The sequence below is a fragment of the Saccopteryx leptura genome, chromosome 6 (genome assembly GCF_036850995.1).
Source record: "Saccopteryx leptura isolate mSacLep1 chromosome 6, mSacLep1_pri_phased_curated, whole genome shotgun sequence".
Classification (NCBI taxonomy): domain Eukaryota; kingdom Metazoa; phylum Chordata; class Mammalia; order Chiroptera; family Emballonuridae; genus Saccopteryx; species Saccopteryx leptura.
The window spans coordinates 192,851,024-193,133,538 of NC_089508.1; the positions used below are offsets into that span (position 1 = coordinate 192,851,024).

Here is a 282,515-nt window from a genome sequence, read left to right on the forward strand (position 1 = left end):
CCTAGAAAAGCTAACCTTTTTATAAAGAGGTAAGAGGGTAGGTAAGGGGTTTTGGAATGCAAGGGAAAGTTGGTTAGCTAAAAGTTGCATTCCAGAGATCTGTTAGTAATTCTTTAGCTGTGTCCCAGCGGGTTCCGTCCCTGGACAGAGCACGAAGGCGTTGCTTGCAGATCCCTGGGGCACAAAGGTGGATTCCCTGCAGACCTCATGAAGTCGTGTAGGTCCCGCTCAGGTGTCCCAGTTCCTGGAGCAAAGCTTTCACTTGCGTTAAACATTAAACCTATTGGTTATAACTAGAGCTCCTGTTACTCAAGCCAAAAGTTTTAACTCTTGAGCTCCCCCCCCCCCCCATCAAGAATGCATAATGAGGTCACTTAACCTGGACGGAAGGGGCAGGGACTGTGCAGTCATGTATAAAGGTATAAAAACACATACCTAAGTGCCTACATAGCCAACTTCTGACATAAAGATACCAGCTGGAGCCGTGTCTTAACAGTTCTGTTGTTTTCACTTGACACAACTTTCTATGGACTGATATGATTGAGCAAAAGCCCATAAAGAGGTGACACAAGTAAACCCGCGGGTTCTAGACACACTCCTTGACTTCGCTCTGAAAAGCCACCCGATTTCCTCTTGCTCATCAGAACCTTATTATTCCATCTAGATTAGTAACCACTTCTCTCCCCCATTGATTCAACAAATAAGGTCCCAAAAATAGCCCCGGGGGTAAACTGAGTTTCAATTTACCAGAAATCCAGGGACTAGACTCTCAAAATTCAGAGAACCTATGGTTATGTGGATGAAAACAAAAATTTCTTAAGTGGATTATTAGACGTACTATGCAAGGAGACACTGCCGTTCTTAGTTGGCGGGCACATACTGCCTAATGTAGAGTGACACCCCAGCCTTACGGGGTGTGGTGTCTTCGCTGATGCCACAAGTGAGTCTTTGGCAGGCTATCCTACCATCCATCTGAGTAACAGGGCACATGATAAGGAGGTGAATTCCAAGAGCATGAACCCACTGTCAAGCATTCTTCACCTTAATGTAAATTTTTTGGTTAGAAGAGAATTGGAATGGACATCTGGATAACCCTATTAAAAATGAGAACCTCGCCCTGGCCGGTTGGCTCAGCGGTAGAGCGTCGGCCTAGCGTGCGGAGGACCCGGGTTCGATTCCCGGCCAGGGCACACAGGAGAAGCGCCCATTTGCTTCTCCACCCCTCCGCCGCGCTTTCCCTCTCTGTCTCTCTCTTCCCCTCCCGCAGCCAAGGCTCCATTGGAGCAAAGATGGCCCGGGCGCTGGGGATGGCTCTGTGGCCTCTGCCCCAGGCGCTAGAGTGGCTCTGGTCGCAACATGGCGACGCCCAGGATGGGCAGAGCATCGCCCCCTGGAGGGCAGAGCGTCGCCCCTGGTGGGCGTGCCGGGTGGATCCCGGTCGGGCGCATGCGGGAGTCTGTCTGACTGTCTCTCCCTGTTTCCAGCTTCAGAAAAATGAAAAAAAAAAAAAAAAATGAGAACCTCCACACTTTCTCCCATTTCCTATCCCTTTCCTTGCTTTATATTTCTATATAGCACTCGCCACCTTCCAATAGACCATATCATGTCCCCTGCCAGCTAGAATGTAAGCTCCACAAAGGGAGGATCTTTGTGTCGTTGACTCTGTGTTCCCACTACCTGGAATAATGTGAACTAGGTGCCTGAAGAAGTGAACTCTGGGCCTCTGGTCTTGATGGCCAGAAGGGGCGGGAGCTGAGGGCTTCTGCCCACTCAGTTTCTGTTCCACGGCTTTATTAGCTGGGTCTGATGGGGAACCACGGACACAGGTTGTTGGAGAGCGAGATTGATCTGCCTATGACTCCGTCATGCACCCCTCGTCCCCGCTCACCTTGAGGACGGCGTGAGCTCACATTCCAGATGGCAGGTAGTGCGGAAGAATGCGCGGGAGCTTCTATCATCACTTCGGAATTTCTCCAGGTGACTACTAGCCTGATGCCAACCCCAGAGAGAGGAGAGCTGCCCTTCCTCCTTGTCACGTTAGGGCGGAGCCATCCTTGGCAAGCGCTCAAGACGTTCCTCAAGAATTCTTAACTGTGCATCATTCGGAGATGAGCAACGAACGCCCCGGCCGGCAGAGTCTTAGATGAATTCGAGGGCAGGGAGGAGGGACCCCGCGGCTGGAGTGGAGGTGAGGCGGTAGGAGAGAGGTCAGGACATGGCCAACGCGGAAATCAGATGGGCATATTGCAAGTTCAAATCCTGGCTCAGATTCTCACAAGGTATGTCTGTGTTTTTTTAGGTAAGTCACCTTACCTCTCTTAGCATCGGTTTCCTCAGTAATAACAAGGGCTAACATAACCGGCGTCCTGAGAAGGCAATGAAAATCGAATGGGTGGAGGGAAGCACTTCTAGGACGATGTGGCAAGAGTTTCAGAAAACCGTTCCTCCTTTTCACTGAAGGACGAGCCCTTGGGGGCATTTCCAGGCCACTTCAGGTTGCATTTTTTTTCCTTACCAGGTGCGCAGGATTCCACTGCGTTGCTCTCCTACCAGAATTAAACAGCATTTCCCAGTTGATGGGTACCAAGAATGTTTCCAACGTTTTTTCACTATTTCAGGCGATGTACCTTCTCCTGTGCTATCCTATTTTTGACTGACTTCCAGATTCATTCCTCCTGTCCAGACCTCTCCCCTGAGCTCCAGAAGGCGGGAGCCAGCTCTTGTCCTGACGGAGCCCCCACATGGAACTTTCACCGGCACCTCTAACTTAAAAACCCCCAAGCAGGCCCTTGGTTTCCCCAAAAACCTCTCCTTCCTTTGCCTTCCCCATCTCCGTCAGCGGCCCCCTCCTCTCTCACACACCTGTGGGGTGTGAACACAGCCACCCAGGGGAACCGAGCAGAGGCTGCTCATTCAGCACCTGCTACAGTAAGGGAGTGGCCCGCCATCACTTGTGTTTGGAGAGACTCAGGCAGGCAGAGGAAGGGGAAGCTTCATCGCGAGAGTAGAGAGGGCTTCAGGTGGGCCCTGGTGGACGGCTTGGGCCTGGGGAAGCTGTAGGTGGGTTAATTAGAAGCAGGACGTCCCCTGTGAGTGGTTAGGGGAGTCTATTTGGCTTTCTCCAGTTGCTCTTAACACGGACATCAAACAACAGGGGAAGCTGCCAGTTATCAATCAGGCCCTGACCTTTGGGGATGACGGTACAGGGGTCGTTGTTTGGAGCGCTGGCTGGTTGCTGCCGGCGGCAGGTTCTATCCTGAGCGTGGACTGGCTGTTGTACACATGTGTATTCCATCTCCACACCCTCAGTAGACAGTGCAGATTCTATTTCCAAAACATAGTTAGACACCAACCACTTCAACACTTCCCTGCCACCAGTGTCCCGGGCACCATCACCTGGGGGTGCTCTCTCTTTCCCACCCTGAAGACTTTCTCTCTGTGTAGCACCTGCCCCACCCCCACTTCCCACGTGTCAGGTCTTGGCTTCAATGGAACTCCTTGGTTGTAAATTAGAAAACTGCTCTTCCACCCCCACCCCCACCCCCGACCCCCATGGGAGCCAACTACAGGAATGGTCACATTTTTTTTTTAGCGTGTGATAACCCTACTTCTTGCCACAAGAGGGCAGCAAGGCCCAGCACATTGGTGTCCCCCCCAAGGGTGACCTGCAAAGTTGGATCCTAGCTTGGCTCCTATCTTGGCGGGGAGCCCAGGATCAGGGGTGTTCAGTGACCAGGAGGTGGGTGAATACGGCAGATGGGGCAGGGGTGGACAAAGGGCCGGCATGTTAGGCAAACCCCAGGAGAGAAGGGCCAACGGTCATGGGTGGCGGAGTATGATCACGCCACGCCAAGTTTGTTCTTTTGTTCACGTCACAGTTTTAGAGCTGGAATACCTTCATTTTAGAAATTAAACATGAGGCCCAGAGGACACACCTGTCAGAGGCTAGACCAAGCCCAGGTCTCAGCCTCTTGCTTCTCCAACCCCATGATCCCTGGGTTGGTAAAAACTCAGGATCGTAAATGTTGAGAAAAGCACAATTTATCTATCAGTACCTGTCGAGATAGACTTTTATGTTTTGTGTTTCTTATGCGCATGGAACAAAAAAAAGTTTTAGTATCTACTCATCACATCACATCAGTTTGTGAATATTTTAACATGATATTTCTGTTTGCCTTATGTGGAAATTTAAATACAGATCTGAGCCCTGGCCGGATAGCTCGGTTGGTTAGAGCAGTGGTCCCCAACCCCCAGGCCGTGGACCAGTACCAGTCCGTGGGCCATTTGGTACCGGTCCACAGAGAAAGAATAAATAACTTACATTATTTCCATTTTATTTATATGTAAGTCTGAACGATGTTTTATTTTTAAAAAATGACCAGATTCACCTGACCTGTGGTGGCGCAGTGGATAAAGCGTCGACCTGGAAATGCTGAGGTTGCTGGTTCGAAACCCTGGGCTTGCCTGGTCAAGGCACATATGGGAGTTGATGCTTCCAGCTCCTCCCCCCTTCTCTCTCTCTGTTTCTCTCTCTCCCTCTCTCTCTCCTCTCTAAAAATGAATAAATAAATAAAAAAAAGTAAAAAAAAAAAAAAAAGACCAGATTCCCTCTGTTACATCCGTCTAAGACTCACTCTTGATGCTTGTCTCAGTCACGTGATACACATGAGACCCTAAAGGCTGGTCCGTGAAAATATTTTCTGACATTAAACCGGTCCATGGCCCAAAAAAGGTTGGGGACCACTGGGTTAGAGCATCGTCCTGCAGCACAGAGGTTGCCGGTTGGATCCCCGACCAGGGCACACACAGGAGCAGATCCATGTTCGTGTCTTTCTCTCTTTTTCCCTTCCTCTCTTGCTAAAATCAACAAATGTATAAAAAATAAACAAACAAATAAATACAGATCTGGAGGATTTCCGCCAATGTGAGGAAATCATCTCATCCTTTAACAAGTGGTCCTCTTACGACAACTCAAATTCTTTCTTTTTTTTTTTTTTTACAGAGACAGAGAGAGAGAGTCAGAGAGAGGGAGAGACAGGGACAGACAGACAGGAATGGAGAGAGATGAGAAGCATCAATCATCAGTTTTTCATTGCGACACCTTAATTGTTCATCGATTGATTGCCTTCTCATATGTGCCTTGATCGTGGGCCTTCAGCAGACCGAGTAACCCCTTGCTGGAGCCAGCGACCTTGGGTCCAAGCTGGTGAGCTTTGCTCAAACCAGATGAGCCCACGCTCAAACTGGCCACCTTGGGGTCTCGAACTTGGGTCCTCCGCATCCCAGTCCGACGCTCTATCCACTGCACCACCAGCTGGTCAGGTGACGACTCAATCTCTTATTGATGTGCCTGCTTGTTTTATTTGTATGTTTGTTTTTGTATTTTTCCAAAGTTAGAAGCGAGGAGGCAGTCAGACAGACTCCCGCATATGCCCGATCGGGGTCCACCCGACATGCCCACCAGGGAGCAATGCTCTGCCCATCTGGGGTGTTGCTCCATTGCAACTGGAGCCATTCTAGCACCTGAGGCAGAGGCCATGGAGCCATCCTCAGCGCCCGGGCCAACTTTGCTCCAATGGAGCCTTGGCTGTGGGAGAGGAAGAGAGAGACAGAGAGGAAGGAGAGGGGGAGGGGTAGAGAAGCAGATGGGCGCTTGTCCTGTGTGCCCTGGCCGGGAATCGAACCCAGGACTTCCACATGCCGGGCTGATGCTCTACCGCTGAGCCAACCGACCAGGGCCTAAAAATATTTTAGAGATTTTATTTATTGATTTCACAGAGAGAGGGAGCAATATCATAGTCACTTCACTTTACTTATTCATCGATTACTTCTCATATGTGCCTTTACTAGGCAAGTCCCAGATTTTGAACCGGTGACCTCAGTGTTCCAGGTCGACACTCTATCCACTGCGCCACCACAGGTCAGGCTGGGTTTTTTTTTTGTTTTTTTTTTTTAATTTTTATTTATTTATTTATTTTAGAGAGGAGAGAGAAAGGGAGAGAGAGAGAAACAGAGAGGGAGAGAGAGAGGAGAGAGACAGAGAGAGAAGGTGGGGAGGAGCTGGAAGCATCAACTCCCATATGTGCCTTGACCAGGCAAGCCCAGGGTTTCGAACCGGCGACCTCAGCATTTCCAGGTTGACGCTTTATCCACTGCGCCACCACAGGTCAGGCGGTCAGGCTGTTTTGTTTTGTTTTAATCTAAGCCCCAAAGTCAATGGAGAGTCTGGATTTGAATTTGGCTTCATCCTCTAAGGTCTCTCCAGCCCCAGTGTCCTCCTAGAAAATGAGACTCTTCTGATTTGAACGGTGTTCTTGGCCGCTTTGCGAAGGCAGATGTAATGCCGGTCTCTGCTCCCGGGCACTTTGGACCGGAACTCCCGGGCTCAGAGAGGAGATGTTCAGGAGACAAAAGCCAAAGGCCCCACAATCTGACCCCGCACACCTCCTCACCTGGTTTGCTTCCTGCTCTCCTCTCTGCTGCTTCCGGGCAGTTTAGGGCAGTAAGGTCCCGATCAGAGGAAGCTCTGGTCAAGAGTGAGGGGTGTCCCTCCAGGCTCTCAGCCCCTCAGGGGATTGCCTCACCCGCCCTTGTCCCCATCCCACAGCTGAACCAGTGACTGATGGGTGGGGATGTAAACACTCAACTCACTCAACCCTGGGGGAACCTCTGAAGGGTCTCCCCGGCTTCAGAACCCCCCTCTGGGCCTGCTGAGGCCACTGTCAACAGAGCCCAGCAGCTCAGCTTCTCTGGCTGCCCCTTCCTGCCTCCCCCCACCCCCTGCCCCTGCTGTGACCTGGACAACAGCCCCTTAATAGATCTCCTCACGCTAATCTATCTCGTCTCGGAGCTCAGAGCCCGCTTCCCAGGAACCCAGCCTGTGACAAGTGACAAGCTTGGCTGGCCCTGGGAAATGCTTCTTTCCTTTCTGGGGAGACCTGAAGCTGGCTCGGGAAGGTGGAGCCCAGAAGGAGAAAGAGCCCCTCATGGATTCCCTGGCTGGGCAGTGCTGGGGCAAGGCCTGTGCCATCGGACTCGGGGCCCAGCTTACAGGAGGTTGAACAAAGAATGCCAGGTTGGAGTCTAGCTCTTGGTGACGATCTCAGAGGACAGAGAAGCCTGGTTGGACTAACTCTCCAACAATGGTATGTACCCACATATAAAACAGAATCTGGAGGCCCTGGCCGGTTGGCTCAGTGGTAGAGCGTCGGCCTGGCGTGTGGGGGACCCGGGTTCGATTCCCGGCCAGGGCACATAGGAGAAGCGCCCATTTGCTTCTCCACCCCCCCTCCTTCCTCTCTGTCTCTCTCTTCCCCTCCCTCAGCCAAGGCTCCATTGGAGTAAAGATGGCCCGGGCGCTGGGGATGGCTCCTTGGCCTCTGCCCCAGGCGCTAGAGTGGCTCTGGTCGCGGCAGAGCGACGCCCAGGATGGGCAGAGCATCGCCCCTGGTGGGCGTGCCGGGTGGATCCCGGTCGGGCGCATGCGGGAGTCTGTCTGACTGTCTCTCCCTGTTTCCAGCTTCAGAAAAATACAAAAATACAAAAAAAAAAACAACAAAAAAAAAAAAAAACCACACCAGAATCTGGAATGTTTTGGTCATAAAACCTGTGATATATAAGTATATATAAACTATTTTTATAGGTACATATACACACATATACATATAGATAAGATGTAACTATATAGATACAGATATTATTTGAAGGTACAGGTGAGTGACAAGAGCAGACCAAAAAGGGAGGGAAATCATGAAAGAGAGTGACATCTGCAAGTTTGTGGCTCTGTGCCTGAGGACACTCCCTAAGTCCCATAGCCTTTCTGGTTTGGAGCGTCAGAGGTCAAAGTCAGGGACTGACAAAAGAGCCGGGAAGTTTTTTTTTGAGGGGGTGATTCTAGAAGGGAAGGAGGCACTGAAAGTAACTGCCTTCTACATCGAAGAAACAGCACCCTTCAGAGGAGCATAACAAATTCCAGAGTCTCTACAATGTACCATTTATAATGCCAGTATCCAATAATAAAAAAAAAATCGCTAGACTTACAAAGAAAAGGGAAAAGAGGTCAACAGAAACCAAAGCAAAGAGGCCCAGATGTTGCAATCGGCAGACAAGGACTTGAAAGCAGCGATTATAAATCCATCCGAGAACTGAGAGAAAGACACCCGCGTGAGTATTGAGCGGAAAAGGGACTCAGCAGAGAAATGGAAACACACCAAAGAACCACGTGGAAATGTCAGAGCTGGAACATGTAACTGAAATGAAGAAAGAATGGCTTCATTCTTGTTGGAAGCCCATGTGGCGGTTCTGAGGTTGGTGGGCCAGGAACCTTGACCCCGTCTGGTGCTAGATGACATGACACAGTGGCTGTGAGCTTGGGTTCTGGAGGCAGGTGGTCTGGGTTCACACCTCAGCTCGTTTGTATTAGCTGGTGTCCTTGAGTAAGTCAGCTAGCCTCTCTAAGCCTCTCTTTACTCCTAGTATCTGATCTATAATCTAGTTGAGTGCCTCATTGGGAATCCAGAAGGCCAACGTGACGTGTGCTTAAGACGACCCTTCGTTGCCTGACCTGTGGTGACGCAGTGCATAAAGCATCAACCTGGAATGCTGAGGTCACTGGTTCGAAACTCTGGACTTGCCTGGTCAAGGTGCATACAATAAACAAGCAGTGAACAGCTAAAGTGAAGCAACTATGAGTTCATGCTTCTCTGTCCTTCTCCCCTCTACTCTCTGTAAAATCAACAAATAAAGTCTTAAAAAAAAAAAAAAAGATCCTTAAAATTCCTTCAGTCAGCCATAGAGTACAGCAGTGCACTCACTCTAGATGGCAGTTCTCACCCCGAGCAGGTATTGAGACTTCCTGGGCTCACCTCAAGGAAGAGAACAAAAGGCCATTTCAGCGGGGATATCTGAGCTTTCAGAGGCTTGCATTCCAGATAGCCGCCACATCCCCAGTGGCGAGTGGCGAGAAGGGCTGATGGAGGACCCACAGATTATTCACTCAGGCACACTGGGAAGCTCCCGCCCTCACCTCCAGGCTGGGTGGCTCAGTGGGATTAAAGTCACCAAAAGGGAGGGGAAGACAGTCATCAGGTCAGAGGGTTCCCTGGGGTCCCAGGGACAGAGCTCCATGGGGAGGAGGCTGCTGATGGGGTCAGGGCTCCACGGAGGGGGAGCGGAGCCTGGGCCGCTGGGAGGGCTTTGTCTGCTCCCACTCGCCCCTCCGCAGAGCTGGGAACTCTGTAAGGCCTAATCAAGGACACCTGCTCAGTAGTGCCGGGGGCTCCCGGGCTCAGGGTCAGACAGACCAGGGTTTGATTCTCAGTCCGGCTGTGTGGCTGGTTGGGAGTGTTTCCTCTCCTGTAAATCAGCAACGGCAACGCCTGCCATGCAGAGTTCTAAAGAGGATTAAAGGGGAAACACACTCTGGGCAATGATGTCGGGCCCAGGCCACCTTTGCTCCTCTGGCCATCCTACAAGGTAGGTATGGTCACCCCTATTTTACAAGTGGAAGAAACAGAGATTTGCATGTTAAGCCCCTGGCCATAGGGCACAAAGCTGGGTGGCAGTTGAACCAGGCCTTGAGTCCTGGGAAGGCCACCTTGGGAGCTTTCGACCACTGTCCAGCCTGGCCCCGTGGGGTGGTCCCGGTGCCGCCCTTGGAGGGGGAGACAAGAGGAGGAGCAGCAGAGAAGGAGGGAAGATGGCAAGCGGGGTTTTGGCCAGGAGAGGTTGAGGGGCTGACTTACTTCTCTGTCTGTGAGTTGTCACCATGGCAGGGTTGCAGGTCCCCTCTGGAGAAGAGGCATGATCACTTATTCCCAGCCACGGCGGGCAGGGCTTAGCAACAGGCTGGGCAGAGCCTGAGACCACAGAGCTGGCAGGTGGTGGGCTTACACCAAAGGGAGACGTCTTAGGGACCACCCACCAAGCCAAGGGGGATCAGCAGGGAGCAGAGGTGGGCTTCGGACCTTGGGGCAGACGTGAGGCTCCGTAAAGGCCCCCTAGTCAGGAGCTCAGGACTTGTCCCCTGCTGCCCTGGGCACTTACCTCGTCTCCTCCTGGGTGCCCATGCAGCCCAGCCCTGACTCTGGGTGCATGACCTTTCATGATTTCCCTCCCTTGGTTGCTATAACAACTGGATGCTGGCAGTAAACAACTGGATCAGGCTTCTTGGGGCTTTTACCTTTGTAAAACCAGCAGAGATCTTTTTGAGAATTGAGGGTGAGGGGACTGAGGAGGTGGTATGGCTGGCATCTGGGGCCAGGGGTGTCTTGTTTGGGTGCCAATGAGGCCCAGGGTGGGGGTGGGGGTCAGAGCTGTGATGGAGGTCAGGTCAGGGAAGAGGCCATGAAGTGCAGGACTCTCGGCCTCACTTTCCCTCCTCCATATGAGGGGACAGGACGCACTGCTCACTACAGCCATGAGCTTCACCATTCTTGACCATGACTCTCAGTAAGAAATACAGGTTCCATCCCAACCAGGACACAAAAAGTATATGAACAACTGAAGCAAGATTCCTGCCCCCGACTCCATGATCTTGTGCTGCACTGTCCCACAGAACTTTCTGCGACTGTGGAAATGGTCCCATGAGGTAGCCACCGGCCACAGGTGGCCGTTGAACACTTGAAATGTGGCCCATGGGACCCAGGAACTGCACTGTAAATTGCGTTTTATTTTGCTTCACATACAAGTCACGATTGCTGGTGCAACCGTGTTGGAGTCTCCGCTCTGGGAGGTCCAGGTGGGCGATTTGAAACCCAGGGCTCCAGGGGACCCTTGTAGCCCGGCCTTCCAGCCCCACTGCAGGAGGACGGGGCACTTCCTGTCCTGCCGGACTGCTGGCCCGCGACACTCTCTCCCTTGGGCTTCCACTCATGCTAACTCTGACCTCAAGCTCACGTGGCACCTTCCCTCGCTGCTCTGCTGCTGCTCCTCTGGTCTCCTCCCACTCTCCCCAAACCCTCCCATGGCAGTCCCCACCCAGCAGGGTCAGGGGTCATCCCTGACTCCCCTGTCCCCTTCACCCCCCACTTTTTTTTTTTTTGTATTTTTCCAAAATGAGAAACAGGAAGGCAGACAGACAGACTCCCACACACGCCCGACTGGGATCCACCCAGCATGCCCACCAGGGGGCAATGCTCTGCCCATCTGGGGCATTGCTCCACTGCAACCAGAGCCGTTCTAGCGCCTGAACTGGAGGCCATGGAGCCATCCTCAGCGCCTGGGCCAACTTTACTCCCATGGAGCCTTGGCTTCGGAAGGGGAAGAGAGAGATAGAGAGGAAGGAGAGGGGAAAGGGTGGAGAAGCAGATGGTCACTTCTCCTGTGTGCCCTGGCCAGGAATCAAACCCAGGACTTCCACACGCCGGGCCAATGCTCTACCACTGAGCCAACCGGCCAGGGCCCACCCCCACCTCTAATCCATCAACAGTGTCTGGTGGATTTTACCTGTGAACATCCCTAGGTCCCTTCTCTGGTCCCCACCTTCAGCCCTCCCTTCCTCAGCCACAGCCCCTCATTTCCCCAAGCCCGGCTGTGGCCTCTGACTGCACCAACCTGCAGCCCTGGTCCTCACCAATAATAGGTGTGTGTGCCCACCAGTGCCCACATTTGGCTGCAGAGAGGAGTTAGAGGGAGTCTCTCTCTCTCCTTCATCTTGTTCTAGCACCTTTGGGGGAGGGTGTGAGTGGGATGATTTTCTGAATGTGTAGTAAGATCTCAAATCAAGAATTGTTATAAAAAGTAGCAAGGAGCTGGGGCTTGGGAACAAGAGGCAGGGGAGGGGAAGGGAGGAGAGGGGCGGGGAGGAGAGGAGGAGGAGGAGGCGTGTGGGTGGGAAAGAGGGGCTTGCCCTTTAATTCTGGGATCTGTCCTTACCCGCTGAAGGCTCCTGCCTCCAGCAGCCTCCAAGGGTTTCACCCCTTCCAGTCGGTGGCTTCTCATAGCCAGAATCCTGACCAAGGTCTCCTAAAGGAGAAAGCTGGATTTCGTCGGAGACGCAGAGGGCCTGGGCACATCCTGGGTACCCTGAGTCCTGGCAACCAGATGGTGTGCCCGTGTCTTGGGGTCCTGAGGGTCCCCAGCGTCACAGCCTCTGGTGGGGGATGGTTCCCCAGAGACGGCAGTCATTCGCAGCGGATCACTTCGGGGTCATCCTGCCTAAGGGACCAACCAGGCAGCCTGAGCTACAAGTCCGCTCCCGGACAAGGACCCGCGCGCAGGCAGTGTCCGCTGCCTTCTCGATTTAATAATCTATGGGCGGGGTGGGGGGGTAGGCACGGGGAGAGAAGGAAGGGGCTGCATTCAGGACCCCCCCCCCCCGACTTTCCCTCTCACCCCTCCCTCCCTCCCTCCCTACCACCGGCGAGCGCTAGAGGGGTCCGCCCAGCACAGGGAGGACACCAGGGCGGCGGGGACTTAAGGCGATTGGCCCGGAGCCCCCCGCCCCGCCCCGCCACCATCTGGTCGGGATTTGCATCGGCGGCTCCTGGCACTCTTGCTGGGCTCCGGCCAGCGGCACCCACCCCCACCCCCCACCCCCCGCTGCCTCCGCCCCGCGCCGGGCGCCCGCCTACCTGCTGCGCCCGCGGGCCGCCAAGTTCGCGTCCTCGGAACCCCGGCTGGACGCCGATGGAACCTCCGCGATGTTCGCCCCCCGGCTCCTGGATTTCCAGAAGACCAAGTACGCGAGGTGAGCGGGGGCGCGGGGCGCGCGCAGCAGCCACGGCTCTGTCGCTGCCCTCGCCGCTGGGAGCATTCCAGTCCCTAAAGGGACTCTAACTCGCCGCGAGAAACCAGACACCAGACGCCGTGGTCTTTGTCAGCGTCTCGGCGCCCAGCTTTGCGCCCTGGACCCGGAGTGCGCGAGGGTTCCCAGTGCCCCTCTTAGCGAGGTGCCTACCCTGAGGCGAGTCGCTTCACCGCTCTGAACCTCAATTTCCAAGTGTGCAAAACGGGGGATAATGACAGAGCCCCCACCCCTGGGGTCCCCGCGAGGATTAAGTGAGATGATCCCTAGAAAGCACTTGCACTGAGCCTGGAGCAGAGTGATAGATAGCTCCAAGTCTATCCGGCGTTGTTGTTCATGATAAAAGGCGTTGACCCATCCCTCCGGCCACCCTCCCCTCCCGGCCCGGCCCGGGTCCCTCCACGCCTGTACCCCAGCCCCACCCCTGACCCCCCTCATAGCAATCAGGAAGAATGGATAGGTGCTCTTTTCAGGTGTGTAACTGAGGCTCAGAACCTGGGAAGACCTGCCTGTCCATGGTGGTGGCCTTTGCACAGAGTGAGGTCCGTGGTCCCCCGAGGCTGACTTTCTTCTCCTTAAATGGTGATGACATAGTCCCAGGGGATCGCTGAGCAAGAAGCCAAACTCCTGTCATTTCGGTTCCTCATGAACGGGCAGTGGGGGTGGGGGTGGGGGCAGGCACTGTTATTAAGTTCCTCTAAGAGTTTGGGGTGGGTGGGCTTACCCAAATGCCGGCATGAAAACACATTCCTGAAGTTGCCCCTCAGCCCCTAGGGGTCTGGGGAGGAAGGTCCAGCCTGGGGGTGCAGCCTTGGCCTCTTCCTTGCTGGCAGCAAGTTTTGGGAGGGGGGCACCCCATCCTGCCCTGACCCCTCACCTCGTACCCTCGCCCTCAGGTCTCCACCTCTGGGTAGAGTGGCAGGAGGTGAATTTGAGCTGTGCCAGTATCATTTTGATATCCATGTCCACTGTCTCATTGTTGAGGGTCCCCGATGCATTGAAGTTTCTACAAGTTCTGGTCAGATTGAGCACAGTTGACCCCAGAGGCCCCCACGGAGCATGACATGGGGACAGGGAAGGTGGGAGGTAGGGCTGGTCCTTCTCCCTCAGGCTCACGCTCCATTTCTGGGGGGGGGGGAGGCATGTGTGTTCTAAGTGTCTCCTTCATAAAGTTGGGGAGTCCTGTGGGGAGAGGGGCCACACAGAGGAAGGATGTAAGAACGAGTTCCAGCAGATTTTTCTCTTGGGCAGAATGTGGGAGGGGTAGGCAGCACAAATCCACAGGGTCCACTGAGGTGTGGATAGTGGATGCTTGGACTTTCAAAGTTGTCAAGGGTCTTTCATGCTGTTGTGAGATGTGAGTTGATTGTTTGGCCAAAGGGGAGCGGAAAGCCTAGGGCTGGAGGCTACAAGGGAGATGGGCGGGGAAGGAGCTCTGAAGCCTCTGCCAGGGACTTTTGCTTGCCCCACACCTGCTGTGTGATCTTGGGTAGGTGTCTTAGCCTCTCTGGACCTTAGCTGATTGATCTGCAAAGGCAGGAGGGTTGGTCTAAATGACCTTTCGATTTGGACACAGGTGCTGCCTGCCCTGTGACTGGAATAGAGGTCCCCAGCTGGGCTGGGGCTGGACGCGGAGTTCCTTCTTTCATGCTGGGGCTGATGCAGCTTCTCTGGATGATGACTCCAGTGAGGAAGTGGAATGCATTGATGGGAACTATTTCCATTCCCCGCATCGTGGGGCCCTTACTACCGTGCAGTCCACACATCAGGTCCCTCATAAAGGCTTTGTGATTGCATGAATTTAATAGCTTAACCCAGTTCTGTCGAATAGAATAGCGTACAAGCCACAGATGTAGTTTTAAATTTTCTAGTATCATTCAGGTTACTGTGTGGCTACTTTTCTACCTCATTGTCCATAGAAAGGTTAAAAAAAAAAAAGGTGAAATTAATGTAAGAATGTATTTCAGCTAACCCTTTATATCCAGTGTTTTTCCTTTTAGCATGGAACCAAGATAAACAAAATTATTCATGAGCTATTTTACTTTTTTTTTTTTTTTACTGCAAGTCTTCAAAATCTAGCATGTATTGTGTAGTTACAGCCCATCTGCATTTGGACTAGCTATGTTTCAAGTGCTCAGCAGCCACATGTGGCCAGAGGCTGCCATGTTGAACAGGACAAGAACATTCCTCAGGGTGAAAGATGGGTGTCGTCTGCTAAACTGGAGTTCTGCAGACGGGGTGGCTTTTAAACAACAGCAAGTTGTTTCTTACAGTTCTGGAGGCTGGAGCTCTGAGGTCAGGGTACCAGCATGGTTGGTTTCTGGTGGGGGCCCTCTTCGGGGTTACACACTGACGACTTCCTGTATTCTCAAGAGGTGGTAAGAAAAGGAGCCTCTGGCCTCTTCTAATATTTTTTATTTTTTATTTTATTTATTCATTTTAGAAAGGAGAGAGAGAGGGAGAGAGAGAGAGAGAGAAGAGAGAGAGAGAAGGGGGGAGGAGCAGGAAGCATCAACTCCCATATGTGCCTTGACCAGGCAAGCCCAGGGTTTCAAACCGGCGACCTCAGCATTTCCAGGTCGACGCTTTATCCACTGCGCCACCACAGGTCAGGCTGGCCTCTTCTTATAAGGGCACTAATCCCATTCACGTGGGCTCCACCCTCATAATCTAATTATATCCCAAAGGTTCTACCTTCAAATACCATCATACTGGGGATTAGATTTCAACATATGAATTTGGGGGGGGGAGGGGAGGACACAGTCCTTAGCAATGTTCCTAGTTAAATGTTGTGTGACATTGCAAAGAAATGCTTTCCCTCTCTGAGCCTCAATTTCTCAATGGATGATTCAACCAGGTGATCTTTAAGAATCTAACCTAGAGACCTTAAATGGTTTATGTACCTCAAGAGACATACTTATCATAAAGCTAAAGGAATTAAAAGACAGGGTAGTGTGGGTGCAGAGCAAAGCAAATAGACCAATGGAACAGAATAGAGAGACCAGAAAGAGATTCATGCATATAAAGACATTGACTTCGCTTATCAGAGGTGGCATTGCTGATCAGTGGAGGCAAGGATGCTCTGCTGAATAATTGCTACTGAGACAACTGGTTATTTGGATGGCAACAATGTAATTGGAGCCCTACCTCACACCACACAAGAGAAGTAAGTACCCCTAGCTGGATTAAAAGTGAAATAAAGTAAAAAAAAAACAACACACACAAAAAACCCAAAAAACAAACCTTGAAAACTTTTAGAAAACACGAAAGAATATATTTAGGACTTTGTGATAGGTAGAGATTACTGAAGGCACGAAAAGTATAAACCAGGAGTTGGGAACCTCTTTGGCTGAGAGAGCCATGAACACCACATATTTTAAAATGTAATTCCGTGAGAGCCATACAACGACCCATGTACGTTAGGCATTATCCAATAAAAATTTGGTGTTGTCCCGGAGGACAGCTGTGATTGGCTCCAGCCACCTGCAACCATGAACATGAGCAGTAGGAAATGAATGGATTGTAATACATGAGAATGTTTTATATTTTTAACATTATTATTATTATTTTTTTTATTAAAGATTTGTCTGTGAGCCAGATGCAGCCATCAAAAGAGCCACATCTGGCTCGCAAGCCATAGGTTCCCGGACCCCTGGTATAAACCATAAAAGAAAAGATGGATAAACTAGACTGCACTAAAATTAAGAATTTATTTCTATTCCTCAAAAAAATGCCTTGTAGAACGGAGACGAAAAGCCCCGCCCTTGAAGGACGTATTTGCAACACACTTCGCCAACAAGTACTTATATAATCTACAGTTAGGAAAAGACAAATAATCCAATGGAAAATGTAAGGGCAGTTCTTTTGCAGAAGGGAGAAGACAGCTGAGCAGTAGGCGTGCCATCACTGGTAAGAAAGGAAATGCAAAGTAAGGGCACAGTGAGAGACTGGTTTTACCACTCACTATAGAAGAAGGGTGACAATACTATTAGAGTACTTTGGAAAACAGAAATGACCCTGTACACTGGGGCAGGAGGAGCACATCCTCACACCCAGCCGGCCGTTCTCTTCTGGGCGTCTACCCTAGAGAAACGATGACAGGCGCACCAGGGTGAGTGGACAAAGATCTCGGTAGCATTGCTCACGGCAGGCAAGACCCGGAGACGACCCAGGTGTCCCGTCGTTGGTAGAATGGCGTGTAGTCACACAATGGAGTGATGCCCCTGCCGTGAAGGGGAACTCCAGTGCCCGCCAGCAATGCGGGGACATTGAACAGAAATGGTAAGAGACAGCAAAACACAGGAGAAAGTACGAGTCCAATTGTACAACGCTCAAAAACAGGCAGACCACAACTGGATGGTTTAGGAATGCAGAGGCAGGTAGGTAAAAAGCCAGCCCATGGTTGTTGCAAAATCAGGTCAGTGGCTACCTCTAAGAGACGGAGGGAAGAGGTCAAGATTGGGAAAGATACACAGGGTGCTTCTGGGTCCTGGCAGCTGTCTAGTTCTTGACTTGGAAAGAGAAACGAGCTGGATTCTAGGTGCCTGAGCAGATAGCACATAGTCTCACGTTCCCTGTGCAAGACTAATCCACGTGGCCACTTTGCTGCAAGGGAGGCTGGGAAGTGTAGTCCAGCCACCTGTGCGTGTCCACTCCTGTCTCCTCCATGCCTGGAACAGCTCCTGGCATCTACGTCGGTACCGGTCAGAATCTGTTTGATGAACACTGGCTGTGTGGCTTTGGGCAAGCGAATTCACCTCTAGAGACATGGGTCCCCTCTCTTGCTTCATGCAATGTCATTTTAAACAGGGGCCATTATAAAAAAAAAAACATGATGGTTTAGGGCTCCCTGGGACCTGGAGCTGGAGCCAGGTGGGCGCTGGCGGCTTTGCCTCTGCAGGGCGGCCCCCTGTTCTCGCGCTCCTGATCTGCCTTCCTCACCCTGGTCCCCCCTCCTGCTCTCCTAACCACGGTTCCTTAGTCTCTGTCTCCATCCTGCATTGTGCCATATTTTTCGCTCCATAAGACGCACCTGACCATAAGACGCACCTAGGGTTTTAAAGGAGGAAAATAAGAAGAAGAAGAAAAAAAATCTGAACCAGATGGCGTGTTAACATATTTAATAAAATATAGCACAATATTTCAACCATGTAAACCCAACAGCAATATGAACAACCGTTAGCGCTGTTACTAACAAATGAGAAGAGACTTGAATGTTCAGATACTCTTCTTAGTTGTCCGGGCACCCCAGGAACTCATCATCGCTCCCGTTAGAATTTAAGAAGCTCAGACAGATGGCGGGGTCCCACGTGCCACCGCCACCGTGGCGGGGTGTGATTACGCCCCCACTGGCGCTCATTCTACTTATGTTTACCGGCGGCACAGTGCCCCGCAGCAGCTTAAAAAAAAAAAAAAAAAAGACGCACGGGCATTTCCTCCTCCACTTTTTGGGGGAAAAAGTGTCTTATTATTATTTTTTTTTTTTATTCATTTTTAGAGAGGAGAGAGAGAGACTGAGAGAGAGGAGAGAGAGAGAAGGGGGGAGGAGCTGGAAGCATCAACTCCCATATGTGCCTTGACCAGGCAAGCCCAGGGTTTCGAACCGGCGACCTCAGCAAAAAAAGTGTGTCTTATGGAGCGAAAACTACGGTCATCATGGCCGTCCCCCGCGAACCTGGAGGCAGTGGAGAGAGCAGGTGAGTCTTCTCCGCGGGGCCTGGTAGTTGAGGGCACAGAGATGTTTGCAGTAGAGGAGCCCCGTGGGTGGCCTCTGCTGTCAGACCACCCGAGTTGGCGTGAGCCCCGCCCCCCTCACCTTGGCTGTGTGGGGTCTTGGATATGTTACCTGGCCTCTCTGTGCTTTCATTTCCTTTTCTGGAAAATGGGTAATAATAATAGTGCTAACCTCGCTGGGTTGATTGAATCTCTGAGCTCCGGTTTCCTATTCTGTAACATGCACAGAATAAGAGACACCCCCCACTGGAGAGTTGTTTTGGAGGACGGCAGGTGTCTGGCCTAGAGCTCACAGTGAGAGCTCTGATGGTGTGTTGGTCTATCGTCCACCCCGGCCCCTGTGGGGGGGGCGCCCTGGAGCTGGTCCTTTAGCTTCCCTGAGCGCGGGGTCCTCCATGGCTGCATGAGGGATGGCCCAGGTGCATGCTCTCACTTGAGCACGGGATGTGTCCTGTTGGACCACAGGGGCCTGGTTGGTCGCGGAATGGACAGTGAAGAATTCTGGGCCCTGGCCAGTTGGCTCAGTGGTAGAGCGTCGGCCTGGCATGCAGAAGTCCCGGGTTCGATTCCCAGCCAGGGCACACAGGAGAAGCTCCCATCTGCACCCCTCCCCCTCTCCTTCCTCTCTGTCTCTCTCTTCCCCTCCCTCAGCCAAGGCTCCATTGGAGCAAAGATGGCCCCGGTGCTGGGGATGGCTCCATGGCCTCTGCCTCAGGCGCTAGAATGGCTCTGGTTGCAACAGAGCGACGCCCTGGATGGGCAGAGCATCGCCCCCTGGTGGGCGTGCCGGGTGGATCCCGGTCGGGCGCATGCGGGAGTCTGTCTGTCTCTCCCCGTTTCCAGCTATAGAAAAATACAAAAAAAAAAAGAATTCTGAATGAAGCAGAGTCATTGCCGACCCCCCCACACACACTTAGCCTTACACCAGGACAGGGACCTACACCCTCCAGTCCCACTTTTCAGGGACCTTCCCACAGCTCTGTCACCAACCAGACAGAGAGAGCACGGGAAGCCACGATGGGGTTTGGAGAACGCAGTGGCTCCGATTTTGATAATCACGGCTTCGGCTGACGTCTTTAGCTGCGGGTGGAGCAGGAGAGGCCGTGGGCACAGTTGGGGCTGTGGTGGTCAGATCAAGAGGTCAACCAAGAAAACGTTCCCTCCCCCACCGTGGACCCCTGGCTGCACCAGATAGAAATCTGTATTCTGATGGTTCGTTAATTCAGGCCTAGATGTCAGGTGACTATGTGGCCAGGTGAGGGTGTGTGGTGCAGAAGTGGGTGAAACGGGGAAAATGATGCTTTTCCCCTGTAGGGCTGTTGGGAGGACGGTGTGAGGAAATGCATGTGACCTGGCCACAGGGGTGCCCATGACGTGATGGTCAATGGCGCAGGATGGGGCCGGAGGCCCGGGGATCGGTCAGACAGATGTGCGGGAGAAACAGGAAGTGGGATTTATCCAGAAGCCCGCCCTCGGCAGGCAGCAGCGCAGAAGTGTACCTTCAGGTCCTTCCAGACAGAGTCTGCCCTTCCCGGCGTGTCCCAAGTCCCCTGTACTCGAGCAGGTCCTGTCCCTTTGCTGACCATTCCTCAGCCAGACCGCAGGCCGCTTGGAGCAGGGGTGGGCAGACCTGTCCATTGATTGGACACCTGCCTAGAGTTAGTTGCTCAGTGCCTGCAGGTGCACACCTCCAGGGGGCACCTTTCACATGCAGGGTCACGTGCGGCATGGCTGTGCCAGGGTTCCCCGGACCCGGTAACCCGTCCCACCTCTTGCTCAGTTTCCCCTTTCCGTTTCTGGCTCCCTCTCTCCTGGGATTTTGGTTTCAATTCCCGGGTGGCAGCGGCCCAAGGGCTGTTTTTCCTCCCACTCTGTTTCCCAGAGACTGAGCCAAGATGCTGCTGTCTGCCTTCCAGGAGCCGTGAATTCATGAATGGACACAAAGAGTCCCCTACGGCCAGGCTGGAGTGGGGGAGGCTCCGAGCACCGGTGGGGCCAGCTCGGCCCTGGACTGTCCTTGCCTCTGTCAAACAGACAGACAGACGGACAGACAGGCCCCCTTTGTTTTCTGGACAGATCTCTGGAAGTCCTCTGTTCTGCTGGGGATGGAGGGCTGCCGCCACCAGGCACCAGCCCAGCCAGGAAAGAGAGGCTGTGGGTGCTTTCCTGGGGCCTGGTTTCTCTCTGGGTGTGTCCCCCACCCCGCCCTGCCCCGCCCCGCCCCGCCTCGCCCCAGGCCCAGCCCTGGACAGGGAGAACTCGCAGAGGCTCAGAGGCTGGGCCTGGCTGCTCCCGACTGGAAGGGGGTGGGGTGGCAGGAGGGGGTGCAGCTGTGTTGCTCTCAGCCCAGGCCGCAGGGACAAGCCCTGGTCAGGTGGGATCAGCAAATCCGGCCCCTGCTGGGGCAGAGATGCAGCAGCAGGGTTCTGTGGAGGCCCCAGGGCAGTGGTCGGGAAAGGACACCTTCACAGAGCCTAGCCCGCTGGGAGCCTGGGTCTGCTCCAGCTTTTAACCCTTTAGACCTGTGTAGTCCCCCCCCCCTCCCCCAGGAAAAGCGGGGCCTTCCCATCACAACCCACAAACTCAACCCCCTTGTGGAGCCAGCACCCAGGTCACGACGCTCACTGTTGCCAGTCCCTGGAAACCCCTCCACGTCCCCGTTAGTCACTGTCCTGCTCCTACAGGTAGCCCCGTTCTGGCTTTTATCCCCAAAGCCTCCTGTTGCTGGTTCTCAGAGTTCTTGTACATAGACCCAAAGCCTGTACGGCCACTTGGTGTTAACGTCTGCAATGCTTCCCCGTCCTCGTGGCGCGTGGTTGAGTCCTCTCGTTCCCTTTGTGGTCTGGTGTCCGCTCCGTCCAGGGTACACGTCCAGTCCACGGTGCCACCGTGCCACCATGCGTGGGCCTCTGGGGACCTGCCAGGATGCTCTGGGACCGGCCTCTCCCCTCTCCCTACTCAGACGGGGCAGGTTTGAGAGTGTTTGGTCTCGAAAACTGATTTTAAACATTTAACATGTTTTGGTTTTATTTGACTTTAAAAAGGATTTTTAAAGTGGAAATGAATATTGTAGCCGGAGAAGCAACACAGGATATAAAGAGAGAGAGAAAAGGAATATAAAGAAAAAAAAATAGCCTGACCAGGCAGTGGTGCAGTGGATAGAGCGTCGGACTGGGATGTGGAGGACCCAGGTTCGAGACCCCGAGGTCGCAGCTCGAGCGCGGGCTCATCGGGTTTGAGCAAAGCTCACCAGCTTGGACCCAAGGTCGCTGGCTCGAGCAAGGGGTTACTTGGTCTGCTGAAGGCCCTCACATATGAGAAAGCAGTCAATGAACAACTAAGGTGTAATCACAACGAAAAACTGATGATTGATGCTTCTCATCTCTCTCTGTTCCTGTCTGTCCCTATCCCTCTCTCTGACTCTCTCTCTGTCTCTGTAAAAAAAGAAAAAGAAAAAACCCAACATGTTTCCCTTCTCCCCACCCCCTCTGGCCTCCGGTGCTCCCTTGCACACCTCCCGCTTTTCCACGTCAACCTCACTGAGGTGGTGTAACCTTGGGCAACACGTTTGTCCCGGCTGGGTGAACCTACGTCTCAGGAGTCGGTCAATTCCAGAAATTCCGAGGTGTTAAAGGCTGGACTGTTTCCATCTGCTGTCTTGAGTCTGAACGACTTAATCCATGCTCCGAGAAGACGGATCATTCAGTTACCTGCCAGGAGTCACCTGCAGCAGGCCTGGCTTTGCGTGGGTACCAGGAAGACCAGCCGAGTCAGGGCCCGCCCCCTCACGTGCAGTCCAGGGGTCGCGACAGACCCGGAAGACCCGAGGACACGTCCCGTGCCTCGTGATAGGGGCCGCCCAGGCACTTGTGGGAGGCCAAGGGCAGGAGCCACGCTGCCCAGGAGCTCTCCGGCGAGGAAGGGGATGGGGAGAGAAGGATGAGAGAGTCTGAGCTTGTGCAGTGGCCTGGCAGGGGGAGGGGAGGCAGCTCGGACTCAGTCTGCACGGGAGGGGGGGTGAGGGCAGGGGTCAAGGAAAGCTTTGGGAGGAGGGAGGCTTGGACCTGCGTTCTGCAGGCTGAATAGGAGCTCTCCAGCTAGGAAGAGGGAAAGGGGCTTCTAAGCAGAAGGAACAGTATGTGGAAGGCGTAGAGGCATGCTGACTGGGCCCCAGGGAGGGCGCCCCACGGCTGAGCAGAAAGGGCAGGGTCTGAGTCAGGGACGGGAAACAAGAGGCGGAGTCCCCGGAACAAGGGACCTTCTAGCCTGTGCAGAAGCTGCCTGGCGTCCTGTCCTTGGCCTTGGCACAGGCGCTTTTGCTTGGGGTTCTCCAGGGCTTTGCCTTGGCCTTCGAGACCCGGGAGTCTTGGTGTGGGTTTTCCAAGGTGGGACGGATTGGCAAAGCCAGGGCTCAGAGGCACTGTGGTTATGGGCCACTTGTGGTCAGGGCTACACTGACCCCTGGCCACTGAGGCTATGGTTTCAGGAGCTGGGATCGAGCTCTGTCCCTTCCCTTCCTTTGCCTCCAGATCCACAACTAGTCCTCCATCCTGGAGAGAATGTCCAGATACTTTATACTCGAGTGTAAAAGGCTGACGTCAGAACCTTTCTCATCAGAACCATGGACAGGGCTGAAGGGGAACCGTGGCTGCGATGCCAGGTATAAAAACCAGGAGTCAGAAGGTCTGGGTGCCGGCCCTGGCTCTCCTGCTTCCTGGTTCGTGGCTTAACTTCTGAACCGCGGTGTGTGATGACAACTGTACTCTCAGCCCTGCTCCGTGTGCGGCGTTGTCACGAGGTTCAGAGAGGTGGAGGGCAGCGACAGCACCTGGGGAACCCCTCAGCGAGGGCGGCAGCCTCCTGCCTGCCCCGTGCCCGTGACAGACATGGCTGGCTCATCACGGCATTCCTTCCCCAAGAGACCTTTGCAACACAGCACTTCCGGCAGCCTCGGCCAGCCGGCCGCCCCATCGAGTTGCCGTGTGGGTTGAATCCTGTTTGCTGTCCGCCCCTCCCCCCCCCCATGCTGAGCCCAGTGTTTGTCTCTTGGTCCTGAGGTCCTGGGTGGATAATATCCCATTGTATGGATGTGGGGATGGACCCCGTTTTGTCGATCCATCCATCTCCCATCTGTTTTCCAGGCGATTCTTTTTTTTTTGTTGTTTTTTTTGTTTTGTTTGTTTGTTTGTTTGTTTTTATATTTTTCTGAAGCTGGAAACGGGGAGAGACAGTCAGACAGACTCCCGCATGCGCCCGACCGGGATCCACCCGGCACGCCCACCAGGGGCGATGCTCTTCCCACCAGGGGGCGATGCTCTGCCCCTCTGGGCGTCGCTCTGCCGTGACCAGAGCCACTCTAGCGCCTGGGGCAGAGGCCAAGGAGCCATCCCCAGCGCCCGCGCCATCTTTGCTCCAATGGAGCCTTGGCTGTGGGAGGGGAAGAGAGAGACAGAGAGGAAGGAGGGGGGGGTGGAGAAGCAAATGGACGCTTCTCCTATGTGCCCTGGCCGGGAATCGAACCCGGGTCCCCCGCACGCCAGGCCGACGCTCTACCACTGAGCCAACTGGCCAGGGCCTTCCAGGCGATTCTTAATGTGTGACCGGGATTGAGAACTGTGTTGGCCTGACCGCTTGTAGCCTCCTCTTCCCATCGGGAATAATAACGTCTACTTTGCGAGGGTGGTGTGGGCTTTCAACAGGACACTCTTGTGAAGGACTCGGTGCTTGGGCTCTTTGGGGGAGTTTTCTAGGCAGCGGTGAAAAGAACACCCATCCTGTGAGAGCCACCCTGTGGCGGGCACCCCGGCGAGGGGCTTTTGAGCCCTATTATTTCATGGTGCCTGCAGGCAAGGTCGTAAGTATCTCTTTTTACAAAGATGGAAGCTGCAGCCCGGAGACATAGTCATTTCCCATAGGTCACCCAGCGGCTAAGCCACTGTGCACCCTCCCAGCTGGGCCTTTTTCCAAAACCCCTGCCTCTCCAGTTCAGGATGGGAGTTCACCTTCTTCCTCGTCTCCCTGCCAGCACCTGCCTCCAGATCCCTGGAGGAACCTAAGGGTGGGACCCCTCCACGTGGAGTCGCCCTCCCACCCCCATCACATGCTGCAGCCACAGAACGGGGGGGGGGGTCCGTTCTCCAGAAAGGAAGCAGGAAGGCCCGTGTCCCTCCACTCACCGCCCCCCTCTCCCACTACCACCTTTCATTTAAACCAGCAATGGCCCTGCTGGAGACATCTACTGTTCTAGGAGAAGTTTCCCACCATCTTGAAGGCTGCCTGCCTATCTGACTGCCGGGGCTGCTGAGCACATTCTCAATTTTATCTGTGCGTTTCAGCTGGGAGACAGGACTGCATTGTGCCCCTGCTGGGGAACGGATAAACGGGCCCTTATAGGTCCCCGCACAATGGCATGTTCTCACGATGAGAAGGAAGGGGGCCTCTGAGAGAGCTCGATGAACCTCACACACAGTGAGCCCAGTGAGAGAAGCCAAGCGCAGAAGAGAGAGAGAAAGACACGAGAAGAAAAGAGGAGGGGAGGGTTCAGAGTCATTGCCAGGACGGGTCCTGTTCCACTCGGGAAGGGCCGGCTTCTTACTGTCCGAAACAAGTTTGTCTTGAATGCGTTTTGTCACTGCTATTTAAAAAAATAATAATTTTTTTATTGATTGATTTTTTTTCTTTTCTTTTTCTTTTTTTTTTTTTTGTATTTTTCCGAAGCTGGAAACGGGGAGAGTCAGACAGACTCCCGCATGCGTCCGACTGGGATCCACCTGGCACGCCCACCAGGGGGCGACGCTCTGCCCACCAGGGGGTGAAGCTCTGCCCCTCCGGGGCGTCGCTCTGTTGCAACCAGAGCCACTCTAGCGCCTGGGGCAGAGGCCAAGGAGCCATCCCCAGCACCCGGGCCATCTGTGCTCCAATGGAGCCTCGGCTGCGGGAGGGGAAGAGAGAGACAGAGAGGAAGGAGAGGGGGAGGGGTGGAGAAGCAGATAGGTGCTTCTCCTGTGTGCCCTGGCCGGGAATCGAACCCGGGACCCCTTGCACGCCAGGCCAACGCTCTACCACTGAGCCAACTGGCCAGGGCCTTATTGATTGATTTGAGCGAGAGAGAGAAAACATCAATGTGTTGTTCCACTTATTTATGCATTCATTGGTTGATTGCTGTATTCCCCTCACCCCCCAATCAGGGATCGAACCCACAACCTTGGCCAACACATTTTTGAATAGAAAAATAAGAAAATCCCTGTGTGGCATTCAAAGCAGTTCCCTCTCACCTAAGAAGGCACTTGGATTTGATACAATAAGTTCTCTTTAGAAGTGAAAAAAAAAAAAAAAAAAAGGCTTCGGACTACTACTGTATGACTTCATTTATTATGTGACCTTCTGGGAAAAGCCAAGTCTGTGGGGACAGAGAACAGAGCTGTGGTGGTTGGGTCTGGGGAGGGGGACCTGAGGACCAAGGGGACATGAGGGTGTTTGGGGGAGGGATGGAGGAAATGTTTTTTCTCTTGACTGGGGTGCTGGTTACACGGTTCTCTACATTTGCAAGGCTCCTAAAACTAGGGCAAAAAAAAAAGAGAAATTTGACTGCTGTAGGTGCATTAAAAGATAAACTTGAAAACAAATGAATTCGCTGTCCTCTTAAAATGCCTGTGTGGAGTTTCATGAAGAAAGAAATGACGCTTCTCTTTAACACGGCGGCGTTAAAGAGAAGTTCTTGGTTCTTGCAGGTTGTGGGAACGGGATTTCTTGGGCATTTGCCCCGGCCTCAGGCCCTGTCTCCCGGCCTGGCCTTTGTCACTCCGGAGCATTCAGTAGCTGCCAGCATACGGTTGGGGAGGAGGGGGGGGGGGACAAGGAAAGTCTTGTGGAGACCAGAAATAAATGAATAACTGCTCCTCCTGGGTTCCCACAGCAACCATGACATCACCCTCGAACCCTTGTGGCTGGCACGGTGGGTGGTGGCTTTTATGGTGTTTGTTAAAGGGCCAGAAGCAGAGAGAGCAGAGAAAACGGCCAGCCGGTGCCTGGTGGTGCTGAGAGACCCGCTCCCACCACTCCGAACAAAGGAAGGGCCTTAGCTCTAAGGAAAGGCCTTAGCTCCGTCCTAGCCCCCCCCCCCCCCCAATGAAAACGAGTGTAAACTGGCACAGTCCCCTGGAGGCTTTGGGGCAGAATCTCAAAATTGACACTGTATGGACCCTTATCTCTAGAGCTGTGCTGACAAAGGATGACACCCACATAGTGCCTTTTAAAGCAACAATCATTCCCTCCCAGTTCTGGAGGCCAGAGAGCAAGGTGTGAGGAGGGCTGGTTTTTTTTCCCCGCTGAGGCCCAGAGGGAGCGTCTGCCCCAGGCCTGTCTCCCGGCTTCTGGTGGCTCCCGACCACCCCTGGCGATCCTTGGCCCGGCCCGTGGACACATTGCTCCAGTCTCTGCCTCGATCCTCACGTGGCCTCTGTGTCTCCTCTCTTCTTATAAGGACCCCCACCCTATTGGATCAGGGCCCGCCCCCTTCAGTGAGACCCCATCTTCACAAAGTTTACCTGCAGCAACTCTGTTTCTACATAAGGCCACAGTCTGGGGTTCTGGGAGTCCAGACTCCAACATCAGACTTTTTAGAGAACAGAATCCAACCCGTAACACTATTTTTCTTGTCAATACATAGTGTTTAGTAAGCCGTCGTGGCCGCTGACAACTTCCTCCAGGGCCACCTGTGAAGAAGGTGGGCCGATGGGCTTGTTGTTTCGGCCTCCTGGGGAGGCCGTGCTTCCCTGGGCTCCCCATTTCCAAGGGGTGGGTCCCCCAACTTCTCTGTGACCATAAGGCCAGTGTTTAATCTGCTCCTGCATTGTGTCCGGACCCTGTGGGAGAAGGAGCACCTCCATCTGTCCTTCCCCTGAGCTCCAAGAGCACCCACCACCACCCAGCACATGGTTGATGCTCAGCAGACGTTCCCTGAGAGGGTGCAGAAATGCTCAACAAACTTTGTCAATGATATAATGTGACGAGAGCATACAGAAGGTGCTCCATAGATGCTCCGTGCACTGTACTGGCACGGGCCCTGTATACAGAAGGTGCTCCATAGATGCTCCGTGCACTGTACTGGCACGGGCCCTGTATACAGAAGGTGCTCTATAGATGCTCCGTGCACTGTACTGGCACGAGCCCTGCATACAGAAGGTGCTCCATAGATGCTCCATGCACTGTACTGGCACGGACGCTGTATACAGAAGGTGCTCCATAGATGCTCCGTGCACTGTACTGGCACGGGCCCGGCATACAGAAGGTGCTCCATAGATGCTCCATGCACTGTACTGGCACAGGCCCTGTATACAGAAGGTGCTTCATAGATGCTCCGTGCACTGTACTGGCACGGACGCTGTATACAGAAGGTGCTCCATAGATGCTCCGTGCACTGTACTGGCCCGGGCCCGGCATACAGAAGGTGCTCCATAGATGCTCCATGCACTGTACTGGCACGGGCCCGGCATACAGAAGGTGCTCCATAGATGCTCCATGCACTGTACTGGCACAGGCCCTGTATACAGAAGGTGCTCCATAGATGCTCCGTGCACTGTACTGGCACGGATGCTGTATACAGAAGGTGCTCCATAGATGCTCCGTGCACTGTACTGGCACGGGCCCGGCATACAGAAGGTGCTCCATAGATGCTCCGTGCACTGTACTGGCACAGACCCTGTATACAGAAGATGCTCCATAGATGCTCCGTGCACTGTACTGGCACAGGCCCTGTATACAGAAGGTGCTCCATAGATGCTCCGTGCACTGTACTGGCACGGGCCCGGCATACAGAAGGTGCTCCATAGATGCTCCATGCACTGTACTGGCACAGGCCCTGTATACAGAAGGTGCTCCATAGATGCTCCGTGCACTGTACTGGCACGGACCCTGTATACAGAAGGTGCTCCATAGATGCTCCGTGCACTGTACTATATCAAGCCTTTTGTTCTGAGCCATGCGCTCATTTCTCATATTTTGTGGGTCTTCATAGTTAAAATTGAGATCTTGGAGAAAATCCTTTTTGGTGTCTCAGTTCCCATTGACAAGGAGTTCGAGAACCTCTAATCTACGGCAACAAAGTGGAGGGTGGGGGGCGTTTCCTTGGGGAAGGTGCCACCTGGGGGAGGGTGGAAGGGCACTTTCTGAGGGGTGGGCAATGCGCTCTGGCTCCTGGGCGGTGGTCACGTGTGCGTGTGTAAAAATTTGTCAAGCCACGCCCTTGGGCAAATATACTGTGTGTCAGTTATAGGAAAGAAAATGAAAAATAAGAAATGGGAATGCCACGCCCCAATATTGAGCGAAGTTCTGTAACCATATGGGGATTAGGCACAAAAGATGGGATAGTACAAAAAAAAGGTAACAGAGAGAAGACGAGAAGGGGAGGGGCTGGGAGGGGGGCGGAGCGGCGCAGGGTCCCTCCCTTCCCACCTGCCGGTGCCGGTGGGAGGTCTTCAGGCCTCCTGGGAGTTCTGTGGCTTCCTGGCGGGGCTCCCAGGAGGGCTGCCTCTCCTTCCAGGTTCATGAACCACCGGGTCCCCGCCCACAAGAGGTACCAGCCTACAGAGTACGAACATGCGGCTAACTGTGCCACCCATGCTGTGAGTCCGAGCAGTGAGTCCACGCCCCCGGGGGGGGGGGCTGAAAGCGGCGGGGGCACTTCCAGGTCGGGGTGTAGTGGTAGGGGGGAGGGGCAAGCCTCTTTGCCCCTGGAGAGATTCTGGGTCTCTCTGTCCCACTGCGATGGCCCCGCAGGCCTGCTCCCCAAGCCTTCCGTGGCTCCGGGCCGGGGAGGGCGCGCTGTGGTCCTGAGCACGCTGCTCCGCTCCGCTCCGGGGACCTCTCAGACTTCTCGGAGGGAAGGACGGATAAACCAAGATTTGAGGAAGGAGAGTTTTTCCGGTGGATGCAGTGGAGGGACTTTGTCTTCAGGGGGGCTGCACGTGAGATAGTGCAGAGGCCCGCGGCGGCGCGGTGTGCCCGGGGACCTCGAGGCAGGGGTATCCAGGGACGTAGAATGTGGCCAGAGCTGCTCCTCGAAGCAGGGAGTCTTGGCTTTCTGTTTCTCTGGAGCCGCGCCGTCCACTACGGTAGCCCCTGGCCTTGTGTGGCTGTCGACGTTGCCATTGAAATCAATTCAAATGAAATGACGTTCAAGTTCCTTTCCTTGGTGGCACGAGTCATTTTTCCCAAGTGTGGCAAAAGCCACACGTACCCAGTGGCTCCCCAGCTGGACAGCGTAGGTTAGGACATCCCCACCGTGACGGGAAGTTCTGTTGGAAGGTGCGGGTCTGGAGAAAGGGAGGCGGGCTCTGCCCTGCCCTGGACCCCAGGACAGAGGCCGGCCGTCCCCTGTCCCCCCTCCCTGCTTCCAGCTCTGGATCATCCCCAGCATCCTCGGCAGCTCCAACCTCTACTTCCTGTCGGACGACGACTGGGAGACCATTTCTGCCTGGATCTACGGCCTCGGCCTCTGCGGGCTCTTCGTGGTGTCCACCATGTTCCACACCATCTCCTGGAAGAAGAGCCACCTCAGGTACCCGCCGCCCCGCCCACGGGGCGGGGCCGTGCTGCGCGGGGGACCGGGGCTGAGGGCCGAGAGCTGAGGCCGGATGCGGAGTTTTGCCTCGTGGATGCTCGCCCGGAGCTGATGCTTCTTGAGCACTTCCTGTCCTGCACCTGCTTGGTTCTCACTCAGTCCTCACAGCAGCTCCCACGGCCTCCCTGTTTGCAGAGGAGGGGACGGAGCCCAGGGAAGGGAGGCGCATGGTCAGTGTCATAGTCCCCAAGTGCTGGGGCTGGGATTCGAACCCAGGCCTTCTGGCTGCTCCAGAGCCTGGACATGAAACCACAATGACAGAATCTAGAGAGTCTTTAGGGGCCACATAGTTTAATAGTTTATGTGCTTTAAAATTTTTTTTTTTAATTTTTATTGTTTTATTTTTTATTGTTTAGTGAGAGAAGGGGAGGCAGAGACAGACTCCCACAAGAACCACAGCAAGCCCATCAGGGGGCGTTGCTCCTTTACAACCAGAGACATTTTTTAGCGCCTGAGGTGGAGGCCAAGGAGTCATCCTCAGTGCTGGGGGCCAACTTGCTCTAATTGAGCCTTGGCTGCAGGAGGAGAGGAAAAGGAGAGTGAGAGAGAGTGAGAGAGAGAGAGAGGGAGAAGCGAGAGGGGAAGGTGTGGAGAAGCAGATGGACGTTTCTCCTGTGTGCCCTGACCAGGAATTGAACCCAGGACTTCCACACGCCGGGCCGATGCTCTACCACTGAGCCAACCGGCCGGGGCTGGTACTTTTTTTTTTAGCCACAGAAATCTGTCAGCATTTGAAATTTTCTGAAAAGCCCAGTATATAAAATAGAAATGCAGAGGAAAGGAGAAGGTGCTCAGTGGGACACCTCCCCCAGAGGTCTCTCTTCTACCCCTAGGGGTTAGAGGGAGTCTGGTTTGAAAGCCACTTCACTGGTCACTTAGAGACGGGGAGCCTGAGGCCCGAGGGGTGGAGGCTGGACAGAGGCGGGCCAGTCCCGTCCAGCCCCTCCCTGGGACAGCGCTGTCCCAGGCCGGCTAGGGGTAATGCCACCTTCTTTGCCCCAGGATGGTGGAGCACTGTCTGCACATGTGTGACCGAATGGTCATCTACTTCTTCATAGCGGCCTCCTACGCGCCCTGGTGAGTGCTTCTGCGGTCCCACGAACGGGCTGGCTTCCTTTCCTGTCTTTGAATTCTTTTTGTATTTGGCTGGGTCATCCGCTGACTCGGTACCAAAGAGTGAAGGTCAGCAGTTTCTCACGTTGGTCCCGAGTTGTTTTATACACGAAAGCGCGAGCGTGTGTAACCAGGTACATGGGTCAGTCACTGTCTATGTATGCAGGGCACGCATGCACACACACACGCCTCCTCGTAGTTTACATGTGTAAGTGGATGTTTGTGCTGCTTCTCTCCCATTTGAATGCAAACAGGAAGGATGCTATACCCATGGTTCTGAGGTTTGCTTTCGTTCTCTTAGTGACATAGTGGGGACATCTTTTCCTCATTAGCATGCCGAAGATGTTCTCATTCTTTTTTTCTTTTTATTTTTTTAAATTATTTTATTTTATTTTATTTTTTTTACAGAGACAGAGAGAGAGTCAGAGTGAGGGATAGACAGGGACAGACAGACAGGAACGGAGAGATGAGAAGCATCAATTATTAGTTTTTTGTTGTGCATTGCAACACCTTAGTTGTTCATTGATTGCTTTCTCATATGTGCCTTGACTGTGGGCCTTCAGCAGACCGAGTAACCGCTTGCTTGAGCCAGCGACCTTGGGTCCAAGCTGGTCAATTTTTGCTCAAACCAGATGAGCCCACGCTCAAGCTGGCGACCTTGGGGTCTCAAACCTGGATCTTCCACATCCCAGTCTGATGCTCTATCCATTGCGCCACCACCTGGTCAGGCTCTTTTTTTTTTTTTTTTTAAATTTTATTTATTCATTTTTAGAGAGGAGAAAGACAGAGAGGGAGAAGGGGGGAGGAGCTGGAAGCATCAACTCCCATATGTGCCTTGACCAGGCAAGCCCAGGGTTTCGAACCGGCGACCTCAGCATTTCCAGGTCGACGCTTTATCCACTGTGCCACCACAGGTCAGGCTGGTCAGGCTCTTTTTTATTTTTTACAGCAGCATAATATTCTCTGGCCGTCCCATATGGGTGGATGTCGATGACCTTGGGACGCTCCATTCCTTTCCTGTCCTAAAGACAGCCGCAGGGACTTCCCTTGTTCGTGCCTCATGGAGCCCACGTGTGTGGGTCTGGTGGCCTGCATCTGATGTGGTTGCCGAGAGGCGACATTTTCTGACCCTGCAGAAATAGCAGCTTCAGATGGTCGAGCCTGATCTTGGTGGGATAAGTCCCGAGACTTACTTAGACTCCTGGGTGGGCAGGGAGTGGACCTTGGTCATTTGGTGAACTGTTTTGCCGGGTCACCTTCCACAGATTCTGTCAGGTTAAATCCCCCCAGCAAGTCACTCGGGCTTTTCGAAAGTTCTGGAATAAAGGAACCCTAAGCCTCAGCATCTGAAAGCCTGGGCAGCCCGCAGAGCCTCTGCCGGGGGAGAATGACCCTTCCACGCACCTTGGTTGACCGTGTGCTGTGTGGCCGGACGGTGCCAGGGTTCAGGACACTGAGGTTCTGTTGGTGGACAAGGGCCTGTGTCAGGACCGTGATGGCATGGTGAGACAGGCCTGTGTGCACCCAGCCGTGGGAGCTCAGAGGAGGCACTGCCCTGGCATGGGGGCCTCGGGAGGACTGCCTGGAGGAGGTGTGCCTCTGAGGCGTAGGAAGCCACAGAAAGGTTGGTTCCGTTTTTGCATAGGGAATTTCTGTTTCTGGCTATCCCATACGAAGCTCTCTGTTCCGTTACATCAGCTAATCAACAGGTTTTGTCTGAGTACAAAGGCGACTGTTCTTTTAACGTGCCGTAGGGAGTGTACCATTCCCGGAGACTCCGCAGTCAGTGATGTGCATCTCAGCGACTCTTCACACCCCGTAGCTCGCACCCCGGTGGGGAAACAGAGCAGCGCCCCTGCCCCTCGTTACCTCATCCCCAGTCGTCACCCTCCAGGGCTGACCACAGTCCTGCTGTCGGCCTTCACATCATGGTGTGCCTGACCTTGAACTTCATAGTACCAGAGTCCTGCTATCGGCCTTCACATCATGGTGTGCCTGACCTTGAACTTCATGGTACCAGAATCGTTCTTTCGGATCTTGCCTCTTTCACACGACGTCTGGCGAGGCTAACAGAGCCATTTCACAGGAGTCGCCGTCCATTCTCCCCGCTGGACAGTGGTCCGGGGGGAGTGGGCCTCCGGCCCCCATGCTCCCGTGACAGACATGTGCCTGGTTCCCAGTGTGGGGTGGTTATGGATCCACGGACCCCTCGACCTTCTGGTGCAGGTGGGAGGCTGCTGGGTCTACGCTGAGGATGGTGTTTGGAGCAGGACACTGACATGGTCTTACTCTGGGTGGCTGCCCTGGGAGCGGGGAGGGGTGGAAGAGGCTGGAGCAAGGACCCAGGAGAGAAATGGTGGTGGCCTGCCCCCCCCCCCCCCCGTAGTGGCCATGGAGGTCAGTCGACAGGAGAGGATGGATGGGTGGAAAAGATACTTGTAGAAACTGAGCGGGCCATGACTGCCTGAAGGCGGGGCAGAGGGACAGGAGGGAATGGCAGGGGTCCCGGGAAACGCCGGCCTTTCCCGGGAAATGAGCGACTCTTGGGAGTGCTGGGAAATCGTTCCTGCTGTCTGTCTGCCTGCCTGCCTGGAGGCATCATCAGACTTGGACAGCCTGGGCTTGTGAGAGGGCAGGACTTGCCTCTAGAAAACCGTCATGGTCCGGGTTATCAGATGCCAGGTAGGCAGGCGGATGGAGACTTCTAGAAGGCTCCGGGCGAGTGGGTAGGCAGGAGGCCCCAGGAGGAGCTGGGTCCATCGGCTGCTTCTCCTCAGCCCCACGCTCATGGGGCAGACCCTGCATGAGGAGCCAGGTGAACCTCAGGTCTCTTTTCGGGGGTGGATGAGAAGAGTCAGCAGGGTTTCATGCTCAGCAGCAGTGGCCGTGTGACATCCATTTGTAGGGTGATCCTCACTAGCCGCCCCTTGACCTGGGTTTCTGTTCCTGGTGGCTGGCTGTGATGATGAAGCAGCGGCTCTGTGTTGCCCCCTGCTGGTGGCTTGAGGGTACTGCTGCTATAACTCCTCCCGGGATTCAGGGTCTCAGCAGGGGGACCATGCTGGGGGACCGCCTACCCCGGTGGGGACATCTGCCTGGTGTGTGAGCTGCTCAGGAGGAAGAATCAGTAGAACTTGGAGGTTGAGTGGATGGAGGAGATGAGAGGGAGACAGGTGCTCTGTGGTGACCAGCTTCCTGGCTGGCTGGACACCCGTGTGCATAGGGAAGAGGGGACATGGGACAGGCAGTGTCGAATTGTGTTCTGTTCTATTGCTCTGTTGCTCCAGCTGTTTCCTGCAGAGCCCTGGAGCCGTCCCCCGGGGACCACAGATGGGGTGGCGCATCCAGGTCCCCCCAAAGCCTGCCTCATTCAGAAAAACCCTATTTTTTGGTTTTGGTTATATTGCCTTTTTTTTTTTTTTTTTTTTTTTTTCAGAGACAGAGAGAGAGTCAAAGAGTGGGAGAGACAGGGACAGACACAGACAGGACGGAGAGATGAGAAGCATCAATCATTAGTTTTTCGTTGCGCATTGCGACACCTTAGTTGTTCATTGATTGCTTTCTCATATGTGCCTTGACCTGGGGCTTCAGCAGACCGAGTAACCCCTTGTTTGAGCCAGCGACCTTGGGTCCAAGCTGGTGAGCTTTTGCTCAAACCAGATGAGCCCGCGCTCAAGCCGGCGACCTCGGGGTCTCGAACCTGGGTCCTTCCGCATCCCAGTCCGACGCTCTATCCACTGCGCCACCGCCTGGTCAGGCTTTATTTCCATTTTTGACAGATTGGACTTACATAGAAGCTTCGTGCATAAAATACTGACTTAAAAGAGAGGCAGTGTATTAGCAGGTCCAAAGGCTCTGGGATAGTGGACAGAGCATGGATTGTGTTGGTACAAAACGGTGCGGCCCTGGCTGGACCCCAGACGGGACCAGCAGGGTCATGGGGTGTGTGTGCACGTCAGAGTCTGATAGACGCTGCCCAGTGGCTGTCCCCACAGGCTCCTCGTCTGGACTCCTGCTGGTTTCACATGCCCTTCCCCTTCCTGCTGGGTCATCCATTCGGCTAGTTTTTCTCTTAATAAATGCTCATTGTTCCAACGTCTCTCTCTGCCTCTCCACATGTCTTCCCATGAGAGCCCATGTCCCCACCTACGTAGCCACAGCAGACAGATCTTCCCTGGGGTAACTTTTCCGGGGACGGGCCAGCCATGGAGGACGAGGTCCTGGTGACCCCCCCCCTCCCCTCAGACTGTGCCCTTGGCTCTCCCCCCCAGGCTGAACCTTCGGGAGCTGGGCCCCTGGGCCTCTCACATGCGCTGGCTGGTTTGGATCATGGCCTCTGTTGGTACCGTCTATGTCTTCTTCTTCCATGAGCGGTAAGCCAGGGTTGCGGGGAGGGCTCAGGTGGCGGGGGCGGCCCTCGGGGCTGTAGCAGGGCTTCCTCCCTGCCCCTGGCGAGAGGAGGCCCCAGGATGAGCCAAGAAGCATGAGGGCACAGCTCTGCCCTGCGTCCCAGTGTCGGGTCCACAGCCCACAGCGCCAGTTTGAAGGGTTTTCTGAAAAGACGTAGGTTCCTAGACTCGCTGAACGGTGTCACGTGTCCCCTGCCTCTCACCCTAAGCTGTGTCAGCAGATAAGGTGGGGCCCCCCACCTCTGAGCCCAGGGGACCGACCCCGTTGACTTTCATCCTGCCCAGTGGCGCGAGGGACTGATTAAGTGAGGGAATAATAAACAAGGCTGTGGAAGCAGAAGGAGTGACAAGACTCTGGGAACCTCCAGGGACGGCAGCAGGTGTCAGCTGAGGTAGCCACTCAGATCCCCGGGGACACGGCTGTTGGGGCTGTGTGGGCGACGGTGCTGGGATCGAATAGTCACGTCTGCCGGGGCCTGAGTGTGGGCAGCGCCCCTGCGCTCGCTGTACCCAGTGTTTGCCATCCTTGCACGCCGTTCCGTGGAAGTGGACATCAGGTCTCAGAGAGGGAGGGAGAGAGACGCGCCCAAGGCCACCCAACTCCGCCAGCACCTGCTGGACGTCGCTGGGTGACGTCTGAGCCCTTGCGGTCGGGGTGTCTTCTCCTGTCCTGATGCCCAGGTGGCCTCTCCTCCCCCCAGGTACAAGCTTGTGGAGCTGCTGTGCTACGTCGTCATGGGCTTCTTCCCCGCCCTGGTCATCCTGTCTATGGTAAGTCCCGCCCACCCGGCGTGCGGCCTCACGTCAGGCAGGACAGGACCCGGACTGACTTCTCCAGATTGTCAGAGGAACAATCTCCTCTGGGAGGAGGGGAAACGGAGGCCCAGTGTGTCCATGGGACCCGCTTAAGGAGGTGGTAGAGTAGGCAGGTTAACCCGGAAGGCTTCTCTTCTCTGAGCCTCAGTTGCCTCATCTGTCAAATGGACACAGTACTCTGCCTGCCGGGCTGGAGAACAGTATTATTTTAAAACTAGTATTACTGGCAGATGTTAAAATTTTACATAGATCAACAGGTTTTTCTTTTTCCTTTTTTTTTTTTAATGTTATGGCTTTTACCTGAAGTGTTTGGTTAGGAAGGTCTTTTCTTTCCCAAGTTTATGTAAATATCTATTTGTATTTTCTTCTGTTTCTTTTATGATTAACTTCTCACTTTTAACTCTGTATCTCTGCTATAGTGTCTCTTGTATATGGTTTTCCCTCCCCCAAGAACCAGCCAGTGATTTCATTTACCTACCATTTAAAAATGCTGCTTCCTGGCCCTGGCCGGTTGACTCAGTGGTAGAGCGTCGGCCTGGCGTGCAGAAGTACCGGGTTCGATTCCCGGCCAGGGCACACAGGAGAAGCGCCCATCTGCTTCTCCACCCTCCCCCTCTCCTTCCTCTCTGTTTCTCTCTTCCCCTCCCGCAGCCGAGGCTCCATTGGAGCAAAGATGGCCCGGGCGCTGGGGATGGCTCCTTGGCCTCTGCCCCAGGCGCTAGAGTGGCTCTGGTCGCAACAGAGCGACGCCCCGGGGGGGCAGAGCATCGCCCCCTGGTGGGCAGAGTGTCGCCCCTGGTGGGCGTGCCGGGTGGATCCCGGTCGGGCGCATGCGGGAGTCTGTCTGTCTCTCCCTGTTTCCAGCTTCAGAAAAATACAAAAATAAAAATAAAATAAAATATAAAATAAAAATGCTGCTTCCTGTCATATGTTAAATTCGTAGATGTGTGTGGGTCTGTTTCTCAGATGCCAATTCTCCATGGATGGGCACCTGTTTTTATACTAGCACTAAGCTGTTTTATTTACTGTAGCTTTTCTTTTTTTGTATTTTTCTGAAGTGAGAAGCAGGGAGGCAGTCAGACAGACTCCCGCATGCACCCGACCGGGATCTCCACCTGGCATGCCCACCAGGGGCGATGCTCAGCCCATCTGGGGCATTGCTCCGCTGCAACTGGAGCCATTCTAGCACCTGAAGTGGAGGCTATGGAGCCATCCTCAATGCCCGGGCCAACTTTGCTCAAATGGAGCCTTGGCTGTGGGAGGGGAAGATAGAGACAGAGAGGAAGGAGAGGGGGAGGGGTGGAGAAGCAGATGGGCGCTTCTCCTGTGTGCCCTGGCCGGGAATTGAACCCAGGACTTCCACATGCCGGGCCGATGCTTGACCACTGAGCCAACCGGCCAGGGCTTACTTATTGTAGCTTGAATTGCATTTGGATACTTGGCGAGGAAGGCTTGTCCCGTTGGTCTCTCCTGCTCAACGTTTTCCCCGTGCGATCCGTGTTCATTTTTTACAGGTTAGTGTTCCCCCGCCAGGTTGGTTTTTTTTTTAAATACGCATATTTAAGTTATATCTATTAAATTATATAATACCCATCAAATGACATATTCTATATATTTAAAGACATACATGTGCTTAGAGATATAGTAGATGCACATATAAATACATATTCACTGCAAAGAATGAAACCCATCTGAAAATGGATAAAAGAACAGCAGTTCCCACCCCTTTCCTCCTCAACGTGACGACGCCCTGGCTACAACTGTCCCTCATTTGTGTTTTGTGTATCTTTCCCATTTTCAAATTTATATGCATGTCTGTGTGGCTCTGCAGACAGACTGACTTACTGGGTTTTTTTTTGTGTGTTTTTTTTTTTGTATTTTTCTGAAGCTGGAAACGAGGAGAGACAGTCAGACAGACTCCCGCATGTGCCCGACCGGGATCCACCCGGCACGCCCACCAGGGGGCGACGCTCTGCCCCTCCGAGGCATCGCTCTGTTGCAACCAGAGCCACTCTAGCGCCTGGGGCAGAGGCCAAGGAGCCGTCCCCAGCGCCCAGGCCATCTTCGCTCCAATAGAGCCTTGGCTGCGGGAGGGGAAGAGAGAGACAGAGAGGAAGGAGAGGGGGAGGGGTGGAGAAGCAGATGGGTGCTTCTCCTGTGTGCCCTGGCCGGGAATCAAACCCGGGACTTCTGCACACCAGGCCGACGCTCTACCACTGAGCCAACCGGCCAGGGCCTTACTGGTTTTTTTGTGTTACAAACGTGAGCTCACACCGTTACACACCATTGGGCAGCGTGCTTTTCTCATTTTTGCACGATGCTGTGGGGGTGTGTCTGGGAACGTCCCACCCAGGAACACCTGCCTGGCGAGGTTGTCGTGAGGGTGGCACGTGGTGACGTCTTGCCAGGCCCGCAGGGCAGTGCCATGGCTGGCACCGAGGCAGGGAGCGCTAAGAAGTGTTAGGGGTCATTAACTTTATCTCGCTGTGTGACTCAGATTCAAGTACAGCAGTCTCAAGGACTGAGCGTGACTCAGGTCTGGCACGTCTGTGCGGGGAAGCGCTGTGCAGCTAGCTGTTCTGAGGACCCAGGTGGCTGTCTTGGTGGGCATGTAGGCCGAGCTCCCTCAGACCAGTCAGTGGCCGATGAATTTGCAGAAGGCGGGACAGTCTACTGGTGTACGGTGCTGCGTTCCCGTGAGATGTGCGTGTCTATGACGGGCGTGCTGTCTGTTGTAGGTGGAGAGGCAGCGTCTAAAACGGTGGTCCCCAACCTTTTTTGGGCCACAGACCGGTTTAATGTCAGAAAATATTTTCACGGACCGGCCTTTAGGGTGGGATGGATAAATGTATCATGTGACCGAGACAAGCGTCAAGAGTGAGTCTTAGATGGATGTAACAGAGGGAATCTGGTCATTTAAAAAAAATAATAAAACATCGTTCAGACTTAAATATAAATAAAACGGAAATAATGTAAGTTATTTATTCTTTCTCTGTGGACCGGTACCAAATGGCCCACGGTCCGGTATCGGTCCATGGCCCCGGGGGTTGGGGACTACTGGTCTAGAAGGATCCTGCATATGCTACTCATGGTGGTTACCCGTACGGGGTGGGCCCTGAGGGCTGGGCGCCGGCTGGGTTCCCACCCCTCGCCCCTCTCTCCCCATTCTTTTTGAGTCCTTTTGAACCAGCAGCAACTCAGGTGTCAACGGTGCTGATCTCTGAGGAACAGGACCACTTCCTTTCACTTACTATCTTTTGTTTTCTTGAAAAAAAAAATTTTTTTTTTTTGCCGTGTATGACTTTTCAACGATCTGGATAAGATATATAAAAATTTCTGATTGTGACCATTTTTAGGTGTCCAGTTCGAGTGGCACGAAGCACGTTCACACTGTTGTATGACCATCACCAGCGTCCATCTCCAGACTTTTTTTTACCTGCCCAGACTGAGACTCTGTCGCCCATGAAACATTTGTCCCCAACCCCTCTCCCCCGCCTCCCCCAGCCTCCGGTAATCTCTCTTCTAATACTTCCTGTCTCTATGAATTTGGCTCCTCTAGGGACTTCATAGGAGTGGAATCATCCAGTATTGGTCCTTTAGTGACTTACTTCACTGAGCACAATGTCCTCAAGGGTCTTATGTAGCCTGTACCAGAATGTTCTTTCTGGAAGGCTGAATAACATGCCATCATCTGAAATAACGTGAATAGCATCTCGTCCATCCATTCATCCGCTGACGGACGCTAGGCCTGCTCCCACCTTGGGGGCTGTGGCGAATAATGCTGCGAACCTGGATGTTGTCTTTGTTTCACTCCCTGCCTTCCTTTCTTTTGGGATATAGAGCCAGACGTATTACTTTCTTAGATAAGATGAATAGCTATAAAAAAAAAAAATAGTCGGCCCTGGCCGGTTGGTTCAGCGGTAGAGTGTTGGCCTGGCGTGCAGGGGACCCGGGTTCGATTCCCGGCCAGGGCACATAGCAGAAGCGCCTATTTGCTTCTCTGCCCCCCGCCCCCCTCCTTCCTCTCTGTCTCTCTCTTCCCCTCCCGCAGCCGAGGCTCCATTGGAGCAAAGATGGCCCGGGCGCTGGGGATGGCTCCTTGGCCTCTGCCCCAGGTGCTAGAGTGGCTCTGGTCTCTGCAGAGCGATGACCCGGAGGGGCAGAGCATCGCCCCCTGGTGGGCAGGGCGTCGCCCCTGGTGGGCGTGCCGGGTGGATCCCGGTCGGGTGCATGCAGGAGTCTGTCTGACTGTCTCTCCCCGTTTCTAGCTTCAGAAAAATACAAAAAAAAAAAAAAAAAAAAAAAGTCGTCTGACCAGGCAGTGGCACAGTGGATAGAGCATCAGACTGGGATGTGGAGGACCCAGGTTCAAGACTCCGAGGTCGCCAGCTTGAGTGTGGACTCATCTGGTTTGAGCAAAGCTCACCAGCTTGGACCTAAGGTCACTGGCTCAAGCAATTGGTTACTCGGTCTGCTGAAGGCCCGTGGTCAAGGCACATATGAGAGAGCAATCAATGAACAACTAAGGTGTCGCAACACGCAACGAAAAACTAATGATTGATGTTTCTCATCTCTCCATTCCTGTCTGTCTATCCCTCTCTCTGTCTCTGTAAAAAAAAAAAAAGATAGTCCTTGAGACTTTGATAGAATTGCAGTACACGTGAGAAGTCGTTTGGAAGTGGTGACCTCCCAGGGCTGAGACGCCCCATCTGGGGACCTGGGCCCGCTCACGGCCGCAGGTCTTTCCGTGTTGGGTGGTGGGGGAGTGGCCGGGGGCTCCCGACCTCGCTGGGCACTCTTCTGACCTGTGCCCCCTCCTTGTTCTTGCCAACAGCCCAACACGGATGGCGTCTGGGAGCTGGTGACCGGAGGGGCTTTCTACTGCCTGGGAACAGTGTTCTTCAAGAGTGACGGGAGGATCCCCTTTGCCCACGCCATCTGGCATCTCTTTGTGGCATTTGGTGCTGGTACCCACTACTACGCCATCTGGAGGTACCTCTATCTGCCCAGCACCCTGCAGGCCAAGGTGTCCAAATGAGGTGATCCAGACTGCATAGGACATTTGGGCTTTATGAGCAGAGAGCATCATGGGAAGTGTTTTTGCGACAATCGAGCCCAGAGCGCAGCGCCCGGGTCCGTCTGCTCTCCCACAGGTAGAGCTTTCGATGGGTCCAAGGTTACTTCTGGTGATGGCCACACCATCTCTCTTGGGTCCCAGGGTGAGAAAGAAAGCACTTAGTCATTGTCACAGAGGAGAAATTAACCCTGTAGTGCACTTCTACTCTAGACAAGTGTCTCCTAATACAGTGGACATTAATTAACATCTTCAGGAAAGGGAGTGGACACTGTCCTGCTGCGTGGGCAGTGCTGGGCTAACACGGGCTTGTCACGGTCCCGAGAAACCTAGCAAGGAGCCTAGGTGGGTGTTTGTACTCGGTGGTCAGGGCCTCCTTTTCTGCTACCAAAGTCCTGGCTGCGGAATGTCCCTCTGTTCAGGGAAGGTCACCAGTTTGTCGAGCAGGGACGGTGGAGATCTGTGAGCACGGCAGACATCACCAGGCAACCGCAGCGTGAGGTGGTGGGGTCAGCATTCTCAGGCCGGTGCTCTGGGCACCCACGACCAGTCAGCGTGGGACTCGTGATGACACCTCTTTGTCTTGCCTACCGGTGTGCCCTGGGGTGGGAACGTGACCAGGCCAGTCTCATGTCCCCGTGCTAGGGACTGTGTTTATCTCCGCTCCCTCTTGTCCCTTTTTGGGAAGGTCCTGGCTGGAGTGGGCAGAGAGGGGTCATATAGGGACATGGGGCACATACCCCGAGCAGCCCCTGACCTGTGCTGGTCCTCGACGCAGAGGAGGGAGGAGCCGGGGACGAGAAGCTGTTACTTGACCGTTTCTTCTCACGCCGAGACATCCAGGGAAAGCCCAGAGCCACTCATCAGAGGGCAAGCGCATCCCGGGAGCCTGTCCTGGGTTGAGGGTTTACGATGCTGACATTGAGATTCCCGCTCGGTGCCAACCAGTGACCCTGACAGGCTCCTCCCAGGAGCCCTAGGGGAAGGCCTCGCTCGCTTCACGGGACCGGGGTAGGGTGTCTGCAATACCCACCCCGACCTCTGGAGCCTCTAGTGGCCTGGCTGCAGGGCCTCAGGCAAAGCCAGCCCCTTTGTGCCTGCCACACAGACAGGGGTGGGGAAGGACCCAGGGCCGGCTCCAGGGTCTGACCTGGGACCTCGGAATCTCTGGATCAAGGGTCTGTGTCAGGTCAGAGGAACCTCAGTCTACGAGTCCCCACGAGGGTCGGACAGGCAAAGACAGGATGCTTTATGCTTAGTTCTGGTACATTCCAGGGTATTTCAGGGTTCTGGCCTCTGAGTCCCATGTGTCCAGCCAGTATTGAGTCACCTGGCATGGTTCACGGACAGGTGGGTCCGGAGCGGGCAGAGGCTTGGGGGATAAGCTTTGTCTTCTTACCCGTGTGTGTGTGTGCGTGTGTGTGTGTGCGTGGCCAGATCGGCACTCCCAGACCCTGGAAGCTGCCTGCACTCCGAGTGCCTTTCCCGCAGAGCTCCCCGTATTCCCTGTCATGTGGGGTCAGGGTCGGAGGTTGGGGAATGCAAACCCAGAGGGGGCAGAAGCAGTGTGATTTGACTTCTGGGCCTCAGGCCTGAGGCGGGGTGGTCCTGGGAGGATGATGTCTAGGAGACCTCCCTCAACATGGCACCATGGCAGGCCGAGATGGCGGGGACCAGAGCCCAGGGTGGGAGCTGGGGACACCGATCTGGGACTTCTCTAGTGGCCCTGGCTGAGCTCCTCGTCTGCCACCTGCAACTCCTGTGCCTCCTTTTCTGGGCGCTGGCTGTATTTTCCTCAAGCTGCCCCTTAACCCTCTGTGCCTTCTAGGAGGTACAGGGGCACCCCCTCGCCCGCCCAGCTCGCCCCTGTCCGGCCTCCTAAGCCCCGCTCGGGAGCACTGCAGGTTGTGTCCTGGGTGTGTGGAGGCTGGTGAGGGCTCGAGGGTGCAAATCTGGATGCCGGCTCCCTCTTCCTGTCCATCTTTGAGGTTGTCACATTCTAGGGCATTCCAGCCAAGCATCTGTCATGCCCCAAGGAACTGGAGTGGGGCAGGGGGCGGCAGTTGGCAGCAGACGGGCCTGTTTGACATTCCAGGCACCCCGGTGATCGCTCCTGAGTTAAGCGGGCATTGCTGGGGCGGCTGGGAGGTGGGGGCAGATGAGAAGGGTTCAAGATGATGGTGGGGGCCTGGGGGGAGGGCAGAGGCCCACTCAACAGGCTTACACCCTGGCATTGCCCTCCCACAGCACGCTGGGCGGGCAGACAGGCCTGGCATGGACAGCTGGCTTTTTTTTTTTTTTTTGTATTTTTTCTAAGTTAGAAGCAGGGAGGCAGAGAGACAGACTTCTCCCTGTGCTCGACCAGGATCCACCCGGCATGTCCACCAGGGGGCGATGCTCTGCCCATCTGGGGCGTCGCTCCATTGCGGCCGAAGCCATTCTAACACCTGAGGCAGAGGCCATAGAGCCGTCCTTAGCGCCTGGGCCAACTTTGCTCCAATGGAGCCTTGGCTGTGGGAGGGGAAGAGAGAGAGACGGAGAGAAAGGAGAGGGGGAGGGGGTGGAGAAGCAGATGGGCGCTTCTCCTGTGTGCCCCAGTCGGGAATCGAACCTGGGACTTCCACATACCAGGCCGACGCTCTACCTCTGAGCTAGCCGGTCAGGGCCAACAGCTGGCTTTGTTAGCCCACTGACGACTGTCTGAGCGAGTTGGAGCTCGCTTCAGGCAGTCCTGAGGGCCAGCGGCCTCTCAGCCAGGGGGGCTGTAAAACAGCGCCGTGGGCCTGAGCCGCCGTTCTGCCTTGAGTGGACACTGCGTGGATGGCGGGGGCAGGACTGCCGTCCTTCTCTCCATCAGCCTTGCTCTTAGGCTGGGGGGTGGGGACGAGTCCTGGGGGGAGCACAGGGCGGCAGGAATGCCAACAGGGGAACCGCGAGGGGGCCGAGACCCGAAGGCCTGAAGCTGCCCGGTCAAGGCCTGCATGATGCTGTATTCGCCTTTCCCTCCTCTTTCCACTTTTCAAATATTTTTTTTCTCATTAACTCAAGCCCTTTCTTTGTAAGCATTATTCTAAAAGTCTACGTTGAGTCGATGTACCCCAGTTTCTTCTCTCACCATTCTTTCAATTCAGGAGAAGATACATATCCCTATTTATCTGTAATGTGAGGACAACTTTTTGACACAACTCTTTCTCCCCCAGGTTTCATGCATATATTTTTTAGACCCCATGAAGAATTTAGGTGAAACTTAACTTCAGCCCCCTCATGGCTGCCGTCCCGTCTGCCGTCATTGATTGGATGGATCACTCCCTATAATTGGCTCCTGTCCCCACCCCTGGGGGACCCTGGGATTTAACTGGAAAAGTCAGAACAGTGACCCCCAGCATGAGATGGGAGTTGTGGGGTGGGAGTTGGCTTTGTGCCTACTCTGCAGGTGGTCTGGTTGGTGGTGGTGGGGGGGAAGGGATATGTGGTTGTCAGCCCATGTGGTGATGGGACCTCTCCCATCTGAGACTGTCCCCTTCAGGTTGAGGGTATCGGTGTGCTCTGCATGTGTCTGGCACCCCAGAGACTGCTTGTTAATATTCGGGAGTTGGGCCCTGGCCGGTTGGCTCAGTGGTAGAGCGTTGGCCTGGCGTGCAGGAGTCCCGGGTTCGATTCCCAGCCAGGGCACACAGGAGAGGCGCCCATCTGCTTCTCCACCCCTCCCCCTCTCCTTCCTCTCTGTCTCTCTCTTCCCCTCCCGCAGCCAAGGCTCCATTGGAGCAAAGATGGCCCGGGCGCTGGGGATGGCTCCTTGGCCTCTGCCCCAGGCGCTAGAATGGCTCTGGTCCTGGCAGAGCGACGCCCCGGAGGGGCAGAGTGTCGCCCCCTGGTGGGCATGCCGGGTGGATCCGGTCGGGCGCATGCGGGAGTCTGTCTGACTGTCTCCCCGTTTCCAGCTTCAGAAAAATACAAAAAAAAAAAAATATTTGGGAGTTGGGTTAGTCATCAAACCACTGGTCCTGTGAGACTGGTCCTGATGGGAGGATTTACACCATGGAAATTGGCAAAGGCTACAGAGCGGAGCTTCCCGGTTTGGGAGATCTAGCACGACGTTGCCTTCAGGCTGTGGACGCTCGTCAGCCGCCCGTCCCTCCTCATCCGCGTCACAGGCAGCGTCTGCGCGGTTACGGGCGTGGCGTGCGCATGCGCACACCCATGTTCTCAGATCATTCTCTCCCGGCTGCTTAGAGAGGCTAAGTGACTTGTCCACCGTCATCTAGAGGCGCAGGGGAGGGTCTGGGATCTGAGTCACCATCCTTGGGTGTCACGTCCTTCCTCCTTCCCCAGCACTGGGGTGTCTTGCTCCCAGAGAGCTGAGTGGTGGGGCAGCAGGTGAGAGCATCTCCTTAGCCTCCTTCTGGGGCCTCCCTGCTCCTGATGTCAGCCGCCTCACATCTCGGCAGCTGAGTCCCTGAACTTGGTCAGGTTTTGGGGGCGAAGACACTGTGTGCCCAAAGCCTCCTGTGGGGCCTGGCAGCCCTTGAGCTCTGAGCCCGCTGGACAGGGAGAAGGCTGCAGGTTTGTCCCCCCCTTAGGGTGTTAATATCCCTACAGATAGCTTTTTCTCCACCAGCATCTTTAAGATAAAGGGGTATTTAAATACCTTCATAAGGCAATATTTTTTTTTAAAAGGACTATGGATCCGAACCTAGAGAAGTGGCTGTTTTTCTTCCCGTGACATTTTGGGGTGAAGATTTGGGACCTGCCGGGCCGGCACAGTCATGACTGATGACCTTGGGTCGGGGTGGGCTCTCTGCCCACAGAGTCGCCTCTTGCCTGTGTCCTGGCACACCTGTCTTCGTCATGGGCTGTCAGTCCGACTTGTACCCTGGCTGTGGTTTCAGAGGGGCGGGGCCGTGTCCCAGCTGTGGCTCGGCGGCCTGCACGGGGAGGGTTACCGGTGCGTCCTGGGATCTGTCCATCGCATCCTGTGGGACCAGGCTCCGGGTGGTGGGCGGCTGTCCTCTGCTTATTCCCAGACGTCGGTGTCACCCAAACCTTTCTGATTACTACCCATCACGTCACATTGTGGTTCCAGTTTATACAGCCATCCTTGGGTAGGACCTACTGTGCACTGCATGGTGAGATGTGACCGTCCCTCTCTGTCCTGTCTAGTCTCATCCTGTCCTACCCCATGGCATTTTTTTTTCCAAGTTGCTGGTTGCAACCCCTACATTGGTTTTATGACCCACAGGTGGGGTCTGAATCCTCTGTTCTAGAAACCACTCTTGCCGGTACTCCTAGAAAGCTGTGGACATTGGTTATTATGTGCTTAGTGCCTGCTGATTGGCAGGGGTCAACATGGTGCCATCCTTGGGAACCTGGTGTCCTAAACCACACAGGGACAGCTAAGGGGAAAGAAATAATTCAGAGCACTGAGGACCTGGTTACTCAGAACCCTGACCCCACTGCGAGGAATACAAGACCAGCTTTTTGGGTCTCTTGTCCTGGTGATAGCTCCATGCTCCGGAGGGCCTTGGGGGCTGGGTGGTCACGTTGGATGCCCTCCGGGAGGGTGGCACGCCGGAACATGTGGGCATCAGCTCAGGCAGGCCTGGGAAGGCAGGAGGGAGCAAGTGGATCCTTTTAAAGAAAGGAGTAGATCCAACTTTGGGAGAGCTGCTTTGCCTCTGAGAGCAGTTTCAGATTTCAGGCTGCGACTCTGCACGGGGCGGTGTGTGTGTGTGTGTGTGTGTGTGTCTGTGTGTGTGTGTGTGTGCTGCCAGTCCTGGTCACACCCGTGAGGCTTCCCACAAACCCGCCCACTCTGGGCAGGCGTGGCCCCTGCTGCTCGGAAGGCCTTTCCTTGGGGGTGGAGACAGGAGCTCTGACTGTCTTTCATACTCACTTTTATACACCTGTCATGGCGACAATGCTTGACAATGGCATTTGTGGCATGAGTTTTCAAAAGTGTCCTGCTGGCATTGGACCCTCTCTGTGTTTGTGAAGTGGCTATTTTGTATTATTAACACAGTTATTTGATAAACGTTTGTAATGGAGAATAATCCCGCCAGTAAATGTTATTGTCTCGGGCGGAGTAGAAAGAACTTCAAGAAATAAAAAATTCAAGATGCCTCACTCTTGCTCCGTTGTCTTTTCTTTTCTTTCTTTCTTTTTTTTAATTGATTTCCAGAGAGAGGAGAGGAGAGGGGGTGGGGTAACAGGAAACATCAACTTGCTTCTCGTATGTGCCTTGACCGGGCAAGCCCAGGGTTTCGAACCGGCAACCTCAGCATTCCAGTTGGACACTTTATCCACCGCGCCACCACAGGTCAGGCTCGCCCAGTTGTCTCTATAAAAACAACAGTCGTCAGTTCTTTTTTCAGAAAAGCATTCTCTGTCCATTGTAGAGAATCTGGACTCTGTAGGAAAGCACAGGTTAAGTGAAGAAGGCTGGGATAGCTGTCTCTTGCTATATAACACATTCTTCTAAAACAAAGTGCCATCCAATAGATATCATCACCAGCCTCTCTCATGGCTTCTGCCAGTCAGGACTTCAGAGTCTGGGTCTCCGCTGGAGGATGTGGAGGCTTGTCCACTCTCGTGTCTGGTGGCTGATGCTGGCAGCTGGCTAGGAGGACCCGTGCTGGGGAAGCTGGCCAAACACCTTGTTTCGAAATGTAGTTTTTATTGCCCCGCAGGTTAGGGCGAGGCCAACAGAGTAGGAGATGACCCCCACTGAAAAGATGGTTTGTGACTTACACTTCCCAAGAGAAGGGGAACAGGCCGCCACGCAGGGCCACTCGGGGAAGCACCAGGGTCCATCAGGAGGCAGAGAAAGCCAGAGGAAGAGGCGTGGACAAGAGCCTTTACTGTGGTCTCAGTGGGGAGGAGCCAGGTGGGGTGAGGTGAGCGGACTTAGGAACTGGCTGGCTTGGATAACGTCCAGGTCTCTGAGGGACGGGGGTAGTTCCTAGTTCTGTGGTCCTTGGTCCTGGGGTGGTGAGGGCAGGGTGATAGTGACCTGGAGTCTAAGAGCCCGATAGAGGAGGAATGGTCTTCAGATCGGTTTGCTTGCATATGAAAGATGAGCTCACAGGTGAATTGTTTATAACCTCTAGGGCAAGGGTAGTCAAACTTTTTTTTTTTTTTTTTGTATTTTTTTTTTTTTTTTCTGAAGCTGGAAACAGGGAGGCAGTCAGACAGACTCCTGCATGCGCCCGACCGGGATCCACCCGGCACGCCCACCAGGGGGCGATGCTCTGCTCATCCGGGGCGTCACTCTGTTGGGACCAGAGCCACTCTAGCGCCTGAGGCAGAGGCCATGGAGCCATTCCCAGCGCCCGGGACATCCTTGCTCCAATGGAGCCTTGGCTGCGGGAGGGGAAGAGAGAGACAGAGAGGAAGGAGAGGGGGAGGGGTAGAGAAGCAGATGGGCGCTTCTCCTATGTGCCTTGGCCGGGAATCGAACCCGGGACTCCTGCACGCCAGGCTGATGCTCTACCACTGAGCCAACCGGCCAGAGCGGGTAGTCAACCTTTTTATACCTACCGCCCACTTTTGTATCTCTGTTAGTAGTAAAATTTTCTAACCACCCACCAGTTCCACAGTAATGGTGATTTATAAAGTAGGGAAGTCACTTTACTTTATAAAATTTATAAAGCAGAGTTACAGCAAGTTGAAGTATATAATAATAATTACTTACCAAATACTTTATGTCGGATTTTCACTAAGTTTGGCAGAATAAATTTAGGTTGATGCTTTATCCACTGTGCCACCATAGGCCAGGCCAGAATAAATCTTTATAAAACAACTTACTTTAGTTAAATCTATCTTTTTATTTATACTTTGGTTGCTCCGCTACCACCTACCGTGAAAGCTGGAACGCCCATTAGTGGGCAGTAGGGACCGGGTTGACCACCACTGCTCTAGGAATTGGCTGACTCTGGGAGGGGCAGTTCTTCCCATGCTCAGTAAGGCCTCCAATGACAAGACATTAGAAGAAAAGACATGCTTAACACACACCCACAACTGACTTCCCCGTGAGGTCTGAGCTTCCTTACACCATGGTGGCTGGGTGCCAAGAGAAGTTAGCCTGGCAGGAGACATAGAAGTTATGTTTTGTGACTTCTGCCATATTCTGATTTTTTAGCTGTGTTAAACACAGCTAAAAAAAGTCTTCCCTGCCTGACCGGATGGTGGCGCAGTGGATAGAGCATCGGACTGGGACACGGAGGACCCAGGTTCGAAACTCCGAGTTCGCCAGCTTGAGCACTGGCTCATCTGGTTTGAGCAAGGCTCACCAGCTTGAGCCCAAGGTCACTGGCTTGAGCAAGGGGTCACTCGGTCTGCTGTAACCCCCCCAGTCAAGGCACATATGAGAAAGCAATCAATGAACAACGAAGGTGCTGCAAGGAAGAATTGATGCTTCACATCTCTCTCCTGATGCTTCTCATCTCTCTCCCTTCCTGTCTATCCCTATCTGTTTCTCTCTCTGTCTCTGTCACCAAAGGAAAAAAAAAAGGTCTTCCCAAGGTCAAGGGGAGGAGATGTGGATCAGAGAGAGGAGGGTCTCAGTGGCCACGTGACAAATACAGTGGATAGGACATGGATTGAGGTGGACATCTTTGGAAATTGTCATCTGCCACAAAATCCATCGCCAAGAAATAACCAGTTAACATTTGCTACCAGCATGCCTTTCGGTTGTGACGTTTTTTACAGAAGAGATCTGTTATGAATGAAACATAGTTGGTTTCAGACAAGTCCTTCAGCTGCTCTCGGCTCAAGTTATGGTAGAGGCTCTCACACATTTTTTTTTCCCCTTGTGAACCGGAAAGAAGGTCTTTGGCTGGACCAAGCTAACTTTGACCCCAGGTTTGAAAAGTGGTCACTAATTCTCCCATTCTCAGTTAAAAAAATAAAGTCAATAGATCATGTTTTCTCAGTCTGGTTTTTCCTATACATACACCATACCCCAAGTGGTTACCTTCTAACAAATGCTTCCAAGATGACAAGTAAACAAATAACAAAGTAGAATTCATAGAAATGTTAGACTTAGCCAAACGCATTTGTTTCTTCCATAATGTGTTGTGATTTTTATGTCGCGACCATCCGGCATGATCGTATTTTTGGCTAATGAAGTTGATCCTTACTCCTCTGTGGGTCAAGATACAACTTTTCAACATGGTCTCCAGTCCCATGAGACCCGACTCTTTGGAGGCTTTATGCATAAATATTCCAATGACCACTGTGGCAGATGCTTTGTTGTCTCACCCAGCTTAAAATTTTTGACAGTTAAGTGAACGTAGTTCAAGTTTTCTTTAGGATGGGTCACACACGCACAAGAATGACGTCACTTGATACGACCTGTATTCACGGTGTCAAAACCTTTGTTGGTTGGTTGGTTTGAACTGAACACGGCCCCACCATGCCAGCTTCCTCCCCTACCTACATGAGAATGACTTTAAAAGCGATATTTTCCCCAGTTAAATGTCTCTTATCTGAGCTCCGGATTCCTAGAGCGCATCGCCTACTGGCTGTCTACAGCAGGACAGGCATCTAATCTTCACACTGCCTCATACGAGATGTCATCCCTCTGTCTTCCTGCTGGGCTTCCTCTGGTACCCCACCCAATGACCAGTGCCCGGAGGTACTAACTTGAAAGTTGCTCAGTATATGATGTGGGAAGAAAAATAATGATTGCTTCCTCAGAGAAGAAGAAGAAGAAATAAAAAAAGCCATTCCAATTGGACAGGAGGAAATAACAACTGTCATTGTTCGCTGATGACATGATAATTGTACGTAGAAAACCCTAAAGACTCTACCAAAAAACCACTAGAGCTAATAAAAGAATTTGGCAAAGTAGCAAGATACAAAATGAATACTCAGAAATCAGTGGCATTTTTATACACCAATAATGAACTATCAGAAAGGGAAATTAAGGAAACAATCCCACATACTATTGCAACAACAACAACAAAGGGATGGGCTGACTTTAGCTTAGCGGTTCCTTCGAGTCAAGTTCGCTTGTTAAAGAATAAGGTAACGTCAGAATAAATTGAACCAAGGAGGTAAAAGATCTGTACCCAGAAAATTATAGGACATTGAAGAAAGAAATTGACAAAGATACAATTAAGTGGAAGCACATACCCTGTTAATGGATCAGGAGAATTAACATTATTAAAATGCCCGCAGTACCCAAAGCAGTCTAATCTATGGATGTAACACAGTTCCTATTAAAATACCAATGGCGGCCCTGGCCGGTTGGCTCAGCGGTAGAGCATCGGCCTGGCGTGCAGGGGACCCGGGTTCGGTTCCCGGCCAGGGCACATAGGAGAAGCACCCATTTGCTTCTCCACCACCCCCTCCTTCCTCTCTGTCTCTCTCTTCCCCTCCCGCAGTCAAGGCTCCATTGAAGCAAAGATGGCCCGGGTGCTGGGGATGGCTCCTTGGCCTCTGCCCCAGGCGCTAGAGTGGCTCTGGTCTCGGCAGAGCGACGCCCCGGAGGGGCAGAGCATCGCCCCCTGGTGGGCAGAGCGTTGTCCCCTGGTGGGCGTGCCAGGTGGATCCCGGTCGGGCGCATGCGGGAGTCTGTCTGACTGTCTCCCCGTTTCTAGCTTCAGAAAAATACAAAAAAAAAAAAAAAAATACCAATGGCATATGTCACAGATGTAGAACAAATATTCCAAAGAGTTATATGGAACCAAAAGCGACCCTGAATAGCCTCAGCAGTCTTGAGAAAGAAGAACAGCGTTGTAGGCATCACACGACCTACAAAGACTGCTGTAAGACCATTTTAATTAAAGCAGCCTGGTGTGGCAGAAGAACAGAACAGAGAGCCCAGAAATAAACCCACGACTTTATGGTCAACTAATATTTGACAAAGGAGGCAAGAGCATACAGTGGAGTAAAGACAGTCTCTTCAGTAAATGAATGAATGATGTTGGGAAAACTGGACAGGTACAGGCAAAAACAAAACGAAACAAAAAACCAAACCCAGACCCCCAATTTATACCATACACAAGAATAAACTCAAAATGGTTTAAAGACTTAAATGTAAGTCATGAAACCATAAAATTCCTAGAAGAAAACACAGGCAATATCATCTCAGACATCTCTCCTAGCAATATTTTTCCTAGATATATTTCCTTGGGCAAAGGAAACCAGGGAAAAAATAAAACAAATGGGACCACGTCAAACTAAAAAGCTTTTGCATAGCAAAAGAAACCATCAACAAAATGAAAAGACAACCCACTGAATGGGAGAACATATTCTTCAATACATCCGATAAGGGGTTAATATCCAAAATTATAAAATTCAACACGAGGCAGACAAACAATCTAATGGGCCAAGGACCTGAATAGACACTCCTCCAAAGAGGACATACAGATGGTCAATAGACATATGAAAAAATGCTCAGCATCACTAATCTTCAGAGAGATGCAAATTAAAACCACAATGAGATATCACCTCACACCTGCCAGAGTGGCTGTCATCAATAAATCAACAAACAACAAGTGCTGGTGAGGGTGTGGAGAAAAGGAACCCTTGTGCACTGTCGGGAATGTAGACTGTTGTAGCCACTGTGGAAAAGAGTATGGAGTTACCTCAGCAAATTAAAAATGGATCTGCCCTTTGACCCAGGGATCTCACTATTGGGAATACACCCTAAGAATCCCAAACACGAATTCAAAAGACTACCTATACCCCTGTGTTCATTGCAAGGTTATTTACAATAGCCAAGATCTGGAAACAGTCCAAGTGGCCATCAGTTGATGAGTGAATAAAAAAGCAGTGGTACATATACACAGTGGAGTACTAGGCAGCCATAGAAAAGAAGGAAACCTTATTTTTTTGCGACGGCATGGATATAGACCTGGAGATGATTATGCCAGGTGATATGAGCCAGTCAGAGAAAGATGAATACCATATGATTTCACTTATATGTGGGATCTAGTGAACAGCATCAACTGATGAACAAAATAGAAACAGAGACATGGGCACATAGAACAGACGGACAGTGGTCCGAGGGGAGGGGAAGGGGGGCCCGGATGAAAGAAGGTGAAGGAATTATCCCCCCCCCCCCAAATATATATATAGCTAGAACACGTAGACACAGAAAACAGGGTGGTGACAGCCAGAGGGAAAGGGCGTTGGGGACTTGGGGACGGGTGGAGGTGGGCAAAGAGGGAGGGGAATGGGGCGGACAGAGCTTTGCTCGGATGAGGTGCACAGATGGTGTTTTATTTATAAGCTGTGCGCTTGAAACCTGTGTGGTTTTGCAAACCAATGTCATCCCAATACATTCAATTAATAATAATAGAAAAAACTAAAATAAAATAAAAAAAAAAGATTGCTGTTTTTGGCTGACCAGTCCACAGGGACTGACCAAACCCAGAGCACTGCTATTTATAGGTTTGGGGGCTGAGTTCTTCCAGAATGGAATCCAGGATGAAATCACTTGTTTTGCTAACCCCCTCCAGTGATAGGGGCCGTAACAGTCTCTGAAAGAAAGCTGGGATTTACAGCTGTGCCGGTGCCTGCTGGGCCCTACCCTTCCTTTTTCTGGTCTTCCCCCCAAACCCTCCCCCTCCCTCTGCCCCTGGACCCTTCATCCCTGGGAACCTGCCCTCTGACCTTAACCAGATGTTTTTCCTTTGGGCTCGTTTGGTCCTTTCCGTGAAAAAGTCCCCGGACTCTGCCGCCCTCTGTTGGCCATACAGGGAACTTTAAAGACTTCATTTTCGTTCAGTGAATTTCCAAAGATATTCCACCCTTTAAGTTCAAAAACTCGTTCTGCTCACCTGCCCCAGGGCCCAGGGCTGGATACAGAGTTGAATAAAAGCCAGTCCTCACCCTTGGGAAGCACCCCGTTGAGGCAGAAGGTGAGAGGTGGGATGGGCGGAAATCTATTCATGCCTTTGTTGACTCACTTAACAAAAATATTTACTGAGCACCTACTCGGTGCCAAGTATAGCAATGAAAAAGACAGATGAGTCGCCTGCCATTATGGGACACATCACCGTGGTGCATGTTGAATACACAAATAGTAACAAAGTCCTATGATTAAATAAAAGAGGCAATGAGCTAGAGAATGACTGCAGGGTGATGGTCAGGAGACAGTCGTGGCGCTGAGTTTTTTTTATTTTTTTTCTTAAGCTGGAAATGGGGAGAGACAGTCAGACAGACTCCCGCATGCGCCCAACCGGGATCCACCCGGCACGCCCACCAGGGGCGAGGCTCTGCCCACCAGGGGACGATGCTCTGCTGCGACCAGAGCCACTCTAGCGCCTGGGGCAGAGGCCAAGGAGCCATCCCCAGCGCCCGGGCCATCTTTGCTCCAATGGAGCCTCGGCTGCGGGAGGGGAAGAGAGACAGAGAGGAAGGAGAGGGGGAGGGGTGGAGAAGCAAATGGGCGCTTCTCCTATGTGCCCTGGCCGGGAATCGAACCCGGGTTCCCCGCACGCCAGGCCAACGCTCTACCGCTGAGCCAACTGGCCAGGGCCGTGGCGCTGAGTTTTAACAAGAGGACGGTGCCAGTATGCAGACATGACAACAAGAAGAGCATTTTCGGGAGAGGAGGCAGCCAGGGGAAATCTTCCAGAGGAGGCTATGAGCTTAGTGTTTGAAGACAGAAGTCTGGGGGGCTGGAGCTCCATGGCAGAAGCAGAGAGCAGTTGGAGCGGTCGACAGACAGGGACCACTTGGGGTGGGGTTGTGCCAGCCCTACTTTAGTCTAAGTGCAATTATAGAGGATTACAGGTGAGGTATGACAACATCCAGTTTGTATGTAAGGAATGTAGTTTGATACGATGTGAACTCGGTCCAGTAAAACGATAAAAGGAAAAAGGCTGTGGCAGCCGGGATGGGGGGGGGCATGGAACCCCATCGAGTTGGGGAGACCTTCCCGAACATGGCATGTTAGTTATCTGTTGTTGCACAACAAACTGCCCCCAAAGAGAGTGGCACAGTGACATAGGTCAGGAATGAACAAATTGTCCTTCCATGCAGTTTTGGAGGGTTGGGAATTTTGGGGGCAGCTTTGCTGGATGGTTCTGGCACAGGGTCCTTCACTAGATGCCGTCAGGATGGCGGTCAGGGCTGCATTCATCCGACATCTCTTAGAGCCGGAGGACCTGCATTCGAGATGGCTCGCTCACGTGGATAGGGAGTTGGTGCTGCTGTTTGCAGGAGATCTGAGTTTCTCTCTAGGGCAGGGGTTTCCCCCCAAAGCGAGTGATCCAAGAGAGAGAGCAAGGTTCAGCAGCTATGTCTTTTATATATAGTTTAGCTCCAGAAGTCACCCTGCCATTTTATCAACATCTTATGGGTTACATAGGTCAGCCCTAGTTAACAAGGCAAGGGACCCCACAGGGGCATGGAAACCAGAAGGTATGAATCATGGGGACCATCTTGGAGGTTGGCTTACCATATAACACCTCATCTGAGTCGTAATGACTAGAAATGGGCCAGGTGATGACGTTGTTGCAGTGGACTGAACTATGCCCCCCCCCCCCCGTAAAATTCCTATGTTGAAGTCTTAAACTCTCAATACCTCAGAATGTGACTGTATTTGGAGATGCAGTATTTTAAAGAGAGGATTAAGTTCAATGGAGGTCAGGAGAATAGGTCCTAATCCAATAGATAGGATGCAGACACACATAGAGGAACAACCACGGCAGGGAGGGGAGGAGATAGTCATCTACACGCCAAGGAGAGAAGCCTCAGGAGAAACCAACCCTGCTGGCACCTTGGTATTGAACTTCTAGACTCCAGGACAATGAAACAATCAAGTTGCTGTTTAAGACCTCCCCCCAGTCTGTGGTATGTTGCTATGGCAGGCATTGCTGACTAATACAGTTGGGAAAGGCATTTCCAGGTTGAGGATATGACTTGAGCAAAGAGGTAGAGGTGTGAAACACTGGTTGCCTTCCTGGGTCCTAAGCGGAGGGGGGGAGGGACACACACACACAAATGTTTACTGTAAAGGGCCAGAAAGTAAATATTTTAAGCTGTTTGGCCTGTCGAATCTGTTGCATGAAAACATTTATAGACCACATGTAGACAAACGGACATAGCTGTGCTCCAATAAAACTTGATAAAAACAGCGGCTCAGGTTTGGCCCGTCGGGGCCATAGTTTGCCAACCTCTGCCAAAGAGGGGGTATGAGGCAGGGAGGGCGGATGCGCTTAGACCATGGTGAGAAACAGCTTACGTGGAAAACCCAGGCCTGAACCCAGGCTCTCCTTCCAGCTCTCATATCTGTTTCTTCAGGGTCTGGGTGAGGGAAGTTGTGTAGGCGATGGGGAGCCCTGTAAAGGTTTCTGTGTGCATGTGGGGAGTCCTATGCAGGGAACTATTTAATCACACAGTCCCAACTCTTGGATTTATCTCTAGCTGTCTGACCTCTCTGAGCCTGTTTTCTCATCTGTTAAGTTAGAGTAACAACCAGGGTTTTGTCCCATAAGGGTTGATGTGAGCTGTAAATGAGATGACCTATCTAGGGAAAGCCCCTAGTGTAGGGCCTGGCATACAGTAGGTGATCAATAAATGCCTGTTCCCTCTTCCCACTTTCCCTTGGCAAATATGGAGTTCATTTTGCAACAGCTGCCAACCCAAAAGTTCACTCCCAGGGTCAGAATTCTGCATCTTTATATCCGAGGCTACATGATGCTCCCAGCTCTAGACTGAACCTCGTGGTACAAAGGGACCTGTCTGCGAGAAGCCGTTCTCCAAGGTGAAACCCCAGCCATAGGGCTGGTGCCAAAGTGAGCTCTGAGGACACGAGTTTCTTTTAAAACACGGTTACCCAAGGAGGGTGGTTGGGCCAGAGCCCCGGAGCTGACCTGGCCCGGTTTTGCATCGTTGTAAGCAGAAGAGTGCCATGATCTGATTTGTCATTTAATACTCTGGCTGCTGGGTGGGAGACAGATTGCAGGGGAGACAGAACCAGCCACTCTCATCCCCTCTTTCATGTCTTAGATGTGGGCCGCCTGCTTCTGGTAAACGCTTGCTTTAAGCCTGTCCTCTTCTTTACTTGGCCCCGTCCACTGCAGGACTAATAGGTGGGACAAAACACAGACCACTTGTTCCCCAGAGCCTGACGTTAGCACTGGACACCCAAGATTAGTTGGGACTCCGCCCCTCCTGCCACGGTCCAGTCCCTTCCACGATAGAAGAGGGAGCATGGCACAGCCCCGCCCCTCTGGCACTAGCCCCGCCCCTGTTCCAGAGGCCCCTCCCATGACTTTTAGGCCACGCCCCAGACTTAATTGGCTGTTCAGTGGCGCCAGTGCCCAGACCAACTCCTCACCAGCTCCGCCCTTCCCTGTAAGCCCCGCCCCCTCGAGGGCTCGGCCCTGTCCATTGGGTGGCCTGCAGGAGGAGCCGTCACCCTGACCTCCTCTTCTAGTTCCTGGCCCTGCCTCCAATAGGCCCCGCCCGCCGAAGCCCTGCCCCCTCGAGGCCCCGCCCCATCCGTTGAGCGGCCGGCAGGAGGCGCCTCGAGCGGGTCACCTCACGGGCTCAGGCTAACGGCGGGTGTGGGAGCCACGCGGGAACGCGGAGGCGGCGGCGGCGGGCTGGGCTGGAGGTGAGTGCGGGGTGCGCGAGGAGAGGCAGCGGACGCGGGGCTGCTGCACCGCGGTCTGGGCTCTGGGGCGCAAAAGACCGAGCCGGGAGGCGGCGGGACTCGGCCAGTGGGGCCCTCACCGGGCATCTCTCCCTGGCGGGCCACCTAGGCTAGGCTTGTCCTGTTGCCATGGAAACCGGCCGGCTCTTGGGGCCTAGTACGGCCTTGGGGGGTCGAGACCTGAAGTCTGGCTACACGGGTGAGGGTGGCCCCCAGCCTTTGGATTCTAGGGGGGTCGGCTGTGGCCACTGCCCCCTGCGACCTCTGGACCTTGGCCCCTCCAACCCAGAGGCTCTCGGGGGGTCTTAAATCTCTCTGATGGTCCCCTTGGAGGAGGGTCTGGAAGCGCGGGCGCCGCGGGGAAGCCGGGCGCGGGGGTCCACACCCTCCCTCTAGGGTCTGCGTGACCCCCATACCCGCCCGCCCACAGCCCGTCCTGGTTTTCCTGTTCGCACAGCAGCGCGGCCCCTCCCCACTCGTGTGCCCACTGCAAGCACCGTCTCCCAGCTGTTTCTGTACCATTTCCAGCCCTTGGACAAATACTGCATCTAAGAAAACAGATGCTGAGCTGGAGCTCCAGGGGGGGGGGGGGCCGCGGAAGGAACCAGCTTACTGCCCATCGGGGAGCCGGCTGATGGCCCCCCCCACCCCCATCCCCACCCCCCGGAGCTGCAGACCCGCTGGCTCGGGCCCCAGCGCCCCGTCAAGTGTTTGGTTAATCTGAATTGCCGAAAAGAATTTTCCTCCAAGTCCCGGGTGATCACAGGTGTCTCCAGTTAGCGCGGGCTACCTCTCTCCTGCATTCCAGGGAGGAGCACAGCCCTTCGTCCCATTGGCGGAAAAAACAAACAAACAAAAAAAAACACATCAACCCCCCTCTCAAGAGGCTTGAGCATGTCAGAATGAAATCTGATTAAATTATTTTGTATTGGAAAGCATCGCTCTGGCTGGAGCTGTCAGGATAGGATTTATGGACGGCGGGGATAAAAGCAGAGCCTGCAAGCCCACCCGCTTCCTTTCCTGCCCTGGTGGAAACGCTAATGGATTCCACATTGCGGCGCTGGACCGGCCGCGTCCTCCACCCATTTCGTCAGCCTCACACTGACCTCGCGCACTGCACCCGCTGGTGTGACTGGAGCTTGTTTTTTCATCAGAACTTGGGACTCTTCCCTGAGACCAAGAGAAAAACATTCTCTAAGAGAAGTAGCAGCCAGCGTCCTACACCCTCGGGCCCAGTGTTCCCCCCAAGTATTAGTGTGAAAGACGAGAGAACTGGTTCAGAAAAGGAGAAAGGTGGGTGTCCCTCCCCAAACCAGATCCGGTACCTCGGGCGTGCCCCGCTCCTGCACTCTTGTCCTTTCAAAAAACGAATCCGTCCCATTTTGACAAACAGGCTATATACTCTGCATTCGGTGATTGTGAAGGAAGGTGGTGGCCAGTGGACAAGTGACCGTCTGTGGTTACTCTCTGAAAATGGCCACAGAGAGAATAACCACGAGGAGAATAAAGCTTCCTGATAAAAAAGACCAGGGTCTGTGTTTACTGGGACCCCCCGGGGCTTTGGAAGGAGTTCCTGAAGAGGGACGGATCTCGGATCACGCAGGCCGCCATGTTTTCTGCCCTCTTTTCCTCAACACGGCTAACTTGGCCTCAGAATCAGTGCTAGGGAGGGCCCAAAATGAGGGAGGGGTGTTCGCTTCCAAGGCCCTGGAGAGTGAGCTAGCAGTCGTATCTGTAATCTTTATTTTTTATTGAGGCAGAATTGTATTAGCTTTAGCATGATTTTTTTTTTTTTTAATTCATTTTAGAGAGGAGAGACAGAGAGAGAGAGAAGTGGGGGGAGGAGCTGGAAGCATCAACTCCCATATGTGCCTTGACCAGGCAAGACCAGGGTTTCTAACCGGCGACCTCAGCATTTCCAGGTTGATGCTTTTATCCACTGCGCCACCACAGGTCAGGCTTGTATTAGCTTTAGATGTACAGACTCTAGATCCACCGTGGTGCGAAATCACAATTCACCTTTCCATCGTATCCGGGGCTTTGTAAACGTCTGTGTTTACTTCATAGCTTTTCTGTGACATGGGCTTTTTGGGTTTAGACACGGTATCTGCAGTTTTGGGCATCGGATTTAAGTTTTTATTCAGACACCATTTGGAAAGGCAGAAGCTTCTGAGCCACAAGCTGCTGCCACTTTGGGTTTGGGTTGGGACCCTGGGGCTCTGCTTGGAGGCGGCCAGGTAAGGGGCGTGTCTGTGGAGGGCTCAGGTCCTCTGAGCGAGGGGTGTCTGGGGGGCAGGTGCTGGCAGCTTTGGAGGCAGGCCTGCGCCTTTCAGGAGGCGGCCCTGGAGGTGCTGGTGCGCTGTGCGAAGCCGTGCACTTGGATGTGTGCTCTCTGAGATGCTTTGTTGTAATCAAATCGAAGCCTTTGACAGGCCCATGTGGGGAGGCCGTTGCCAGCTCGGGCCTCTCTAGGATTTGATGAAGGGACTTGTCACATTCCTCAGGGGAGGAGAAATGAAGCCTCTGACATACTTATTCCTTTACAGCCTCACTCACTCGAGGCCACAGAGACCTCGTGTGCTGGTTCTGCTCAGGACACTTGACTGCTTTCAGCAAGGTCAAGTCTTCAGGAAGCCGCTCACAAGAAAAGCTTTGCTGTGGCCAAGCGTGAGGCAGAGGCTGTTGGAACAGGGGGTATCTTCACCCCAAGTCCTCAAAGCCTTGTCCAGTGTCTGTGGAGCTAGGAGGGAGTCAGGACTGAGGGTGTTGACTTGAGCCGAGTTTAGTCTTGACACCTGTCACAGTGGAAGGTGCCCAGTGCTGCCAGGTCCTCACTGGGACCTGGACACTGTTTCTAGAGGCTTCCAGAAAACGGGCTTTTCTCTTTGGTCTGTCTGCTCTTGTGTCTGGTGAGGACATGGAAGTGGGTACCTGGGTCCGGCGGTGTGTGTGGTTTTCAGTCCTCCTCCGACTCGGGGCTGAGCTTGGTGTTAATGCAGCAGAGACAGCTCTCTCTGCCGCACCTCTGCTCCGGCACAGATCCAGGGGAGCCTGGTACACTGTCACTCTAGAATCGAGGCCCTTGGAGCACTAAGTACACTAGAATGATGATTATGACACCCAGAGTATCCAGGAGCTGTTTCCTAGTTTCCCCGCCAGGACAGCATCTGTGGCCTGGACAGGGCCCGAAGACCAGTCTGGACGTGGTGGGTGGAATGCACACATTCCAGGCATGCCTCCCCTGCTTCTGGAAGAGCCCTTTTGTGTCCATTGTGGTCGTGTGGATATTCTGGTGCTGTCACCCCAGGGACGTGGCTTCTTTCAGCCAGGACCAGTCATGGCCCGCTTTCCGATGAGTCTTCTGCTCCAGGCTGTGGTGTAGGAGATGCTGGGTTTAGGGAGACCAGGCATCTGTACTCTCCGTTGTTTACGACTTCTCTTTGGGTGTGATGTAGTAGGTGGCGGGCTGCTAGGGGGAGATGGGGCTGTCCTGCCAGGATCCCAGCCTGCGAGTATAGCCCACGGCCACGGCCATGGCCACCGCTGCTTCCTGGCTGTCCAATGGGTGTGTGTGAGCCCAGCACTTTCCAGCCGTCAGAATCGTACACTAGGGTGTGTCTTCCTTTTGGTGACATCATCATGCCTCCTCATAGTGGCTTTCCTTGAAGGGCAGGCACTGAGCCCATTCACACCTGCACTGTCCCCTGCACTGTCCCCTGTGGTGCCCCCACCACAGCGGGGACTCAGCTGAGGGTGGTATGTTTGCTGCTGTGTTGGTACCAACCCGATGGCCTTTTCTGTGAAGTCTGTTACAGTTCACATGAGCCTCATCTGCTTTCGGTGCTTCTGATGGTCAGTGCTTGTGTCTCCTCCCAGGACACGGCCACTTCCCTGCCTCCGGCTGAGGCCACAGTCTTTGCCCATGAAGACTGGCCCACCATGTTCTATGGGACCCACTTCATCATGTCTCCACCCACCAAGAGCAAGCTGAAGCGGCAGAGCCAGCTGTTGTCCAGTGTGCTGTCCCGGACGCTGAGCTACAAGTACCGTGACCTGGACACCACCTTCGCCAGCCTGGGTGCCAGCGATGATCCCGCAGAGCTCTCTACCCAGCTCTCAGCCCCCGGGGTCCTGAAAGTGTTTGGGGACAGCGTCTGCACGGGCACCCATTACAAGAGCGTCCTGGCCACCGGCACATCCAGCGCCCAGGAGCTGGTGAAAGAGGCCCTGGAGCGCTATGCCCTGAGCCCCGAGCGCGCCAGCCAGTACGTGCTGTGTGATGTGGTGGGCCAGGCGGGTGACTGCGGGCGCCAGTGGCAGGCTGAATGCTTTCGGGTGTTTGGGGACAATGAGAAGCCCCTCCTGATCCAGGAATTATGGAAACCCCGGGAAGGCTTGTCCCGGCGGTTTGAGCTGAGGAAGAGGTCAGATGTGGAGGAGCTGACGGCCAAGGACGTGGACACCGTGACAGCAGGTGGGTGGCTCCAGAGGAGACCCGGGAATGGCCGGAGCTGGTCAGGGGAGGGCCGGGGGTCGTGTTTGCTCTGACGAGGGCGGTCAGGACCTCTGTCACGTGTTTGAGGACTTCCTCTTAAACTCACTACTTTCACGGTGGCCGTCTGGAGACGACAGCGGTCTGCACTGCAAGGCGCCTGCTGGTGTGCTCGGTGGCTCCAGTGCAGTCAGAGGTATTTATTGTAGGCAGCCTCTTCCTTCTGTGTCGGGATTGGTGTCCCCGCCCCTGGCAGTCCTGTCATTAGGTGCAGAGACACCATGTCAGTGCAGGTGCATTACAGAAAGTCCCATCCATGCCTGAGGCCCTGGTGACTCTTAGGGGTCTTTCTCCAGGGCTGTGGGTTGCATTGGGTTTGTGCAGGTCTTGGGGCCAGGCAGTGGGGCTGTGCTGGAGGGAGGCCCCGCTTTAAAGCAGGTGGTCATTGTCCATCTGAGGTCCTCAGGTAGCCATGGCAGCTCTGAGCCCTGCCCTGGGGCAGGAGTGGCCTGAGGCCTCTGCTCTGTGTCCGGCTGTTATTCAGTTGGTGAAAAGAATTGATTGTCTTAATAGGTAAGTGAAACAAAAGCAACTCTTTCAAATATTAAAAGACTCTTAAGTGTATCTCAGATCATATTTGACATTTTCTAGTGTCCTGTACAAAAGGGTGGCTTTACATTAGCAAGTGGACTTGTCCTATGTGGCCCAGAGTGGAAGGACATTAAATGGCTTTAGAACTGACACTCAATTTTGTGATACTCCAGGGTGGAAAAGGGCCTTTTAGCCTCTGCGATGAGTTGTGCGTGTCCCCGAGCTGTGCCTGTCCCGGGGTGTTGTGGATGCTCTTTCCTCTAGTTTGCTCCTGGGGTGAACGTGGAGCCCCCCACCTTGCACCACTGGCGTGTGACGATGGTGCTGGGGGAGTGGGACTCCCAGGGCGGTCTCCTTCGGGCGTGGCTGGAGCCGCCATGTAACAGAGACGCCAGTCCCCTGCTGCAGTGGCCCTCTGTTACCTTGGGCAGGTTGCTTTGCCTCTTTGGGCCTCAGTTTCCTGATCTGGATACAGGGTGCATGAAGGGATGTATGCAGAGCACTTAGCACAGCACTTTGCGTGGCGCTCAGGAAACCCCTCCTGTGTGGTGGTGTCATCACACTTCTTGCCCGTGTGAGCAGGGCGCTCTGTGCCTTCCCGGCGGGGTGCCCAGGACTGAGTGGGGCGGGGTGCTGACAGGGAGCAGGATTTTATCACTGGTGGCGTCACGGTTCTGGCACATGGGGTAATAGAACCAGGCCAGCTGTAGGACGTTTTTGTTTTTAAGTCTCTACAGACTAGACTCCCGCACCCCATGGGCCCAGGTGGCATAGGCTTGGTGTTTCATCCTGACCCCTCTTGTTCTAGAAGACGTTGTGAAGCCAGGCTGTGTCGTGTGGGTAAAGGGGCTGGTGTTCCACTCAAGGCCATTGTGCTGCCCTGTGTTTTCTCTCCTGCAAAGAGTACATGAACCGGGCCTGACCAGGCGGTGGTGCAGTGGACAGAGCATCGGACTGGGATGTGGAGGACCTAGGTTCGAGACCCCGAGGTCGCCAGCTTGAGTGCGGGCTCATCTGGTTTGAGCAAAGCTCACCAGCTTGGACCCAAGGTCGCTGGCTTGAGCAAGGGGTTACTCGGTCTGCTGAAGGCCCATGGTCAAGGAACATATGACAAAGCAATCAATGAACAACTAAGGAGCTGCAACGAAGAGTTGATGCTTCTCATCTCTCTCCCTTCCTGTCTCTGACTCTGTCTCACACACAGTACCTAGGCCAGGGCCAGTCCGCCTGTCCTGAAGGTCACGGCCTGGGTAGCTGGGGAGGGCCTTGGAACGCCTGCTCTGTGTCACACAGCTGACTCCTGGAAGGGGACCCTAGGGGCCAGGCACCACCCCCCAAGGGGTAGTGTGGGAAGTGGGACTTGGTCTTATGCTCACTGACCCCTTTTAGACCCGTTCCTTTAACAGCAGCCGAGGCAAGAGAAGGCCAGTTGCTCACAGTCTATTCAACTTGATGATGGTTTTGCAAAACCCGTCAAATAAAGAGTCTATTGAGCCAGTCTGGTCTCACTGACACACTTCTCTGGCGGAAGCGGGTTGTGTTACCTGCCTGTCGCAGGCCTCCCAGACCCGAGGGAGGTGGCCTTCCTTGCTGGCCTTCCACCTGGGTGTGGTCTGGGGCAGTCTGTGCTTCCTGGCCTTGCTGCCTCCCTCGCTGGTGACAGTAAAGATCGTGTGGTGATCAAGATGGTGTCCCAGGGCAGGCATGCTTGCTTCTGTCATTAGAAACATGGATGAGCCAGCTGGGGACAGCCTGGGGACAGACCCGCAAGGCTCGGAGCGCCACTCCACAGCTCAGCCAGAATCCGGAGACTTTGAGTTAGCGTTTTTGTTTGGTTATTTTGGTGATGCATGGATATGTGGACACAGAAATGTGTGTGCACACCCATAAAGTGTGGACACATGGCATGCGCACTCTGAACTGTTCCCTGTGCAGAGAACATGCTGCAGCTTCTGTGGAGTCACAGGTGGCTGCCATGCAGCCCTCGACCACACTCTGAGATCTCCTCACCATCTCTCAGAGGCCGGCCCTGAGGGCGCTAAGCCACCACCTCCCCCTTCCTGAGACCTGCTCTGTGGCAGACATGTGGCTCAGGGTACCCCCTGCCGTCCTCACCAACAGTGGGATCCATGGAGAGACTCAAGGTCAAGAGGCGAGCAGTGAAGGGGGTGTCGGTCCAGTGTGATGAGAAAGGATCTTGGGCTCCTCCGTCCGCCCTGGAAGGGGCCTGCGTCCTGGCTCCTAACACCTGTGCTGTGCTCCCCAGTGAGCAGATAGCGGTGGGAAAGGGAAGGGACTACCTGTCTGTGTGTGTGCACGAGTGCGTGTGCATTACCTGTCTGTGTGTGTGCACGACTGTGTGTGCACTACCTGCCTGTGTGTGTGCACACGAGTGCATGTGCATTACCTGTGTGTGTGCACAAGTGTGTGTGCATTACCTGCCTGTGTGTGTGCACACGAGTGCATGTGCACTACCTGTCTGTGTGCGCGCACGAGTGCGTGTGCACTACCTGCCTGTGTGTGTGCACGACTGTGTGTGCACTACCTGCCTGTGTGTGTGCGCACGAGAGTGTGTGCATTACCTGTCTGTGTGTGTGCACGACTGTGTGTGCACTACCTGCCTGTGTGTGTGCACACGAGTGCATGTGCATTACCTGTCTGTGTGTGTGCACAAGTGCGTGTGCACTACCTGCCTGTGTGTGTGCACACGAGAGCGTGTGTATTACCTGTCTGTGTGTGTGCACAAGTGCGTGTGCACTACCTGCCTGTGTGTGTGCACACGAGAGCATGTGTATTACTTGTCTGTGTGCGTACGAGTGCGTGTCCATTACCTGTCTGTGTGTGCGCACACGAGAGCATATGTATTACCTGTCTGTGTGTGCGCACATGAGAGCGTGTGTATTACCTGCCTGTGTGTGCGCACACGAGTGCGAGCGCATTACCTGCCTGTGTGTGTGCGCACGAGAGCATGTGTATTACCTGTCTGTGTGTGCGCACATGAGAGCGTGTGTATTACCTGCCTGTGTGTGCGCACATGAGTGCGAGCGCATTACCTGCCTGTGTGTGTGCGCACGAGAGCATGTGCATTACCTGTCTGTGTGCGCACACGAGTGCATGTGCATTACCTGTCTGTGTGCGCACACGAGTGCGAGCGCATTACCTGCCTGTGTGCGCACACGAGTGCGAGCGCATTACCTGTCTGTGTGCGCACACGAGTGCATGTGCATTAATGCCGGCCTTCCCAGGCTTCAGGTTCCTGGACACCGTCTCAGTGGTTTTCATTATTCCAGATACTGTCCCCACAGCAAGCAACTCACTGCTTGTTAGTGCGTGGGGCTCACGGGTTGTGCTGGCTTCTGTCCGCTGTGAGCGGGAGCCCATGGTGCACTTCTGAGGAGCAGATGGGTGTGGGCGCCGGGCACTCCCCACAGAACGCCTCCTGCGCACGGACAGGGATTCCCCAGCAGTCAAGAGTGTGAGAGTGGGTGTGCCGATGCTTCCGGGGCACTGGGAGCAGAAGCCAGCCTGTCCCTTCACCATTTGGGCGGTTGTAACGTACTGGGTGGGCCATTGTCACACACTCGGGCACTTTGGCATTTGTTTTCCATAAATGTTGCCTTTTCACAGCTGCCACTTCCTGATCTCCAGAACAAAATATTGTGTATCCATCTGGGAGAGAGGAGGCCGGGGTGGGCGGGGCTGCAGAGCGGCTCTCCCAGCATTTTCCCGGAGGCGGGTGTTCAGGACCCGTGCCACGCAGAGAGGGCTCTGGGGCCTGTCACTGGGATAAAGGTGATAAGCTCCTTGGGGAGGGATGCCGGCAGGCCATGTGGTTTCTGTCAGCGGCTTGGGAACGAATGGTGAGAGAAGGGTTTATTTGTGTTTCCAGGATGGAAGAGTGGATTTAGACTGCATTTCTCAACCTCAGCCCCACTGACAAGTTTGGGCTGACAATTCTTTGCTGTGGAGCCGTCTGGCCCTGTAGGACATTTAGCCACACCCCCTCCCAGCCCCATAGCGGGGCCTCCCCTCTACTTCTACCCTTAGAGGCTGGTTGCATCTCTACCAACTGTGGCAACCAATTTGTCCTGGATTGGGGGCCATGGGTTTGGACCTAGCAGCCTGGACTCAGTTTGGATGAGCTCAGTTTCAGCCACATGTAGTGCCTCACCTTTGGGGCCAACATCCATGTGCCCCTGTGCGCACCAGGCCACGCTGCCCTCCTGCGGCGCTCTCAGGAGGCTGTGAAAACCCAGTGTCTTGAGAAGGGACATGCGCGGCTCCTTTTGTGCTGGTGGATGCCTTTCTATGCGGCCTCCCTGGGCTTCAGAGGCGTCGTGTTGGCCAGTTCCTGGGAGGCAGGGCCTGCTTTGCTTTGGGTACCCTCTTTGAAGAAAGGTCAGCCTACGGTGTTTCAAGAGCCACTGCAATTTGAGGTTCACACAGTTGCAGGGACATCTCTGCACTAGCCACTGCAGGGCTGTGACTCACTGACTTTCAAATGTCTGTGTGGTGTCGGGCATACAGTCGGTGCTCATTAATTGCCTGGTGAAGGGCTGATGCAGAGTAGAAGAGGAAGATCCTACTGGCTTCCCTGGGCATCCAGGACTCCAAAGCTTGAATATTTCTTTTTAAGCAAGAAGGGGTAGGGAGAGAGGGAGGACGGGAGAGAGAGGAGAAGCATCTCTTAGTTGTTGATTGATTGCTTCTCATAAGTGCCTTGACCAGGGGGCTCAAGCCAGCAACCTTTGGGCTCAAGCCAGTGACCATGGGGTCACGCTCAAGCTGGATGAGCCTGCGCCCAAGTTGGTGATCTCGGGGTTTGAACCTGGGACTTCAGCATCCCAGGTCAATGCTCTATTCATGGCGCCACCGCCAGTCAGGCTGGAGTATGTTTTCTTTGTGAGGGAGTCAGGGACAGGGGAAGGTGCTGTATGGATGCCATGGCTGTCCACTTGTGCAAGTTGTAGCTTCAGTGACCAGAAATGCACTGTTCCGGCCCGGACAGTGCGACCTGCAGCCTCCCTCTCTTCTGGGCTGGCGGTGCCAGGTGTGTCATCTCTGAGCACCCAACTTTTGGTGTGTGTTCTTCTACCTTGCCATCCCCAGACGGGCAGATGGGACCTGAACCCTGCTGACATGAGGATGTTCAGGCTTCATCTGCTCACGGGGTGCCACGAATCTTGACCTCACCCGTCTCCCAACTTTGCTGTGGTCATTTACTTCTGACATTTTCGTCTTCACTATGCATTTGATTTTAAAAAAGATTTATTGATTTTTTATTTATTTTTTATTTATTTATTTTTTTTTCATTTTTCTGAAGCTGGAAACAGGGAGAGACAGTCAGACAGACTCCCGCATGTGCCCGACCGGGATCCACCCGGCACGCCCACCAGGGGCAACGCTCTGCCCACCAGGGGGCGATGCTCTGCCCATCCTGGGCGTCGCCATGTTGCGACCAGAGCCACTCCAGCGCCTGAGGCAGAGGCCAGAGAGCCATCCCCAGCGCCCGGGCCATCTTTGCTCCAATGGAGCCTTGGCTGCGGGAGGGGAAGAGAGAAACAGAGAGGAAGGAGAGGCGGAGGGTGGAGAAGCAGATGGGCGCTTCTCCTGTGTGCCCTGGCCGGGAATCGAACCCGGGTCCTCCACACGCTAAGGCCGACGCTCTACCGCTGAGCCAACCGGCCAGGGCCCATTGATTTTTTAGAGAGAGAAAAGGGAGAGAGAAAGTGGGGGAGGAGTGGGAGGCAGCGGTTCGTAGCAGCTGCTTCTCTTATGTGCCTTGCCCAGGCAAGCCCGGAGTTTCAGACAAGTGATCTCAGTGTTCCAGGTCGATGCTTTAGCCACTGCGCCCCCACAGGTCAGGCATGGATCTGATTTTTAATAACTCCTACCTCAGGACGGGGGAGGCGATTTCAGTTCCTTTCTCCTTTTTTTTAGGAGTAACTGCCTCCCGAATATTGAGTAAGACTTCCTTTCAGCATATTCTCAATGATAGAATCATTGTGAAGAGTGTTTCTTTTATACAGTTAGGTAAAAAAGTAAAATAATTCCCAACTTTTTTCAGCAGTCTAAAACTAGAAAAGTAATTGAACTTAACATTTTTGAGGATTTCAAATTCAATGAAGACAAAGTTGACTGGTTAGTTGCTCATAGCCAGTTTCATTCTTTGATTCACTGCTTAGATTTGTTAAAAAAAAAAAGTAGACTTTAGTTTCGATAGACACCCAGTGTCAGAAGGGGGCTTAACAGCTTGTTTTTCCAAGTGGGTGGCGCCCCCTGTGCCTGGCTGGGGCACCTCTGGCCACGGAATCTGATGAGCCTTCGAGGGCAATACTGAGTGCTTACCACAGAAAACATGGTGGGAGGTCATCGCTGGATGCATTTATTTTCTGGTCTTTGTAACCAAGAAACTTGTTTAATAGCAAGAAAGAGATATAGAGCCTTGGACCTAAAGAGGTGGGAGTTGGAATTGTACCCCCCAAATATAGTCGGAACCCTTGAAGGGCAGCACATGGAATGAAAAGATGGAATAAGAATCTACCTGGTGAAAGGAGATGACAAAGACTTATCTTTCTTTTTTTTTATTTATTTTTTTTACAGAGACAGAGAGAGAGAGAGAGGGATAGACAGGGACAGACAGGAATGGAGAGAGATGAGAAGCATCAATCATCAGTTTTTCATTGCGCATTGCGACACCTTAGTTGTTCATTGATTGCTTTCTCATATGTGCCTTGACCGTGGGCCTTCAGCAGACCAAGTAACCCCTTGCTTGAGCCAGCGACCTTGGGTCCAAGCTGGTGAGCTTTTGTTCAAACCAGATGAGCCTGCACTCAAGCTGGTGACCCCCAGGTCTCGAACCTGGGTCCTTCCGCATCCCAGTCTGACGCTCTACTCACTGCACCACCGCCTGGTCAGGCAAGACTTATCTTTCTTAACGTGGCTCCAGGTGGGGAAAACTAAAGACTCTTCCTTAGAATTGAAAACCACTCTTCCTCTCACATGTGTCTGGGTTTAAAATTGCACTACTTATGTAGTCTGAATAATCTTTGGATAATAAATTATAGAGCACATAATTTGATAGTGTACAAGGACATCTGAATTAACAAAGCAAAGCCTCGTTGCAAGGACACACCCTTCACACAGGCATCCCAAGCCTTGCCAGAGATGAGCTCATAATCCAAAATTACAAGACACATGAAGTGGTGCTACTCTAAATGAGTCAGTAGGAAACAACAAGCTACAGAATCAGATTCTCAAGAACATTATATAATATTGAGTCAATAAACGTGTTAAAAATATTTAAAGAAGAGGCTGAAAGAAAACAGGTAAGAATGAATGTCATCTAAAAAGAAAGGGAAGATTTGGAAAAGAACAAGATAATCCTTCTAGTAATACAAATATAAGCATTTAAATGGATATTTCACTGATGGCTCCAACAGCAGACTAAATACCACTGAGGAGAGAGTTAGAGATCTGAGGGGCAGCTCTGCCATCACCCTGAACAACACATGGATTAAGAGATGGAGAACAGAATGAGGGTCTATCACATGCCTGCAAGAAGAGAATCAAGAGAAAGATGGGCAGAACATATTCCAAGGGCATGCCTGAGAATCTTACAGAGGTCATGAAAAGCATGACATCCAGGCTCACAGTGTACACTCTGTAAGATAAATAAAAAGGAATTCCCCCCTTGACACCTAGTGATGGTATTGCAGGTGTGAAAATAAATAAAGGAAACCGCATTTAAAATGGAGCTGGGAAGCCTGTGGTGGTGGTGGGAGGGGAGTTCTCCTGCATTACCACTTCCCAACTTTGCAGACTCTGACGGGAGGGAGCTGTCCTTACACGTTGGGTCGGCAAGAAGCTTATTCTACTCCAGGAGAAGAAAGGATGATTTGCTCCTTGCTTAACAATAGACCCAGGTGATGAGAAACCCATGTCTGAGCCAATAGGAAGCCACTACACTTCCAACTTGCACTCCTGATTTCCTCCAATGGACATTTTTGTTTGTAATAGTCCCTCCCAAACCTCCTTTTTCTCTCTTAAAGTTCTCCTCCTTCGTTCTACAGACTTGCCTATGGTTTGCCATAGGTTGCATGTCCGGAATTGTAATTCCTCTGCCAACCCGAATAAATTCATTTTTCAACATGACACTAAAGACAGAATGTTTTTACAGCTGCCAAAAAAGAAAAGACAGGTGAGCAGTAGGTTAGCCTGATTGCAGATTTCACAACAGGAACTGTGGAAACCAGTGGACAGCAGTTCGGACTTTCATAGCAAGGAGAGAACAAAACGACCCAGTTGGAGTTTCAGGCCTGGCTAAGTTTTCCAGGCACCAGCCACAGAGGACTCAACTGGGGGGGGGGGTACTCCACCAGCAGACCCTCACTGTAAAGGGATTTATCAAGGATGGTTCTTAGGCAGAAGACTACCTGAAGATGCCCTCGGAGAGGAAATAGATTTGAGATGTAAGAGGAAATAGCGAGCAAATAAATAGTTGGTAAGTCAAGGTAAACGTAGAAAACAGTAAAAAACCCAAAAGCCAAGGGTCACCCCTGCCCACTCACCACCCCAAGCCTGAAGCCCGAATCTCGCAATAGAAACTACAACTCCCGTAAGGCTCTGCGTGGCACGCATGCGCCCTAGTGTACACGGTGTGCGTGCAGTTCTAGAACAGCGTTGAGGATCCGGGCGCCATGTTGGGGCCGAGGGCACCGCAGACAGACGCTTAAAGCTGCGGGAGCGGAGCGGGAGCGGGTCGGATATGGGCTGGTAGGAGCCCCGCCCCTCCTGCCTCTGCAGATCATGATCCACTCAGCGGCCACGGAGGTCGTGGTGGCGGGGGACGTGGCGTGGCTGGGCCAGCGCTAGAGATGAAGCCGTTTCCGGTGACAACCGCAGGATCTCAACAGACCCCGCCGCCACCCACGCTCTATGGCATCTCCTCCCCCATCAGTTTAGCCGCCCCGCAGGAGACAGACTGCATACTTACCCAGAAATTAATAGAAACCCTGAAACCCTTTGGGGTTTTGGAAGAGGAAGAGGAACTGCAGCGCAGGATTTTAATTTTGGAAAAATTAAATAATCTAGTAAAGGAATGGATACGAGAAATCAGCGAAAGCAAAAGCCTTCCACCAGCTATAATTGAAAATGTTGGAGGCAAAATCTTTACGTTCGGCTCTTACAGATTAGGCGTGCACACAAAAGGTGCTGACATAGATGCACTGTGTGTTGCACCCAGACATGTTGACCGAAGTGACTTTTTCACCTCCTTTTATGAGAAATTGAAACTACATGAAGAAGTAAAAGATTTAAGGGCTGTTGAGGAGGCATTTGTACCAGTTATCAGACTGTGTTTTGATGGGATAGAGATTGATATTTTGTTTGCAAGATTAGCCCTGCAGACTATTCCCGAAGATTTGGACCTAAGAGATGATAGTCTGCTTAAAAATTTAGATATTAGATGCATAAGAAGCCTTAATGGTTGCCGGGTAACCGATGAAATCTTACATCTAGTACCAAATATTGACAATTTCAGGCTAACTCTCAGAGCTATCAAATTGTGGGCTAAATGCCACAATATCTATTCCAATATATTAGGTTTCCTAGGAGGTGTTTCCTGGGCCATGCTAGTAGCCAGAACTTGCCAACTTTATCCAAATGCAGTAGCAGCAACTCTTGTACGTAAATTCTTCTTGGTATTTTCTGAATGGGAGTGGCCAAATCCAGTGCTACTGAAAGAGCCTGAAGAGCAAAATCTTAATTTGCCTGTATGGGACCCAAGAGTAAACCCCAGTGATAGGTACCATCTTATGCCTATAATTACACCAGCCTACCCACAGCAGAACTCCACCTACAATGTGTCAGTTTCAACAAGGATGGTCATGATTGAAGAGTTTAAACAAGGGCTTGCTATCACACATGAGATTTTGCTGAGTAAGGCAGAGTGGTCCAAACTTTTTGACGCTCCAAGCTTCTTTCAGAAGTACAAGCATTATATTGTACTTCTCGCAAGTGCACCAACAGAAAAACAGCATCTTGAATGGGTGGGCTTGGTGGAATCAAAAATCCGAATCCTGGTTGGAAGCCTGGAGAAGAATGAGTTTATTACATTGGCACATGTGAATCCCACGTCATTTCCAGCACCCAGAAAAAACACTGACAAGGAAGAATTTTGTACAATGTGGGTGATTGGGTTAGTGTTAAAGAAACCAGAAAATTCTGAAGTTCTCAGTATTGATCTTACCTATGACATCCAGTCTTTCACAGATACAGTTTATAGGCAAGCAATAAATAGTAAGATGTTTGAGATGGATATGAAAATTGATGCAACGCACTTAAGAAAAAGGGAACTTCATCAGCTACTACCTAATCACGTGCTTCAGAAAAAGAAAACACATTCAACAGATGTCAGGTTGACAGCTTTGAATGACTTGTCTGATGACAGTGAAAACGGCATGCCTGTGCCTTCACCTACGAGTGCTGTGAAGGCTGGCCCAGTGACTGGCACCTCTCAGGGCAGAAACAGTCCTACTCTGGCTGGAATGGCAGCGTCTGTGACCGACGTACAGGTTCCTGAAGTTTCCTTGCAGCAAGTGAATCCCAGTGAGAGCTCAGGGGGTGCATCGAGTGAAAGCACTCCTCAGACGGCTTTACAATCAGCCATTTCACCACCACCAAAGCCCACGATCACTCGAGTTGTTTCTTCAACACTTTTGGTAAACCATCTACCCAGGCCTTCAGGGAGTGCAGCAGCAAACATAGCTAATCCTATAGTAGGAGTCTAGAGGACATTCTCACCTCATAAAGAAACGACCAATGAAGCCAAAATGGAAGAGGAACAATCTTGTCAAGAGACAGTACAACTGAATTAAGAACTATTCAGACAGCAGCATCCTCTCGGTTGGCCTGCAGGGAACATCCAGTGTAGCTCTTTCCAGTATCCTCGCTCTCCTTGCAAATCCTATTCCTGTTATCAAGAATTCAATAAAACAGATGAACTGACAAAAACAACCTCAAAGGTTCATAAATAATATCTGCCAACTTGATCTGTAGTCTTCAAATGCTAAAGGAGGAGAATGAAGGGCGCTGAACTAGATAAGACTCAAAATAGGTTTAGGCTTATTTGGTAATTTCCTTCGCTGGGCTAATCTTGGTCAGAAGTCCGGGTTAGTACACGAGGCTAGAAGTACTGTCATTGATGTGTAGATTATTAATGTGTCAGCAACAGTTCCATTAACTGTTTCAAAGGACTACTTCCCTTAAAGAGAACACTGGAGAAACATCCTCCAGATATCCTTGTACCTGTGACCAACCTCAGGACTGGAGTTAGATTTGTTACATTGTTGGGGAGAACTGCAATACACATTGGTATCAGATTTCATTATACTGATGGACTTTATGTGTATTATTTATTATTAGAAAGCAGAATTAATTTTATATTTTTCAGCTTGATGAATTTTAGTTTTTTCCTGAAGTGTTTTCTTCATTATCAGTGTCCAGGTTGGATACCGTTGTGCAGTGGTGTACTATACTTCCTAAAGAGCATGAGAGTACTTAGTCCCTGGGAGGTAGCTGTAACCCTTGAACATGAAATGTCAACTCTAAGGGTATATATCTGACATTGAAACAGTAATTAGTAATTCTTTGGTTTTGATAGGACATGGTCAAGAAATGATATATTGGGTTGTTGGGTTTTTTTTGTAGAATTGTTTTATAGTGCATACGATCAGTGATCCAACAGCAAACATTGTCTTGGAGCTTACAAAGCTCCATGTTCTCTTGTCCTTAATTATTTGTCCTAAAACAAAATAGCCTTTGTCTCCCCACCTCTTTGCTTTGCCTGTATACACATGGTATATTTGTGTGTTATTTCATTTAAAAAAATGCTAGTAGCCTTGGCCAGTTGGCTCAGCGGTAGAGCGTCGGCCTGGCGTGCGGGGGACCTGGGTTCGATTCCCGGCCAGGGCACATAGGAGAAGCGCCCATTTGCTTCTCTACCCCTCCCCCTCTCTTTCCTCTCTGTCTCTCTCATCCCCTCCTGCAGCCAAGGCTCCATTGGAGCAAAGATGGCCCGGGCGCTGGGGATGGCTCCTTGGCCTCTGCCCCAGGCGCTAGAGTGGCTCTGGTCGTGGCAGAGCGACGCCCTGGAGGGGCAGAGCATCGCCCCCTGGTGGGCAGAGCTTCGCCCCTGGTGGGCGTGCCGGGTGGATCCCGGTCGGGCGCATGCGGGAGTCTGACTGTCTCTCCCCGTTTCAAGCTTCAGAAAAATACAAAAATAAAAATTAAAAAAAAAGCTATTTTCTTAACCATGATAAGAAATCAGTAATCCTGTGACCATGTGGCATGAAACACTAAATTTTGGATCCTTGGTTAATATTTTAGTAAGACTTGACTAGAATGCCTGTGAAACATGTTAACAGTCTTGGATGGCCATTTGATCTCCACACATGAGAAATTTTATGTACTCCATAGAATATCTGTTTATAAAAACGTCCAATTTAAACAGGTAAGTAGAAAGATCTTTCCCCTAAGAATGTTATGCCAATTTTTTTTTATTGATTGATTTTTAGAGAGAGAGAGAGAGAGCGAGCTAAGCATTTATTTGTTGTTCCACTTAGTTATGTCTTCATTGGTTGCTTCCTGTGTATGCCCCGACCTAGGATCAAACCCACAGCGTTGGTGTTTTGGGACGACACTCTTAACGCAGCGGTCCCCAACCCCTGGGCTGTGGACTGGTACCGGTCCACAGAGAAAGAATAAATAACTTACATTACTTTCGTTTTATTTATATTTAAGTCTGAACGATGTTTTATTTTTAAAAAATGACCAGATTCCCTCTGTTACATCCGTCTAAGACTCACTCTTAACGCTTGTCTCGGTCACGTGATACATTTATCCATCCCACCCTAAAGGCCGGTCCGTGAAAATATTTTCTGACATTAAACTGGTCCGTGGCCTAAAAAAGGTTGGGGCCACTGCTCTAATGGACTGAACTAACTGGCTAGGGTGCCAGTTCTTGTTTTTAAATGACTTACTAAAATTCATTAGTAAATTTTACATCTAGAAAAAAATTTCTAACAAACACTGGACATCTAGTCAGTTTCTCCTCTTTTGTTTTATCCTATAAATATTAGAAAGTCCTTTTGTTATGATATTTTTTAAAAACCACATGATTAAGCCACAGAACATCCACGTTTAGGAAACATGAGTGACAGTGGATTAGATAAATGAAAGCAGTCTTTCTTCATCAGGAGACAGCACCCCTAACAGTTTTCCCAGTTAGCCTGGTTCTGACCCCTCCCCCCAGAGCATTTTCACGTTAAACTGCAGTATCTTACACCCTTCTTTTATCCCCTAGAATTAATCTTTCCAAATTAGAATATAATTTCTTTCCTCTTGGGCTGTGCAGTAATGGAGACTTCTTTTTCGGCGTTCCTTTCTGCTGCCTGACACATGGTGGTCCGTCCCCACAGCTTGTCCCTGCGCCGCCATCACGAGTCAGGTGGAGTGTGCACAGCGCCTGTGGACTTTCAGCAGCTACGGTGTCGGGTTGAAATTGTCAGGCACAGATTTTGTCTTGTCATTGTATTTACATTGTTTTACTCAGCTGGAAACTTGGACCTGTTTAATTCTATTTTTCAATACCTGAATATCAGACCTTTTTTCCCCCCATATGGTATATGTATTGTCTCATGACTGGAGTTTGCTTTGTCTTATAGTACCTGTACTCGTATTTTTCAAGCACAATTTTGAAGCAGATCATGTATTTCTCCATTAAAAGAAATAAAAATAAAGGGCAACGAAGTTAGTAAAGGGGACCTAAATCTGACACAAACAGTTCCGACGTTCTTACATTGCTCCGACGGAGGCAAAGACACTGATGAACTCTTTATTAAATCTAGAATTCATGTTACCATGTTAGGGGAAATTATGAAAAGGCTAAAACTTCACATCAGTAAATGTAAAAAAATGGAGTTTAAGAAGTATTATTCCAAAAGAAGGCAGGAAAGGAAGGAAAGGAATTGGGGGTGGGGCAGTACATAGAAAAAAATAGTATAAAAAGAAAACAATCTAAGATGGTGGAAATGAAACCAAATATATCTGCCACTGTGTGTGATAAATTGACCAAACTTCCTGACTAAAGGACAGAGATTGTCAGATTCCATGGAAAAACTAAGCCCAGCTGCAAGCTATTTTATTTACAAGAGACACACCCAAAATGTAAGACATAAAAGAATGGAAAAGAAATGCTAATGAAAAGAAGCTGTTAGGTAACAATATCATCCAAACAGATTTCAAAGCAAAAATAATTGCTAGGGACAAAATACATCAATGAAAGAAATAACACAGCAGGAAAATGGAACAATTTAAAACTGGTTTGCACCCAATTAGCCTCAACATAAATAACAAAGCAAAGATGAACAGAAATTGCCCAACTGTCATTGCCATAGAAGATTTAGGCAGCTCTTTCATGAACGATATGGAAAAGGGAAACGGTTGGGAGCCCAGCAGGAGCTGGGAAACGTTTTCCGTAGCGGGCCAGATAGTAAATGCTTTCTGCTCTGTGAGGCCCTACGGTCTGGCTCTCAATACTGAATTGCCTTTGTGGGGTGAAGGTAGCCCTGGACAACACGTAGACAGATGCCCAGGGCTGGATTTGTCTCCCCTCCCCACCAGCTCTTGTTTGCATCCCTTATCTATTGGACATTTATTCTAGAACCCTCCATCCAACAACTGGAAGTGCATATTCTCAAATAAGCATTGGACAGGTATAAAAATTAACTTCATGCTAGATCAGAAAGTAAGACAACATCTTTCAAAGTGTCAGAGTCATAGACCATGTTCTCTGATTATAGAAGAGTAAGTTAGAAATCAGTAACAAAGGGCAGAGAGAAGAATTTCCGGAAGAAGACACAGAAAGCTCAGACCACAGAGAAAGAGATTGATGCTCAGAATCTCTTTATTGTACCAAATAACGAATAGTGGAAAGGAAAAACAGGTCATAGTGGAGAGGATTTCATAATGCATAAAATTGACATGATTACTATCCAGATTATATAAAATAATTTTTTATTAATTTTAGAGAGGAAGGGAGAGAGAGAGGGAGTCAGAAAGATGGATTTGTTGTTCTACTTATTTATGTATTCCCTGATTGATTCTTGTATGTACCTTCACTGGGAGTGGAACCTGCAACCTTGGCATACTGGGACAACACTCTAACCAACTGAGCTACCCAGCCAGGGCCCAGATTATATTAACTATGGGGGAGAAGCTGTTTAAAAAGACTAAATGCCCAATAAAAATGGATAAAAGAGCCTGACCAGGCGGTGGCGCAGTGGATAGAGCGTTGGACTGGGATGCAGAGGGCCCAGGTTCGAGACCCCGAGATCGCCAGCTTGAGAGCGGGCTCATCTGGTTTGAGCAGGGAGCCCACCAGCTTGGACCCAGGGTTGCTGGCTCCAGCAGGGGGTTGCTCGGTCTGCTGGGGGCCCGCGGTCAAGGCACGTGTGAGAGAGCAATCAATGGGCAACTAGGGTGTTGCAACGCGCAATGAAGGGCTGGTGACTGATGCTTCTCATCTCTCTCCGTTCCTGTCTGTCTGTCCCTGTCTATCCCTCTCTCTCTCTGAAAAAAAAATGGATGAAAGAAGTGCCTTTTAGACGAGGAACTAGGGATGGACAATAAACAGGAAAAGAGGTTCAACTTGGTTAGTAGTAAGGAAACTAGAATTAGGACAGAAATAAAGGAATCGGCCTTGGTGAGGATGAGGAGCCGTGGGGACGCTGACCCTGAATGACGAGAGTGCACACTGTTTGCATCCCTTTGGGAGACAGTCTGGTGCTGTCGACATGCCACACCTTGTGCTCCACGGACTCCACAAGAGGTTTGCCGTCACCATGCTGTGGGGCACTGATGTGCCTCATCTAACTGGTCCCTTTATTGCTCGAGGTGGCAGAGTCTGTGGGCCCCTCTGCAGCTGTGTCCAGAACTCGACACACCCTCCAACGTGCCATGTAAATATCACAATTCTCAGTATATGTCATGGTGTCAGAAAGGTCGGGGAGAAACCGCTCTGTAGGTCACGGGAGTGTTTCTGCAGCGTTCTGTAATAGTCAGAAGCTCGAATGAACCCATATCCATAAACGCGGGGTGGCTACGCTGTGGTATAGTCATGCAGTAAATAATGTAAAACTGTGAGATGAAATGGACCGTAGCTGCGTGCACCAACACAGATTCCGCTCATAATGTTGAGGGAAAAAGAAAATTGCAGAAAACCACACTGTGATATAATTTATATGTGGTTTAAAAACAGGCAAAGCAGGGCAGTAGAATTGAAGGTCATAAAAACGTGTAGTGTAACTATAAATGAAATACAAGGGAATGTGAAACACAGAATCCCGAACAGCAGCTCCCTTTGGGGGTGGGGTGGGGAGGGCCAGGTGCAGCTGGAGCACACAGCGAGACTGCACGTGTCCCACTTTCCCAGGGCGTGGTGGGTGAGACGGTGTTCTTTTATCCGTGGTCTGAGTCACAAATGCTTTCCTGTGTGAAATATTTCATAATGAAAACTAAAACCCAGCACCGAGGGGATATCTTAAAAACCTCTTGATCGGTTCCGAGTCGCACCTGGCCCGCTGACAGCCGCTGAGCGGCCGCAGGCTCACACGGAGGGAGTAGGGCGGGACTGACAGAGGTCTTTCCTGGTCCCCCGGGCCGGATTCTCCCTCTCTCAGCACCATCTTTGTAGTTCACGCCTTCCACCCTCAGGGTCACCTCCAGGCGCCGGATGGTCGTGGGGCCACTGCCGACACTGTCATTTAAGGCAGGAAGGAGGAAGGAAGGGGCATGGACAAAGGTGTCCTGCAAACTGTCCTCCTTCCATGGGCTTTCCCAGAACTCCCAAGAGGGACATCCCTCATCTTTCCCTGACTGGACCTTAGTCGCGTGGCTGTGTCTACCCGCTGGGTACATGCCTTCATCGTTCCTCACCGTCATGCTGTTGGGAAGGAGGACAGGACGGGTCCCAGAGGCGGTGATCGCAATGTCCTACCAGCACTCAGGTTTAGATGTTCAAGCACGTCTAACTAATGCAGACTTGAACACGGGACTCAGGCCTGGACAGCGACGGAAACGCAGCCGAGGGTGCGGCGAGTGTGGTACTGGGAGGAGGGCCACAGCTGCAAGTGCACACACTCGAGAAGGAAGAGCTGCCTGCCTGCATTACTAGGTAAAAGAGGAACACAGTAAATCTAGTGAGTGAAGAAAGGAAATAACATAGAGCAGAAAGTAAAGAAATAGAAAGTAAGCATGCAGTGATGCAGTGGAGAGGATCCGTGAAGTGAAGAGTAGGTTCTTTTTTTTTTGTATTTTTCTGAAGTTGGAAACGGGGAGGCAGTCAGACAGACTCCCGCATGCGCCCGACCGGGATCCACCCCCGGCATGCCCACCAGGGGGCGACGCTCTGCCCATCTGGGGCGTCGCTCTTGCAACCAGAGTCATTATAGCGCCTTAGGCAGAGGCTATGGAGCTATCCTCAGCACCCGGGCAAACTTTGCTCCAATGGAGCCTTGGCTGCAGGAGGGGAAGAGAGAGACAGAGAGGAAGGAGAGGGGGAGGGGTGGAGAAGCAGATGGGCGCTTCTCCTGTGTGCCCTGGCCAGGAATTGAACCCGGGACTCCTGCACGCCAGGCCGACGCTCTACCACTGAGCCAACCGGCCAGGGCCAAGAGTAGGTTCTTTGAGGAGACTGATAAAATAGTCAGAACTGGAAAGGTTGATGAGGAAAAATGAAGACAGTACCTAAACAAGCTTAGGAACGTAATAGGGGACATAGCTGCACACCTGGTGCAGGTTCTCTTTAAGGATCTTACAGATAGCTTGATGCTAGTAAATGTGAAAACTTAGATGAGATGGACAATATCCTAGAAAAAGAACTTACCAAAAGTCACTCAAGAGAGGAAAACAAGAATAGACTTATAACCTTGAAAGAAATTGCATGAGTCATTTGAAAATGTACCCACCAAAACCAAAGTCAAACCACAAAAACGTAACACCAGAAGGTCATGCAGGCCAATTCTTTCTAATATTCAAGGACAGGGTTATTCCAGTATTATACATCACACTGTTCCAGAGAACAGAAAGAGAAGAAACAGTATAGGAGTCAAATACGGGATGGGCAAAAGTAGGTTTACAGTTGTTCACGTGGAAACAGGCATAATACAATAATTAATAAATAATAGTACAAGGATAAACCCTGTGCTTTACAACTGTAAATCTACTTTTGCCCTCCGCTGTATAATCTTCATACCAAAACCAGAGCAGGGAAGTATCATAAAGAAGAGTTATCGGTCAAATTCACTTACAAATGTGACTATGAAAACCAAAACCCAAGCCAGAAATGTGTAGAAAACACATCAGGACCAGGTTGATGGCTCTCTGGAATGTGCGGATGATTTAACACCTGAAATGCTGGCTGGCACGGTGGTTCTGGCCATTTGGCAAGAGGCTCCACCTCTTCTCCTTGGCTGATCAAGTGTCCTCACGACATGGTGGTGACTTACCTCAGCACGCGTGTTCTGAGCGAGCACAGTGCCAGCGGCAGTGTCTTCCGGGACCTAACGATGGGAGTCACACACTGCCGTGCCCAGTGTCCCTCTGGTTGAACAGCTCTCCTCATTGTAGGAGACTGCACAGGGCTTCAGCACCAGGCGGAGGGACCACTAGGGGACATCTTAGAGACTGACTTCCTCACTGACCAACACGGAAAATGGGTTCATTTCATACATTACAACGGAATTCCATACAGCACCGAAATGGAAGGAACTGGAGAAGCCCACAGCAAATGGGTCCCTGACATCACTGACATGATGCTGGTTGGAAAAGCAAGTTGGATGAGGATACACACCAGGTGGGACCACTTCATCAAAGTTTTAAAGAATGAAACAATATATTTTTCAGAGATTCTTCATATGTTAGTCATAATGTATGATTAAACAGAAAGCATATATAGGGATTATGCCCCCGAACAGCACTGCTGTTACTTCTGGGTAGGAGAGAGGACGCACACCCATGTCTACAGTTTTCTTATTTCCTCAGCCTGGTTCATATGTTGTCTGATTCAAACACTTGTGTGTGCCTGGAGTGTCTCGTAACTCTACAGCGGGGTGAGGAGGAGACGAGATCAGAGCATGCGGGGAGACAGCTGTTGGCGGGATTCTGGCTGACCAGGGAGGGGGGTATCCCTCATGGGGCAGGTTCCAGGCAGGGCTGGGGACACCAGAGCGTGTTGGGGTGCCATTGGGAAGAACCCACTGTGCGGGGAAGCTGGGGAGAGGCCTGCCATCCAGTGGGAATAGTGTTGTCACCCTCTCTCCTGATTATATAGCAACATTTGTTCATCTTAGAGAGTGTGAACCAACCACACATAAAACTAGAGAGAGAAAAGATCACTGAAATCCCAGTATCCACCTGAATACCACAAACTGTTTCCCCTTTTACAGAAAAGGGTATGAGACAGATGTATATGGACGGTTGGACAAATACTGATAAAGCAAACCACCGAGTCATGCCCACTGGCCCAGAAACGGCAGAGCCGCAGCACAGAGCCCTGTTCAGCGGCCCCTGCCTCCCAGAGACACTGGCGTCCTGACTGGTGATGGCGCCTGCTTTCTCCCTGTGAGGGTGTGTGCGCTCCTCACACAGGTCACCTCTCAGCTCCGTGCGGCGAGCCTCCAGTGTGGGTGCCCAGGGCTTTGATTTCTGTCAACACCCCTATTTTCCTTTGAACCTGGCCAATGTTTTCAGGACAAAAGCGCCCAAAACACTCCTACCTCTCAGGCCACGTCCTGATCAGGAGGCGCTGGGGAGGAGTCCAGTTCCAGGCTCGCTCTTCCTGTTGGCAGAGCTCGGTTCCCGGTGTCACAGGACGTGGGTTCCCGTCCCTCTGCTGGCTGTTGTCTCCGGTGCTCCCGCTCCCCTGACCCCCACACCCTCGTGCGCCTGCTCTGCTTTTGAAGGCTCTGTGTTTAAGCTAGCACACCTGGGCAATGGCCAACCCAGAGTGGGCTGATTAGTAAAATTAATCACATCTGCAAAAACCTCTTTGGCTGAAGAGCAGATCACACTGTGATGGCTCATACATTCAAAGGTCCCACGCACACTCCTAGGAGGGGATCACCCAAGGACGGGGCCGGGGGTCATCTCAGTTCTGGCCTCTTACCCCCAGTGACTCACATGCCTCCCGCTCCCAAGGTTCCCTGTTAAGAGTCCTCTCCCATCAAGGGTCAGTTGAAGTTCAAGTCCCAAAGCTTACTCTACTTGGTTTTCTGAATTTCAGGTGTTACCTGGTGACTTCCTGCAGGGAAGACGAGGCTGCAGCTCTTCTCACCACTGTCCTTTAATTTTTTTTTTTTTTTGTATTTTTCTGAAGCTGGAAACGGGGAGAGACAGACAGACTCCCACATGCGCCCTACCGGGATCCACCCGGAACGCCCACCAGGGGGCGACGCTCTGCCCACCAGGGGGCGATGCTCTGCCCACCAGGGGGCGATGCTCTGCCCCTCCAGGGCGTCGCTCTGCTGCGCCCAGAGCCACTCTAGCGCCTGGGGCAGAGGCCAAGGAGCCATCCCCAGCGCCCGGGCCATCCTTGCTCCAATGGAGCCTTGGCTGCGGGAGGGGAAGAGAGAGACAGAGAGGAAGGAGGGGGTGGGGGTAGAGAAGCAAATGGGCGCTTCTCCTCTGTGCCCTGGCCGGGAATCGAACCTGGGTCCCCCGCACGCCAGGCCGACGCTCTACCGCTGAGCCAACCGGCCAGGGCCACCACTGTCCTTTAAACGCCCAGACCCCATTGTCCTGTCCTCGTCGTGATTTTGGTTAGATCAGTACTCGGGGTTCACATTTTTATGACCAGGGATAGTTTCGCATGCCTGAACATTGGTATGCACAAAGATTACTTTTTCTTCTTGTCTAACTTTTAGTTTCTTTGAAATTAGGTGTTGCCACCGTTGTTGATTTGTTTGCTCTTGGTACTTTTCACTAATTCATTATTCCCCAAGTCTCTGCCAATTATCTTCCCTGTTTTCACGATGCTCAGACAGATGTGTGGTGAATTGTATCAGTTTCAGTGTTCTGGAGCATTCTACCTGCTTCAGTCCAGCTGCTGCTCTCAGAGGCCCCTGTCCTCTGCTCCTTCCGTCCTCATCCTAGACCGCCTCCGGGCCCCCCCCCCCCCCCCCCCCGTCCTAGACCGCCTCCGCCCCCCCCCCCGTCCTAGACTGCCCCCCCCGTCCTAGACCGCCCCCGCCCCCCCCCCCCGTCCTAGACCGCCCCCGCCCCCCCCCCGTCCTAGACCGCCCCCGCCCCCCCCCCCGTCCTAGACCGCCCCCGCCCCCCCCCGTCCTAGACCGCCCCCCCCCCCCCCGTCCTAGACCGCCCCCGCCCCCGTCCTAGATAGACCGCCTCCGCCCCCGTCCTAGACCGCCTCCGCCCCCGTCCTAGACCGCCTCCGCCCCCGTCCTAGACCGCCCCCGCCCCCCCCCCCGTCCCCCGTCCTAGACCGCCCCCGCCCCCCGTCCTAGACCGCCCCCGCCCCCCCCCGTCCTAGACCGCCCCCGCCCCCCCCCCCGTCCTAGACCGCCCCCGCCCCCCCCTCCTAGACCGCCCCCGCCCCCCGTCCTAGACCGCCCCCGCCCCCCCCCCCCCCCCCCGGCCTAGACCGCCTCCGCCCCCCCCCTCCTAGACCGCCTCCGCCCCCCCCCCTCCTAGACCGCCCCCGTTCCCGTCCTAGACCACCTCCGCCCCCGTCCTAGATAGACCACCTCCGTCCCCGTCCTAGACCGCCTCCGCCCCGTCCTAGATAGACCGCCTCCGCCCCGTCCTAGATAGACCGCCTCCGCCCCGTCCTAGATAGACCGCCTCCGCCCCGTCCTAGATAGACCACCTCCGCCCCCCGTGCTAGACCGCCTCCGCCCCGTCCTAGATAGACCGCCTCCGCCCCGTCCTAGATAGACCGCCTCCGCCCCCCGTGCTAGACCGCCTCCGCCCCCGTCCTAGACCGCCTCCGCCCCGTCCTAGATAGACTGCCTCCGCCCCCCCCCCCCCCCCCCCCCGTGCTAGACCGCCTCCGCCCCGTCCTAGATAGACCACCTCCGCCCTCGTGCTAGAGACCACGCCTCGTTTTGGTGGAGTGTCTCCTCCAGTGGTTTCCTGAGAAAGTGTACATGGGAGTTAAAATTGTTTAAAACTGTGCATGTCTAAAAAAGATCTGTATTCTACTTTAATGCTTGGTTAATAGTTTAGCTGGGTATAGAGTTTTAGAATGAAAATAATTTTCTTTCCTAGAATTCTGAGGACTGGGCCCATTCCTTCTCACTCCCCGTGCCCCTGTGAGAAGTGGCCGTGCACTCTGCCCGCCCTACCTCAGGGACACATTCAGGTCCTCCCTCTGGTGCCCCCCAGCCTCGTTCTGAAAACTCCTACTGTGTGTCTTGGTGTGCTCTCAGTGCAGTGCTAGGCTTTTACTTCTTTATTGTAAAAAACTATGCTTGTATCCAGTATCATATTTATGTCATCTCATTAAAACACGTCCGGTTGCATGTTTGCACCCTCTGTGCATTTTTATTTTATTTTATTTTTTTGTATTTTTCTGAAGCTGGAAACGGGGAGGCAGTCAGACAGACTCCCGCATGCACCCGACCAGGATCCACCCGGCATGCCCACCAGGGGGTGATGCTCTGCCCCTCCAGGGCGTCGCTCTGTTGTGACCAAAGCCACTCTAGCGCCTGGGGCAGAGGCCAAGGAGCCATCCCAGCGCCCGGGCCATCTTTTGCTCCAATGGAGCCTTGGCTACGGGATGGGAAGAGAGAGACAGAGAGGAAGGAGAGGGGGAGGGGTGGAGAAGCAGATGGGCGCTTCTCCTGTGTGCCCTGGCCGGGAATTGAACCCGGGACTTCCGCACTCCAGGCCGACGCTCTACCACTGAACCAACTGGCCAGGGCCCTCTGTGCATTTTTAACCGCTAAGGTGTGTCAGACTTTTAATGGGCATTTTAACCTGAAACCCGTGTCCCTAGTTCTGAAGAACTGTTGTCGTACCCCTGATGGTTTCTTCCGGCTCTTCTGTTCCTCGGACTCCGGACCTCCTGGACCGACATGTGTTTTTCTGAGTTTCTCTCTCTTAGTTTCTCCTCTTTGTCTTTTTGCTCTACTTTCAGGGTTATTTCCTCAACTCTCTCTTCCAACCTGAAATGAACACGGGGAGTTCGTCTCAGGACAGTGGGGGCCGGTCTCTGGGGGCGCGGAGCCAGGACACTCAGGGAAGGTGGAAAACCGGGGAGCTCTGGGCCCAAAGGGCTGGCTGTGGAAGGTCCAAGGAGCGCAAGGCCGGGGCGCCAGGGATGGGCGGTGCTGTGCTGAGGCTGCGGTGTTTGCAGGAGGCGGTGCTAGGGCTCTGAGCTGTCACTCTGTCCCATGAGCCTCTGTCAGAAAGGGTTCAGCATCATCTCAGGGATCAGACAGGCCTTTGGTTTCAGCTAAAGAAAACTGCTGGCTGGGCCGGCTGCAGCTCCCGCCCCGCTCGGGCGGTTTCAGCTAAAGAAAACTGCTGGCTGGGCCGGCTGCAGCTCCGCCCCGCTCGGGCGGCTCCGTTCCCGTCTGCGACTAACAAATGGCTTAAGCATTTTATCTCCTCAGTTTACAGTGTCTTAATTAGGTTATTAGTTCCTTCTAGAGAGGGGATGTTATTCCCCGATTAAGACACTAGAACTAGTGTGAAAAGTTCCAAGTTTTACCATGGAAACAAGGCTCCTCAGTACTGTAACATGTAGCTTTCCCCAGGTTACATAGTTAGAGCCAAAGAGTAAGCATCACCTGTAGGGTCACCTCTCAGAGAGACTCACGCTCAGCATTCTGATGCCTTCAATCACAGTTTTTTCTTAGTATTGCATTTATTTCCTTACATCACTTAAACCCACCTGTGTTCATACTCCCTATCCTGTTTTTTGTTTTTTTTTTTACTTAATGTGTGTGTATTTCCTCATACTGTGAACAGCATTTGTAATGCCAATTAATGTGTGTACTTAAACACATCCCTATTGGCTTTTTAGACTATTTTCTATTTTTCTCTATTTATAAATTATGTTCATTATTCAAACATTTTTTTTTTTTTTTTTTTTTACAGAGGCAGAGAGAGACAGGGACAGACAGACAGGAACGAAGAGAGATAAGAAGCATCAATCATCAGTTTCTCGTTGCGAGTTGTGACTTCTTAGTTGTTCATTGATTGCTTTCTCACATGTGCCTTGACTGTGGGCCTTCAGCAGACCGAGTAACCCCCTGCTGGAGCCAGCGACCTTGGGTCCAAACTGGTGAGCTCTTTGCTCAAGCCAGATGAGCCCGCGCTCAAGCTGGCGACCTCGGGGTCTCGAACCTGGGTCCTTCCGCATCCCAGTCCAACGCTCTATCCACTGCGCCACCACCTGGTCAGGCTATTCAAACATTTTTGTACAGAAATGTTTGATTCCTTCTGCGGGACAGCATCTTCAAAGTGGAACTCCCCTGTGGAAGGGTGGAGACAGTTTTAGATGTGGATGTATTTATATCTGTGAATAGTGATGTAGTTGGCAGTATCCTGATAGCTGTTTTTAAAACTTTGGGGGAGACCGCGGCCAGCTTCTGTCCCACCCGCAGTTTCTGAGACTGTCCGCCTCTCCCTATCCCGGGGGTCACATGACTGTCATTAAAAATCTCTGCTGATTTGACGGGCAGAAACGTAGCTCAGTTTTCACTTGCGTTTCCTGTAGTGCTGGTGAGGTTGGGCAGTTTTATATTTCTCATTCTGTGCCTGTCTCTCCGCTTCTTTATTCTGAAATAGTTCAAGCACCAAAAATAGAAACAGACTAATCTAATCAACTGTTTGTGTGCCGTGACCCAGCTTAAGAAGCATGATGTTATTATTATAGATGGAGTAACAGTGGGGGGAGCTTGTTCCCTTTCGGTTTCACGACTCTCCCCCAGGGTACGTGCAGCTGGCCTTGCGTTCTCTAGAGGAGACAGACGTTCTTAGGGCGATGACAGCGTCCATCAGAGTCCAGGCAGGAAAGCAGGGACGATGCACTGCCCCATCAGTCATGAACCATAATCACATCTCGGAGGCGTCTTCCCTCCCGGAAGTTGGTGTAAGCAGCAGAAACCTTTCCGAGTTGTAGAGATGGTTTCAAAACCTTCAGTCCAGGGAGAGTAGAGCAGACAGGCCTGGAGCTAAACCTCACAGATTGAATTTATTGTCCTGAACTCGTTGACGTCCAGGAAAGGAGCTGTTTTTCTTTCCAGTGCTGTTCCGAGGCCAGCACAGAGCCCATGGCGGAGCTCTGGTGACAGCCACCAGCTGCTCTCAGAATGAACTCTGCCACTCCTGCCATACACAGAGACCTTTCCTCCGGCCAGCAGAGGGGATGTCTGCACCAGCTTCTTACGGACAAGGGAGAGTTGTATGTTAAGAGCTGCGTGGCCCAGGGTGCCCCCGCCACCTCTTCCAGGAGGGTCTGGCCCAGTGGAAGAGGAACTGGATTCCTGCCCTGGGGCCTTGGCTCGGAGGGTCAAGTTCTGGGTAGTAAGGAAGCAGAGCCCGGGGAGGGTGCTCAGAGCTCCGCCCTGTGAGCCCGCCCCTGTGAGCGGCACCCAGGCCCGTGCCCACCCATCAGCCACACCTCTGCAGGTGGGGCCTGACCCTCAGTCCCGGGTCAGAAACAGCTCAGGAGCAGTCAGTCCTGTGATTGACTCGAATTCCTTAAAGTACAAAGAATAATGTCACTGACACCTGAGTTCCTACCTGCCAGAGATGACATTTTTTATTATGTTTATTTAGCGTTTTTAAAAATAAAATGAGGCCCTGGTCAGTTTGTTCAGTGGATAGTGTGACAGCCAGGTGTATGGATGTCCCAGGTTTGATTTCCAGTCAGGGCACACAGGAGGAGTGACCATCTGCTTCTGTCCCTCTTCCTCTCCTCCTTCTTTCCCTCTTCCTGTATCCCTTTTCCTCTCCCACAGCCAGTGGCTCGACTGGTTTGAGCGTCAGCCCAGGTACTGAGGATAGTCTGGTTGGTCTGAGTATGTCAGCCTCAAGTGCTAAAAGTAGCACGATTGCTTCAAGCATTGGCCAGATGGGGATTGCTGGGTGGATCCCTCTTGGAGTGCATGTGGGATTCTATCTTCCCTCCTCTCACTTAAAAAATAAAAAACAATAAGTAAGTAAATAGAACGAGTGTATAGACACCAGGGTGGCAATAGCCGAGTGAAAGGGGAGGGTGGGAGTGGTGGAGGTGGGCTGAAAGGGGCGCAGGGGGCAGGAAGAGGTTTGGCTTGGGGCTGAGCTTGCACGAGGTGGTGTGCAGATGGTGCTGTATTGAGTTGTACACTTGAAACCTGCATGGGTTTTTTAACCTTTGTTGGGACGACATTGGTTTTGTGAACCAATGTCATCCCAATAAATAATAAAAAAAAGAACCAATGAATGCATAAATAAGTGGGACAACAATAACTAAATAAAAAGTGAAACACTGTATAAATAAAGTTGCATATGAAGTAGATGGCATTATGACTCCTCAGCTCTGGCCCTCAGTCCTCCTGCCGCTGCCCCAGGACCCATGAAGGAGACCTGGGAGCCGGTCCAGGGTGGGATCTGAAAGTCCTGGTGGTTCTGAGCATGGGCGGGGTGAGAACCACGGCTTTAGACATGGGGGTCAGAGGACCTGGCCCTGGGCCCTGGGAGGGGGCACCTGTCTTGGGGTGTGGGACCCCAGCTGGGGGGGTGGGGTCTATTTGCTACTGCCCCAGGGGACACTGGCGTCAGCTGGTCTGGGGTCATCCTCATCTGGCCTCTGGGAGTCCCTGGGGATCTCAGGAGAAAGGGAACCTTCTAGGGCTGTATGGCTGCCCGGGAGCCCCAGGACATCTGGAAGGTGGTTCTGAGGCACATCTCCTGCGGCCTGTCCCAGGTGGAGGAAAGGCTTGGGTGCTGGAACATCATTTTGGTGTGGGTCCATGTTTGTGCAGTAATGCCAGAAGCTCCAGCGTCTGCCACCTTAAGAGAGTGGCAGTGGGACAGAGCCTGCCCCCCTGCCTGCCCCCCTGCTCCCCCTGCCTGCCCCCCTGCTCCCCCTGCCTGCCCCCCTGCCTGCCCCCCTGCTCCCCCTGCCTGCCCCCCTGCTCCCCCTCCCCCTACTCCCCCTGCCTGCCCCCCTGCTCCCCCTCCCCCTGCTCCCCCTCCCCCTGCTCCCCCTCCCCCTGCTCCCCCTGCCTGCCCCCCTGCTCCCCCTGCCCGATCCCTGCTCCCCCTGCCCCCGCCCCTGTCCCCACCCCCTCCCCTTGCCCCTCTGTCCCCACCCGCTCCCCTGTCCCCACCCGCTCCCCCTGCCCTCCTGCTCCCCCCCTCCCGCGTGGCTGGCCGGCTGGCCCTGCGGCAGGCAGGGAGCAGCAGCTGCGCACCAGCACCGGCACCGGCACTGGCACTGGCAGGCTTGCACTGCGGCTCCACTCAGCCTCCGGCCTCCGCAGCCGGCCCCCAGAGGGGCAGGCTTCCTTCTGGAAGGGTAGGTCCAGCCTCGGCTTGCTGGGCTCCAGCTCCGGGTAAGGCAGCCCCCTCGGCCGCAGCTCGCTGCCCCACGCGCGCCCTGGCTTTGGTTTCGTCTGGAGTGGCTTTAGGGCGGATGCTGCAGATGGGGACGGAGGAGGGCTCTGGGGGAAAGCGCGGGGTCGGCAGGGTTGGGCGCTGAGGGGTGGGCGCTCGTGGGTTCAGCTGGCTTCTCAGCTTTCCGGCAGCATTAATGCAAAAGGGTGCTTCCTGGACAGGTGAGACCCTTTTACCGGGTGTGCTTGTGTGCAACTGTATGTGCATGTATGTGCGGGCATGGGTTTGTGAGTGTACATGCATGTGTGCGTGCCTGTGTGCATGTGTGCGTGCGCTCTGACCGGGCACCGTGGGAGAAGCTGAGCGGCCCTAGGAGACCAGCCGGCTCAGAGGGCTGGCGGACGTGGCAGCTGCCTGCTTCCCCCTTGTAAGACGGTGGGGGTGCAGCACACACGCACGCACACACATACACACACGCACGCACACACTACACACAGGTAGGCTGGCAGGATGGGACAGGTGGACGGGCAGGGTTCTGGGGTGGCATGGCACCTGCACGGTGACCACAGTTGGTGCTGTAGTGGGTTTGCCACCCCCAGGAGAGGGCTGTGGGGCAGGGTGGGCATGCCATGGGGCTCCTGCAGGAGCCTCAGGCTGGGACAGCTGGGCTGCCTGACTCTGGAGAGGGTGCTGGAGGTGCCCGGCCTGGCAGGACGAGGCCGTGGGAGGGGTGCTGTGGTCTCCCCAGACAGGCTGGCAGCACCATGGCCGGCGTTAGAAGTGGTTTGTGAGATCAGAGTCACAGGGACTGGAGGTGGGCCTCCACTGGGTCTGCTGTTTACCCTGTGGGCCCTGTTTCAGGGATAAACGCCCAAGCCCGGAGGCTGCAGCGGAGCCGCGCCAAGGGAACCCCAGCCCTGGCCTCGGGGGGCGCCCGGAGCCCCCCTGCACCCCGACTCCGCCGCTCAGCCAGTGAGACCAGCCTGAGCCCCGGGGCTGCCCAGGAGCCGGGCCGGGACGCCATGCGCTACTCCCTCTACGAGTCGCCCCACCTGCTCCTCCTGCAGGGCTACAGCCAGCAGCACGTGAGCACCGCCCTGAGCTCCCCGCCCCCGGGAACCTGAGCAAGAGGCGGTGGGACACCCTCAGAGTAAAGCCTCTTGCCAGTAGCTCCTGTGGCTCTGGCCACTGTGGGCTGTAGAATGGGGTGGGTGGGGACCACCACCTTGGGCCTGTCCTAGTCTCTGGGGAGGGCTCTTCCCATCCTCGGCTTCCAGAGCCTTCTCTGTCCAGGCTCCAGGAGGCCGCCCAGGGGAGAAGGGCCTGTGGGGGACTGCACAGCTCCCCACTACTGACCCCAGTGCAGTGCCAGGTGCTCTTCACAGGGGACTACTCACCACTGTCCACACTGTGTCTCAGGCCACTTCCTGCCCTGGCTTTCGGGGTGGGCGTGTGGCCAGGGAAGAGGCCTGCAGTCTTTCCCAGAATGCGGCGATGCATGGAAGGGCTCACGTGGCCTCCATGTGCTGCAGGGCTGCCCCTCTGAGGGGCACCGGGAAGGCCACCTGTCCCTCAGCCCAGAGCCAGCATTTCTTACCACTTTTGTCAGCCATTCTGGCCGGAAGGGTCAGACCCTTAGCCACTGCGCCCTGTGGCCGCTCCGCAGACGCTGTGGTCCCTCTGGCCATCTTGTTCCCTCCTGTCCTCACCAAGCCCCCTCCCGTGTGGGCTGCAGTGCGCACTCGGTGACATGGGCTTCTGGTGCCCGGTCCCAGGAGGCACCTGCCCTGGTCAGGTGGAGCAGCCGGAGGCTGCTTTGCACGCTTGTGTGGACCACCTAGGGGAGCTCGGCCTGTCTAAATCAGTGTGTCCAGGTTGGCCCTTGGCTGGCCTCAGCCTCATGCTGGGGTCCGGTCCTCCCTGGGTTTCCGGGCAGACCCCCAAGGCTGCCCTGGAAAAGCCCCTTCCTGGGACAGAGTGGGTGCCCGTGTAGGCAGGCAGTTAGGAAGAGGGTGTTCCAGGACACGGAGGGCTGGGGACAGCAGTCCTGAGTCACATGTTTAGGTACCATGGACAGGGACATGGCCACTTGTCCCGCCCCTTCCAGGACAGCCTGGTGTATGTGCTCAACCGGGAGCGGCACACGGTGGGCCAGAGGACCCCCTCCAGCAAGCCCAGCATCAGCCTCTCGGCCCCCGACATCCTGCCCCTGCACTGCACCCTGCGCCGGCACCAGCCCGCGGGCCGAGAGGCGGGTGCCCTGCTGGTCCTGGAGCCCATCCCCGGGGCGCCCGTCGCCGTCAACTTCTCGGAGGTGGGGGGCCGGACGGTGGTGCTGCGCCACGGGGACCTGCTGTCCCTGGGCCTCTACTACCTGCTGCTGTTCAAGGACCCGGCCCAGGCCCAGCCCCTGCCCGCCCCGGCCCTGGCCCGCCTCCGGGCCCTGCCGCACAGCTGCAGGATGTGTGGCGCCCAGCTCCGGGCCCCGGGCGCCACCCGGCCGCGGCAGCTGCACCTGGAGTTCGAGCCCGACACGGAGGAGGCGCTGTTGCAACGCATCATGACGCTGGTCGAGCCCGGCGGCGACGACCACAAGCTGACCCCCGCCTTCCTCCTCTGCCTCTGCATCCAGCACTCGGCCACTGGCCTGCAGCCGGGCGCCTTCGGGCAGCTCCTGCTCAAGATAGCCAAGATGATCCGCGAGACAGTCTGGGTCAGTGCCAATCTGGGCCCGGGGGGCGCCTCGGGGCTGTGGCTGCAGGGGGGGTCCTTCCCTGCCATGGCCGGCCTCCTCTGCCCTCCACACCTCCACCCCGTGGCACTGCACCCTCCCGGGGCTGGGGGCTTCCTGAGCTCTGGCCCTGTCTCCTCCCTGCAGCCCAGCCCCACACCATGCCTGGGAATAAGGTGCCTGGAGCAATGAGCGGCCACTTGGCATGGGCACCCATGCTTCTGGCCCCCCACCCACACCCCTACAGAGCCCTGTCAACTTGGTGGTGGGGGCACAGGACCGACTTGCCAACTTCTCTGTACGTGGAAAACCTTCCCTCCACAACCAGATCCCTAGACCCCGGCCCCTCCCACGTCACAGCTCTCCCAGGTGGGGGCTGGCCTGGGGCCGTCAGCGTGTGCAAATACACTTGCAAGTCCGCGGGCACATATTCACCGACTCATTTCCACCGTGGCTGACGTTTACAATAAGTCTTGGTAGAACCAACCTTCTGGCATTTGTGAAATGTTCGGCCGATCTTGACCGTGTCTGAAGTGGCCAGCTGTTACGTAAGCTGACGGCTGTGCAGTACTCTATGGCAGGAAATACGCAGGCACGCTCAGGAGCGGAATGGGAGGATGTGGAAGCCAGTGGACACAGCTGACGGACTTGGCCCGCGGTGTGGCAGTCTGGAGCGCGGTGCCATGTTTTCATGGGGATGGTGTCACACTGATCGTACCCTGTGGCTTCCTGTTTTTCTCATGTTTGCTTTTTTTGTCCTTTATAATTGTAGGAGAAAACCAAAGAACTAGCGGAGAAGCAGGCGCATCTGTAAGTATTCCCATCCGTGTACGCAGCCCTTTGCAGCTAGTTCCCGGGAAGACCGCTCCCTCCCAGCACCCAGGCAGCTGCAGAGGCCTCTGGGTCAGCAGTCGGCCCACCATACTGTCCTTCCGTCTCTGAGAGGAAGTGCTATGTTTGGGAGACTTCTGAGCACTGTCCAGGGAGTGACAGGCTGCACCCTCTCCGAAACCTTCTCCCCTGGCGCGCCCTCGCTCTTACCAGGGAGGACGGACCTCTCAGGGACGGGGAGGCCAACTGTGAGCGGGCAGTGCCGCTCCAGTCCCCGTCCGTTTTCACAGAAAGCACTACTTCTACACTCACACGTTGCTCGGAGTGGGAAGTGGTCGTTAACAAAAAGACCCAGCAGTCCCCACCTAGAGGGGACACTGAGAAACGCCTCCACACGGAGGGGCAGGGGACCTGCCTGAGGCCTTATTTGTGAGCACAAAAGTTGTAAGCATCCCATGTGCCCAGGGGCAGACGTGCAGAGGACACCTGGGAACAGTGGAAGTGGGGAACTCCAGCTCTGGGCCTCAGCTGCACAGGGGGACCAAAAAGCGACACCGAGAAACAAGCTTCCAGAAAAGTGTCCCTCCTGTGATTACACACAGACGTGCAGCCGCTGCGTGCTGAGCTGTCCACGGAGGTGCATGCAGCAGTGTGAACTCCCCAAAGAGGACCAGGCAGCAGGTGGCGGCCACTGCCACCGTGACGGACGGGCTTGTGGGGCCTTGGTCCCGCCCCAGTCTGTGTGCACTGGCTTCGTTCTGGTGTCTGCCGCACTGAAGACGGTCCCTGTGGAGAGCACCTGGCTGGACACAGGCTCGCTCCCGTACCCTCCTCGGTCCCGGGAGGGGACAGGAGAAAGTGTCATCACCTTTGCTCTCAAAGATCGGGTCCCAAGGCATAGACACCGAAGCCTTGGGGTCACCCCGTGTCCCCACCTAGGCTACAGTTGGTGAAGTTGTCACTCAGTCCCCGAGGTTCTGCTGCAGTGTGACAGCAGTGGGCACTCAGTCCCCACCAGGCCGGCGAGGGTGGCAGTGGCCTCAGGGTGATGGACAGCATGTGGTGTGGAGGCAGCCTGCGTGCTGGAGGCCGTGTGGTTTAGGGTTTCTGTGGGGGGGCGTGCTGAGGGAGTGGGCCACGGGGCCTGGGCTGGGGGTTGTGCAGGTGAGGGGCCAGGCTGTAGGGACCCCCCCCCCTCATCCCCGAGTGCACGCTCCCGCAGGCGCCGGGGGACAGCAGGGACCCGGCCTTCCCTTCAGCATCTCACACTCCGTTTACAACTCCTATCATCAGGGTCCTGTGTCCATTCCCAGAGAATCACTTTCAAAATACAGAAAAGTACAGAATGTATCGGTTCCCCTTAAGACCACACCTGAATTTAACGTTATAAATATTTTGCCCCACTTTCTTCTGATCTTTGCATCGTGTGCTCCTTGTTAAATGGTGAGTGGCTGTTGGACTTAATATGTGCTTTTCCTGCATCTGTGATTGTCACAAGGTTTTTCTTGGAATCCGTGAATGTGGGCGCTACGTCAGTGGGACGCCTGAACCACTCGAGTTCGGGGATTAAAGCCCTCATGACTTCTGACCTTTTTAGCATGGCAAGATACGGTTGGTTGACATTTGAATTAGGATTTTCCTATCTGAACTCCTAGGTAAAATTGGTCTATGAATTTATTATTTTTATATAGTCCTTGTCTGAATTTAATGGGAAGGCTCACAGAAAATGAACTGAGCATTTCTTGGAATCAGTTTGCAGAGGTCAGGACCCTGGGCCTGAGGGTCCCATAAGTGGCTGTCACAGAGTCACACATCACACATGTCACAGCACTGCCCGCTGGGGTGGCGCTTGTGTTTGCTGATGCCGTTTCTTTAATGATTACTGGTTTATTTAGTTTTCTGTTTCTTCCTGTGTTGATTTTGGTGATTTTTACTTTCCTAGGGAATTATCTATTGCATATGTTTTTCAAAGTTATTGGAATAAATAACTGTTATATTCTCTTATGACTTTTTTCATCTGTAATATATTTGTGGTACTATCCCTTTATTTAATTCCTACAGTGTTTACAGCAGGGGTAGTCAACCTTTTTATACCTACTGCCCACTTTTGTATCTCTGTTAGTAGTAAAATTTTCTAACCACCCACCGGTTTCACAGTAATGGTGATTTATAAAGTAGGGAAGTAACTTTACTTTATAAAATGTATAAAGCAGAGTTATAGCAAGTTAAAGCATAGAATAATAATTACTTACCAAGTACTTTATGTCGGATTTTCGCTAAGTTTGGCAGAATAAATCTTTATAAGACAACTTACTATAGTTAAGTCTATCTTTTTATTTATACTTTGGTTGCTCTGATACCGCCCACCATGGAAGCTGGAACACCCACTAGTGGGCGGCAGGGACCAGGTTGACCACCACTAGGGGGCGGTAGGGACCGGGTTGACCACCACTGGCTTACAGCTTTCCTCTCCTCTTCCTCTTTTGATCTTTCCAGATATTTGTCTGTTATTTTCTGTTTAAAAAAGAACCAAATTTATTGTTTACTTTTTCTTTTTTATGTCATTGTTCTCTTTATTTTAATTCTTGTTTAATTCCTATTGTGATTTCTTTTCTGATTCATTAATCATTTTCAATGTTTTCTGAGTTTTAAAATTTTCATTTAATCTTTATAAGCAAAACTGCATCTAATTTTGTTTTTAGTTTTAATTTCTATACACTTCCCAAATCAACTTATTTTTTATACCAGCGCACATTAATTTGACTTGGTTTATCTTTATCTCACCGTAGTGCGAACACTTACCTTCCACGTTCAGGACATGACGCAGTGTTAGCTCGAGGCAAAAGGTTGTGCAGCAGAGCTCTGGAACTGACTTACTCGCAAGACAGAGACTTGACACTCCATTGATTAGCAATTCCCCACTTCTCCCCCTCCCCCAGCCCCGCCCGGCCCGGCCCAGGAGCCACCATCCGCTCCCTGACTCCAGGACTTGGCTGTTTAGATGTCCACTGGAAGTGGAATCACGCAGCACCTGCCCTCCCTGATGGGCTTATTTCACTCGCCATCATGTCTTCAGGGCGTGTCCCTGTTGTTGAATATTGTGGGATTTCCTGCTTTGTTTATGGAGGAATAATATTCCATTGTATCACGTGCCAGGTTTTCTTCATCCGTTCACCTGTTGATTCCACATGCTGGCTACTGTGAAGAGCAGTGCACTGAACGTCAGGGGCTAACATCTCTTCGAGGTCCTGGGTTCAGTTCTCTTGGATAAATACCCAGAAGTGGGACTGCTGGGTTTTAAGTGGTGCTATTTTCAATTTCTGAGGAACACACAGTTCTCCACACTGTCTGCACCAATTTACATTCCCACCAACAGTGCACAGGGTCCCCTTCTCTCCACGACCTCTCCACCACTGGTTATTTCTGGGGCTTTTTGATGACAGCCATTCTGACAGGTGTGAGGTGATGTCTCCTTGTGGTTTTGGTGTGCATTTCCCTGACGATTAGGGACACTGAGCATCTTTTCATGTCCCTGTTGGCCATCTGCGTGTCTTCTTGGGAGACATGTCTATTCAGATCCTCTGCTCATTTTAATTGGATTAGTTTCTTTGATTCTGAGTCGCAGGAGTTCATTGTATTTTGGAAGTTAACCCCTCCTCTGAGGTGTGACTTGCAGATGCTCTTCTGCGCCCGGCCGCCTCGCCCTCTGTGAGGGGTCTTCCTTTGCTGAGCACAGGCTCTCAGGGTAAAGCAGACCCGCAGACCATTTTTGCTTTTGTTGCCTTTACCTTTGGTGTCATACCCATGAAGTCACTGTCCCCAGTCGTGCTCACCTGAAGGGGTGGGAGGCCCTCTGTGCCTGGCCTGCCCCACGGCGTGTGGCCGGGGCTGCCAGGTGGCGTGTGCTCGATGCCGACCTTGCCGGTCGACCCGAAACCCCAGCGCTCCAGCTGGCGTTGCCTGGTGGTCTAGTTTTCAGCGGAGGCCTGTCTGTGCCTTTGAGTTCTGGGGAAACTGAGAAGGGAAATACTGTTGAGAACAAAATGGAATTAGACTCTGAAGGGCCAAGTTAATCCTTTTTTAATGACATAACTCTCTCTGCCTGTGAGTGTATGCGTGTCATTAAAGCAGTGTGGGCAGGGGACGTAGGGGCGTGGGCCTCTGCGGGCAGAGCCGGCGGCCACAGCGAGAACAGAGTCGCGGCCTGAGGCCAGTCCCTCCCTGTCCAGGAGAGGGGAGAGACGCCCCCCGTGGACAGAAGCGAATATACATCAGAACACGAAACTGCCGCACAAGGAGCGTGTGGGGAGGGAGCCCGGGCTCCCCCTTGGCCCACGCGGCTGCTCAGCAGGGACAGACCTGGAGGATGACCAGGCCCAGCCCTCCCTGGACACGTCCTCAAGGGCCTCATTCTCTAGGACCCCGGGTCACTGAGACGAGTCCCTGCCTGCCCCGGGCATTGCAGGCAGGACTAAAGACCCCACCCTACCGTGTGCACACACACACACCTGCACACACTGTAACTAACAGTCACAGACAGGCAGATGGCTTACTGACCCGAGGCCTCGACCAGTGGCCGTGGCTGCTGGCGGCTCTTCCTGCTGAGGTCTAGCTCCGGCCCTGGCTGGTGGTGGTGGCAGGTTGTGCGTCGTCTTCTCACTCCCCAGCTCACCTCGGAAGGTTGACAAGCTGTGGTTCTTGTTCGTGTTCCGCTGAAACGCGTCCTCTGTGGCGCGGTGGGCCCAGCGTAACTGGCCTGCCTCTGTCTCGGCAGGCAGGAGCCCCTCTCCTCGGCCAGCTTCTCCCTGGCCAGCCTGCTGCCGGACCTGCAGCACATCCTGTTCTGGATGGCCAACGCCATTGAGCTGCTGTACTTCATCCAGCAGAAGTGCCCCCTCTACATGCAGAGCCTGGAGCAGGAGCCGGACGTCACAGGTGCGGCCTGTGCTGGCGGCGGGCGGGCAGGGTGCTTGGCGTGGGGCCACCTGCCGTCTTGGAACAGGGACGGTGTGTCGGGGCTTCCCCTGACTGACCTCACCTGGCCTGTTGTCCATGGTGCGCTAGCACTGTCCCTGTCATTTTGTGGGCTGTCCCACTGTGCGTGGCCCGGGCGGCCTGGGGGACACAGGTCCCTCACTAGGCACCAGTGGAGGGAGCACAGTGCGCCGGCCCTAGGCCGTCCTCCCTTACGAGACGAGACGCTCCACCGTTTCAGAGAGGAGGCAAGTTGCTAAGGAGAGCTGTAGAGCTGTAGGGTGCGTGTCAGTGAGTAAAGCGTGGGGCAGTGTGCATCTTAGGACTTGTGTGCAGTGCTGACAACCCTCAGTGAGAGACCGACAGGGCAGCTGGGAGGGCTTCCTGAGGAAGGTGGCGTTTGGCTGCGCCTGAGGCCCCTGTGGGATTTCAGCTGGCCTGTGTCTGACAAGGACTCTGGGGGGCCGGGAGGGGTATGTGGGTCCTGGGACAAAGCCAGCAGCAGCAGCAGGACCTCCCTGTGGCGGGACAGGATGTGACGGCCGGGCTCCCAGGGGCTGGGCCACAGCCTCACGTGGGCCCACCTGGTTTTGCCCACACAGCCTCTTGCTCGGCCGTGGCATAAACAAAGCCACTCGCACCCGCCCCTCCTGTTTGGGGGACCCTGGCCCGCACCACAAGCTGCGGGGGGCCCTGAGTAGATGCGGCTCTGCCTCTGGGGGCCCAGGCTGCAGCCACGAGGTGCCCTTGAGGCTGGGAGGGAAGCCAGTGGGGCAGGATGGGGTCCAGCTGGGCTCCCTGTAGGCTGGGTCAGTTGGAGGCTGCACAGCACCTGCGTGTGCTCAGCTATGTCTCCCGGGAGGAAAGAACCTGAAAAAATAGCTTACTGGCCTGCTGCCTGTGTCCCTTGTGCCCCACGGGTGGCCACTAGGAGAGGCGTTAGGCCTCCCAGGACGGCCACAGTCCTCTGTGTCCACAAGGCCTGCGTCTGAAACCAGCCTGTGTACTGGCTGCCATGCCTGTGCCGTGCACACCCGCCCTGCTGAGGTCTGCAGAGCCAGGGAGCTCCCTCCCCTCGCAGCCGGGCCTGCCCTGCGCCCAGCCCCACCTTCCCTGTAAGGCTCAAACCCTGCTCGAGTCCTCGGGGGCCTCCAGCTACCGGGACCGGTGCTGCTGCAGGGGGACCTGAGTGGGGGGGCTTTGCTGGACTCGGCCATGGCCAGCACGCACCTGGCCTCTGGCCTGTCCCCAAGTGCATGCTGTCCGTGTGATGTCGGGAGGTGGGCATGCTCTCAGGGAGCCCCACTGATTCTGGCTCTGGCCGAGTCGGGTGGGAGACCCCCCATGACTTTCAGGCACAGTGTCCATGGGAGGGTTGCCTCTCCGAGAGGCTGCAGCTCTGGGGGCCGCTCTGAGCCGGCCTTGCACAGGCTGGGCGAGCGAGCTGCACAGGGACCCGTGTCCAGCTGGTTGTCCCGGAAAGCTGCTTGGGATGACGGGCCACTGCTCGCCCAGCCGCTGCCTCCAGTCTTCGGAGGAAGTTATTTTTGGGCGGGAAGGCCGGATAGCATGTCGGCCAGTGGACGCTGGGAGAGAGTCCGCTCTGTGCTGCCCCAGGGACCACGCTGGCCAGCAGGAGAGCCGAGCAGGACCCCAGTGGCCCAGAGACGACGTCCCGTGCGGTGCAGACGCTGGAGAGCTCAGAGGAAAAACAGCGTCAACCCGAGGGCAGAGGAAGGTTAGGGCCGGCACTCGGCCTCCTGACCTTCAGCAGGAAATCTCTGTGGGAAGAATTCTGAAAATGGAGATGTCACGTCCTGAAAGCTGGAAAAATAGCCTTTCGTTCCCCAAACAGTCTCTTTGTCTGAAGCTCTTACCCAGGAGAGGTGTTCACACAGCAGCTGAGAACTTAGCCCGTGGAAGGGGGTGTTTGTTTTGCTCGTTTAAAACCTTCCTGTAAGTCTCTGAGGCTCTGCTTCAGCACCCACAGAGCCAGGGGTCCTCAGGGGCTCTGGCGGGTGACAGGCTGCCAACCCTCAGAAAGATCGGCAGAGCTCACGTGGCGTCAGCGTGGCCGGAAGTCCCACAGGCCCCAGCGCAGGGGGGGTTTCCAGGTGGTTTTAAATGATGGCCAAAGGGCCTGGGTGGCCCATGCTGGGAGCCTGCTGTGTGGTGCACAGTGGACCCGCTGCCCCTCTCTTTGCCCCTTCTGCATCTCCTCCTCCCCCCAGAGCCCCCGGCCCCCAGGAGGGCGTCTGCTCTTAAACACGCTGCCGGGTGCAGGCGGCCTGCAGGGCGGTGCCCCAGCCCACACCCAGCGGCTGCAGGGAGAGGGTTTGAGCTGGGTTTCTTGGCCAAGTCCCCACTAGCTCAAGTGGCTGTGAGATCCGTCTGGTCCGCCTGTGCTCCGGCAGCAGCGGGGCCGGCCTCGGTGCTCTGTGGCCTGGTGCCTCCTGGAAGAAGGGAGTGTGGCAGCCGGCAGCCTGTTGACAGCCTCTTGTTCCCGCAGATCTGGGGCCCCTCCCGCTGCCTGGTGACACTGCAGGCAGCATCCAGACGCCATCAGGGTCCCACTGAGACCCCGAAGGCCAGGCTCTGGGGAAGCCCCCGGGGGTCAGGCAGGCCCGGCTTCCTGGTCCAGCCCGTTCCTGAGGAGTGAGCCCTCCGGGCTGAAGGGCAGGAGAGCCCGAGCTCTCCGAGGGGAAGCATCAGGAACAGTAGGACAGGCAGCATGACCGCGTCGGCCCAGACGCTGGCAGAGGCAGGGCCTCAGGCCTGCACACCTCTGCTCTCCGCTGTTGGGCAGCAGGTGGCCGGGCCTGTGCCACCGAGTGCCCGGGGCACGGCAGCCGGTGCAGCCCCCCCGCCCTGAGCAGAGCGGAGCTCCCTGACGGGCCCACGCTGCCTGTCCGTCAGAGGCCACGGCAGACGAGCGGGCAGACGTGTCCTCAACCTGCTCCCAGAGGCCCAGCTGTCCCCTCGGTAACCCCGTGCCACCGTGTCCCCTCAGGCTCGAGGGAGTCCCTGTACTCCTGCGCACTGTCGGCCAGCGAGGAGGCCATGGCGGAGCTGGAGGAGGTCATCCTGTACGCCTTCCAGCAGTGCGTGTACTACGTCTCCAAGGTGCGCCCGGGCCCCTGCCCCCGGTCCTCTGGGGGGCCCAGAAGGAGCCACACACTTCCTGCTGTCCCCCGAGGATCCTGGGCTTCTGTCCTTGCTCAGCATGTCTGTGGGCCCTTTGCGGGGTCCCTTGTGCCTCCCATGCAACCTGCACCTTTCACAGAGGCGGGTAGAGCCCCACGGGTCACCATGTTCACTCCGCCCCGTGGCCGGTGCCCAGGCCCGCCCACCGCGCCGTCCTCTCTCCCGCAGTCCCTGTACATCTGCCTCCCGGCCCTGCTGGAGTGCCCGCCGTTCCCGCCTGAGCCCCGGGAGAGCTGGTGCCCGGCCCCCCAGCTGCCCGAGGAGCTGTGCCGTGTCGTGTCCGTCTACCAGGCCACGCTGGACCTCCTGCAGCAGACCCAGGTGCACCCCGAGATCGCTGCCCAGGTGCTGGCCTACCTCTGCTTCTTCTCTGGCACTCTGCTCTTCAACCAGCTGCTGGACAAGGGTGAGGGCCAGCCGCCTGCGGGGAGGGGGCGGGAAGGTCACGGAGGGGTTCCCGGAGGGGGCGGGAAGGTCACGGACGGGTTCCCGGAGGGGGCGGGAAGGTCACGGACGGCCCCGGAGGGGGCGGGAAGGTCACGGACGGGCTCCCGGAGGGGGCGGGAAGGTCACGGACAGGCCCTGGAGGGGGCGGGAAGGTCACGGACGGGCTCCCGGAGGGGGCGGGAAGGTCACAGACGGGCCCTGGAGGGGGCGGGAAGGTCACAGACGGGCCCTGGAGGGGCAGGATCCCGCCAGTGTCTGCACAGGGCTCCTCAGTCCCAGGCTGGGCAGGGTCCACGGGGCGGGATCAGGGCGGGGGCAGAGGGGCTTGGCTGGAGTCTCGGACCACATCCCTTTGCACGTGGGACTCGGTGGCAGTCATAGCCCCTCCCTGCCGTCTTCACCCAGCCTCCCGTGCCCCCCCAGAGAAGGCCACGGGCAGGTTCCTGCCTTAGGCCCGATGTGAGGTGTCTCACTCGTCCTCTGAGGACTCGAGTGGGTGCGTACAGGCACGGCTGGTCTGCGGCCTGGCTCCCCCGGGGTGGGCGGGCAGCGCACCTGCTCTCCGAGGGGCAGCCTGGGCCTCACCCCCCGCCGCCCCCAGGCCCTTCTCTGAGCTGCTTCCACTGGCCCCGAGGCGTCCAGGCCTGTGTGCGCCTGCAGCAGCTGCTGGAGTGGACCTGGAGCGCTGGCTTTGGGGAAGCCGGGGAGCGCTTCTTCCGGAAGCTTTCCTGCACCCTCAACCTGCTGGCCACTCCCCGCGCCCAGCTCATCCAGGTAGGAGGGGTGCAGAGTCAGTGCGGGTGGGTGGGGTCGTGCTGTCCCTCCAGAGTCACCAGCCTTACCCACCAGGCCAGGGGGGGGGGCAGACCTGGCCGTCCGGCCTCAGGGCACTGGCAGGGCTGTCTCCACTCCACGGCTGCTGCCTGTGAGCAGGGAGATGCCCCACAATGTCTGTCTAGACCCGGACCTGCAGCTGAGTGTGTGACCCCCACAAGTGCTGCGGGCTCTGCAGGGGAGATGAAAAGACCCTGCAGTGGGGAGACCACCCAGGGTCAGCCCATGGGCTCAGCTTAATCACAAGAGTCCTTCCACGAATATGAGGACCAGAGAGATGGGACAGAAGGAGAAAGAGGGACCCAACCTGCTCCTGCTGCTCTGCAGAGGGAGGAAGGGGCCACAGGCCAAGGACAGCGCGGCCTCCCCGAGCTGGGAGTGGCCCTCAGCCACAGGCCAGCACAGAAGTGGTTACCTCGGCCCTACGCCTATCAGGAGCCAAGTTCTGACAACCCAGGTGAACTAGGAGAGGGGCCCGGCCCTGCCACCTGGACTTCCGCCCAGAGAGGCGCCCAGACTGGACGGTGCATGCCTGCCGCTCCAGTGGTCCTCGGTCACCGCGGTCAAGCTAAGCACCCCTCACCTTCCTCCCTCACCTGGTGCCTGACAGTCGTCACAGATCAATGAATCCAGACCAAGGGTGGTCCCTTCCTGCCTGGAATGCACCCAGACGTGCCTGGGAATGACTGAGTGTTCACAGGGCGCTCTGGAGGGAAGTGTTTGAACCCAGTGGGCAATGTGGCTGCTTTGCCATCTCCAGGCAGGGCCCTGAACTGACCCAGCGTGGCCAGCACAGCACGATGTCGTGAAGGGACAGTGGGGCTTTCAGTCTGCTGTAAAAAATGGAGCACTCCACCTCTACCCAAGGGTCGAGCCCCAGAAAGCCTCCTGTGACCCAGCACGGCTGTTAGGGTACCAGAAAGCCTCGTGTGACCCAGCACTGCTGTTAGGGTACCAGAAAGCCTCCTGTGACCCAGCACAGCTGTTAGGGTACCAGGAAGCCTCAGTGTGACCCAGCACTGCTGTTAGGGTACCAGAAAGCCTCCTGTGACCCAGCACGGCTGTTAGGGTACCAGGAAGCCTCAGTGTGACCCAGCACTGCTGTTAGGGTACCAGAAAGCCTCCTGTGACCCAGCACAGCTGTTAGGGTACCAGGAAGCCTCAGTGTGACCCAGCACGGCTGTTAGGGTACCAGAAAGCCTCCTGTGACCCAGCACAGCTGTTAGGGTACCAGGAAGCCTCAGTGTGACCCAGCACAGCTGTTAGGGTACCAGGAAGCCTCAGTGTGACCCAGCACTGCTGTTAGGGTACCAGAAAGCCTCCTGGGACCCAGCACTGCTGTTAGGGTACCAGAAAGCCTCGTGTGACCCAGCACGGCTGTTAGGGTACCAGAAAGCCTCGTGTGACCCAGCACTGCTGTTAGGGTACCAGAAAGCCTCCTGGGACCCAGCACGGCTGTTAGGGTACCAGGAAGCCTCGTGTGACCCAGCACGGCTGTTAGGGTACCAGAAAGCCTCCTGGGACCCAGCACGGCTGTTAGGATACCAGAAAGCCTCGTGTGACCCAGCACTGCTGTTAGGGTACCAGAAAGCCTCGTGTGACCCAGCACGGCTGTTAGGGTACCAGAAAGCCTCCTGGGACCCAGCACTGCTGTTAGGGTACCAGAAAGCCTCGTGTGACCCAGCACGGCTGTTAGGGTACCAGAAAGCCTCGTGTGACCCAGCACTGCTGTTAGGGTACCAGAAAGCCTCCTGGGACCCAGCACGGCTGTTAGGGTACCAGGAAGCCTCCTGTGACCCAGCACGGCTGTTAGGGTACCAGGAAGCCTCCTGTGACCCAGCACAGCTGTTAGGGTTCTGCACCGCTGCTGCACGCTGAGCCCTCAGTGTAGACGGCTCTGCACCTGCCTGTCACCTCAGCCTCACAGCATGCCACTGTGGGACGCCCAGCTGTGACCTCTGCTTCATGGCGGCCAAGCTGAGGGCACAAGCCAGTGCGCCATGGAGCCGAGTCCCTGGGAACCACTGTTGTTCAGCAGACACTGAAAACCAACCACGTGTCAGGATCTGTGTGTCCTACTCAAGTGTCTTTTTTAAGTTATTTTTTTAGTATACAAGTGAAGCATAGATTCACTTGAGCACATTCAGAAAATGGGAACATCTAAGTATAAGATCACAGATTAAACACATGAATTTAGTGTGTTCTCTCCTAAGAGACCACTAACAAAAGCAAAGCAATGCTCTCCAATGGCCTGAGCCAAGGACAGAGAAAGCACAGAGACAGGTCAGGGCCTGGCACGCGGCCCTAGGGGCTCCCACGGCAACAAACATCTAAGTCCAAAGTTGTTTTTTGGGTTTTTTTTTAAGCTCTTTAAAAATGTGAAAACAATTCTTAGTTTGAGGGCTGTACAAAAACAGGCCTTAGGCCATCGTTTCCACCTTTTGGAAGATTGTTCTGGGAGAAGAAACTTAAAAAAGCCACTTACATCCTCATAAAAATAAGATAAGTATCTATAAAATTAAGAACAGGATTCTATAAATAAAAGAATAAAAAGAATTCTTGGAAGTTAAAGTTACAGCAGCAGTGGTGAAAATTTCAACAGCAGAGCTGGAAGATGAAGGAACCACCCAGAAAGCAGCGACAGTAAGCGGGAAACGGCCCCCTTGGACATGTCCCCGCACCACCAGCCCTGGAGAAGCCCCAGGATCTCTCCTGTGTGAGGGGCGTGGCTTCCCGGACCTCCAAGATCAACAAGAGCCACCTCCAGTCAAGCGGTGGCTGTCTCAAGCTGGTGTGTCTGTGTGTGGGGGGCGTGTGGGCTGGGCTGTTCGCAAGAGGACATCCCCCAGGGTCTGCCCTGGTCCCTCCCCTCATAGCCTGAGGCTATTGATTGGCTTTTTAGTGTGGACACTGGATGACCACAGCCTGGGCCTCTTGATGTTGGCAGTGAAATCAAGCGAGAGAGACACAGGGTGAGAAAAAAAGAAACTAACAGACCAGTGCGTGAGGCCCAGCATGCAAACAGCTGGAGTGCAGAAGGCGCAGACAGAACGGGGGCCAGGCAGTCAAGACCAACCGAGCCGACCCCTGGACTGGAAGTGCAGCCAGCGGACGCAAAGGCCCAGCAGCCAGGGCAGCGCTGCCCCTGGACCGAGCACGTGGAGCCGGGAGAGTGGACAGAGAGCTTGTGAGCTTCGGAGAGGAACAGAAGTGACATACCTGAAGCCAGGCCATCAGAATAGCTCCCGCGTCTTGCGAGCCACGTGGGAGGCTGGAACGCGAGGAGCCGCGGGGTCCCAGCACGGGGACTCGAAGTCAGACCTGGGGGCAGCCCCACGCGCAGGTGGCAGGAGAGGAACACCGAGCCGACCCCCCAAGGCCACCTTTTCAGGAGCTGCTCGAGATGGTCTCAGAAACAGAGGCCGCTTGGAGAGGGAAAGGGCTCTTTCTTTTCCCAGATGGTGGGGCCCGGGTGCAGGCTGACTGACGCGTGGGCTGGCTCAGTGACGTGCTCAGGACCGCGCTGGGGTCCAAGGGAGCTCCCCCCGCCCCTGAGCCCACAGAGCTGGTCTCGTGTCACCTGAGGACAGTGCTGGGCCTTCCTGCCTGTTCCACCTGCTTGCCTTTGTGATGTGGGGAGAGGCGGGGACCGTTCCATCTTCCCGAGTCCCAGTTGTCTTGTGATGTGAGGGCGCCTTCAGAGGACCAGGCACTGGCCTCACCAGGGGACAGCTGCCCACCCAGCTCTCACGTGGACGCCGAGGCAGCCAGGGCGAGCTGCCCGCTGGGGGGAGATCCCGCTGCACCTCCCTCTGACCGCCTCCTTGACCTCACTGTCTCACATGGACAGTGACCAGTGGCGGCCGCTGTCCTGGCCCTCCGCCTTTGACACGAGCGCCTCTTGTCACCCAGATGAGCTGGGCTAATCTGCGGGCCGCGTTCCCTGCCTTGAGCCCCGCACAGCTGCACCGGCTCCTGACCCAGTACCAGCTGGCCTCGGCCATGGGCCCCATGAGTGCCTGGGAGCCGGGGGCCCCGGACGGCCCCGACGTCCTCACGGCAGGTAAGCCCCCTCCTCGGGCACGAGCGAGCATGCTGGGTCAGGGGGGCCTCCCGGGGAGCCTGCAGAACACCTCCTACCTCTGCCCTGAGCCATCTTCCTCCTCCCCGGGACAGCCACAACTGGGGGGTGAAGGAGCTAGAACCCACGGCCAGGTTCTAAGCTCTGGGCTCAGGTCACGGAGCCCGAGGATGGGGCCTCAGCCAGCGCACAGCCCACCAGGAAGAGAGCAGTCAACCCGCTGGGCCCACTGCTGCCCGTGGGAAACGCTCCTGCGCACAGGCCAAGTTTGTTCCCTCACACTGTGCACAGGGACGGGGGCCCACACAGATGTTCCCTCACACTGTGCACAGGGACGGGGGCCCACACAGATGTGCACTCACACTGTCCACAGGGACGGGGGCCCACACAGATGTGCACTCGCACTGTGCACAGGGACGGGGGCCCACACAGATGTGCACTCACACTGTGCACAGGGACGGGGGCCCACACAGATGTGCACTCACACTGTGCACAGGGACGGGGGCCCACACAGATGTGCACTCACACTGTCCACAGGGACGGGGGCCCACACAGATGTTCACTCACACTGTGCACAGGGACGGGGGCCCACACAGATGTTCACTCACACTGTGCACAGGGACGGGGGCCCACACAGATGTTCACTCACACTGTGCACAGGGACGGGGGCCCACACAGATGTTCCCTCACACTGTGCACAGGGACGGGGGCCCACACAGATGTGCACTCACACTGTGCACAGGGACGGGGGCCCACACAGATGTGCACTCACACTGTCCACAGGGACGGGGGCCCACACAGATGTGCACTCACACTGTGCACAGGGACGGGGGCCCACACAGATGTTCACTCACACTGTGCACAGGGACGGGGGCCCACACAGATGTGCACTCACACTGTCCACAGGGACGGGGGCCCACACAGATGTGCACTCACACTGTGCACAGGGACGGGGGGGCCCACACAGATGTGCACTCACAGTGTCCACAGGGACGGGGGCCCACACAGATGTGCACTCACAGTGTCCACAGGGACGGGGGCCCACACAGATGTGCACTCACAGTGTCCACAGGGACGGGGGCCCACACAGATGTGCACTCACACTGTGCACAGGGACGGGGGCCCACACAGATGTGCACTCACACTGTGCACAGGGACGGGGGTCCACACAGATGTGCACTCACACTGTCCACAGGGACGGGGGCCCACACAGATGTGCACTCACACTGTCCACAGGGACGGGGGCCCACACAGATGTGCACTCACACTGTGCACAGGGACGGGGGCCCACACAGATGTGCACTCACACTGTCCACAGGGACGGGGGCCCACACAGATGTGCACTCACACTGTCCACAGGGACGGGGGCCCACACAGATGTGCACTCACACTGTCCACAGGGACGGGGGCCCACACAGATGTGCACTCACAGTGTCCACAGGGACGGGGGCCCACACAGATGTGCACTCACACTGTGCACAGGGACGGGGGCCCACACAGATGTGCACTCACACTGTGCACAGGGACGGGGGCCCACACAGATGTGCACTCACACTGTCCACAGGGACGGGGGCCCACACAGATGTGCACTCACACTGTGCACAGGGACGGGGGGGCCCACACAGATGTGCACTCACACTGTGCACAGGGACGGGGGCCCACACAGATGTGCACTCACACTGTGCACAGGGACGGGGGCCCACACAGATGTGCACTCACACTGTGCACAGGGACGGGGGCCCACACAGATGTGCACTCACACTATGCACAGGGACGGGGGCCCACACAGATGTGCACTCACACTGTCCACAGGGACGGGGGCCCACACAGATGTGCACTCACACTGTGCACAGGGACGGGGGCCCACACAGATGTGCACTTGGTACTGATGAGACAGCATCTCTCCATTAGCATTATGTGTGATACACACAAAAGTGGAATTAAAGGACACAGAGGAGACGTATACAGCAGAGCTGCAGACAGTGCCCCCTCACCTGCTCACCTGGGGTCTCGGCTGGGACAGGAGAGACTGGCTCTGGGCAGGGGGCAGGGGGCAGGGCTGCAGGCTCACTGGACCATGTCTGCCCTCCCATGTCCAGCCCGCTGCTGAGGCCTGTGCTGGGAGCAGAGCCTTCCTGCGGGCTGGAGAGTGCTCATGTCCAAGTACCAGCGCACACATGGCCGCCCTGATCCCCCTGCTGTGTGTGTGTGTGTGTGGGGGGTGCACAGGAGCAGGCAGGTCAGCGCAGGGCTGTCCCCTTCCGGGCTGAGCACTCGGTTCCGGAAGGGAGTCAGTAAGGCTGGAGCTCCAGAAGGCAGGGCCTTGTCTGTATCCTGGGTGGTCCCTATCCTGGGTGGTCCCTATCCTGGGTGGTCCCTATCCTGGGTGGTCCCTCGGGTCCAGGAGGGACCAGAGTGCAGTGTGGGCTGGTCACTCTGGTCTGCCCCCCCCACTGTACTTGGCAGGTCAGTCTGCTTGTTACCTGGTCCCTGGTTTGGGGGGGCGGCCTCCTCCAGCCCAGTGGTCAAGCAGTCCTTGCCCCGCCCACAGAGGACATTCTGGAGTCCTATGAGAACCCCCCACCCATCGTTCTCCCGAGTGAGGGCTTCCAGGTGGACTTGGAGGCAGACTGCCCGGATGACGGCATCTACCAGCACCTTCTCTACTTGCGCCACTTCCTGTGGGGCCTGCAGAGCAAGCCCAGTCCCAGCGCGGGGACGCCCCCGCCCCAGGCCCTCCAGGTACTGCTGAGCAAGCTGCCCCTGGCCCGGGGAGGGAGCGGGAGAGCTGGGGGCTCCCCGGAACCTGAGCGCTCTCTCTCCTCCAGGGCTCGCTCCTCCCCACCCCCGAGGCGCACCTCGAGAGCCAGAGCTGCCCCTTGGCACCCAGGGACCCTGGCAGGGGAGCCCGGGAAGCGGGCCAGGCGCACCCTGCGCCCCCCGCCGGAGCTTCCCAGGCACAGGACCTTCCAGGAAGGCAGCTGGGCGTCGGGCGCCGCGGGGGCCCCCAGGCTGGGCCCCTGCACACAGACTCCTCCTGCCTGCTCACGCCTCCCGGCACCCCACTGGAGCCCACTGGCCCTGACTGGCCCAACCCTGGTGGCCCCCGTGGGAAAGCACTTCTGGAAGGGAGGCAGAATGGGCCAGGCGTCCAGCCGGGGGCAGCTCTGGAAGGTGAGACCTGTCACCCGGCTCACACCTGCACTCCAGCCTCGGGTCCTCCTGGTGTCTGCAGGTCCCTCTGGGCCACTCCCTCCCAAGGTCCTGTTGGCCGTGCACGGGGGGCGTTCAGCTCCTGCCTGCACAGCCTGCAACCCCAGGTGCCTGGAGACGGCTCCAGGGGCAGACTGGGCAGCAGGGCCACATGCAGCCTCCCGGGGAAGCTCAAGTTGCTAGGTCGAGGAAGGGGCGGCTCAGGTGACATGTACTCCGCATCAGAGACGTGAGGGCCTGGGCTGGATGACAGGTGCGGGCTGCTGCAGGCTCCACTCCTGCCCCTTGTCCCCCCAGGAGACCCTGTGACCCCCGAGGACGAGCCCCCTCCGGCCCCCTCTAGCCACAGCTCCAGCAACGAGGACTTCTGCTACGTCTTCCTGGTGGAGCTGGAGCGCGGCCCCTCTGGGCTGGGCATGGGCCTGATTGACGGGATGGTGAGTGGCCCCCGCACCTTGTGTCCTCACGGCGTCCTGGTGACCAGACTCGGGCCAGGCCTCACTGATCACCCGTGGAGACGCGGGCACTTGGGACCAGGGTCTTGGAAGGGCACCCCCGTGGAAGGTGAGGGAAGGATGGGGCTTGCAGGAGCCACCCCCAGCCTGCTGTCCTCAGACCCAGGGTGTCCATCCTGGGCCTGTGCGGGTGACGGTGTCCAGCGCTGTGCTTGCAGACACGTGGGTGACTGCTAGGCAGGGCCTCCGCTGAGGACGGGGCTGAGGTGGCCATTGAGAGGGCACCTGCTCTTGGGGCCCACAGAGCCCTGAGGCCTCCGTGTCCCCTGCAGCACACGGCCCTGGGCGCCCCCGGCCTCTACATCCAGACCCTGCTCCCGGGCAGCCCTGCAGCGGCCGATGGCCGGCTGTCGCTGGGAGACCGCATCCTGGAGGTGAACGGAGGCAGCCTGATGGGCGTCAGCTACCTGAGGTACCCCGGGCGATGCTGCCAGGGTGGCCCGGGGCAGGTCCCCTGGGGGACAAGTCCCACTCACTGACTGATCCAGAGAGCAGTCCTGGCCTTACCCTGCTTTAGAGACAGGAAGTGGAGGCACAGCCCCAGCCCAGCGCTCTGTTTCCGCCTCCCACCCTCCCACCTCTCCCCTCCCACCTCTCCCCTCCCCTCCCCTCCCCTCCCCTCCCCTCCCCTCCTCTGACCTGAGCCACAGGCCCCAGGACTCCGGTCCCCAGGGCTGGGGGTGGGCAGCCTCGCCCCTTCCGTGCACTGGGGACCCCTGGGGGAAGGCACCTCCCGGTGGCTCTGCTTGCACCTCGAGGGGAGCCGGGCAGGACGTCCTCACCCCGTTCGCTGGTTTCAGGGCGGTGGACCTGATTCGACATGGGGGGAAGAAGGTGCGGTTTCTGGTCGCCAAGTCTGACGTGGAAACAGCCAAGAAGATCCGCTTCCGCTCGCCCCCTCCCTAGGGCCAGAGTCCACGGCCGTTCCTGAGGGGTGCGTCACCTCGGGGCACTGGCCACCCTCACCCCGCGCATAGTGTCATCTTAGTGTATATTTTATTTATGACAGATAACACTAAGTTGTGATGTTTGTTACAGAGCTTTTATGTTTGGAGATTTTAATGAAGATGTAAAGGTTGAATAAAATATCTTTTGTATTCTTGGAGAGCAGTGGTGTGGGAGTCAGGGAGGCTGCTGTCCTGGGCTCCCCCAGGGCCTGCTGGGGGGCACCCAGTCCCCTGCCCACCAGCTCGGAGAGACCCTGGGAGGACGGTGAAGACCGCCTCCGCTCAGCGCAGAACAAGCAGCCTGCCCCCAGGACAAGGCTCTGGCCACCACTCAGCAAGCAGGTGGCCCAGTACACGTGCAGTGCAGACCCAAGGGATGGGCCTAGAGCCCCCAGGTTCTGAAGTGAGTCTCACCCACCCTGGTACCTGGGCGGCTCTAGGGCTCAGCCCTCCTGGTTTCCTCTGGTCACTGAAGCCACGGCTGGGCCCTAATGCCAGGCTCTTCATCTGCGGTCCAGACTGCCTGCACCGGCCACTGCTCTGTCCTGGCGGGGGCCCTCTACTGCTGGCTGGCCGTGGGCAGCCATGTCGGTAGTGGGGTGACAGCTGCCCGAGTCCTCACCTCCGTGCCAGCTTGGCATCGTCAGCAGGTTCAGCAGATGGTGGTCCAGGGCTGCCTCAGAGCACAGGGAGCCTGCGGCCGGGCTCTGGACCAGGGTCCTCACCTTCGATGGGAACAGAGACCCTGGGGACGAAGGGTTCTGGCCAGTCAGCTGCCCAGCCCTGGCAAGGCCTCTGCCGTGGAGGGCACGGGAGGGAGCTGCGCCCGCGGGTCGGGGTAGGTCCCAGGACCCCTCCTGCTGATGGCGGCTCCCACCGTTTCCAGATGCTGGGTCACTGGTCACTGCACTTGTTTACGGCACACGGGAGAAGCGGGGTTCATGCTCCCCGCCCGCCCCGCCTCTCTCCTCTCTAAAATCAAAATCTTTTTAAAAGAAGTAATTTTAAATGTGTGACATCCCAACAGAAAAGAAAAAACACAGCCCCAACCTGAGTTCAGAGAGGACCCAGTTCAGAGGGACTGGTGGCTCACCGGGGGCCTGCGCCCCACGCGGGCGCCCCCACGCGACCCCGGCCTCCCTGGGTTCCTGAGGACCAAGCCGGCTGGGTGCGCCCCGTCCTGGGGGAGTCAGGGTGCCCCTCTCGTCCCACCCACGTCCAACCGGCGTGCTCCGCCTGCCGCCACCGCGGTTTGGGGAAACACCCCGAGGCCGAGGCCAGGCGGAGCAGAGGGCGCCCCCTCCCCGGCGAGCCCCACCCCGTTTCTCAGGGCTCGAGGGGCGAACCCTCCGGCCAGGGTGGGCGGAGCCTCTGTGGGCGGGTCAGGACCCAGCCAGGCCCGTGGAGCGGCAGCGCCGCCTGCTGGCCGGGCCGGGAAGCGCAGAGGCTGGGGGCCGTTCTGGCCTCACCACTTCCAGCGCGCTGCGGCGTCTCCCCGCTCGCTCGGGGCGATATCAGAGGGAGCCCGGAATCACTGCGCCGTCGGGTCACTGGGAGCCCCACCTGTGGGAGCCCCGATGGTGGGCGTGCCCTCCCTCCTAACAGCAGGAGGCTGCAGCCCCCTCAGCAGAGGCCCCAGAGCCCAGCCTGCGCCTCTTGAAGTTGTTCGGGAGCCTAAGAAGGTGCAGTGAGCCCTGGTTGGGTGGTTCAGTGGACGGTGCCGTCCCGGCACGCAGAGGTCATGGGCTCAATCCCCAGTCAGGGCATGCACAAGAAGCAACCCACGAGCACGCAGCTGGAGGGAACACCGAAGTGGAATAATGCATTGATGTTTCCCTCTCTCAAATAAATGTAAACAGTTTTTTTAAAGAGAAGAAGGTGCAATGAAAAGCCCTGACCAAGCGCATCACCTGTGGTAGCTCACGCTGTGGGAGTCGCCTGTTTCCTTGCCAACTGCGTGGACCAGCGATCTGCTATTCCGGATCACCCGCGACAGCGCCTGAATCCTGCTTGCCCTACACAGGTGGGCGCTGCGCGGGAGGCGCCCCGGTGTCCCGCCCCGCCGCAGCTCCCAGCAGCACGGGGCAGCGCCTGCACTTGGAAGCAGCCGCGGGGCTGTCTCCCCCAGGACGAGAGGGAACGACCTCGCCGTGTCCACACAAACTGTCAGAGCAGGTTTATTTGAGTCACACCTCTGGCAGCTCTCACCCACCCAACGGGCCAGGGTCACGGTGGAGGGGGTTCAGAGACACAAACAGCCACACGGGGACACCTGGACAGCCGTGACCTGCCCCGAGGGCCAAGACCACTGGGCTTCCTCCAGGGACTTGGGCCCTTCCTGGTCTCCTCTGACCATTGAAGCCTGGCTTGGCCCTACCACGAGGCCCTTAACCTGCAGCGGCAGCTGGCATCAGCCTGGTCACCGTCCCTCACCCGGGCAGGAGGCCCGCCTCCTTCTCCACCAGCCGGCTGACGGTGCGCAGGGCCAGCGGCAGCGCCGTGTTGCTGTCCCGGTGATAGCGGGGTTCGGACACTTCCATGCTGGGCGTGAGCACAAACTGGGCCACGCTGGGCATCTTCAGCAGGTTCAGCAGCTCAGTGGCCCGTGTCCCTATGGCTCCCGCGTCCTCCCCCCAGGGCTGGCAGCCCAGGGCCGGGCGCTGGGCCAGGGTCCGCATCTTCGACAGGAACAGAGAGACCCTGGGGACAAGGGGGTGCCGGCTGGTCAGCTGCAGAAGCAGCCTTCCTGGGGCAAGGGGTCTCAGGGAGGGGCCGCCACCTGACGCACCCAGCCCCTGTGGCTTTAGCTCGAAGTGAGGTGGCAGTGCCCACGGTCCATGTCACCTACTCGTGCCCAGAACGGTCGGGTCTCTGGGACGGGGACGCCTCCAAGGACACTTTCCTTCCCCCACGGGGAGCTGCAGGTTCCCTCTCCCCGGGGTCTGTACCTGGGGATCAGGTCTTGGCTCCGGGAGGCCAGCTTGGTCAGTGTGGTCATGAGTGTGGTGATGAGCTGTGGTGGACACTTGGGAAGGGTGGCCGAGGGGCGGGATTGGGTGACCTCGAACAGCAGGGCTTCCAGGGCTTCAAAGAACTTGTTGATCTGGTCCACAGTGCAGCGCCGGTCCCAAGACACGGACAGGTACTCGCCAATGGCCCACACCTGCAGGGACAGTGCCTCAGCCCCGCCCAGGCCCGCTGCGGGTGGGGGGTGAGGATGGGGGTCCGCCCGGCCTTACCACTGCAGTGAGCATGCCCCCGCCGCTGCGCAGGCCGCTTGCGCCGCCCACGAACTCCAGGAGCTCCTTCCCCAGCTCGACCACGAGGGGGCGGTGCCGCGCGCACAGGGCCAGGAACTGCGAGCTCAGCACTCTGCGGGAGCGGACACCGGCTGGCGGGCGGCAGACCCCGCCTGCAGACCCCACCCCACAGCCCACGGGGCGGAGCCAGGAGGCTGCCGGGAAAGCCTTCTGAGCACCGCGTGCAGGAAAGGTCAGGCTGGCCCCTAAAGGCGCCACTCACCCCACTGGGGGGTGGCCGGGCCAGCTCAGACCGCTGTTCTCAGCGGGGGGAACGGGAAGAGCTTGAGAGTGTCAGGCCTCCGAAAGGGGACAGACGGTCTGGAAGGCCCTGTGCTGGGAGGCGAGGGAGCAGGAACGTCCTGGATGTGGGACGCAGAGATCTGTGCAGAGCCTAGGTTGCCCGGGGAAGACACTGGGGGTGGGCTGTGACAGCCCCAGTGTGAGGGTCAGGGGCACCAGGAGGGTGCAGCCCTGCAGCGGCTGCCCAGGGACTCACCTGTGCACGCTGGCTTTGTAGCCTGGGGCCTGGAAGAGTGAGTCACTTCTCTGCAGGAGCAGCTGTGCCAGCTGTTTGGCCAGGGCACTGTCGGCGAGCTGGGGTCGAAAGCAAGACAGACTCAGTGCCCCCTGCCAGCTCCGCCTTCTGCACTCTGCTCTGGTCTCAACTGTCCCTGCAGCCTGGGGGCCACTCGCGAGCCCCTGCCCTGGGGAGGGGATGGCTGGGCGAGAGGGACAGGGCTCTGGGTGCGGCTGAGCTGCCTCTGAGGCGCCCACTGACCCGCAGCTGAAGCTCTGCGGCGGTCAGGGACAGGGCCGTGGTCCCTGCGGTGGGCTGGCCCTTCACTGTGGGTGTGTGGGGCCTGGGAGCAGGGGCCTGGCTGGCGGTAGGCTCACCTGGGTCACCGCCGAGAAGAACACCTGGAGCAGGATGGGCACGGCCTCGGCGCACTGGAGCACCCGGGCGCAGCCCGCCATGGGCTGCAGCAGCTGGTGGAGGGGCGCCAACCTGGGGACACAGCCCACTGAGCACCGGCCACGCCCCCACCCCTGCACACTCGAGCACGTGCGACCCCACAGGCTGGTGCCCGCAGGGACACAGGTGAGTTCGAGAGCCACGGCCCACACCAAGCTCTGAACCACCAGCACGCCCTCATCCGAGGGGGCCACCCCGTCCCCATGTGTGCCCAAGCCCTGCCTGCCATCGGCCTCCCGCTCCTCAGGACGGCCCTGCTCCCGGGACCAGGGGGGCTGCCGTGGAGCCGAGCTGAGGCATCTGAGGTGTGGAGGCCTTGTTCCAGCCTGGGTCTCTCCTCCCAGGGGCCCTGTTTCTCCTGTAGACGGCGTCACCCGAGCACCCACCTCCCAGGGTTACGAGGACTGGCCGGCTCACCGAAGGCGCTGGGCTCTGGGCCCCGCTTGGCACCTCCCGTGCTGGGGGGACGGCAGCTGTTTCTCCAGGTTCGAGGCAATGGCTTGGGAGTGGACACCAGCGCCCTGTGCACACGGCCCTGTCCCGGGCTCCCCAGCCCGAGGGACCCCTACCTCTCCACAGTCCCGCTGGCCTGGGCACGCAGCAGGTGCTGGAAGAGACCCCGGCACTGTGGGTCCCGGAAGGCCTCCAGGCAGCTGGGGATCCTGAGGGAGGCATCCCAGAGTGGCCTCTCGGATGTGGCTGGAGAAGATCTGAGTGGACAGACGCCCGAGGCTAGCCTCAGACGTGGCTCTAGGCACAGGCCAACCAGCTGGACCCCGCTGTGCCCTCACAGTCAGGGAGAGACCTGAGCAGACGTCACCGTGACAACACAGCGCCCCGACTAGGGAAGAGCCCTGGGGAGGGGAGTGGGGGAGACAGGCCGGCAGGGCGGGGCGGGGCAGGGCAGGGCAGGGCAGGGCAGGGCGGGGCGGGCTCACCGGAGCTGCAGGTCCAAGGCCGCAGTCAGACACGGCAGGTCCAGCAGCGCATGCAGCATCTCCAGGGCCGTGCTGGCGTCAACCAGTGACGGGAGCAGCGCCACAAACTCGGAGGTCAGGGGCGGGCTGTTCCAGGCCAGGAGCTGAGGGACACCGGGAGGCTGTCTGTGGGCTCTGAGCTCGGGAGTGGGGTCGTCAGCTGGCCACAGAGACAGCCCCCGGCCACGCCCTCATCACTGCTGTCCCGCGGGGTCTGCCTGGGACCCAGGGGTCTGCAAATGCCCCTTTGACTTGACTTTCATTATTCTTTCTGCTCCTGCACTTTTGTACCAACAATTAAACCACTTCCCACACATTGCTGCTTTTGTTTCTCTGATTAAACTGCTGAGTCTTCCAATGATTTTGAAAAACGTCACACAGTGACTGCCAGTCACAAAAGACACATCTCAAACCAGGATGGATGCTAAACTCTGGACAGGTTTTCTGAGAACTAGATCAAGCCAGGCCTTCCCAAGGCGCGCACAGGCCCAGACTGACAGGGAAGCATCTACCTGTGATGTCTGGACTCTCGGGCTGCCTCACACCTCACCCCTCTGCCCTGAGGCCTGGGAGTGACCGGGCCCTGTGGTCACAGACAGGCAAGGACTGGCCCAGAGGCCCCGCCGTGGAGAGCAGGGTCCAGGGACGCGGCGTGCTGCCGCCCAGCCCCCCGCCTGGCCCGGGGCCCAGCGAGCGTGCCTTGAAAAGGTTGGGGAAGCTCAGCTTGAGAATGCCGAGGTTCCTGCCGAACAGGGGGAGGTTGTCCCTGCAGAACTGGACGAACTCGAAGGCCAGCACCGGGTGGTGGAAGAACTCGGAAGGCAGCCTGGTGAACACGTGCTGGCAGACGGCCTCTGAGTCCAGGGCGGCCGCCTCCCCTGAAAGGCACGGGCGCATCAGGGCGGCAGCTGGCGGGGGCGCCGGCCCCGGTGCGTGAGGACGCCTCTGCTGAGGTCAGGCCCCTCAGGGTCTCGGACAGTCTCCATGGCCACGCGTGTCTCCAGGACACGTGTATGCTGCACGAGCGACGCAAGCGGAGCTGCGTGCAGCTTCCCGTCCCCAAGTGACACGAGGGGGGACATTCCTCACAAGCTGATGAACCTGATGCCTAAGCGAGTTCTACAAACGAGATCAAGCTGATCATGTTTTAGGTCGCTGTGTAAATCTGTTCCAAAACCGCGGTCTGGGGCTGACTGTCCATCAAAGCCACGCCCTCCGCCACCAAGGGAGGGAGCGCCAGGCAGAGCGCAGCGCCCGGGAGGCCCTGCGGGCAGGAGGCCGGGCTCACCGTGGGTCAGGAAGAACTGGGCCACCGGCAGCAGCGCCCGCACGCAGGCGGGGTCCCCGCACAGCCGCGTGTGCAGGGCCTTCAGGCAGGACAGGGTGCGGTACAGGAAGGAGGGGTCCTGCCTGCAGAGCAGGTCCAGCACCAGCACGGCCTCCACCAGGCACTGCGGGGACGGGGACGGGGACGGGGACGCAGGCCCCTCTCAGATGGGGAAGGCGCCCGGCTGTGCCCGGACCCCGGCCCCCGGCCCGCGGGCACTTACAGCTTTCTGCAGGTCCGAGTCCCCCTTCCTCAGGGCCCCTGCGGGAGGGAAGGAAGGCGACTGTCTCCGCCGGCATGGGGACGGCCATGCTGCGTTCTGGCAGCTCCGGGGCGGGCAGCGGGCCACCCAGGGGGGGCAGAGGTGCAGGACAGGGCCTGGCAGAAGACTGTCCCCAGGGGAGGTGTGACATGCTGGGGAGACAGCTCTGAAGAGCCTGGAATGGGCTGTGCCCCGTGCTGAGCCCCCCGGGGTGAATGCCTGGAAACAGGAGCCGCTGGGCCCCCCCCCCCTGTGGAGAGCCCCCCCACAGGACCCGGGCGGGGGCTCAGGGCCAGGGACTCACGCCGGTTACTCTGCTCGATGAGGCGCTGGCAGTACTCGAAGGCTTTTTCCCGCAGCCGCTCCTGGGGCAGTAGCAGACGGCTGGTGGACGAGGCGGTGGACAGCACAGACAGGGTGGAGCCCTCCAGTTCGGACTTGTCATCTGGAGGAGAGGACGAAGGTACTCAGTGGGACAAGGGCCCAGGGGACGCCAGGAGAGGCGCCATGGCGGCCACCCCAGGCACAGGGCGCAGTGCCCAGTGTCGCCCACCCAGCCTCCTTCCCCTCACTGGACACCCTCAGGGAGGGTGGAGGTCCCACTCCACCCCCGACCCCTAAGTCCAGATGGAACTACACGTTGGTTTGCAAAGAGCTCAGTGGTGGTGTCCGAGTAACTGGCCCTCAACAATCACCCTGACCCCTCTGCTGTGTCTGGGAAGGGCCTGCTGGTGCCAGCGAGGCTCAGCCCAGGTGGCCGACATCCCCCAGGGGCACGCTGGTTCCCACCTGCGTCCGGGGCGCCGGGGCCCTCAGGGCCGCCGTGCAGCAGCCAGGCCCTTAGCATGGAGAAGGCCTGCACGTTCAGCCACTGGTCCTCCGTGAAGCGCTGGGCCGTGGACAGCACTGTGAAGAAATCTGTGGCCACAGCCCCATCGACCTCGGTGATAGGACCCGGCTGCGGGGGACAGGGGAGGACAAGGGGCGCTGCTGAGGGGTGGGGGCTCATCCACCGCACCCTCTGGAACCAGGGGCGCCCACCCTTTGCAAGATGCACGAGCACTGGCGCTCGAGTCAAGGCCACGGCCCTCCATCAGACAAGAGACCAGCTGGCCAGTTCTGGGCCTCGACAGATGCAGCGCACGATGGGCTGGGGGGGCACGACCTCCGTGACCCAGAGTTCTCCCCCAACCCACCACCAAGCAGAGAGAAGAAAGGGTCATACTGGACCAGGGCGGTGGGAGGACAGGAAGAGTCAAGGGGACCCTGCGGGCAAGGCTGGCTGAGGTGGCCCAGGGACAGGACGGTTCCGGGACCCCGTCCAGACTGACCTGCCGGGCCCTGGGCGTGGAGAAGAAGCCTCCGGAAGAGTGGGCCGGCCCCTGCTGGACGCTGGCATAGCGGAGCCAGTCCGCCAGCCTCCTGTTGAGCAGCTTGGTCTGGTCTGGGGGGGACACAACACTGTGGGAAACCAGGGGACCTGCCGGCTCCTCCCGGAAAACCACAAGCAGCTCCTGACGGAGTCCCATGCTCTCAGGACTCCCGACACCCACTCAGACACGACCAGCCCGTCCCACCTCCCTCCCCCGTGGGCTCATCTCTACGCCGTGACAGGGGCCCAGGCCTCTTGGGAAGGGGAGGTACCTTCATGGAGGGTGTCCGGGGCCAGGCTGGCCACCTTGGACACGACCGGGAGGAGAGGCCTCAGACTGGGCCCGTCCGGCTGCCGGCTCTCGAGGACTTTGAAGACACGCTGGCCCACATCTCTGACCTCCTGCTTTCTGTCACCCTGCAGATCAGACACGGGGGTGTGGAGAGCCGCCTTGCTCAAGTGCCCGAGTGACAGGTCACTCGGTCTGAAAACACCTGCAGAGGGACTGCCACTCTGTTAACATCGTTAGTGCTCTAACGCCACCTCCTCCGAGCCTGTAGGGATGTCACCAGGGCAGCCCAGGCCCTGTGGCCGGAATCAGCCTTTGCAGCATCCTGGCCACTTCCCCAGGAACCCAGGGAATGGAGGACGGGGAGCGGGAGGGACAGGTGTCTCTGCTCCTTCCAGAGGCACTGAGCGCTGGCTCCCCCGTGGCATCCGTACAGACTGGCGAGTGGAGGGGACCCCAAGCTGAGCCCACCCCCATGGGGACCGCACACCAGCCCGCTGCTTCTCCTGGGCCCCAGGGCCACTAAGGGTGGGGCGCTCAACCTGGGAGAGGACAGTCATGTTACCTGGGCCAGGAGCACAGAGGCCACCAGGCTCAGCTGCCGCGTGTTCTGGACGTGGTCACAGGTCAGGCTCAGGCGGTCGCAGGGCGACATCTCCCTCAGGATGGCCGCGCAGAGGAGCTGGAGCGGCTCCGGGCACGCGGGCAGGCAGAGGGTGGTCTGCAGCAGGGCCAGGCAGCTCCTCTCCAGCCTGAGACGGCCAGACCGCCGCGGGGGTGGGGCGGGGATGTCACACCAGCGCAAGGGCACCCCGCTCCTGGGGCTCCCCTCTGACCCCAGAGACGGGCCCAGGGCCCTTGCGCAGGCAGAGAGAACGTTTACGGGAGGACCTTCGGCACTGGGTTAAGTGGGCAGAAGCTCAAACGTCAAAGGCCTGCGCCCCCGGCCCCCCACACCCAGGGACGACCCACACTCACTTCCTGCTGTATTTGGTGGCCGCCACGATGAGGAAGAGCCTCCGCAGGGCGTCGGTGGCCTCGGGCCCCGCGGCCTCCCTCTGCAGCAGCTTGCTGACCCGGGAACAGAACTTCGTCAGCTCCTCGTCCTGGATGCCCCTAAACCAAGACGACGTCGTCAGCCACCTGGCATCGAGAGACCCTGTCGAGGGACCCCAAAGTGTTGCTCTGTGCTACGACAGAATGACTCGCGGATGCGGGGAAAGTCCCCTACCAGCGGAGGCCACGCTGTCATGGGAGGGCGAGGCTGCCACCTGGTGACAGATCAGCTAACTGGTTCCCTGACCTAGTTCCTCTCTCCCTGGGAGTTAGCAGTCCATGGGTCACTCCTGTCCCCTGCTGGACTGGGCCGTCAGGGACACCGTCACCCCAACTCACGATGACAACAAACCTTATTAACAGAGACTCCACACATTTAGATTCTGTTTTTCTAGGAGCAGAACTAAGACCGACTGAGTACAGGAGTCAAGAGTCAGGGAGAGTGAATTTCACTTGAGAAAAGTTACTTTTCAACGTTTAGGAATAAGAATTAAATCCACTATATCAGTAGTCGGCGAACTCATTAATCAACAGAGCCAAATATCAACAGTACGATGGCTGAAATTTCTTTTGAGAGCCAAATTTTTTAAACTTAAACTATGTATGTAGGTACATTCCTTATCGAGGTAGCGCCCGCATGGGGTGTTTTGTGGAAGAGCCACACTCAAGGGGCCAAAGAGCCGCCTGTGGCTCGCGAGCCGCAGTTTGCCAACCATTATTGCACTGTATTAAAGAGCAAATGCTATAAGATGTTATAAGGTAAACCTGTTACAGTTCCTTACTCTGACACTTAACTTGCTAATAAACTCTATATATATATTGAGCATTGACAACAGGTTAGATATGGAGCCATCTCAAAGTGGAAATCTGTTTGGAGGTTCCTATTCTAGTCCAGAAAGCTCAGAAGTATATTAGGGATTTCTGGGGGGCTGTCGCAGCTGTGCCCTCCTTGTGTGAAGCCTACTCAGGCCATGCTGAGCCATTCGAGAGCTGAGCTTGGGGATCTTGAACTGTGGGAGACCGTCCAGTGTCCCCAGCCTGTGAGGCTGACAAAGTCTGATAAACATCTGAATGTGGGGACCTAGGGCAGCTTCATGTATTCCCCGTTCTCATCTGGAGGCTGGCAGACAGACCCCAGTGGATTCCCCTCCACTCCTCACCTCCTTCCCACCCCTTCGTCCAGTACCATGGTCCAGGTCTGTTCCTAACTGGAGATGAGACAGGAAGAAGCTACCGGACTGTCCCCATTATGGTCGAGACCTTCCCAGAAGGGTGGTACTCCACATCCCAAACTAATCCCTTCCAATACAGCCTCCAAATCACAGCGTTCTTTCTTTATTTCTTTTCTTTTTTTTTAAATTATTTATTTATTTATTTTACAGAGACAGAGAGTGAGTCAGAGAGAGAGGGATAGACAGGGACAGACAGACAGGAACGGAGAGAGATGAGAAGCATCAATCATTAGTTTTTCATTGCGCGTTGCAACACCTTAGTTGTTCATTGATTGCTCTCATATGTGCCTTGACCACGGGCCTTCAGCAGACCGAGTAACCCCTTGCTGGAGCCAGCGACCTTGGGTTCAAGCTGGTGAGCTTTTGCTCAAACCAGATGAGCCCGCGCTCAAGTTGGCGACCTCGGGGTCTTGAACCTGGGTCCTCTGCATCCCAGTCTGACGCCCTATCCACTGTGCCACTACCTGGTCAGGCTTTTCTTTCTTTTTAATTTTAAAAAGTTTATTTATTGACTTTAGAGAGAAAAAGGCAGAGAGAGGGAGAAGGAAACATCAATTTGTTATTTTACTCATTCACTGGTGGATTCTTGTATGCTCCCTGACTGGGGATTGAACCTGCGACCTTGGTGGCAACTTTGAACGATGCTCTAACCCACTGCGCTACCTGGCCAAGGAAGAGGCTTCTTACTATAAGATCGATCTGCTCAAACCCTTCCATAGCTCCCCACTGCTCTCACACCTATTACAAATGCTGACCAGGCTTACAGGCCCTGGCCCCACCTTGCCTCTTTTTTTTTTTATTTATTCATTTTAGAGAGGAGAAGGAGAGACAGAAAGAGAGAAGGGGGGGAGGAGCTGGAAGCATCAACTCCCATGTGTGCCTTGACCAGGCAAGCCCAGAGTTTCGAACCGGCGACCTCAGCATTTCCAGGTTGACACTTTATCCACTGTGCCACCACAGGTCAGGCTGCCTTGCCTCTTTAAGGAGACAACGAGTCCTTTTCCCTTGCTGCTGACCCTTGCACAGGCAAGACAAGAGATGTTTCTGATAACCTTCTCCACCCTGGCCTTCCATCGCTGAAAAACGTGGAAACTTAAGATCCACTCCAAATCCAAACTCCCAAACCTTAGCATTTGTAAAGTGCTGCCAAAACCCACAGGCTTAATGGAAGGGAAATCTGCAGTGAAAGCTAGTTAAGACCTAACTGATAAGTTGTTAAGGTCCCCCCCTCCCCCGAATCCTAGCGGAGAAAAACTGGGTACCGGTAACTCCTCCATACTTCACTTATGCTTATGTAAGCATACCGGACCCTCAATCCAGCCACCCACCCACCCATCACGGAGACAGAGAAGAACTCAGCGAGGGCTATTCCTTCGGCCTTTCACTCCACAAGCTCATGACCTGAAGCAGAAGGTGTGTCAGGAGAGGACACCCCGATGGAGTTTCGAGTGGGTCTCCGTTCTTACGAGTCTGTCTGCAGGACCTTTGGGGTGAGTGTGCCGCGTGTGCAGTGAAATGCTAGTACTATTTTCATTTAACACAGCCCCTAAACTCAGGTGAACTCGGATCAGAATACCGCCACTTGAACGAAAACGTTGGAACTTGAATTTCGGAACACCTGTCCCACCCCGAAGGGAGTGCCGGTTCTGCTGCTGGGCTTCCTGGGCGATGGTGCTGCCGATCGGGGTCGCTTTGCCCGCAGATTTCCGAGGGTTACTGTAACCGCACTCAAGGTCTCACCACGACAGTCACCGCAGCCTGAACTATCCGCACCTCGCCCACCAACGGGGCCCAGCTCAGAACCCAATTTTTTTCTTTTCTCTCTCTCTCCCTCTTTTATCAGTTTGCCATGGGCTTTGGGGTTCTGGCTGCATTTTATTTGTTTAGACAAGTAGTACCGAGTCTCGGAGCGTCCGCGGGCCCGCGGGGTTTGAGTCCCAGCCCGCATCCCGCTTCCCCCCCCCCGCACTGGTGAGCAGGTGGGAAGGCGCTCACCGGCCGGCGGGCGACCCCCGGCCCCCACTGCACCCCGCAGGAGAGCCAGCTGCCCGACGGCGAGGCCCACGGCGCCCCACAGGCCTCGGGGGGCAGCAGACCCCCGGGCTCGGCGCGCGCAGCTCGCCACGGCCCCATCCCCGCGGGCTCCCCGGCTTCTGGGTGCCCCGGGCCCGGGAGCGGCCGAGTTACCGCGGACAGCGCCGACCGCCCCGCTTCCATCGGCGGGGACGCGACCCCCACGCCGTCCCCGCCGGTGCTCCCGGACGCCGCCTGGGTGCCACGTCGCCCGGGGCCCCGCGCTGAGACCTGGCCTGGTGCAGCAGGCTCTCCGCCCCCGCCGTGAACATCCCGCCGCCGTCGGGCCGCCCCAGCCGCTCGGGACTCCGCACGCTCCGCCCGTGGCCCCGCCGACTTCCGGGTGGCGTCACGTGCCGCGTCACGTGAGCACGACCGACAAGCCACCGGCCAATGGGATCCGGTGGAGCTCCTCGGGAGGGGCGGGGCGGGGCCTCTGCGCTCGGGCCGCGGGTCCTGGTTGGTTGCGAGGCGCCGTCTGGACCCGGGACTCCGGGGACCTAAGCGCCCCGGCACCTCCGTGCTCCGGCTCCCCGGCATCGCGACTCAGGGCAGCCCCCCGGGGGGACGCTCGGCGCCCGGGCGCGGTGCCCGGCTCTAGGTCGACATGAAAACGGGACACAGACCCCGAGGCATGTGGGCCGCAGCCCACGTCCGGCAGCTGCGGCTCTCACAGGTGTTTTCCCTGAACGCTTCTAGGTAACGCGGTTTGCACCTGGGATTACGATCATAGGCTGCACGTCGGAACCTCTGCTTGACAGAGGGACAGGCAATATTTGGTCACTAAAAGTTATGTTGGCCACACACAGTGTTTCCACCCTGCAGCCGGCATGGGGACAGGATGGCAGTGACAATCCAGGGTGATGGGGGCTGTGACACTCTCAGCATGGCCGGGTCCTGCAGGAGGAAGACCAAGGGGTGAAAAAGGCTGGGCCCAGGTGAAGGCACTGACGGCTTCCTGTTAAATGCACGACAGGAAAATCCTGGTTCTGGCAGCAGATGGATAGGTTTGGAGGTGGGAGGAGGAAGAGGGAGAGAGGCACCGTGGGGGTGGCGAGGAGGATCAGAGGCCACCATAGGTTTCTGGCTTGAGGTGCCATTCACTTAGCATGGGGACCAGAGAGAATGTTTATGGGGTCATTCACTCAATGAACAAGCAATTTGTGTCCCAGGTTGTGCTGGGCAGAGGTTTTGGTCCTGGGGGATATTGAACCTGAGAGGCGAAGTCCCTGCCCTAATGGAATTTACAGCCAACAAACAAACATCAACTATACAAACATACCCATCAGCCCAGTGATCAGTGCTAGGAAGATGACATAGATGATAGGGCCGTGGACCAGGGGATGTCCTCGGGAGAGGGTAGGTCAAGCTCTCAGCTGCGGGAGTTCTGGACTCTGGTCTTGAGAGTTCTTTGTGGAGCCCAGGTGGAGATGGTTAGGGGTAACAGGTGCTGAGGATGAGGAGGTGAGAGCCAGTGGTGGTGAGCTGTGAGCAGGGGGATGGAGCTGAGACGCCCCAGGAAGAGGAAGGGACCTAGCAAAGGGAGCCCAGTGGCAGCCCGGTTACAGGCCGTCTTTATGGGAAGTCTGCGGCACGCTAAGCACTGTGAGCTCATCTAATCCGAGAGATAGCCCCAGGAGAGTTTATTTACCAGCAGTTGAAGAAGGAATTGTCTGAAGCTGATAAACTGGCTAAGGGGGCCAAGGTCACACCCTGCACGTGGAGGAGGGATCTAATGCAGCAGCTGTGCTCCATCCAGGTCACTGTTTGTAGCCACTCTGTCCACTGCTCGCTGAGAAATGGCCAGAAAGGTGGGTGGGAAGCAATCTAAAGAACATGGTTTCTTAGAGGCCAGGTTTCAAGTGCTGCTGAGAACCTTGAGGAGACGTATTTGTGACAAACGCTCACTTTTATTAAATCCCAAGTCAGAGGTCGTCTGCAGGAGAGACCCCAAGCGTCTGTTCACGCTGACTCAGTGGAAATAGCAGGCTCGGGAAAGGAGGCCGGCGCTCCCGCAGTGGGCGTGTGCCATGGCCCTGAGCCCGCAGAACATCCCGTGAGGTCGCGTGCCCACTCTGCACGTGAGGAAATGAGACTTCCTGCAGGTTCAAGTCCCCTAGCCGGACCCACACCCACGTTTGACCGCAGAGTCCATGCTTGGCCACCTCGGCGGTAGGAATGAGCAAGGCCTGAGTGACAACTGAGCAAGGCACAGAGGGACAGAGAGGCTCGTGCAGCTAAATGCTAGCAGGACGACCCACCCAAATCTGCTCAGGTCTGCTTCTGGTGGGTGCAAGGCCCCGTCTAGGCAGCTGTGTCCACCGGTGGATGTCTGCAGCTGGCTGTGGGCGTCTGGGAGTGGGAGGCTCCTCTGGTTTGTCCATGTCCCTGAAGCTGCAGACTGATATGCAGGGAACTCACGGACACCTCCACTGATGGTGCTGTCAGCCTGCTGCGTCCCAGGAGCGAGCCACCGAGGACCCAGGAGAGAAAGCAGGTCTCTCCAGTAATGGCCCCTCGGGGTGGGGGCGCAGAGGGGGTCACCTGCCCATCCATCTCTGTCCCTCAGTAGCCACGCACCCACAAGGACTGTATGGAGCCCTGGTGTCACTTTAATATATAATTTTATTTCTGGTTATAGAAACAAATGCTAAGAGGAGAAACAAAACTTCCCCAATCCACATATAACAATTTAATAGATAAAAGAACAGTTAAAATAAATGAAAAACAAAAAGTAGAAATTTAAAACTTTGTTATAGCTTTAAAACATTAATGTCTGATACAATTAGAAATCACATTCATATCTCAAACTTTTAAAAAAAAAAGTATGGCTCCTTATTAAAAAAATACTGTATCCCACTAGAAATGGAAAGGCAGGCGGGCCCAGCCGTGAGGGCGTCTCTGCCTCCCCCAGCAGCGGGCACAGCAGCGGGCACAGCACTGGCCCCCCGCTGCCGCCCTGGAGGGGTGTCTGCAGGCCTCCCACGTCTCCCAGACCAGGTGTTACTCACAGGGGGTGAAACACTGTGACACGACCTCCACTCCACACCTAAGGCTCCAGAACCCAAATTTCCACTTTATAGGATACCACTGCTTTTCAAAGCACTGATTATTAAACATATTGTAAAAAATACATTAGACAGCCACTGTAAAAAAAAAAAAAAAATCACACACGCTCACACACACACACACACACACACACACCCCCTAACAGCACCCCACCCCACCCCACAATTATCTTTACAGGAGAATTATCGGTCAGATTAAAAAAAAAATCTCAGTATTGGGCTCAATCCCCCCTCTGAGGTGCGGGCCCGAAGTCCGCTGATCTGAGTGAGAACCGGGACATCCCTCCATCTCCACCCCCCCAACCCCCACCCACCCTGTCCTCACAGAACTTAAGCCAAGTAACTGAGGGTATACTAGGAAGGAGGGAAGGGCCAAGCTTAAAACATTTGATTTTAAATCTCATTTTTACTGATTATAAAGAAAACTCTGGACCACCAGTTAACCCGAAATGTAGAGGCTAAGAGCTCAAGAGGCCACGGGCTCAGTGTACTGTCCTCCGGGCCGTGCAGGGAAACGTCCACTTCAGAGCCACAAGCCATGTGCAGGGCAGGGGGTCCCGCACTCCTGGGGACCCGGGCAATAGCTCAGAACAGCGAGGCCCGCGCCTGCAGGTCAGGAAAACCCGTGCGTGCCCAAGTGCCCAGACACGGGCCAGGGCTCCTCGCAGCTCTGACCCGCGGGTCTCAACGGGCCACGCCTCCCCTGCACGTCACCTCATCTCATTTCTGACACAGAGTAAGCGCCCCCCCCCCCCCCATCAGCACTTGGATGAGTCAAATTGGCAAACTATTCCAGAAAAGGTTCCCGAGTAAAGAATGAGCCAGAACCCTTCCGATTCTACTTGGACTCTCGTAAGATAACTGGGTCGGGGGCAGAAAGGTGAGTGTCTTGTTGCCCTCGGGGGCGTCTGGGTGACTGAGACCTGGAGAACGTAACCCCAGTCGCCAGCTCCGCGGGGACCTGCGGGGTCCTGGGGTCCCGTGCGGCCGGTGCCACCTGCTCAGCACAAGTAAAGAACCACTGACCCTGGACTCTGCTACCAGGACAAGCAGGCCACACAGAACAAGTGGGACCTTTCGAGTGGGTTCCCTCCAGGGAGAGACGCCCTCTTCTCTCCAGGAGCAGCCAGAGCCTGCAGTTAGGATGGCCCCCAAGGCTCATGAATGCAAAGCGGGTTTCATTTCAGTCCTGCATGAAAACGCAGGCAGACGCTCACCCCTAGTCCACCCACAGGCACGCCCCGTCCCTCAGCAGCTGGAGCCAAGCACACCCGGACAGGCCCGCTGCTCCGGGCGGACGCGGGGGCAGTCTGCCCGGCGGAATTCGAGCGCCCGCAGCAGTGGGTGCCGATGGTCCCTGAGGCACGACGGCACAGTGAAGGCCTGTCTGCCTTACAGAAGTGAATCCCTCCGACTGATTGCATCATGCCCCGAACCTTCTCACCAGCCCTGGGGGAACCCAGGGCAGCACCCCCCCCCCCCCCCCCGCATGCTGGCCTTGCAGATGCGGTCTGCCGACAGGGAGAGGAACGACAGCCGGACAGCAGAGCCGAGCTGCGGCCGGCCCGGCCGGGGGACGAGGGGCTGAGGCTGGGTGGGGCAGGAGAGGACGCCCATCGGGCCTGCGAGACCCGCAGGGCAAAGGGGCAGCTCAGCAGGTGACTTTCTTCCTTCACTTCAGGAGTAAAAACCATGTTCCCTAATGGCCGGCGAAACGAGCCTATTTCTTATTTCAGTTCCGAGGAAGTCCTCGGGGCCGTATCCCCAATCCCACTCTGAAGCAGCGGTGACGCGTTGGGCGACAGGGTGGACAGAGGCAGCAGTTCTGCGCTGGACGGCGGTGCCACGGGCCCGCACACAGACGCCGGCACAGCCCGCACGGACGCAGACCACAGGCCAAGGGGCACCCCGGCTCAGACGCCTGCGAGCTCCACGCAGACCCTCCCGCGGACGCCCACGGTAGCAGCGTTTGGTCTGAGAAAAAAGGCAGGTGGCGAAAGTCTTGCATGGAACCCTGGAGGGGTGGGAGCGCAGAGGGGGCGGGGCAGGGGCAGGGCAGGGAGCCCCGTCCCGAGCGCTTAAAAACCCTAATGTAGAGACCAAGGCCTAGAGCAGCGGTTCTCAACCTGTGGGTCACGACCCCGGCGGGGGTCGAACGACCAAAACACAGGGGTCGCCTAAAGCCATCGGAAATACATATTTATTATACAATACATTTTTAAATAAAATACGTATTTCCGATGGCTTTAGGCAACCCCTGTGTTTGGTCGTTTGACCCCCAGGTTGAGAACCGCTGGCCTAGAGGAAGGGACTGGTACACGGAAGGAACTTGGGAAACAGTCTGAGAAGAACGGACAGAGACTGAGCGAGAGACCACCGTCGCGGCCCAGACTCGCCCCGCCTGAGCCACCACCCACGTCGGTCCGTCCGCGGGCCAGGCCCACCTTCATAGCAGCACATGTGAATGACTTAAATTATTCTTAGTAAATGGTATTCCTTCCCGGCAGAGGTATTGTGGAGGAGGCTGCAGGGGACGCTCCCTCGTTAGTCCAGCAGGAGCTGCCCGAGAGGCCCCAACATGCGTCCCTGCCTGACCTGGGGCCACCGCCCAGGAGGGGACGGGGCTCCTTCTCCGGGCTCAGCCTCACAGCCATTTTTGGTAACTTACTCTAGAACAAGTAGTGCACTGTTTATCTGGCATTGGGACAGAGACAGCATGAGCGCAGTGCCCTGGAGCCCGTCTCGGGGGTCGGGGGCTGTGTTCTCAGGGGGGTCGGATGTGGGCATGAACCCCAAGAGGGTGACAGTCCACCCCTGACGTCACTCAAGGGCAATGCAGAATTTGAGACTTTTGGAAGAAAGCAGGTCCCTTGCCTGCATCAACTGTACTTATTTCTACACTGAAAAGTGGGAAAATCCCTTTTTCTCTGACACATTCTTACATTCAGCTAAGTTTTCATTTTTTTAAGTGAGGTCTGCTCTTTGATTTTATAAAGTAAGAAACGGAACCCCCAACCAAAGGAAACCTTTCTCCTGCTCTTGGGCTTGACGACCAGCAAAGGGGTTTCCGTCTACAGAGGGGGGGCTCAGACGGAGATCGTTTTCAGAGGACACAGCAGCGTGAGCTGAACCACACGCGACCTCAAACCCACCTCTCCCCGGACCAGGGAGGTGCAGAGAAGGGACCAGCAAAACCGTTCTGTCCCAGCCGGGAGTCACTAACCCTCATTCCAGTGACTCAGGGATCCATTTTCACCTTTTTCCATTTGGCTGGTTCTTAAACTGAGAGGAAAAAAAAAAAGAACATACAAAGAAACAGAAAACCCCAAAGAGGAGCCCACCAGACCGCGGGAGGGAACGTGAGGCCGGAGCCGAGAGCCCCATGGGGGAGGAGAGCTGTCCACATCCCCCCGGGCGCTGCCCAGATGCCTGCCAGGAGAGTGTGAGCGTGCAGCCAGGGCACAGCACCTGGGACGGTGACAGGAGCCGACCCTGCTCCCCGTTGGCTGCGGGCACAGCAGAGGGCGTGGTCCTGGCGATCGCGGTCTCGGGGACTACTCTGTCAGTCCCAACAGCACACTACACCGTCCTGGTGGGAGATGCTCACTCACACGAGTGACTTCTGGACTTCCTTCCCACACTCTTGGTGCTGGTGAGCGTGCCGGTTCTCCAGGCAGGACCCAGGCGGGGGAGCAGCAGCAGGAGCCCGAGGGCCAGGGCCGGCTCACTCCTTCAGCCACTCAAGCCCCCGGGTGACCAGAGAAGGTTCTCAGACCCCAGAGCCGCGCCAGAACTGAGTCTCCGCTTTTCCTGACCCTGGCCGGGGCGCCCCACCCTCTACAATCCACATTTGGGGCAGGTCACAGGCCATCACACTCCAAGGGGACCAGGCCACCTTTCTGGCTGCAATGCGCGCCTCCAGGGGCCTCTGGCCAACCAGTCCCGGGACACGCAGCACGGCTGCGCCAGGAACTGAGCGTGTGTAAACCTGGAGGGCAGTTCCCCGGGGCCTCAGCCTCTTGTCCTGCCCTGCCTGGTGTCCGCGCTGACCTGTGGCCTCAGCCTCTGGTCCTGCCCTGCCTGGTGTCCGCGCTGACCTGTGGCCTCAGCCTCTGGTCCTGCCCTGCCTGGTGTCCGCGCTGACCCGTGGCCTCAGCCTCTGGTCCTGCCCTGCCTGGTGTCCACGCTGACCCGTGGCCTCAGCCTCTGGTCCTGCCCTGCCTGGTGTCCGCGCTGACCCAACTGGGTCCCTTCCCAGTGCCAGAGCAGCTGAAAAGACACGAGCTTGCCATGTGTCTGAGTGTCACCGACTGGTGTTTTATCTCCTTCCCACACCCACCTGGTGCATCCACCCACCACCTCTCCACTCCTTTCTCCCGGAACCTCTGGCCATAGAGGGAGACCATTGCCGAAAATGGACAGAAAAGCCAAAAAAATCTCAAAAGTTTGGGAAACGAAAGGGTCAGAGCCAGAGCTATCAGACCAGGCAGAGACCTGACGACAGTGTGAGGCCACCTTCTAGTCTGTCCCTGCAGACGAGGCTGTGCCCCGAGGCGGCACAGCAGTGGGGGTCCTGACAGCCGAGCAGTGAACGCAGGGACCCCTCACTGCAGCCCCCCAGCGAGGCCCGGGGCCAGGAGACGGGAACTCGCCTCAGCCGGCTCCTTCATTCCCACCGACGCGCACTGTGAAGGACAAGTCTACAGAAAATGACAGGAAGTGCCCGTGTGGAATGGATCGCGACTTCTCCTCATCCGTGGTGGTGGCTCCCTCTCAGGACGGCGTCCAGCTGTCTCCATCCTCTCCCCGCCCCTCTGACCCCACCCGAGGGCAACAGGGACGGACTTCACAAACGAGGTGATCTCCCAGGTGGGGCTCAGCGCCACAGAAACAGCTGCTTGGGGGCTTGAGGAACACACAGCAGGCATCTCCCCAGTCCAGACAGGAGAGGGGCGGAGGACGCTCCCCACGTGTCCCCAGCAACTGGTGGTGGCTGGTGTGGGGACAGCGCGGCACTGAGACGGGCCCGGTCCCCCCACGCTGCCGTCCCACCAGCTCTGCTGCCGTGCTCGGCACACAAGTCGGGCTCTCGTGCATGGCCTTGAAATCGGGTCCCACGGTTCCCTTCCTGCTAAGCCAGCTCCTGTCCAGCCGGGTCCCAGACCTGGGAGAGCCTGCTCCTCCTCTTGGGGTGGCTCTCGGGGCCCGGGACAGGGCAGGGCAGGCAGCCCGTGACGCAGACCACAGCTGAGGACAGGCTTTCCTGAGGAGGAAGCCGTTCCCGCTGGGCCGTGCAGAGCTCCACGCAGGCGGCCGTTTCGAGTCGTGTTCACAGCAGCAGAACCCAGGCCTTCCACGGAGACCCTCCTCACGTTTCCTGAGAGTGTTCCCCGAGAGCCGCTGAGGGACTAGTCTGACCCCACACCGGGCTGTGAGCCAGACGCTCGGCCGCCTCCGGCTCCCGCGACAGCAGCTCTGCGGGGAAGTGGTGGCGGCCCAGCGCTGCTGCCCTGCGCTCACCTGGCAGACGGCCCCTCGCTGTAGAGACGGTTCCGATGTCGAACAGCAGACGGCCCTCGGGTGGTCAGATGGCCTGGTGGAGAGGCAGGCAGCGCGGCTGGGCCACGGTGGCGCTGGTCTGGGCGTCAGGACCACAGAGTGCCGGGGGGGGGGGTGGTGCTGTAGCCGCTGGCTCTGACTCGTCACCCACATGGCTTTCTGCCTTGAGTGCTGACCCACGAAGCCACCGACCCTCCCTGAAGTCGGCAGATGGGGCAGAGCACTCCCCTGGCGGGGGCTGAGACCAGAGACAAGTGCAGGCCCGCAGCGGCCACGCCCCAGAGACGAGACCTCAGAAGCCGATGATCCCTTTGAGAGTGTGTCAGATTGAGGATGAAGCCTGAGTTCCGTGTTGCAAACAAACAAGAACTACTTGGGGTGCAAAGCCACACCGACCCCTCTCCTCCCGTTAATGCTGATCCGATACTTTCTGGGTTACTGTTTCAGGGAGCAGGTGCCACACCCTGTCAGCACTCTGACTGTTCCCGCCATCCTGCTGGTTCCCGCTCACCACGAGGGCTCCCCCGGGAGGGCCTGCCTGGGCCAGTCCGCAGGACAGGGCTTCTGCTCATGGCGCCGGGGCCCTCTCCTCTGGACACGGAGCACAGCCCCCCCACGCCCTGAGGACGGCCGGCGGGACAGGCGGTGCTGAGGGGGGGAGACAGAGGACCCCCAGAATCATACAATCAGCTGTCTGAACGTGTTTATGTGTTTTGTTTTCAGCCCCAGCGGGCAGGAGACAGACGGGGGACGAGGGCACAGGAGCCGGTGCTGGACGCGGCCCGTCGGGGCACCGAGCCTCCAGCGGAGGGCGCTCTCGTCACGGTCCCGAGCGGCGGGATGTCGTCGTCACGGTCCAGCTCCAGTTCCTTTCGGCGTGTGCCCCACTCCACCTCCACGTGCTGACCTCACTCCCCGGTCCCGGGCCCCTGGGGGCCGGCGGCTGTGATCACCCCGGCCTGTGCGGCCACCGTCCCGCTGGGCTCCTCCAACCGGGACCTCTTGACCTCGGGCTCCCCCGTGGAGGAGACGGAGGTGGCGGTGGCGGCGGCTGCGGCGGGCTCCTCGGGGCCCACCTCACACACGCGGGTGACCACCACGGGAGTGGACGAGCTCGCCTGGGCCGCAAGGAGCTGCAGGGGGCTCGTGAGGGCTGCGGCAGAGAGAAAGGCTGGTGTTGGGAAACTGTCAGGACCAGCACGGGCACGTCCCGAGTCCAGGCTCAGGTTTTGCCTGGGAGCAGCTGTCTGGCAGCCCTGCACCTCTGGCCGAAGCTGCCAGCTGCCCCTGGGTGCCAGCCCGCTGCCCACCCCCCCGGGGCCCCAGTCCCCGTCCCCTCCGGCGTCCCTCCTGCTCTCACAACCCTGGGGGGGCCCAGCCTCCCTGGCAGGTCGGCAATAACGCTGCCCGTCCTGAACCAGCTGACCGGCAAGCGGCCCCTCCCACTCCACATCATCTGTCTGATGTCCCTCTTGGACATCTGGGCCCCGCCAGCTGGGGGTTAGTGCTGTGACGGGACCTTGCTTAGTGTCACCACAGTGCCTGGTGCACAGCACCTGCTCAGAAGGGGGCTGCCCCCCCCCGGCTGACTGTCACCTGGGAAACGTTCTCCTGCTGCACTGACTACAGACTGAACCCTGAGCTCAAGATGGGCGTGGGCGTGGGTGCGGGCAGGGCCTCACCGTAAGCACTGCTGGTTAAACTGTTCGTGGGGACTGCGTGCTTCCCGTTCTGCGTGACAGCCCGGACCGGAAGGTGGTGCTGCCCGATGCTCACAGGCGTGGCTGGCTGCAGGATGGTGACTGTGTGTCCAGGGACCCCCGGGGCCATCTGGCTGGCCACAGTCTGGATGACCCGGCTGGTGGCTGGGATGGTGGCGAAGGCAATGGTGGGCTTCTCCTCCAGGCCTATGGGAAGAGAGTGTGTCAGAGTCCCGCACGGCCGCGGGCGGGAGACCGTCAACAGGGACAGTATGCTGTAGTGTATGAGCCCTGACTCTGGGGAGAAACTCAGGTTCTCAGAAGGAAAGTCCCACTGAGGGAAACGTTTCAACACAGAAAAACCATTCAGCAGGTTGTAGACAAAGGTTTGAGTGTGTCAGACTGGAACCAGCCCAGGTGTAAGCTGAGAAAGAACATGCATTCTTTGGAATTGAGTGATTTGCATTTGGAGCCCTGCTGTCTTATTCCACCCAAACACCTGTCACCCGGCAGCATGGGAAGTGACGTGAGACGGGCCAGCAGTGGGCGGGCGGAGGTGCTGCCCCCGCTACCGGGTCCCAGGGCCTGTCCCCGTGTGGGCTGCAGCCAGACCTATCCACTAATTACCTGGGACCCAGGCTTCTCATTTAGGACTTTGTAATCTTTTTCCGTTAAGTGACCTCTCATAGGGGGCTTGAGAGGACTCATCCTCCGAGCACCTGACACACTACTGCTCGAGGAGCGTGTTTCAGGGGTGACCAGTGCTGATTTCAAAGGACAGACTTCCCGAAAAACAGCAGGGAGGGGGGCAGTCTGCTGAGACCGCTGGCTCTAGGGACAGCCTGGGCCCCACAGCCGGGCTCCTGGCCCCGAGCCCAGTGGACCCGCTCTGCCTTTGGAGACCCAGCCAAGGGGCCAATGACCACCTTACCTCTCGCCTCACTGCCCAGGTCCAACACGGCTGTGCCCGCTGCTTCGTGGGCGCCCCCTGCGGAGGCCTGGCTGGCGAGGATGTAGCCGTTGGCGGAGCTGGCGGAGGAGGTGACCACCCTGAGCATGGTGACGGGCGGGGCCTGCTGCACGACGTGGATCGCGTGGCCCGAGGGTGGCTGAGCCGTCACTATGGACGCCGGCATGTAGGCCACGGGCTTGGCCACCAGACTGGGGGGTCGGGGAGGCACGGCCATGATCACGGGCTGGGCGCTGACGGGGGAGCCTGCAGAGAAGGGGCGCGGGGTCAGCGGGCCCCCGGACACCTCCCGCCAGGCCCCCTTTGGGGTCCGCCGCCGCTCTTACCGGGGGCGCTCTGGGAATAGCGGTACTCTGGAACGGAAGCTAACTTGGACCCAAAGTCAGGGTCGTGTGGAATGGGGGAGCCCTCCCGAGACAGGCACTCTGGAGTCTGCAGGCCACTGGAACGAGGTGACATCAGCCCAGGGTGGGTGGGTGAAGCTGGAGCACTCCTAACAACGGGGGAGAGGGGCCGTGGTAGTAAGTGCCCGCGCAGAGAAACGGAAGGCCACTTAGCGAACGAAGCACCAGACCCACAGGCGGCCCTGGCCCTGGCTCTGCCTGCCCCCGAGGCCTCTCCGTCCTCACAGGGGTCCCCACACGAATGCCCCTGCAGCGACAGCTGGCTTCCCAGCAGTCACAGCAGCAGCTCAGCACGGAGCCTCAGCACGGAGCCCCAGCACAGAGCTCCTGTGCCCAGAGGAGAAGCCATGCCCGAGCATTTGCGCCCTGATGGGACCAGAGGTGTCTGGGAAAGTTCCGGAGTCTTCTGTGTTAGCAACACAAGGCTTTGTGGTAGGGGCACAAACTCCCCACCAGGACAAGTGACCAATGGCGAGAGCAACCACTGCGGGCCTGGGCTCTGGATAGGGCCGCCTCCTCCAGCTCCTGCCAGCCGGCAGTGGGCCTTTCTTCTCGGGGACTGTCCAGGATAGAGTCCCCTGTGCCCCTGAGCACGCACCGCCTGCCCCAGCCCCCAAGGCAGGATGCTGGGCCCTCCTAACGCAGCTGGGTGCAGCCTTCATGCTGTGTTTATGATCCGTGCTACACACCCCCCGTCTCCCTGTCTGGACAAGGGGGTGCTGTCTCCAGGGGCAGAGACCCGGGTCCCTCGCCCCCCTCGCCCCCCTCTGCTGGCTGGAGTCCTTGTCTGACTCCCATGCACGTCACCCCTCGGGTCTGGGAAGGGGCTCTTCCTCATGAGCTCCCGTCTGGTCCTCCTGGACCTGGCTGTACTCTCCCAAACTAGTCCCGTTTCCTGCCTGCCTTCTGCCTCGACGCACAGTTGAGACACGGCCCACACTCAGGGTTCTGGTCTTCTGGGTCTGAGGGTTCCCTTCCCCCAAATCTGCTGAGCAAATTTTATGTGCAGCACAAGATCAGGGTTCCCAGCCTCCAGTGTGACCTTGACCACAGGTCCACCTTTACAGACACCCGTACACAGGGTTTCCTGGGCAGTGCCCTAGGGACTGCTCCCCCAGCTGGTCATGGGCCATTCTACAAGGGAAAGATCGTGCGGGACACCGTGGTGGGTTGAGCTGTCGTCAAAGCTGTGTGGGCTCCCTGCAGGCCTCCCTCAGAACAGGGCCTTCTCTGGAGGCAGGGTTTTTACAGAGGGTCTTTACCAAGGTGATCAAGTCACATGAAGTCAGCAGGGTGGCCCTAATCCAGTAACCGGTGTCTTCATAAAACGGAAACGTGGACACAGACACAGAGAAAGCACAAGGGGAGAGCAAAGGCAGAGATTGGGGTGATGCGTCTAGAGGCCCCGGAGCACCCCAGACAGCTGGAGCAGGCCTGTCCCGCAGCCTCGGGGAAGCCGCCCTGTGCACCCCTGACTTCTGGCTCCGGAACTGTGAGGGGACACAGTTAGTTCTACGGCCGAGGCCACCGAGTCTGTGGGGCCTCTGGCCGCAGCCCTGCGGTCCTGGTTTGGCAATGTGGTGCTCTGGAGGGCCAACCTCGGCTGAAACATCCCAGATGGTGTTAAAACACTTCTCTGACTTCCTGCCTTTACCAGGAGGACCAATTCACCCTGGCCTCAGTTCCTACTCCGATTAGACCAGTGACAGCCACAACAACAGCCAGTACGAGACAGTAACTTCCTAACACCGAAGCCGTCGTCCAGGGACTTGGGTATGAAAACAGGACCCTGACGTGGACATGTCAGCCGCTAAGTCTCCTCCCACGCGGGAGGGTTCCTGGGAGCATCTCCGTCTGACCGCCCATTTGCTTCTCCTGGGATCCAGGGGGCGTCCACACCCCTGTGCTCCTCAGGTCCACGCTGGCCACGGGCAGGAGGAGAGGGGCCCAGGCGAGGCCAGGCTTTCGACGTACAGGGGCCCCAGCCCAACCCCAGCTCTGCTGCTGCCTTCCGTCTGCCCTGGGCCACAGAGCTCCACCCGTCAGGGAGAGGGCGCTGTGCTGTGTCCCTCCGAGTCCCTCCGAGCCCCCACCAGAGAGCCACGCCCACACAGCTCAGCCTCTGAGAACGGCCACCTCAGGGGCGGCCAGCTCCCTGACTCGGCGACTGCGGAGCTCACTGATCCCGAGAAAGTCTCTCTCTTGTGGAGAAATAAATAAAGTCAAAGGGTTTTAAAAAGTACCCAAATACGACGGTGGATGTGGCCGTCTGTGGAAGGCCGACTCACCTGGACGACAGAGGCCCAAAGGGGGTGCGGAAGCAGGAGACGCCCCTCTGCCTCCGCTTCCGGAAGGCCTGCTCCACCAGCTTGGCCTCCGACGCAGGGTCTATTCGCCAGAAAGACCCCTTCCCAGGCTCCTCCTGAGAACGAGGGACTTTAATGAAGTAACGGTTCAAGGAGAGGTTGTGTCGGATAGAATTCTGCAGGCAAGCAGAGAGAGTCACCGATCGTTAGCACATCGGAAAACAAGCCCTGCCCGCCCACTCCAGAACGTAGCGGACGCGAGACCAGAGGTGACGGCCCAGGGTTCACAGCAGGGCGGGCTCCCGGCTGGCCAGGGACTGTTTTACGAGGGAGTACGAAGGTGCAGGTCATGTTCCTGCAGGAGTTGAGGGCAGCGCCACCACAAGACAGAAAGACCAGCCACGGTCAGGGAGTGCGCCCAGGTCAAAGCCCGCGCCGGGCCCACCAGCCAACGGGGAGGAAACAGGAGACACACAGTGAGTGGACGCGGTGGCTGTGCCCACTGTGGACAGAGGTCTTCCGATCCCACAGCAAGAAACACAGCCCCAAGTTACCCGTGTGGGCCGACCTCAGACACTGTGATCACAGCACTGTTCACAGGCAGGCGTAACAAGCTCCACGCTGGACGCGTGGGGTGCCGCCTGGGCCCCCCTCCTGTGGGCCCCCCTCCTGTGGGCCCCCCCCCTGTGGGCCCCACAGAGCTGCCTCTGCTGAGAGCTGCCCGGCGGGCTTCCCGGCTCGGCCTCACCTGCCAGCCCTTGTCGGCCGTCCTGTAGTAGGGGTAATGCTTGGTGATGTGGGCGTAGATGCCGCTTAGTGTTAGCTGCCGGTCCTGCGCGGAGGAGATGGCCTGCACGATCAGCTGGGCGTACGAGTACGGCGGCTTCGACTCGTCCTGCGGGGAGGCGGGCGGCACTGTGAGCTCCCGCCCAGTTCCCAAGTCCACCCACCTGCGTCCCCGCCCGGTGGAGACCACGTCCAGTGAGGGCAGAGGTCAGCAGTGTGACCACTTAAACTGGACCCAGTGGCCGGCACGGGTCCCGGCCACGTGCTTGCTCCATACCAGGAGGAGAAGTCTCTCCTCACGGGAAGGAAAATGAGGATTTCATCATGACTTATTCTGAAATTGCTTGCCTCCTCTATAAATTGGTTTTAAAAGTTATCAGATGGGGGCCTGACCAGGCAGTGGTGCCGTGGAGAGAGCAGTGGCCCAGGATGCTGAGGACCCAGGTTTGAAACCCCATGGTCACTGGCTTGAAGCCCAAGGTCGCTGGCTCAGCTGTAGCCCCCCCCCCCCATCAAGGCACAGACAAGAAAGCAATCAATGAACAACTAAGGTGCCGCAGTGAAGAATCGATGCTTCTCATCGCTCCCTTCCTATCTGTCTGTCCCTGTCTATTCTTCACCCCACCCCCTGGCTAAAGAAAAAAAAAGAAAAAGTTATCAGATGGGAATGAACTAAGACACAAGATTGTAAGGCAAAAACCAGTTATTCCTCTCAAAGACTGTAATTAGAGCAAGTCTTTGGTCAACAGCAGATGGTGAGGGGGCAACACAGCCCATGGCACCTAAATACCTCGGCAAACAGGCAAAGCGCCCAGGTGGGCAGGGGAGGGGAGGGCACCGGGGGCCCCGCCCTGTGCCCGGTCACCACGCAGCCCACGGGGCCGTGGGGGCTGAGACCTTGGGGCTGTCTCCTCCGGACGCGTCCGCCTGCTGCTCTGAGGCGGCCTTCGCGGCGAACTCTGCGGCCAGCTGCAGGTCCGAGGTCACATTCTGGACAAATCGGTAGCCGGAGGACCCGGCCCCGCGTGGACTGGCCGGGCAGGAGTTGGGAACACTGTGGAGAGAAAGGACATGTCCTAAGCTCATGATCCCGTGGAGGGCTCTGTGTAGGAAGCAGGATGTCAGGGCCTCCTGGGATGACACAGGGACAGAGAAACGGACGCTTTCCTGTTTTCTATGTTTTCACGACACTGTTGCACCGACTCCTGACGAAGGACAGAGCAGTGCCCCAGAGGACCGCAGTCTGTGTCCACCACCAAGGTGCCAGCCCAGCAGCTGGCTGCAAGCAGGCCGGCCTGCCCAGTGCTCACTCGTCCACACGGGGGCGCCCTCAGCAAAGGCTGGAGCAGAGCACCTGCTGGACCAAAGCCGGGCGTGGGCGAGCCCTCCCAGCCCTCGGCCATGGCCGCTCACTCTCTCCTCGGCCACGGAGACCACGCAAGGTTGAAACCGCAACCAAACATGCAGCTGAACCTTCCGGTTCCCCTCTCAGGCCACTCCCACCCGGAGTGTGGGGCTCCAGGGCCCCAGCCACAAGGGAGGGCCCAGTTCCTCCCCAGCACACAGTGGGCTTTGCTTATCAAACCACATCAGTCGCTACTGAGGGTGGAGGGTGAACAAAGACTACAGCACGGTGGTGGGGACAGCCTGGGGGTGGTGGGGGACAGCCTGGGGTGGTGGGGACAGCCTGGGGTGGTGGGGGACAGCGGGTGGTGGGGGACAGAGGGTGGTGGGGGACAGAGGGTGGTGGGGGACAGCGGGTGGTGGGGGACAGAGGGTGGTGGAGGACAGAGGGTGGTGGGGGACAGCGGGTGATGGGGGACAGCGGGGGGTGATGGGGACAGCGAGGTGATGGGGGACAGCGGGTGATGGGGGACAGCGAGTGATGGAGGACAGTGGGGTGATGGGGGACAGCGGGTGGTGGGGGACAGCGGGGGGTGGGGGACAGCGGGTGGTGGGGGACAGAGGGTGGTGGGGGACAGCGGGTGATGGGGGACAGCAGGTGGTGGGGGACAGCGAGGTGATGGAGGACAGCGGGGTGATGGGGGACAGCGGGTGGTGGGGGACAGCGGGGGGTGGGGGACAGCGGGTGGTGGGGGACAGCGGGTGGTGGGGGACAGCGGGTGGTGGGGGACAGCGAGGTGATGGAGGACAGCGGGGTGATGGGGGACAGAGGGTGGTGGGGGACAGCGGGTGATGGGGGACAGCAGGTGGTGGGGGACAGCGAGGTGATGGAGGACAGCGGGGTGATGGGGGACAGCGGGTGGTGGGGGACAGCGGGGGGTGGGGGACAGCGGGTGGTGGGGGACAGCGGGTGGTGGGGGACAGCGGGTGGTGGGGGACAGCCTGGGGGTGGGTGTGAACGAGAAGTTCAACTACAGCCAGAGGCCTCTTTGGGAGTGAACCCGCCGTACAGACTGGATGGAGCGTTACGGCTCTTGTTTGAGAATTCCCGTCCTTCTCTCCACTGGAGCCCCAAACAGGAGAGGGGTCCTACCGTGAGTACAGACACTACCCACCGTGACCGAGAATGAGCTTGTTAAGTAGGAAGCGGTAATTCTGAACCAAATACACAAAACCCAAGCTTATGAAGGAAGGCAGAGGGGAGAAAAAGGACCATACTAGTGACAAGGTCAAACACACAAAGCCAAGCTTTTCCAATGTGTCCACTTGGGAACAAATGCCTCCGGCCGAGGCTGGGGGCCGTGGACACAGCCCAATGCGGGGCTTCCCCTGAAGACTCTATGGGGCACGGCTGGCTGCTCAACCCACGTCCAGCCCTGGTCAGCACCTTCCTGGACCAGAACACTGGGCCTTGCTGGGGCCGAGGTCCGTTCCCCAGAAACACCGCCCTCTTGGAGACGGAGTCTCGTCCCACCAGGTGGCAGGCGGTCTCGGCTGCTGAGACCCGTGGGGTCCTCACTGGTGGACAGAGAACACACAGCGACTCCAGGCTCAGGCACCTGGGCTGTGCTGCCACTGTGTAAAAAGTCAGAGAAAGTTTACACCTAACCCTCCGAAGGCAAAACGCAGAGAGAGGGCTTCCCACAGAGCACCGTCCATGGAGGCACAGGCCGTGGAGCGGGCTCCCTGGGAGGCACAGGCCGTGGGGCGGGCTCCCTGGGAGGCAGCGCGGGGGGCCCCTGGCAGAGAGAGGGCTTCCCACAGAGCACCGTCCAGTGGAGGCACAGGCCGTGGAGCGGGCTCCCTGGGAGGCAGCGCGGGGGGGCCCCCGGCAGAGAGAGGGCTTCCCACAGAGCACCGTCCAGTGGAGGCACAGGCCGTGGAGCGGGCTCCCTGGGAGGCAGCGCGGGGGGCCCCCGGCAGAGAGAGGGCTTCCCACAGAGCACCGTCCATGGAGGCACAGGCCGTGGGGCGGGCTCCCTGGGAGGCAGCGCGGGGCCCCTGGCAGAGCTGGCACCTTGTGCCTGACACACCCTCTCTGGCGAAGCCTCCACCCGAAACCAGGGCACAGCTGGGCCGCCCTGGGAACCTGCCTCTGCACACAGGCCTCTCCGGCCTCGGAGCAGCTAGCTTCTCAATACAGCCATTCAGTGTCCCTCGCGCTGGCCTCTGCCCGGGCGGTGCCTGGTCCTGCTGCCCTGACCCCACACCTCCGGGCCACGGGAAGGGGCCGGCCACACGCCACGTAGGCTGCGTGTCTTGGGCTCTGAATGCTCAATTCAGAGGCGGGCCTTGGGCTCTGGGGACACTGGCCCGGACAGGCCGTCTGCAACAGGGGGGCTTTATCCTGCTTCACTGAAAATCTCCCGGTCAATGAGCAGAACGTGAAGAGAATTCTTCAAAGTATAAACATACACAAATATGTCTCTTAAGGGGACGGGAGGCAAGACATGCCGAGTCCTCCTGGGATGCCGCGGTCACCGCAGGGGGCTCCCCAGCTGCCCTGGCAGTGAGGGAGATCTGAACTTGGGGAGCAGCAAAGCAGCACTGGATGTCACGTGACTCCAATGTCCTCCCGACTTCAGGTGAAAGGCGGACATAAAGGTGAATATGCCTATTAGACCGGCAGTCACCCCTGCCTAACTCCCCTTTTACGGAAAATGATCCCAAAGTCAACTATCCATTTCAGGTCACGAGAGGTGCCTCCTTGGGGTTGGCCTGTCCCACCGGCAGCTGCTTTGGATTTGGGCCACTGTCTCACCAGGACAAAGCCAGGCGACCCATGCTGGCCTGTGACAGCCCAGAACTAGGACGTGACTTCTGTGACCATCCGGGACCCACCTGGCGATGTCTGCACTGTGCGCTCACAACACGGGAAAGAGTAACAGCCTGACGGAGCAAACGGCCCCACGCCAGGCCACATGCTGTGGACACACGGGACCCAGGCTGGTCTGGAGGGCATAGCGGACGATGGCTTAGGAGTCAGAACACAGTGAGCTTCTTAACAGCAACACTTGAAGCTAGAAAATGATGTACTTCAGAGGGGGATATTTCCAACCAGGAGTCCGCACAGGAAACCATCCCTCAGGTGTGAATGGAGAATAATGACTTCGAGCGAGGGAGAAAGGGCGATTTTTTTTTTTAACTGTTTACTTCTCCAGTCCTGTCTCCCAGGAAGCGACAGGAGGACGCTTCCCAATAAAACAGGGGCAGACGGGTAAGGAGGAGACTTCAGGGTCAGGGCGGGGAGAGGCCTGAGCTCTCAGGGCTCTCAGTGGAGGTGTGCGTGGTGGACGGCCACTCGGGCTGGGGGCGGGGCCAGGCCCAGCTACGTGGACACCTAACCAAGCGCAGAGAAGGGCCACACAGTCCGGGAGGATGAGCCAGAGCACCCGCAGGGGAAGGGCGGCAAACACTGTCACCGGGAGGGAAGCACGAGGGTGATGGGACCAACAGTCCTCGCTGTGCCCGATGGGGCCGCAGCACGGGGCAGCCACGGGGTGCAGCGCCCGGGGACGGTGCCCAGACACTGAGTGAGGAGGGGACGCCGGGCTGCAGGGTGGCGTGACCCCAGGGTGACAGGAGTGACAGCTGCTGCTGTGCTCTGGCGAGCGGTGAGGAAGGCACCATGAGGACAGACCCCAGGAGCTCCACGTGCTGACCGGCTGCGTGCAAGGCGTGCAGTGCTCCTATGCTTCAGTCGGGACCTAACCAGCGCGCACAGGGGTGTGGGCTCACCCCTGCGCAGATTTTGGGGGGCTACCTCCCCACCCCCTTTGGCGCCGGCCTTCCAGGGCCTCCTGCTTCCCGACTCCAGAGGCGCAGCCTGGGATGGGCTCTCGGCGGCCATGTGCTCACACAGGCCAGGCGCTGCCTGGCAGGCACACCCAGGGAAACACTAGCCACCTTCAAAGGGCCCCTGAGGTGTGTCCAGCACCAGGAAACCCACCCCCAGCAGCTCTGCAGCAGAGACATGAACTTGTACCAGTTTCATTCAACTTTCTTTCAAGTTTAGAGCCAGGTTAACACCCTTGCAGGCCCCGGGGCAGAAAGGAGAACAGAAAGGATGTGGAGGCCCCGCTTTCTGTGGGCGTGGGTGTGGGTGGGACTGGGGGTGTGAGGTCCACAGTGGAGTGGGGAGAGGAAAGTGGTCCCCAGGTGATCCACAAATAAGGGGCCCCAGCCAGCGGCAGAGATGCCCGCCGTGTGCAGATTGAACCCAGAGCTGCCCTGCTCTCAGGGTCAGGCCGCACCTGGACACCTGTAAGCGGGTCCAGCCCTCTCGGGAAGAATCTAGACTTTGCTAGACAGAAGAACAAAAGCACTTCTAACGGGGGCCCAATAACCTCCAAACTCAAGAGGGAGCCGCTAACATCGCAAAGCAGAACGGGGTGGGACCGCGTTTTATCTAGCTTGACGGTCCCGATCACAGGTTTAGATTTTTGGAGTCGGTACCTTTTGGTTTTATTTTGTATTCCGCTAACCTCTGCCAAATTTCCAGTAAACGAATTGCTTTCACTTTTGTTCTCTCAATAGAAAAATCAAGGAAAGCTTTCTTAAAGAAACAGCTTCTGAAATCTTGCTCTCGTGAGTAACATCTGTATAGTTACCGTCTGGGATATGCCTTTTCTCTGTTTCACTGAAGCACGTTTCCTACAACTCGCTGAAGGGGTGCTTTTTTACACTGGCCTCTGTTTTTGCAATACCCAGAAAATGATTAACCAATTTCTTCTTTCCTATACACACCACTTCTTTGCAAAACAAACAACAAAAAAACCAGAAGTCAACAAATTCCTGCTTAGGATAGCAAAATCCACTTCAAAGACAGCTCATTCATTTCCGGGTGGAGCACCTCAGGAGGAAAGAAGAAAGAAGCCCCAACCACACAGGCACAGGGCCTGGCCGGGCGGCCCGGCGGCCGGTGCCCCAGGGAGCAGGGGGAGCGGAGAGCTGGACTCGGTCAGGGGCGGAAGCGGAAGTGGCTGGGTCAGGAGGCGGCGGGGCTGTCTGCCCGGAGAACGTTCTACAGGTACAGCCCCTCCCAGAGTCCTGGAGAAGGCAGGGGCTCAGGGTGCAGGAGAAAACTGGCTCCAGGGGAGACAGCAGCCCCAACCCTGGTCTCCAGACTGCGGAAGGAAGCTGGCCAATGGGGTGAGCGGGGCGCAGTCACGCCAAATTAGGAGAAGAGCAGAGGAGGGGGGAGGCGTCCTGGGCAGACACTGTTCTTAGAAATGCCAGGAGCCCGGGCGCTGGCCCAGGGCCGATTCCTAGGGAAAGGGCTCCACCAGGCCACCACCCCGGCCACCACCTACCCCCCCCCCCAGAAGGGCATGGCCTGCCTTGCTCTCCGGGGAGGGCCCCACCAAGGAGGGAAGGGCAGGCCAGGGCTGTTTGTAAATACTCAGGGCTCCTCCCCAACAACAAAAGGGACCTTGGCAGGCAAACCTCAAGGGCCCCTGAGGTTTCTAAAACACTCGGCTGAATTCCGCAGAGCTATGTACGATAAACAGATGTCAACAGAAATCCTTTACTGTGACACTTAACTCAGGCCCCAAAGTGAGAAAGCCTGTCCCCAAAGCTACTACTCTGTCTGCAAATATTTTATCAGATGGAAACAAGAAGCCGGTCCCTCCTGGGAGGCCTTCAAACAAAAGGACAGAAAGGGGACCAGCAGGGTGGGGACAGCACAGCCCTCCCGCCCCCACCCAACTCCAGCCCCAAGAGCGAGTTATATATAAACTGCGTCTGGGAGCCTGGGACCTTCCAAGCAAGAGCCCAGCCGCACCTGCCTGCCCGCTCAGCAACCACGCCTGCCACCCCCGTCCAGCAAGGAGCCAGCGCCGCCAGCTGGCTCCTATTTTTACTGGAATGCGACTGGGAAACGCATTTACTTTACGAAGCGCTCCAGATACAACCCAAACTTGTTCCTTCTGAAGAGCCTCCGTCTGGCTGGATTATAAACTCACTGTTAATAGTCCCGTCCAGGCTGAGGCTGACTGCCCGCTGTGGTTTTCACTGCGTGTGGCAGTCACCCACGCCTGTCACAGGCCCTCGGCCACTGGTGACAGTGGTGACCGTCCCGGGTGCTGCTGGGGAAGAGGCCAGGACAGGCGTTTCCTCATTGCTTCCCTGAGACGCAATGACACACTTCACAATGATGTGCTGAGGGTGCACGTAGGGGTTTCAGTGCATTCAGAGCTGTGTGGCCATGACGGTCCGGCTCCGGGACACTTTCACCACACACTTGGGGAAGAAACCCCACAACGGTCAGCATGGCCCTGCGGGCCACTCGCCCCCTGTCCCTGCAGACCTGCCTGTTCTGCGCAGTTGGTGCCAATGGGGTCATCACAGGCGCTCCTGTGGGCCTGGCGCCCTCACATCACGTTGTGGCTCCAGGACCCGCTGGACGGAACCTGCCTTTCTGTGGCTGGGTCGTGTCGCCCCTACTTGCTGTCAGCTGATGGGCACTGGGGTGTCCCCGCTCTGGGGCCAGGGTGATGGTGTACTGCTTTCACAGGGACCTCGGGGCCAGGGAGCTGCGGGGTTGCACGGTGACACTCTGTTTAACCCTGTGAGGACATGCCAGGCTACTGCCAAAGCGGCTACGTCACTTTACCCCACGTGACTGGCCTGTGGGTCAGTTACACACATGTGTAAGTGTAAGAGCATGCTCACAGCACAACGTAACATCGACTCCAGTGGAGTCCTCGTGCTTCACATGAGACTCACGTTAGGTAGCTGGAAAACTGAGAACACTCGCCGAACTCTGGGTGTGGGAGCATAACTGTCACCAGTGATCTGGAACAAGCTCAAGAAAAAACTGCCCACAGGGCCAGCACACACGAGGTTTCTGTAAGTTGTTACTCGTCACCGTCCTCACAGACGGCTATGATGACACGTCACAAGTGTCCGCTGCACAGAGAGACAGAGCGTGGGCTTTGCCCTGTGAGGCTGCAGGGGTCTGTGCCCGCTGCCACAGGCCTCCGTGGCGGGAGTCGGGCCCCACACTTGAGTTGCAGGCCATTTTCAGTGCTGCCCAGACTCTTTCTTCGCAGGAGAAAGCCACCTACTCACCAGCGCTGGAGGAACAAACTCCAAGCAGCACAACGCAAGCAACTCCCAACTTGCACCCAACACGCGAGGGGAGGAGAACAAAGACTCGATCCACACACTGATCGTCACAGGGTCAACCAGAGCGTGAGTGACTTCAAGTGTGCGCCTGGAAAGGGGGAAGGGACAGGGACCCCCAGGGCACGGCTGCGAGCGAGAGAAGGGCCTCGGACCCGGCGACACAGAGACAGAGAAGCCAGCTGTCAGCGCTGTGGCCTGAGTGTGCGGCTCGCAGACGTGCCCCGGGCACCCGAGACCCTCGCAGAGACACGCTGTGCCCCCTGCGGGGCTGATGCTGGCCCTGGTGGACGTGCCCGGAGCAGCGGCAGGGCCGGAGGCTTCGGGGTCACACACACACAGTGAAGCAGAAGAAAGCCAGCTTTGTCCTAAAACGTCCTTAGTGCTTTGTTAGCGAGTGTCACACAATACATTCAATTAAAGAAAACAGGCCCTGGCCAGTTGGCTCAGTGGTGGAGCATCAGACCAGCATGTGGAAGTCCCGGGTTTGATTCCCGGCCAGGGCACACAGGAGAGGCGCCCATCTGCTTCTCCACCCCCACCCCCTCCTTCCTCTCTGTCTCTCTCTTCCCCTCCCGCAGCCGAGGCTCCATTGGAGCAAAGTTGTCCCGGGCGCTGAGGATGGCTCCATGGCCTCTGCCTCAGGTGCTAGAATGGCTCCAGTTACAACAGAGCAACACCCCAGATGGGCAGAGCATCACCCCCTGGTGGGCGTGCCGGGTGGATCCTGGTCAGGCGCATGCGGGAGTCTGTCTCTCTGCCTCCCTGTTTCTAAATTTAGAAAAATACAAATTAATTAATTAATTAATTTAAATAAAAAATATTGACCTTTGTAAAGCAGTCAACTCTTTTAAAATATATTTGATCGTTATCCACAAATACCTGTCTTTTCATTTTAGGACAAAGGGGTAGCTGATTGGGACCACTGCAGAGACAGCAGGACCATGTCATCACGGTGCTGCTGTCATGGCAGCCGGTGGCTCCAACCAGCGCCCTCCTCATGGGCCTCTGGTGACACGTTTTCCTCTGAAACCCGCCCCCAAGCCTTTGACATGCCAAGGATGAGGAAGTTTGGGGACTTTCCTTTCTTCAAAATCTAGATTAATTTCTAAAACTTTGCCAAGAATTCCCCAAAGTTCACCAGATCCTAGTATACAGGTGCTACTTTAAGATTTTTTCAATGTCTTTTAAAAATAACAAACAAAAAACCTGCGCTTGCTTTAAAAGGCTCAAATATACAAAATTTCAAACCGGCAAAGTGACAAATTAGGTAGTGACTCTTCACTTTGTAAAAAGAATTCTCCAGACACTTGGTTAAGGAGTCAGGTCCTCTGACGCTCTTAAAATAGTTTCAAACTTTCCACCCAACACGCAGTTTTCCAGAAACACGTCAAACGCCGTGCGGGGCACCACACGTCTCTGCCGTTTTCTGTGCTCTCAAACCACCTGCGCCAGCCAGGGGCCCCGGTGGCCTGGGGCCGGGCTGCTCACCTGATGGTGCCGGTTGGGGAGGGGACAGGGCTGACCAGGCTCCGGAGGTCCGGCTCGGGGATGTGGATCCTCAGGGGGGAGACCTGCGGGTGCAGCGGCCGGAGCGGCGAGGCGGGGGCCTCCTCCTGGGGGAACAGCGCCGTGAACTGGATCTTGATGGCCGTGCTGGGGAAGCGGAAGGTGCACCTGGTGGAGGAGAGCGCTGTTAGGCACAGAACAGACAGGAGAACGCGGAGTCCGGCAGTGGGCGCCCCGATTCACCCAGGTGACTGGCACCGTGGAACCTGACCCTCAGCCCCTCTGTGGCTCGCTGTGCTACATGGATTTCTCCGCTTTCATTCGGACACTTCCTAGCGCTGACATCAGCTTCCTTGGACTGTGCATGCAAAGAGAAGAGACATAAACACCCCCACACACCTCTGATGTCGTCTCCAACAGAGGTTTCAAGCAGATGAAGCTACTTTCTGTCTACTGTGGTCACTGCTGTCACACTACGGGGTCTCAGTGGCCCGCAGATGCAGGGCCGCAGAGTCCGAGCGGACACAGAGCCACGGTGCCCGACCCACTGCCCCCGGACATGCCGGCAGGAGTCTCGGGGGAGCAGTGGGAAGATCAGAGGCTAATGGGCTGGCTTCACAATTAGTTCTGGGCACAGGGACCAGGAGCCTGGCTCTCACCACGGGCAGAGAACCACGTGCTAACAAGCCAACGCTGGCTACGGTGCAGGGGCCACCGGTCACGTATGCGTGTGAAGCCAAGGGCACCCACCTCTAAGGAACCTGCCCATCAGACCTGGGCGTTATTCATCCACACACCTTCTGATATCTGAGCTGGGAGGTTACTGACAAGGTGCTAACTGCGTGGCTTAGTTAGAAACAAGGACCCAGATGAGAGCAGGCCACCCACACAGAAGAAACAAGTGACACAGTCCACCTGTAGCAAGTGGCTGGAAAAGCTCCCTGGACAACAGTGGGAGGGGCTCTTTGGAATAATGGTCACCCCCCCCCCCCTTCCGAACACTCTCAGACACTTCGGAAAGGTGTTCAGACCAGGGGTGCTCTGGTCTTCCACTGTGTAACTGGCGTGAGCCTCGGCCACCTCGGCTAGCGGGCTGCTCCGTCCACTCCTGCCTTCCCTGGTAACTCAGTGGCCATGTTTGCACAGCAGATCTACCTCCACCCTCCCATGGATACGGCAAACACCCCCTTCATCTGAATCCCCCTTTTCTCTGGTAAGACGGTGCTAAGATTTAAGAGCAGGTGGCTTAGGTTCTGAGGTTGTGGGAGCTGGAGAAGGCGCCCCCGTGGCCCCAGGGGTGCCCCGGGCCTTCTGGGGGGGGCCCCTTGTTTCTCACGCTCTGACTCAGCAGGGCGCCAGCCTGAGAGCCACCGGTAGCTCAGAGGCAAGCAGGGGTCCTGGGGCAGGGGCAGGGGGGACGCGTGCTGCCCCAAGGGGAGCCCAGGACGCAGTCTGTGTCTCTAAACCTGCGATGGGAACAGAGGGGTTCTGAGCTTTCCCAAGGCCACCCCCTGCTGGCTGCTGCTCTGATCCTGGGGAAGGCAGCCTGAATGACAGACGTTAGGGATGGTGGGGGGGTGTCTGACATGTGCAGTCGTCACCCCTACAGTCCTGCAAAGGACCACACAAGGCTAGCCAAAAATATTCTGCAATTTTCTTCTATGTCACAGTTAAAGAAACACTGATGTCCTTCCCACTTCCTTCCCACTGCCCCTTTTTCCTAGGGGTTTAGTTTCTCGTCAACCCAATGGAAATTTCCTCCACCAGCACGCTGCCGAGAAAGTTCCATTGCACATTTTCCTGAGATGCTTTCTAAGGCGTATGCTCTCTCCAGACCTAGAGGCCTGCCAGCTCTAAGTCACAGGGCCACCATCCACCCTAGCTCCTGTCCAGCGGTAGGCCGGGAGTCCCTGAACCAGAGATAGCAGGAAAAGGCTTGGGGCCAGAACTGTGGCGGGGGGCTGCACACGGGGGGCCGAGGCGGCCCCACCCAGGGTGGGCAGGACAGGGGGACAGGTGTGGGCAAGCGTGGGGGGACATGCACCTGCTGCACAGTGTTAGACGTGAAGGCAACAACAATGACAAACATTTCAGGACAGTTCCATGGCCTGTCCCATTGAGTCTTCTTATAACGGCTGCAGATGAACAAGCCAAGCCTCCTCCCTCGTCTGCCACAAGGCCCACGCTGAGCACAGACGGCCCGTGCTGCAAAGTCCCCATGCTGACATGAGATCACATCCTACTCGTCGTCAGAAACCAAGAGGATGTGGCTCGGCCTGTGGCAGGTCACAAGGCAGACGGGGAATCGCAGGAAACAAGGTGGAGGATGAAGACAAGAGATGCACGTGGTCCAGAGGGAAGGGCTTGGCCCGGGGATCGGAAAACCAGGCTCCAGGCCGAGCCGCGGCCTTCGGTGTGGGTGGGAGAGGCCGGGGCAGCATCTGAGACGGGCCCTGCCCCCACCTCTCAGCCTGACACCTGCTGCCAGGGCCCGGCTGAGAACCACCCACCAGGGAGTGACGGAGGGGCGCGGGGGTGTCACCCAGGCTGGTACTGCCACGGACGGTGGTCTGGACCACTCGCTGATGGGGGGGATGCTTTGAGTGGAACGGATCACGGAACCCAGGTCACAGAACCCAGACTCTGGATGGTAGGTGCACGCAGGACGCGGCCGATCAAACACAGCAGCCTCATCTGACTCGTCAAGAGTTGGTTATTAGCAGGAGAATTTACTGCCACAACAGTAAGTTTCCAATTACATTTAACAATACATATTTTCATAGTATTTACTGCCACAGCTATTTCAAAAGCATCTCCTGGCTCGTTCTTCCAAAAATTATCCTGAGGCAGATGATCGCCTACCTGGGCAGAGAAACACCAGGGAGCTATTTAGTTTTAAATAGATGTCTCCCCGGGGTGCTGGCGGAGTTTGCCAGTCACTCTCCCTGTAATATTTTCATCTGTTTCAGGGCCCGAGCCGGGTTTTAATGAGCATGCTCTGCAATTAGAGCGAGTCTCTCGGCGAGGCTGCACGTTCAGCCTGGACCCACCACACACACAGGCCTGCGCACTGGACGCCAGCCACCGCCCAGCAGCACGGACCCTGGCGGGGCGGTCCCCCCAGACAGCAACACAGCTTGGCTCCGGTCTGGAGACGGCAGCAGCGGCTGCGTCGTGCCGGGTGGGGCGGGGGTGGGGAGCGTGACTGCCGCTGGGCGCGGGGTTTCTCTCAGGGTGACAGGTTCTCACATCGAGTGTGACGATGGTGGCACAACTGTGAGGGCGCTAAAAGCACTGACTTGCATGATTTAAACGAGTCAGTTGTCAAGTATTCGCATCAGTCAAGCTGTTTTCAAAGAGCATTCTTGCCCTGAAGCTGCCGCACGGACGCCTTGGTGTTTCCCAGAGGCTCCTGGGCCCCACGGGAGGCCACCCCACTCAGCACCCGGTCAGACACCCCCGCGCGGGGGCTGCTGCGGGCCCCCCAGCTGTCACTGGCCTACACTTCCCGCTCGTCCTTGAGTAGGAATCCTACCGCCTGTCCTGACAACCAGAAAGTGTGAGAGGATCAGACAGTTCATTTCTTTCTGACTGACGTACATAAAACGTCCAAAGACATCACCCTTATTCTTCTGACCTTTGTTACGAAAACCAAACCTGAACCCTCACTCTGCACAGCACCGCGCCCCAGGGGACGGTTGCGTGGCTGAGGTGAGAGTCCGTGTGCCACACAGAGGACACCACGTGGCCACTTAGGGGGCCCCTTCCCAGTGCGGCAGCTCTGGCCGTCCCCCGACACACCAGCCCGGTCTTCTTGACGCTCTGGGAGTGCTCCACCAAGCACGCCCTGGGCTCTGGGAGTGCTCCACCAAGCAGTCCGGCCACGACATCAGAAGCACACACCGTGCCTAGCACACAGCCGGTGTTCACCAGCGCCGGCCCACGGAGGGCGCGGAACAGGATGGCGCGCTGACAGATGAAGATGGCGGAGACAACCGGCTCAGGCTGCGGCACGGGTGAGAGATCACAGACGTGGTTCAGGAACGGGCTGTGGGGACAGTGTGCGGGGACCTGGGGCAACTAACTGAATCGAAGGCCCCTGAATGGCCACCCAGAGACACGCAGGCGCCCAGCGGCAGGCCGGGCACACAGCAGGGCCAGGGATGATGTCCAGCTGTTATCAGACAAGGACCTGCCGAGGAATGAAAACAGCCCCGGGGGAAGAGGGTGTTACTGAGAACTTTCTTTTTTCCAAAACGTTCTTTAAATGTTGTTACTGTATCCTTTAAGATGTGAAAACTCAGGAATAGAACACAATAGCTGTTACAATTTGCCCAGTGCCAAGACGGGTCTATTAGAAACCTTGTGAAGTGTTCAGCCCACCCAGCTCTGCCATGCGCAGGCCTCGAAGGCCCCGAGGAAGGCTGGCAGGGGACCCACAGAGCTTCTCGGGCCTGCGTCCCCTCTTGCAGCCAGTGGCTCTCCTAGTGGCCCGGAGCACGGGCAGTTCTCGCCACGGCAAGTCTGGGGGGAGGCTCTGGGTCACTGAGAATTCCTCCCCCAAATGAGGCTCTTCAGGAAGTGGTTTTGAAAAACCTTTATATATAAAATCCCCAAATCAAAGGATTCTTAAAATATTTTTAATCCCAGATTTCTATTAAAAATGTAATACATTTTCTAGAACACCTAAAACAGTGAGCAAAGGAGGCTGCGGCTGTGGGTCCGTTACAGCGCCGAGCCCGCTTTCCCAGCGTGCTGAGAGGCAGGGCAGACAGCGGGGGACCGCACAGCAGAGGGGGCCAGGAGGGTCCATGGCCACCTCTGCAGGGCCCTCTGAGGACTCAGTCTCTCTCCAGGTGGTGCTGTCTCTCCACAAGGGAGAAGCCTGCCCAGGGCCTGGACCACAGACACAGAGCATCCTGTCCCCAGGAAGCTGCAGGCAGCACAGGGTCAGGGACAGTGGGGTCCCACAGGCCATCTTCCTGGAGACAGTCTAGCAGATCTCAAACAAGCCAGATTCACAAGTTTATACTTTTAAGTCGGCCCTGGCCGGGTAGCTCAGTCGGTTAGAGCGTCACCTGAAACAACAAGGTTGTGGGTTCAATCCCCAGTCAGGGCACACATGGGAAGCAACCAATGAATGCATAGCTAAGTGGAACTACAAACGAATGCTTCCCTTCCCCACCCCCCTCTCTCTCCTTCCCTCTCTCTGTGTCTCTAAAAATCAATAACTGCAGTTGAAGAAATTAAGCCCTGGCTAGATAGCTCGGTTGGTTGGAGCGTCGTCCTGAGATACAGGGTTGCAGATTCGATCCCCAGTCAGGGCACACACAGGGGCAGCTCAATGTTCCTGTCTCTCTGTCTTTCTCTCCCTGCCTCTTTCTAAAAAAAAAAAAAAAAAAAAAAAAAGACTTGTAAGTCGAGCTTCCAAGTTTCATAGTTTGGAAAATCAAATAGGGCAGAATTTCTGCTCTATCGGGGAGAGCAAATACTTTCCAGATTTGCCTGAGAAACCAAAGACCTCCTGGCCAGGTGTGTGGAGGGGCTGCAGGGGTCAGATGTGCCGATTCAAATGTCCTGGCTTCCGCGAGTTCCGTGCCAGCTGTGCCAGCCCTCAGATGCCCCCCCCCCCGCCGTGCACATGGCTGACGTGAGGGTGGCGGACTGGACTCTGTGAATGGAGGTCACAGAGACAACACTTGCTCTGTGGGACCAGGCACAGCAGCGCCACGCTCGCGTGCGACGGGCACTTCCGGCTCTCCCTCGTCTTCCTGTCTGCGCTGATTTAGACAAGCTGCTTCAATGAGCCCAAGTGCTTTAGTCCCCAGATCGACCTTCTCACAGCGCAGTCCACAGTCACAATGTCCACACTGTCCATCGGCGCCTGGCTGTCACTAAGTACAAGGCACAGCCTCATCCCAGCACAATGACATGCTTCAAGATTCAGTTCCCAGGGCCGCCTTCTCCAGGGAGCCTTCCGTGAGTCCCAGAGCAAGTCCCCCGCGTGGGGCTCAGGGCTCCTCTGTGGGCAGGTTCCATTCTCCTTACCAGACCACAAGCTCCCCAGGGGAAGGGTCCCCACTGCTGGCCTGTTCTCTGCACACACACAGCACACGCGTGTCGGTGCCACCACACATGCCTCCTTCCTCCCTCAGGAGGTGGGTACATGTAGACTGTGCACGGGTTCAAGGCCGGATGAGAAAAATTCTCCAAGGGCAACACCATGGCAACGTGGAGGTGGTGCCTCTGTGGAGCTTCCAAACCAGAGATGTTCTCAGAAGTTTCCGATCCCAGCAGTCAGAAGCCGAGCCTGCCTGCCCGGTGCCGACAGCCCTCCCTGCCCACACCGAGGCTGGCGGGGCCCTCCTGCCGCCCAGCTGCCGGGGAAGCACCTGTGGAGCTGCGCCCGTCTCCCTGAAGCACTGGAACCCTGCGACGGAGCCCAGAAGTGACCACAGTGTCAGAGCCTGAGAGAGCCTGGTAAAGGACACGGCCAGCAGCTCAGGGCCAGGCGAGGCCACGCCCGCTCCCAGCGCACTGCACATGCCCCAAAGCAGACAGGACGGGACACGTCAGAACCGAACGGCACAGCCCGAGAGCGAAAGAGAAAGCAGAGCTCCGGTTCTCCCGGCCCCCTGTTCTCAGGCTGGCAGGTCTCCTGAAATAACTGAGCCGGCTTCACTTGGGCACAGCAGGAAGGACAGCCCCCCTACCCGTGGGTGTCTCTGCAAGTCACACCCTCCACTGGTCCAAGCAGCGCGTGCTGTCTCTGCTGCAGTGGAGGGAACGGGGTCTCCTAACAGTGCTCTTGCGAAGGGGAGGGGCTGAGAACTAAAGCAGCAGAGTGACCTCAGAGTTCCAGATGGATGCTTTTTCCACTGTGCCACCACAGGTCAGGCGAGGACCCCAGCTTTAAAGGCAGCCGACCCACAGACCGGAGGCCCACGCGGACAGCTAGTGAACGAGGTTTGCGGAGGGTGTGGGGTGTAGGGGTGTGCCAGGCGGTGGGTGGGCCTGGGCAAGCTTCTGCTGGGAAGAGTGCAGAAGGCGAGTGGCCACCCAAACCAACTTTCCTTCTCCCTCCCTCCACGTCCCAGCTAAAAGACACCATTTTTTGCTGCCTCCCCTGTAGGCAGGGGTAACCAATGAAGAGTGAGCAGACCCTCATGGACAAGCCTTGAAGGAGGCCCCTGTGGAGGTGGACAGCTACCATGAGTGTGACACTGTCCATCATCCCTTCTTCCCCTTTCTCACCTAAGGCTGAAATGTGATGGCTGGTGCTCCAGCAGCTACTCCGCACCAGGAGGTCACCTTGAGAATGGGAGTTTCATGCTGAGAATGGTGGGACAAAAAAACCAAGCAGCTTAGGGAGCAGGGCCACATCACACCCACACTCATACACATACTCACACAGACTAACACACACGCATACACACACACTCAGATTAACACACACACTCATACACACACTCACAGACTAACACACACACATGCATACTCACACACGCTCAGATTAACACACACACTCATACACACACTCACAGACTAACACTAACACAAGCACATGCACACAGACTCACTCAATTCATACAGACTAATGCACTCACACACGCACACACTCACACTCACATACTAACAACACAAGCACATATACACAGACTCGTTCATACACACACACAGACTAATGCACTCATACATACACACTCACAAACATGCACCCACACACACAGAAGAGACAGTCAGTCCTGGTCAGCGAATCTCTACTGTGGGAAACAATGAGGACCAGGGATTGGGGGCAGCACCGCGCCGCTTGGCGCTCCACTCAGGGAGCCCCGTCTTGCAATAACGCCACTGTCATCCTCACTCACACAAATTAATACACAAAATACCCAAGGCTCCCAAAACACTAACAAGCAGAAAATGCAAGGTCACTGTTTCTTTAAAGTTAACGGTCAACGGTCATCATTTGAACAACACCTGCTTGAAGGAGGGAACAGGCGTAAGAAGATGCTTCCTGGTCCCGACGTGAACTCGTGTGTGCGCAGGAACCCACGGCGACCGGGACATGCGCAGGCGCAGACTCACAGGCGACCGGGAAACGCGCAGGCGCAGATTCACAGGCAACCGGAAAACGCGCAGACTCACAGGCGGCCGGGAAACGCGCAGACTCACAGGCGGCCGGGAAACGCGCAGGCGCAGACTCACAGGCGGCCGGGACACGCGGAACGGCAGGACGGCCGGGCCGTCTGGTGCAGCGTTATCATTCCTGCTGTGCGTCTAACCGGCAAGTCTGCAAAGAGGGCCCCCGACAGAAGTCAGCTTGGCACATCCAGTGAAGCCAATGTTCTGGGCGGTGCTAACAAACAAGCCCATTCACTAAATGGGTCCTCTGGGTGGGGTGGCACGGCCATCCTGGTAAGCAGACCCTGCTGTCACTGCCTTCGTGTCGACAGGTGAAGGGACGCTGGGCTTCGAGAGAGCCGCCTCGACCACCCCTCAGGGTCTCACGCTTCTGACCACACTCTCCACTCGCGAATTCTGCACACAGGCTCCTGGTCTGGACGTGGGCTCTTTGGGAGCTGGGCCCAGACCACAGGGAGAGGTGTAGCGGGACACATCTCTGTGCTAGGTGAAGGGTCTGTGGCCAAGGGGACAGGACCCCTCTGCCCATGCCAGGCCGGGCAGCGGGGTTGGTCTCGCCCTCCTTGCTTTATCTCAGGCCAATCACGTTTCCCTAACACTCCTGTGAATCACGCTTCTGAAAGAGGTCACTGAAACCTCCCAGATGTGCATGAGAGCGCCCTCACTGTGTAACAAGCAAGCCCCATGGGGCCCCAAGCCTGTCCACGCCCAGCATTGGGGCCCAAGACAGCCTCCAGCCAAGACTCCAGGGAAAACCTATTCACAGACCCCTCTAGCTATGGAATGACCATCAACCACCATCAGAGACTAAACTGAGAATCTGGGCCCATCCTCTGGGAGTTTCTAGAACAACAGCTGCTGGATGGCCGCTGGAGCAAGGACGCTTGAGAGAAACGGAGGAAACAAAGTTCAGCCCCATCTCCTTGGCGTCTGTCTTCAGGCGGCCATCGAAGTGACATCAAACAGTCACCGAGACACACCTGCCTCCCGTCCCTCATCCCCTCAGTCAGTGCGGGGCAGACTATGCCCTGCACCTGAGCTCGGTCCAAGTCACCTCCCCCACAAGGCTCCTGTGGGCCAGGGCGGGGGCTTGGGGGGATGGGGCACAGCGAGGCGGGCCCTCCCAGGACTAGAACTAGGGTGCCTCCCCCCCCCCCCCCGGGAGGGCTGCCCTGTCCCGGCTCCTGCAGGAGGGAGGAGGGCTGCACTTAAACCTCAGCCTAGCTGTGAGATGAAAACGGAACACACATCTCCTCACTTTGTCCTCCCTTTGTATTGGTCCCACCTTTTCCCTGGGCCCCTTCCCTAAAAATCTAGGGGCCACTAGTCCGTGTCCTCCGCACAGCCCACGACGAACTGCGGCCACCGCGCCTTCTGAACTCATTTCCCTTCGGCACACTGAGCTCTGGTCCCTGATCAAAGGGACAGAAACAGACCGAATGACATGGAGAACCACACTAGGTTTGCCCAGACACACTGGTCAGGGAGGAAAGGCAACGACTTCACAACACTCCACGTCAGTGGTAAGTCTTTTGTTTCAGGGCTAATTCGGGAAACTCCAGGCCTTTTTTTTTTTTGTATTTTTTTTTGTCAACAACTCACAAATTCATTGGATGCTGGGCTGGAGCATGCTGTCTGCCTGGAGCAGCAGGTCACGATTTCTCATCACTAAACTTTTCTGCTGTGTCACCCATCATGAGATGTGTCATCACCACCTAACCTGGTACATTTGCTTATTTATTCATAAGTTATGTGCACGGTGTCCTCTACCAGGAGACACAGGACGAACGTGTTGTCCTGCACTTCACAGGGAGAAGCCTCCACACGAGTGTCCTGGAGGCCCCTCCTGCACCCCACCCCGTCCCCGCGCCAGCAGGACAGTCCTTGTGACTGTCCACCCCGGTGAGACGGGCAGCACACCTCAGGTCCTCCTGCTTAGAAAGCGTCCACAGCTCTTGGAACAAAATGCAAACTTCTGAGCCTGCATGCCCGGCCGGCCAGTCGCCTCCGGATGCCACGCTGCTCCTCCCTCCCGCCTGGCCCCTCAGCCGCTGGACCAGCTGCCCGGCCTCCAGGGCCATGCTCAGACAGGTCACCTCGACCCCACTCCACAGCGGCCCCACGCCCTCCCTGTCCCGCCACCTCATGCTCCTCGAAACACACATCAGACTTTGTGACCCCGGGGCATCTCGCCCACTGGACGGCCCCCTCCCAGGACAGGGGCAAGCCTTTCCTTGCACTGTGACAGCCCCGGGCCGGCACAGGAGGCACACGCACCCCAGTAAGGGGGACAAGACAGGGAGCTGCCCAGGGCTGCCAGCCATGGACACTCACAGGTGAGCTAGTCTCTCATTGGCTCAGAAAGAGCTGCCTAATTTAGGTTAATGACTGCCAGTCACTCAAGATTAGGATTAAGGCCACTTCCTAGAACCACCACCTGCCTGCAGGAAACAGGCCTGCTGTCACAGGGACCGGCACCTTCCCATCAGGGCCAGGGGGAGGGGTTCCACCATTGTCAGAGGCCACCAAGCAACAGGGGCCTGCGGGAAATTCTGGTGGGGTTTTCCGTCGCTTTAGCTGCAATGCACAGTGTGAGGCCTCCATTGCCGCCACGCCCAGGTTTCATGTGAGTCTGGGCTGCCCCATCACAAACGACGACCAGGCCCGCAGCCCACCCGCCGCAGCGGGGACAGCGCCTGGCATTCCACAGCCAAGGTCACTCGGTGGTGGACAATTCCAAGAGCCGTGATAATAGCAACAAAGAAAAAAGAGTCTCAGAGATCTTCAAGGCCTTTAAGGACAAAAATTATTAAGTTCAATTGAAGGACAAAAAAGATCTCAATGGGAGGTATGTCACACAGTTTTTAAGACAGTTTATAAGAGGTTTGTCTGATTCTTGAGAAGCAGTTGGCTGTTGAGGGAGGAAGGTCATTAAAACAAGCGGCAGGGACGAGACGGCACAGAGCGAGGCTGGAGCTTCACAAGGCCAGGGACCCGCGGTGGAGACAGAACCCTGCAGAGCACACCATGCCCACCGAGGGCCAGGGACACGTGCCATCCCCACTGACAGTCTCGGGGACGCTGCCCCCACAGAGGGCCAGGGACACGTGCCATTCCCATTGACAGTCTAGGGGATACCGTCCCCACCGAGGGCCAGGGACACGTGCCCCATCCCCACTGACAGTCTAGGGGACACTGTCACCACTGAGGGCCAGGGACACATGCCATCCCCACTGACGGTCTACAAGACGCCGTCCCCACCGAGGACCAGGGACACATGCCATCCCCACTGACAGTCTAGGGGACACCATCCCCACCGAGGGCCAGGGACACGTGCCATCCCCACTGACAGTCTAGGGGACGCTGTCACCACTGAGGACCAGGGACACATGCCATCCCCACTGACGGTCTACAAGACGCCGTCCCCACTGAGGACCAGGGACACGTGCCATCCCCACTGAGAGTCTAGGGGACACCGTCCCCACCGAGGGCCAGGGACACGTGCCATCCCCACTGAGAGTCTAGGGGACACTATCCCCACCGAGGGCCAGGGACACATGCCATCCCCACTGACAGTCTAGGGACACCGTCCCCGACTGAGGACCAGGGACACGTGGCCCCCATCCCCACTGACAGTCTAGGGAGACACTATCCCCACCGAGGACCAGGGACACAATGCCATCCCCCACTGACAGTCTACGGGACACCCCGTCCCCACTGAGGACCAGGACACGTGCCATCCCCACTGACAGTCTAGGGGACGCCGTCCCCACCGAGGGCCAGGGACACGTGCCATCCCCACTGACAGTCTAGGGGACGCCGTCCCCACCGAGGGCCAGGGACACGTGCCATCCCCACTGAGAGTCTAGGGGACACTATCCCCACCGAGGGCCAGGGACACATGCCATCCCCACTGACAGTCTAGGGGACACCGTCCCCACTGAGGACCAGGGACACGTGCCCCATCCCCACTGACAGTCTAGGGGACACTATCCCCACCGAGGACCAGGGACACGTGCCATCCCCACTGACAGTCTAGGGGACGCCGTCCCCACTGAGGACCAGGGACACGTGCCATCCCCACTGACAGTCTAGGGGACGCCGTCCCCACCGAGGGCCAGGGACACGTGCCATCCCCACTGACAGTCTAGGGGACGCCGTCCCCACCGAGGGCCAGGGACACGTGCCATCCCCACTGACAGTCTAGGGGACACCGTCCCCACCGAGGACCAGGGACACGTGCCATCCCCACTGACAGTCTAGGGGACACCGTCCCCACCGAGGACCAGGGACACGTGCCATCCCCACTGACAGTCTAGGGGACACCGTCCCCACCGAGGGCCAGGGACACGTGCCATCCCCACTGACAGTCTAGGGGACACCGTCCCCACCGAGGGCCAGGGACACGTGCCATCCCCACTGACAGTCTAGGGGACACCGTCCCCACCGAGGACCAGGGACACGTGCCATCCCCACTGACAGTCTAGGGGACACCGTCCCCACCGAGGGCCAGGGACACGTGCCCCATCCCCACTGACAGTCTAGGGGACGCTGTCACCACTGAGGGCCAGGGACACATGCCATCCCCACTGACGGTCTACAAGACGCCGTCCCCACCGAGGACCAGGGACACGTGCCGTCCCTACTGACGGTCTACAGGACAGTGTCCCCACCGAGGGCCAGGGACACGTGCCATCCCCACTGACAGTCTAGGGGACACCGTCCCCACCGAGAGCCAGGGACACGTGCCATCCCCACTGACGGTCTACAGGACACCGTCCCCACCGAGGGCCAGGGACACGTGCCATCCCCACTGACAGTCTAGGGGACACCGTCCCCCCCGAGAGCCAGGGACACGTGCCATCTCCACTGACAGTCTACAGGACACCGTCCCCAGCGAGGGCCAGGGACACTCAGGCCAGCAGAGACAGTCCTAGGCCAGCCGGGGTGAGGGCAAGGCGTGTGTGCCAGGCACACCTCGGCCCCAGTGGAGGCCACCTGGGGAGGTTTAGGGGGTGCCCCCCCCTCCGCCCACCAGAGCAGTGTCAGAGGAGTACTCATAAAACACAAGACTGAAATGAGACCCAAGTCCTCAAAGGCTGCACCAAGAATGAGGAAGAGATCAAACAAAATGAGACAAGGTGTCAGCAGAGAGCAGCACAGAACGACAGACCTCAGCACTAGCTGACGAGGACTGTGAAGCACCCACCACAGACTTTCACGAGCAGTTACGAGACAGAGCCTCAGTGGAGGACAGAAGAGACAGCGCCCGTGTCTGTGGGACGGAATCCCACAGGAGATCTGACGGTCATGTCACTGAGTCCCAGAGACTAGAATGTGAGTGGGTGAAGAAAACTGGAAGAAGAAATAGCTTGAGAACATCCCAAATCTGGCAACAAAGGTAAAGCGACAAGAAGGTGAGTGAAGCCCAAAGGAGAGAAATCTGGAGAAACCCACACTAGCCTTGTGCAGACTGCAGACAGAAATGCCAGGCAGCAGCCAGCAAGGGAAGATGAGAACCATTCAAAACCCAGCATCCACTCTGGGGGCCGGGGTTCGGAGGAGTTCTTAGACACGACATCAAGAGCACGAACCACGAAAGAAAAAACCCAGCGCACTGCGGGCTCGTCAACCTGGAAAACAGAGCCAGTGAGCGGTGAGCCTCTCCGGGCGGGAGGAGGGGCGTGCAAGCCGCCCGTGGGACCAGGGACTCACTGACCATGTGGAAAGAGCTCTCAAAACCCAAGAGTAAAAGCAAACAGTCCAATCAGCAAAAGGCGGGAAGCAGCGCTCCACGGAAGGGGAGTCGGATGGCACGGGCGTGTGGGAAGGTGCGGGCGGTACCGGCCACCGGGCAGAAGCAGAGGGACGCCCGGCGGAGGTGCTGCCACAGGCCCGGCCAGGACGCGGGGACGGGACCGGCGCACACTGGCAGTGCGAACGGAGAAGCGCGGTTTCTTACACTGACTGTGCTCTCAGGACACAGCTCAGCAGCCGCGCTCCTGGCACATGTCCCAGAGGAGTGCAAGCGTGTGTCCCCTCGCCCCCTGGACGTGACTGTGCACAGCGGCTTTATCTGTAATAGCCCCAAACTGGAGTCGGTCACAAGGTCCCTCAGCCAGTGGAGGCTAAACCACGGTGGGACCACCACCCCTCCACCAGCAGAGCAGCGGTCACTCAGCAAGGAAAAGGGCGACCTGCTCTGCTCACAGCTCTGGATGAAGGCAGGACGTGAGCCCGAAAAAGGCCAAACTCAAGAGGTGCATCCGGTGCACTTACGTAACATTCTCGAGTGACAGATTATAGGGATGGGGAGGAGGTTCCTGGTTGCCGGGGTTGGGGACAGCTGCGCACCCCGGTGGAGGTGGGGGTTACGCTGACACACACGTGTGCTCACAGACCAGCACACACACGCTGCGTGGTCAGGGTCCTGTAATCAAGGGTGCAGCCAGCGGGGGGGAGAGGGGAGGTGCACAGGGACCCGTCCTGATGTCTCCACAGCCTCCTGCGAGTCTACAATTATTCAAAACAGAAAGCCACAGCCAGGACCGGCCTCCTGTGGGCGCTCCAACCGCCCTGGGCTGCAGCGTGGGGGCAGGAAGGGGGCACCGGTGTCCTTTGCTTCAAAACTGAACTCTCACGGCGAGGAAATGGGAAGCTCCGGAGATTCGCCCACAGAACACACGTGTGTGCAGACGCTGACAGGAAGAGAAGGTGAGGAGGAAAGGTGCTTACTAGTCGACTAGTTTACAATGGGAAGACATCTGTCACACTCAGACAAAACCTGAGACCAAAACTCAGACATTCTCAGCTCACGGCGCGGACTTGAGACCCTGCAGTTTACTCCTGAGGAACGCGGACGAGCCCGCTGTGACCAAAAACCCACGGGCACAGCACATTTCAGAACGAAGCTCTTCCTTCTACAGACAAGAGATGGATTCCCAGAGAGACGAGGGGCTGCCCAGGCCCAGCAGACGGGGTGGGGGTGTCAGGCACAGACGGTGGGATCAGGTACAGGCGCAGGAGCCCCCCTGGGAACCAGGGTGCCCCTCACAGTGCACACCTGCCCTCTGCCCAGACAGGTGCTTTACTGCAAAACCCTGACACAAGCCAGTAACCAGTACTAACTTTTATTTTAAAAAGTCAAGTGATCGGCTTGAAATGATCCCTAAGCTCACGAGGTGCCGACGTGCGCAGTGGTTCCCCGTGCAGAAGGCGGCCGCTCCCCACTCTGGCAGCTGGAGGGCCAGCCCTCGCACTGAGTGTGTGAGGGCACACGCCATGGACACGCGGCTCCCTTCCTCATGCCCACCCCCTCGGGTCCAGCCTACTGGACGGAGAGGTGGCTGTCTGTGAACCTGACATCATGCACGCCACCGCCCACTGTCCCTTGGGCAGCGGGGAATCGCACATGCGGACTCCAGCTGCACCGTTTGCTGGTTCTCACCTGGGTGCTTTACTCGGACCCAGGGGGCGGGGTCTGTGTTGAAGGTGGCAAGTCCCACCCTCTGTCCAGTGCGGGAAAGCTGTTTCTGTGTGTGCTGTTTTCCCTGCTTTTCTCTATCTCCAAAGAAGCGCGCTGTGCGGGAGCTCGCTTTCCGGAGGGCCTGTGGCCAGGGACGCAGCGAGCCTGCTGTAAGCTGGCCAGGGAGCCACCACGTCATACACGCTGTCCGTCAGCCAGGCACAGCCACAAGCACCTCACCGCGCAGAAGACTTCAAGCATCCTCTCCATTCATCCCGTCTGGGCTCTGCTCGAGTCCTCGCTGACGGTCACTAGCCAGAGGCTTCTCTCAGAGGAGGCAGGCCTCCGCCCGTGCCCCGGCCAGCGCAGGGAACAGGGGCCCGCGGAGCGGAGCGGTGGGCAGGTATCCACCGGAGAAGGCGCCTGCGCCCCGCCCCGAGGCCGCTGTGTCCAGCCCAGGCTGCTGGCCGGCACACTGAAGCCATGTTTAGAATCTCTCCTCGAAGGGACACACCCAGCTGGACAGCAGACCCCACCCCTGCCCTGGAGAAAACCAGGACCCCGGCTGCCCAGGCGAGCCACCCTGCACCCCCACGGGAAGCCGGACGATTGTTGTCTGTGGGTTTTGTTCTGTTCCAAGGACAGGAAGACGAGGGCAGGCTCTGCTCGTGCACGCGCACACGCTGACCAGGGCTCTCTGGAGAAATGGAGCTGGGGCGGGAAGCACCGTTCCTTCAACATCACCTCTTCCTGCTCCAGAAACCGGAAGTGGATGACGGAAAGAAAGGCTGTTGACCTCACACCCTTTGAGTTTTGAAATGTGAAAAGGTATTACTTCTCCAGAATACATTTAAACCAAAGATTGAAGATGTGCCTTAAAAAACAAACGGAAGAGGCCTTGGCTGGTTGGCTCAGTGGTAGAGCATCGGCCTGGCGTGCGGAGGTCCAGGGTTCGATTCCCGGCCAGGGCACACAGGAGAAGCGCCCATCTGCTTCTCCACCCCTCCCCCTCTCCTTCCTCTCTGTCTCTCTCTTCCCCTCCCGCAGCCGAGGCTCCATTGGAGCAAAGATGGCCCGGGCGCTGGGGATGGCTCCTTGGCCTCTGCCTCAGGCGCTAGAGTGGCTCTGGTCGCAACATGGCGACACCCAGGATGGGCAGAGCATCGCCCCCTGGTGGGCAGAGCGTCGCCCCTGGTGGGTGTGCTGGGTGGATCCCGGTCGGGCGCATGCGGGAGTCTGTCTGACTGTCTCTCCCCGTTTCCAGCTTCGGAAAAAAAAAACAAAAAAAAACAAAAAAAAAAAAACAGAAGAAAAAGCATGCCTATTTTTAGAAAATAAGGCAGTAGGTGCGTGACTTCTCTGCACCTCAGCCGTCTAAAAGAGTGTAGAGGGAGGCAGGTGGTTCTCGTCAGAGCTGCAGTGAGGGTGACTGCCCCCCTGCCCCCAGGACAGTGACCAGCAAGACCTGGGAGTCCTGCGTCCGCGCTCAGAGGCTGACGACTGAAAAGCATCTGAAACGGGGCTGGCCGTCAAGAGGACCGTGGCCAGCAGCAGCTCTGTCCAGAAAGCTGACCTCTCATGAGCCACGCTGGCCCTTGATTCAGTCTCCGCCTTGGTTTTCCTGGTGTCCCCGACCTTCCCCCAAGGTGGGCCCAGCTCAGGGCCTGGCACACAAAGCAGCTGCAATTATTACACAGAAGAAACAGTTTCACTACTGGAAGCTCACACAACGGGCTACACACAGTTATGAACTTTGCTGGTTACTTAAAGATGTCAGTAACTGGTAGGGTTCAGACTTACTTGGATAAGTTACCTAAACAAGGTATCAGGTTATGGCTCTAAGATGTGACGTTGATCAACTGAAAGAGGCCAGGGAAGGGGCTGCCCTTCAGAAGTATTCATAATTTTCCCCTTTTCTTGCCATAAACTCTAAAATAAAATCAAGAGTTCTGCAGAAGTCACAGAGCTATGAGCACAATTTAAAAATAAATGTCATCTCTCTCGCTGACAGGAAACAGCCAGAGCAGAGAGCAATGGTCTGGCTGGCCCCGCCCCTGTCCACAGGTCCTGCCCGGCTGTTTGAGCAGGGTTTAATCATAAACAGACCGAGTGCCCTCGGGAGTATAAACGGAACTGAGTGGTAGCACCCAGGGCCGCAACAGGTCGGCAAGGTACGAGGACAGACCCCAGTGGTCAGTGAGAAGCCAGGAAGCTGGCACACCAGTCAAACACAGACATGACCATTGCCATGGCAACTAGACTCAGTCCAGAGGTCAGAGCTGCGGCTGGAGTTAGTCCACACTCGCCGTTCTCTCCCAAGTGCACCCGGGAGGCAGAACAGATAGGTCCGGCCACCTAGAAACGCTTACTCCCGGATGATAAAGTCAGGTTGAAACAAGCAGGGCGCCTGCCTGCCCTGCAGTCCTGTTGGGTAGGGGGCTTCACTCCTCAGAGGCAGGGCCAGTCCTCAGTGTGGGGGCTTCCACTCCTCAGAGGCCAGGGCCAGTCCTCAGTGTGGGTTCTCCACTCCTCAGAGGCCAGGGTCAGTCCTCAGTGTGGGGGCTTCCACTCCTCAGAGGCAGGGTCAGTCCTCAGTGTGGGGACTTCACTCCTCAGAGGCAGGGCCAGTCCTCAGTGTGGGGGCTTCACTCCTCAGAGGCAGGGCCAGTCCTCAGTGTGGGGGCTTCCACTCCTCAGAGGCCCGGGTCAGTCCTCGGTGTGGGGGCTTCCACTCCTCAGAGGCCCGGGTCAGTCCTCAGTGTGGGTTCTCCACTCCTCAGAGGCCAGGGTCAGTCCTCAGTGTGGGGGCTTCACTCCTCAGAGGCAGGGTCAGTCCTCAGTGTGGGTTCTTCACTCCTCAGAGGCAGGGTCAGTCCTCAGTGTGGGGGCTTCACTCCTCAGAGGCAGGGTCAGTCCTCAGTGTGGGGGCTTCACTCCTCAGAGGCAGGGTCAGTCCTCAGTGTGGGTTCTCCACTCCTCAGAGGCCAGGGTCAGTCCTCAGGGTGGGTTCTTCACGACCACCCACAGTCACACTGCACGCGAAGTAGACACCGCGCTACAGCCTGTGTCACCTCTCCACTTAGAGCAGCCGTGTTTCTGAGACGGGACCCCACGGCAGGGCGAGGGACGGCGTGGAACCATCGAGTGACGACGCAGTGTGGCCATCGAGCGCCGCATCTGGACGCACTTCTCCTCTCCGCCTGTCTCCCATGGAAGGACGGAAGGGCAAAGAAACCAGAGCGCTCATGACAAGCACAGACGACCCGCTGGCTTCGGACGCCGCCGACGCCCTTCCTCCCCATCCTCTGGCCCTGGCCCTACTGCTCCAGGCTCAGCGCCCCGACATCCGTCCAGACACCCCTCTCCCTGGCAGCTGGCTCAGGTGGCTGCCGCCGGGAGTCCTTGCTCCATTCCCGACCCTAGTTCACGCTGAACCATGTTCGGCCCACCTGTCTCCCTCCTCCCTGAGGCCATGGCACCTCCTCCTCATCTGCACATCTGAACGTCACTGCTGGTGCCTCTGTGTGGGACGCAGCCTGCCAGCATCCAGAGCTGTGTGACCTGGCGAAGGTACTCAGGTTACAGCGATGACCTCACCACAGTGTGTGATGCACCTAGCCCAGTGCACATGACTAGGGCCAAGGCTTCTACACCGTTATATCATCATCACCATTGTTCTCCTACAGGCATGTGTATGTGGGTATGTGTGGGTGTGTGTGTACGTGGGTATGTGTGTGTGTGTGTGTAGGTGTGTAGGTGTGGGTGTGTGTGTACGTGTGGGTGTGTGTGTGTGTACGTGTGTATGTGTGTGTGTGTACGTGTGTATGTGTGGGTGTGTGTACGTATGTATGTGTGGGTGTGTGAGTGTGTGTGTACGTGTGTATGTGTGGGTGTGTGTGTAGGTGTGTATGTGTGGGTGTGTGTGTACGTGGGTACGTGTACGTGTGTACGTGGGTATGTGTACGTGGGTGTGTGTGTGTACGTGGGTACGTGTGGGTGTGTGTACGTGTGTACGTGTGTGTACGTGTGTATGTGAGTACGTGTGTACGTGTGTATGTGAGTGTGTGTACATGTGTATGTGTGGGTGTGTGTGTACGTGTGTATGTGTGGGTGTGTACGTGTGTGTATGTGTGTACGTGTGTATGTGTGTACGTGTGCATGTGTGTGTACATGTGTACGTGTGTATGTGTGGGTGTGTAGGTCTTCTCTCACCAAGTGGCCACCTCACGACAATCCATGTGCAGGCTGCTGCTGACTGCTAATCGCATCGCCTGCCTACTCGAAAGACCTCCAAGATGTCTGAGGTCCACTGAGAGCACCAGATCCTCCTTCAGCCAAGGTCCTCCCTCCTCACTGTCCAGGTCGGCCTTTACTCGCTACAGGAACTTGCAGCGGCTCGCCAGAACCCGTCCCTTCTGCTCGGGGCACACAGCTACACGACAGGTCCCAGCATCCTGAGCTGTCAGCCACATGTGCACTGAGGCGTGTCCTCAGGGAAGGCACGTGAGCGATGGCACGGGAGCCATTTCTGGGTCCACACTCTGAGGAAGGGTGTGTGCCCCCTCCCTGCCTCTTCCGCTGACCCTCAGCCCCCAGGGAGGGAGCGCTCCTCCCCGCATCACGGGAGGGGGCGGCTGCCGGTGTGTTTGTCACCACAGCCCCCCCTCCCTGGCGGACACACCACAGGCCACATCGCAGGTACGCTCAGCCTGGACATCCGCTCTGCTGAACTGCCCTGTGCCAGACTCCAGGTGCAGTTCCTGGCAGTGCCTGCAGGACGGAATGACCGTCACCTCTGCCTCAGGCACGACGTCCTGCAGGGACAGCCTGTTGTACCAGAAAAAGCAATGACGACTTGGGGTCGACTTGGGAGAGAGTCCCGGCTTTGCGCCCTGTGACCGACTAGTCAGGCCCCCTAGAGCCCTCCCTGCGGCTCACGAACTGGGACGGGCTCCTCACACCCCACGGCCAGAACGGTGTCTAACGTGAGCTCCCGAAGCCACAGAGACTGACGTACTTCCCCAGGGGGACCCCGCAGAACAGGAAAGGGGAGAAGCACAGCACCACCACACAATAAGGACGATGCGACGGGGAGATTCAAGCCGAGGTGCCCCACTCATTCCGAGCGGGGAAGTGGCTCTTCTCGAGCTCAGCCTCGATCACAAGCAGCTGGGCGACACAGGCCGGCAGCCGCCCTGCCCCCAGCACCCTGGACTCGGCCCCTCTCCTGCCGGAGCGGACAGCACGGGGTGAACCTGTCTGCTCCAACCTGTCTGAAGCTCACGCTATTTTTTTTTTCAAATCACACATATAATATACTCCCCTCCATCAGTGTTTCCAACTGCCAGTCCGCAGACTGGTGCCAGCCGGCCAGAAATGCTGTGCGGGTCACGACAGAGTTAACCACCCTGAAGTCGTATGAAGATGATGGACCCAGTGATTATAGACTCTGTCGTCTTCATACAATTTTGTGGACCGGCACGAAGTTGCTGGCAGACTGGAGGTTGAAAACCACGGCTCTACGTGCATTCCCAGTAGTCCATCCCTGACCGAAACGCTAGTTAAGGCACTGGTGGTACCACACCACTGCATCGGAAGCTGCTTTAAATAAACTTACTCAGAACTTTCCTGCAAAGTACTCTCAGCATTAACAAATGCAGAAACTGAGGTTTAGAGGAGACAAGTCACTCTTCTGATTTATTGTCTGAAGTCTTCAAAAACAGTACAGGATGGCTTTTAGTTCAGCTCTGACCTTCTAACTCTTCAGACCAGAAAGCAAAGAAACTGAACTCAGTTAAAAATTTTTGCAACATAAGGAAAGCATAAAAACCGATGCTTTCGTTGAATCAACTCGCCCCCGCAGAACAATGTGATTTTAGAAAGTCATTGCTTGTGCCCATTCTTTCCTCGGCGTCAGAACAATGCCAACCGCTCCTTGGGCACTGTCACTGCGGAGGCGGGAAGTGTCACACGCCCACCAGTTCAGGTGAGCAGTTAGCTCCCGGTGACTTGGTGTTTGGGGTCACTGTTACACTGAGATTTCACTGTCCCGGTGTTCAGACCTAAGGCGTAATATGTAACTTGACGTATTTTTCTCATGTGAATTAAACTTTATTCTGGCAAAATTACTTTACAATTTCACCAAAGTTAAATCTGAAACTTCTTCCTTTTGATGGCTGGCACGCCCCACGATGCCCGGCCACATGGACCTATGTCATGCTCGCGGAGGGACGCACAGTACTCAGAGCAGGTCCACAGTGGTGTGCGGGTCAGGTCCGGGACCAGCCCCCACGGGCCGGCCGGGCTGCACCCACCTGCACCCACCTGCACCCAGGGCTGCCCGGAGACCGCCCACAGTTACGAAGCATTGTAGAGCACCCGGTCCTCTACAGCCCCTAAGAATAAAAGTGGGGGAGAGTTTCTCCTGGAAAACAGGCCCGCGGCCCCGTCAGGAGGCCGATGTGCACAGCAGTGACTCACTCCGGGCGGCGGCGGCGAAGTGAGGATGGCAGGAGCTAGACAAGGGCCACGCCGGGCCTGGAGGCATGGTGCGGGTGGCGAGAGCGGGCAGCGTCTCTGGGCGGTGAGGAGTGGTGGGCACTCGAGGCCACGACCAGCATGGACAAGGCACCGGGGACGCGGGGACCCAGGCCCGGGGTAAACAGCCACCGAGACCTTCTCTGGCCGCTCCCAGCAGTCCGTGTTCTCCTGGCCTCTTCTCCGGAAGCGGCATGTGACCGCCACCCAGCCCTGCGCAGCCAGCACGCAAACCCACAGGCCGGGACACCGGAGGTGGGCCACCCCTCACCGTCAGCGTCAGTGGATGCTGGCTGCGGGGCGTCACCACAGAAACGTCTGGGAGAAACTCTATCCCAGGTCACACGAAAGTTGATGTTAATACCATTCGGGGCCAATTGCTCTATTCTTATTACATCAACTTATTATACTTTGATCACCTTTTTCTCGTTCTGTCACAAAATTCCAGGCTAAACTGAAAATTTTACTGTGGATAAGTGAAGGTCCTTAGGTTTTAGCCTAGCCGTTAGCCTTTCCCAAGGGAGGGGTCTTTCCCGCTCGGACTTACCTTCAGGCTAATCTCCCCCAAATTAGCAGCCACGGGTGGAACAGCGGCTGGACCCGAGTCAGGAGTGCAGCCAGTCTGCCCAGGGAGGCGGGGGTCACTGGGGGCAACCGGATGGTGTTTACAAAGCAGCGGGGACCCACTTTCGAGACCTCTCTGCCATCCTGGACACAGCCCCAGACACAACACAGGCCCACGGGCCCTGCACCGAGCGAGGAGGGTTGCAAAGACCTTTCTCTGGCTGACTCAGGCCTTCCCTTCGAAGCCTCAGTGCTCAGACCCAGCACGCGGAGCCGGGCGGGGGGAACACCCAGGTTCGTCCCCACAGCCCCTGCTCTTCCTGCACTCGTCAGACCTGGGAGCACACGAGGAGGACCAGGCGCACGGCAAACCAGGCTTTCACACCTGAAGTCGGAGGAGCAGCATCTGTGCCCACGGGAAGGCAGCGGGCAGCTTCCTGGCAGACGGCCCGAGGAAACGATTCCAGGACCGCTCCTAATGCCACCCCTCACCACGCACATCCCCAAGTCTGAGCACGCTTTAGGACCAGGGAGGAGCAATTACCTGTTTGGCGAAACTGGGTCATAAAACAGTTTAACAACACGGGAAGTGGTACAGGGAGAAGGCTGGTTTCAGCAGCACAGGGGACACTAAACGAGTTTAATTGTTATGTAAATTGCACTGGCAGCCTCAAGGATTTCTCCCCAAGGCCTATTCCTCAGGACAGTTTTTCTCTGAAATAAAAAGGAGACAGACGCTCTCCACTGGTCTGTTGGCACCCACCCTCCCCACCAACCTTGCGTCCTAAATTCCCAGTGACCCCTCTCCCCGAGGGTCTGTGTAGCCCTGTGTCCACTGCCCGTGTCCACTGCCAGGGTGCTTGGTAAAGCACACAGGTGCACGCACGTGACAGGAAACGGGGAGAGGGGTCCCCGTCACCCCTTCCCTGAGTCTGTGCTGCTGTCCCCAGCCTGCTGGGCTCTGCCAGTGTCCCCACTCACGGAGGTCTGCGCCTGGGCCCATACGACACCTCTTCCCCACTGTGGACCCAGGCAAGACACCCTTAGGTCCAGGCCTCGTCTTTACAGAGAAACTGCAACAGAGCAAAGGAGGTGTATGTCAAGAAGCTACGTCACTTCCTCCTGAGACCTTTTTTACAAGTTTTTGTGTATTTGTTCAGTTTCAATAAAATTATTTGTACATCCTACGAAAAAAATGCTAAGGGCAGTGGGAACTCTCCCAGGAGCTCCGTGTGGAGGAAGGGCGCGTGAGAGGTGTGTGGGGAGGGCGTCGGGCCGGCCAGGGCGGGGCAGCCCTGACCCCACACTCGGCAGCGCTCTGCCCATGCTGCGTCCCGCCAGGAGCACCAGGGCCCCTCTAACACTTCCCCGTTCTTAAAACAACGCAGAACAGCGTGAAATCACATCCTGCATTTGGGTAGCGTGAGCGTGACCTGACCCAGTCCGCAGCTCGGCCACCATGGAGCCGGGCGCTGCTCCCGCTTCTGCCTGCCCGGTGACCCCGTGTTTACGGAGCCCTGCTGCGCCCCCTGCCTCCCCACAGGGGTCAACTCCAAACTCTGGAGGCAAAGCGATCCTAACCTACCCATCTAACCAGAAATTAACATGAAAATGGTGTTTTCGAGTCCCTGGGCGAGGGGACAGGTCACCAGCAGTTGTGAAATCCCAAACCTGCAGTTTCAGCAAAGTGCTAGCTCTGGTCTTTTTTGTTTGTTTGTGTGTGTGTTTTTTTTAAAGGAAACAGACACAGGAAATGCACACTGATCGGCAGTCGTGGTCATCTCTGTGGAGAGGAGTGACACGTGACGTCACAGTCTGAAATAATAAGGGTTATATAACTATACACACAGCAGAAAAGCTAACGTGCACTTTTTTTTTTTTTTTTTTTTTTTTGCTTTTTCTTAAAAACTGGCTCCTCCAGAAACAAACAGCACCGAAGTGTTTTGACTTTCAGAAAATCAGAGAATGCAAGCGCGGGTAAGATAAGCTCCCGTAAGCTTCACAGCTCGGAGGCCTGGGACTTTCTGTCAGGACCCCAGAGGAGCGGTCTGGAGCCCCCGGGGAAAGTCCTTTCAGGAAAGCACGTTTCCCAGAGAGAGGACCCTCGGCTCCTTCAAAATGTTACCGACTTTTAACATCTTGACCCATTTTTTTTTCAGTTATCCTACTCAAAGCACATCATGCCTCCCTGGCTTCTCAGGTGACAGTGAACAAAATGGGTTGATTCTGAAAACGGTTAAAAGACAGAGGGCTACAAGGAGCTGTAATAACATTTGGTAAAAAAAAAAAAAAAAAAAAAAAAAAAAAAAAATTATCGATTAGAAGAATAAAAATGAACACGAGCATCAAATCCCCAAAAGTCGGAATTCCAGTTCAGCCCCTTAAAAGTGAGAGGGGAGAAGCCTCAAGAACGAGTTACCCCAAGTGTGGGCGGAAGGGGTGACAGGGGCCCCGGGCACCTGCAGAAGGCCGCCAGAACCAGCCGGCCCGGAGAAAGGCCTGGGCCCGGCCCAAGTTCTGAGACCCTCCCACCCTCTGCCACTACCGGTCCGCAATGGTTGGGTCCTGCTGCTACCCAGCCTGGAGCTCAGGGACGGCTCAGGGCCGGAGACAAGGCCCCCCCCCACCCCGCCCCCAGCAGTGGTGCCCCCTGAGACCTGGGGGGGGGGCCCTGTGGCCAGCACACACACCCGGGCCCAGGTCAGACCAGGCAGGGCAGGAACCAAGGCTGCACAGCAGGGAAGGGCTGAGGCCCAAACACCAGGCCAGCGGAGAGACAGGTAGTCACTTGTGTCTGACGGGGTCACCCATGAAGAATCTCTGTGGACCAGTGGGAAGTACCCGTAGTATAAATGAAGAAATTGTATGACACCACTTTCAAAAACTACTCCCCCCACACAACTAGATAGTGTATTATCCGTGGACGTCTCTGGGTGAGGGGCACAGGAGCGTGGCCGTCTCTGGGTGAGGGGCACAGGAGCGTGGCCGTCTCTGGGTGAGGGGCACAGGAGCGTGGCCGTCTCTGGGTGAGGGGCACTGGAGGGAGGCTCAGAGGGGTCACTGTCGCCAGAGGAGGGAGAGGAACGGTGGGATGGGGATCAGGAGACCTCAGCGCATCTGTCTGTGCCGTTGCTGTTTCTCTCTTAAGCTTTAGACAAAGACTGAAGTATATCTAATCTTGAAAGGAGTTTAACTTTTCTGGTTGCTCAAGAGCTGCATTTTTTTTTTTTTTTTTTTTTTGTATTTTTCCAAAGTGCCAAGAGGGGAGGCAGAGAGACAGACTCCTGCATGCGCCTGACCAGGATCCACCCGGCATGCCCACCAGGGGGCGATGCTCTGGCCATCTGGTGCGTTGCCACATTGCAACCAGAGCCATTCTAGTGCCTGAGGCAGAGACCACAGAGCCATCCTCAGTGCCCAGGCCAACTTTGCTCCAATGGAGCCTTGGCTGCAGGAGGGAAGAGATAGAAAGGAGAGGGGAAGGGTGGAGAAGTAGATGGGCACTTCTCCTGTGTGCCCTGACCGGGAATCGAACCCAGGACTGCCACACGCTGGACCAATGCTCTACTGCTGAGCCAACCGGCCAGGGCCTTAAATTTTAAACAAAGACTGAAGTAAATCTAATCTTGAAAGGAGTTGACTTTTCTGGTTGTTCAAGAGCTACATTTAATACCAGATGAGACTCCTTGCAAGCTGAGTCGCAAATTCATAGTCAGCAGACCGAGCAGTAGAGAAAAGTGTGCAAAGAGATTCTTTTTCTTCTTTACTGCCTTGATAATTGTGACTTCTAGAACTGCCGTGGCAGCCTTCTCCCTGGAACAGAAGCCGTCCCCCCCTTGCAATGACAGTGATTGCTCCGGCCGCTGTTCCCCTGATCATTACTGAGGTTCTAAAGGCGGTGCTCCCCGGGGGCTGGAGGAAGCCAGCGCTCCCCAGCCAGAAGGACCACGGAGGTGCAGAATCGAGCTCACTGAAGTTCAGGCTTTAGCAGTGGAGAAACAGCCCCAGCACCTGCTACACAATCTCATCTGGAACCTGGAGACAGCTACGCTGGGGGACCTTTCAAAAGTCTCTTGAGCATTTTACTTTTAAAATAAATGCTTTTAAAAAATAATAATAAAAGGCTTAGAAGACAAAAAAACGTGAGCAAGAGCCAGTTCTCCACGGCACACAAATACGTGTTGAAGTATCCTCTGCATTTTCCTGCACCTTTTTAATGCTTTGGAACACACCTGAATTATTTAACCAGTTCTGGGTTCCTACCTCCAATGCATCCTAGCTCGCGGTCATAAAAGGCGGCAACGAAGTCACCAGCAGCTGCGAGGTGGGCTGGAGGACAAAGCATCTGTCCTGGTCAGTGACCTGTCTGGCTTTTAGCCTTGTTCTGCACCAAAAAGGTTATTCAAACTGCTTGCTCCACAGTAAAACCCAGGTTTGTCTTTTCAAACCCCCTCTGCTTTGAGCTCCCCTTCTCTGGAGAAGCAGCTCAGAGAAGCTCAAGACAGCACGCCCACCATGTCTCTCTGATCATACAACCAGGAGCCGAGGGGGTCCTGGTGATGCCAAGCCCACTCTCCTGCCAATGCAAGAACGCAGCACTCTACGACACCCTGGCGATGACCCTCCGTGACCCCTGGCGGCGACTGCGTGGCTAGAAGGCAGGTTAGAAGACCCACCTGCTACACTGCGGTCAGCTCGAGGCCCTACAGTTTCCATTCCAACGGCTCCGATCTCATGTCCACACCAGAGGTGGTCTTGTGAAGTGCCCACTGTCCCTCCCTGACAAGGTCGCAATGACAGCAGCGATGACAAGGACGTGGGCATGGGGTGGGCCTATCTGTATGCCAGCCCTGAGGCGAGGACAGTGACATACCACCTTCGGTTTGTCAACTTCCCACAGTTACCCCAGCAGTAGGCAGTGTGCCCATGCTACAGATGAGGAGACAGGAGCCTCAAGTTCGGTCGCCCGCCCAAGGGCACCGGCTGGGAGGCGGTGATGCCCAACCTGTGAAAGGCTACGCTGCAGGTAAGGTCGGACTGCTTTCCTCGGCCAGACTGTGTTTACATGCAGAGCTGCCCTGGCTGTTCGTTTATGCATTTCGTCAACACTGTACAGGGTGCCTGCGATTTGGCAAGCATATTGGCAGGTGCTGGTGCAAACCCGGAGAAGCACAGTACCACCCCTGCAGTGCCCGGAGAACCGCAGATAAACCACAGCTACCAACTCCACAACGACATCCGGACGGCTCCGCGAGGAACCCCGGGGGGCACTGCCCACAGGACCCCACCTCATAGAGGCACCAGGGCTTTTAATCAGCCAAGCGCTGCTTGCTCTGAAAGGCCTCACAAGCATTCCCAGGCAGGCTGGAAACAAGCAAGGAGCCCGTGCTGGCTGCACCCAGTGTTTTCTGGAGGTTCTAGGTTCTAGGCAATTCAACATGGCAACAAAAATGCAAGGGGGGAAGAAAGAGACAAAGTAACCTTCCCTTGCAGTTGAAGCTCAGGAGGAGAGAACACCTGCCCAAGTGAATTAAACAACTGTTACTAAAGCAATGATCAATGTGACTGGATACAAAATTAAAGTTATTTTAATGACAAAGGAAAAACAGTAACTATTGAGTGCAGAAACCCAGCAACACCTGTAACATCTCCATGAGGATACTGTGTGTCTAAGTGAGGCTATGTGCTCTTTCTAGAGGTTCAAAGATGTTCAACCAGAATCTATTGTAGGATTTGGTCAAAGGAGAACAAGTCTAAATTGAGACATACAATAAAATAATTGTCCTGCTTTCTTTTAAAAGAGGTCAAGGTCCATCAGGAGAAAGAAAGGCCGAGGAGCCGTTCCAGGGTTAGGAGACAGAAGATGGGACAACCTAAGGCAAGGCTCCATCCCAGGTCGGACCTCAGGGACGCTGTCGGGACAACCGGCAGAACTGGGCTATGGGTGAGACAGCATTGGAGTGTGAAGTGTCCTGAGGCACGGACAGGACTGTGGCTATGGAAGTGTCCTTTTCCTTAGAAATGTGTTGTAGGATCAAGGATGAGGGGTGTGGTGTACATACCCCCCCCCAACCATACACACGGACAGTCCCAGAGCAGGCATGGCGCAATGCCAGACGGAATGGGTCTGGACAGAGGTTAGGAACTATGTGCACTAGCCTTGCAAAGTTTTTGGAACCTTAAAAAATTTTCAAAATGGAGAGTTAAAAAAAAAAAAATTATAAAGCCCATACTGAGAGAGAGAAAGACATTCACACACAGAACACCTTTCCTCCATGCAAACACTGACCCTTTAAAAAATAGAAAATAATAAGGAAGAAAAGACCCCATTCGTATGAATCATCCCCCAAACAAATACATAAACCACATAAATAAGGACTAAACAGAACTTATTTATAAATACAGGCTCTGCACAGAGAAAGCTGGTCGTGTGAAGGTCTGGACGAGGCCGGTGAAGTGTGCCCACACGGAAGAAGGGGGGGGGGCCAGGCTGGGGCGTGCTCCGTCTCTGCACACAGTTTAGGTTTTCGGCCACATGGTCTGTCTCAACGAAGCAGCCAGACAGCCTGTAAACGTGGCTGTGCTCCCATGAAACTTCACTGGGAACACGACACTGTTCTCACAGGAGTCCCAGCTTCCTGAGGGGACAGACACTACTCAACGGTCAGACCATACAATGACCAACCACCCTGATAAGTACCACCTGGTATGAACGGGGTCCACGCAGACGGAGACAGGGACAGGCAGGCACACGCAACACGCACACACCTGTTCACGAAGAACTTTAGCACTCTGCAAGGACAGGAAACCACGACATTGCTACTAAGGCGGGGCTCACACGGAGTCCCTCCATGCCCAGTGCACAGTCACCAGGGCTGCCAGGCCACAGGACTTCTGTTTAACTCCCCACACCAGCAAATCAATCTCTCCTTGTCCCCCATCCCAGGAACCATCTCTCAGCCCCCTTACTGGTCCCTGGACCTCAAGACCTCGGGAGGCAAAGGGACAGGGACCTGCGTCCAGAGTGGCAGAAGCTGCAGAGACTGGTCAGCCTACTCAGCAGCAACCAGAGTCTTCCAGGGGGGGCCGGGCTGCAGGGCCTCCTGTCCTGCACACCTGTAGCCGCAGACAACTTCGTTCAGGGGTCTGCCTGAGTCCCCCAGCCAGCCCAGCCCCGCTCGCTCCTTCTCGCCAGGAAGCAAACTGCAGAAACTGAACTTGGCCGGAAGGTGAATGGATAAACTGAGGCGGTGGCCACACCCAGGAGCCCGGGACCCAAAGGCCCACACCCTCTTCAGGGACCCAGCAGGCAGCAGCACGTGCAGCTTTTTAAACTTCAATTAACTGAGAAACTCAACAGAACTCAGTTCTTCAGCCACACGAGCCACACTCTGGGCAGCGCAGACAAACGCTGCTGCCCTGCAGAAAGTTCTCGGCCCTCACGGGGTCCCAGCCGGCCGAGCCCAGGCCGAGCAGGCCCGGAAACCCTGTTCGCACCGCAGCTCACAGAGGGAAAAACACCACTGTTAACAAAGCTGATATCCCTGCAGGCTGGGAGCCAAGTCAGGGCCCCACGCGCTCCTGGTGTGCACGGAGCCCTGTCAGAGAGGTGGACACTCTGCAGGGACGCTGTTTTCCTCAGCTGTGGTGAGTCACTGTTCCCAGCTCCAGGGGTATACCTGCCAAGTGGGCCGGGTATTTATGTCCCGAGGGTGGAGGGTGGGGGCGCAGACTTCTGTGCAGCTCCGCTGTCCACACCACTGCGCGGCCTCCGGCCCACCTGCCCCGTCACGGTCGCCTCGGATTTCGGTTTAACATTCTTTCCAAGTCAGTTCAGAATTATATTTTTCACTGACAATTTCCAGCCGCGGATCTCTGGTAGCATCTAGGACACTCCCTTACTTCATTAGCTAACTGGAGCCAGAGCATTTCCGGGCAGGCTCTCTGCCGACTGGCTGCCCACGGCGTGTGCGGCTCTCTGAGCCCAGACCACGTGTGGTTCACGGTGCCGGGCGAGCTGGCCTCTAGCTGCTGTCCTCCCTGGGGCTCTCCCTGCGACCGACTGCCCCGGACCCCCCACCGTGGACCCATGGCCCAGCTTACACAAGGTGTGGCTCAAAATTCCAATGGTAAGCTGTATAATTATTTGAGTCCTATATGCTGCCCACAAACCCAGAATGTCTGTGAGACAGAGCCATGTGGGTCTGAGGCACATCCTAGGCTCCAGCGTCCACGTGGAAAGAGAGGGAGTGCCTCTTGCTTCTGTGACGTGAGGCACAGAAAGCAGAGCTTTTTCAGAAGAGACAGAAGGCCAGTGTCATCCTCTGTGTAACACTGATTTCCTGCGAGGAGGAGGAGAGAAAGCTATCCGCTAAGGAAGAGATCAGATTGGAGAGAGAGAATGTGTCAGAGTAGCACCGTCCTTTAGAAGTGTGCTTAGAAACGAGACATCTTTCCACAAAATCACATGTTGTCGCTGACATCCCCTGGGTCCTGGCACAGGTCCAGCCTCCTCACCCGCCTCTCCCTGGTGCCCCACACCTGCGGCTGAACGGAGAAGGCAGCAGTGTCACCTGGGAACCAGATGGGAAGAGGACAAAGGCCACCACAGGTCCCTGGTTAGGGGAATGTAACGAATAACTGACAAGATGGACAGTTCCAGCCGAAATAACCAAGAGTTGACGTACAAAAAAAAAAAAATACTAAATTTAAGCCAACTTATGTCGCAAGGTGCTAATAAGGCCAGTGACCACGTGACTTTTTTACTTCTATAAAAACATAGGTGTGGCACTCAACTCTTAAAGCAAATTTTAGAATTAAAGTACATATATCAAAAAGCCTGGTCCTGCCTGACCAGGCGGTGGCGCAGTGGATAGAGTGTTGGACTGGGATGCAGAAGGACCCAGGTTCGAGACCCCAAGGTCACGCTCCAGCTTGAGCGCGGGCTCATCTGGTGTGAGCAAAAAGCTCACCAGCTTGGACCCAAGGTCACTGACTCGAGCAAGGGGTTACTTGATCTGCTGAAGGCCCGCAGTCAAGGCACATATGAGAAAGCAATCAATGAACAACTAAGGTGTTGCAACGAAAAACTGATGATTGATGCTTCTCATCTCTTTCCGTTCCTGTCTGTCTGTCCCTGTCTATCCCTCTCTCTGACTCTCATCACTCTGTCTCTGAAATAAATAAATAAAATTAAATAAAAAAAAAAAAAAAACCTGGTCCTTTAGGTAAAACACATTAAAAAAATGCAAGACAGAGGAGTGGCTTTTCACGTGACATCACAAGAAACCCGCCAACGAGGTGCAGGTCCCACGCAGCAACGGACCTGGAAGAAACGACGCGAGCTGTCCAGTGTGGGCGGAAAACCCAAGGACAGCACCCGTGGTCTGCTCCCGCCTGGCAGCCGCGTCTCCAGCTCCGTAGGCGGCTGGACACCCCCCCCAGCCCCCCCCCCCCGCACTGGAAACAGCGCAGCACGGTGGGCAGGGGCCGCGACGAGCTCCCAGCTGTCTTCTCTAAAGAGGTTTTACAAAAAACAAACACGTCCTCCTAAAATTTGTTGTTGTTGTTGTCTTGGCATACAGTTATTTTTGAAATAGGTTTATAATTGCTGTTTTTGAATAAGATAGTGAATAGATACATTTAAATCTCTCAGTTCTAATTTCTAATATGGTAAGGGTAACAGACAAATGCTACAGCAACAAAAGCTCTCTGGGCACAACAGGGGCGTTGGCCCGAACACCGAGCCCTGCCAGGACAAATGCAGGTGTGGGATGCCCACAGGCGCCTGTGTGCAGTGGGCACCATGCACCCTGACACACCGGTGGCAGGTTAGGGGAAGGCCTCCAGGAATGCCGGGCCTTTGCGGAGGCCCAGGGGCCTGGCCCTGCGGGCACTTGGCGGCCACGTGCCCGGCGTACACGCAGTGGGAAGAAGGGGCGCCTCTGAGGAAACACACGGAGGACGGCATGGTGGGACACGTTACAAATGACTAAGGCCTGAGAGTGACTGCTGTTGAAAGCTGATCAAATCATGGATAAGACATCCACCCCTATTCCGTGCATCTCGGGAAGTGAGTCCTCGGAGCCGGGAGTCGTGCAGCGAGCATCTCACGACCACATGCTGGAAATGCTGCACCTCAGGAAGGCAGCCACCAGCTCACCCCCGCCGTGCCCAAGGAAAGCCTGTGTGGCCCACGGTCTGGAAGTGGCTCACGGGAGGCCCAAGGGGGACCGCGGGCCGGTGCCAGCACACCAGCAGGAACACGGCTCCCACAGCCCCGGGTCAGACTCGGGGACAGCACGCAGCACGCCCTCCCCAGACAGGGTCACACACACAGATCCCATCGTTCCTCCTTTTCTAACCAGCCGGCAACGTGTGCCCAGAAAACTAGAAACTCCTGAAAAACGATGAGTAGCAATGAAAATGAACCGCAAGGCCTCCCTGTGAGTCACAACGGAGGGCCCATTTCCAGGAAACCAGACTCAAAGCGCTTTATGTAATCTTCTCATTTTAATATGAAATGCTTTAAATGTAGGGTAATTATGAAAATGAGGTGTTGCCATAATTGGAGTTGTCATTAATTTAGCAAGTCTATCCCCTGACATTCACAAGACTTGCAAACAGCAAAGAGTAAATAACTGTATGTCCAAATCAGATGCTTTCCTTTCTGTTCGGCACATAATTTAAACGTGGCTGTGTCTTTCTCAGAAGCATTATGAAGGGCTCGGTCGGAACTCGACCTACTGCCCTTTCAGCAGTGAGCTGTCTCCTCATCACTGATAAAGGCTTCCACAAATTTACTATAAATTCAGTGACCCACAGACTGCACGACAGACAACATTCTTCTCAGAGGCTAATTTCTAAAACACGATATAAGTTTTCTTGTGTGGGTAATAAGCCCCCAAATCTCCAGGTGAACCACATGCTAGAGAGAGTGGTGCCCACTTTATTCCCATAAATTCGATGTTCTGGCTCTGGGTCCCAATTTGCTAAGACTCCCGGAAACCTTCTTAAAGTCGGTTTTGAGCAAGATGACAGCCTAACTTGGAGCAAACTTACACGCTGCACCCTAACTGCTAACTGGCTAGAACACCAGGCTAACGCAGCTATTTAGAGACAGCAGCACCACGGTTTGTGTCTCGACCCTGCTCCCCAGACGGGGCAGGCCAAATCAGGGTGTCTGCAGGTCCCAGCCCCCCCCCCCCCACCCGCGCCAGTCCGCAGCAGGCCCCGCCCCTGCTCCCCCCCCCCCCGTCAGTCCGCAGCAGGCCCCGCCCCTGCTCCCCCCCTCCCCACACCAGTCCGCAGCAGGCCCCGCCCCTGCTCACCCCCCTCCCCACACCAGTCCGCAGCAGGCCCCGCCCCTGCTCCCCCCCTCCCCACACCAGTCCGCAGCAGGCCCCGCCCCTGCTCCTTAGGGTGCAGACACAAACCACCCCTCTACCCGAGAGTCCCCTGGCCGACCGCATCTCCCTCAGATGCTCTTCCAGCTCAATCGCATCCTCTCCAGTCCCAGAGCTGCCCTGTCCGGGCGACAAGGGGCAGCCTGAGTGCCCATCTCCCAAGTGGTCTCCGCGGCTCTTCGGGCTCTGCACACGTCCCACCACATCACGCCACACCCGCCTCCCTCTTCACGGCTCTTTTCTCCACGTGGAAATGGCCAGCACAGCCTCACTTTACAGTGTTCAGTCTCCACCACTGGAAACAGACTGACCTGACACCCTCTCTTGTCCCGAGTGCACACGCAGCTCGGCACACATGCCCACTCCTGGACCAACCTGCGGGGGCCACGGGGCCAGGCCACGTGAGGACCTGGGGGAGGCGGAGTGACCAGGCGGAGGGAGGGAAGGAGCTCGGTCCTGTCTCCCCAGATGCCGGGTGGTGAGCATTCAGGCTGATGCCCCTTGTCTTCCCTAGTCTGGGGCACTTTCCAATTAATTTCGAAACAATTTCAGTCTAAAATACCTCTTGTAGGAAGGCAGGTAACTAATTCCATATTCTTCAAGTGACCAGTTGGAACGGCAACGAGAAACTACGTTCTGTATGTTTTCATAGGGCCTAAAACAACCATTTATGTAGTAACATGCTTTGGTGGTTACAATTAATTACCGCTCATCACGGTACATGTGCAGGAGCCGTGATCCGTAACATCTGCCATTCACAGCACGCCTTTCAGAGGGAAGGGCGTCGGCACGCAGAGCAGGGCCCAGAGTGAACTCCAGTACAATAGTGCAGGTGACAATACGTGTGTGGACCTAGGCAATGCCCAAAAAGCCACTAAGGGAGACAGACTTTGCTTCCTGACAGACACAGGCACCGCCCACTGCCTAGGAGGCAAGTCTGGCAAAAACAAAACATCCCCCGAGTCTGATCACATCTCTAGGTCCAACAACCAATTTACAGGAATGGCAGGGGAGAGCGCGTGCTAAACAGACACCGCGGGAATGCAATCGGTAAGAGCAGGCTGTGGGAAACTTACAGGACAAACGACCTTGGTTCTTCAGAGAGAGAAAAAAAGGGGGGTGGGGATGAGATGGAGTGCACAGATTAAAACTGCACTGGACACACTGACCAGTCACAATGTAGCACCTGACCGGTTCTGATGCAAATAACTGCACTGGAGAAAACATTCACGAGACCGTCAGGGAAACCCAAACACTGTCCGGGTGTCTGATGATAGTAAGACATTCTTGTTCATTTTTTAGGCGTGATAATGACATTGTGGTAAGCCTTAAAAAAATTTTTTTATCTTTTATTGAAGTATTTACAGACAGAGTCATATAGGACATTTGTGATTTGCTTCCAAATAGCTGGGGGCAGGGAGAAAGATGAGTGGGGACAAAGATAAAGTAAGTTTGGCCTTTAACACAATAGCCATCCAAGCTGGGTGACCGTATGTACCAGGGGAGGTGGGCATGACACCCTCAGGCAAGTAAAAAGCACAAGTGTCATGCTCCACAGCCCACTAAACCCGAGCCCGGTCAAGTCAACAAAATCCCAGAACAGTACGAATTTCAGATCTATGGCAGAGCAGTTGGTGACTTCACACAGGAACGGCAAAACTGGGTACCAAAGCCTCAGGGGAAACAGACAATCACTGCCACTCCTTGAAAGTCAGTGAGGAAAACGTATACATTTAACTTCCTCCCTCTGAATTCATTAAAAGTTCTTGGTTACCTTCCCAGTAACAGGCCAAAGGGCCCTTGGCCTTACTCACTCTAAAAAGAAGTTTACAACAGCCACAGGATATCTGTGAGTCCTTAGGTTTATGTTTTCTGAAAGAATGTAAAAGGCTGAAACTGCTGACATACTTGACAACAGGTTGTGACAGTTTTCAGAGGCCAACAGCCCTTCCTAGGTGGGCACACAGGGACCTCCACTTAATGTTCCTCCTGCTGCACACCTGCTGTCCTTGTCACGTTTATGTCACTGCCTACACGCAGTGTACTAGCACAGGAGTCAAACAGTCAGGCATAGTGGGGCGAAGAGACACAGCAGTGCCCGGTGGAGTGTTTGGGCTGCAGGTCCACCCGTGCTCTGGATGCACTCAGCTAAAAGAAGTCCAGCTCCCCTAGGGTGTAAATCTGCAAAGTATGGTGAGCACCAAAACCACTTCATAGACAACAGACTTGGTCTGGCCTATTCGGAAAATGACCTGAGGACTCCCCTGGCCAAAATTTCTTGAGTTAGGGAAAATACTGGTGCAATTCAAGACTCAGTTAGGTCCTAGTCAGGCATGCACCCTCCTCAAGAGCCAGGCCCAGAACTCTGCAAACAGGACTGCTACTGCCAGCACTTACAGGACCTGAGTCATACAAAGTGCATTAGCAGAAACAGGCCTCAGGCAGCCGCAGGGCGGGGAGGGGAGGGAGCTGTTTACCTGTGTGCTTTCTCACAAGAGGAGTGGCTAGCACCGGGAAACTCATTTAATGACCCAGAATGGAGAAGGCATGAAGGTTACTACTGGCAAAGATAGGGCGACAGAGTAATTATAACCCTGGAGTAGAACAACTTTAATTATTCACCCCGTCCTGATTTTCCCAAATACATACCTTTCATGTTTGCAAAATGGGTGTGAGTCATTGTTGATGTTGCACTTGCAGATTATTCAATACGATATTTACAACCAAACATGCCAAGACCCTAGCAAAGGAGTTTACAGAAACAAGCTGGGGGGGGGGGGGGGGCTGGGAATTACCCCAGCAAAAATTCCCTGAACTTAGGGCACTCATAAAAACAGAATTAATTAGAAAGTCAAGAGAGGACTCTGGAACATGAAGCCTTATTGGAGAAATATAAACACCAGTGAAGAGTTAAAAGCAATTAACATGTAGAAAAAGAAAGTGCCTAAAGAGGAAATGAGTAGTTTAAGTGGGTTTTCTCCCGATCTTGAGACAGCTAGGATCTCCGGGGGGGAAGAAATGTGTGCGTGGGAACCGGAAGAGGGGAAAGTGAGCAAAGAGCGGAAGGAATACCGGGATGTTGCTGTATACAAGCTCGCAGCGTCAGCGGCCCTGCCACCGGCTGCGCCCTGCGCGGCCTCCACGCCCTGCGGTTTCTGCTTCCTTCCTGGGCCCCGAGCAGCGTGCCGGGTACCACTGCCCATCCCGGGAGCGTGGGCTCCTGACCCGCGTGTCCACGCACACGAAGGAGAGGGCACACCCGCGGTCCTGTCCCTCTGTCCTCCCTCGGATGGGAGCGTCCCCTCCACGCCCAAATCGCCGGCAGTTCCGACCTGGCCCCTCCTGCCAGGGGTTCGGGCCTTCCGAGGTGGGGGTGGGAATGGTGGCGGGGGGGGGGGGGACACCCACGCCTCCCCGAGCGACACCACCTGACGCAATCCCTCTCGCGAGCACGTGTGGGGGCGACCCCAGGGTCCAAATCGGGGCGGGGACAAGGGTGACCCTCAGGATCCATCCACGCCTGGCAGGGGTCAGAGTTGGCTCTCGGGGGCCCGGGGCCTGGTGGGGTCAGGAGGGACCCCTGTCCAGATTGGGCAGCGATCGGGCCGGGGTCCGAGGTGACCCCCGGGCCCAGCCTGGGCGGGGTGGGGGGCGGCGCCGGGTGAGGGGCCGGGGGGGCGCGCGCACTCACTGTTTGGGCAGCTGCAGGGCGGGCGCGCCGCGCCGCTGGAAGGCCCCGTCCACGAACACGCCGTTCTTGCCGAGGCAGCGCAGGTAGAAGTAGGGCTCCTGGAAGGTGAGCTGCAGGTGGCGCCGCGAGATGAAGCTGGACAGGCCCATGCTCAGGTCCACCGAGCCCTGCGACGAGTTGCGGCCGATGGTGACGCTGGGCTGCCGCATGAGGAACTCGAACTCGCGGCCCTCGAGGCGCGCCAGCGCGGGCCCGGGGCTCCGGCGCACCGAGTCGGCGGCGGCGGCCACCAGGGCCTCGCCCGCGGCGCCCGCGCTGCCCGGGCCCCCCGCGATCGCGCCGGGCGGCGGCGGCGGCGGTGGCGGCGGCGGGGGCTGGGCGGGCGGCGGCGGCGGCGGCGACGGGGCGGCGGGCCCGGGGGCGGCGGGCGCGGCGGGGGGCCGCGGCGGCGGGGGAAGGCGGCGGCGGCGGCGGCGGCGCACAGCACGGGGCTACAGGGCGCCGAGCGCAGCGCCAGCAGGGCGCGGGCCCCGCTGTCCTCGCCGACTTCGGCCATGTTCGCGCAGCTCCGAGCGGCCTCCGGCGGCGGCGCGGCGGCGGGGGGCGGGGCTCCGCGGGGCGCCGGCGGGCGCGGAATCCCGGGCTGGACTTTGCCGCCCCCGGAGCGGAGCCGACACGCCGCGCGCCCCGCCCGCCCGCCGACGCTCGCGGGGACTCAGTGTGGATGCGGGCACGGGGTGGGGCGCGGTCTGCAGCCGTCCGCCTCGTCTGCCCCAGGGCCAGCCCCTCGCCCACTACCCCCCGACTGTGGGTTGCCCTTTCCTCCTTCTTAGCGGGACAGGGCAGGGGAACCCCCTGAAATATCTAACTGGAAAGTTTGGTCCTGGAACAAATGACCTCAGTCGTCTCCTGGGCCCCAACCGCTCCATCCTCCAACCCCAAGGTACGAAGGAACCAACCAACCAACGAACAAATGTACTTAAGCACCCAAATTAAGGGAAATTTGCCTTAGAGGGGCTTTCGATGCCTGCTGCCCTGTGTCCCTTTTTGGAGTCATCCGTTCACTCAGCCAAGAGCTCCATCAGATTCCCCGGGACCCGTGCTAACCACGAGAGTAAACGAGGCAGACACATCTACCCTTCACGCCCCTCACCGTCTGATCAGGGAAGGCAGATGCCCTGAGAAAGATCTGAGCTGCAAATATGGAACTGGCCAGTTAGGGCATCGCTGAGATCTCATTAGTACTTCAGTATCCTGGTCATCATGCATTTCTAATTCAGCCCCCCCCCCCCAAGAAAAAAGGTAGCAGTGTTCCCACATTTGTATGGTTGAATAATTGTTGAGCTTGAGGAAATTGACCCTTCCCGGTAGAGCTTAGAGTCTAGGTGGAGAAGCAGATATGAATGAAGTGCACAGACTAACAATGATAAAATCACCACTGTCACGAGTCCTGGGAGGCCCTGCTGCGTGGCAACATGTGAGTGCCTGGGGACACGGGGCCCATTTAGGGTGGGAAGCCTGTGTGCTTACCCGCTTTCCAGCCTGGTGCTAACGCCGCGTGAACCCAGTCGTCAGGATCGAATGTGTAGGTACGTAAGGGGTTAGGTGTTTGGGAGCCAAGGAACATTTTGAGAGAAGTCACAAGAGAACGACTTGAGAGAGGGAGGAGGTCAGTCAACAAGGGGGTCAGCGATCTCTTTCCTAAGGAATGACATTTGAACTGAAGCCCAATGATGAGCTGGAGCCATTAGGGGAGGGGGAGGGGTAGCGATGGGAGCTGGCATTCCAACCAAGGAACAGCGTGTGCTAAAGCAAGGGAGCGTGAAGGACCACTTGGCCCACACAGGTTAGGCTAAAGAGGACAGGGTCCATGCAGCGTCATAGAAGGATTAGGGCAGGGGTCCCCAAACTACGGCCCGCGGGCCACATGCGGCCCCCTGAGGCCATTTATCCAGCCCCCTCTGCACTTCTGGAAGGGGCACCTCTTTCATTGGTGGTCAGTGAGAGGAGCATAGTTCCCATTGAATTATGCTCAGTTTGTTGATTTAAATTTACTTGTTCTTTATTTTAAATATTGTATTTGTTCCTGTTTTTTGTTTTTTTACTTTAAAATAAGATATGTGCAGTGTGCATAGGAATTTGTTCATAGTTTTTTTTAAAGTCCGGCCCTCCAATGGTCTGAGGGACAGTGAACTGGCCCCCTGTGTAAAAAGTTTGGGGACCCCTGGATTAGGGTCTGATCCTGGGCAGCATGCAGACCTACACGTTTGAAACCAAATCACTGGCTGTGTATGCAGCCTGGACCAGAAAAGGGGTCAGAGGGATGGTGGGAGACCAGTCAGGTGCTAGCAGACAAGCCAAAGAGATGCTGATGAAAGGAGATGGCGAGAAGTTGGGGGATTCAAACAGCGTTTCTCTCTATGAAGAAATTTACATACGTACCGGTGGTGTGAATATAAAATTCCAGCCGCCGTGGAAACCAGTATGAAGGCTCCTCAAAAAAAAATAATAAATAAATAAAACATAGAACGACCGTATGACCCAGCCGTTCCATTGCCAGGTGTAAGCCTAAAAGAATGGAAAGCAGGCTCTTGGAAAGGTATTTGTACAGTCATGCTCACAGCAGCGTGACTCGCAATAGCCCGAAGGTGGAAGCAACCCAAGGGTCCCCTGACAGGTGAATGGATAAACAAAACGTCCACCCACAGCACGGAGTATTACTCAGCATTCAAAAGGAAGGAAATTCTAACGCCGGCTACATCGTGGAAGATATTGTGCCAAGTGAAATTAACCAGTCACCACAGGACTGACACTGCACGATTCCACTACTGTGAGGTCCGTGAGGTCTGCAGAGGAGTCAGACTCATAGACAGAGGGTAGACTGGTGGCTGCCAGGGCTGGGGGGAGGGGTAATGAAAGGGGAGTTAGTGTTTAACGGGGACGGGTGAAAAAGCTTTGGAGACAGATGGTGGTGATGGTCGCCCAAAAATGTGAATATACTTACTGCTACTGAACTAACTGTACGCTTCAAACAGTTAAGGTGGTATGTTATCTGTATTTTACCATAATTTATTTTTATATTATATATAGAGAGAGATTTATATACAGCCTCCAAGGTTATTTTCTGATTCAGCTAATGTGATTTCTCACTTTTAAATGACAGGTCTGTTTGAGAACAAGGGATAGGTAGGTACGTGATTCCAGGCCCCCTCAGGCCTAACGTCATATAAAAGTCAAGACTTCCGCACAGAGTAACAAGCCTAGATGGTCCATTTCCCCCGAGGAGCGAGAACCTGTAAGATGATAATGCCGGGTGCTCACAGGGCTGACTCTTGGTGACCTTGCCAAGTGCAGCTACCCCTTGCATCGCTTGTGATTCCCTTCCCCTAAACAGCCTGGCGCTGAATATACTGACAGCTTCAGCAGAGAGGGCAAGGGAAGGTGCAATAAAAAGCCATTCACGAACGAAGACAGGAGAAACTGAATTCTTTTCTTCCTCTCTGCAGGTCGGGAGGGCATGCTAACTGTGTCTCACCAGCCCTCACTCAAACAAGGAAAAATAAAGGAGCTTGCAAGGGAGAACCTAGTCAATCTTTCAGAGCCTCCGACATCCATCCAGGCTTTTATCCTGATGGAAGAAGCCTTTGGAGCTAGCTGCAGAAATGGAAAGGGGTGAAATTAACTCCGAGGCACTGAGTGATTGACTGTAGAGGCCAAGAGCTATCCTGAGAAACAATCCATTAACAAACAAACAAATGGAAGCCAGGACCACGCCAGCAGATCCTTCACCAAAGACACACGCATGACAAACAAGTACACAAAAAGCTGCTCAACATCATCGATTGTCAGGGAACAAATGAAAACCACCGAGCTGGCCTCCATTGTTAGTGGAAGGCGAAAAGGGGCCACTGTTTGGGAAAATAGTTGAGCAATTTCTCATGAAGTTCAACTGACTTGCCCTAAGGACCTGCCATCTATGATGAGGTATTTCCCCCAAGTGAATTGTCAACACAGAGACCTGTGCACAAATATTTATAGTGGCCTGACCAGTGGTGGCGCAGTGGATAGAGCATCAACCTGGGACGCTGAGGTCTGAGCCCAAGGTCGGTAGCTTGAGCAATGGTCACTGACTCGGCTGGAGCCCCCCAGTCAAGGCGCATATGAGAAACAATCAATGAACAAATAAAGTGACGCAACTATGAGTTTGATGCATCTCCTTTCTTTCCTCTAGGAATATATGTGTGTATGTGTGTGTGTGTGTGTGTGTGTGTGCATATATATATGATATATATATGCACACACACATACACAGTGTGTCCGTAAAGTCATGGTGCACTTTTGACCAGTCACAGGAAAGCAACAAAGGACGATAGAAATGTGAAATCTGCACCAAATAAAAGGAAAACCCTCCCAGTTTCTGTAGGATGACGTGGCAGCATGTGCGCATGGGCAGATGATGACGTAACACCGTGTATACAGCGGAGCGGCCCACGGCCATGCCAGTCCAGATGTGGATGGTACAGAGGAAAGTTCAGTGTGTTCTGTGGCTCGCTAAATTCGAATCCGTGACCAAAGTGCAACGTGAATATCGGCACGTTTATAACAAAGCGCCACCACATAGGAATAACATTACTAAGTGGGATAAGCAGTTGAAGGAAACCGACAGTTTGGTGGAGAAACCCCGTTCTGGTAGGCCATCAGTCAGTGACGAGTCTGTAGAGGCTATACGGGATAGCTACCTAAGGAGCCCTAAAAAATCTGTGCGTGAGCCCACATCAAGCTGCACTGAATAGGTATGAAACTGGGAGGGTTTTCCTTTTATTTGGTGCAGATTTCACATTTCTATCATCTTTTGTTGTTTTCCTGTGACCAGTCAAAAGTGCACCGTGTCTTTACAGACACACTGTGTGTGTGTGTGTGTGTATTTATATATTGATATATATATATGTATATATAGTGGATTTATTTATCATAAAAAAACAAACAAACCACACTGGAAACAACTTGACAACACAAATGTACCTCAGTTGGGGAACGGATAACAGACTGGGGGACAACCACACGATGGAATGCTACGCAGCCATGAAAAAGAACAGGGTGCCCACACACAAAGCAACACGGTGACCCCAAATTCTTTCATTTATGGGCCATTCTAGAAAAAGCAAAACTAGAGAGACAGAAACAGATGAGTGGTTTGCCAGGGGCTGGAGGTCTGGGGAGAGGCTGACCACAAAATGGGACATGGGAGGCCCTGGCCGGTTGGCTCAGTGGTAGAGCATCGGCCTGGCATGTGGATGTCCCAGGTTCAATTCCCAGTCAGGGCACAGAGTAGAAGCACCCCATCTGCTTCTCCACCCCTCCTCCTTTCAATTCTCTCTCTCTCTTCTCTCTCTCTCTTCACCTCCTGCAGCCATGGCTTGATTGGAGTGAGTTGGCCCTGGGTGCTGAGGACGGCTCCATGGCCTCCACCTCAGGCACTAAGAAGAGCTCAGTTGCTGAGCAGTAGAACAACGCCCCCACCCCCCAGTGGGCTTGCTGGGTGGATCCCAGTCGGGGTGCATGTGGGAGTCTGACTCTGCATCCCCATCCTCTCACTTTTTGATAATAATTTTTAAAAATGACACATGGGAAATTATTTTGGAGGAGGTGACGACTGTGGTGGCGATTATATACGATATGACCTACAGATTTGTCCAGAGTAGCAGAAGTGTTCACTAAAAAGAGTGAATTTTATTCTATGTAAATCTACCTTAGATAAAAAAAATTTTTTTTAAAAAACCTCTAGATTGTGTTGATAGACCCAAAACAAGGGTTAAGAATAGAGCTGTGTGACTCAGAAGCCACGAGCTACACTTCTACTCTAAAATGGAATAGAATTTTACATATCGAGTGCTGGACCCGGAGACCCGTGTGGCTAATGGCTGCTGCACTGAGCGGTGCAGATAAAGACATGCCAGTCTCGGCAGAAAGTTCCGGACAGCGCTGCCCTGAGGGTGGGTGGCTCGCTACCTCTGCCCTCTCCTCCCTTTACCTCCCCAAGTCAGGGAGTCACGCCAAGCAGCAATCCCCACAAAGAAGAGCTGATGGGGTCACCCCCCTGCCCTGAGCCCCAGGGTCCCTCACTTGGGCTCTTGCTCCTGGTGGGTGGGTGCAGGCCCGCAGGGTAGAGCCCCAGCGGCAGGGTCCCCCTGCAGATCCCGCAGCCCCCCTCCCGGCCGCCGGTGGAGGCAGGTGGTGCAGCTGAGGAGGCGGGGGTCTCCATATCTGAAAACTGCTGGCCCACCTGGGCGTCCACGTACACAAACATCACACAGGGCCCGCAGTTCAATAAATACTTGACCAATGCCTCTTCTGCATCTTCTCATCATCCCCTTTTCCTGTCTGAATGTCACTTCCTGCCACTGCTATAACCTTCCTCAGGCCCTTCCTGTGTCCCCGATACAACTAACTTCCTGCTAAGTCCCCAGGGTTTCACATCACAGTGATGGGACCTGTGACAATTACTCAGAGGGCTGCCAAAGACAGAGACAGACAGAATAATCCTCCATGGGACTATTTTTCTTTCTTTTTTTAATTAGAGAGAGAAAGACCGGAAGGGAAGGAGATGAGAAGTATCAACTTGTAGTTACATCACTTTAGATGAGAAGCGCCAAGTGATTGCTTCTCATACGTGCCTTGACCAGGGTTCCGGTCAAGCCAGTGACCCCTTACTCAAACCAGTGACCTTTGGGCTCAAGCCAGTGACCATGGGATCATTGACATGCTCAAACTGGTGACTCCACACTCAAGCCTGTGACCTCAGGGTTTCTAGCCTGGGTCCTTAGTGTCCCAAGTCAATGCTCTATCCACTGTGCCACCACCAGTCAGGCTCCATGAGACATCCTGATGTGATCTCACAAGAGACCCAGAGCTAGAACCACCCAGCAGAGTCACTCCCAAATTTCTTTTCTTTTCTTTTCTTTTTTTTTGTATTTTTCTGAAGCTGGAAACGGGGAGAGACAGTCAGACAGACTCCCGCATGCGCCTGACCGGGATCCACCCGGCACGCCCACCAGGGGCGATGCTCTGCCCACCAGGGGGTGATGCTCTGCCCCTCCGGGGCATCGCTCTGCCGCAACCAGAGCCACTCTAGCACCTGGGGCAGAGGCCAAGGAGCCATCCCCAGCGCCCGGGCCATCTTTGCTCCAATGGAGCCTTGGCTGCAGGAGGGGAAGAGAGAGACAGAGAGGAAGGGGGGTGGTGGTGGAGAAGCAAACGGGCGCTTCTCCTATGTGCCCTGGCCACCAATCGAACCCGGGTCCCCCGCACGCCAGGCCGACGCTCTACCGCTGAGCCAACCGGCCAGGGCCCACTCCCAAATTTCTGACCAGCGGATCCTGTGAGACGATACATTTTGGAGCCATCTGTCATACAGTGATAGATGAGTGACACACAGCCCATCTTGTTCTAAAGGGGGCTGTATCTTCTGGAAGGTCCCCTGACTCTGGAGGGCCCATCAGAGCAGTATGAGGCACAGTGGGAGGGGCACAGCCAGCTCAACGGTTAACCAGCTGTGTGACCTTGGACAAGTTATTTGGCCTCTCTGGGCTTCAGTTCCCTCGACTCTAAAACAGGCTTAGGACTGATGGGGGCTTGGAAGAGATGATGTCACCGGGGCTGTGCGCACTGAGAAACTCACTCGTGTTGCCTCTAGAAATGCCAAGTATTTTGTTAAGAACCAACTTGGAAATGAGGAACGCAGGACCGTTAGCCTGAGTGTCAGCTTCAAAGGACAGACTGCTTTAATGCAGCAGCAGTGCGTTAGGAAATTCAAAGTCAACTCTGTGTCTGTCCCAGGCTGTCAGCCTGTGGCCGCATCAGCCCCAGGGAGAGCTCACGGGGTGTCTGCTGAGCCCTGCTGTCCCTGCCACAGGGCGCTTTGGTTTTCGGCCACGGAAGCCAGCTCTGGCCAACTTCAACAAAGAGAGAACGTATTGGCACGACGGTAGGAAGTTCACAGAACCGAAGACAGCCGAGTCCAGGTTTCATTAACGGCCAGTCCGAGCTGCCCAGGAAGAGAGACAGGATCCGGCAGAAAACCCCCCAAGCCGGTGACTCAGGATGCAACCCCCCCACCAACTCACCCCCAGGGTTAATCAGCCCCAACTCTCCCTTCCTGCATCGTTCTCCACGCGGCTGGAGTCCCGAGGAGGCAGCAGCTGATGGGCTTAGCTGACGGATGTTCTGCCCAGGCCGGGGGGCCCAAGGTGGGCAGGCGCCAACAGGCAGCCCAGGAAGACTGCTGCAGAGGCCTGGCCGCGGTTCAAAGCAAAGTCTGGTTGCTGTTAGCGGGAGGAGGAGGGAGCCCCGAGCAGGCAGAAACAATAGATTGTCCACTGCCTCATTCCAGCCAGATTTCGTCAGGGACCGGCGGAGGGCTCAGCCAGCTCAGCTTTTTCACGAAGTCGCTGAAGGTCACCTTCCTCAGACTTGACGGTTACAGAGAGCTTGGAGACACAGACAAAAGAAGACGGAATAAAACCATGCACTTCCACGCGCCCATCACCCAGCTTGAACAAATGATCGCTTTATGGTCAATCTTACTTCATCCGTAAGCCTCCCCACCCCCAACCACCACCCCATGCTCTTTTGTAGCAAATCTTAAGCACTGTATCTTTTCCTACAACTCAGTGTGTCTCTTTAAAGAGATAAAAAGCTCATTAAAAACAAAAACAAAAACACAACCATCATTGTAACACCTTTAAGAGAAGCCTAATAAAGCCTCCTTAGTATCAGATTTAGGGCCACTGTTTAGATACTTACTATCAACAACTTGACCGAGGTCTCAGGTCTCGTTTCCATGCGATAACATTCACACAATGTCCCTGCACAATTCGAGTCCGTTTATACAGTTGCTCAATAATCCTGCAGTCCAGTTTTAGAATTCTTCAGAATATTTCCATCACCCCAAACGTCTCTCTGTGTCCACGCGGTCCGTCCTCACTGGGGTGAACAGTCTAGGAATTTCTTCACAAGTCCAACACACCCTCCCTGCGTCAGGCAGCCTTCGCAGCCCGAGGGGTCCACTCCGGAGACAGGAAAACACACTCCCAAAGACGAGTCCGCACGTGTTGATCAGGGACTCATTCATAAAACTCGCATTGGAAACCATCCAGTCTGTCAATTGGTTGGACTGATTTTAAAAAACTGTGTTTTGGGCCCTGGCCGGTTGGCTCAGTGGTGGAGCGACGGCCTGACGTGCAGGAGTCCCGGGTTCGATTCCCGGCCAGGGCACACAGGAGAAGCGCCCATCTGCTTCTCCACCCCTCCCCCTCTCCTTCCTCTCTGTCTCTCTCTTCCCCTCCCGCAGCTGAGGCTCCATTGGAGCAAAGATGGCCCGGTCGCTGGGGATGGCTCCTTGGCCTCTGCCCCAGGCGCTAGAGTGGCTCTGGTCGTGGCAGAGCGACGCCCCGGAGGGGCAGAGCATCGCCCCCTGGTGGGCAGAGCGTTGCCCCTGGTGGGCGTGCCGGGTGGATCCCGGTTGGGCGCATGCGGGAGTCTGTCTGACTGTCTCTCCCTGTTTCCAGCTTCATAAAAAAAAAAAAAATATATATATATATATATATATATATATAAACTGTGTTTTTGAAAAAATTTTTTTTAATGTTTATTTTATTGATTTTAGAGAACGAGGAAGGGGAGGGGAGAGAGAGAGAGAGAGAGAGAGAGGCAGGAACATTGATCTGTTCCCGTAGGTGCCCCGACCCAGCATCGAACCGGCAACCTCTGCACTTTGGGAAGATGCTCCAGCCAACCGAGCCATCCGGCCAGGGCAAAGCTGTGTTGTCTGCAGACAGTGAAGCACGCTCAGCAACACGGAGGGCCGAGCTGCTGACACGCGCGGCAGCGTGGGTGAACCCCGGCCCTGTGCCGTGTGCGGGAGGCACCGGGCACAGAGGACCACGCATCCCCGACTCTGTGTGTGAGAAGCGGCAGGACAGGGGAAACCACAGAGGAGAGAGCAGGCCGGTGGTGGCCTGGGCCCCCCTTCTGGAAACGTCGCCCTCTCCCTTCGCAGAGGCCCCTGAGAGGACCCCCGCACTGAACACTTGGGCTTTCAGTCGCGACCCAAACTCCCCCGGAACCCGGGTGCACAAGGCCCGGCTGCTCCCGGAAAGGAATCCGGGGAGGACAGAGGACAGACTTACGTGGCGGGAACGGCCCTGCTGCACACATTTTAAGGATCATGTCTTCATGTTTTATACCAGCAATACCTGGCTTTTAGGATTTAAAAATTTTCATTTATTTATTTATTTATTTATTTATTTTTTTATATTTTATTTCTGAAGTGAGAAGCAGGGGAGCAGAGAGAGACTCCCGCATGCACCTGACCAGGATCCACCCGGCACGCCCACCAGGGGGCGACGCTCTGCCCATCTGGGGCGTTGCTCTGTTGCAACCAGAGCCACTCTAGCGCCTGGGGCAGAGGCCACAGAGCCATCCCCAGCGACCGGGCCATCTTTGCTCCAATGGAGCCTTGGCTGCGGGAGGGGAAGAGAGAGACAGAGAGGAAGGAGAGGGGGAGGGGTGGAGAAGCAGATGGGCGCCTCTCCTGTGTGCCCTGGCCGGGAATTGAACCTGGGACATCTACATGCCTGGCTGATGCTCTACTGCTGAGCCAAATGGCCAGGTCTTTTTTTTTTTTTGAAGGTGGTTTGAGAAACTATTGTTATTGTTCGGCAGCTGACAGGCTGGACAGACACTCAGATGTAGTCTTGTCCAAGCTCATAGAAGCTGCTGGGGAAAAATTAAGCAAACTCGCCCCAGAAGCAGACCCCCCCCCCCCGCCTGCTCCCCAGCTCCTCTGCGCAGTTTGCTGCGCTGTGATTTATCTGAGGTCACTTTTACTGAGCACTTACCGTGCGACGGGTGTGCGTCACAGGCTTGGCGCAAGCAAGATTTTAACCTCTGCTATTACATGTCGCTTGACTCTGCCCCCTGCCCCTCACAGAGGGTCACATGTGGTCAACTGTCACAGAGCTCACAGGGTCCAACCTAAAATGATAATCAAAACATAAAAAAAAAAAAAAAAAAAAGTGGACCCGAGTAGGGGTTCCACTAGAAATCTTCAGAGCTCTGAATGGGGAAGACAATGGGATGCAAGAGAGTGGGACCAAACGGAACCGGACGTCGTGAGTGACACGCTGCAGGTAGGAACCGCTGATGTGTCCTTCTGCTCTCAGTATCTGTTCACAGAGTCCCCGTTTTGACGTGGGAGAAAGGAAAAGGCAGAGGCAGCTTCCCATGTGGATGGGGACAGGGGTATCCCTGGGGAGGAAATGGAATTTGAGAAGAAGGGCTTGCAGCCCAACTCTTGGGTGTGTGTGTAAGGAGTGTGGTTTACTGCACGCGTGGGGGCTGGGGCCATCGGAAATAGTGAGCTGCAGCCTCAGGAGGAGGGGCGGGGAGGTCACGACATGCACAGAACACATACGTAGACTGGCTTCCCTCCCTGCCCTCCACCTACCCACCCGCGCCCTCAACAGGGTGACTAACTCTTCAAGGAAATGAACCAGCTGGCTAGGAGTCTTACAAACTAAGTTAACCAAAAACAATGAAATCTAGAAGACTTCGTTTTGCCTCCCTCTTTTTTTTTTTTTTTTTTTTTTGTATTTCTCTGAAGTTGGAAATGGGGAGGCAGTCAGACAGACTCCCGCAAGCGCCCAACCGGGATCCACCCGGCATGCCCACCAGGGGACGATGCTCTGCCCATCGTGGGGCGTCGCTCTGCCGCAATCAGAGCCATTCCAGCACTTGAGGCAGAGGCCACAGAGCCATCCTCAGCACCCGGGCAAACGCTGCTCCAATGGAGCCTTGGCTGCGGGAGGGGAAGAGAGAGACAGAGAGGAAGGAGAGGGGGAGAGGTGGAGAAGCAGATGGGCGCTTCTCCTATGTGCCCTGGCCGGGAATCGAACCCGGGACTCCCACACGCCAGGCCGACGCTCTACCACTGAGCCAACTGGCCAGGGCTTGCCTCCCTCTTTTTATGTTTATTATTTCCATAAGGGACAAGCAGCTAGCTAGTGAAATTCAAGTGGGCCCGGCATCCCGACCTACTAGATTGGAAATCCTCCCTAGCAAACGTTTTCCTGCGAAGCCAGTAGTAGGAGATGCGGGTGCCAAAGGGTATTCTTCAATATAAGCCTAGGATGCAATGATAATGTCCGGAAAAGCACCAGATAAACACAAGGTTAAAAAAAAAGAATACAGGCCCTGGCCGGTTGGCTCAGCGGTAGAGCATCGGCCTGGCATGCGGGGGACCCGGGTTGGATTCCCGGCCAGGGCACACAGGAGAAGCGCCCATTTGCTTCTCCACCCCTCCCCCCCTCCTTCCTCTCTGCCTCTCTCTTCCCCTCCCGCAGCCAAGGCTCCATTGGAGCAAAGATGGCCCGGGCGCTGGGGATGGCTCCTTGGCCTCTGCCCTGGGCGCTAGAGTGGCTCTGGTTGCGGCAGAGCGACGCCCCGGAGGGGCAGAGCATCGCCCCTGGTGGGCAGAGCGTCGCCCCCTGGTGGGCGTGCCGGGTGGATCCCGGTCAGGCTCATGCGGGAGTCTGTCTGACTGTCTCTCCCCATTTCCAGCTTCAGAAAAATACAAAAACAACAACAACAACAAAAAAGAATACAGGACCCAAGACTCCCGGACCCCTCACAAAACTAAGAACTGAAACCCCGACCCCCCATGCGGACAGAGCCACACTTGACGTCGACGTGGGAAGACCAAAGGAATCTCTGTAACACCGCCCCGCTCCCCTTGGTCACTCCGGTCACTCGGCCACTCCGCACCACAGGGGAGGTAGATGGCCCCGCACCTGTCCTGCAGAATTTAATCAGCCACCTAAGACTGAAAACGGTCAAGGGTGGGGCCGATTCTCCCCTCTGGGAGGCCAGAAACGGATCAGTCACGGTTCGAGTGAGGGAAACAGGCAGCAGCCGTCTGACCTCAGGTGACGTCGCAGGGTGGTCAGTGGTTAGTCTGGAGTTAAAAGGGCAGAACCACCGGCAGCCTCCCCTGTGTCCGCTCTGCCTTGATCTTTTATTAGCACCGCTTTGATTTGGCCTGGGGTGGGCACTGAGTCTAAAAATGACATTTCTAAAAAAAAAAAAAAAAAAGATATTCCTCAGCCTTCCTTGAAGCCAGTGGGGGCCGTACAACATTAACTATGGTTAACGCCTTTAAGCAGAGGTCACCAAAGCTTTGAGACGGCTGACCTAGGCTTTCTTAGTCTGAGCTGTGAAAGTCCAGCCAGGGGAGAGGGCTCGTGGAGCGGCAGCCACAGCTAGGAAGCCCCTTTTCCCCTTGGCTGCCCCTCTGACTGCCTGAGGTGTGGGCTGAAAACTAGAGGTGACCCTGAAACCAGTACAAAGACGACAAGATCCACTGGCTTATTTTTAACATGAAGAACCGAGAGGCAGAACCGTGTGAACAGAGGGTGACAGAGAACCGTAAGGGGCAGCGACTCCACGAAGTACAAACGAGCCCTAGCTTGGGGTGGGGGCAGAGTGGCGAGGCTGGGACGAGAGCCACATAGGAAATTAGAGGAGCTGCAACCCCAGTGGACGAAGAGGGTTGGTGTCGAGGACCCTTAGGGGTCACCCGAGTCATTTCTGTGTTAGAAAAAAAATAGCTGTCAAAGAAGAAGCTGCTACCGCCGGGAGGCACAGGTGACACAGAGGCAAAGACGCTGGGCTGGAAGATCTCAGGGAAACAGAAACAGGAGGGGGACCCACAGGGAAGAAACCTGGAAAGTCCTTCCTTCCTCTCCCCGGCTTGGTCTATCGCCACCTACTGGCCGGTCCTAAGTCCCAGCCCGACACCACGGAGCCGATCGATAGGGTGAGTTTGAAGCCCAGATAGTAACTCCATGAGGAGCAAGCCGACTTTCCCTGCTCACATCACTGCCCTCCCGCAGGAAACCGCTACACCAACTTCTGTGTGGCTTTCTTGATTTTCCTAAGAGTTCTTTTTATCACCTATGCATGCAACCCTGAATAATATGGTTTGAGGTTACCTGCTTTTTTTTTTTTCTCTGAAGCTGGAAATGGGGAGGCAGTCAGACAGACTCCTGCATGTGCCCGACCAGATCCACCCGGCATGCCCACCAGGGAGCAATTCTCTGCCCATCTGGGGGTCGCTCTGTTGCGACCAGAGCCATTCTAGCGCCTGGGCAGAGGCCATAGAGCCATCCCAGTGCCCGGTCAACTTTGCTCCAATGGAGCCTTGCTGCGGGAGGGAAAGACAGAGACAGAGAGGAAGGAGGGGGAGGGGTGGAGAAGCAGATGGGCGCTTCTCCTGTGTGCCCTGGCCGGGAATCGAACCCGGGACTCCTGCACGCCAGGCCGATGCTCTACCACTGAGCCAACCGACCAGGGCCGTGTTACCTGCTTTTTAAGCTTTTTATTTTTATGGTTGGAATTACACTGTCTATTGGTCTACCGTGTCTGGATTTTTACATTCCAAGTGCACGGCTGACGCATGCCTACTTTTGCAGGTGGTGGTGTTTCATTCATGTCCGGTGCTTTACAGGGTGAACGTCTGATACCACGAACGCGCCACACTTGACTCGTTCAAAGGCTGGTGGACATTTTTAGCTACCGCTCTAAGAACATTTCCTGAGCAGGTAACCCAGAGGACATACATTTCTCTAGATGGTTCTCAAAGTGTGCTTCCCCAGGTCATCAGCACTCTCCGAGAACTTGTGAGAAAGGCAGGTTCCGGGGTCCCGCACACACCCTGGCTCAGACTCGGGGGGGGGGGGGGCACGGAGCCGAAGTTCGAGAACCACTGTTCCAGGCTACACACCCAGAGGAGGTGTATGGGTCACAGGGTTCGCGGGGTGCATCGCCGGCTCAGCTGGCAGGCTTCCTTGGCAAAGAAAAGGAAACCCAACGCAGCGATGAGATGCGTGACCTTAGGGGCGGGAACTAGGGGAAAGGGCGGTCCCCGGACTCAGCTGCTGTCCGGCATTGGCTTCTCTGTCCTGATGGACGCACTCTCCTGACTCCCAGGTAGCTGCAGGGCTTCTAGCCACCTCCACCCCCTCATCCCAAACCACCTTCGGAGACCATTTTTGCCTCGTGCATCTCTTTTTTAGGAACAAAGACACTTTTCTCAGGGCCTCCCCCCCCCCACGTCCCCTCACGTCTCATTGGTCAAAACGACACACGTGCTCCTGCCCCACCCACTTCCTGGCCAGGGGCTGGAGACCCCCATGCTTTCTAACCCAATCATGCTTCTCCCTTGGGAGCTGGGCCCGCCTCTCCCAAAGCTGACGGGAACTGGGTATCTGGACAGAACCCGGGCTCTCCCGGCAGAGAAAGGGGAGGGCCATGGGAGGGGATTGCTAGGCAGAGGCAGGTCACCAGGTCACCGAAACACACCTGCTAGAGCGGGGCGGAGAACACTGGAGCCCAGCGGTGTCTAAGGCACAGGTAGGGATTTTCACGGCTGGCTGTGGAAGCAGAAACTAGGAATTGTGAGTCCTTAAGATGTTCTTCTTTCTCGTACATTTCTTAAAGGTAATGCTGGCGGCAGTACGGACACGTCCGATAAGGTGGAAGGTGATATCGTTGGGGAGGTCAGATCATTTCATTTGTTGCTCCAGTCTGAACTCATTTCACACCAGGCTGCTCTGTCACACGACCTCACGGCAGGGGACCGACGAGGAGCAAGGCAATCGTTAAAAAGCGATCGTTCTCAAGCAACAAGCTGGCATAGCCAAGAACTGACTAGAAGGAACTTAAGGGGACCACACAACCACAAAAGAAGAAAGGTAGCATGGTAGAAAAAAGAGTATTAGAGGCTTTTATGCCAATTTCTGTTAAATTTCATTTTGGGAACTACACCTTTTTTTCCCCCCCAAAGTGAGAAGAGGGTGGGTAGGCAGACAAATAGACTCCCACATACGCCTGACTGGGATCCACCCGGCATGCCCACCAGGGGGCGATGCTCTGTCCATCTGGGCCGTTGGTCTGTTGCAACCAGAGCCATTCTAGTGCCTGAGGCGGAGGCCATGGAGCCGTCCTCAGCGCCCGGGCCAACTTTGCTCCAATGGAGCCTTGGCTGTGGGAGGGGAAGAGAGAGACAGAGAGGAAGGAGAGGGGGAGGGGTGGAGAAGCAGATGGGCGCTTCTCCTGTGTGCCCTGGCCGGGAATTGAACCCTGGACTTCCGCACAGCAGGCCGATGCTCTACTGCTGAGCCAACCAGCCAGGGTCTACACCAGGGGTAGTCAACCTTTTTATACTGACTTCCCACTTTTGTATCTCTGTTAGTAGTAAAATTTTCTAACCACCCACCAGTTCCACAGTAATGGTGATTTATAAAGTAGGGAGGTAACTTCACTTTATAAAATTTATAAAGCAGAGTTACAGCAAGTTAAAGCATGCAATAATAACTACTTACCAAGTACTTTGTGTCGGATTTTCGCTAAGTTTGGCAGAATAAATCTTTATAAAACAACTTACTATAGTTATATCTATCTTTTTATTTATACTTTGGTTGCTCCGCTACTGTCCACCATGAAAGCTGGAACACCCACTAGGGGGCGGTAGGGACCAGGTTGACTACCATTGGGCTACACTTTTTATTAGAAATACAATATAGGTTTATTGTAGAAAATCGGGTAAAAAAAAAAATATATATAAAAGAACCCAGTCATATACGTAATCTTACCACTGACTGCTAGTGATTGATAGTTTGGTGCACGTTCTTCAGATCACACACACACACACACTCTCACATACACATACACACACACACACAGCCTGTCTCATATCTTGCTTTTCTCCACTTCACTTGATATGGCATTTCCCCATTTATCAAACATCCCTAGTGGATGGACATCATTTGAAATAGCTGTATAGCACCTACATTGGTCAATTACTCTTTGCGAAACCACTACAAACCTGTGCTTTGGAAGGGCTCTCACAGGGGGAGGGGGGTGGTGAGCCCAGTACCCGAGTGCCGACCTTCCTCCCTGTTCTCGTGTGTTGAATTTTGAAGTTAGCTCAAGGGTTTTAGCATCCTTCTAGCCCCCTTCTTCAGTTTGAGACAATTACAGCCGGTCCCAAGGGTTGAGGACGGGGAGGAACGAACATCCCTGCATTTTTTCATGTGGGGCCCTGTGCGTTGATTTGTGCTGCAAGATATAAAAGCAAAAGATGAAACTTTCCCATCCTCGGTGGCCTTTTCTCAGCAAGACCGGCCTTCGAGTGCCTGACACCGCCTGGAATAATAGTGAGTGGGCCCCCGGTGGTTCCTTAAAGCCCTACTTTAACTGGTGTGATGAATCCTGAGGAAGCACGGAAGAGCCGTTATTAGCATCATCTCTCATATTAGAGTGTCATTTTATTCAATTAAAAAAAAATCTCATAATAGCAAAGCCCCAGAATATTTCTTAACTGCCACAGTAGGATTCTCCTGCTATCTGATTATAGGGCGTGCCAGGCTAGGGTAGCTGTCCCCAAGGTGATGGGTTCCAGTCACTTAATCCTGCTAACCCTTAATGGGGGAGTAGGCATTGCTGATCACAGATCAAGTCGTGAAGTTTGTGTCTCAGGTTTTTCCTGCGAGAAGAGCATCTGGCCTCTCGGGGTGATGATACTCACCCCCCATCCTCCCTGTGGTCTAGACGATCTCGGTTTCAGACTCACCGGACTAGCACCGTGTCCAAGGCGGGCCACGGCGACACTGTGGCGGCAACCCCACCTTGCTGGGACAAGGATCACGATGCCTTCCCAATGGACGGCTGACTCTTAATTCACCTGCTTTTCCAAGTTAACGCTTTGCCCTGGTCGGTTTCCGATGGACTTCTGTTCTCTCTCACACATGAGTGGACGGCGTGCAAATGCTCTTGAGCCAGCTTGTTTTTTCTCTCCCTTTCCATTAGAAGTTAATTTTTTTTTTGTATTTTTCTGAAGCTGGAAACGGGGAGAGACAGTCAGACAGACTCCCGCATGCGCCCGACCGGGATCCACCCAGCACGCCCACCAGGGGCGATGCTCTGCCCACTAGGGGGCAATGCTCTGCCCCTCTGGGGCGTCGCTCTGCGGTGACCAGAGCCACTCTAGCGCCTGGGGCAGAGGCCAAGGAGCCATCCCCAGCGCCCAGGCCATCTTTTGCTCCATTGGAGCCTTGGCTGCGGGAGGGGAAGAGAGAGACAGAGAGGAAGGAGGGGGTGGGGGTGGAGAAGCAAATGGGCGCTTCTCCTATGTGCCCTGGCCGAGAATTGAACCCGGGTCCCCCGCACGCCAGGCCGACGCTCTACCGCTGAGCCAACTGGCCAGGGCAGAAGTTAAATTTTTAATGAAAAAGAACACGCTTCCATTCGAAGGAGTAAAACTCTAGGACTGGTGCTTCTCACGACCGAAGGAATCACAGCACCTGGCTGAAAAGGCCGTTTCTCTCCCTAACAAGACAATCCAAGCAGGCCCGCTAATGGCAGGCCTGGTTCCCAGGGAAGCACGGGGATTTGCCAGGGAAATGATGGCTTGTGTCTTCTGTTTAAAAAAAAAGAGAGAGAGGGAGAAGCCAACCCTCATAGTTACAGACGAGTGAATAACGCAATGCCACTTATTGGGTAACACCTAGTAGTGACTTGGGGGGGGGGGAAAGAGATGAAGGAGAGATTCAAGGTTATGGCTTTTTGTTTTCTCTCCCATCCTCCTCCTCGTGTCTTTTTTTTTTTTATTTAAATAATTTCATCAGGTCTTTGGTTTCTAAAGTAAAGCGAGTTAGAGCCGCAAGCAGGCGAGCCCCTCGCTCAGGGCCCTGCCTCCTGCATGGAGCCTTGGGAGCTCACAGAGGACCTGGTCGCATTCCAAGCCCCCCCCCCCCCCCAGGCTGCTGTCCTTGTGTGTGAGTCTGGGAGGCTCGGCATCTTGTTAGTGTTATGCTGGCTAGAGGGGTGGCAGGGGGGTTGGGGGGCATCTTTCTGCTCAGGCCTCTGAGCCCTCTTCCTGCTTAGAAAGGAGGTTTTGTTTGACTCCCTTTCTGGCCTCTGAGGCACGGGAGGGAGTGATTAATAGGGAACCACCTCGAGATTTCAATAGAGCAGCGGCGTGAGTTGCAGGGGCCAGCCAGGTCTTTGTTCAGCAGAAAACAGCTATAAAGGGTGATGGGCTGGGAAACCAGCCCTCATGCCGGTGCGGTTTCGTCTCTGCCAGGCCGTCCTTGCGCCCAGAGCCGGTCTGGGAAGCTTTGTCTGGGGGAGTGGGGGGCTGCTCTGCCTGCAAAGCGCTGGAGCTGGGACCGGGGCCCAGAGGCCCTTGTTTTCTTGTGTGAAAGCTCACAGATAAGAAAGAATCAAGGCGCCAGGGGCAGGGTTGGTGCAGTGGACACTTCCCAGGAAGGGGTGCAGGGAGGGATCCTCCGTGCAGGCGCCGAGGTGGCTGGGCCTCCCGGCCTCTGTGACCGCGAGAAGAATGCAGGCCTGTGAACCAGGGACAAGGCTCTCAGCTCTCCGAGGGCCTGGGCTAACTTGGGGAGCACAGCAGAGGCGAGGGCAGGCTGGGGAAGTCAGAGGAAGGTGACAGGCACGGAGGACTTAAAACGGGAAGGAAATGAACAGAAAGCAGGCCGGCGGAAACGGTCTCCTGTGCGGGTCCCACGCTAGCTCACGTCGCCAGGGTACCCAGACCTACGTCTTTCTGGTTGGTTTCGTTTGTCTCACTCATTAACGGAGTTATCAAACCGACAGTTCCTATCACACACTCCACTGAATGGCAGTACGTTTATTGGGAAAACAGTGGGTTGGAGGCAACTCAATTTGACTGGCTGCAGTTAAATTTCAACCACGGGTTGGCTAGAGAGTACTGTGGGTTTTATCTTTTTTTTTTTTTTTTTGCAGTGTGATACATATACTTTCCTACCCACCACGTTTAAAATAAACGTGTGTCTGTACACATGACCTCCTCACCCCTGCCGGCTGTTGACTATGTACCATCAGCCTGATGTTTAGGATAAGTACTTCCTGGATTTCCTTTATAATTTAACCACTTCAGGTTTCCTGTTAGCCAGATGTGACCCATGTCCCTTAGTGCCTGGCACACAGCAGGTATTTGAAAAATGCCGCCGGAGCGCATCAACTTCTAAGAACGCTAATTCCAGAGAGCAATCGCAGCGGCCACGCAACTGTGAGAATTAATGAGAAAAGAGCAGAAAAAAAAGTCAGGGGAAGTTTGCTTTTCAGTGTGTTGTAAGCCCCTCCTCAGATCTTTTTAGACTTAATAGTATCAAGTCAAAAGGGTGGTGGTGGTGGGTGGGGAGGAGCAACAGCCACGCAGAATCTCATAAATGAAAGCTACAAAGTAGATGATGTAATAAACACCTGAAAACAACAATGATTTGGGAATATTTCCATCACCCACCGGCTAGCCATCCGTTCACTTCCTAACAGTGCGCTGAGCACTGAACCACGCGTGGGCTGAGAACGGGGAAGCCCGTCTCAGGTTGGGGAAGCGGTCGGGGAACCCCCCGCCCAGACCGGCCAGCGCGGAGTCATCAACGTGCATCACAGCCCCGCCCGCGGGGCACATCCGGCCCCGGGATCCACGCGGATCGCGGGAGGTTCCTCCCCGGGCCCCACCGCCTCGCCGCCAGGCCTCGCTCGCTCGTGTGGCCTTGGCGGGTCGCCCCATCCGGCCGGCGGACACGCAGCTGTCACGAGGCCACGGCGGACCCACGCCCGGCTCCCGCGCGGACCGGAAAACGCGTTGCGCACAGGCGCGTCGTGCAGCGTGGCGCGCCCGGCCGCCGCCAGGGGGCGCTGCGGGCTGCCGGCACCGTGGGGGGAAGGGAGGCCGCGCCGGGACCGGACCACGTGCGTACCACGTGGCGTCCCCCTCCGGCAGCCCGGGACGGCGATCGGATCACTGGGTCGGCCACGCCGTAGAGTCAGCAGCCCACGAGAGTGAAGGGATCGTTCTCTCCAGCCGGCGGCCCTGCTGACCTCTGACCTCCGACCCCACTACCTTTAGGGTTAGCCCTCGCCGGGCGACCTCGCGGTGTGTTTATAAACAGAACCCCTGGCGGAGCCAAAAGCCCGGATCGCGGATTTACACCCGTTGGGAACGGAGCCTTCCGCACGGGGCTCCTTCCGCGCACGCGCCCTGCGCTGCGCGGCGCGGCTCCTTTTGCGCGTGCGCGCTCACAGCCGGGGCGGAGTCGTGCAGCCAGGAGGGGAGAGGAAGGGCGGCGGCCGAGAAGCGGTGGACGCGGCGGGTTCACGGCACCCCGGCCCCGGTCTGTTCTTTCCCGGCTGGGTGACCCGCCTGGCTGCTCACAGCTCGGGGTCCTCGCCTGCGACGTGGGGCTGAGATCGTGGTCGCGAAGATTAAGGACTGAGCTGCCCTCGCGGCCGCCCCAGGCCCGTGTTCCCCGTGGGGGCTTTCCCCCGCCGGCCGCCAGAGGCCCCTTGCAACACACCGGGCCGCCCTGCTAACCCAGGGGGAACCCGATGCGGCGTTTACACACCGGGAGATACGAGCAACCTTAGCATCAACGTCCGCTCTGTGTTGCGCGTCCTTGATCGCGGTCCAGGCCGTGCTGTGACATGCAAGGACCTGGAAGACGTCGTGCAAGTGAAATAATCCAGGCAGAGGGGACAATGTTGTCTGATGCCACGGATAGGAGGTCCCTACAGTATCTTGCTCACGTTCTGAAAGGCCCCCAACCTCTCTGACCCCTGCGGTGTCACCTGGAAGCCCTCCAGCCCCAACCAGCTGCTTTTCTGACCCAGAGGGCACCAGCCTCAGGACTCCTCCTCCCTGTTCCCTCTGAGGGAGATGCTTCTCCCTCTCATCTCCTGGCTGTTTCCTGGTCCTGTCTTTAGTAAACAGTGTATCCACGCTTACTTCATGCTAGGCTTGTACAGGGAGAGCAGGGGATACACAGGTGGTCAAAGCAGGTGGGGCCTCTCTTTTCACGGGCTCGACATTCTGGCACTCGGTCAACAGAAGAGCGCCAGGTGGCAGAGGTGCTGCAGGTACCTGGCGTTTGGGGACGGGGCGCTCACCCACACCAAGTGATCCTGAAGAACTTCTCTGAGGGGTGGCCACTGAGCTGAGACCTACAGATGAGACAGCCATGGGAGATTGGGAGGACAGGGAAGGGAATTTCCCAGGAGAGAGAGGTAACCTGGTGCAAAAAAGCCCTCAGGTCAGAGCCATTGAAATGTTTTGAGGAAAAGAAAAAAAGACCAGGTGGGACCTAGGAGCAAGGGGGAGTTTTAAGAAGGGAGGGCCGAGAGCTAGGCACTCCCATTCTGTGGGCAAAGTTACCCTCAAACTCACTAGTGTACAACAATCATATTTGGCTCCCAATTTGGTGGGTCTCAGGAGTTTGGTTAGGGCTCAGCGAGGCAGTTCTTGCTTGAAGTCTCATGTAGTAAGTACCCTCTGATGTCGGCGGGGACTGTGGGCACCTGGCCGCCGGATGGGGCTGGACATCCACCTTGGCTTGCTCACCTGGCTGGCAGGTGATGCTGACCGGCAGGTGGGAGCTCAGATGAAGCTGTCTTTGCGTGTGCCCACCTGTGGCTTCTTCAGCACAGTGGTCGGACTTCTTGCCCGAGGAGGCTTCTGAGAGAGGCAGGTGGAAACCATGTGGTCCTTCGGGACCTACTCTCAAAAGTCGCTGGTGTCTCACTTTCCCATACTTTTGTTGGTTGGCGCAATCTCAAACCTGCCCAGGTTTAAGGAGAGGGGGGTCACAGACCCCACCTCTCAATGGGGAGAGTGTCAGAGAGTCCTGGAGCCATGCTTTACCTCACTACACAGGTGATCTTGGCCCTTTTTACAGATGGAGGCAATGGTGCCGGAAGGTTCCAGAACAGAGCAGGGACTGAGCGACCCAGCGCCCCCCCCCCCAGTCCCTCCTCCCCTCCTCTGCCCCAGCCACATGCAAGAGGGCTGCAGGATGACAGCTCTCATGACCTCCTTGGGGCTCAGATGTCCCCCGGAGAGGCCTTTCGGAACACTTCCCTCCTAAAGTAGCATGCCCGCGTCTATTTCCGTCCCGTGTTAGCGCCATCACGGTCCGTGTCACGTCTTCCGTGTCATGTCTCAGGTGACGGCTTCGGGTCTGTCTCGCCCACTCTCAAAAGCCTTGCTCGTCTCATCGAAGCTGTGTTGGCGGCATCCATCCCGGTCTGAGCCCACCCTGCGGAGTGAACCCACCGATCTGCTCAGGGTTCACCGGGCAGGGTACGCGCGGTTTGCCCAACTGCCAGACGCTCTGTGGATGTGAGCACGGTCCTGACAGTAGTGCCTCAGGCCCATTTTCAGGGTCAGACGCAGAGTCGGGATTCCAGTCGTGGACGGCTGGCTTGTCCACTGTCGACACCCTCCCTCCCCAACTTGTCATGGGCTCAAGAGTTAGTAAGGGCCAGAGGGCCAGGCTTCCCCTGGACACTAGTAAGGAATCCTTATTCAAATGAGTATTAGTTCACACCTCCTGTCTTCAAGGAGTTAAACAGGCTCATAGAGATGCTAAGAGAGTCAGAAAGGTCATCATTGGAGGAGGGGGCGAGGTGGAGCCAAAAGGGAAAATAAAGGTAAGAAAGAGGCCATTTTATGATGACTGTTGTCTGGAGAGGCTGTGTTGGTGTTTGCTTGGCAGTGAGGATGTAGCCAAGGAGACGTGGCCTGGGGACAATCCTTAGGTGGCATCCCCTCTCCCTATTGCACCTGTACTGATGCTCATTTTAAAATGAAGACCCTGGCGGATGTGTCAGCAGGGTTGGGGGCGCGGGTGTCCACAAGTGACTTTCACCCTGGATGGCAGGTTGGGGAGGCCCCGATTGGGGCGTGGGTTCTGAAGATACGACAGGAAAAGTCCCTGTCCCCTTACTGCGTGTGACTGGCCTGCGTCCCTTCCAGCAGAGCCCTGGAAACGATAGAATCCCAAACACTGCGAGTCCTGAGTGTGGCGCAGAGATCACGCAGAGATCTCGTAAGACGCGGGGACCCACGTGTAATTCCGGGGTCCTGGACTTGGGCGATTCTCTCGCTGCCGCAACGTGGAGGAAGTTGCTGCCCTTTGGACGTATCCTCTCCACCCCCTTGTTACTTTCCGTTTCTAAAATTGTATCCATTTCGAGTAGGCGTCAGGTGGTGGCGCACTGTGGTTTTGATTTGCATTTCCCTCATGATTCATGATGTTGAGCACCTTTTCATGGGCTCGTGGCTATTGGTGTCTTCCCTGGAGGAAAAAAGATTCTGAAACATAGTAATAAGAATACGAGTGAAACAATAAAATATTGATGAATATTCCCACCTAAAGCAAAAAAAACCTCTCAAAACTTTTAGGTTAAGAGCAGCACCACCTGGGGGTGTACAACACGCGCTGATCTGCAGGTCGCCCCCAACACAGCTGATGACACTGGGGGTTCTCTATAGGGATTCCCACGGCAGCAATTAAAAAAAAAAAAAAAAAAAAGCCCTGCATGTGGTTTCAACCTGTGGATGGATCGAGGAGCACCCTCTACGGTGTCCGGTTCAAATGCAGATCCCCGACCAGGAGGTCTGGGGTGGGGCCTGAGACTCTTGTCTCCTGGACAAGCCCCCGGGTGACGCTGAGCTTGTCTGGATGAGCATCCCGAGTAGCCAAACTCTTCCAGGAGGTGCTGGTGCCGAGGCTGCTGTCCTTGGACCACGTTTAGAGTATCAAGGACAGAGCCTAGGTAGTATCAGACCAGCAGCACCACCGGCATGTGGGGTGTACTGGAAGTGCGGACTCCCAGCCGTCTTCGCCCCCAGCTTGCCGGACACAGTGGGGTGGGAGGAGTAGGTGGGGTAGGTGGGTGGGGTGGGTGCCGCTCTAGGGCACTTCTCTCCCTGCTGGAGCCCTGCGGCCCTGCCGGCTCCCAGAGGAGGGGACGAGCAGTGGGTGTCCACCCCCCCCCACCCCCCCACCCCGCGCACAGCAAGGAGAAGAAGGTCAGCAGGCACGAGCCTCTCAATCGCTCCGACCTTATTCGGAGGGAAAGCCCCGATCGCGAGGGTGATTCTCTGTTTCCCAGCCCGAGTTGGCCGCACCTCGATCCGCCTGAAGAGCAGCCGGGTGCCCGGGAGATGGCAGTGCAGGACGGGGATTGGGCCCGGCGGCTCCGGGAAACCCTCCGCGGCGCCTCCCTGACTTCGCGGCTTCGTCCTGTGTAACCCGGGATCGCCAGGGCTGGCCTGGGAGTCTCCCCGCGCTCCTACCCCCGGCGCTGGTTTCCCCGATCACAAACCAGGAGTGTGAGTCAGGCCCGCACCCCTCCCTGAGCGGTCCTCACTGGAGGACATGGTGGGGGGTTCACGTTACCGGGAGAGCCTCCCCTCAGTCATTTGATCAGCATTTCTTTTCTTTTGGTTTTTTTCTTATGTATTCATTTAGAGAGGAGAGAGAGAGACAGAGGAAGAAAGGGGGGAGGAGCAGGAAGCTTCAACTCCCATATGTGCCCTGATCAGACAAGTGCAGGGGTTTGAACCGGCGACCTCAGCGTTCCAGGTCGACCCTTTATCCACTTGCACCACCACCGGTCAGGCTTTGACCGGCATTTCTATGACTGCCTGCTAGGTGCCGGGGACACAGACCCAATGCGAAGAAAATAAACGGCAATTAAGCCTCAGCCAAATACAGGGAAACCAAGAGTCAGTGCCACCGAGAAGAGCTTCCCCGGTGTTCAGAACAGACCTCAGAAGGGGTTTTGACCTCACCTGGGAGGAGAGAGCTAAGGGACAGACAAACCAGGCAGGCAGAGCGGCTGGGGCAGGGAGCATGCCCGGTGACTTCAAGATGACAATATAGTTATGCATGTCTGTGTGCGTGACAGATTCCCTTACAGTTTCCCCTTCTGCCTGGTGACAAACTAGACGTAGCCAGTCAAAGCTAGAGTTTATGGGACATTGTGTCACTCAAAAAGTGCCCTGTGCCTTTCTGTAGGCAGGGCCCTGAACAAATAGGGCCAACAGGCGGGGAATACCTGCCCCGAAAGTCATCAGCCAGTGTCCCATGCAGGACGTGGTTCCCGGTTGCACCATGCCGTAGACAGGACTGCTGAGTTTACTGGAAAGATTGCACATGACCCATGAAAAGAAAGAGAACATGGCAGCATCGTTTACCAGAGGGTGAACGGAAGTCGGAGGGGAGGGGCTGCTGTGGGAGTTTGGAGGGCGGAGGGTAGAGGGTGGGGGGGCTGGGGAGGAAGGGGGTGGTTCAGTGGGGTGGGGAGGGGTGGGTCTCCCCAGCTTATCCACCTCCTTATCCCAGGGGGCAAGAGAAAGAAGGCTTCCAGGTCCTGCCCAGCTGAAATCCAGCCTCACCGTTAACAGGCTCTTACGGCTGGCTGGCTCTTACGTTTTGCTGTTTTGCTTTGCATTCTACTACACAAGAGAGGCACGTTTAGCATCAAAATGTGTTGAATTGCTAGCTAAATCACTGGTATTTCCCTCTCTCGGCTCTTCAAAGAGATTGAGGTTTTAGGAAGAGGTAGGCATTCCGGGCCCATCGCGGACCACACTCCTCGGCTAGACAGGTGGGCTGCGTCAAGGGGTTTCATGCCCTAGGCGCACCGGGGGCCCAAAGGCCTGGGTACGAATCCCGGCATGACCTTCCCGTGTGACCCGGTGGGGGAATCCTTCTCCGACTGGTGCCTGAGCTCTCAGACTGGGGATGAATCACAGGTTTGGGTCTTTTGAGTGGGTGAGTCACAGTGAACAGTCAAGCCATGTTAGATATTATGGTATTACATTCATCGGCAAATGTTAGATACTGTGATTATCGGCATCATTAACAGATCACGGAGGTCCTGGAATGTTTGCATTTCCAAAAGTGGGTCCAGCCTGACCAGGCGGTGGCGCAGTGGATAGGGCGTCGGACTGGGACGCGGAGGACCCAGGTTTGAAACCCCGAGGTGACAGGCTTAAGTGTGGGCTCATCTGGTTGGAGCAACGCTCATCAGCTTGAGCCCAAGGTTGCTGGCTCAAGCAAGGGGTCACTTGCTCTGCTGTAGCCCCCTTGGTCAAGGCACATATGAGAAAGCAATCACTGAACAACTAAGGAACCGCAACGAAGAATTGATGCTTCTCATCTCTCTCTCTTCCTGTCTGTCTGTCCCTATCTGTCCCTCTCTCTGTCTCTGTCACAAAAAATAAAAAAAATAAAAATAAGTGGGCCCAGGTCCGGAAGGCAGGGGCGGGTTGAGGCCCTAAGGGTTAAATGGTTGTTCACTGGGGACTGACAGGGGTGCTGGGCTCGGCCAGCTGTGTGAGGGCCTGATTGCCCTTGGCCTTTGGGGAAACAGTTCAGGGGGAGCCATGCTACATGAGCCAGTTCACCAGCTGGAAAGACCAGGGAAGGGCCTGGTGAAGGAGGCCGAGGGGGTGGAGCCGCCGTGAAGACCGCCGCGGGGATTGTGAGAGGCAGACGCCCGTCGGCTGTGCGCTGAGTCTCCGTGTCCCACAGAATTCGTGTGTTGAGTCCCCGGCCTCAGGGTGCCCGTGGCTGTAGATGGAGGTCTCCGAGGAAGTAATTAGGAATGAAAGAAGTCCCAAGGGTGGGGCCCTGACCCCATAGGATTAGTGTCTTTATAAGAGAGCTTGCTGTCTCTCTGTCCTGGGAGGTCATGGTAAGAAGGTGGCCATCTGCAAACCAGGCAGAGAGCTCACGCCAGAAACAGACCCTGCTGGACATGACGTGGGATGTCCGGCCTCCAGGCTGTGAGACAAATAAATGAATTTCTGTTGTTTGAGCCTCCTTGTCTGTGGTCCCCTGTCACGGCACCTGGAGCAGATTGACACACCAGGCAGGAGAGCAGAGCTGGTGGCATAAGAGGGACCGTCACTTATCAGATGCCTCCTGTGTCCACGCCTGAGAGGCTCTGCACGTTTGTTTGTTTTTTAAGCTCAGAGAGAAATGTCCTGACCCTCCTCGTCCTCCAGGTCTCTCCCTCACTTTGTAATTATCATCCTCTGGTATATCTGCCCATTTTATTTATTTATTTTTTTCTGAAGCTGGAAACAGGGAGAGACAGTCAGACAGACTCCCGCATGCGTCCGACCGGGATCCACCCGGCACGCCCACCAGGGGCGACGCTCTGCCCACCAGGGGGCGATGCTCTGCCCCTCCGGGGCGTTGCTCTGTTGCGACCAGAGCCACTCTAGCGCCTGGGGCAGAGGCCAAGGAGCCATCCCCAGCGCCCGGGCCATCTTTGCTCCAATGGAGCCTTGGCTGCGGGAGGGGAAGAGAGAGACAGAGAGGAAGGAGGGGGGAAGTGGAGAAGCAAATGGGCGCTTCTCCTGTGTGCCCTGGCCGGGAATCGAACCCGGGTCCCCCGCACGCCAGGCCGACGCTCTACCGCTGAGCCAACCGGCCAGGGCTCTGCCCATTTTAAATGTGTTTGTCATCCACCTCCTGTATGCCTAGCCTCTCGTGGAAACATGGCCCCGGTGGATGCTCAGTGGCTCTGTGTCTCTCTGGTGGACCTGGGCACCGAGGACCGCGAGAGGTCCGTACTGAACCCTCACAACTCCACCAGGCGGGTGTCACCACCTTCCACAGAGGAAAACCCTGAGGCCGAGGGGAGCTGGGGGGCTTTTTCTCAAATGCACGCACCCAGATGTCCGTGGCCGTGGATGGGAGGGGCTGGCTGCCAGGACCCCGCGCCGCCCACAGAGGTGAACCGCCCTCCGAGGATGAGCTCGGTGGTAGACACATTGAGTTTGCCAAGATGGCAAGCTGGTTGGTGGATCTGTCCAAAGGGCGCTTACGGATGCCAGGGGCCTCAGGGCTGGAAGGGCTCGTAGAGGAAGGACATCGCTACGTCCTGTCACTCAGGGCTGGTCGCTGGCCTCCATGTTCCAGGAATGTGGTCACCCGGGGGGGGGGGGGAGGGTGTGCTTCAAACATACCCGGTGACGGGACTCCTCGGGGGCAGTGGACCTGCCAGTTCTTTTTCCGGAGATGTCTGATCGCTTAAGTTGTTCTGTATCCTGAGCCAATATCTATTTCCTTGGTTAAAAAAAATAATAAAAAAATAAACAGGACAGAGCCAAGAGGAGGAACTGTGAGGTCGCGAGACCTTTTTTTCTGGCTCAACAGCAACCCATTAATCAAAACTTTGCATTTGCCTGTCCAGACTTCTGAATCTGTCTCGCTCGACGGCCCTTGGCCCGTGTTTATCTAATGCACCCGTGGGACCCCCACGGGGACCTCTGTCATGTGCTGGGCTGAGATCCAGATGCACCCTCTCTTCAGTCTCCTCTCGGGGAGGGAAGCGAGCTCTCCCTGGCAGGGATGGTCGCCGGGCCCAGGGGTTTCTGCTGAGGACCATCCGTATGTGCCTTGTTCTCCCAGGGTTTACAGGATTTTAGGATTATTGCCCAGCCAGATGCTGAGTTCTGCTACTTCTAGAAATCTGGCCTTTCTTGATTTTTTTTTTTTTTTCAAAGTGGGACATCTGCTTGTCTCTCAACCCTCGGCAGCTGCCCTCGGTGCCTCAGGGCTCTCAGAGCCTGGACGCTATCTGTCACGGTCACTGTGGTGTTTGCTTCAGGGAACCCAGAGCTGGGCACGGCCAGGAAGTGCTCGGCGGCCGTGCCGATCGGAACGCCGCAGTCTTGGTCCTCGCCTCTGTCATGATGTCTGTGATCTTCCCCACTCCTCGGGCCCCCACCTGTCTCTGCTTTCTTTACCCTTAAAAAAAAGAATAGCATATTCTTTTTATCGCTAGAAGAGCAGCACCTTCCCATGAAGGATCCTCATAGCAACCAGACAGAGATGACCCGTCATTCAGTGCTTGAAGGTGATGAGTACCAACATTTTCTTCCCAAGCTTTGGACTCAGATTTCCAGCTGCCTGGGGGACATTCCCAGCAGGCCCCATCACCTTCCCCCTTCTGCTGCTCCCGAGTCCCCTAGGTTGGTTCATACGCTCACCATTCACCATGTTACCCAAGACAGAAATCTTGCATTATCTCCCTTTGACCTCAACATCCGATCAGTCACTAAGACGTGCTCCCTGGAATGTTTCTCATCATTACTCTGGCTTCCCAGGACTCTAAAGCAGCCCCTTATCGTTGCTTATCTGAAATGGCCACAGCATTCCTAAGGGCCGCCTCACCTTTAACCTCTCCTGTGGGGGCAGTCTAATCTCTACATTGCTGCTGAGATAACACCATATTCGCCCTGTGCTCAAAAACCTTCAGCAACCCTCTACTGTCCAGAGAAACATTCAGCCTGACACTTAAAGAACCACATCCTTTGGTCCAAATCTCTGTCTTCATCCTCAACTTTTACTCAGATGTCACCTCCTCCAGGAAGTCTTCCCTGATCTTCATGGTCAGAAGGAACATCCCCCTTTCTCTGTTCTCTCACAAGGCTTTGGTTGGGTACCTTTCCCAGGTCTTACCAATCACTTTATGGTTTGTCACATACATATCTTGGACCCCCACCCCCCACCCCCAGACTGGGAACTCCCTTATACTAGGGACTGCTTGCTTCAGCTCTGTGTGTGACAAGGTTGTTTATATCTGGGCTCTGTTCCGACTGTTAGTGCTCAGGTGGTACTGGCTGGTCAATGTTTTTTTGTAAGTAAATAATCTATTTTTAAGATACTTTTTATTTTAAGCCAGTTCTAGATTCACAGGAAGTTTCCAAAAAAGATACATAAGGAAGTCCCATATACCTTACATCCCGTTTCCCCCAATGGGAACATCTTGCATAATTATTGCTTAATATCATACCCAGGAAATTGATGTTTGTATAATACGTGAACCTTAGGTTTTACCAGTTATACAGTGAGTGTGTGTGTGTGTGTGTGTGTGTGTGTGTGTGTGTAGTTTTATGGAGTTTATTATAGGTGTCAATCTATTGTATGTAACCATCACCACAGTCAAGACAGGGAACTGATCCACCACCATGAACCAGGACGATCTCTCTCATGCTGCCCTTTGTAGCCCCCTCCCCCAACTCCTAACCCCGGGAAACTGTAATCTGTTCTCTTTCCCTATAATGTTGTCACTTAAAGAATGCTATATAAGTAGAACCATATAGCATGTAATCTTTTGAGATTGGCTCTACCCCACACGCTCAGCCTAATTCCCTTGAGATTCATAAAAGATACTATGTGTATCAATGTTTTCTTCCCCCTTGTTATTGCTAAGTAGTATCCATGGCATGAATGTAACAGTTTCCTTGGAGGACACTGGATTTGTTTCCATTCTAGGGACACTGTGAATAAAGCTGCCATGAATAGGCTTTTGTGAGCACAGGAATTTTGATTTCTGGGTGAATGCCCAACACTGTAATTTCTGGGTTGTAGCATATATGCATATTCAGTTTGTTTTTTCATCCTTTTAACGGTCTCCTTTTTTTCGATTGAGCTCTAACTGATATACCATAAATTCACCCTTTTAAAGTAAACAGTTCAGCAGTAAAATTTTAGCCGAGTCACCACGTTGTTCAACTCTTACCCCTGTGGAGTTCCTGAACATTGTCACGGCTCCGAAAATAAGCCTTCCGTTCCCGTTAGCGGTCACGCCTCAGCCTTCCTCTTCCCACCGCTCAGTCGGCCTTCCGTTGTCTACGGCGGCGCCTGTTCTGGGTGCCTCCCGTAGACAGTCACACGGTGTGACCCTTTGTGCCTGGCATTCTTCACTTAGTGTCATGTTATCAGTCTTTTGTTTCCTGTCCTCACTGAGTAATAAATATTCCAGTATGTGGATATGCCACATTTTCTTTATCCAGCGCCATGAGTTGAATCGAGTCCTCAAAAAACAAAACAAAACAAAACAAAACAAAAACCCCCCCAAAACTAAGTTGAAGTCCTAACCCTCAGTGCTTGGGAATGTGACCTTATTTGGAAATAAGAGTTCTCACAGATGCAGTTAATGAAAAAGTAGGGTTCCTGTGGAGTGAGCCCTTCACGACTGGTGTCCTTTGAAGACACACACACACAGAAAGAAGAGAGCCATGTGGTGACAGAGGCAGAAATGGGAATGACATAGCAACAATGTCAGAACTGCCAAGGATGGCTGGCCACCGGCCGCCGCCCAGAAACTGGAAGGGGGCGGGGAGGCTCTCTCGGGAGGTTTCAGAGAGAGAGCGTGGTCCTTCTGACACCTTCATTTCAGACGTCTGGCCTCCAGAACAATCCATTTCTTCTGTTTTAAGTCACCTGGCTTGTGGTGAGTTGTTTCAGCAGACCTAGGAAATGACAACATCCATTCATCATCCAACAGACAGTTGGACTGTTTCCACCTCTCAGGCCGCCGGTATGAGTCACGTTACCGAGAAGGACCAGGCTCAGGTCTCTGTGTGGACACGTGTTCTCAGCTCTCTTGGGTACGCACTCAGGAGTGGAATTGTTGACTCATACAGGAACTCGAGGTTTAACTTTTTTTTTTTTTTCAGGTGGCAAAATACACATAATGTAAAAATCAATCCTTTTAGCCATTTTTTTTTTTTTTTTTTTTACAGAGACAGAGAGAGAGTCAGAGAGAGGGATAGACAGGGACAGACAGACAGGAAATGGAGAGATGAGAAGCATCAATTATTAGTTTTTCTTTGCGCATTGCAACACCTTAATTGTTCATTGATTGCTTTCTCATACGTGCCTTGACCACGAGCCTTCAGCAGACCGAGTAACCTCTTGCTCGAGCCAGCGACCTTGGGCTCAAACTGATGAGCTTTTTTTTTTTTTTTTTTGCTCAAGCCAGATGAGCCCTTGCTCAAGCTGGCGACCTTGGGGTCTCGAACCTGGGTCTTTCGTATCCCAGTCCGATGCCCTATCCACTGTGCCACCGCCCGGTCAGGCCTTTTAGCCATTTTTTTTTTAAATTATTTTATTATTTTTTAACTTTTTTTTTAACCTTTTGCCATTTTTAAAGTGCACAGTCCAGAGACATGAAACACGACTTCACAGTGCTGTGCGGCCATCACCATGGTCTAGTTCCAGAACCTTTCCACCGCCCCAAACCGAAACCCAGCCCCGTGAAGCACCCCCACACCCCTCCCCCCAGACACCGGAAAGCCCTCATCTCCTGTCTCTGTGGATTTGCTAGTCTGGACACTTCACGGAGGTGGACATTTCACATGCACTACGTGCCCTCTTGTGTTTGACCTCTCTCCGTTAGCACAAGCACTTTCACATTCAGCCACATTCTGGCAGTGTACATGTCCTTCCTTCAATGGCGGAATACGCTTCTGTTGTCCGTTTGGGTCCCATCTGGTTTATCCACGCACCAGCCGGCAGACCCCTCGGCTGGTCCCCGCCTTCTGGCTGTCGTGAGTAGTTGCCGCTGTGAACATTCGCACGCCACTTTCTGTTTGAACTGTTTTCCATTCTTCCGAGTGCACACCCAGGAGCGGCACTGCTGGGTCCTACGGTCGTTCCGCGTAAAGCTGTCTGTCTGCCACGTGGGTGACTGTCAACGGGACTCGGCCAGGCCGGCACCCTGTTCTGGGACGCCCAGCCTCCGGAAAGGGTGTGAGAAATGCATTTCCATTGTTTCTGAGCGGTGTGGCTCATGTGGTGCTTTGTGACGGCAGTCTGAACTAAGACGGTCTTGCCTGTGTTTGAACTTGACCTGAGAGGAATCCTACGGCACATACACATTTATGTCTGGCTCCTCCGCCCGGCAGAGTGCCGGTGAGATTCCTGCGTGCCGCTGGAGCCGTGGCCGGCGGCTCCTTGTCACTGCGGCCTCGGATCCCATCGTCAGAGTCCACCGCGTGCCCCTAGCCCCGCCCGCTGCTGAGGGACGCCCGTGTGGCTACTGGCTTTTGCCTGTCGTAAACGAGGCTGCAGTGATGTTCTGACCGGTCTTGGGGATGGCTCCGTGCCCCTACGGCTCTTGGGAATGCACGAGCTTGCCGGGGGCTGTGTGCCTTTAGCTCTAGCAGGCCCCACCAGGTATAGAATTCTAAAGGAGCTGGACCACGCTGTGTGCTCCCAGAGTGAGAGCGAGCTGACCTTCGCCCAACCTGGTACCGTGTTGTGATTTCTCTCGGCATTTCTTTGGTGGCGAGTCCTGTGGGAAACCTTTCCATAGGCCTATTCTCCACTTAATATTATCTCTGGATTACACTGTAACCCCTGAGAGGCTGGCATTACATTGTAACCCCTGAGAGGCTGGCATTCCTCTGTCCATTGGGTGGGAGGGGACATTCAGAGGACAGCGAGGCCCAGTGGCCCGGCTGAGGGTGAGTGGCGGGAAGGGGCGGGTCTGGGTCTGTTCAGATGACAGACCGAGAGCTCTTACCAGCTGTACCGGAGAGAAATGTGGGTCCTGGGGGGGGGGGGACATCGCTCTCTCCACAAACCAGAGATGAGCTTAGGCCGCCGGAACCCAGGATTAGCACTCTTTCAAGTTCGGCAATTCACGGGTTAAGACGTTGTTAAGGAGCCTCGTCTGGGTCTTAGCCTTCGTCACCATCACTGCTGTTCTTACTGGAAAGTGTGTTCCGAGCTCCACGCTGAGGACGGAGGAATGGCCCGTGGGAGCGAGCCTGTGCGCCCGGAGAAAACATCACAGCTTGAGTAATAGCAAAGCTTGGACGTGACGACAGCCGCTTGCAAGCTTGCTGTGAGCCACTTGCTCGGTGGGTGGGTCGGTCGGCAGAAACCGGACAGACAGGCACGTGCGTGGGAGGGAGGCAGGAAGGCCCCGGCGAGTCCCTCCCGTCTCAGGTTTCAAAATCGCCAAGATGCTAGAACCCATCTTCCCCTCTGTGTCGGGTCGGGGTTCCCAGGGGCCGACCCCGAGATGCCGAGTTTGCGTGCAAGTCATTTATTACGGCTGTCGCCTAGGAGTTCCTGCCGAGGAGGTCAGGAAGCCCCGCGGGGGCAGGGTTTTCATGGTGATGCCCTTCAGAGGGCTTGTCGAGGCTCCTCCGGCTGCGAGGAAGCAGGGCTTCCCTATTCTCACCCCCGCGGGTCACGGGCCACAGTCTCCCGCGGGGAGGCGAGCCCCAGGCGCCTCTCGGTCTCGGCAGGCGAAGGCAACGGGCCTCTGCAGAAGAAGCAGGCGCTTGGAAGCGAACCGCTCAGGAGCCAAAAGCAGCTACAGGAAGCGGGGGATCTTGGAGCAGCCCGGACTGTGTTCAGTCCGTCCCTCTGGGACCCGGGAGACATTGAGTCTGCCCTCGGACCTCATGGCTTTTCTTGCCGGGGTGTCTTCGTTTTGAAATTGGTGGTGGTGGTGTGTGTGTGGGGGGTAGGTTGGCGGCTGCCCATCCTGCTGGGACCACAGATCAGCTTCTTCAGGCTCCAAGGTGGTGACCAATTATTAAACGGTCACCAGCAGCCTTTGCATTTCTTCCAGAAACCAGGAGGCTGGCTGTGCTTTCAAACCGCAAATGCCAATCCGGTGTTTGCAGCAGCCAGAAGCAGGGAATCCCGGTCACCACAGCCGGGAAGTTGGCCTGCTGATGGGTCGGTCCATCACCACCAGGGAAGCTGGTTTTCCTGTGATGACGCGTTGTCCACCGTTCCGGGTGGTTCTGGAATGGACGTGACTGCTGGAGGCGGAGGTGCCGGATCCGTGTGGCTTTCTCTCCCTCCGCCTTGGAAGCCCTCGCCTGCCCAGCGCTCTCACGGACGCCCCACCGGGACAGCGCTGAATAGTGTGTAGCCTGCGTGTGGGAAAGTACACAAACGTACACTCAGCTTCCCCAAAGTGAACCCGCCCAGGTGGAGAACCACCCCGCCCAGGGCCCTTGTCACCACCCACGCGCCCCTGAGGACAACGGCCATCCCGTCCGACAGCCCCGGGGAGCCTGGCTGTCTGCGTTTCACACGGAAGAACCCACACGAACGCTGGCTTCTGTGGTGGTTTCATGGACTTCCTGCCGCTCTTAGGGGATCCCCCCATACAATGGGGGCGGCAGCAGTGAGTGGTTAGCCGAGTGTCCGCTGCGTGACCAGGCCACACTGAGTTATCCTTCCCATTGCTGGTGGGTGTCCGCGCTCTTTCCAGTGTTGGCCGTGGCCCGTGGCGTGCCTGCGGGCATTCCAGAGCCCATTCCCCTGCACGGATGTGTGCCTGCGGTGGGGTATATGTCTCATGGAATCGCTGGGTCACGGGTACTTGCGGTTTCCAGCAAGATGACGCGCTGTCAGTCGGTTTCCAAAGTGGGGGGATGTTTCATAAGGGGAGCTCTTCTGGGTCCTTCACCAACACTCCGTCTCTGGGACTGACATTTTGCAACCCAGTCAGAACAGATGGGATCGTCCCCTTGTCAGCACCGTCCCCCCTCAGGGCTGTTCTCACAACATCTTTGTGGGAAGGATAAAAAGGTCAGCATCCTACTCTTACGACACTTTCATCTGCTGTAAGTTTTTGTGCTGTATTGACTGAGTTGGCGTATGACACGTTACCGCCCTCTCCTGGTGGACCATTGAAATCCACGGCACACACCTTGGAGGCTGGCCCGCCGCCGTGGAAACAGCAGCCTCTGGGGTGGGGGGGCCCTTGGGCAGGGCACAGGCTGGAGGTGGTGGTGAGGACTGGGTAAAGGAGGCCCAAGGAGAGCTCACGCAATGGTGGCCCAGGGGCCAAATCTGGTGCGTAGTGTTATTTGATGCCCAGTCTAAAAAAAAAACGTTGAGCTGGTATTTTATCTAAAAAAAATCTGGAAAAGTTAAAAAAAAAATACAGGGGAACTGGAGCAACTGAGCTCTCCCCCCCTAATTGTGAGGTAGAGGCTGACCTCCCGTGTCCCCCGTTAGCCTCGGTCCCCTCCACAGCCCCGTCCTCCAGCCCCAACGCCTCGGTGGCTGGGGCAGAAGGACAAACGTCCGGAGGATGCGGTGCCAGGTTCCTTCCCCGGTGTCCTCACTCGCTCACGGCCGCTGCCTTGCTGCGGAGATGTCTGTGCTCGCTGGTCTTGACCTTGATGTGGGGGGGGTCCCAAGCTGATCCTAGATGGCGAGATATAATAACTCCCATCTTCCTTGTGCTGGAGTGGAACATCCCATCTGAGAAGGTTGAGATCAGGTCATAAGGCTGGGCTGGTGCTTCATGAACTGGGGAACCAAGAGACGGTGAACCTGGGGAATGTGGCAGGCAGGGCTGGGGCAGGCAGGTGGGAGCGGGCAGGTGAGGGCAGGCACGTAGGGGAGGGCAGGTGAGGGCGGGCAGGTGGGGGTGGGCAGGTGGGGGAGGGCAGGTGAGGGAGGACAGGTGAGGGTGGGCAGGTGAGAGAGGGCAGGTGAGGGCAGGCAGGTGGGGGAGGGCAGGTGAGGGAGGGCAGGTGGGGGAGGGCAGGTGAGGGAGGGCAGGTGAGGGCAGGCAGGTGGGGGAGGGCAGGTGAGGGAGGGCAGGTGGGGGCGGGCAGGTGAGGGCGGGCAGGTGGGAGAGGGCAGGTGAGGGAGGGCAGGTGAGGGAGGGCAGGTGTGGGAGGGCATGTGAGGGAGGGCAGGTGGGGGAGGGCAGGTGGGGGAGGGCAGGTAGGTGGGGGAGGGCAGGTGAGGGAGGGCAGGTGGGGGAGGGCAGGTGGGGGAGGGCAGGTGAGGGAGGGCAGGTGAGGGAGGGCAGGTGTGGGAGGGCAGGTGTGGGAGGGCAGGTGAGGGAGGGCAGGTGTGGGAGGGCATGTGAGGGAGGACAGGTGGGGGAGGGAAGGTGAGGGAGGGCAGGTGGGGGCGGGCAGGTGAGGGAGGGCAGGTGGGAGAGGGCAGGTAGGTGGGGGAGGGCAGGTGAGGGAGGGCAGGTGAGGGAGGGCAGGCGGGGGAGGGCAGGTAGGTGGGGGAGGGCAGGTGAGGGAGGGCAGGTAGGTGGGGGAGGGCAGGTAGGTGGGGGAGGGCAGGTGAGGGAGGGCAGGCGGGGGAGGGCAGGTAGGTGGGGGAGGGCAGGTGAGGGAGGGCAGGTGGGGGAGGGCAGGTGAGGGAGGGCAGGTGAGGGAGGGCAGGCGGGGGAGGGCAGGTAGGTGGGGGAGGGCAGGTGAGGGAGGGCAGGTGAGGGAGGGCAGGATTGGGGAGGGCAGGTGGGGGAGGGCAGGACTGGGGAGGGCAGGTGAGGGCAGGCAGGCTGCATCTAGGACTTGCTCAGGAGGGATCTGGTGTCCCAGCGATCGGGGCTGGAGTGGCAGTCTCAGTTACGGGATGTGACTGAACTGAAACTTCTACTCTTTCTGTGATGTGGTTCTAAACCAGGATTTTGATCAACTCAAGAAATTTTTCACCTATCTATATATAACAACTTATGTTTGCATCTAGTGGCTAAAACAACTAACTTTGAAGTAACTGCCTTTTTTCATTGTGTTAAATGTGAATGACCATTTTATTATGACCTGTGTGTATCAAGCCCCTCCTGTGTGCCGGGTGCCGAGTCATCCTGAATCATCATTCATGTATGTTCTATTCGTGGCTCTGTTTTGCAGACTTATTTCACAGAGAAGCAAACTAAAGCCTAAAGTGGTTAAAAAACTTGCCCAACATCATACTGCGGGCGGGGTGGGTTTGAACCCAGGCCATCCCGACCACAGGGCTTGTGCTCAGAACGCCTCTTCTCTTCCGCTCACAAACTGTCTGATTTGGAAGCGCCTGAGACAGTCCAGGTTGGAAGTCAGAGCTTTGCATCAGCACCACACCGCTGCATGTGCAACTCTTTGTTGGAAGTGTGGGACTTTTCGATCTAAGAACCACGGATGTCCAGCCCCCTCTCCTTCTCACGGGGGCCCCCAGAGTGACCTGGCACTTTGCACAGGGCCACACGGGCCGTCGGGCGCAGAACCAGAACTGGACGCCTGGGTCCTGACTCACGGATTTTGTCCACCGGTCGTGCGTCTCCGAGCTCCTCACTCCAGCTGGCACCGGAGCACGCCGCCCTTTAGAAAGGGCGAACCCCTCTCTGTTGCCCCAGCAGGATGGGGCGGACCCCCACCTGCAGGGGTCGGCAGGCTTTACCCACGTGTGGATTTTCCACGTGGTCCTCCCCCTTGGGGACCTTGCCCCGTCCTTGTTCCCAGCCACAGCACGGGCAGCCCCCACCCACACTCTCACTGTTGCCAAGGTGCCCCGCCCGATACTGGGGTAACCTGAGTAGCTGACCCCCCCGCAGGCCGTGGGGAGGCTCCCGGGAGAGACGGGTTTGGAAAAGCAGTAAAATTTGTCGGGGCCAACAGAAAGCATTGTGATTATGGGGTGCAGGTGGGAGGTTTGACCTGGCCTGGTGGTAAAGCGGGTCAGAGGGTATTTTCATGTGCAGACACGTACGATGGGTCACGGACGAGAGTGGACAGTGTCCACTCACTTTAAAGATAAAGCCCAGGCTTCCGTTTCGGTTATCTTGGCCTCTGGGGCCCCGTCAGTCCTGGGAGTCGGCACGCTCCCCTGCCGTGGGGCACTTTCCTGGAGAGGTCTGAGGGAAAGGGCGTTTCTCAGGGAAAGCTGGGTCCGTGCAAAGGGCAGCCCACGCCTCTAGTGGACGCGGAGGGGGCCGTGGACGGGACTGGCGCTCTGCCTCCGGCCCTGGGGGCCCCAGTCACAGGTGTGGCGGGCCCCTGTCCAGACCTGGTGGGTTCGGCTTCTCCGGGCTGGCACCGGGACCCTCTAGGTGGCCAGAACTGCCTTGCCCGCCTTCGCTGGGCTCCTCTCTCACTCGGTCTGCTCCTCGCCCCTCTGCCTGCGGCTTCCTCTTGTGAGAAATTCCTTGATGCGTCCCCTGCCGGCCTGACCAGCTCCACTGGCCCCTCCACACCCCTCTGACCACACAATGCTGGCATTTCTCGGGGCCCCACCTCGCTCCTCTCGCCCTGTGCCCACTGCCTTGGTGATCCCGGCTGCATTCAGGGCAGAGATCTGTCCAGCGGGAGGTCTGTCCGGAGCAGCTCCAGGGACCATCCTCTGAGCACCTGCTGTGCCCAGACTTCCCTGCATGACACGCTTCCTCCTGGCCACCTGGACCCAGGTCTTCTCCTGTGTCACTGTCACGCCTGTCCTCCATTCATCTGTGCCCAGCCACCCCCCCTGTGTCACTTCCCACCTGGGCAATGACCCCCTGCAGGCAGGACTTTCCTGAGATTCACGCCTCTCTCAGCTATTGAGTCCCCTCCTGTCCACGTCCACCTCGGCAGAGAGAGTTTACCACGTGACCAGGAGGCCAGTCAGGTCAAAGAATCCAAGGTCAAGGCAGAGCTGGCCCGTGAGGCCAAACCGAGTCACACTGACGAACGGAACGAAGCCCCTGCCCGCACCTCGGAGCCAGTGACGGCGTCCACACCTCCCCCCCGTGGCGTAGGTCGGTTGAGATCTACGGGCTTTGGTTGACCCACTTCCCACAGCAGCACGATTTCATCTAGAGAGGCTTCTCGTTCGGTTTGAAACAGATTGTTCAGTCTCTATATATTGATAATTCGAAACACCGGCCCGAGGAGCAGGTTGTCGCTGACACGAGACCACTGAACCCACCCACCATCCGAGACAGAGAGAGAGACGCACCCCCCTTCACCGCTCCCCTGACCTTGGGGGACAGGCACCTTCACCTTCTAATTACAGATGGTCCACACTCCATGCAAGAGATGGCAACAAAACAGAACAACCCGCAGGAAACACAGAGGAAGATTAAATAGCTCTCCTGCGCCCTCTCCCCAGAGATAAAGAACCCTGCTCATCTTTTGATAACGATCTTGTGGTTTTAAAAAATATGTATACGCCCCCCCCCCCCACGCACATAAATTATACACTCTTATACGTTGTCAGTGATTTATGGATCACTATAAAACTATATACATTTGTAGAGAATTACCAAATGCCTGAATTTACAGAATTAGTGGCCTTCTCATCAGCATAATTTGGTCCCCTTTTTTGTGCCCCTGTCTCTGCAATATATATTAGGAATCTTCTCACATAATGAATACTCTTCCTCAACATCCACTTTTATAGCTGTATCTGTTGTATGAATTATTATTATTATTATTTTATTTTTTTTTTGTATTTTTCTGAAGCTGGAAACGGGGAGAGACAGTCAGACAGACTCCCGCATGCGCCCGACCGGGATCCACCCGGCACGCCCACCAGGGGGCGATGCTCTGCCCATCCTGGGCGTTGCCATGTTGCGACCAGAGCCACTCTAGCGCCTGAGGCAGAGGCCACAGAGCCATCCCCAGCGCTGGGGCCATCTTTGCTCCAGTGGAGCCTCGGCTGCGGGAGGGGAAGAGAGAGACAGAGAGGAAGGAGAGGGGGAGGGGTGGAGAAGCAGATGGGCGCTTCTCCTGTGTGCCCTGGCCGGGAATCGAACCCAGGACCTCTGCACGCCAGGCCGACGCTCTACCACTGAGCCAACCGGCCAGGGTCTATTATTTTTTTATAGAGAGAACTTTTCTTGTACATTCTTTCTATCCGTGGGCCTGTTCCCAATACTTATTGCGTTTAGTTCTCATAGCAACTGGTGATTTTGTAGGAACCACGGTCCACAGAGGCCGGAGGTGCTGTTTCTTGTACCTGGAATTAGGGATTCCTACCTGGGTCCTCTAACATTTTTTTTTTCTTGTTCTTTTTTCAAGTGTGAGGAGGGGAGATAGAGAGACTCTTGCATGTGTCCTGACCGGGATCCACCCGGTAACCCCAACTGGGGCTGATGCTCTGCCCATCTGTGGCCATGCTTCTGACTGAGCTATTTTTAGCACCTGAGGCGGAGGCTCCAGGGAGCCATCCTCAGTGTCTGGGGCCAATGGGCTTGAACCAATCAAGCCATGGATGCGGGAGGGGAAGAGAGAGAGAGAGAGAGAGAAAAGGGAAAAGGGGGGAGGGAGGAGGGGTGGAGAAGCAGATGGGTGCTTCTCCTGTGTGCCCTGACCTGGAAACGAACCCAGGACTTCCACACGCCAGGCCGATGCTCTACTGCTGAGCCAACCGGCCAGGGCCTGGGGGTCTCCTGACTTTAACACCCCCTTTTACTGTCTCCCAGCTGCCTGCAATGCGCTGATAAATTAGAATGCTTCAAAACTTATCTCTAAGGCCATTTTCACTTCTAAAACGATCTTCTAGTATGTTTGAAGAGCCTAAGCAATCTCTTCAGATTTTAATAGATGTTTTCTCTGCCAACAATGCTGGACTTCACCAAGAAGGGTGCTGTCCAACCGAGGACCCTGGCCGATACGGCCACCTTCCCCTGGACTGTGGCCCGGTGGACAGAGCAGACTCCGGCCTCTGCCTAGCGCGCCACGTCCACTGTGTTCGTTGCATTCTCCTCTCCGTTTGCTTTGCCTTTCAGATCAATCTCCTTATGTTTTTAATTAATTTAGAGCTTAATTAGTTTGAGTTTTGGAGGGCGTGCAATGGTCCCAAAGGGTCTCTCGGGCAGAAGAGAAATGAAAGCACAACCTAATAAAACTCAGCCTGGTACAGCGGCTGTCCGCACTGGCTGCCTCCCCCCAGGAGGGCGGTGGAGGGGTTGGGGGGGGGAGGTGCTGAGGCTTCGCTGGGGAGGCCAAGGGGCCAGGGCCATCCCGGACAGGAATGTCCATGCGGACCCCTAGCACGTCAACTCAGAGATCCAAGATCAAATACTGGTAAAGGCCGTTGTCCTGGTTCACAGCTGGCCTTCGCCCTGTGTCCTCAGGGGCAGGGATCTCTGGGGGTCTCTTTTACAAGAACACCCAGTCTCCTCCTTCTCAATCTTTTTTTTTTTTTTTTTTTTGAGAGAGAGAGACACACACACAGGGACAGACAGAAAGGGAGAGAGATGAGAAGCATCAATTCTTTGTTGTAGCACCTTAGTTGCTCATTGATTGCTTTCTCATCTGTGCCTTGACCAGGAGGCTCCACCTGAGCCAGTGACCCCCTTGCTCGAGCCAGCGACCTTGGGCTCAAGCCAGCGATCTTGGGCTTCAAGCCAGCGACCTTGGGCTTTAAGCCAGTGACCTGTGGGCTCAAGCTGGTAAGCCCACGCTCAAGCCGGCAACGTTGGGGTCTCGAACCTGGGTCCTCCACATCCCAGTCCGACACTCCATCCACTGCACCACCGCCGGGTCGGGCCCAATCTCCATTTTATAAGAACACTCCGCTCTTGTGACCTAAGCACCATCAAAGGCCCCTCCTCCTAATCCCATCATCTCTGGGGAGGCAGGGTTTCATCACAGGAATTCTGGCGAAGGGGCACATTCAGCCCACAAGTGAGGACCCTGTTCTTTCTGCACTTCTGCTGGGTCCTGTCACTGCAGCCTGATGGTGTCAAAGGAAATACCAGGCGTGGGAGAAGCACCAGCTACGTTGCGAAACTGGACACAGACAATGGTCCTGCGACATCGGGAAGACCCTGGACGCCACCAAACCGCGCACTCGGAAAACATTGGGTCCCATGAATTTCATCCCTATCAGCAAAAAAAAAAAAAAAAAAGAAAGAAAAGAAAAGAAAAGAAAAAGACAAAAAGAGGCCTTGGCTCATCATTCTGAAACATCGTCACGCTTCATGACAGCCCTGTCCCCGAGCCGAGTGGGGAGCGTGAACTCCGCACCTTGAATTCTCTCTGTGCTAATTGCGGTGCGCCCAGGTTCCTGGCTGCGGCCGACGGACTTCATGTGATTAATTTAGCAAATGTCACGGTCAAGAGGACAAGCTGTAGAGTGGACCAGCAGGGTTCTGAGGCCCGGCTTTGCTCCTTAGGAATTGTGTGACTTTGGCAAGATTTTTAATTAAACAAAGAAAGAAAAAAAAGAATTGTTCCTTTATTATTAGCTGCTCTGAAGAGAAAATGTGGGACGATTATCCAATAGTCTGTGCTTAACTTTTAAGGTCTGATGAACTTCCCTTCACCAGAGGAAATGGCAAATTTCAGCCAAGAAACATTCAAGAAGGAAGAGGGTAGTCACAAGTCCTAATGTCCCCAAAGTTTCCAAATGTTAAAAAAAATAAATAAAAATTAATCACCAACTACACACACATCTGGGAGTCTCAGATCTTGGTAAAGGTGTGAAGGGTGAAAGAGTGTTTAACATCCAAGCTGGCAGATGTGACCTTTGCCACCCTGATTATTATTATTTTATTCATTTTTATTTATTTTAGGTGAGAGGAGGGGAGATAGTGAGATAGACTCCTGCATGCACCCTGACCAGAATCTACTTGGCAACTCTCGTCTTGGGCCAATGCTCAAATACAGAGCTATTTTTAGCACCCGAGCTGATGTGCTCCAACTGAGCTATCCTCAGGACCTGGGGCCATGCTTAAACCGATCAAGCCACTGGTTGTGGGGGAGGAAGAGGGAGAGAAAGGGGAAAGGGAGGGGAAGAGAAGCAGGTGGTCACTACTCCTGTGTGCCCTGACCAGGGCTTGAACCTGGAATGTCCATATGCCTGGCTGGTGCTCTATCCACTGAGCCAACTGGCCAGGGCCAATCAATTATTATTATTAACTCACCGCTTAGTTCTGCGAAGCCAGGGCTTTCTCCCTACACTGTCGGCTCAGCTTTGAGTAATTGGACGAATTGTACTGATATTCACCATCTTTTCAAAAAAGTCTGTGCTGTATCTTTGGAAGTCTGAGGTTAAATTGTACATTTTCTGCTCTTCGAGGCTTCAAGGACACGTGCCTTGAATGAATGACCACACCGCGGATGCTCATTTGGGCTCCTTGGATGCCGAAGACTTGGACGAGCTTTCCGTCGTGGCTGGAGGGGAATGTTTCCTGGAAGCTGACCCGGGGGCTGGAGGTGACTCCTGGGAACCTCGGGCCGGTGGGACGTGGCCAGCTTTGGTCTGGAGCAGTCAGGGAGTTAACGATCCAGCCTCACTCCCGTGTCACAGAGCTGGTGTTGGTTAGGATCTGGACCTGTCTTTAAGGGGGACGGATGGACACACTCCCATTGTCCAGAACAAGAAAAGCAGGTGAACCAGCCCCTCTGGAGTGTCTGGTGGAAAGGCAGGTCGTGTGGGCTGGCCATGCGAGGGTCACATCGACCCCAAAGTTAGGTGACATCTGTCAGCGACTGCAGTCTTCTTCCCCGCTCTGGTGGCCCTGTGTCTGAACTTACACTCACCGTTTCTGGAGAGGCTTCTGTGGGGTTAGGTCTAGGCTCCCTGCTGGGAAAGGGGTGGCCGGGGAACCCGTGTCCAGAGCAGTAGCCGATGCCGGTGGCCCGTCCGGTACCCGGAAGCATGGGGGCCTCTGTTGTCGGCATGTTCTGCGCTCCCGCAGACGACTGCGCCCGGGGTAGTAACAACACCACCTCGCCGGGAGACCCAGGGGGCCTCCGCCCGAACCTCAGAGAACTCTCGGGGAGGAATAAAGAGATGGCAGAGGACACGTCCCCAGGAACGAGAGAAAGCCTGGGGCCAGCGGTGGGCAGAAGAGCTATTTATCAGTTCCTCCGTCTCGCTGGACCAGAAACCGATAGGAAGCAAGAGGCCCCTTCCTTGTTGCTGCCTGAGTCTGAGTGACATTTGTGTTTGAGTCTCAGCAGCAGCCGGCTTGATTCCGTGTGGTCCATCGTGCACCAAGGAAGGCTTAATTTGGTTATCGAGGGGTGGCCTCTGTGAGTGAAATATACCTCCCCCTTCCATGTCGTCGGAGATTCAGAAGCCTGGATACATCACGAGCAACCCAGTTCTGCCTTTTTTGCTTTTTTGGCTTGAATTCAGTCAGGTGCAGGAACAGAAAAGTGTGGGCTGCAAATCCCCACGTTTCGCCCCAGCCAGGGCCGTGCTTACGAAAGCTCTCAGAATCCTTCGTCAACCCCCGAGGTCAGCCACGCTCCTCCGCAGTCCGGGACAGTGACCTTGACGGCTGGGCTGCTGTCCGCTTTTGCAAGGCGTTCTCCGCAGCTCGGGCTTGGCGGGGTGTTTTCCGGCTGTCACAGCCAGAAGCCCGCTGCTGCGTGTGGAAACACTCCGTTCTTCACCCGAGAGCTACTGCACGCTCCTCGGCGATCGTTTTCCCAGCCGCCGGCGACGGCTGCCGTTGCCCGCGGAGCCCCGTTTTTCTTAGGGTTCCACAGACGGACGCGCTGTGCACCGCGTCCCCCTTCTCTTCCCTCCTTCCCTCCTTCTCTCCCGCGACAGGCTCTTCTCCGTGTCGGTTCTGCTCGCGACCCCTTCGGGCCCACAGGTCCTCGTCTCTGCTTCCGGCCACGGCGCCGCCTTCCTCTCCCCTGCTTCCGGCCACGGCGCCTCCTTCCTCTCCCCTGCTTCCGGCCACGGCGCCGCCTTCCTCTCCCCTGCTTCCGGCCACGGCGCCTCCTTCTTCTCCCCTGCTTCCGGCCACGGCGCCGCCTTCCTCTCCCCTGCTTCCGGCCACGGCGCCGCCTTCCTCTCCCCTGCTTCGGGCAAGGCCCCCCAGAGCTGTCTCTAGACGTGACTCGACTCGACGGCTCTCTCCCTTCTGCACGTTTTTACTTAACTCCTCCCACGGCCTTTCACTGTGATGCGTGCGCTTGTCTCCGCGCCCCACACCGCTCCATGTGTCACGCCGTGAGAACCGGTACCAAGGACCGGGTCGGGTTGGGTCGGGTCATCAGTCCGTCTACAGAGTCCGCCTCTGTCTTCGTCCGCTCCGGCTGCTGATTTTTTTATTATTCAACACTATGTTTTCCAAGATCTAGCCATTGTGATTCCTATATTAGCTTATTTATTTTAAAAGCCATCTAGCCTTCTCCTGTTGAATGACTCTGCCATAATTTATTTATAAATCTTCTTACTGCTGTACCACGAAGTACCCCAGACTGGGGGGGGGGGCTTCTCAACAGCAGGGATTCACTCCTCAAAAAGTTCTGGAAGCTGGGAAGTCCAAGATCACGGCACCGGCAGGCTCAGGTTCTGGTGAGAGCTGCCGGCCCACGATGACCGTCTTCCCACGGCAGCCTCGCCCGGCGGAAGGAACAAGAACGCTCCCTGTGGTCTCCTTCACGAGGGCCCGGATCCCTATGCACCCCGGAAGGGCCCACCACCTACGGCCGTCCCATTGCAGGGTGGGATTGCAACAGATGAATTTCGGGGTGTGTGTGTGTGGGGGTGGGGGACACAAACATTGAGGCCACGGCACCATCATCGTTACCAAATTTAGAAGGTAGTTGTTCAGATGAAAGCGGTCCCTCGATTCCCGCATTCATTTAAAATCACCCTGTCTACTGTGGCGCACGCAGACCCCCCGGAACGCAGAACTGAGTGAGCCAGGGTCCCCACCTGCAGGGACCCCACAGCTCCATGGGAAAGGCAGAAACGTAACTATCGCACGACCCGTGCGACACAGGTCACCACAGGCGCGTTCGGGAAATGCCGCCGGAAGCCAGAGGAGGAAGGCAGGAAAGACTTTTTTTTTTTTTTTGTATTTTTCCGAAGCTGGCAATGGGGAGAGACAGTCAGACAGACTCCCACATGCGCCCGACCAGGAACCACCCGGCACGCCCACCAGGGGGCGATGCTCTGCCCCTCCGGGGCGTCGCTCCATTGCAACCAGAGCCACTCCAGCGCCTGGGGCAGAGGCCAAGGAGCCATCCCCAGCGCCCGGGCCATCTTTGCTCCAATGGAGCCTCGGCTGCAGGAGGGGAAGAGAGAGACAGAGAGGAAGGGGGGGTGGAGAAGCAAATGGGCGATTCTCCTGTGTGCCCTGGCCGGGAATCGAACCCAGGACTTCTGCACGCCAGGCTGACGCTCTACCACTGAGCCAACCGGCCAGGGCTAGGAGAGGCTTTTTAAAGAAGGGGACGCTAAACTGTCCCCCTGAGTCCCCACGGCACTTGAGAAGAAAGCACCCCCCCTACCCCCGTGACCATGTTCTCCTGATCCTTCCCTGCCTGAGCATTCACTCGGCCCATGGGACTTGCCCCTGAACGGTGACGGAACAAACACGCTCCCGTCACAAAACACGGTGCCTCCGCATTTCCGTGGAGTTTTTGTGAAAATATCGGGGACACAAAGGAAAAGGTAAACCGGCCACCCACCCCGTATAACTCAGAATTCAGGGTTTAAACCACGAATACAAGTATCCCTTTTCTTTCCAGGTCAATATTTCTTAATATGCAGGAATAATATAATAAAGATGAAATACCTGTATCTCCCTCTTTGGTTCCAATCTCCTTTTTTCTTTCCTCCCAGCGGCAACATTACCATAAATTTGGTATGTGTTTGTCGGCTTTTAAAAATGATTCCACCACGTCTCAATGAATACGTTTCTCTATTCCGTGGCACAGAGGATCATTTTAGGCATTTGAAACTTCTACGGAAATTCTGTTGTTATACATAACACCCTAAAGCTTGATTTTTTATTATTCAACACTATGTTTTCCAAGATCTAGCCATCGTGATTCCTATATTAGCTTATTTATTTTAAAAGCCATCTAGCCTTCTTCTGTTGAACGACTCTGCCATAATTTATTTATAAATCTTCTTACTGACAGACATTTAGGTAGTTTCGTTTTCATTTTTTTTTCCCCCTTCTTTACCAACCACGCTGCAACAATACTGTTGACGCGTCTCCTGGCGGAGAACCCGCCAGCATCTCTGGACGGCGGGGGCTCTGCCTATTCCCGGACGATGACGGCGTGTGGCTCTCCAATGTTGGCTGTGCCAGTGAACGCCCCGTCACGGTCCAGTGCACCTGTCTATCAAACGCTTGGGATGGTCCGACTCTTTGATTCGCTAATTAGATGTGGACACCGGGGCCCGAGGGTCAGCTGCCCGTGCATGCGCTGGGCTGGGACTGGCGTGGGCTGCTCGAGGTCACCGGTCAAGGGCATCTCTTTCCCAGCGGGGGGGGGGGGGGAGGGGGTCCGGCGACTTGAAAGGGGCCAGGTTGGCAACATGTGTGCTGTGGAGATTGGTCCACACTACAGCTCGGGGTTCCCCCGCCAGCTGTGACGCGTCCGCCAGCACACCACCTGCTTTGGCACGTCCCCCGGTCCCCTTTCCTGCCCCCCCTGCCCCCCCCAGTCCGACTCACCTGGGCCCCAGGCGGCCAGAAGGCGAGGCTCCTTCTGTTTGCGGCTGTAAGTCCAACACGACTGAGGCTGGCGTGGAACTCACCGTGGTCCTTTCTACGCCCCTGTTCCCAACAGAAGGGGCCCTGGTAGGAGGCTGTTCGTCCTGTACGCAGAATTTAAAACAGATATCAACCTCTACGGCTCCCCTGTTGAAAGGATGAGCCAACCCCATTGAAACACCTGAATGCTCCCTGTTCTTAAACCACGCCCGTCACCCAAAGACAAACCCTTCTGCAGCCTTATTTTTCTCACTATAACGCTAATTTTTGGCATTTGTTGTACAGGATAGCTCAAAATTTACTTTTACAGGTGTGGAGGATTGCATTTCATGGACGTATCCGAGTAATCAGTCCCCTGCTGATGGACTGGCGGGTGGTCTCTGTTGGAATCCATGGGAGTCCGAAAGACCAGAGTCACAGGCTTTATTGAAAGGAAGAAAGGAACCCTGCCGGGCACTTCTCCTGGTGGAGAAGAGCACCGGTTACAGACTAGGGGCGAGTTATATAGTGTTTGGGAGAGCCTGAGGGGATACTGAGGCAAAAGTCCTGGTATGTCCGGAATGCTCCTCCTTGGGGGGCTTCGAGCATGTGGGTGTTGAATCAAAAGTCCTGGTGTGTCCGGAGCCCCTCCTTGGGGCGGGTTGTCAACTTTTTGGAATTCCTTTGTCTCAGGGGCGATAGTCCAGTAAGAGTGAGGTCTGACAGATAAGCGGAACAGCAAGAGGGCAGTTTGGAATTCACGTATCTATCAGTCTCCAGTCTCCTGCTTGTTGCTACAGTAAACAGACTAATATACGGGTCGTTTTGTATTTTTGCGGGAGTGTATTCAGGATAGATTCTCAGGGGAGAGTTTCTGGGTAACTTATGGAATAATAATAAAAAAACCAACAACAACCCATCTTTATTGAAGTGTATAATTTATATACCATGAAATTCAACCTTATTCAATGCAAGCTCAGTGATTTTTAGTAAATTTTTACAGCCCTGCTACCGTCCCTGGTGACCAGCTTTCGAATTCTTCCATCGCAGGCCCATTGCTGACCTCAACCCCGGACAGCTGTCGATCTCCTTACTGCCTGCGAGGGGCCATCCTTTCCGGAAACTCCACGTAAACAAAATCATACACTAGGGAGACTACGGTGCTGAGCCTCTCGAGGACATGCTCGTAGAATAAACTTCCGAGTCTGTGTCCTCGGGGTCCGTGCGCTAGCACGTGTCAGAACTCTCCTTCTGAAGGCGGAGAGGTACTCTGTCGTACTGTGGACCACATTCTGTTCACCCGTTCATCCGTCAGTGGACACTGGGTGGCTCCCAGCTCCTGGCTGTTGTGAACAGCGTTGCGGTGAAGGCAGGCGTGCAAACTTCTCTCGGAGAGCCTGCTTTCGATTTTTTCAGCTATACACCCCGCGGCGGGGTTGCTGGATCACGGGGTCATTCTATGCTTAAGTTCTGAGAAACTGCCATGTGGCTTTCCACAGTGGCGGAACCCGTGTTACCCTCCCACCAGCAGTGCACGAGGGTTCCAATTCCTTCACATCCTGGCCGACACTTGTTTTTGTTATTTTTTGATAGTAGCCATCCCAATGGGTGTGTCCCCAAGTCCTGACTAGAGAATGCTTAGCTCTGAGTCACCGGATCACGAAGACCGGCCGCAGTCAGTGGTGCTTTCCCATGCCCGGACTCGAGGACCGTGGAAATCCACCATCCAGCGAGGGTCACCCCTGGGTCCTCAGCGCTCAGGTGGTGTCTTCGCTACAGATCTTGCCCAGGTCTGTGCCATGTCACTGGCCGGCGTTCGGACCCCTGCTGTGCCATGCCCCGGGGCCCCTGGAGGCTGTCCTCCTGTCTCCTGCGACCACAGTCCAGGAGGGCGTGCTGGACGGAGGGAGATGAAAACACGGAAAAAGACACTCATCCTGAGCATGCCTCCCCGCACCTGAGTCCCCCCCCCCCCCCGTTCCCTTTCTCTCTCCCCCCTCTTCGCCTAGCAGAGGTCGGCAAACTCATCAGTCAACAGAGCCAAATAGATATTAACAGAACAATGATTGAAATTTCTTTTGAGCCCTGGCCGGTTGGCTCAGTGGTGGAGCGTCGGCCTGGCGTGCAAGAGGTCCCAGGTTCGATTCCCGGCCAGGGCACACAGGAGAAGCGCCCATCTGCTTCTCCACCCCTCCCCCTCTCCTTCCTCTCTGTCTCTCTCTTCCCCTCCCGCAGCCAAGGCTCCATTGGAGCAAAGATGGCCCGGGCGCTGGGGATGGCTCTGTGGCCTCTGCCCCAGGCGCTAGAGTGGTTCTGGTCGCAACATGGCGACGCCCAGGATGGGCAGAGCATCGCCCCCTGGTGGGCAGAGCGTCGCCCCTGGTGGGTGTGCTGGGTGTGGATCCCGGTCGGGCGCATGCGGGAGTCTGTCTGACTGTCTCTTCCCGTTTCCAGCTTCAGAAAAATACAAAAAAAAAAAAAAAGAAATTTCTTTTGAGAGCCAAATTGTTTACACTGAAACTATATAGGTAGGTACATTCCTTATCGAGGTAGCGCCCGCACGTGGTGTTTTGTGGAAGAGCCGCACGTGGCTCGCGAGCCGCCGCGGTTTGCCGACCCCTGCCACAGGTGGAACCGTGGAGCGGAGCGAGCCCTTCTCTGCCTGTGATTGGGGTAGGGAGTGCTGGACACTCTGCACAAGTGCACGGGGCTCATAAAGAGGATCAGGGGAGATTATGGATGAGCAAGCCCACAGGTCTGAGGTGGTACGTCAATGCACAGGACTATTAATCTCCCTGGGATCTCTCAGACAGAAGAATATAAATTAAGCCTGCTCCCATGAGGTTGCCATGGCAAAGGGACGGCTATGACTCTCATCCCCGAAGCCCCGCCTTCCTTTCTCTGCTGGGTCCGAGGTCCTGGCCCTGGGAGTCCGGTCACCTTGTGATGTATCACCCACCGGACCGCACCACAAACCAGAGGCTACTAGCCTGGTCTGAGTCGGGTGTGTATGTTCAAACATTACCTTTACTCCGTTGGCAACTTACAGAAATTGGGCGGGTTACCAATCAAAAAACAAGAATCCAGGTTTCTGAATTTCTTTGGGGGAAAAATGATTAAGACCTGGCCACTCCGGGGCTGCACACCCACCGGCTAAACAAGGGCCCTTTCTGCACCTGCCCAGCTTGCTGTAGGGTTTGAGTTCCGATTCTGACGCGAGTGAGGTCCTTTGAGAGCAACAACGAATGGATTTGGGAAATGTTTGATTTGGGGGCCGTGTGTATGTGGTGTGTGTGTGTGTGTGTGTGTGTGTGTGTCCCCTTCCAGGGGCCTGGAAGCCATCACCCCACGGACGTGGTCATCGTCCCAGCTCCTGGTGAACTGAGCCCCTGCGAACGGCGGGGGGCAAGCCCACTGGTGGGTGACAGCGTCGGGACTCAAGGAGACATTGAAGAGCTGTGATTCTAAGTCTCTAAGCCTTCATGAGTGCTCTCTTTCAGGAGGAAAATTCCCGGGAGCATTTGAAGTATAATCCAACAAGAGGACCCGGCATGATGAGAGGCATCTAGAAACCACACAGGAGATAAAATTCCTGGGGCAGTGTCAGCAAGACGGTTGTAGAAGACGTCCCTCGCGGGCACGCCCGGCGTCAGCACGTCCCTCCACGGACAATCGCACGATTGCGGGTGCTGGGGAGGGGGGTCCAGGTAGGCGACCGTGAAGCCCAGAGCAGCCCCAGGCCGAGGAGAACATTTTGAGAAGGAAATCCCGCACCCTGGTGGCTGACTCACCAACCGTGGTCCCAGCCCCAGACCCAGACGGCGCCGCACTCCCGAGAACTGGGCTACGGCTCTGTGTGGCCTGGTCCCGTCACTGACACCCGGGACACCGAGGGACCCGGGAGGAGCCATGACCACCTGTGTGTCGGCTAGTAGGCGCTCAGACCTCAGTCCTGGCTGTGGACCCGGAGTTGGGAGCCCTGGAGGTAAGCCAGCCAGATTGGGTCAGACTGGAGATTCAGAGAGGGCCCCATAAACTGGGTTCTGGACACAGAAGAAACAATCCTGAAATTCGTATGGAACCACAAGAGACCCAAAGTAGCCAAAGCAATCTCGAGATGTGATATTCATCCAGGTCTATGCTAGCCCTTTTCATCTCTACATAAATTCAAAAGCTGATCGCTAATTTTCTACAGAAATTATAGTTTTGATTGGGATTAAATCTTATCTATACATTGATCTATGGAGAACCAACACTTTGCAATGCTGAATTTTCCCATCCATAAACACAATATTTAGGTGTTCTTTACTTTCTCTCAATAATGTTTTTAAAGTTTTCTTTAGTGGCATCCATATGTGTAACCTTTATCAGGTGCATTTCTAAGTGTTTGAAGGCTTTGTTATTAAAATAAAAAAATTAAAAAAATTTTTATTCAGTGAGAGGAGGGGAGGCAGAGAGAGACTCCCGCATGTGCTCCAACCAGGATCCACATGGCATGTCCACTAGGGGGTGATGCTCTGCCCATCTGGGGCTGCTGCTTTGTTGCTCAGCAACCAAGCTCTTCTTAGTGTCTGAGGCAGAGGCCATGGAGCCATCTGCAGTGCCTGGGGCCAACTCGCTCCAATCGAGCCATGGTTGCAGGGGGGGAGAGAGAGAGAGAGAGAGAGAGAGAGGGAGAGAAGCAAGAAGGAAAGGGGTGGAGAAGCAGATGGGCATTTTTGTGTGCCTTAACCAGGAATCAAACCTGGGACATCCACACGCCGAGCCAATGCTCTACCACTGAGCCAACCAGCCAGGGTCTAAAATGGCATCTTCTAACAGATTTTAGATTTTATTTATTTACAGTTTGCTGAGGGTACATGTAAGTAGAGTTTTAGGTGCTGGCCTTGTGTTCAGCAACTTTGTCAAACCCATCGACACAGTGCAATAATGATTGCAGAATCTTTCAGATTTCTACAGGCCAGCCGTCATCACCTGCGGACGATGGACTTTTTCCTTCTCTCTTTCTGATCCTTTGTGTTGTGTCTTTTTCTGGCCACACGCCCGTCTCACGGGCTCTTCAGTTCCACGTGGGATGGAAGTGGTCCCCAGGGGACCTCGTTCCTGGTCTCACAAGGAAAGCTTCCAAAAAGCTCGTTAAAGATCTGGTGTCGCCTTGGTATTGCTGTGGGCTCTTTGTTTATTTTTATTTTTTGATCCATGGGGTCACCCTGAGGAAGTTCATTCCTAAGTTGGCTAGGAGTCTTTAAAATCACGGATAAACAACGATGAATTTTGTAAAACTCACCCTGCATCTGCTGAGATGGTACTCTACTGTCAGCCCTTGATTTTTGAACATTAAATCCACAGGCAGCCCTGGAACGAACCAGCTTGTTCACTGGGGTGCTCTCTGTATTGGCTGCGGGCATCAGTGCTGATATTCTGCTGAGGAACTGGGCATTCCTGCCCAGGGACGCGATGGGTTTTGTCAGGGTTTGGTATCGTGACCTCGTAAAATGAGTCTGGAGCGTCCCTGCTTCTTTCTAGTCTCTGGAAGAGTCTGGATAAAATTCGCATTATTCAGCATTATAAATAGTTCGTGGAACTTCCCGGTGGGAACAACCTGGGCTTGGAGTAAATTAACGTTGTGGGGGAGTTTTTAAATGACGGAGTCCTTTTATATATAAAATAGTCATAGAACTCGGCAGATTTTCTGTTTGTCCTAGTGTCATTTTGCGGGGGACTGGTGTTTTCCTAGGTGTTTGTAAACATCATCTAAATTTTCAGAGTTATCAGTGTAAATAGGCTCACCCGTCTCGTCTCATTTTCATTGGATTGTCTACATAAATACCTTCAGAGAGGTGACCCGGTTCATCCCAGATGTTTCTTTCTTTCTTCCTTCTCTGTCTCCTCAGGGAGTCCTGCATTTGATCAGTCTTTGCAAAGATACAATGTTTTGGCTTTTTGATCCTGCCTGTTGTATATTTCTCTCTCTCTCTCTCTCTCTCTCTGTGTGTGTGTGTGTGTGTGTGTATGTGTTTTAATTTCTGTTCTTCAATGTTTCATTTCCCTCTACTTTCTTTTGTTTAATTTGCAGTTTTTCCTTCAAGTTTTTGCGAGGTGTGCTGAGCTCATGGGTTTTTGGTCTTCTGTTCTTTTTGTATCAACTTGAACAGCTTCTGAAATGAAGTTATGCTAAATTAAGTCGTGAATTGGAGGGGTTTTCGTCTCCTGGCACATCTTGCTTAAACAACATGGTAATTACCCGTTCTTTTAAAGGTTAACCAGAAGTCATTTGCTCGTCATTTCTTTATTTTCAAACTCTTGGTGTCATTTTGTTTCAGATAATTAGTTTTAAGTAGATTGTAGTCGAATACTAGTTGAGAGCTTCTCCAATTTCCCCCCCCCCTCTTCGTAGGACCATTTAATCAGTTCTCTTATTTATGTGATTATCACCGTGTTTTAATATATTTAAAGCATCTTGTTTTCCATTTTATTTCCTCTCTTTCTGAGGATTGATCATTTCATTGTTTTATCATTTTCCCCTCCAGTAGTTTGCGATTATGAAGTTATACATCTCTTCATATTTTTCCTAGTAACTACCCCTACATTTATTTTTCTTTCCATGTCTAGAATGAATCATTTTTATTTTCTCCCGAATAAGATAAGGCCTTTTCTATCACTTTATTCCCCTCACTTCCTGCCAGACCTGCTCTCCTGTCTTCACACTGGTGTATACCCTCCCGTGTTGAAATTGTGGAATATTTTTAGCTTGAGGTTTTCAGCGACACATTTTAAAACATGCTGCATCATGAATTATTTAGACGCACCATTTTTTTTCTCTCCCCTCTGTTCTCTCGGTTTTTCTACGTGCGAAACTTGTGAGCTTTATTTTACTATTTTTCTCATTAGGGTCACTTGCATCTTATGCTGTCCACTTGAATTTTTTTTTTGTTTGTTTCGGTAGAGTACGTCTTTAACTAACCTGTTCAAATAAAGCTGGATGGACGGTGACGTCTCTGAGTCCCCAGTGGGACTGACAGTGTCCTCATTTTTGCCCTCAGCTTCACGTATCAGTTTTTTGACTGTATATAATATAAAATGCTATGTGCAAAATTGTTCCCAGCATCCTTGTTGCTAGTGAGAAGGGGGGACCTAATTTGACTTTGGTTCCTTTGTAGGCAACTGTTTTCTTCCCCCTTCTCTTTATTACTTTGTAATCTTTCAGGATTTCCTTCTCATCCTTGTTTTGAAATTTCCCAGTGGGGCCTGCAGGTGCTTTTCCGTTTCATTCATGCTGCTCAGCTCACAGTGAACTCATCCAGACCAATACCTTGCGACTCTTTTTCCTTCTGGATAATTTCATTATCAGGTTTGTTTGTTTAATTCTCACATCCGTTCTCTCAACCCTCTGCATATGAAATGCAGCCTAGACGGTATTCATTATTCAGCTGCATCTATCTACTACTTATTGAGCTGTTGAGACCTAAATTCTAACTATCAGAGTTTACGTTTCTAAGACCCTGACCAAATGACAGAGACAGAGAGAGAGAGAGACAGAGAGGGACAGACTGGAACAGACAGACAGGAAGGGAGAGAGATGAGAAGCACCAGCTCATAGTTGTGGCACCTTAGTTGTTCAATGATGGCTTTCTCATATGTGCCTTGACTGGGGGGTTCCAGCTGAGTGAGTGACCCCGTGCTCAAGCCAGTGACCTTGAGCTTCAAGCCAGTGACACTGGGGTCACATCTATGATCCCACGCTCAAGCTGGTGAGCCCTGTGTTCAAGCCAGCATCCTCCGGGTTTTGAACCTGGTCTTCTGCGTCCCAGGCCGGTGCTCTATCCACTGCACCACCTCCTGGTCAGCTGGTCCTTTTTCTTTGTTCGTGCCGCCTCCCCGTATCTGCTGTGGTCTCCCTAGGGGTTGCTTTATCGGTGGCAACAAATTACTTCACAAAAAAAAACAAAAACCTTGTCAGTGTATCCAGTTTTTCTAAGGACCTGACAATCATGCCGTCACAGCTGACCTTCACCTTGGTGAAGAAAGTGACACAACCAGAAGGAATACGATTAAAAAAAATAAACTCCCGTCAAGGGTAAACTTGCTAACCTTGAGATTCGCTTTAAGCTGAAGAAGCAACATCGGACTTACTGTTGTCCCCAAAAGGGGACAGGCGAGCTACATGGTCATTGTCGGAGACGCTTTGGGAGCCCTGCCATGGCCATTTGGACTCGTCACACCGCTCCATCAGGACACCTAAATTTAGATCGTTCCTTGTTCGGAAATCAGGACGTCCCAGTTTCTGGTTCAAGAAAGAAATGGCCCCGAGGTCCATATGCAGCGGCTCTTAATTCCTAAAACAGATTTAAATTCAGCTGAGGAAGTGAAGATATTAATTGCAGCATTATTTATACTAGCACAAGCTGGAAACAACCCAAACGGCCCAAGAGAAGATGCGAGGAGGAGAAAATAAATCACGGTGCATTCCATCAAAGCACGCTGCCCGACAATGTTACAAATGATCGCGGCGAGCCTCCGCGGCGGGATCGGAGGAAGTACTTACGCACAAGGGCAGATGAAAAACAAGACATAAAACCGTTCCTATCGCCACTGTTGCCACTGTGTCTCTATACAATGGACTTGGAAATTGGGAGACATAAAAATATAAGAGAAATGTGATTTGTGGTAATGAATTGGGATACTCTTTTTAAAAAAAATTTTTTTTTTTATGAGGGACTTTTCTTTTTGTTGTTGTTGTATTTGTTTGTTTGCTCTCTGAAGCCCAGGTTTGGTGACGTGAGATTAGTTTTAAAGTCTTAGGTGACTTAGGGAAATGTTCTGCGTTCAGAGCCAGGAGTTCCGGGTTCCGGTCACGGCTCTGCTCTCTCTCGGAGATTTGTTGTTTTTTGGCCTTTTTTTTCCCCCCTCCAGAGCACACTTTTTATCCAGTCCACTTTTTTATACTTCAAAAAAAAAAAATCTTCTACATTTCTAGTCTAGTACTAGCATGGATTTATTCTTTTAAAAAATTATAATGATACATCATGCCATTTTATGGGATTTGGAGTCAGAGGGTAGTGACACTCGGTATATCATTCTGTTATATCTCTGTTGTTTATTTTTTTGTTAACTAATCAATAATTATAAAGGCCTGCTTATTCACATCTTTATTCTTTTTTTTTTGTTTTGTATTTTTCTGAAGTGAGAAGCAGGGAGGCAGAGAGACAGACTCCCGCATGCGCCCGAGCAGGATCCACCCGGCATGCCCACCAGGGGGCGACGCTCTGCCCATCTTGGGGTGTTGCTCTGTTGCAACCAGAGCCATTCTAGCGCCTGAGGCAGAGGCCATGGAGCCATCCTCAGCGCCCGGGCCAACTTTGCTCCAATGGAGCCTCGGCTGTGGGAGGGGAAGAGAGAGACAGAGAGGAAGGAGAGGGGGAGGGGTGGAGAAGCAGATGGGTGCTTCTCCTGTGTGCCCTGGCCGGGAATCGAACCCGGGCTGACACTCTACCACTGAGCCAATTGGCCAGGGCCTGCATCTATGAGTTTTTGTTTGTTTGTTTTTCTTACTTGTTGCTTGCAGTGTTATATTCCACATATGAGTGACATCATACAGTTCTTCACTTTTTCTGTTGGACTTATTTTGCGTAGCACAGCACCTCTCCTCCAATTGAATTTAGAAATTCAGCCCACGAGGTTGGACATAGGCTAGTGTGTATATTCCTAACTGAACTTTATTCAGAGATTTATCTCTGTCTTTGACAACCCCCTGCCTCTTAGAGTTAAATAAACCTGAGATGGCTCATGGCGCTGACCACGGACTTAGACTCTTGTTCTGCTCTGTACAGCTCAGGTAGGGGGAGTGTTTGGCATTGACCAGATAGCATCTTATTTAAAGTCGTAACTCAGGGGCTGTGCTTCCAGCCGAAGCGCCAGCTTATGGACCATCCTAGTCTGTTTTATTTTACCTGCCGCATTTTTTTTTTCTGTATTTTTCTGAAACCGGAAACGGGGAGAGACAGTCAGACAGACTCCTGCATGCGCCCGACCGGGATCCACCCGGCACGCCCACCAGGGGGCGATGCTCTGCCCCTCCGGGGCATCGCTCTGTTGCGACCAGAGCCACTCTAGCGCCTGGGGCAGAGGCTAAGGAGCCATCCCCAGCGCCCGGGCCATCTTTGCTCCAGTGGAGCCTCGGCTGCGGGAGGGGAAGAGAGAGGCAGAGAGGAAGGAGAGGGGAAGGGTGGAGAAGCAGATGGGTGCTTCTCCTGTGTGCCCTGGCCGGGAATCGAACCTGGGACTTCTGCACGCCAGGCCGACGCTCTACCACTGAGCCAACCAGCCAGGGCCACCTGCCACATTTTCATGACAGACCACCACTGTGTTGGCCAGCCTGGGTCCATTTATTATAAACACGTCTCCAGTGGGTAAGTATTCATGACTAACTAAATTACGAGTTATTAAGATGGTAGTCCAGTAACTGTCCACCTTTTAAAATGTGGCTACTAGAAACTTTAAGATGACATATGCAGCTTACATTTGTCACCTGAATTATCCCTCTATCGGACCATGCTAGAACAGAGAGTCTGGAAACAAGTTCACACGTAGATGATTAAGTAATTGTTGACAAGGACGCCGGGTCCAATCAGTGTGTGTGTGTGTGGGGGGAAAGCTTTGTCTCTCACTCATACTGGCCCTTGTGGGGTCCTTGACTCACAGAAGTCACCCTGACTGCCTGGCCCTGGCTGAGCTGGCACCCGATAGTGTCCTCTGTGGCCCATCTCACTGCCCTGGAGGGACCGAGAGCAGCCAGGCTTGGTCCACTCAGCGGGGGGTGCTCAGACTCGGACCAAGGACACTCCCCCCTTTGGAGCTGTGAGCTGTGGAAGCAGCCCACGCTTGCCGGTTCATCTGGGTCTCTCACGTTGACGGCCATGACAGAGGCCATGACAGGGGACTCAGGGCTGCATTCACTGGGCATTGGCCGTGTTCTCTGATGAGACCCACGGGCAGCATGCCGCTGATGGTGCCTTGAGGCTTGTTTGCGGTTCTTCCCCACACGAAGCCGCTGCTCTGAGCTTCCGGGGGGCGGGCCTCCTTGTGCCTGGGAGGCACAGACCCAGAGAGGCGGGAAGCTGGGACCGGACGCCCTGAGAATCTAAGGTGTTTACAGATGCTGATCTAGCCTGGCTTCCAAATCAGGGTGCGGGGTTTCCCATCTCCCCGTGCTTCCTTCACATAAGGCTTTAAAGAATCGTACCAAGATATGGAGCGTCCGGCTGCATTGTTTTATCATACTGTTACTGTTTCAGCTTTCTCTGGCAGCAGGAGCATCGCTTTGTTTGTTTGTTTGTTTTAAATGGCACGTGTTTACTTGTTTATTTATTTTAAAGTGGACTTGATTGAGGGGACAACTGGTTAACATAACTCTCCAGGTTTCAGGTGCCCAATTCTACACCATACCCGTGGACACTGTATGTGTGCTCACCCCCCCCCCCCAAGTCAAGTCTGTGCTTCCCATTCATCCCCATACACCCTCCAGCATCTCCACCCCTACCCCCACCCCCCACCGGCAATCACCACCCTCTTGTCGGTTGCCTAGGAGTTTTTTTTTTTCAGAGAAGTACCACATGATTTCGCTCATAGGGGGAATCTAATGAACAGAATGAACTAACAAGGAAAGTTGAGACAGGGTCCTAGATAGAGAGCAGGCTGACAGGTGTCGGGGGTGGGGGGTTTGGGGGAGGGGGCTGGAGAATAGAGCAGGTTCAGGCGAGCTCACGGTTTTTCTGCGTGCAGAAATTTTTACTGAGCTGGGTCACTGTGCCGGGCGCTGTCCCGGGTGCTGAAAACACAGCCGGCCACTGTGGAGGAACACCTTCGTGGGAGACGGCAAACAAGCACACCCGGCACAAGGAAAAGGCAGTGGCCGGTGGGGAGTGGGTGGGCAGGGACAGGGATTCGATCTTAGGACAATAAGGAAAGCCCCTGGAATGCAAGGGCATCTGAGCAAAGATCTGAATGAAGCGATTAATACCAGGGCATCAACCGTACATCTTGACGAAGTGGGTTTCTACTGTATACAAAGAATTTCCACGTCCAGCAGCACCTTTGCAGGAGATAATACATCCGGCTCCAACCCCCTGCAACTGAGGGCATTTGATCTGAGCCCAGACTCTGAATGGCCCAATGAACGATGGGGCTTGTTCTAACCACCTGTGCACACACCTACAGGCTCATCCTGCGCTCTCCACAGCGGCGGTCATCGGCCCTTAGCTAGCACCACCTCAGGGTCCTCCTGAGCTTTGGTTTTCATGTACCATATGGGGTTAGACCTAGCTTTCACTTTGTAGATGGAAAACCCTATCTGTTCACATTCTTTAAATTTCAACGGACCCCCCCCCCCAAAAAAAAAAAATCCAAAATAACTTTGACAGAGAGGAGGCGGCTTATTGGTTCATGTAATTGAAAGTCTAAGAATAGGCCTGGCTTTAGGCATTCAAGTGAGGTTGCCTGGACCGAGTAGGGCTTTCCTGTGTTCTCCTGGCTCCTCTCGCCTCCACGAGGAGGCTGGTTGCCTTATACTGTCACATTCCCGGGCTCCTAAGTCCGGAGCTGAAGCCCTGCCGTCCGCTCAGGGCATCTCTTTCTGGACACACGCTCCTTGGCCTGCGTTCGAATAGTCTCAGCTTTACATTTGGTTTATGCTCTGGTAGTCTTGTTTTATTCTTGGATGGTATCTATTCTGATCTAAATAAAATAAAGATACCTGACCAGTGGTGGCGCTGTGGGTAAAGCAACGACCTGGAACGCTGAGGTCGCTGGTTCGATACCCCGGGCTTGCCCGGTCAAGGCACATATGAGAAGCAACTACTACGCATGGATGTTCCCACTCTTCCCCCTTCGCCCCCCCCCTCTCTAAAGTTAATAAATAAAATGTTTTTAAAAAGACACAAACAGTTGAAGATGAGAAAAGTAATCTTTGTCTGTAAAGGCTCGCATGTGTGAGAATCAGTTTGATTACAGTTTATGTGCCTTCCGTGGACTCTTAACTGTTCTTCCTCGCTCTTGCCGACCTCCCTGGACTGTGGCACCGAGGTGCCCACACACCATTGGTGGCTTTCCCCTGAGCTCAGGCCGTGAATAACGACCACATGTGAAAAGGGACTCGCAAAGGCTTTCTGGGAAGTCGTTCTTTATTTAAAACACAACTGCCAAAAAAAAAAAAAAAAATCACTTTGAAATTCAGGAAGCGAGACAGAATTTATTTTCTGTAACAGATGAACTGCGAGAGATTCCCAGGGTCCTTTCCAAGCTGCTTTCTAAGGAAGGTGATTTTCACGCCGACCAAGTGTCTAGTTGGCTCTTCCGGAAGTCGGTGAATGAAAAGGGAATCAAGTTAGGAGCTGAGCTATGATGACTCAACACCTGCTATTCAGAACGCTGATGGTCAGCCTAAACATGGTGTCATCACTCAAGGCACGTTGTGTCTTCATATTCTGTGGAATCCTATGAATGCAATTCAACCGAGATACAACGCGGCCATGAGAAGCAGCGTCTGATGCCTCGTACACTTGCAGGTGGGATCCGTACCTGCTACCTAATATCTCCTGATACACTGATGTGGCGTTTCACGTGGTCACGGTTATCATAGAGCGTTCTGTTCACGGGATCACTTGGTAGTTTGTTCATCTCCATCCTGGGAGGTGCAGCGTTAGAGCGGCGTGAATGAGCGGAGACCCAATCGGATTGTTAACACAGCTGGGGCCAGCCCCCCGGAACGTTGCTCCCCAGCGAGGTTACAACTGGGATTTGCCAGCTGCCGAGGTTACAGTTGGGATTTGCCAGCTGCCGAGGTTACAGTTGGGATTTGCCAGCTGCCGAGTGCAAGCGAGTCAGTGGGACCCCGTTCAAATGCAGAGTCTGATGCCCGAAGTCTGGGGCGGGGCCTGAGAACTTGCCTCTGTGACCAGCTCCGCCCAGGGGCGGCCACCTCGCTGGCCCTGGGACCACACTCTGAGCTTCCTTCGTGGCGTGCTTGCAGACGCTGGTGGGCAGATGCATTTCAGGGGCTGCGGTGCCTCTGTCCGCAGCTGAGGGGGGTCTGGTCAGCGTGAGTGCCTGGACCGGTTCTCTCCAGCCAAGAGCAGCCTCTGGCTTTGACGGCTAGCTTTGGTTTTCATGTACCGTATGGGGTTAGACCTGGCTTTCACTTTGTAGATGGAAAACCCTATCTGTTCACATTCTTTAAATTTTAACGGACCCCCCCCCCCCAAAAAAAAAAAAAATCCAAAATAACTTTGACAGAGAGGAGGAGGTTTATTGGTTCATGTAATTGAAAGTCTAAGAATAGGCCTGGCTTTAAGCATTCAAGTGAGGTCGCCTGGACCGAGTAGGGCTTTCCTGTGTTCTCCTGGTTCCTCTTGCCTCCATGAAGAGGTTGGTTGCCTTATATTGTCACATTCCCGGGCTCCTAAGTCATCCCCGACAGGGCCCAAGGTGGCTGGGGCACCTCCAGACCTTACGTCCCTTCAAGCTCAAATCCAGAACTCTCAGCAATACTCTCATTGCATCCGATGGCTCCCGCAGGGTCACATGGCCATCCCTCCGTCCCGTGGTTATCCATCACCATTACCAGTGGTTGAATTGTGGGGAGACTGTGTTCCTTCCCAAAGAGATGGCTACACCTTAACCCCCGCTCCTGTGAAGGGGACCCTGTCTGGAAATGGGGCCTTGGCCGAGGTAGTCGAGTGAAGATGAAGTCAGTAGGGTGAGCCCCAATCCCATAGGACCGCTGTCCTCCTCCAAGAGGAAGTGTGGACTCATGGACTTTCTGGAATGCATCTCAGGGAGAAGGTTGTGTGAAGATGAAGGCAGAGATTAGGGCGATGTAGCTACAAGCCAGAGATGACAAATGACGACAGCAACCCCCCAGAAGCCAGCACAGGACAGACCCAGACCCCTCCTCCCTCGTAGCCCCCGAAGGAACCAACCCCGCCAACACCAGTCTCCAGAACCGCGCAGTGGTGCCTGTCTGTTGTGTGAGCCGCCCGGCCTGCACGGGCTTCCGCACGGCCACCCAAGACGCCGGCTGTCCCGGCTCACGCAGCACCTGGCCGCCTGTATGCCGACCCCTCCTCCCGTCATTCCCACTGACCCTGTGAAGGCCCCCGAGTTCTCTCCTCTGCAGACTGTCTTCCAAGTGGCTCAGCTAAGAGCTGTCCCCTAACCTGGTGATTCTTCAACTTAAGTCCACCTGGAGGGCTTTTAAAAACCTGGGTAGCCAGACCCCATCCCCAGAATTTCAGGAGATCCTGGGAGGTCGTTGAGAAAGTGCAGGTCCGACACGTTCCAGGTGGTGTCGCTGCTGCTCTGAGGGCCACGCGGGGGGTTGAGGGGGGAGCCCTGCCCTGCCCTGCCCGGGGTCGCCCCACTGGGAAGCCTCCCTCCGGGCTGGTGCACTTCTCAGATCCTGCCTTTGACCGCCTGGGCTGTGGCTCAGACTTTTCTCTTCGCTCTCAGGTGCATTTATGCCCCCGGGAGTCCTGTGGGCCTCTCTCTCCGTTTAGACCACAATTGATGCAAAAATTGCCCAGTTGGTGTCTAGGTTTGGAAGGAGCGAGCTGAAAGCACCCCTGTGGTGCATCCATCGCAGAAGCCCGCAGAAGGGCCCTTTCGCCCACAGCGTCTTTCAGTTCAGCAGCCCCAGATGGGTCCACGTGTGCCAACGCGCCCCGTGCTGCCTCGGTACGGCTCCCGGGGACCCGGCCTCCTGTCCAACCTCAGAAAATAAAATCGCATCAGCTTTTCCAAGAGCTTCACAGGAAGGAGTCTTTGTGTGGATGTGTGGCTCCTCAACCATTTGGGGGAGAAATGTGACTATCTGTCCTCAACTGGTGCCAATGGCAGTGGTCTGACCGATGTGGCCTCAGGCCCACGGCACCCTGTGGCAACAATCGCCGGGAATGTTCCCAGATTGCGGTCAAAGGAACAGCGTGGTTCCCTCGGTCCCCGGGCACTGCCCCTGTGCCTGCTCTGGCCTTTAGGACTAAGATGAAGAGCTATGATGACCTCAGCTGGGGACAGCCCTCCCTCTCCAAAGACCCTGCACAGAGAACACGAGCTTGGTCCACAAAACATCAAGTCAGCATTTTATTGACTCCAAAAGGACACCCCGGTGACCGGTCCAGCCGGGCTGGCTTTTCCGCCAGGCAGAGAAGATGGATGGTCCAGGGTTGCATGAAAAGGTGAGGTGACTCAGTGAGAGACAGGGAATAGTGAGGGGGCCCTGCTGGAATGGAGGGTGTACTGGTGGGTCTGTGGTGGAAATCCCTTTCTCCTATGATGCACCCTCGCTGTGGTCTTTCCTGCCCTGCTGATGTTGAGTATTTGTGTTGGCCCGTGGGTTGTTGGCAGACACAGCACAATGAAGACTTTTTTTTTTAAGTGAGAAGTAATGAGATAGTGAGACAGACTCCTTCCTGCATGTATGTGCCCCCCCCCCCCCGACTGGTATCTACTTGGCAAACCGTCTGGGGCCGATGCTTGAATCAACCGAGCTATTTTTAGTGCCTGAGACTGACACACTCAGACCAACCCATCCATCCTCCATGCCTGGAGCCAACACTTGAACCAATCAAGCTACTAGCTGTGACAGGGGAAGAGGGAGAGAAGAGGGACAGGAAGTGGGAGAGAAGCAGATGATCGCTTCTCCTGTGTGCCCTGACTGGGAATGGAACCTGGGACATCCATATGCTGGGTTGAACGCCCCATCCACTGAGCAAACCAGCCAGGGTGACAATGAGGAATTTGAAGTGTGTGACTAGGCATGCACTCTTATCCTTGACCTTCAACCACTGACAGGAGAGAGGAACATCCTCTGACTAACTTTACCTCTTTAACCTGGACTCCTAAAGTACACACAGGCGCAGACCAGAGTCTGAATCCAAAAGGTGGAAGGGGAGGAGGCCAGCTAGGCCACCAGCTCAAAGAAGAAGCAAAGGTCCCCAAGGGAGCCCCACCCCGATCAACAAAACGAACGATTTTCCTTTGCCACGAACATTTTGTGGTTATTTGTTACGCAGCAAGAGCTGACGGGTACAGAGTCAAATCGGCGAGGAAGTTGGGAATGCAAAATATCACGTCATCACCTTCTTAAGTTTGCTTAGACAGGCCCTGGTCGTAACTCAGAATTCTATCACAGGTCCGGGCATGGCTTTTTCAAACCCCAGATTCATTGTTTGTCTCCTTCGTTATGATCTTGTGGGGATAACGATGTCATTAAACAGCTTTTAAAATCCCTCCCATCTGCCAAGTGATGGGATCGTAACCAACGCTTTGGCAGGATTTCAAAACCGAATGGGGGTGGGGGTGGTGGTGAGGTGGGTTCATTTATAATAAAAGGAAATGGCTTGAAGGTTTTAGTTTTCAATTACGAAAGTTCTAGTGCAATTTAGTTCTTAGCTATTTTCGCTAATATCGTCTCAGTACTTGACATCTAAATAACCCACTCAGTCAACAGTCATAATGGAGCTCTTAGTACCTGCTGGGCTGTGTGTGTAGGGCCGTGGGGAGAAACAAGAAGGGAATAAAAAAACTGCTCCCTACACTTCAGGAATTTATAATTTAGAGTAAACACGAACCACTGAATAGCTCTATTGTTCGTGTCAATGCAGAAGGAACTTTATCAATGGACTCTTTAGTGACTTTATTTTTATAAGTTATGGTAATTTTGTTTCAAATAACTTACAAAATATAAACTACGCAGCAAAAAAAGTAGATTGTCCACAATCCCACCATTTAAAAAATAACCATTGTTAACATTGTGCTGAATTACTTTTCAGCTGTTTCTCCAAGGCACACGTGTTTTTGCACACACATTGCTTTTATAAAGAAGAATGTTGGCCCTGGCTGGTTGGCTCAGTGGTAGAACTTTGACCCAGCGTGTGGATGTCCCAGGTTTGGTTCCTGGTCAGGGCACACAGGAGAAGTGACCATCTGCTTCTCCACCTTGCCCCTCCCCTTTCTCTCTCTCTCCCTCTCCCACAGCCGTGGCTCGATTGGTTTGAGTGCATCGGCCCTGGGCACTGAGGATGGCTCCATGGAGACTCTGCCTCAGGTGTTAAAAATAGCTCAGTTGTGAGCCTTGGCCCCAGACTGGGGTTGCCAGGTAGATCCCAGTTGGGGCGCACGAGGGAGTCTGTCTATCTCCCCTCTTCTCACTTGGAAAAGAAGAAAAAAAAAAAAGGAAGGAAGAAAAATGTATCATGTGTATTTTCACTTAATACAGTTTAACATGATTCTCATTTCCATATCAATGATTATTGATTTGTAGCATCATTTTAATAGCCGCCAAGTCTTCCTTGGCATGGATCTGGCACTATTCGTTTCCTCAACTTGCTATTGATCGTCATTTGGTCATTTTCTGATTTTCTTTATTATTATAAAGGGTAACGCAGCTCATATTCTCATATATGCTTCTATGTCCAATGGTCCCCCTTTACTACTTTAAGACGAGTTGCTACGAGTCAAGAGAACCTTTAGGTCAAATTTTGCTTGAAGCGTTTGCTATACTTGGGTAAGCTGACTTCCAGAGGTTCAATTTTTTTTAAACATCTTCTCTAAAAATAAAAAAGGGAGTATTTTGATGCGATGGTCGTGTTACAGCTGAAACCTGCACCTGAGTCTCTCTCCAGGTCAAAGGCCGTTCTTCTCGCCTTTAAAAGCTTGATACCCTTGTGACGCCATCCACCAAAACAACTTTGAATTTCGGTCCTTGCCACTCATGTCCGGAAGCCCCTCCTGTCCCTGCACGAAGCCTTCGCCCACCAGGGGGACATCTATACCTGTGCAGAAAAAAAATACAAAAGCAAAAACAGTAACAAAAAAAAGTACAAACAGGAGGTGCTTTACGTCTCTCTGGAAGCCGTGCTCTCACCAGCTCTGCGCTCAGTGCCCACCGGCTGGTGACGACCTCTAACCACCTGGCCCCGCTGGGCGGCTGGGAATCCCACGGGCTGAGCACGGACGTCTTGATGGGGCCGGTTCTCTCTCTGCACATTGAAAGGCTGCCCCCCGGTCTCTGCCGGCGTATGTGTTTTATCCTAAATCTCTTTCTTCTGGTTTGAAGGAGAAGGGTATTCCATAAGGGGCGTGCTGAGTGAATCTGGGACAGGGACGAGGCGGGGTGGGTGGTGGCTTTTACTGCGTGTCCCGGTCTTTCCCCTCAGTGGGTCTCCATCGACCCCGGTCCCCAGACCTGTGTCTGACGTCCTGGAATGTGAACGGTGCCAGAACCAGGACAAGCTGTAGGGGAAGGAAGGGGGGGAAGAGGACGGAGGGAAGTTGCCATCTCAACAGTCGCTGACACACCGGTCCCTTGGGTCCTTCCCATGGTGTGAGCGGGACTTGCTCTCCCCCATGGCTCCCATGGTGCCGTCCGGGGAACCGTAAAATGGGCCAGGGCCGAAATGAACCCCTTCCTTCAATCCACGTGGGGTCTGCAGAAGCCAGTGGTCTACAGCTCACCTCGGGGCCGGAGGGAGGCTGCTGTTACCCCATCCGCTCTCTCCTGCCTTGGCCTCGGCCTGCTGTTTGTCCGAGGCACATGGAAGGCCTGCGATGCACAGAGGTCAGAAATAAAAGGATAGGAAGGAAGACTGACCACTCATGTAGCACCACAGAGTCTACGGAACACAGATATTAGACAAAGCAGAGCGTGAAGCCACAAAGCGGGACAAGGCACGGCGTGGCGTGATCCAAGTCTGTGTGTGCTCGTGGGTGCTCTGTAGAGCCAGCCCTGACCGTGGGAGTCCCCGGGGGTTCACTAGGCCAAGGCTGGGGTTCCTGCACATTACCCCCATCCTCACTCCCTTTTCATCTGATTAACTTATCCATAAGTGAAATAATGGTAAGAACGGACATATCAATCTCCTCAACATTTAGCTTCATCGGGGTGATTTTGTTTGGTGCGCCCAGATTGAGCATGGCCGCCTCTCCTCGCCAAGTGGGGCCAGTTACCACGAGGCAGGGGCCAGCGGTATGCCTCATCCTGCTGGGTGGCTTCGCGCTCTACTTTGAATTTCTAGCACCGAGCATGACAAGGAATCCTGTGTTTGCTGAATGAACCCTGACCATTTAGTAAGACACCTTCCTGGACTTGTTCCAGGGTTAGCAAATGTGAGCCGTGGGCTAATCCATGCCGGCCCTTTGTCTGTCATTATAAATAAAACTTTATTTGGATGCAGACACATCCATTTCCTTATCTAGAGTCTAAGGCTGCTTTTGTAACAGAAAGGCAGAGTGAATCGTTGCAAATGAGACCTGGGGCCTGGAAACGCTGAACACCTTCCACCCATCCAGCCCTTCACAGAGGAAGTTCAAAAAGTCCATCAGGTTCACCAGGTGTCCTGCGCAGGATGCCACTTTGGAGAAGGACCTGTTTTGAGTCTCCAACGCTTCCTCTCCCTTCGTTGCCCATTTCGTCAGACAGTGGACTGAGGCCTCCAATTTTATGGACGGCCAGGGAGCCAGCATGTCCTCTGTGGGTGTTGGGTCTGCTGTGTGTGGGGGGCAGTGGACAAGACGGGTTCCACAATCCTCGTACGACATTCAAAAGTTCTGCATATGGAGGCCCTGGCCGGTTGGCTCAGTGGTAGAGTGTCAGCCTGGCATGCAGGAGTCCAGGGTTTGATTCCCGGCCAGGGCACACAGGAGAAGCGCCCATCTGCTTCTCCACCTCTCCCCCTCTCCTTCCTCTCTGTCTCTCTCTTCCCCTCCCGCAGCCAAGGCTCCATTGGAGCAAAGTTGGCCCAGGCGCTGGGGATGGCTCCTTGGCCTCTGCCTCAGGTGCTAGAATGGCTCTGGATGCAACAGAGCGACGCCCCAGATGGGCAGAGCATCGCCCCCTGGTGGGTGTGCCGGGTGGATCCCGGTCGGGCGCATGTGGGAGTCTGTCTGACTGTCTCTCCCCGTTTCCAGCTTCAGAAAAATAAAAAAAAAAAAAAAAAAAAAAGTTCTGCACATGGAAAGTTTTTTTTTTTGGAACTCTTTTTTGGTTGCAAGGTCTGACTCAATGAAAGGCTATTTATAATCATTATTTCCCCCACTTCGCCTGAATATTCATGCATTCTCCTTGCAGGAATATTAATGGGTTTGATTACGGGATACTGCCCCGGCTCTCCTCTGGGGCTCCTGGTGTGATTTCAGCATATGCCATGCATTATCTGTGGAAAGCATGTGGAGTCCTGGATTCCAAATCACGTCTGGCCCCGAGGGTTTCCGATGAGACACACGGCCTCCAGAGGACACCCTGGGGTTCCAGTTCCGTGGCCAGCGTGGTGCTGACCTTGGAGCAGGGGGAGGAAGGGAAGTCCGGCGAAGGTGAGAGGCTGGTGGGCAGCACTGAGTGGGAGCTCAGCCCGGGTCGTGAGCACTGGCTGGGCACTCGGGGCAGTTTGGGGCGATCGGGAGGAATGATGGGAGAATTGCCCTGCAAGTCGCAGTCTAACTTTTCCCAGGACTGACTCTTGTCTGAGGCCCCTCCGGCTGGAAGTTGAACTCATCCGCCTGCGGGCAGAAAGAACTGTGACCTTGACCTCACACAGGGGTTCTGTTCTATCCATCCCTTCCCGCCAGCTTCCTCTTTTTCTGAGGCGCCCCTCTCCCCGGCATCTAGTAAACTCGACCTGGAGAAGGTCCCCTAACCACGCTTCAGGACGGGTTCTGGTGAGGACACTTGGTCCCTAGGACAACAGAGGGCCCATCTTCCTGGCTTCTGATATCATCATCTTCTCAGGGGGGTGGTGAGGGGTGCAAGGATGGCTGGGAAAAAAGGGTGTCTGCATGTTCAGAACTGGCTGTGAGACCTGTCACCACCCGCCCCCCACCAAGAAGGCGGGGCCCTCGTCAAAGGCTCCGAGGGGCTAAGATGCCTGGCTGTGCCAAATAAATGCCTGATGTGGAGTGCGTCCGAGATGTAGGCAGATTGGAAAACAGAAAGGAACTGGAGAACCAATCAGAACATGCAAGTTTTGTTGTTCTTTTTTTTCTTCTCGCAGATGCCAATCTTTGCTTCTTAAAAAATTTTCCCCTCTTGGCCCTGGCCGGTTGGCTCAGTGGTAGAGTGTCGTCAGCCTGGCATGCAGAAGTCCTGGGTTCGATTCCCGGCCAGGGCACACAGGAGAAGTACCCATCTGCTTCTCTACCCCTCCCCCTCTCCTTCCTCTCTCTCTCTTCCCTCTTGCAGCCGAGGCTCCACTGGAGCAAAGATGGCCCGGGCGCTGGGGATGGCTCCTTGGCCTCTGCCCCAGGCGCTAGAGTGGCTCTGGTCGTGACAGAGCGACACCCCGGAGGGGCAGAGCATCGCCCCCTGGTGGGCAGAGCGTCACCCCTGGTGGGCGTGCTGGGTGGATCCCAGTCGGGCGCATGCGGGAGTCTGTCTGACTGTCTCTCCCCGTTTCCAGCTTCAGAAAAATACAAAAAAATTTCCCCTCTTCCCCTCCCCTCTCCTCCCTTCCCTTCTCTTTTCCCCTGGGATTAAATTAGGCATTCAGAAGTGGATCATCCTTCATGAACCGATTGAGTGACTTGTCTGCCGCCGGCCTCTGATTGCTTTTTATCTTTAAAGCAAAGGTGCTTCGGCCCCGTCCTGGGTCAGCTCCACACTGAGCGACGCTATGTTGTTGCTGCCTCTACACACGCCTCTGATTTCTTGCAAGTAGGTGGACTCTTCACGTCCCCGCCTCACAGCGATGACCCGACCCCAGAGGGGGCACCTGCCGCTGTGGGCGCTGGCTTCCCGGGCAGAGGTGCGTTTCCGTGGGTGGGCAACCCCCTTAGAGTTCCAATAAAGAAGGACGACACTGCCACGTAGACAAAGAGAAGGGGAACGGCTGGTGGCGGGGATGCTAGGCGAAGGCGAATGGGGACCGCTGACGGAGCTCTTTCCCCTCCCTGGGTTCGGTTCACTGGCCCATGGACAGAGAGGTGTCTCGACAGCTGTCCTGCATGTAGCATTTCTGCGGGGCCTCTCAGGGACAGACCCTCCTGGTGCGGGACTGGCGGATGACCCAGGCGAGAGGCACAGCTCACGCAGAGAGGCGGGGGTGGGGGAGGGCAGCCACGACACCAGGCATCATTGGGTAGAACTCGGACGTCTCGGGGGGCCAACGTCAGGTCTCCGGACTGGGCCCCGGTTTTACCCCGGCTTCCGGAGGAAGAGCTTTGTGTGCGACCCCCAGCCCCATTGGAAAGCCGGTTTCCGGGGCCCTCCGAAAAGCAAGGAAGACAAGGTGCCGTCATAACACATCACCCGGTTAGAATAAATGGCCCAGGTATGAAGGTGAATTAGCGACAGAAACACCGACGGGCGGGGACGGCGTGATGCGGTGATTGCCGTCTGCTCGACCGTCAGGCCGATGAGGGTCTGCTACGACCTCTCGGCCCATCGCTAGGCTGCAAAGAAGAGTCGATATATCCCCAACCCATGGACTGCTTTTATTTTTCTCTTTTCACTTTGGTGGCTCAGGTTCTGTTTGAATTCTGAGCCATTGGACAGAACCAAAGAGGACAAACTGAATGCCTGGTGGCTGCTTAAGACATTCACTCCAACCATGCGGCCCTGAAGTGAGGACTGTCACAAACACAGATGAAGGAGAGCAGAGCCTGTGAATGCTGTGGAGGGAGGGAGGAGGGGTGGGAGGGGGGAGGAGGAAGGAAGGGAGGGAGGAGGGGGGAGGGAGGAAGGAGGGGGGAGGGAAGAAGGGAGGAAGGAAAGAAGGAAGGAAGGAAGGAAGGGAGGGAGGAAGGGAGGGAGGTAGGGAGGAAGGAAGGAAGGGAGGAAGGGAGGAAGGAAGGAAGGAAGGGAGGAAGGAAGGAAGGGGAGGGACCTCTCCACTTCAGCCCACGTCGGCTCAAGATCCCGTGGCCGCCTTCCAATGTCACCTCCCGGGATGGCCTGCGTTCTTCCTCTTTCTAGTTGTGGACGTTATCAGAAGACCAATCCTGGACGTGAGTGCTTTTGTCAAACTTCTGTCCATCAAAGAGCTCCCCCCACCCCCGCAGACTCCACCGGCAAAGCCTGCGCTCCCAGCCGCAAACCCAGCCCGTGCCATCTCCCTCCGTGGAATGACCATTCACAAAGCTCCCAGACCCTTCTTCCTTTCGTTGGTTTGCCTCTTTGTTATGGTTTTTAGAAATCAAAACAAACAATTAGGTGAACGCTCAGGTGTAATTGTCCAGCACCGGCCTGTTCTGACGGGGGCTGGCGTGGAGGACATGGGCAGAAGCCACCCCCTTACAGCTCCCAGTTGAGAGGACATGGTGCTTGGTAAAAACATAAGCCCCATGTACATCAGGTAATTGCAGACTGTGAACCGAGTTACCATGGAAACTGAACTCAGTGAGACAGACCAACGATAGGAAAGAAAAGTGCCTGTGGTGTGTGCTCAGGGTCGAGCTCTCAAGACATGACCTGGGAGATGAGAAGGAGCCCGTCATGCAATGGAAAGCTTGTTCCGAGCAGGGGGGAAAGCAAGTGCAAAGGTCCTGTGGCAGGTCACCACTGGCTGGGTTCTAAAAATTTTAAAGACCGAAGCAAATACTGTGGGCACATTTCTTAACTCATCCGTTCATCTAGAACCGATTCATTCTGTGGTTCTAAGTTCCCTGAGCATGAGGCTTGTGTCCAATTAGAACTTAGAAAATTGTGTCCAATTTTTTGGAATTAAAAAAAACAACAACTTGTTATAGCGAAAAAGAGCACAGACTGGTGACCAGGAAACAGTCGTGGGAGGGAGTTGTTCCCTTGTCGGAAACTCGAGGCGCATTACTTGGAAGGCTGACAAGACCACCTTTGGCTTCTCTCACGGTGAATTATTTTTCTTGTTTAAACATTGGAAAGAGGACGAGAACAAATTAATAACCCCAGGAGAGCGTGCCCCAGGCCTTACGGTTTTTATTTAAAGATTTAACACCACCCACGGATAACATCCTCATTAATTTATGAGGTTAGTGTGCCCTTCGTTACCTAAAACCCTTTTAGATCCAGGATAGACTGTGAATAAATAAGCAAATAATTACAGTGCTAACGTCTCCTGAAACTGAGGTCCGCGGAAAAACAAAGCACTGCCCATCTCAGGCTCTGTACGCGGCTCGACTGCAGACCCCCAAGCCTTTACGGATAAGTTCCGTCACGGGGAACTCTGGAGGCATCAGAAATACAACACAGCACCTGGAAGAAGTTTCATCTAATTGATGACATCATCCCCATGGTGGAGAAGCGATAGATACAGACTATATACAGTAGCCAGAGACCGGTACAGACTGTATAGATACAGTAGCCAGAGACCGATACAGACTCTATAGATACAGTAGCCAGAGACCGATACAGACTCTATAGATACAGTAGCCAGAGACCGATACAGACTCTATAGATACAGTAGCCAGAGACCGTTCTAATGGTGCCTTAGAAGCGCAGGCCCCAGGGGCAGACACATCTGTCCCCATCTCTATTCAGTCATTCATGGCTGTGTGGCCTTAGGAAGTCACTTAATCTCTCCATGGCTCAGTCTCTCCACCCACAGAGGGACAGCATCAGTATCTATCCCCCACTCCTGGAGGGTTGCACATGGGGGCCCGTCTCAGGTAGCGGGAGGGGGACACTCATTACCAATGTGACGTGTCTCTTAGGACGCGGAGGTGTGAGCAGGTGTGCACATCCCCCCAGCAGCCCCTGTGACAAGACCCCGTTTGCGACGTGGCTGCTCCGTGAACACCCCAGTTTTGCCAACAGCTCATTAGGGGAAGTGTTTAGACTAAGTCTAACTTCTGCTTCCCAGAACTGAAGCCCCCCTGGGGTGGGGGCGGCTGCTTCTGCCTGGTCCCCGACGGTGAGCGTGAAAGGAGTCTCTGTGTTCTCACGGCACACACACACAGGAGGGAAAGCGAACGCGGTGAAACGATTTTTTTTGTGTGTGTGAAAGAAATGGTAAGAATGCACTGTGAGCGCTCCGATCTGCAATGGGAGGGCTTTCGGTTTCTCCAGTCTCGTCTGATCTCCCCGGGGGCCGAGGCTGATGCTTCTAACATCAGGGGAAGGGAAGGCGTACTTTCTTCCCTGTCATGGTGCAGTCAGGCCTATAAAGTGCCGCCCTGCTCCAGTGTCTTAGGGAGAGAGTGAGCTGCGGATGTTTCTGCTGGGAAAGGCCATCCACGCCCACCCGTCTGGCCTCACGAGAGTGGGCCCTGGGCCTGACATCCCGCCCCCCCCCCAAGAGGTCCAGAGCGGCCTCGCTGTCCCACACTCACACCCAGAGCCCTCCCGCCGGCCGGTCAAGCCCGGGACCCTCTGCTCTGCTCGCCCAGGATGGGGAGCCATGCGGGCTCCATGGTCGCCATGGAAGGTTCTGTTTGATCTCGTCCCTTTCATGAACTTGCAAGGCAGTCAGCCGGGCAGCAGGTGTAGAAGAGACAGATGCCACCGGCCAACACCTTTTTGTGGAAAGGTCTGGGAGCCTCTGTGAACTACAAGGGCGATCTGAGTGCACGCAGCTATCCACACAGCGGGACTCCTTACCGTGAACGGAGGGAGAAACGGGTCCCCAGCGCAGGGCTCGACAGCGCAGTACCACACACGCCATCCCGACACGAGTCGGAGTGTGGTCCTCGGGGCCTCCTTCGCCTTTCAAGCCGGACACTGACCGACCAAGTGTATGCAGGGACTGGGGACCGGGAACTGGGCGGGCGGGTCCTGAAGCCACACCACTGAAGGAATTGATGGCATTTGTTTGATACCAGGCAAAGGCTCCGGGATGTCTTCCCACACCTGCAGGAAGGTGTTTGCTAGAGGACAGTGTTCGTGCCACCGACGTCTGGGAAGCGCCTACTGTGTGCCAGGTTACGGCAGAGAACCAGAGACGCGATGACACCTGCCTTCAAGGAACTGGCTGGCATTCGGGGGTGTCATAGGGAGACGGATAAGAAGACACGTTAATTACATAGTATTGATATATCCGATGGTAGGGAAGGAGGAAAGGACCGTGCAGGTAAGGGGAGGTCGCAATTTTAAATAAAAGGACCTGGGAAGACCCTCGTAGTAGGGCGACATTGGGCCAGGCTTGAGAGAGGTGAGGAGGGTGCCCCGTGGGTATAATGAACGTTGGGACAAGCTCTCTCCAAGCGGAGGCTGTGCCCCGACAGACAGGAGTGGAGCCAGTGAACGGGGCTCAGGTCAAAGTGTGTCTTGTAAAGGGGACCTTCACGCCACGCTGGGGACCTTAGAAGCTTCGGGGGACTCTCCGGGGGGGGGGGATGGGTAGACACAGGAAGGCAGTGCTGGGCCAGCAGAGAGGGAGGGGGCAGGGCTCGGCCCCAGGGTGGTTAGACAGGGTCCAGTCCTGCAGCCCCGAGGACAGAGCGACAGGATTTGGGGCTGAGTCCTCACTTTTGGGTCTGAGCCGTGGGAGGGTGTTGCACAGGTGTGTGTGTGGGGGGGCAAGGGCTCCACGTCCCAGCCGTGTGACGGTGGAGAGGCCGGCTAGACAACGCTGGAGAGAGGAAGGGGGAATCTGAGCTGCTAGAAGGAGGGGGCGCGGACTGTGGTCCCAGAAACCTCAGGACCACGGGTGACGGCGATGAGAAAGCACACGGCCAGGGGGGGTGGCCCAGAGTGGACGCTTATGCACAGGGAGTTCCCAGTGGGACCTGGGCCCGCGGGAGGCACATTCCTCAGGACCACGGGTGACGGCGATGAGAAAGCACACGGCCGGGGGGGGGTGGCCCAGAGTGGACGCTTATGCACAGGGAGTTCCCAGTGGGACCTGGGCCCGCGGGAGGCACATTCCTCAGGACCACGAAGTGACGGTTTCTGCAGCAGGTGCCGGCGGACGGGATGACTTATAAGGTCACTTACGGCCCTCAGACCCTTTTGTTCTGTGAGTCAGCCTCCCCTCCCCCGCATCTGAGGCCATGACACCATGACGACACCTTCTCCCGCAATCACAACAGGTCAGCCCCACCGGGGGCCCGGGGCCAACCTCCGTTTCCTCCAGGGGTCCTGTCTCTTTTTACAATTGAATTCACATCCCCAACTCCTCCTCTTCAAGGGTCAAATATGAGCAACTCCCCCAAGAAGAACGAGAAGTCTTTGTAGGATCAAGAAACCTAACGGAAAGAAAATTGTCAGAGATGCGTGCACAGCGAGGGGGCCTCCCAGTGGACGGGAAACACGTCCCGACCGACCAGACGCAGGAGGACCGGCTCGTCCCTAAATCACGCGGGGCCTGGTGTTTGCCAGTCGGGCACCAGAGCCTGGTAACCGGTGTTTCCATGAAAGGGATGTGTCCCAGGCAGTGATGGGTCCCTCTCCGGAGGGGAGGGAGCCGTGCTGTCTCTTCTTCCAATTAGGTGGCAAATGGGTTTTTCAGAGAAACACTCGGTATTTGGCCTCATTTTTCACAAATATTATTTTCCATCTTGCCCCGAATGACTCCCATTCTGGCCTCACTCTGTGAACGTCCTCACACTCTGTTATCTTTCTCAAGGCATCCGTCACAATTTAGAACCACCCTGCTGATCTGATTGCCCATGGGGTCCTTGCCTACGGACCCCCTAAAACATAAAAGTTCCAGAGGACAGAAACCGTCTCTGTCAAGAAAATAAACTTGCGCTATCAGCGTTTCTCCCATTCTTTCTGTGTTAATCCCCGTGGAGAGTAGAAAAGTCACATAATAAACACAACAGAAAGCTAAAAAGAGGAAATGGCCCCTGATTCTAGCCCCCCCCCCCCCAGAGCCCACTGTTACCATCGGAAAGTTTTCCCTTCCGCACTTATTCCCATGTGAATTTTTTTTTTTCTTCTGAAGCTGGAAACGGGGAGAGACAGACAGACAGACTCCCGCATGCGCCCGACCGGGATCCACCCGGCACGCCCACCAGGGGGTGACGCTTTGCCCCTCCGGGGCGTCGCTCTGCTGCGACCAGAGCCACTCTAGCGCCTGGGGCAGAGGCCGAGGAGCCATCCCCAGCGCCCGGGCCATCTTTGCTCCCATGGAGCCTCACTGCCGGAGGGGAAGAGAGAGACAGAGAGGAAGGAGAGGGGGAGGGGTGGAGAGGCAGATGGGCGCCTCTCCTGTGTGCCCTGGCTGGGAATCGAACCCAGGACCTCTGCATGCCAGGCCGACGCTCTACCACTGAGCCAACCGGCCAGGGGCCCATGTGAATATTTCTGCAGCATTTTACACAACTTGGATCACGCTAACCACATAGAGTTCTGTGATCTGTTTTTCCCCCTCCCTTAAATATATATTCTTTTTTTTTTTTAATATTTTTCTGAAGTGAGAGGTGAGGAAGGCAGAGAGAGAGAGACTTCCGCATGCGCCCGACCAGGATCCACCAGGCATGCCCACTAGGGGGCAATGCTCTGCCCATCTGAGCCATTGCTCCATTGCAACCAGAGCCATTCTAGTGCCTGAGGCACAGGCCCTAGACCAGGGGTCTCAAACTCGCGGCCCGTGGGCCGCATGCGGCCCGCCGAACAATTTTGTGCGGCCCGCAGACTAATCCATGGGCTTACTTAATTTTATCCAAAATATTTTGAACTTCGTGGATTAGTCTGCGGGCCGCACAAAATTGTTCGGCAGGCCGCGAGTTTGAGACCCCTGCATAGACCCATTCTCAGTGCCTGGGCCAACTTTGCTCCAGTGGAGCTGCGGGAGGGGAAGAGAGAGATAGAGAGAAAGGAGAGAGGAAAGGGTGGAGAAGCAGATGGGTGCTTCTCCTGTGTGCCCTGACCGGGAATCAAACTCGAGACTTCCACATGCTGGGCCGACGTAGTACCGCTGAGCCAACCGGCCAGGGCCTGTTCTACTTTTCATGAAATTCCCTTCTAATTTAAGCAAACTCTCTAACCTGAGCTGGAGAAAAAAGGATGAATCGTCAAATTATTCATCCTTATTTGCTTATTGCAATTCTTGAAGTTATGGCTTCTTGAGTCCGAGTCACAGGACACAAATACGTGACCTGAAAGATGTTAACTGGAGGGTTTAAATAGATTCAGCCATAGATGTCACTGAGAACATCCGTCTCTCTAGGATGTCATCTGTGTGACTGGCCAGTTCTCAAACAACACTTGAAATGGGCAACGGGAGTAGCTGAACGTAGCTGATGGACGCAGAGGCGGTCTCTTTAGAGTAAACAATGTCTCCTGAATCACTCTTGTTAAAATTTAGGACGTTTTTGACCGGCTCCCCTGGGGCAAAGGCCCTGGCATTTGGGGGTGGGGAGTATGACACCCATGGTTAGTGGTTACCATGGACTGAAGATTTGTGTCCGCCCAAAAATTCCCATGTTGAAATCCTGGATGTGATGGTACTAGGAGGTGGAGGGCCTTTGAGAGGGGATGAGGTCATGAGGGTGGAGCCCCTGTAAGTGGGATCGGTGCCCTTATAAGAACGGACGATAGCCTGTGTCCTCGGTCTCTCTCTCTCTGCCACGGGAGAACGCAGCCTCGAGGCACATTGTATGCAAACCGGCAAGAGGACCCTCGCCGTGAGCCTGACCCTGCGGGCTCCCTGACCTTGGACGTCCAGCCTCCAGAATGGTGAGAAATAAATGTCTGCCGTTTACGTCATCACGTCGAAGGTATTTCTGTGATGGCAGCCCGAGATGACCAAGCCTGCGGCAGCAAACGCACCAGGACAGATGGGGCATGCACGCTTAGGGTTTATTGCAGCAAAGGGACACAGGGCAGAGGCATGCGGGGCGGCGTCCCCCCCCCTCCGCCCGCCCCCAGTAGAGCCTCGCAGGCAGCCTTGTTTCTCCCAGCAACGACGTGGGACCCCATGTCGGAAGCCCTGCTGACCAGGGAAGCTGACAGAAGCCTCGAAGTCCAGAGTTCTTACGGGTGGGTCAGTTCCAGAGGCGTGGCTGACCACCCACGCGGCTGAACTTCGTTTCCAGCCCTTCTGGAGGTCAAGCGGGTGCTGTGTGGCCCGAGGCCCGCGGGTCAACAGAGGCAGGACATTCTGAGTGACCTCCCAGGAGCCAGTCAAGGGCCAAACCTGTCACGTGAAGGATCTGGATGACACAGACCTGCCGACTGGACCCTTTGCCAGGCAGGCCCCTCTCACCAACGCTTAATGAACTATTCATTTAAATTGTGTTTTAAACCTCTCCTGTGCCACCCACGCCCTTGGCTGAACGTTCACCCAGGGCTGAGATGACAGAGGGATGGCTGTTCCTGAATTTCATTGAGACTCAGAAAGTGTTTGCTATGGTGGATGGCGATGCTTCCCCAATGTGTTGATGGTCAAAGATCAGATGGACTGAAAATGGGAGCGCTAGCTAAATGTAACAGAGAACCACAGGTTGTGGCCAAAGCACGAGGTAGCTGTTCAGCACCCAGTGGAATCACGGTGCCGTCTCGGCATCCAGGCACGTACCTGCCTGGGGCCGCGCACATCGGTCGGCCAGCGACGCAGGAAAGAATGCGTAACTGTGACAGGTACGTACCTGCCTGGGGCCGCGCACACCTGTCGGCCAGCTACGCAGGAAAGAATGCGTAACTATGACAGGTACGTACCTGCCTGGGGCCGCGCACACCTGTCGGCCAGCTACGCAGGAAAGAATGCGTAACTGTGACAGGTACGTTACCTGCCTGGGGCCGCGCACACCTGTCGGCCAGCTACGCAGGAAAGAATGCGTAACTGTGACAGGTACGTACCTGCCTGGGGTTGCGCACACCTGTCGGCCAGCTACGCAGGAAAGAATGCGTAACTGTGACAGGTACGTACCTGCCTGGGGCCGCGCACACCTGTCGGCCAGCTACGCAGGAAAGAATGCGTAACTGTGACAGGTACGTAACTGCCTGGGGCCGCGCACACCTGTTGGCCAGTGATGCAGGAAAGGATACGTAACTGTGAAGCTGCTGTGACCGTGGTGTTGGGACTCTGCCTTTCTTTTCTTTCTTTTTTTTTTTTTTGTATTTTTCTGAAGCTGGAAACGGGGAGAGAATCAGACAGACTCCCACATGCACCTGACCAAGATCCAGCCGGCACGCCCACCAGGGAGCGATGCTCTGCCCCTCCGGGGCGTCGCTCTGTCGTGACCAGAGCCACTCTAGCGCCTGGGGCAGAGGCCAAGGAGCCATCCCCAGCGCCTGGGCCATCTTTGCTCCAATGGAGCCTTGGCTGCGGGAGGGGAAGAGAGAGACAGAGAGGAAGGAGGGGGGAGTGGAGAAGCAAATGGGCGCTTCTCCTATGTGCCCTGGCCGGGAATCGAACCCAGGTCCCCCACACGCCAGGCCGACGCTCTACCACTGAGCCAACTGGCCAGGGCCTCTGCCTTTCTTTTTAGCAGGATATGGTCGTTTATAACTTTAGTATAAATATTTATTGTAAATATTATGGTGGTTGTTCTGATCACAACTGGGACCTTCATAAATAGCACTATTTAATAACTGTCACGAATATCTCCCGTAAGAAGCTAGAAGAATTTTTCTTGACAAAGATAATCCTCAAAGGGAACAAAGAACTCAACCAACTAACACCACACACACACACACACACACACACACACACACAGTCACACCCACACACCCACATCCCCCCCACACTCATACCCACACACTCACACCCACACCCACACACACTCAGTCAAACCCACACACACACTCACACCCACACCCACTCACACCCAGTCAAACCCACACACACTCACACCCACCCACACCCAGTCACACCGTCACACCCACCCACACACACTCAAACACCCACTCACACCCACACATACCTTCCTATGCCACACACACGGGCTTAAGGAATTAATCACTCAACACCAGACTTTTTTTTTTTTTTTTTTCAAAGGCATCTGAGAGACAAAAAGCATGTGACAAGATGGTCAGCCTCATTAGTGACCATAAAAAGACAAATGAAAGTCCCACATCCCCGGAGGGCAGTGTTTGGCAAGGCTGACCGTACGTAGGACACGCCGGGGAGAACAGGAGTCGCAGGCCGCCAGACACAATGACGATAGATGCAATGACCTCAGAAAGCCATCTGGCAGCACCTGGTGCTGTGGAGGACCCCTCGCTCCGCCAAAGAGCCACCCCGACCCCCGGGGGCAGACCTGGAGCGGACCCTGCGCGCGTGGGGTCACAGGGACACGTGTGAAAACACCCGCAGCGACACGGTTTGTAAAGGCACGGGGTGGGGGATGACACAGACGCCATCACCAGGACGCCAGGCCAGTGCCCCGTGCTAGAGCCACACAATGGATGATATGCCACGGGGTGGTGCCTGTGGCTGTGGTCCCCAGCTGCCAGTTGCAGGCATGAGGGACAGGAGCCTGCTCAACTCCTGCCCAGAGAGGCTGGTAGTCCAGGGTTAACACCCCAGCTCCGGAGTGCAGTCCCAGACAAGGGGTAGGTCCGCTGGCGGGTAAATAGCCCCGCCTGCCTCCCTGACGCCCTCTCTCCTCGGCCTCCCCGCTGTTTACTTGGACATGATCTGAAGAGGTCAAGGGGAAATGTATTAATATTAGGATTCAATAGTTATTCTCTATTATTTTTCTTTCCCTTCAAATGAGTGGCCTGGGCCCTACTCCCACTCTCAGGGTGAGCTCCTGTGGAAAGAGGCTCAGCCCCGGCCGGCAACGAGCCATCCTGGGGAACGTTGCAGCAAGACTTTGTCAAGGCCCAGGCGGCCTCGCTCCGTCCGCAAAGTGAGAGAGGCAGGTCACCTGTGCTCAGCTGACTCTTCCTTGTCGCCCCGGGCAGGTGAGAGGAAGGCCTGACCTCTAGGACATTTCCCGCCGGTTTCCAAACTTGCAGTGTCCACAGCTTGTCGAACCCACTTACCAGCTGGAGGCCGAGGAATTGTCGTCTCCACCAGACGCTCTGAAACCCCCCAGCAGCTCCCGGTGTCCCCACCCCAGCCTCACGCCCGAGGACAGAGGACACATCCTTCCACTCCCAGGCTCCTCGACACCTCAGGACAGACTGGGTTTGTTTCCGAACAAACATCCACAATTCTACCCAAATGTTTGGACAGAGGACCTTGCGAGACACCTGTCTCCTCTCCTCATCAGATCCTGGAAAGTCACGCTAACCCGCGGACCGGGAGGAGCACGCATGCATGCACGCACACACGCACGCACGCCCCCACGGCCGGGCTGAGTGGTTCTCAGGTGAGAAACGTCTGCATGTTGCCGACCCCTGATGGCGCCCGAGGATGGACCTTCTCCACACACATTCGTACTTTGCTCCTCGGTGGTAAGGTCTAGTCGGAAAAAAATGATTGAGTAGGAAATAACGTAAAAACTATTTAGAAACCATAATTTTATTTACAGTGAAAGCAAACCCAGCTAAAATTATTCTAGCTCAAACCCTGTCCCGGTCACTAAACGCAGGAGAAATCCTGAAAAAGACATGGGGCTGTTTCCCTAATCTGATTTAGGGTCAGGGTGGAAGCCGGCGTGTTCCCCGTCTTTTCGGGACGCCTTCAGTCCCTCCTGCAGCACGAAGGGTGAGAAGAGGGAGCGACCATCTAATCTATCTTAGTCCAAACAGGAAAAAAAAATCGTGAAACTGAAAAATGAGGCTAGCATGCCATTTTTAAAACGATTTATTGACTGACTGACAAATCGGTTTCATTATATTGGTGGGCTTCAAATAGTTCTTTCCAAAAACAATGCTCAAAAACTAAATCTGAATCCCCTCCTCCCTGCCAACCTGTGTGCATCAAAGGGAAAACGATTGGAAATTCCTTGCATTAATTACATGAGCGCCGGGTCATGGGGTACGTGGGAAGAAGAAACTTCTCAACTGTAGCCACTCTTAAACCGGCGTCCCTGGTATATTTCTGAAAACCAAAGTTTTCCAATATCGTTCTACTTTTATTTTATTTTTCCAGAAAATTGCCTGCAATCCTCTTCGAAGTGGTTTTTATGATTAATGAATTTGAAATCGTCGCCACCGTTGATCGATGCTTTCTCGGTCAACCGTCATCTTTAAATTGCAGAAGCCCGTCTCCCCGCAGGTGCGGCGGCGTCTGGGACGCCCAGAACAATCCCGATCGAGGGAGGTGCCGATCGATTCCGTTATCTTTGTGTTAAAACGTGTAAACAGTTCAGCCCAATTTTTTCTTTTTCTTTGTACAGATCCTCTCTTTCTGCTGCCATTCAGAATGCCTCCTGGTTGGCAAACACTGTTAGGACTCAGAATGTGTGTGATCAGTTTACTCTCTTGATGATTTATACTTGGGAGTGTTTCGCTCATCAAAGATGCAGGGACAATTTTAAGTACCGGGTATTGATTTACAAAATTCAAAACAAGAGCTCTGTCAAAGAATGCTTCCCACGAGGCTAAGACAGTCCCAAACACAATCACAATTTTTAGAACTTTTAAAAGGAAATCCTGTCCACGGGGGTCCGAGCTCACATCGTTTAAATTGTTGATTTCCACGCCTGCGTTTTCGAAGACACATTCCAATACCCTCCTGATTGCAGACTTTATTTTCAATCTTTGCAATTTGCTCAGATCTTCTGAAGCTCCTTTGCCCTTCCTTATGATTACTTTAATTAAAACTTGCAAGCGATTTGGAAAAAAAAAAGTGCACCTCAAATTTGGAAGACTCATTAGTTTTGTTTTTTTTTTTAAAAAGAGCCACTGTCATGGTAGACATTTAAAGAGTTTTCTCCAAAGGTTCAAATATTTCTCCAAGTCATCGATGATGAGAAAGCGTTCGATGCTTTTTTTTTTTTTAATTTAGCATCAACATCATTTAGATAATCTTATAGTTCAGTTAGTCAGTGCATAAATGAAAACCTTGCAAAGTGTGAGAGGCAGAGTCCCTGTTTCTGGTGGTAGACCGTTCCCAGCTCTTTGGCAACAAGCAGGCGTCCCACCCACCGGGTTTGTAACTTGGTTAAAGCTGGTTTTTACCCGGCATTTGTTCCCCCGGTAAAGTCAGTATTGTATCATCACCGCCCCCAGACGGTCTTCTCTTCCACGTTGCCCTGTTAAACCGAACGCTCAGTCGCATTTATATTAATTGGAGTTCTTCAACAGGAAGAACTTTCCGAGGAAAGCTGAGCAGAGGTTGCTGTGGGTCGAGAGAGAAATGGGGAGAGGGGGATTGCTTCATGGGCGCGGGACCTCCTTTTGGGGGTGACAGAAACGTTTTGAACCTGGACAGAGGTGGTGACTGCAACACCGTGGAGGGGCTGAACGCCGCTGAGTTGTTCCCTTTAATCTGGTGAGTTTCATGTTCTGTGAACTTCAATGCAATAGAGATAAATTTAAAACAGGCCGGCCGCCCTTCATCCGAGACTTCGGCAAACTTAACCTGTGAGGACGGCAGCCCAAACCGGCTCATTCCGGGGGCGGCTCCCCCAAAAATAACACCGGAGCCGCGGACGCCCCCTTTACACCCAGGGCTCGGGGAACCATTCACCGTGTTAACTAATGAAAGGCAAATACTTGGATTCCTGACAAGACACCGAGGTAATAATAGTTCAACAGATAAAGTGGGCACTGACCTGTCCTCTAGGAGCGGAAACACTTAGGAAGACAAACAATTATGTGAGAAATCCGAGGGGTGTAAGCGCGCACCCTATTTAAGGAGAATGCAGGGAAAGTATGAATGTCCTCGGGAGGTTTTCACAGATGCCCTAAGCTTTACACAGGTGACTCCTTTCGGGTCCCCTTAGGTGGGAAGGGGGGGAGCTCAGCCCACGAGAGCCTGGCGGTCTCCCTAAGGTGTGAGTTGGGGTTCTTGCATCGGCCCCTTCATCTACTACCCCATGGCAACCTGGACTTTCTCAAGCCCTGCCCCCTGCCCGCCCGTGCACCCAGCTCCCACTGTGCCCTTCTCCGCTGAGAAAGGGGAAGCCACCAGCAGGACTCCCTTCAATTGCCCGTCCGTGTCCAGGGGTCTCCCTGCATTCGAAGGCCCCCCTCGTCCCCCACCCACCCCACTAGCAGGGCAGCCATGCAAGACAAGGAGACACTTCCAAGAAAAAAAAAACCCCACCCACGCAGGTGTCCCAGATTGTTTCAGCAACCGTCAAAGCGAGAAAGACAACCCCTTCTGACACTCTGCTGGGAAGACAGAGGGAGCCGTGACTCGACATGCACCAAAGTCTCCGTGGGCTGTCGAGGCCACAGACACGCTTTTGACACGGAAGAACTAAGGAAACACAGTTCTGTGAGACCTCCCCTCCCCGGGGCCGCCCCTAGCGGCTCCAACCCAGCCTTGCAGCAGCGGCCGGCTGTGTGGGAGCAGAGAAGGAAAGAAATGTTGCCAAATCTCTTTCTGACAGTCACACCCCTCAGGCTGCAGCGGCATCAGACATGGGGCCACGCCTACTGAGGACAATAGTTACAGTAACAATAAACCACAAGCCTGCTCCCGCTCCTAAATAAAGTATCATGTTCTCGAACACGCCCAGGACCGTTTCCCAGGCCATCGCGACCCAGGAGGTTATTACGTGAGCAATAGAAGAACAATTCAATCTGCGGAAATCTGAAGAAAGCCGTATCATTCAAAGGGGGAATGGCAAAGATCATCGTTGCTTTATGCTAAAAAGGCATTTGAAAAAATTTCAATATCCATTCTCATTTTTTAAAAAGCACTCACAGAAATCGGACGAGAGAGAGAGAGAGAGAGAGAGAGAGAGAGAGAGAGAGAGACGACTACCTCACCCGCAGTGGAGATGTGATGAAAACGTATCCGTTCCAGTTCAAAACTCAGGACCACTTCCATTGGAGAGGCCCTGGGAGTCCTTTCACGGAAATCAAGAACAGGCCGGTGAGGGCTGGAGCCTCCATCCGCGTAGCCCCGGAGTTGCCCCTGGAAACGGGAGCCCCGCGGGCGGACAGGACGCACCACCACCACCCGGACTCCTGCCCGAGGCAGGCATCTGACCACCGGGGAGTCTGTCTGATCAGCCTCCGGATTTGGCCGCCAATTTGCAGGAAAAACGGAGACCAGAGGTCACGCTGAACAGCCCAGCGGGGATGCCATCGGCCCAGAACGGCCCAGATCTTCCCACAGAGAAATGGGAAGGAATAAAAAAAAAAAAAAAAAAAAGATGGAACGGTTTAAGCTTGTCCAAACGCTTTGCTGTCCACCTGAAGTCAATATGCTAAGTGATACTGAAAAGAAACTGTGGAAAAAATAAAAATAAAATAAATAAAGAAAAAAGGGTGGAATAGAAACGTCGAGATTCAATGAGACTCAGAAACGTACGTAGCCCGGCGACTCGGGTCAAGATGGCGGCCCAGGTCAGCGCAACAAACACACTTCTCCTCCCCGGACCCCGGTCAAGATGGCGGCCCAGGTCAGCGCAGTACACAGACTTCTCCCCGGACCCCGGTCAAGATGGCGGCCCAGGTCAGCGCAGTAAACACACTTCTCCTCCCCGGACCCCCGTCAAGATGGCGGCCCAGGTCAGCGCAGTAAACACACTTCTCCTCTCCGGACCCCGGTCAAGATGGCGGCCCAGGTCAGCGCAACACACACACTTCTCCTCCCCGGACCCCGGTCAAGATGGCGGCCCAGGTCAGTGCATCACACACACTTCTCCTCCCCGGACCCCGGTCAAGATGGCGGCCCAGGTCAGCGCAGTAAACACACTTCTCCCCGGACCCCGGTCAAGATGGCGGCCCAGGTCAGCGCAGTAAACACACTTCTCCTCTCTGGACCCCGGTCAAGATGGCGGCCCAGGTCAGCGCAACACACACACTTCTCCTCCCCGGACCCCGGTCAAGATGGCGGCCCAGGTCAGCGCAGGAAACACACTTCTCCTCCCCGGACCCCGGTCAAGATGGCGGCCCAGGTCAGCGCAGGAAACACACTCCTCCCCGGACCCCGGTCAAGATGGCGGCCCAGGTCAGCGCAGTAAACACACTTCTCCTCCCCGGACCCCGGTCAAGATGGCGGCCCAGGTCAGCGCAACACACACACTTCTCCTCCCCGGACCCCGGTCAAGATGGCGGCCCAGGTCAGCGCAGTAAACACACTTCTCCTCCGCGGACCCCGGTCAAGATGGCGGCCCAGGTCAGCGCAGTAAACACACTTCTCCTCCCCGGACCCCGGTCAAGATGGCGGCCCAGGTCAGCGCAGGAAACACACTTCTCCTCCCCGGACCCCGGTCAAGATGGCGGCCCAGGTCAGCGCAACAAACACACTTCTCCTCTCCGGACCCCGGTCAAGATGGCGGCCCAGGTCAGCGCAGTAAACACACTTCTCCTCCCCGGACCCGTCCGAACGACAGTGGAAGCACCGCACAGCCGCGGCTCGGAGCCGCCTGAGATCTGGGTCACTGGAAGTCCTCCAACCAGGGACGTGCAGCAGAAGTCACCAGGGACCGGCAGGCGGATGGAGACACAGGCTCCCACGCCCCCGAGTGGCAGACACACTGGGACGGATACTGGCTGCGGAGACCCTGCCTGAGGAGCGCCAGGGGTCCCGGCCCCCAGCAGGCCCCCAGCCCAGGGCTCCAGTGCCGGACAGAGCAGCCCCCGTCACTTCCGGCCGTGAACGCCCCCAGGGACTGAGGCCGCGGGCGTCCCCGGGCGGCTCTGCTCAGGGGGCCGCGTACCGACTCACTCGGACTCGCTCTGAGCTCCAGCGCTGGGGCCGCAGCTCCGGGGGCAGCAGGGACGGCCGAGAAGGAGCTGCCTGTCATCGGGGAGAGAGCTGGGGGCGGCCTTCTCCCAGCTGAAGTGCGCAGAGGCCGCGTCCCCCTGCGGGCACAGGTGCGAGCCATCCGGCCTCCGCCAGCCCGGGGATTCAGACCGGGGATTCGCTCGGGGCCCGCCCCTCGACCCGGCTGGCCGAGCCCAGCTGTTTCTCCTGGCCTTCCCGCACGAGCAGCCTGTCCTGGCTCAGGCCTCGGACTTTCCTAATGTCTCTCAAACACGCAGCATCTGGGCTCAGTGGGCCCATGCCTCTCACCAGGTGGCCCCAGGCCCGGCACTGGCCGCAGCCAGCCTTGGCCACTCCTGGGGACCTTCAGGCCCGGCACGAGTGGCAGCCACCTACAGATCGCTTGTAGCTCATGCTGGGCGGCCCCCTGGACAGGGCACAGCCAGCGGCTGACCTTGGCCTGCACCTCCCTGGAGGCCCCAGAGCCAGGGCACCCAGTGGACAGCCCCCGACCACCTCTGTAGTGACGCACACACGTGATGGACTCAGGGGGCACCAGAGCCCGGCTGACGTACGTCCTGCTCTGAGGGGGTGCTCCCTGCGCCGCTGATCCTCCTCCCTATGCACAGCCGGTCCTCACAGCCGACTGGCCTGGGAAAAGCCCCTCCCATTGACAGCAGTCAGGGCTCAACCCCACCAGGTGGGTGTACACAGAACGCACGGGGTGGCAGGGGTGATGAGGGGGCGCAGCTGGCGTGCACCTGGGTGATCAGAGGAGGCTGTGCCCCTGGCCTCTACAGGACATCTACCACACCGGGCCCCTGTACCAAGCCCAGGAGACAACGCAGCTCTGCCTCATACATAGGAACCAACGAGGAGGCCAAGTAACAGGTCCCAAATGAAAGAAGAAACCAAACTCCGGGGAAAGAATAAAGAGGATGGAGACTAGCACCCCACCAGCTGCGGAGTTCAGAACACCGGTTGTGGGGATGCCCCAGGACCTCGGGGCAAGCAGAGGAACTCCGTGAGCACTTCCAGAGAGGGAGAGAGAGAGAGAGGAAGAGAGGAGGAAACACATGGAAGAGAACCAGTCGGAAACGGAGAGTCCAGAACCCGTCCCAGGGAATCGGCGGTGGAACGGAGGAGGCGCGGGGGAGATGAAGTCAGAGATCTGGAAACTAGGGAAGCAGAGAACACCCGGTCAGAGCCGCACAAGGAGAAAAGAATCCACAGGGGATACAAACAAACAAACAAAAAGTGAGCATCGTTAGAAGAAGGAGTCTCTGGGAGGGATATCTGCTGGTGGGCCAACATTTGCATCTTGGGGGTGCTGAACGGAGGAGAAGGCAGTTGAAAACCTATGTGAAGAAACAACGACAGGAAACTTTCCTAACCCGGCGAAGGAAACGGGCACACACGTCCAGGAAGCACAGAGAGCCCCCAAACAAGGTGAACCCCAAGGAGGCCCACGCACGGAGACACATCAGAATGAAAAGGCCAAAGGTTCCAGACAAAGAGAGGGTCTTAAAGCAACGAGAGAGAGGGAGAGAGAGAGAGAGAGAGACAGCTTACCTACAAGCGAGAGCTCCTCTAACAAATACCAGCGGGTTCTCAGCAGACACTCGGCAGGCCAGAAGGCCAGAAAGGAAGGCAGGCAAGAGATACTCAAAGCCATGAGAAGCCGGCGGAGGGGGGGTGGGGGGCTGCTTCCCCGGCAATGCGGCGGTGTCAGACAGGCATGAGACATACTGGGATGACCACTTAGTGAGTTCTCTAATGTCTAATCACTGGGCGGCACCCCTAGAAAACACATGATACCGTGTGTCCACTGTCACTAAAGAAGAAAACATCATTTAAAGTAAATAAATAAGTAAAGAAAATGCAGATGCCTAGGGGGAAAAAACAAACCATAGCACACATTTTTCTTAGAAATGGGCAAGACCGGATGATGACATCTTAGGAAGGTTCATTGGGTGACCAGTTAAGTTCAGAAACGTGAGCATGTGAGGACAGGGTGACCCTGCAGGTCTGGGGAGGGGTCGATCCGTGCAGACAGGAAGCTGGCTGGCTGTTCTTCACCTGGGTGTGTGTGTGTGTGTGTGTGTGTTTCAAAGGTGTTTTTTTGCCTCATAATCACTCATTAGCGGTACACGTCTCTGTTTGTGTGTTTTTCTGTTCCTGTGTTTTACTGAATGCCATGAAATAACCATGGGTCAAAGGACAAAATGTATCGCCTGTTGAGAACTTGTAGCAGAGGCGATGGGTTGACTCTCCCACGGTGCGAGAGCTCTTCCAATTTGATGAGAAAGACGCACGTTTATCATCAAAGATTCGCAGAAGAGCTGAACAAAGAGCCCAGGAAAACGTCCACAAGGCACCTGGCTTCCCTTGGGGGGGGAGGGGTGAGGACACAATGCCACCTGCAGGTACTTCTGGGTGGCTCTCTTTCCCGGCCTGTAGGCCCCAGAGGTCATGTGACCGGCTTCGGCCAGTGAAACGAAGCAGAAGTGACCCATGCCCCCTTGCAGCTGGAGGCACTCACCTGCCCGTACCAGAGTGTCCAGTTTTCTCTCCCCTGCCCCGAGGAAGCGGTCAGGGCCGTCCATCCAGGACGCGCCAGAATGGTTCGGTCGGCGGAGGGCAGCTGCTGGACCGTCACGGGGCTCCTCGTGAGCAAGGCACAAGACCTTTCTGTTTTAAGCCACTGAAATCTCTGTCACCGCAGCGTGCATGACCTAGCCTAGCCCATCCTGGGGCGTGCCGCGCGCAGGGTGACAGATCTTCCCGGCCTGGCCTCTGACAGTCACGCCGCCGGTCCCCGTGGTACACGGGAAGGCCTCGCCACGCCACTGATACGATGAGGAAAAATGACAGTCATTTCTGCAGAGCCAAATGTCCTCATCTTTCAGAAGGCGACACTACCAGCAGCAAGTTCGGATGACCACACGGTTTCATTTATTTTGTGGTCGCAACAAATGCACTTCTTCTCTCATGAAAGAAATAGGGGGGGGGCTTTATTTATTTATTTCCCTTATTTATTCAACAAATTATTTATTGAGTGCCTCCTCTGAGCCTGGCACTTCTCTGGGTGATATGTCAGGGAATAAAGAAAGCAAAATAAACAAACAAAAAACCAAACCCCAACCAACCAAACAAAATTCCCCGCTGACCTGGAGTGTACATTCTAGCAGGGAGAGACAAACAATAAACAAACAACCGTAGGTAAAGGGCACAGCGTGACAGGAGGGTTAAGGGCTTTGGGGGAAAAAAAAGTAAAAAACAACAGCCTTAAGATAAGAAGGGCCAGAAATGCCCAGGCAAGTGTTGGTATTTTGAATAAGTGGTCCGGAGAGAACTTACTGAGAAATGACCTTGGAGCAAACTTTGGCAGGAGGAGAGATGTCAGTCAAGCCCTGTAACACTCAGGGTAATTGTGTTCCAGGGAGCCCCGGTGGTCTGTGCAAAGGCCCCGGGGTATGAAAAGGACAACGAGGAGGCTGGCTGGACTGGAAGGAGAACACGTGAATGAGAAATAGGAAAGAGTAGATAGAGAGAGACCAGCTGGAGGAAGCAGAGGTAGTGATGAGGTGTGTGTGTGTGTGTGGGGGGCGATGCTCAGATTCTGGGTTCATACTTTTCAGACGAAGGCTACAAGATTTCTCGATGGTCTGACGGTGAAATGGGAGAGGAAGAGAAGCATCAGGAATGTTTCCATGGCGTTAGCCCAAGCAGGCTCAGACTCCCGACGGGAAGACCCAGAGAAGGTGACCCCAGGAGGCGGGGCCCGGTGCCCAGGTCTGGAAATGCTGCCCTGAGGTGACCGTTAGCCGTTGTAGCACTGCAAATTGCCACAACTCGGGTGGTTTAAAACAACAGAAATTTCTTCTGTCCTGGTTCTGGGGGGCTAGAAGTCCAAAATCCAGCAGGGTCACGCTCCCTTGGGGGCCCTGGGGAGTGTTGCCAGCTCCTTCCAGCTTTGGTGGCGATTGGCCACCAAATTTCTGGGCTGGCGATGGTGCCCCTCCTAGTCCCCTCCTGCCTCTGTGGTCAATGTGCTTCCTGTCCTTCCGTTCAAGTGTCTGTCCTTTGTGGGTCTCCTCCAACCGCACCCGTCATTGGATTTAGGCCCCATCCGGACAAGTCAGCATTTATCTCCTCATCTCAAGTTCCTTAAAAATATTTACAAAGACCCTCCCCCCCCCTTTTTTTTTTCTGAATAAGATCACATTTGCAGATTGAAGGGACTGGGGCATGGACCTATCCTTTGGAGATTACCGTTCAGCCCATGACACATCTTCAGTGGTTTAAGGTGGATCTTTCTTTCAGTGGGGAGAGCCAGTGTGGGCTGGGGAGGGTCCCCAATACAGTCGTTCAGGTCGGGTGGGCACGACAAGAACAGGACCTAGAAGAAGACTCGGCAGATACACAGTTGTTGGTCAAGCAGAGGCTTTGCCCAGCTGAGCAATCTTGTGTCCCGAAAGGGGCCCACTGAAATCTGTGGTTCAGATGAGCTGATTTTTGTAAAAAGTTCCTGGGGCAAGAGAGGACTTCCTCCATGCGTCCCAGCCACACGTGCCAGAGCCAGAGCTTCTGGTTCTCAGTCCTGATGGTTACGCCACGGGCACAGAGACAGGCTCGGTTCTCAAAGGGGAAGGCTGGACAGCCCCCTTCTCTGGGCCAGTCTGGGAGGGCAGGCGTGCCCGGCGGGCGGAGGCGAGAGCCGACAGCTGAGAACCTTCACCACTCGTGGTGGGTGCCGGAGCCCCAGGGGGCCCCGCGCCCCCCTTCCCCCAGGGTAGGGTCACTACAGAGAGAGACAGTGGCATCACCAGTCAAACCAGCACAGCTCTGTCCAAGCAGAGACCGCAAGTAACGCTAGATATTCCCTTTCTCCTCACACGTGCCATCACCTCTTCAGAGCTGCGCGAGACCTCGGGTCATTTGCGGTAACTCCCACGTTCTTCAGCGAGGAGTCCCAGAGACATAAAAATAATCATCTCGTTAGGGTTATGCCTTGCACCAACGGAAGAGCTGGGCTTCATGTCCCGACTCCGCCCTCTTCCTCACATCTCCGCCGCCACTGCCTCCCAGCCCAGGGAACCCACACGCGAAGCGCAGGGCGTTGCTGGTCAGGGTTTTTAGTTACAAGCGACAGAAACCAAGCCTGGTTAATGGGAGCAGAACAGGAATTAAGAGGGTTTTAAGGAGCTCACAGAACTCCACCCTCCTCCCCATTCCAGGGTACGGAGAGGTCTGTGGGCACCACCGGCCCCTCCATTCCGAACCCCGGGGCTGCCTCTGTGTTTGGCTCCGGACACTGGACGCAGCTGCTCTGCTGTGGCCACTCTTGGCAGAATGGACAGATGACGTCCCTTTTCTTCTGCTACCCGCGTCCATTCCAAGATGAACAGAACCGGAGCCCTGCCACGGGCCCCCATCTAGCTGCCTGGGAGATGACCAAGTGAGGAGCCGGCCGTTGTCAGCCATTCTGGAGGGAGGCCGCGGCGGCGCTGCCCGATGCCCCGAGCACCGAGAAGAGGCCCAGGGCCGTGACCGCCAGAATTACGGGCCGTGTCCACAGCAAGAGGCTGGGATGTGCCCACTGAAAGGGTGACAGGACAATCATTTCCTAAAATAGAACTGGGTCAGGTCATGCTCTTTCTGCAAAGCACTCAGTGCAATCTGTGTTGTAGCATACAGAGTTCGGCCACCCGGTCAACTGCGGCTGTGGTCCGGGCTGACCTCCCACCTTTATTCCATTTGGCTGCAGCTGGCCACTTTGAATGCCCACCCTCAGCCCCAGGCTCCCTGTGAAATTTACATAAGTGAAAAGCACCAGTGTTCGGTGTTGACAGGTGAGGACAACT

The 282,515-nt window shown here is 55.4% G+C and overlaps 5 protein-coding genes across 8 annotated transcripts; 3 read left to right on the top strand and 2 right to left on the bottom strand.

Moving 5' to 3' along the window:
- Nucleotides 1-12,565: 12,565 nt before the first annotated feature.
- On the top strand, nt 12,566-47,603 carry MMD2 (monocyte to macrophage differentiation associated 2). 3 transcript variants are annotated; one of them, XM_066344431.1, is made up of 8 exons: nt 12,566-12,688; nt 29,019-29,100; nt 29,875-30,035; nt 31,101-31,175; nt 35,483-35,584; nt 36,322-36,391; nt 41,271-41,428; nt 46,188-47,603. In XM_066344431.1, exons 1-8 carry the CDS (start codon nt 12,642-12,644, stop codon nt 46,231-46,233), a joined length of 741 nt encoding a protein of 246 aa, XP_066200528.1. In that variant the 5' UTR covers nt 12,566-12,641; the 3' UTR covers nt 46,234-47,603. The 3 variants fall into 3 exon arrangements, with proteins under 3 accessions (XP_066200528.1, XP_066200527.1, XP_066200530.1); XM_066344430.1 differs by lacking the exon at nt 46,188-47,603 and having other exon boundaries at nt 41,271-43,947; XM_066344433.1 differs by lacking the exons at nt 31,101-31,175; nt 46,188-47,603 and having other exon boundaries at nt 41,271-43,947.
- A 10,388-nt stretch (nt 47,604-57,991) lies between these two features.
- On the top strand, nt 57,992-112,941 carry RADIL (Rap associating with DIL domain). 2 transcript variants are annotated; one of them, XM_066344427.1, is made up of 15 exons: nt 57,992-58,086; nt 62,002-62,599; nt 91,697-91,920; nt 92,943-93,548; nt 94,339-94,376; nt 99,172-99,332; nt 102,382-102,494; nt 102,744-102,981; nt 103,624-103,796; nt 107,769-107,919; nt 110,489-110,679; nt 110,766-111,111; nt 111,448-111,587; nt 111,938-112,077; nt 112,466-112,941. In XM_066344427.1, exons 2-15 carry the CDS (start codon nt 62,065-62,067, stop codon nt 112,569-112,571), a joined length of 3,162 nt encoding a protein of 1,053 aa, XP_066200524.1. In that variant the 5' UTR covers nt 57,992-58,086; nt 62,002-62,064; the 3' UTR covers nt 112,572-112,941. The 2 variants fall into 2 exon arrangements, with proteins under 2 accessions (XP_066200524.1, XP_066200525.1); XM_066344428.1 differs by having other exon boundaries at nt 111,938-112,039.
- Nucleotides 71,939-74,368, top strand: PAPOLB (poly(A) polymerase beta). The gene has a single exon (XM_066341598.1). The coding sequence runs from the start codon at nt 72,085-72,087 to the stop codon at nt 73,996-73,998; it is 1,914 nt and encodes a 637-aa protein (XP_066197695.1). The 5' UTR covers nt 71,939-72,084; the 3' UTR covers nt 73,999-74,368.
- A 1,824-nt stretch (nt 112,942-114,765) lies between the features above and the next one.
- On the bottom strand, nt 114,766-125,823 carry AP5Z1 (adaptor related protein complex 5 subunit zeta 1). The gene is made up of 17 exons (XM_066344429.1): nt 125,707-125,823; nt 122,093-122,230; nt 121,680-121,866; nt 121,098-121,242; nt 120,785-120,897; nt 120,243-120,411; nt 119,758-119,898; nt 119,415-119,452; nt 119,153-119,315; nt 118,564-118,742; nt 117,826-117,968; nt 117,457-117,597; nt 116,809-116,920; nt 116,411-116,508; nt 115,852-115,984; nt 115,561-115,775; nt 114,766-115,312 (listed from the first exon to the last, which is right to left on the bottom strand). Exons 1-17 carry the CDS (start codon nt 125,745-125,747, stop codon nt 115,042-115,044), a joined length of 2,427 nt encoding a protein of 808 aa, XP_066200526.1. The 5' UTR covers nt 125,748-125,823; the 3' UTR covers nt 114,766-115,041.
- A 9,187-nt stretch (nt 125,824-135,010) lies between these two features.
- Nucleotides 135,011-188,669, bottom strand: FOXK1 (forkhead box K1). Its single transcript, XM_066344387.1, is given in 10 exon segments — nt 135,011-135,255; nt 135,785-136,009; nt 136,734-137,018; nt 137,099-137,265; nt 139,465-139,658; nt 140,231-140,377; nt 141,166-141,322; nt 150,292-150,477; nt 188,114-188,541; nt 188,544-188,669. Coding segments are annotated over 10 exon segments (2,160 nt in total).
- Between the last annotated feature and the right edge of the window lie 93,846 nt (nt 188,670-282,515).

What these genes read in the sequence shown, in the direction of transcription:
- MMD2 (XM_066344431.1), top strand. Translation starts at nt 12,642, where the DNA reads ATGTTCGCCCCCCGGCTCCTGGATTTCCAGAAGACCAAGTACGCGAG. An exon ending in GCGGCCTCCTACGCGCCCTG is followed by an intron (nt 31,176 to 35,482) that starts GTGAGTGCTTCT and finishes TCTCCCCCCCAG; the next exon opens with GCTGAACCTTCGGGAGCTGG. An exon ending in CACTACTACGCCATCTGGAG is followed by an intron (nt 41,429 to 46,187) that starts GTACCTCTATCT and finishes TTTTTTTAAAAG; the next exon opens with GACTATGGATCCGAACCTAG.
- RADIL (XM_066344427.1), top strand. Translation starts at nt 62,065, where the DNA reads ATGTTCTATGGGACCCACTTCATCATGTCTCCACCCACCAAGAGCAAG. An exon ending in AGGGCTACAGCCAGCAGCAC is followed by an intron (nt 91,921 to 92,942) that starts GTGAGCACCGCC and finishes CGCCCCTTCCAG; the next exon opens with GACAGCCTGGTGTATGTGCT. An exon ending in CCCCGCCCCAGGCCCTCCAG is followed by an intron (nt 110,680 to 110,765) that starts GTACTGCTGAGC and finishes TCTCTCCTCCAG; the next exon opens with GGCTCGCTCCTCCCCACCCC.
- PAPOLB (XM_066341598.1), top strand. Translation starts at nt 72,085, where the DNA reads ATGAAGCCGTTTCCGGTGACAACCGCAGGATCTCAACAGACCCCGCCG.
- AP5Z1 (XM_066344429.1), bottom strand. Translation starts at nt 125,747, where the DNA reads ATGTTCACGGCGGGGGCGGAGAGCCTGCTGCACCAGGCCAG. An exon ending in ACTCGGACCTGCAGAAAGCT is followed by an intron (nt 119,316 to 119,414) that starts GTAAGTGCCCGC and finishes CCGTCCCCGCAG; the next exon opens with TGCCTGGTGGAGGCCGTGCT. An exon ending in TCTTCTCGGCGGTGACCCAG is followed by an intron (nt 116,509 to 116,808) that starts GTGAGCCTACCG and finishes TTTCGACCCCAG; the next exon opens with CTCGCCGACAGTGCCCTGGC.